At 43.5% G+C, this 254,474-nt stretch overlaps 3 protein-coding genes, 1 non-coding gene and 1 pseudogene across 7 annotated transcripts; 1 reads left to right on the top strand and 4 right to left on the bottom strand.

Annotated features, from left to right (window-relative positions):
* Positions 1 to 23,099: 23,099 nt before the first annotated feature.
* Positions 23,100 to 24,613, bottom strand: LOC123838513 (small ribosomal subunit protein uS2B-like; annotated as a pseudogene).
* A 1,453-nt stretch (positions 24,614 to 26,066) lies between these two features.
* On the top strand, positions 26,067 to 85,403 carry SUMO1 (small ubiquitin like modifier 1). 2 transcript variants are annotated; one of them, XM_064586928.1, is made up of 6 exons: positions 26,067 to 26,224; positions 39,292 to 39,366; positions 43,932 to 44,009; positions 45,576 to 45,647; positions 51,413 to 51,481; positions 51,929 to 52,254. In XM_064586928.1, the coding sequence occupies exons 1-5, from the start codon at positions 26,213 to 26,215 to the stop codon at positions 51,479 to 51,481; spliced, it is 306 nt and encodes a 101-aa protein (XP_064442998.1). In that variant the 5' UTR covers positions 26,067 to 26,212; the 3' UTR covers positions 51,929 to 52,254. The 2 variants fall into 2 exon arrangements, with proteins under 2 accessions (XP_064442998.1, XP_064442999.1); XM_064586929.1 differs by lacking the exons at positions 51,413 to 51,481; positions 51,929 to 52,254 and adding an exon at positions 85,263 to 85,403.
* On the bottom strand, positions 54,889 to 157,858 carry KIAA2012 (KIAA2012 ortholog). Of its 2 annotated transcripts, none has more exons than XM_045868196.3 (23): positions 157,775 to 157,858; positions 156,304 to 156,588; positions 139,945 to 140,104; positions 137,729 to 137,884; positions 133,939 to 134,081; positions 132,678 to 132,855; positions 131,912 to 132,054; positions 129,026 to 129,179; positions 128,331 to 128,480; positions 124,610 to 124,780; positions 121,855 to 121,965; positions 111,252 to 111,320; positions 102,898 to 102,974; positions 89,307 to 89,444; positions 80,507 to 80,579; positions 67,913 to 68,003; positions 65,867 to 66,029; positions 63,818 to 63,929; positions 62,213 to 62,547; positions 59,675 to 59,874; positions 58,646 to 58,818; positions 57,607 to 57,826; positions 54,889 to 55,751 (listed from the first exon to the last, which is right to left on the bottom strand). In XM_045868196.3, the coding sequence occupies exons 1-23, from the start codon at positions 157,856 to 157,858 to the stop codon at positions 55,613 to 55,615; spliced, it is 3,525 nt and encodes a 1,174-aa protein (XP_045724152.1). In that variant the 3' UTR covers positions 54,889 to 55,612. The 2 variants fall into 2 exon arrangements, with proteins under 2 accessions (XP_045724152.1, XP_045724153.1); XM_045868197.3 differs by having other exon boundaries at positions 121,855 to 121,962.
* Positions 82,116 to 82,222, bottom strand: LOC123839984 (U6 spliceosomal RNA). Its single transcript, XR_006789820.1, has one exon. It is a non-coding gene; the product is annotated as a U6 spliceosomal RNA (small nuclear RNA).
* A 30,925-nt stretch (positions 157,859 to 188,783) lies between the features above and the next one.
* FZD7 (frizzled class receptor 7) lies at positions 188,784 to 195,876 on the bottom strand. Of its 2 annotated transcripts, XM_054506062.2 has the most exons (3): positions 195,606 to 195,876; positions 192,201 to 194,943; positions 188,784 to 189,017 (listed from the first exon to the last, which is right to left on the bottom strand). In XM_054506062.2, the coding sequence occupies exons 2-3, from the start codon at positions 193,917 to 193,919 to the stop codon at positions 188,799 to 188,801; spliced, it is 1,938 nt and encodes a 645-aa protein (XP_054362037.1). In that variant the 5' UTR covers positions 193,920 to 194,943; positions 195,606 to 195,876; the 3' UTR covers positions 188,784 to 188,798. The 2 variants fall into 2 exon arrangements, with proteins under 2 accessions (XP_054362037.1, XP_045724154.1); XM_045868198.2 differs by lacking the exon at positions 188,784 to 189,017 and having other exon boundaries at positions 190,197 to 194,943; positions 195,606 to 195,868.
* Between the last annotated feature and the right edge of the window lie 58,598 nt (positions 195,877 to 254,474).

Raw genomic sequence — 254,474 nt, 5'->3', positions numbered from 1 at the left:
CCTTGTCTTAGCGGAATTTGCTTTTCTGGTACCTTTCAGTTTGAATGACTGATTTAAATACCTCAATTATTCCACAAGTCTGGCTTTCAATAGGAGTGAAGTTTCCTTCCTCACTTTCCAGGCCGTATATGCGGATCGCTTGTAAACATTAAGTTGCAACCTGCTGGAAGTTTTGAAACACTAAGTAACTTGATTTTTTTTTTTTCAAGCAGCTCTGCAACCTAGCATCAAGAGGAATGAAAATCCTGGACTGAATGACAAAAAAGATGAAAGTGGGGAAAAATCAAGGGATGGGGGAATCTAGGTTACAGACAAGAGTATGGTCGATTATACCCATAGGATTCAGTGTGGTCGGGGAGGCAAGAGAAACCAAAATGGCTTGATTGGGAAAGGAAGGGTAGGTAGATGAAATGGAAGCACAGCGTCTGTTTGTGGTATTATATCATTTCACAATATATATCATTTTCTCTCTAGTTTTCTTTCTTTTTTAAAAGATTTTATTTTTTTAAGTAATCTCTACACCCAACATGGGGCTCAAACTTACAACCCCAGAATCAAAAGACACATGCTCCACCAACTGAGCCACCCAGGTACCCCTCTTAAAAAAAAAATTCTTAACCATTTAATGAATGAACGTTTGCAGGAAGTAAAATTCTTTTTCTTGTATCTAAAGCTTGCATCCTTTATTCAAAGAGAAACGAAACCACTTATTCAATGAGAACCCTCTTTACTGTGGCTTATCGGAGAAGAAGAAGAAATTGCACATTGCCATTTATGTAATCCCCTCAGTGATGCATTCGTCCAGGGTTCAGAGCTGACTCTGGATTTGGATTTGGATCTTGGCCAAATATAGTAATCATCTGAAAATTCCCTGTTGCAAGAGAAAAATAAGAGATTCAATACTTGATTAAACAAAGTACTAGGACAAGGGGAGATAGCACAAAGAAGTATGAGGAGGAGGATATGGGAGAGTATAGATAACCCAGAAGAAGGACTTATAACTTTAGTATGGCTTAACATGGTGAAAGGACAAAGATAAGAAACATGGTTCTTTTGTTCTCTCCTCACCCTCCAGCCCCATCCCTGACCTAGCTAGAATATAAGCTCCATGAAAGTTCATTGTTGGATGCCCAGTACTAAGCTAGTATCTGGCACATGGTAAGGACTCCATAAATACGAGTAGTGATGAGTAAATGAAAGACTGGAATGAATAATGGGATTAAATTTCAAGGTGCTAATACAGGCTCCGTGTACTTTTTGGGACCAACTGATATTGGCAAAAGATATCCTTTTGTTCAGAGACCTCTCATGTGCCTTGTAATAAATACAAGGAGATGTTTGGATCTTTCATGTCGTTCAAGTAGTAAACATCTTTTATGTAGTCAACAAATGTGAGTGTTTACTCTCTGTCAGACATTCTTACAGGCACTAAGGACATACCAGTGAACAAAACATGGAAAAACCTCCATACTTCATGGAACTTCTAGTAAGTGGAAACAAAATAGATAAATATCTGGTATATTAGAGAGTACTAGATGCTACAGAGAAAAAGAAAGCAGGATAGGGGAATAAGATATTCCTGGATGGCCAGGAAAGGCCTCATTGAGGTGACATTTGAATAAATGACTTTAGGGAGCCAGCTCTCATGATATCTGGAGGAAAAGTATTTCAAGCAAAGAGAACAGTTTATTCAAAGATACCAAAGCTGGAGTGTGCCTGGTATGTTCTCAGAACAGTATGACCAATATGACCAATATGGCAGTATTGGGGTGACTAATAAATGACCCCATTTAAAATCAATGAATTAACATTTTCACCGACATAACAGTATTTGTCTGTTTTCAGTGCTCGTCGTATGATGTAATTCTCACAACAAACTTAGGCAATATGTACTCTACTCTTATTATTACCCTAATTTGCCTTTTCAAAGAAGTTAAGAACCCAAGATCACACAACCTCCTTCACGGTTTCCTTTAGGAATCCACAGAGGTTGGGCCATAGAGATTGTTTCTGTCACAGAATTGTTGAGCTGCTGCCTGTCGCTCTGTGTTCCCTTGCCCTGGTGTCTTCTAGTATCGCTGTCTTTCTGTTGTTGACGGCTGCCTCATCACTGAACCCAGGTGCTGCCCACACCATGGCGCATTTTCTGTACGCCGCCACCCTCAAGGGTTCTTGTTCCTCTCCAGGTAACAGGGAAGCAGCTTTTGTGCTTAACCTGTTCTTTTGTGAGACATATTTTTCTTTGTGCCAAAGTCCTCTCCTTCCAGAGACCATGGGTACTTGGAGGAAGGAGAGGCAGTTAGGACATGGGTTGGAAACAGGCTCAAATCTCAGACCATCTGTTCTAACAGCCACGCTTTCCTGCTCAGTTTGGCTCATGCAACTAGATGCAGGATGACTTCCTTTCACGATCCTATTGTGGCTCTCTCCGGTCTGGCATTTTCTGAGGACTTCCTGCCATCAGATCAGCACCTCAGAAGGAAAATCTTTTCTGTTTTTAAAAAGAATTTATTTTTAAGTAATCTCTGCACTGAAAGTGGGGCTCAAACTCACAACCCTGAGATCAGAGATCAGGAGTCACATGCTCTACGGACTGAGCCAGTCAGGTGCCCCCTGAATAAAAATCTGAATGTCTTTCCCTTATTTGCCCTATGTACCGTAGATCCTATGTAAGAGCATATGTTTCAATTGAATTCTTGACTATTTTACTTAAAAAGTTTCCTGAACATCAAAAAAAAAAAAAAGAAAGAAAGAAAAAAGTTTCCTGAACATTGAGACATTAACAGTTTGGATAACCTCCAGGGAGGGTAGCCTACCTAGAGAACACAAAGGTGATCTGTGTTCTGGGAAGCTGTGTCACCTAACTCTGTGAACAGCCCCCAAAAGTTTCATCTCTGACCAGTTAATTACAGTTACGCTCTTTCATCATTTTCTTGTGAGCTTGGGCAAAATGAGCAATTCCCTCTAAACTAATCAACTCTAGATTCATGATCAAAATTGAGTTGCTTACTTGTAAAGCTAAGGTTCAGACCCTGAACGACATCAAGGTATGGGCCTGAACAGACTATTAGCTGGCCTTTATCTTTGACATTAGCACCTCAGCTCTAACATCAACATTCCTTGACTGCAATGAGCTTAATGTAGCTTTTTCAAATATAAGACCTTTGCATGTTTAAAAATTATAAAATATTGGGGCGCCTGGGTGGCTCAGTTGTTAAATGTCTGCCTTCGACTCAGGTCATGATCCCAGATCCTGGGATCGAGCCCCACATCGGGCTCCCTGCTCGGCAGGAAGCCTGCTTCTCCCTCTCCCACTACCCCCTGCTTGTGTTCCCTCTCTCGCTGTGTCTCTCTCTGTCAAATAAATAAATAAAATCTTTAAAAAAAATTATAAAATATTAAAAGATAGCTCATTCATGGGGTGCCTGGCTGGCTCAGTTGGTTAAGCATCTGCCTTCGAGCCCCAAGTTGGGCTCCCTGCTCAGGGGCAGAGTCTGCTTCTCCCTCTCCCTCTCCCTCTGCCTCTCCCCCTGCTCATGCTCAGTCTCTCTCTCTCTCTCTCAAATAAATAAAATTTTTTAAAAAGATAGCTCATTCATTTATATGCCTACTACATACTAGGCCCTATACTTTGTTCTGGTCAAAGACATGAAATACATAATCCCTGCCCTCAAGCTGCTACTGATTTTTGGGGAAAGCAGACTAGTACACACAATTGCAATACAGCAAAAGTAAGCAGGAGTCCAAATCTCAGCTTCACCTGGTACTACTTAATAGATCTTTAGGTCCCTTGGTGAATGATTTAACTTCTTGGCACTTTTCTTGTGTGTAAAACAGGAGTAACATCTACCTCACAGAGTTATTGTGACTATTAAGTAAGATACTGTCTTTGTTGACATTACTTAAGTACTTAGTAAGTGGAAATGATTACCATGTAATTAAATTAAATTAAGACTGTAATTCAAATAGACCAGAGGAGGGAGATATCAAGTAGGAAACTAAAGAAATGTGGAATAAAATTGATACGGCTTGTTTCCATTAAGGGTAGACATGCATATCCCATCCTGCAGATAGGAAACGAATATACATACATGCCACTTTGCCCTCCAAGGAAACAAAAACAAAACACAACAAAACGAGGTTTTAGTTCTAGATCCCTAACTAAATGAAATCTTGCAATTTCATGTAAATTATGCTCTCAAACAAAAACAACTCTATCCCTGCCTTTTTGCTATGCTAATACCTGCAGACAGGGGAAAAGCTTGAGAGATAAGATATTCATGTGAGAAAACTGCTGTTTTTCCTTTATTAAAAAACCTTGGTAACCAAATTAAATGAGTATTTTCCTTTTAATACATGTTTTGTTCATTTGTTTTGTTTCGGTTTGTGATGAGCAAGTGTTTTAAATACTGCCCCCTTTAATAGCTTTCTTGGCAAGTGAATTTTTAAAAAATTTTATTTATTTATTTGTCAGAGAGAGAGAGCAAGCAAGCACAAGCAGAGGTAGCAGCAGGCAGAAGGAGAAGCATGCTCCCCGCTGAGCAAGGATCCCGATGCGGGGCTTGATCCCAGGACACTGGGATCATGACCTGAGCCGAAGGCAGATGCTTAACCGACTGAGCCACCCAGGCGTCCCTAAGTAAATTTTTTTCTAAATGACTTTCTCTTTTAGACTTCCTCTGGCCGTTCTAGTAGTGATTCCACTGAGAAGTCGAAGTAGATTTTACCTATTAGATCTCAGTTGACTGCTTTGCCAGAAAAGGGTACCATATGGGCTATTTTTACCTTGATGTAATCTTCTCAGCTCCTGAGTTTATTTCCTGTGGCAATAGCACATTACTCCAAGTCTTTTTCTGTTTCTGATTCTGTTTCTAGTTAATGACCAGGTCTGGATGTAGTTCTCGTTTTGATTTGTATACAATTGCTGGTGGCAGAAACATGGAATCTGGCACTTATTTATTTGTTTGTTTGTTTGTTTATGATATAACCATTTGTTCTAGGCCAGATGGCAGACAGACACAGGGAGTCTGGTCATGGTTGGATAGCAGAAGTCAGAGTGTCTGTCTTTTTTTTTTTTTTTAATTTTTATTATTGAAGTATAGTTAACATTCATGAGTAGCTGTCTTTTTATGTATGTTTTTTTTGGTTATTTGTTGGTTTGTCTTTCTGTTTGTCTGTTATGTCTGTGAATCATTATGAGCTTAAAAATATTTTGTGTCTGTGAATAGAAAACAACTCTTTGAGATCTGGAACAGCCATAATCAGCTGGTGAGTTTTATGCTCTGTGTTTCCTTTCAGTCCTTGAATTGGAAAACTGTGGCTACTACTTTTCTGTTTTTTTTTTTAAAAGATTTTTTATTTATTTATTTGACAGAGAGAGACATAGTGAGAGTAGGAACGCAAGCAGGGGGAGTGGGAGAGGGAGAAGCAGGCTTCCCGCAGAGCGGGGAGCCCAATGTGGGACTCGATCCCAGGACCCTGGGATCATGACCTGAGCCAAAGGCAGACGCTTAACGACTGAGCCACCCAGGAGCCCATTACTACTTTTCTGTTTGTGTATAAATGAATAAAACCTTTTCCTTCACTGCAAGAGAAAGGTAGGGAGCCTTTGTAATGGTTCATTTATATTTCTGTATCTGTGACTACCCACCTCTCTCTGAAAACTATTGAAGATTAACTGATCATAAAAATCTATCATTTGTATGCAATCAGAAGGATTACCATCAAAGGGAAGAAAATGAATACAGTGAAAGAAAAAACTGAAATTCTTTTCAAAGATCTATGGGAAGTAATTTGACTTTGCTCAAAGAGAGGTCTGGCCTTTGCTCTTGGCTTCTGGGAGATAATATCTGTCATACCTCATAGGAGTGTCTTTGTTTAGGGTGGGGGTTGGCCATGTGACCAACCATGTGACTAACCTGGAGACTGAGTTCAACCCAATGAGCAATCAATCAATCGATCATGCCTATGTAATGAAGCCTTAATAAAAACTCTGGACCTGGAGGCTCAAGTGAACTTCTCTAGTTGGTGGTACTCCATGAATATTGTCAAATATAAATGCTGGGACAGTAACAACATCCTAACTCCATGGGAGAGGACGTTGGAAATTTTGTGTTTAGAGCTCTCCTAGATTTTGCCTTATGTGCTTCTTTCATTGGCTGATTTTGATATTTATCATTTCCTCGTAATAAATAGTAACCACGAAGAGCCCCTGGCTCACTCAGTCAGTGGAATGTGCAACTCTTGATCTCAGGGTTGTGAGTTTGGGTGACTTTGGGTGTGGAGATTAATTAAAAGTAAAAAACTCTTAAAAATTGTAACCATGAGGCACCTGGGTGGCTCAGTCATTTAAGCGTCTGCCTTCAGCTCAGGTCATGATCCCGGGGTTCTGGAATCAAGCTCCACGTCAGGCTCCCGGCTCGGCGGGGAGTCTGCTTCTCCCTCTGCCCTTCCCCCCTGCTCATGATCTCTCTCACTGTCTCTCTCACTCACTCAAATAAATCTGCAAAGTCCCTTTTGCCATGTATGGTAACATATTCACAGGTTCTAGAGACTAGAAATTGACATTTTTGGGGGGGGTTGTTCTGCCTACCACAGAGAAGCACCATAACTCTCAAAAAATTAATTATTCTTTTAAAAGAGAAGAGTGATTTTATTTCTAGGTATGTGGAAATAATATGGTAATTTAAGAAAACATCGGAATGCATTCTGAAGTATGTATGGATGAAATGACATGTCTGGGGTTTGCCCTAAGAGAATTCCAGAGAGAGAGAGAAGATGAGAGAGAGAGGAAGGAAGTGTGCAAAATCTTGATGCTTTTTGAATATGGATGATGTATAATTGGGGATGAGAAAAGGTGGCTGAAGGAGATATCATTTGAGTCCTGCTAAATAGATGGGAGTGATCCAAGTAAAGGGAACTAGGTAGGGGATAGGATTATCTTCTAGTTAGAGACATCAGTATTCCTCACATTTAAATTTTTTTTAAAGATTTTATTTGGGGCGCCTGGGTGGCTCAGTCATTGAGCGTCTGCCTTCAGCTCGGGTCATGATCCCAGGGTCCTGGGATGGAGCCCCGCATCAGGCTCCCTGCTCTGCGGGAAGCCCGCTTCTCCCTCTCCCGCTCCCCCTGCTTGTGTTCCTTCTCGCTGTGTCTCTATCAAATAAATAAAAAAAAAATCTTAAAAAAAAATTTTTTTTTTAAGTGCTCAATATCACTTGGCATCAGGGAAATCCAAATCAAAACCTCAATGAGATACCACCTCACACCAGTCAGAATGGCTAAAATTAACAAGTCAGGAAAAGACAGATGTTAGTGGGGATGCGGAGAAAGGGGAACCCTCCTACACTGTTGGTGGGAATGCAAGCTGGTGCAGCCACTCTGGAAAACAGTATGGAGTTTCCTCAAAAAGTTGAAAATAGAGCTACCATATGATCCAGCAATTGCACTACTGGGTATTTACCCCAAAGATACAAAAGTAGGGATCCGAAAGGGTACATGCACCCCGATGTTTATAGCAGCAATGTCCACAATAGCCAAAATGTGGAAAGAGCCAAGATGTCCATTGACAGATGAATGGATAAAGAAGATGTGGTATTTATATACAATGGAATATTATGCAGCCATCAAAAGGAATGAGATCTTGCCATTTGCAATGACGTGGATGGAACTGGAGGGTATTATGTTGAGTGAAATAAGTCAAACAGAGAAAGACATGTATCATATGACCTCACTGATATGAGGAATTCTTAATCGCAGGAAACAAACTGAGGGTTGCTGGAGTGGGGGGTGGGGTGGGAGGGAGAGGGTGACTGGGTAATAGACACTGGGGAGGGTATGTGCTCTGGTAAGCGCTGTGAATTGTGCAAGACTGTTGAATCTCAGATCTGTACCTCTGAAACAAATAATGCAATATATGTTAAAAAAAAAAAGAAGAAGAAGGTAGCAGGAGGGGAAGAATGAAGGGGGGAAATCGGAGGGGTAGACGAACCATGAGAGACGATGGACTCTGAAAAACAAACTGAGGGTTCTGGGGGGTGGGGTGGGAGGATGGGTTAGCCTGGTGATGGGTATTGAGGAGGGCACATTCTGCATGGAGCACTGGGTGTTATGCACAAACAATGAATCATGGACCACTACATCTAAAACTAATGATGTAATGTATGGGGATTAATATAAGAATAAAAGAATAAATAAATAAATAAATAAATAAATATAAAAGCCCAATAAACAAATAAAGATGAAAAAAAAATTTTTTTAAGTAATCTCTACACCCAATGTGGAGCTCAAGCTCATGGCCCCAAGATCATGGGTTGTATGCTCTACCAACTGAGCCAGCTGGGCGCTCCAGTGTTCCTCACCTTTTAAAATGTTTTATATTTTATGATGCTTTGACATCTTGGGATCTTAAGGACCCAGCAAGGAACTGCCCCTTCCAGAGTTAGCAAATTCCTAGAGATCAGAAAGGACTTACCTGGGAACAGGCCTTTGATATGCAAACCAACGAATCCTGAGTCCACACCTCCTTTTGTCAGGTTCCTGCAGTTGAGGACACTAACCTTCTGCCCTAAATCACTACAGGGCCAGGTACTGGGCACCTGGGGACCACACCTATTGCCGAGAGCCCACAGAAATCAAACTATCCAATCCTAAACCTGCTCAGCTTGCTTACCCTGCCTCACCCATTCCTTCCTGAGAAAACCAAAATGAAAGCTTTGCCTACTCTCCTCCCAACCCCCTCCTTCGGCCTCATGGTGGTTGCCCTGTGGTCTTATGTGATGTGATGTGCCTCCTCCTTCTAGGGATCCATGAGTATAAAAACTTCTTCTTTATGACAGTTTCTGTGTCTCCATGTCTTACTGTGCCTGATGAAAACAAATCCCAAGTACAATTTAAAACACTCATGCCCTTCCTAAAATAAAACCATATGATGAGTTAGAAGAATACTACAGAATGTAAGCTCAGTAAGAGTAGAGGCTTTATGTGTTTTGTTCACTGCTTAAAGTGGGATGCAACTGTAAAAACAAACAAACCAACAAACCTACATGGCATTTACATAGCAAGTGGGTGGTGGGCTGCAATGAATCTAAAATCTGTCCATGGAAAGAAGGTTAGTCATGAGATACAGTGGCAAAACATTTGGCAAAATTGTTGCCTGAGATTACTTGAGCAGCAGACTATGTGTCTACTGAGTCCTGGGAGGATAGAAAATAGAAACTTAATAGAGGTTATTTTTAACAGTGTGTGCAAGATATTAAAACAAAGAGATGAGATCAGGAAAGAATTCCCTCACGGGTTTGTAAAAAGAAATAGAAGGGAATGGAATTTAAAACTTGGAACCTTGCAGGTAAAAATTCTGACTGCTTCTACACCTCAATAATAAGAAATCAGTTAAGAAAGGCTTTGAGCTGGGGTATCTGGGTGGCTCAGTCAGTTAAGCGTTTGACTCTTGATTTCAGCTCAGGTCATAATCTCAGGGTCATGAGATTGAGCCCTATGTCCGGCTCTACGCTGGGCATGGGGCCTGCTTAAGATTCTCTCCCTCTCCCTCTGCCCTCCCCTCCATGAATGCTCTCCCTCTTAAAAATAAAAAATCTATATTAAAAAAAAAAAAAAGAAAGGCTTTGAGCCGTTCCTCTTCCTCTTTCCCTTTTATTTTCTCTTCTTTTTTCTCCCTTTCCCTTCCAAAACTATTCCATCCAAAGTCATTAGATGAAGCTGAGAAGTAAGTGTCAATACGGTATCACCTGGACAGAGGGTCAGAGTCGGCCTGGGGTAAGAAGGGTGTCCTGTGGAGGGGAGGCCTAGCAACGGGTATCAGAACTTGGGGAGGGGGAGGAAGACATTCATGCCGATGGTTGCCCAGTACAGGATATTGGCGTTTGAGTAGAGTGAGGGCATCCCTGTGGGGTAGCAGGCTGTTGGGAGGTATTAGAACCTTCAGAGGTGTTGACCCACCCCCAGAGAAAGAGACCTTTACTATATTTACCCAATGGGATTTCAGAATTGCTGTGACCTAGTGAGTACTGGGTGTTCAATTCTTCCTTCTTCTGAATGAGAATGTTTTTCAGTTTTCCTGTCTTTACTGCATTACCAATGAGTATGGGTGTGTCTGGGCAGATTATTTGTCTTTTTAGTTCATAGGTCACCAGACTATAAAGAGCCATATCCGAGCCTGTTGGAGAAAACTGGACATTACCTGGAGAGCTTGGACTTTGAGCTGAATGTATTTACTGGGTGGAACTTTGGGCTGTCCTCTTTGGGGATGGGGAGAGTATTATCTATACAAAGGAAAAATAGTAAGCAGGATATTTGGTGACAAAAAGAGCTGACTCTGCCACAGGTTCCCTAAATGGTCACCAATCTCTTTTCCTTTCATTGAGTCACAAGAAAATGACATATCCCAGGCTTATTTGCTTGGGGCTATGTGTCTGGATTCTGGCCAATGGGATATGGGTGAAGTCAAGTTCCACTTCTAGCCTGCCTTATTATATCCCTTGACCTCTTGAATGCAGAGAGGATCCAATCCAGAACTCTAAGAAGACCCTGGAACAAGGACTGGTAAACTATCATCCATGGGTGAAATCCAGCCCACCACATTTTTTTGTAAATAAAGGTTTGTTGGAACATAGCCATGCCCATTTATTTGTTTATTATCTATGGCTGCTTTCGTGCCACAATGACAGAATGGTGACAGTTTGTCCCACAAAACCCAAAATATTTACTACTTATCTTTTTATAGAAAATGTTTGCATATACCTGCCTGAGAAGATGGTGCCATCATAAGTTGATAGGAGACAGAATCCTTGAATCAAAATATGAAAGGCTGCCTGCTAAACACCCAATTTGGGCTGTGATGTGAATTAAAAATAAAGCCTAATTTTGTTAAGACATTGAAATCTTTGAGTTATTTGTTAGTAGCTAGTTACCTTATTACTAAAATACATTTTTCCCCATACCTAGATCAGTGTCTGACTCATGGCAGGAACCAAATAATTATTTGTCTACAAAAGTAGTATATTCATGGTATAACAAACAATCTAAATGTTAGCCCCCCCACCCATAACTTAGAATTTGGAAGTCCCTGTAATCCCTTCTCAAGAAATAACCATTGTTGAGGCACCTGGGTGGCTCAATCAGTTGGGTAAGTGTCCAACTCTTGATTTCAGCTCAGGTCATGATTTCAGGGTTTTGAGATCGAGACCCATGTCGGGCTCCGCTTAAGAGCATGGAGACTGCTTAAGATTCTCTCCCTCTGTTCCTCTCCACCTTCCTCTCTCCCTCTTCCCCCTCCTTCTCTCTAAAAAAAAAAAAAAAAAAGAAAGAATCATTGTTAAGAGTTTGATGTATAAGATTGTAAACTCTGTGTGTGTGTGTGTATATATATAGCATATATGGGGCACCTGGGTTGCTCAATTGGTTGAGTGCCTGCGTTTGGCTCAGGTCATGATCTCAGGGTCCTGGGATCGAGCCCCACACCGGGCTCCTTGCTCAGCGGGAAGTCTGCTTCTCCCTCTCCCACCACTTGTGCTCTCTCTCTCTAATAAATAAATAAATAAAATCTTTTTAAAAAACCAAAAAACCAAAACCCCCATATATTTATATATTACATTTATATTTATATATTTATATTATATTATGTATTATATAAACATAAATTATATGTTTATGGGGAGGTGATGGGAGGGTTGGGGTAATTGGGGAGGGTATGTGTTGTAATGAGCACTGGGTGTTATATAAGACTGATGAATCACAGACCTGTGCCCCTGAAACAAGTAATGCATTATATGTTAATTAATTGAATTTAAATTAAAAAAATTTTTTTATAAAGAAAGGAGCAGGAACTGGGGACTTTCCATGAAACCATCAGATAAAAGTGGTCACATAGCTTATAATTCCATTCATATAACATTCTTGAAATGACAAAAATATAGGGATGGAAAACAAATTAGTGGTTCTCAGGGGTTAGAGATGGGGTGGGGGGATGACAACTACTATAAAGAAATAGCACAAAGGAGATCTTTGTGGTGATGGAATAGTCTGTGTCTTCATCAGGATGGTTTTTACATGAATTTATATATGTGATAAAATGGCATTGCACCGTTTACATGTACTGTAACAATGTTAAACTCCTGATTTGATATTTTACTGTAGTGACATAAGATGCAGCCATTGGGGAAAGGGGATAAAGAGTACATGGAACCTCTATACTATCTTTTCAACTTCCTGTGAATTTATAATTATTTCAAATTAAAAGCTAAAAAAACAAAACAAAAAATGAGTTTGATGTATAAGATTGTAAATTCTGTATGTATATGCTTTTATATATATAAAATAAACATTTATATATTATATTTATATATTTATATTATATATGATATAAGCATAAATTATTTATATTATATAAATATGATTATTTGTATAATATAAACATAATTTATATGAATATATGTATGTTATATAAATATAATTATTTGTATTATATATCAGATGACTTGGCATAGTGGATTAAGATAATGGGCTCTAGAGCCAAACTGCCTAGGTTCAGATTCCAGCTTTTTGTCTATGAGATCTTGGATAAGTTACTTAAACCACACCCCATTTTGCTTATCTGCAAAGTGTTATTATAGACTTATTTCATAGGGTCATTGTGAATATTAAATAATTTATGTATTCTACTTAAGGAAGTGTCTTACAAATGGTGTTTGCTGTTATTAGTAATAGTAATAGTACTACTTTAGTAGCAGTTTTCTTCTCCCACAGAAATATAAATCATATAATTCCTCCTGCCCCCACTAAATATAGCTCATTTTTAATTGGATTATTAAAAAATGGGCAGATTTATCTGATATCGGATATGTCATTTGCAAATAACTTCTCCCATTCAATAGGTTGCCTTTTAGTTTTGTTGGTTGTTTCCTTTGCTGTGCAGAGATTTTTTTTTTTTTTAATTTCTATACCCAATGTGGGGCTCAAATTTAAAACCCCAAGATTAAGACTCACATATTCTACTGATTGAGCCAATCAGGTGCCCCAAGAAGCTTTTAAAAAAGATTTATTTATTTATTTTAGAGGGGGGTGCAGAGGGAGAGGAAGAGAGAGAATCTCAAGCAGACTCCCTGCTGAGCGCAGAGCCTGACATGGGGCTTGATCTCATGACCCTGAGATCATGACCCTGAACCGCAATCAAGAGTCAGATGCTTAACTGACTGAGCCACCCAGTGGCTCCCCAAGAAGCTTTTTATTTTGATGTAGTCCCAAGTTTCTTTTTGCTTTTATTTCCCTTGCCTCGGGAGACATATCTAGAAAAATGTTGTGATGGCCAATGCCAGAGAAATTACTGCCTGTGTTGTCTTCCAGTTTTGTTTTTTTTTTAAGATTTATTTATTTATTTGAGAAAGAGAGAGAGTCGGGGGGAGGGGCAGAGGGAGAGGGAGAGAATCTCAAGCCGACTCCTCGCTAAACGCAGAGTCTGGCATGCGGCTCAATCTCAAGACCCTGAGGTCATGACCTGAACCGAAATCAAGAGTTGGACACTTAACTGACTGAGCTACCCAGGTGCCCCTCTCTTCTAGGATTTTTATGGTTTCAGGTCACCATTTAGGTCTTTAATCCATTTTGAGTTTATTTTTGTGTTACAGTGTAAGAAAGTGGTCCAGTTTCATTCTTTTGCATGTAGCTGTCTAATTTTCCCAACACCATTTCTCGAAGAGACTGTTTTTTTCCCATTGTATATTCTTTCTCCTCCTTTGTCAAAGATCAATAGACCATATAATTGTGGGTTTATTTACAGGTTTTCTGTTCTTTTCCATTGATTTATGTATCTATTTTTTGCACAGTACCATACTGTTTTGATTACTACAGTTTTGTAATATAACTTGAAGTATGGAACTGGGATACCTCCAGTTTTGTTTTTCAAGATTGCTTTGGCTATTCAGGGTCCTTTGTCCATACAAATTTTAGGATGGTTTGCTCTATTTCTGTGAAAAACGCTGTTGGTAGATTCATCTCATTTTAAAAATTGAAGGCATAGGGCGCCTGGGTGGCTCAGATGGTTAAGTGTCTGCCTTCGGCTCAGGTCATGATCCCAGGGTCCTGGGATCGAGTCCCGCATCGGGCCTCCCGCTCCTTGGGAGCCTGCTTCTCCCTCTGTTTCTCTCTGTCTCTCATGAATAAATAAATAAAAATCTTTAAAAAAAAAAATTGAAGGCATAGGATTCTATTCTAGGTATATAGCATAATTTATGTAACTGATTCCCTATTGATAGAAATAGAATTATATACAATTTTTCAGCTAGTATTACAATGCTGTAGAGAACATCCTTGAATTGTTACTCTGTAAACAGTTGTGTCAGTATTACTCAAGGGTAAATTCCTAGAATAGGAATGTCATGTTAAGCGGCACCTGGATGGCTCAGCTGGCTAAGGTTAAATGTCTACCTTTGGCTCAGGTCATGATCCCAGGGTCCTGGGATTGAGTCCTGCATCAGGCTCCTTGCTCAGGGGGAGGCCTGCTTCTCCATCTCCCTCTGCCTGACATTCCCCCTGCTTGTGCTCTCTCTATTTCTGACAAATAAATAAAAATCTTTAAAAAAAGGAATATCATGTCAAATTTATGTATGTATAAAATTTTGATATTTTCAATTTGTCCTCCAATAAAACTGTATCATTTACACTCTCTCCATCCATGAATGAGAGTATTCATCTTCCAACCCATGACAATAGTAAGCATTATCTATCTTTTACTCTTTGCAAAACAGGTAGGTAAAAGATTGTATCTCATTTTTTTTAAGATTTTTATTTTTAAGTAATCTCCACCTAACATGGGACTTGAACTCACAACCCCAAGATCAAGAGTCGCATGCTCCACTGACTGAAGCATCCAGGTGCCCCGTATCTCATTTTAATGTGCATTTCTTTTATTATGGGAGATGCTGTCCTTCTTTTCATAGGGATGGGATTAGGATAAAAAGAATAAGCTATCTTTTCATCATACTTGGTTAGACTGAGAACAAAGAAAGCCCAACAACTTCTTCATTTTTTTGAGCAAGTGAACCAATAAAGACACAACTGTTACTTAGGAAACCCTGTATCATAGCAAAAGCTAACATTCATTTTACTACTGTGTTTTTTAAATGATAGTTTTGCTTTATCCCAAGATGTCTCCTTTTTGAATTAAATAATAATGAAAATATTAATACAATATGTCAAATTTTGTGGGATAACGCTGAAGCTGTGTTTAAGAGTGAAATATTTACCTTTATTTTTTTGCTCCTCCCCAAAATATTTACTTCTAAAATTATATATATTTAGGGGTGCCTGGGTGGCTCAGTCGGTTAAGCATCTGATTCTTGATTTCAGGGTCATTAGTTGGGCCCCGTGTTGGGCTCTGGGTGTGGAGCCTACTTAAAAAAAAATACAAAATAAAAATACATATATTTATTAAAAAAGAAAAAAGGTTAAAAATCAGTGATCTCAGTATTAACCTCAAAAAGCTAAAAAAAAAACAAAAAAATTAAAAGCAAAAAAGCAGAAGAAGGGGCGCCTGGGTGACTCAGTCGTTGAGCATCTGCCTTCAGCTCAGGTCATAATCCCAGGGTCCTGGATCGGCCCGCATTGGGCTCCCTGCTCAGCGGGAGGCCTGCTTCTCCCTCTCCCACTCCCCCTGCTTGTGTTCCCTCTTTCACTGTGTCCCTCTTTGTCAAATAAATAAAATCTTAAAAAAAAAAAGCAGAAGAAAATGGCATAAAAGCAGAAAAAATAGCAGTAAACCTACAATATAGAGAATTAAGAAAGTAAAAGTGGTTTTTTTAAACGACTAGTAAAATTAATATACATCTGATAAGACTGTTCAAGAAAAAATAGAGAAGGTACAAACAAGGTGTAACAAAAATAAAAAGGGAGCATCTTATTGATTCTACAGATTTAAAATATTTATATGCTTTGTTCTATACTTGATATATAATAGCTTCATAATAACAATACTAATATTATTATTAATATTAAACTCATTTAAAATTTACACTTTTTGTCCCTAGATTATATCCTGTTAAAGATGTATAATCAGGTTACTGTCTTTGAAATAATTCACTAGGACACCTGGGTGTCTCAGTCAGTTAAGTGTCTGCCTTCAGCTCAGGTCATGATCTCACTCAGGGTCCTGGGATCGAGCTCCCATCGGCAGGGAGTCTGCCTCTCCCTCTGTCCGTCCCCCCCAATTTGTGCTCTCTCTCTCTCTCTCAAATAAATAAATAAAATCTTTAAAAGAAATGAAATAATTCACTAATGGCTAGACCATTGATTTCATATACAATTTGGGATGAGCTGGGTTTTTTTTGAAGAGGGAATAATAAGATATGTTACTCTTTTTAATTAAAAACATTTTTTAAAGATTTATTTATTTATTTGAGAGAGAGAGAGAGAGCGCACAAGCAGAGGGAGTGGCAGACAGAGGGAGAAGCAGGCTCCCCACTGAGCAAGGAGCCTGATGTGGGACCCGATCCCAGGAGTCTGGGATCATGACCTGAGCTGAAGGCAGATGCTTAACTGACTCAGCCACCCAGTCGTCCCTTTTAACATTTTTTTTTTTTTAGATTTTATTTATTTATTTGACAGAGAGAGAGACAGCAAGAGAGGGAACACAAGCCGACGGAGAAGCAGGCTTCCTGCAGAGCAGGGAGCACGATGCGGGGCTCGATCCCAGGACCCTGGGATCATGACCTGAGCCGAAGGCAGACACTTAACGACTGAGCCACTCAGGAGCCCCTAAAAATTAAAAAAAAAAAAAAAAAAAAAAAGACTTTATTTAATTATTTGAGAGAGAGAGCGAGAGAGAGTGAGCACTACTGGGGGGAGGGATAGAAGGAGAACCAATTGATATGTTCATCTATTCTTTTCATCTGAATAGTCTATTTTCCTTTTGATTTCCAGAAAAATTTACTCTGACTTTAGTCAATATTTTAACAAAGTATTTTTACATATTTGTTGAACTATATACAATATACATTTGAAATCGGAACAGAAAATAGGTCAGGTCCAAAAACTACCATTCCAAAGAGCATGTAAGTTACATTTGACTCTCAAAATCAAGTGGAAAAGTATCACAGTAAGAAGTCAGCGTTTTCAGGGCGCCTGGGTGGCTGAGTTGGTTAAGCGGCTGCCTTCAGCTCAGGTCATGATCCTGGAGTCCCGGGATCGAGTCCCGCGTCGGGCCCCCGGCTCGGCGGGGAGCCTGCTTCTCCCTCTGACCCTATCCCCTCTCATGCTGTTTCTCTCTCTCTCTCAAATAAATAAATAAATAAAATCTTAAAAAAAAAAAAAGTCAGCGTTTTCATTCTGGGTGCCTGGGTGGCTCAGTCGTTAAGTGTCTGCCTTCGGCTCAGGTCATGATCCCAGGGTCCTGGGATCAAGTCCCACATCGGGCTCCCTGCTCCGTGGGAAGCCTGCTTCTCCCTCCCCCACTCCTCCTGCTTGTGTTCCCTCTCTCTCTGTGTCTCTCTCTGTCAAAAAATAAATAAAATCTTAAAAAAAAATAAAAGAAATCAGCGTTTTCATTCTATATTCTCCTTTGATCCAATTTTTCTTTAACTTTTTTCTTTCCTCCTCCCCCTCCTCCTCCCCTTCCTCTTCTTCTTCTTCTTCTTCTTCTTCTTCTTCTTCTTCTTCTTCTTCTTCTTCTTCTCCTTCTCCTTCTCCTTCTCCTTCTCCTTCTCCTTCTCCTTCTCCTTCTCCTTCTCCTTCTCCTTCTCCTTCTCCTTCTCCTTCTCCTTCTCCTTCTCCTTCTCCTTCTCCTCCTTCTTCTTCAACTTCTCTATCTTCTGACTTCTTTTCCCAATGAGAAAATATGAGTGTGGGGTTGCAGGCTGCACTAGTTTCTAATTATATGTACAGTTCTATTAATAGAAGACCATATGTTAATTGCGCATATAGTTTAATTGAAAGGGCCTCTTCTTGAGAGCTACTGATATTCTAATAGGGGAATTATTTTAAAAATCGGGATAGTTGAAGTTCTTCTAAGCCTGTTGGAGGATCTGCCAAGAGATGGAAAATGTTTCCACTTTTTGTTACTTTGCTTTTGAATGGCACCTGAAGCAAAAGTTGGTGGTACCGCCTCTTTTGAACAAAGACAACTCTCTTTACTATTTTCTACCCTTCCTTACTTTTACTTTTTCTGCTTTCTCCAGCTCTTAAAAATGTTCTGACTTCTAATGGCTCCTACAGACAGGGCTTAAATCCTTCAGACAGCAAAGAAGTTGTTTATCCCTGAACTCAGGAGTTTGTTCTTGGCTAGTTTGTCCATTAATTAACACAACTGAGGAATTCTACCTCACCCATACTGCCATGTTAATGCAGGAAAAACCTGTTGTGATTCTTTATGCGGGAAGAGAATGAGAGGAGAGATAAAGAGCCGGTGATACCAAGGCGTAGCTGCATAACAGATGTGCAGGTCATGTTTTAATTTTAATTTTTCCAAGAATCTTGTTTGAGAAATGGTAGAAAATTGGTCCAAGTTCTTTGTGTTCCTCAGTCTCTCCAATATGACTGTGAGAACACCATTCCTCCATTGAGTTTATTTATTTATTTATTTTTTAAAAGATTTTATTTATTTGACAGAGAGAGACACAGCGAGAGAGGGAACACAAGCAGGGGGAGTGGGAGAGGGAGAAGCAGACTCCCTGCCGAGCAGGGAGCCCGATGCGGAACTCGATCCCAGGACCCCACGATCACGACCTGAGCCAAAGGCAGACGCTTCATGACTGAGCCACCCAGGTGCCCCTCCTCCATTGAGTTTAAAAACTTGTTCTTCCTCTTTACTGCCATCTGCCAAACTCATTCACTGGTTCAGTTGGCTTCCCTACACTCCAGGCCCTGCAGTCATCTTGAGTGAAGTCAGTTTCTTTCTTCCTTTCTTCCTTTCTTTCTTTTGATTTTATTAATTTATTTGAGAGAGAGAGAGAGAGTGAGTGAGAGAGCACAAGCAGTGGGGAGAGGCAGAGGGAGAGGGAGAAGCAGACTCCCCGCTGAGCAGGGAGCCCGATGTGGGGCTCAACCCCAGGACCCTGGAATCATGACCTGAGCCAAAGGCAGATGCTTAATTGACTGAGCCACCCAGGCACCCCGTGAAATCAGTTTCTATGTGATAGAAACTATTATTCTATATTTATATAGAATAATACAGGTATATTCTATATCTAATATTCTATTCCTTTATCTGCTCATTTCTGAGACTTTAACCTCACACTTCCATGGCCATACCCTAGTCCATGTTATCACCAAGAATTTCTCCACCTCTGAGATCTTAAATCCAAGCCACTCTCTTATTGCCATACCACACCTGAGAAACGTAAGACACTTCTGGCAATAATTGTGGTTGACTCTGGCTGTGATTCTAGAGGTTAAGAGTGAGGAAAAAAACAAGAGGAATAAACTCCCAAGGGCATTCATCTAACTCTCAGAGGTTCAGTTGATTTTGATGGGTATCCTACAGGGAGCATTTCTTCTGTCCTTCCTACCCGTTGTAAATCACTGAAGGAACTGGAGTTCAAATACTGACTCCATCACTTGGGTGAATTCAATCTCTCTTGTCTCTGTATTCTCATCTATGAGATGAGGATAGTTTTATTACTTTATAAGACTAAGTGAAATAATAAATGTATAGTACTTGGAAGAGCATCTGCCACTCAATAAGTGTTAACAATTATCATCAACATTTATTATACATATATATATACACATATATATACACACACACACACATATATATATACTTTTAGAGAGAGAGTGTGTGCACACAAGAAGGGGGAGGGGCAGAGAGAGAGGGAGAGAGAGAACCCTAAGTAGACTACCTGCTGAGCATGGAGCCCGATGTGGGGCTTGATCCCATGACCTCTAGGTGATGACCTGAGCCAAAACCAAGAGTTGGCACCCAACTGACTGAGCCACCAGGTGCCCCAACAACATTTATATGTCAGTGATTCCAAATCTCTTCACTTCAGTCCAGAATTCTCTCAGTGCTCCAAATCATATCAACTGCTTCCTGGACATCTTTCTTTGGGTGATGCTGGGCACTGCACACCTACATTTAAAACTTACCATTTTGGGGGCACCTGGGTGGCTCAGTTGGTTAAGGTCATGATCCCAGGTCCTGGGATCGAGCCCTGCGTGGGGCTCCCTGCTCAGCAGAGAACCTGCTTCTCCCTCTCGCTCTGCCTGCCACTTTGCCTACTTGTGCTCTCTCTCTCTCTCTCTGTCAAATAAATAAATAAAATCTTAAAAACAAACAAACAAAAACTTACCAATTTTTTTCTTTGCAAATCTGCTCCTCTTCTCCAAGGTTTTCTTTTTTCTTTTTCTTTTTTTTTAAGATTTATTTATCTGAAAGAGAGAGAGAGCACAAGTGGGAGGGGCAGAGAGAAAGAGAGAGAATCTCAAGCAGACTCCACACTGAGTGCAGAGCCTCACGCAGGGTTTGATCTCATGATCCTGAGACCACAACCCTAAGATCATGACCTGAGCCGAAACCAAGAGTTGTCACTTAACCAACTGAGCCATCCAGGTGCCCCTTCTCCAAGGTTTTGTATCAAATCTTTTTTTTTTTTTTTTAAGATTTTATTTATTTGACAGAGAGACACACAGCGAGAAAGGGAACACAAGTAGGGGGAGTGGGAGAGGGAGAAGCAGGCTTCCCACCGAGCAAGGAGCCTGATGCGGGGCTCGATCCCAGGATCCCGGGATCACGACCTGAGCCGAAGGCAGACGCTTAACGACTGAGCCATCCAGGTGCCCCTGTATCAAATCTTAAAATGATATCACCATGTCAGGTTACTCAAGTCAGAATCCAATCAATTACCCAAACTTGCTGATTGTATCATCTTCATTTCCAGCCCTACTACCATCAGTCTAATTCCCTGTCATTCTCTTTTTTTCTTTTGGATTACTGCTGCAGCTTCCTAACTTACTTCCCTCTCATTCTCTTCTTTCCCTCCCTCTTATTGTCTTGCTTTTCCACACTGCAATCTTGTATTCTCACTTCCCCTGATTAAAAACACTTTATGTCCCCCTTGCCCCTCCACGTCCAGCCCTATGCATATCAGGATGAAGTCCAAATTTCCTAATATAGTTTACTAGATTTTCTGTGAATGGTCCCTTACTTTCCTTTCTGGTGTTTTCTTTCTAGCTCCTCCCTCCCAAACCATGGTTCTACCATACAGAATTTGTCATGCTTGCCTCTTTTCCTCTTCTCACTCATCTAGGCCAGGAAAAGCTCTTACTTCCCTCCCTCTAGCTCAAAATATGGTCCGTGGGATACAGAGGACCTGAGGCCTTTCCAGGAGGCCTGCAAGGTCAAAATTATTTTCATAATAATATTTAGATATTATTTGCTTTATTCACTGTGTGAACATTAGCACTGATAATGCAAAGCCATAGTTTATAAAACTGCTGGCATTTTAGCATTGAATCAAGACAGTGATGCCAACTATGCTAGCATTCATTGTACTCCTCACTGTGACGCGCTTGAAAAAAAAAAAACTAGTTTCACCTAAGAATGTCCTTGATGAAACAGTAAAAAATTAATTGTGGTAGGCTGGACAATGGTCCCCTAAAGATGTCCACTTTTTTTTTTTTTTTAAGATTTTCTTTATTTATTTGACAGAGAGAGACAGCGAAAGAGGGAACACAAGCAGGGGGAGTGGGAGAGGGAGAAGCAGGCTTCCCACGGAGCAGGGAGCCCGATGTGGGGCTCTATCCTAGGACCCTGGAATCATGACCTGAGCCGGAGGCAGAAGTTTAACTGACTGAACCACCCAGGCGCCCCAAGATGTCTACTTCTTACTCCCGGAAATATGAATATGTTACCTTCCATGGCAGATAGGATTGTGCAGGTGTGAATAAGGATCTTGAGATGAGGTGGTTATCCTGGATTACTCAGATAGTTCAATGTAATCACAAGAGTTCTTAGACAAGGGAGACATAAGGGTCAGAGTCAGAGAAGCAGATGTGACCACAGACAGAAGCTAAGGAGAAGGAGAGGTAGAGGGAAGAGTGTAGGGGAGGGAAGGTAGTTGCTAAAGATCCAGCAGGCTTTGGAGATGAAGGAAGGGACCACAAACCAAAAAATGCAGGTGGCCTCCTGAAGCTGAAAAAGGTAAGAAAAGGAATTCTCCTCTCGAGCCTCCAGAAGGAACATAGCCCTGCAACACCTTGACTTCTGACTTCAGAACTGTAAGATGATAAATTGTGTTGTTGTAAGCCATGAAGTTTGTGGAAATTTGTTATAGCAGCCGTGGGACACAAAAACACTAATTTTATTAATGAAGAAATACAGCTATTTCTTCTCCATAAGATGGCTATCTCCAGGAAAAGCACACAAAAGATGGAGTTACAAGATGATTTAGCCACTTAAAAAAAAAAAGGAACACTGTTTTTAAGTGATAGAACAAATGGCAGGTCAATAATCATTATTCAGACTTAGAAATATAGCAGATATTTTCTCAAAAAAATGGACAAATAAGTCTAACAAAGAAAACAATTGCCAATATTTGTTGTCAATGACAAAATCTGAGCTTTTACACAAAAATTAGCATTTTGGAAAACTTGTATTCATCATTGTGAATTTGACAGTGATGAATACAAGTTTTTTTCTGATAAGTCCAAAAATAATATTATTGACCACGTTTTTTGATGAGTCTGTGAAAATAATATGATTTTTAAAATTTTATAATGAAATGTGTCAACATTTAGGAAATCTATATGATTCAGTGAGTCAATGTTTTTTTTTTTTTTTTTTTTAAAGATTTTATTTATTTACTTGAGAGAGAGAGAACACATGAGAGGGGATAGGGTCAGAGGACGAAGCAGACTCCCCGCCGAGCAGGGAGCCCGATGCGGGACTCGATCCCGGGACTCCAGGATCATGACCTGAGCCGAAGGCAGTCACTTAACCAACTGAGCCACCCAGGCGCCCACTGTGAGTCAATGTTTTTACTTATTTAAATTTATATTTATTTTTTATTTTTATTTTTTTAAAGATTTTATTTATTTATTTGACAGGGAGAGAGACAGCGCGAGAGGGAACACAAGCAGGGGGAGTGGGAGAGGGAGAAGCAGGCTTCCCACGGAGCAAGGAGCCCGATGCGGGGCTCGATTCCAGGACCCTGAGATCATGATCTGAGCCGAAGGCAGACACTTAACCGACTGAGACACCCAGGAGCCCCTAAATTTTTCTTTTTTAAATTTTATTTATTTATTTGTCAGACAGAAAGAGCACAAGCAGGGGTGGGCAGCAGAGGGAGAGGAAGAAGCAGGCTCCCCACTGAGCAGGGAGCCCGATGAGGGGTTCAATCCCAGGACTCTGGGATCATGACCTGAGCAGAAGGCAGATGCTTAACAGACTGAGCCACCCAGGCACCCCGCCGTGGCCGGCTGAGCGCTCCAGTCCTCGGGAGGGAACCGCTGAATAGGCACCGAGGGCCCCTGCTCACCTTCAGACCAGTCTGCCACCTCAGGTTGAATAGCAGTGAACCTAGGAGCTGGAGCCGTCCATTCATGCTGAAATTCCTCCTTGGTCACAGCCTTCTCTGCAGTGGCCTGCTCTTCCTTTTCAATCTCTTCAGGACCCTATAGAGGTACAGATCAGGCATGACCTCCCATGGGTGTTCATGGGAAATGGTGCCACGCATGCACAGAACTTCCCTGGCCAGCATCTACCACAGCAGACCCACTGAGTGAGCTCCCTTGTTGCAAGGCCCATACAGTGCAGGGGAGAGTCTGTGTTACACGGAGCGGTGGTAGGCAGGTTAACGTAAGATGAATCTGTGAGAGGCTGGTGATCAGCCCTGGGATCAGTAGCCACCGTAAGTCTCAGCTCCCAGAAGGCTGTCTGGATCTGGTTAGTGAAGCTTCCAGCAATAGGAGTGGTTCAGGTAGCAGCAGCGAACTTCAGCACAGCTCGCTGGCCAGTATTCCTGGAGGATATGACACCGACATCAGCTGACTTTTCAATGGCAACAATGACACGAGCTGCCAGCAGAAGCTTCTCCCAGGTTCTCTTCAGATTTATGATGTAGATACCATCGCTTTTCCTTTTGTAGATGTACTGTTCCATTTGGAAGTCAAGACGGGTACCACCTAAGTGGGTTCCTGCTGCAAGGAATTTGAGGACATCCTCCTCCTTCATTTGCAGGACATCAATGTCTCTGGACATTGTGAAAGTTTCCCTTTAAGTTACAATGGGAATGCAAAACAACACTGTAGGGACCTCTCCCTCCCTGGGTAGCACGGAAAGGTCCAAAGCATTTTATATTTCCACTTAGCAGTATACAAGTTCCAATTTTTCCATATCTTTGTCAATTATTGTCATCTGTCTTTTTGATTACAGATATTCTAGTAGGCATGAAGTGGTATCTCATTGTGTGTGTGTGTGTTTTAATTTATTCACTTCAGAGAGAGAGAGAGAGAGAGGCAGCATCCATGTGCACAGTCCAGCAGGCGGAGGGGAGGAGAGAGAGAAGCAGACTGCCTGCTGAGCGGGGAGCTGGACATGGGGCTTCATCCCACGACCTGGTGAACACGATCTGAGCCGAAATCAAGAGTCGGAAGCTCAATCGGCTGAGCCACCCAGGTGCCCCTCATTGTAGTTTTAATATGCATTTCTCTGATGGCTAATAATGGTGAACGTTTTTCATGTCCATTTGTCCATTTGCATATTTTCTTAGGAGCAATGTCTATTCAGATCTTTTACCCATTTAAAAATTGCATTATTTATATTTTTATGATTGAATTGTAATAGTTCTTTCTGTATTCTGAATATTAGATCCTTATCAGATATATTATTTGCAAATATTTTCTTCATTCTTTAGATTTTTTCAACACAAAAGACAAAAGTTTTTAATTTTCACGAAGTTTAATTTATTTATTTTTCTTTGGTTGCTTGTGTTTTTGGTGTCATACCTAAGAATCCATTGCCTAATCAAAGGCCAAGGAGATTTATGCCTATGTTTTATCCTGAGTTTTTTTTTTTTAATTAACTTATTTATTTAGAGAGAGTGCGCAGGTGGGAAGGGCAGAGGGAGAGAGAGAGAGAGAGAATCTCAAGCGGACTGTGCTGAGCGCAGAGGCAAGATGGGGTTTGATGTCACAACCCTGAGAACATGACCTGAGCAAAATTGAGAGTCCCTCGCTTAACTGAGTCACCTAGGCGCTCCATCTCCTCAGAGTTTTATAGTTTTGGTGCTTACATTTAGGCCTTTGGTCCATTAAAGTTAATTTTTCATATGTTGTGAGGTAGTGATCCAAATTCAGTGTTTTGCACGTGGATATCCAGTTGTCTCAGTAACATTTGTTGAAAAATCCTTTCACCATTAAATTGTCTTGATATTCTTGTAAAAAATTAGTCAGTGTGTCAGGGTTTATTATTTCTAGAATCTCAATTCTATTTCATTTGTCTAAATCCTTATCTTCTACCCTTATGCTAGCAGGGCCACTGTATTTTAAAGAAGTCATAAAAACAATCATTCTTTAACTTAAAGCAACTAATTCAAGGGTCAGAATTACCTCCCCCTCCCCACTGGTTTAAAACTTTCCCAAGAATCTCTTTCATCAGTAGCCATCAAGATCGTATCCAATGGGATCGTTTTGTTTTGTTTTGCTTTTTTTTTAAAAAAAATCAAGGTCATGTGCTAGGCAGAGTGGCCGATTAATCAAAAGTTAGCTGTACGGTAAAAAGCACTAGTATTCAATCCACTGTACTTGGGGAAGTTGACGAGCAAGGCCAGGAAGAGACAATAGAAATATCTTAGCTCAGCTTTCCAAAAACGTGCTAGGTGTCAGAGGGGCAGGAGTGCGGCTGTATGTTTCCAAACACTAAGACGCGAACTTTTCCCCTGGAGGACAGGCTCCGGACGGAGGCGAAAGGTCTAGTCCTCAGTGGAGCTGAGGAGACCGTTGTTAATTCACTCGAGCGCCCACCAATAAAGCAGCTCCTGGGCCCTCTCGCCTCGGGGCGGCTCCCCCACCCGTTTTCCCGCCTCGCCTTTCCTCTTTTCCCTATCCCTCCTCCCAACCCGTAGCGGAAGTGACGCAACGCGTAGCGGAAGTCCCTCCAGCCGCGGTGTTGTGCTGTGGGGAAGATAGACGGATTTGTAAACCCCGGAGCGAGGTTCTGCCTACCCGAGGCCGCTGCTGTGCGGAGACCCTGGGTGAAGCCACCGTCACCATGTCTGACCAGGTACTGGGTTGGGAGCGGTGCTTTGGCCGTGGCCGAGGCCTTACTCGGCTGGTCCGCCTGCCTCTCGGCTGGGGCCGGGGATGGAGACGCGGGGGAGGGGAGCGCGGAATGGGGGAGGGGGCGGCCGGTGGGACTCGGCCGGAGAGGGAGGGGAGTGGACTAGTGTCGGAGACGCCGGGGCCTGCCGCGGGCCTCCGGGAGCCGCCCTGCTCCTCTCCGGGCCTGCTCATCACCCCCTGTGCCCCAGCGTCTCTGATTGCGGCCTCCCTCGAGTGGTTCCCCCTTCTTTTTCCGGGGTCGACCAGGTGCAGAGCCCAGCTTCCACCTCCCTGAGAGGGTCCCTGGGGAACACGTCCGTCTCCCTGTCCTGGAGACTGACTGCAGAAGCAGGGCGCTAGGCCCCAGTTATGTAACGGGAGAGAATCCCAGCCCGGGAGACTCTCTGGCCCTGAAAAGCGGGTGGACTCCACTTTTTGGGTCTCGGTGTTTAGATAGTCCAGGAGTGGGGACGTGGGGGCGGGAGACGTCTGGTGTTGCTGGGAACCTAAAAAGCTCTGCTTTCTGTTCGGATTGCAGCTAGGGCAGGGCCGCCGCTGCTCGGCTGAGTCTTTTTCCGTGTGGTGGTGCAGAGCTGTCGCCTCTTTTCTTGTACTTTCCCATTTCTTACTCGGGATTGGTTCAGCAACTCTCCAGTTGTAAGAGAGCGCTCAGAATAACCAAGAAACAAAGTAGAGCAAAACTGCCAGAGCAACAGAAAACATTCATCTGGGCATTAACCTCAAGCTGACTGATACTTTTGAGGGAAAGGATAGGAAAACTGCGTGTGTGTAGAGCAGTTGCATAATAGTCACAGAAAGCTGTGAAAGCTATAACGGCAGAGTGTACCATCTCAGTGTTAATATCAAGAATTTACTTGGGATTTGCACTCGATCAGGAGTGTTCAGTTTTGCTTCGTAAGTTTTTCTTCCTCATCCTTCTTCAGTTAACCACGTTTATAGCTAGTTTTTAATTCATAAGGTTTTTGTCTGGACTTCGTTTTGTTTGCTCAGAAGACTTTGACTTTTAAAAGTCTTTTTGGATCTTTTGCTTGTTTAGTGATAGTTATCTAGAAAATTTGTTTTTCATTCAACTCCATAATGTACTTGAACTTTTAAATTTAACACAGTTATTCCCCTGGCTTTTAACCCGGTTCAGTTTTGTACCACTGGGTGAGAGCAAGTGAGGCTTTTGTGGATTTGTACTATTGGGCAAATGTACACTGATATTTTTATAGCTTAATCATAATCTAGATTAGTTTTGGATGGATCTTCTTAACTAACAGTCTAGATTAATTCCTAAATTGGTATGGGAATTATAAGTGGCATTATAAGTATCTCCCTGGATAGTTGTTTACTTGGTTACGAGGGAGGAAAGAACAGGTAAATGCTTAGTTTCATCAGCCTTTTATTTTGATGTTAGGAAGCATGTTGAAATTTACTATAGTCTGATGAAAGAGCAATGTACAGAAAGAGTTATAAACTAAATTGTAGAATTTATTGCTCCAGTTTGAATTCCAGTCATTAAGAGACATGAAGGAAGAAATAACGGACTTTGTACACTAACAGGTGGCCAGATGTTCTTCAGATTCTTTTTTAGAAGGTCCTTGAGGTCAGAACTATTTTAATGATAATACTAGGAATTATTGGTCTTTTTCATTGTCATCCTTTCATGAATGTTCACTGGTGTTTTCTAAACACTAACATGATGTGTGATATCACAACAGATTGAAATGTAGAAACAGATGTGAAAATCCAGCTGTTTTCTCTTATAAGCCAGACATTAAAGAGATTTGCAAAAATGCAAAATAGTGTTGTTCTCGCTAGGTTTTTTTTTTTTTTTTTTAAGATTTTACTTATTTATTTGTCAGAGAGAGAGAAAGAAAGAGCAAGCAAGCACAAGCAGAGGAAGCGGCAAGCAGAAGGAGAAGCAGGCTCCTCACTGAGCAAGGAGCCCAATGTGGGACTTGATCCCAGGATCCTGGGATCATGACCTGAGCTGAAGGCAGATGCCCAACCACTGAGCCACCCAGGCGTCACTCGCTAGTTTTGTTTTCAAAAACATTTTCAATAAAAAATATGTTATCTGCTGATAAATAGTGGGTTTATTGTTATTTTTGAATGAATTAATGAATACTTAAAACATTTCTCAGTTTCAGTGTTTGATACTGTAGACCTCAATAAATATAACAAACCTAACAAAAGCTTTATGGGGTTCTAAATAATTTCTAAGAGTGTAAAAGAGTAATGAGACCAAAAAGTTTGAGAACTGTTGCTCTAGTCTGTTTCACCAGCATCGTTATTAATAATCAAGACCCAGTACAATATCAGTGTTGGGTGCTAAGGATTTAAAGTGGTACGAAGCTGAACTCTTACCCTTAAGAGGCTTATGAGCAAGAGTAAGAATCTCAAGTTATTACTGTGCAATACCAGCAGCATGAGACTGAACCACAGCCCAAGAGGCAATATTAGCTTAAATCAAGATCTTTTTAGAAGGATGCCTTTTCTGAGGCACCTCTCAGAAGTTTGTTGTCTGGTGCTAAGATACTGCAGTTGAGTAACAATTTTAGGTTAAAAAACAGGTGGACATTAATATCAAACGACTTAAATTGCTGGATTCTCCATTGATGAGTGAAAAATTATTATTTTGTGAATTTGAGTGAAATACTTTCTTATAATTCTAACAATGCCAGCATTATCTAGTGGATTTGTGAACCATTACTGAATAATCCTCTAGAACAGGTTCTAAACCCAAAATTCATGGACCCTAAGGGCCGAAAATCCATTGAAATTGTATGGTGTTTTGTATTTGTACACGTGTATTTTTTTCTTTTAGAGAGAAAGGGCCCATAGCTTTCATCAGAGGTACATGACCCCTCAGAAAGGATAAAGACTAGCGTTTAACCAATAATAGATCTCATTGGGTGCTCTCCTTTAGCCTGGTCTCACCTTGCAGCAAATCTAAGCACTTATATAGAACCAGAAGCTTACTATCAAAATGGGTATGGGTAATTTGAACAAATATTTTCCCTTCCTTCTTCCCTGTATTCAGGTTTATAGTGTTCAACCCCCTTCTCCCCTATGCCCAAGTCATCAAAGGGAGCATGAACTTCAGCTCTTTAATTCAGGTCTGTTAATTTGTAATAATTGGATGACTGATTTACTTGAAATGCTAACTGAATCTGTTGTGAGCAGGTTCACTCTCCCCACTCCCACCTCAGAGAGAGTCTAAATGATTTTCTTTTATTTTCCTTTTAGTCAAGGATTTGGAAGCATTGTGTAATTCTGGTTATCTGTTGGTACCTTACAAACTACCTCAAAACTTAGTGGCTTAAATCAGCAGTTTTATATTTTGCTCATATATCTGCAATTTGGGCAGGGCTCTGTGGGCTGGACTTACCACTGCTTTTTGGTGTGTGGGGCCTCAGCTGGGATTATATGGTTGGGGGTTGGGATGGATGGGCTCTTCATAAAGTCACAAGGTCTCTCTGAGGCCATGTGTTTTGTGCAATATAGGGACTCCAGAGTATTGATCTGTGCTGGCTCAGGGCGAGCAAGAGTGTGAATGTTCCCAGAGAACCCTAAGTGGAAACCTCAAGCTTCCTTAGGACCTCGCCTTGGAAGTCACCTCTGCATTCTGTTGGTCAGGCAGATCACTAAGACCAGCCCAAATTCAAGGGAAAGGCATTTATTTATTTATTTTGGGGAGGTAATTGACATATAACATGTTAGCTTCAGATGTACAGCATAATGATTTGATATTTGTGTGTGTATTGTGAATTGATCACCCCAATATGTCTATTTAACAACCATCACCACACAGTTACAACTTTTTTTCTTGTAATGAGAACTTAAGATCTAATCTCTTCGCAATTTTCAAATATGCAGTACAGTATTACTAACTATAGTCAACAAGGGAAAGGCATTTAGATTTCATTTCTCAATGGGAACAGTAACAAAGAATTTACGGTTATCTTTAATCTACCACATTAATGGTATTTCTTCTGTCAGGATAGCATTATTCCCTGCAATATTCTTTATATCTTCCTTGTTGTTGATGTTTACTGATATTACTGTTAGCTTGAGATAGCAGGAGAATATGATGAATTGGATATATATTAAAATTCATAATTATGCTACTATTTATATCACATAATAAGATTGGTAAACTGTAGCTATGACTTGAGCATGTAGTTAGTGATACATACAGTAAGCATTCTGTGCCCTAGGAGAGGATTGATACGGTCTCTCTTCTCTCTGATAGGTATATGAGGTGCTGCTAGTGCATGTTGCAGACATACAGGTCATAATAAAACATTGCGAATGTCACCAAAACAATATTTAATAGTATTTTGAAAACCGAGTATGATTGTTATGGTTGGAGTACTCATGAAGGTTAGTTGAATAGTTCAAATTCAGAACTGCAAAGCAGTTGTCAAATATGTCTTCATACTTGTTAACCCCCTTAGCAGTTAGAAGGTCTCTATTATATTAGCCATAATCTCGCCTGGAATAAACCTCATTGGTTATGATACTGCCAGCAAAGCTGAAAATGTCTCTATTACAGCTTGTATATATAGTGTTACAATTATGTACTTAAGTGTCTTTCTCCATTAGACTGCTTTTGAGGGTCAGGAATCAGGCTTTATTCATTCTTTTTTCCTAAAGTGCCCAGCACAGTGACTAGATAGTAAGTTTTTGAAGGAATGAGTGGTCAGATTCATTCACTTAACATGTATTTATTGAATGGCAGTATGTACTAAGCACCATTCTAGGCCCTAGAATTGGAAAAACTTGAAGCAGCTGGTATCTTCCTCCTCCTCTTTCAGCCTCCATGATGTTTCTTCGCTATTGAGGAAGGGTTGGTTGTCATGGAGTAGTTTTCATGATGTTTTTACATTCCTTTTAATTTTTTTTTAAGATTTTATTTATTTTTTGAGAGAGCGAGCGAGAGCGAGAGCACAGACAGCCGGGAGAGGGAGAAGCAGGCTCCCCACTGAGCTGGGAGCCTGACGTGGGGCCCTATCCCAGGACCCTGGGATCCTGACCTGAGCCCAAGGCAGATGGTTAACCAACTGAGCCACCCAGGCACCCCTTTACAGTCCTTCTTTTTTTTTTTTTTAAAGATTTTATTTATTCATTTGACAGAGAGAGACACAGCGAGAGAAGGAACACAAGCAGGGGGAGTGGGAGAGGGAGAAGCAGGCTTCCCACGGAGCAGGGAGCCCGATGCGGGGCTCGATCCCAGGACCCTGGGATCATGACCTGAGCCAAAGGCACATGCTTAATGACTGAGCCACCCAGGCGCCCCTACATTCCTTCTTGATCTTTATTTCTGTTAGCAGTAGATCTGGTAACTTTATCTCTAAGATCAGGTCATTTGCTTCTTCTAGGACATTGGGATTGTTATGGATAATTTTCTCTAAGATAGGTTTAGAATCCCACTTTAGAATTTTCTGTAAAGTGATTTTTGGGAGGTCGTTTTCTGATACTCTGCTTCTTTAAAAAAAGTCATGTGGGTACGGTCACACATCCTGTTACTGAGCATCTTACTTTTACAGTTAAATTTTTTTTTTTTTTTAAAGAATTTATTTATTTATTTGACAGAGACAGCGAGAGAGGGAACACAGCAGGGGGAGTGAGAGAGGGAGAAACAGGCTTCCCGACAAGCAGGGAGCCCAATGCGGGGCTCCATCCCAGGACCCCGGGACCATGACCTGAGCCGAAGGCAGACACTTAACGACTGAGCCACCCAGACGCCCCTACAGTTAAATTTTTTAAGAAAATTAATTTATTTTAAAAGATTTTATTTATTTATTTGACAGCCAGAGACAGCCAGAGAAGGAACACAAGCAGGGGGAGTGAGGGAAGGAGAAGCAGGCTTCCTGCTGAGCAGGGAGCCTGATGCGGGGCTCGATCCCAGGAATCTAGGATCAGGACCTGAGCTGAAGGCAGATGCTTAATGACTGAGCCTCCCAGCCCCCCCCCAATTAATTTATTTTAAGTAATCTCTACACCCAGTGTGGTACTTGAACTCATGACCTCGAGATCAAGAGTTGCATGCTCTTCTTATTCAGCCAGCCAGGCACTCCCTTACTAGTTTAAATTGTGGATATTCCTGCAACATAACTTCAGTTTATTTAAGGATACATTGTATTTGTTACACTTTTTTATTTTGACCATTATTTTTGCATTCGATTGCCTTTACTGAGCTAATGAGAATCTGAAGGAAAAGTGGAGTTCTGTTTGCTGGACTCTGTTCTCAATATCTAGGCCCAGTTATTTTTCACAGTTTTACCAAAGATTAATATATATATATCAAAAAGGCACATAAATGTACAGTTTGCTGAATTTTCACAAACTGAACACATCCATGCAGCCAGTACTCAGATTGTGAACCATTGCCCTGACTACTAGATTAATTTGCCTGTTTTTATATGTTACAGCGTTACATAAATGGGAGTCATATGGTGTGTACTTCTGTATATGACTTCTTTTGCTCAGCATTGTTTGGAGATTTGTCCATATTGTGTGTAGTTGTATGTTGTTAAATTGCATTGCTAAATTGCATTCCACTGTATGACTGTACCACAATTTACTTACCCATTCTGCTTTTGATGCATATTGAGGTAGTTTTCTAGGTTCTGTTTTTAATATAAAGTAAATGATACCTATTTACAGCACCTTCTATGTCTGCTTGGATTTCTTTTGGGCTGAATAACAGAAAACCAGTTTATTTTTCTCATGGAACAAGAAGTCTAGATAATAGTAGTTCAGGTCTATTAAGGCAGCCCCACAATGCCTTCATACTCCTTTTTCCCCCATCCATAACAGATGTCTTCACTCTCATGCCTGTCTCCTGTGGGCACAAAGAGGTTACTTTGTGCCTTTGTTCCAAGTGGGAGAAAGGGATGGAGCAAAGGGGAAAAGTATGTGCCAACAAAAAGTCTGTCACCTTTTATCTCATTGGCCGGCACTATGTCACATGGCCATAAGAGAAGCTGAGAAATGCTTGTATTTTTTAGCTGGGCAAACCTAGGCTTCTCTTTGTAAGGAAAAAGGGGGAAAAGGATGTTGAATAGTTAATTAACAATGTCTGCCATACCTCTAAACCTGTTTGCTGGGACTTTTGTATACGGTCAAGCCAGTTTGTTCCAGGCTTTGCTTAGGTCCATAGTCTAGGCTCAAAGAGTAGTTTTACACAACCAGTGCGATTTTTCAATTATAATTTTTAGTTCCTGAGAAGTTGTATATCTAGTGTTTAACCCCAATTCTAGGGTTGAATGTAAATTTGCAGAAGATCCGGTGTCTGGACAGCTTGACTTAAACCTTGAAGTTAGGGGGCTAAGTCTGGTTGGTTCCATTCCAAATCTCCAGTTCTGTGTCTTAAGTTTGAACATACGCAGCATGAAACTGAAAGTGTGTGTGTATTTTTGTGTTTTAAAATTGTAAATACTTTGAAATAGGAGGGAGATGATGTTACTGTAATTTGGGTTTTGTATATATTTTTAAAGATTTTATTTATTTGAGAGAGAGAGGCAGAGGGGGAGGGAGAAGCAGGCTCCTTGCTGAGCAGGGAGCCTGATGTGGGCCTTGATCCCAGTACCCTGGCTGAGCGGGGAGCCCAGTTCCGGGCTTGATCCCAGGATCCCGGGATCATGACTTGAGCCTGAGCCGAAGGCAGAGGCTTAACCAGCTGAGCCCACCCAGGCGCCCCGGGTTTTGTATATTTTAATAATGGATGTAAGTATTAGAATTATCCTACTTACCCATGTTGAACTTTTTTCATTAGGAAATAAAATGAAATAAGCTGAAGTATTTTAGTCAGACCTATGGTTAAGAGATTTTTTTGATAGTTTGAGTGAATGCATTTTCTATGAAAGGTTTTATGGAAAACTTTATGTGTGTTTGTAATTGTACCCATATACTGATCGTCTGGCCTATTTTATTTCATCTACACTGCTCCAATCCACTCATATTTTGAAGGCAATGGCAGACATTATATCATTTCATCTGTAAATGTTTCAGTATGTATCCCTAAAAGAGAAGAACTTTTTGTTTTAACAATGCTGTTACACATTTTAAAATACTGTAAAAAAAACAGTAAAAATACTGTTTAACAATACTGTTATCACACCTTAAAAAATGAAGATTTGTTAATGTCATCAAATAAGAGTAAATATGTATTTCCCCAGGATTCCTGCCTCTTCCCCCTACCCCCCAAGAATGAACAATTCTTCTACAGCTTGGAAGGGTCATTGACAAATTGGAGGTAGTTAAGTGTGATGCTCCCTTCATGTGATTAAATTGTCAGCATACTGATTGCCAATGCTGCTTTTTTCTTTTCTTTTCTCTTTCTTTTTCTTTCCTTTCCTTTCCCTTCCTTCCTTCCTTCTTTTCTCTTTCTTTTCTTCCTTCTTTTGATTGCCAATACTTCTAAGCAGAGTTCTTGTTCTTTTGACTCTGAAATGGCACAGTAAACTTTTTCTCATGAATTTTGTACATTTGTTGGGTTTTTTGTTCTTTCCAGTTTAGTTCTCTTTCCAAATCCAGCCATCTTCTATTTTCAGGCTGTTCCTTCTATGTCTTGGATGGAAGAGTTGATAGTGCCTCGTGCCTGGTAAATTCCTTTACCATTCCATTTACCATGATTCAGGCTCTGGATGACACAGACCTGAAAATTTAGAGGTTTCTGGTTCCTCTCTTTGATCTCATACATATATTTACTTTTCTTTCCATTACCAGTTTCTTCTGTTCTAGGGCTATGTATCCTTTGCAGCCAAATCAACCAGCCCTCTCTGGGATTCTGTTTTTTCTGGTGACCTAGTGTCCCCAGACCCAGTGCTTAATGAATGCTTTCACTGTTTTGTAACTAGTGTTCCATACTGTTCTGTATTAGCTGCTTTTTTACGGGGGAGAGAAGGAAAGAAGACATAAAAAAGACACTGAGATCACTGGAGACAGTCTTTGGCCTTTTTTGTCCAAGATCTTCTCATTTTTCGGACTAGTTTGTCAAAAAAAAAAAGGTACATGAAAGGTTGGATGACTGCGTTAGGCAAGCAGGAGGTGTTAAACAAGTGATACAGATGACATTGCCATAGTGCTTCAGAGTTGGGAAGAGATCACCAAAATGTAGTGACTAGGGAAACTGGCAGCTTAGTTTTGGAAATTTCATATCCTAGTTGTTCACATGTTCTTACGCAGTTGAAGTGAATTATCTTTTATTTCCAACTGTGAATATAAAAAACTGAAAGGATCTTTATCTGGACTAACTATTGTGTATAGTAGAAGTATGAAGCATTATTAAGATTTTGTGGTATGATACATAAAATAATGTTAATTTTATTCAACAAGCTTTAAATAATTGCCTAGTATTTGCCTGGCATTACAGAGAGGATAAAGATGAAAAAACTTGGGTCCTCTCCTTGTGAACTTGTAGGGAAGTCAAGACAAAGCTGTCATAGAAAACGTTAATTTATTTAACAAGCATATTGAATATCTTCAAAGTACTGGTCATTGTGCTTGATTAGAAATACAATGAAGTATGCCAGTGAGGAACTCAATCTGGTAGAAGATACAGAAATGCAAATATGTGGTTATTATAGATAAAAGTAAGCATTAGTAGATAAAAGTAAGATTAATAGATGAAAGTAAGCATTATGGGAATGTTTAAGAGGGTGATTAGAGAAATCATTTTGTAGGAAGTGATGCTTGAGTGGTATTGAAAGGGAAAGAAGGTAAGAAAGGGCATTCTAAGCAGAGGTGATTAACATGTACAGAGATGGTGGAGATAGGGTAGAGGGTGCCATGTGTAAGGAATTGTAGATCAATATGGCTGGAGCAAAGGATATTATTAGGAAGAGAGGTAGGAAAATAAGGCTGGATTGCTAGGTAGGGACTAGTACATGAAGGATCCGTGTATGTCAGCTAAGGAATTTGAACTTAAGATTCTGTCTGAAGATTCTGGGCAAATCAGATTGCATTTTGAAGAGATGGCTCTGGTGGTAGTTTGGAGAATTGAAGGGAGGAAGACTGGGGGCATCTGTTGCAGTAATATTCATGCACAACAATGAGTCCTCAAAGAAGGCCGTGGAATGGAGAGAAGAATAAACTTGAGAGCCACCAAGAGATAACATTGTCAGAATGATGAATGATTAAGTGTGAGATTTAAGAGAGGAAGACTAGCCAAAGATGACACCTGAGTTTCTGTTTTGGGCAGTTGAGTGTATGGTGACCATTTATTGTAATTGGGAATCCAGGAGGAATTGTTTTTCTTTTTTTATTGTGGTTTTCAGGAAGGAGAAGTTAAATCTAACAGAGGAGTTAGAGATAATGCATTCAGTTTTCGATACTTATATTCAGGTACCCATGGGACATCCAAAGTGGAGATGGTCAAGCACTTGGATAAATGAATGTAAAACTCAGAAAAGTTGTCTGGTTGGAGAGGATGACTGTGAGTCATTAGTATCTGAAAAGTGGTTGGAATCATGGGTCACTGAAGGAGACAAAGCAGAGGATTGAAAACGTGGAATCCAGAGGAGCCCCAGCATTTAAAGAATTAGTCAAGGCGAGAGGAGAGTGGAAACTTGGAGGCCAAAGGTAGAGAGTATCCAACGAAGAGGGCATCACTGTCTATTGTGTTAGAGTTAAAAATAAGGTTTGAAACTGTCTGATGGATTTAGCAATAAGGAGTCTGGTTACCTTGGAACTGGTAACCTTGGTGAGAGCAGTATCAAGTGAAATGCGAACGTATAAACCAGATTATAGTGAAAGTGGAGACAGTTAATGCTGAGTACTCTTACAAGAAGTTTGAAGAAAAATTTGATGAGGACTACTAGAGAAGATGGTTGAGGAGGGGGTATTTTAAAATTGGAAAATAAATGCCGTGGAAGATATGAATAAATTGCAAATACAAACATGAAAGGAAAATATTAGTCCCAGTTGGAAGATTAGGGGGTGCTGTGGTTCCTGGAAGAGTTTTTTTTTTAATACTAGACTTCAAATGATGTGTGGGATGGATTTCTGTGAGGTGATTTCAGGAGTGGTTGAGGGAGGATATATATTCTAGATAAAGGAAACAGGAACCACAAAGGGCTGAAGGTGGAAGAATGCTGATAGACTTATTTGGGGAACAGCAAATACTCCAACTTAACTGAGTCCTCAGGTTTGTAAAGAAAGTGGTGAGGGAAAAATGAGAATTGAGTTTGATAAGGGAGGAACTGAATTAGGTGCTGTGGAGTTTGGTTCTAGGCCTTGAGTACTGGGAGCTACTAATGCTTTTTGATAGAGTAGTTATCCAATCAGAGAAGCTGTGCTTTAGAAAAGCAGTGTGAACGAAGGATTGGAGGAGAGGAAAGAACTCTTTTGTCCTTGAGTAGCTTTTATAGCTATCTTAGCTAAGAAACTGGAGCAAAATCACTCCCATTGTGCTGATGAATTGCTGCTGGGGGTGGGGTGGAGGGTTCTCCTCCTTTGTGTTAATTCAAACAACCGCTTCCTAACACCCCTTTTCCTCGCAGTAAAAGAGAACTCAGGGTTTCATTGCTCTATATTGCTCTTCACTGCATGGAATAAACTGTCCTTATCCTTCCTAGATACTTAAAGGAAGAAGCAACTGTTTACTATGAATATAAATTCATAGAAATGTGGTGGTGAGACTATATTTAAAGACAGTCTTCTAGTTTTCAGGTGAAATACTGTCTCACTAAAGAAGGTGCATTTTGTCTGCTGCCGTAATATGCAGTAATCAGCAAATGTTGAAAGTCCTGCAGAATGAAGAACAGGCAAGGATTTACACTAACGAAGTCAATTCTGTTGTCTAAGCATTACAGTGGACTCTATCCTATATCTTAAAGTTAAAAGCTACTTGTAGTTTAATAATGTTCTGTTAAATTTTGAATGTTGAATTTTAATTTTAAGTTACTGGCAGGAGATATGCAGGTAGTAATGGCCCTGTTATTTTACTTGTAAAATACAACATAGTTGGTTATATTCTTAAAAAGTGTGGATTAACAGAAATTGTTACATGTTTTACAAAAGAGTATATATTTAAACATGGCTAATTTGGTGGCCAGATTAAGGTAAGGTACACAGGAAAGCTATTTTTAACACATTATTGAGTGAAATTTTCCAGGCTACTTCCTTTAGTAAAATGGCTTGCTTTTCTTAGATATTTCATGATGAAATTGTTTTAACTAATTTATTCTTTTAACTTCATTTTCATTTCAGTATCCTTTCATTTGAAATTATTTTATAACCCTCTTTTCTCTCTTCGAATTTTGTCTCCTCTTTCCTTTCCCTGCCTGCGCTGTACTTTACTTACTGCACTTATTCCCCTAAGTTTTTTCAGCCAAACTTACTCTTTTAAAATTGGATAGACTGCTTCAGATAGTCTAAAATAAGTAGATGATATAAAGCTGATTTGACTCTAGAGTACGTTAGGCTAATATACTCTTTAATTTTCCTTCCCAAATAGACTTTGCTTATGGTTATATGGTTAATTTATGTTTCTGGGTACAGTTTTGCAATTGGAGTAGATAACTTCTCCTGATAGGCTGTGAGAAGAGAATCTTGAATTCAGAATGTTTAAGGATTTATGGAGAACAAGCTACTTCTAATAGGAGATGACTGTAGGGTAGTGGTTTCTAGGTTGTTCCTCTACCCAGCTGCATTAGCACCAATTGGTAACTTATTAGAAATGCAAATTACAGCCCTAGCCCAGACCTATTGAATAAAAAGCTGGGCGTGGGGCCCAGCAGGCATTTAAAAAGTCCTTCAGGTGATTCCTATGCATGGCGCAGTTTTAGAACCATTACTGTAGGATATTATAATGAAAGAGATCTCTTTTTTGATTTCTAGTGCATTGGTGTTTGAAACAGCAATTGACTTAGGGCTTTTTTTGCTTAATTGGCGTGGCAGAGAAAATAAATGCTTTTAACATTCTCAAGTGCAGATTTTGTACTCAGAATGATGGGTACTCATTAAGTAAGTAAAATAGCATATAGGAACTTTTTAAATGTACGTTTCTTTCAGGAGGCAAAACCTTCAACTGAGGACTTGGGGGATAAGAAGGAAGGAGAATACATTAAACTCAAAGTCATTGGACAGGTGAGTTTCATTATTTTTCTCCTTTAACTCTCTAAAGTGTGAGTAATTTCTGACACTGGAAAAATGATTTAAATAAGGCAAATTATTTAAAAATGGCATTTTGGGGGCACCTGGGTGGCTCAGCCAGTTAAGCGTCTGACTTCAGCTCTGGTCACGATCTTGGGGTCCTGGGATCGGGCCAGTGTTGGGCTCTCCCTCAGTAGGAAGTCTCCTTGTCCCTCTTCCTCTGCACCCTCCCCCTCCTGCAAACACGCACACTCACGTGCTTTCTCTCTCTCAAATAAATTAAATAAAATCTTTAAAATAAAATAAAAATGGCATTTTCATTTACTATATGTGCATCTGTTGTTGTAGGTAGAAGAGGCTGATACTGCTTTATTGATCTAGGCAGATTTAGATTATCTTAATTTCTCTAAAAACATTTTTTTTTTGGTTAGCATCTTCAGTGGCAGATACAGTAAATACTAAAATCAAAGGGCCTTTTAGCCCTTTTCCTGACCCCTTTCTCTTTCCTGGCGCCTCTTTTTCTCAGACTGTATCTTTATTGGCCTTTTTTGAGATACTGATAATAAGGTTAGTTGAAAATTGTTAGAGGAATGAATCTTCATATAGTAGTCTCTTCTTATCTGCGGGGATATGTTCCAAGACCCCCATTGGATACTTGAAACTGTGGATAGTACTGAACCCCTATAAATACTGTGTTTTTTCCTATACATATATACCTCTGGTAAAGTTTAATTTGTAAATTAGGCTCAGTAAGACATTAGCAATAATAGTTAATAATAAAATAGAATTATAACTACTGTAATAGAAGTCACGTGAATGTGCTCTCTCAAAATACCTTACTATACTGTACTCATCCTTGTGATGTGAGATGATAAAATGCATACGTGATGAGATGAAGTGAGTAAGTAGGCATTGTGATGTAGCATTAGGCTACTACTGACCTACTACGTTTAGATTCTTTGTTCATATGCTTTTCCCATTTTCTATGATTATCTTATTTTGAAAATTTTATTTTTTAAGATTTTTTTTTTTTTTAGAGATTTTATTTATCTATTTGACAGAGAGAGAGCAGCGGGAGCCAGCAAGGGGAGAGGGAGAAGCAGGCTCCTCGCTGAGCAGGGAGCCCCATGTGGGACTCAGTCCTAGGACTCCAAGATCATGACCTGAGCCAAAGGCAGATGCTTAACCAACTGGGCAACCCAGGCACCCTTATTTTGAAAATTTTAAATTAATATCTAATTCACATATAAAAATCATTTTATTAAAGAGTGCATTTTTTTTTAAGGTTTCATTATTTATTTGAGAAAGAAAGAGAGAGATCGAGGGGGGAGGGAGGTAGAGTGGGTTGGGGGAGTGGAGCAGAGGGAGAGGGACAAACAGACTCTGCACTGAGCCTGATGCAGGGCTAGATCCCAGGACCCTGAGATCATGACCTGAGCTGAAATCAAGAGTCAGACACTTAACCAACCGAGCCACCCAGGTGCCCCGAGTTTATTTTTATTTATCTATTTTTATTATTATGTAATGTTAATCACCATACATTACATCATTAGTTTTTGATGCAGTGTTCCATGATTCATTGTTGCGTATAACACCCAGTGCTCCATGCAGAACGTGCTCTCTTTAACCCATCACCAGGCTAACCCATCTTCCCACCCCTCACCCCCGAGTTTATTTTTATGTTTTTGAAAAGATTTATTTGAGAGAGAGGGAGTGCGCATGTGTGAACGGGGGCGGGCAGACAAGCAGACTCCCTGCTGAGCAGGAAGCCCAATACAGGGCTCAATCCGAGGACCCTGAGATCATGACCTGAGCTGAAATCAAGAGTGGGACACCCAACCTACTGAGCCACTCAGGTGCCCCCTAAGTTCGTTTATTATTTTAAGTAATCTTTACACCCAACATGGGGCTTGAACTTACAACCTTGAGATCAAGAGTTGCACACTCCCCTAACTGAGCCAGCCAGGCACCCCAAAAATCACCGTTTTAAAGTGTATGATTCAGTGACTTTTGTATGTTCATAAGAATATGCTATACAACCATTACCACTATTTAGTTCCAGAACATTTTCATCATCCCAAAAAGACATGCAGTATTCATTAGCTGTACTCCCTATCCTCCTTTCTCCCACCAGCCTCTAGCAACCATTAATCTATTTTCTGTGTTTGTGGATTTGCCTATTCTGGACATTTCATATAAATGGAATCATGATATGTGGTCTTTTGTGTCTGGTTTCTTTCATTTAGCATATTTTCAAAGTTCATCCAAGTTGTAGCATGCATCAGTATTTTATTCTTTTTTATGGCTGAATAATATTTCATTGTATGGATATACCACAGTTTGTTATCCATTTATCAGTTAACGGACATTTGGGTTGTTTCCTCAGTTTGGTTATTATGAATAATGTTGCTCTGAACATTCACATATCAGTTTTGTGTGGATGTATGTGTTTGATTCTCTTGGATATATATCTAGGTGTGGAATTACTGGATCTAATATAGTAGACTTTAACTTTTTGAGGAACTGCCAAATGGTCTCCAGTAGTGGCTTTACAATTTTATGTTCCCAGCAGCAGTGTGTGAAGATTTAGTTTTTCTATGTTCTGGTCAATAGTTGTTGTCTGTCTTTTTTTATTATAGTCATCCTGGTGTGTGTGAAGTGGTATCTCATTGTGCTTATGTATGTATGTGTATAATCTCTACACTGAACATGGGGCTTGAACTCATTACCCTGAGATCAAGAGTCACATGCTATTCCAAAAAGATGTTGAACATCTTTTTATGTTCTTACTGGCCATTTGTACATCTTCTTTGAAGAAATGTCTTTTCAAATCTTTTGTCAATTTTTGAATTGGATTATTATTTTTATTTTTGAGTTATAATAATTCTTTATATATTCTGGATATTAGACCCTTATAGATGGTTTGCAGATATTTTCTCCCATCTTTGGGTTGTCTTTTCACTTTCTTGGGTATCTTACAGTACACAGTTTTTAATTTTGATCAATTTATTGTTTCTTTTCTTGCTGTTATTTTTGGAGTCATATGTAAGAAACTATTGCCTAATCCCAGGTCACAAAGATTTACACCTATAGATTTTTCTAAAATTTTTTATGGTTTTAGTTTTTACATTAAGTTTTTGATGATTTTGAGTACTTTTTGTGTGGGTTTGAGGTAGATTCTAACTTTTCTTTTGCATGTGGCTATCCATTTGTCCCAGACTATTGGTTGAAAGTCTGTCCTTTTCCCATTGAGTTGGTTGGATCCTTGTAAAAATCAATTGACTGTAGATATATGTGGCTTTATTTCTGGGCTGTCAGTTCTCTTTCATTGATCTATATGTCCTATGCCATGAATTACCTTTTTAAGAATTATTGATTTGTAGGAATTCTTTATATTTTGATTTTTCTTTTCTTTTTAAAGATTTTATTTATTTTACGAGAGAGACAAAGAGAGGGAGAGAGCACAAGCAGAGGGAGAGGGAGAAGCAGGCTCCCCACTGAGCAGGGAGCCTGACTGGGGGGGCGGGGCAGGATATCATAACCCGAGCCAAGGCAGATGCTTAACCAACTGGCCACTCAGGTGCCCCTTGATTTTTCTTGTCTATCTGTTGTGAATATTTTCTCTAGTGTCTCTTAACTGTGGGGTGACATTTTCAGTTATCGGTGTACTTTTTTGCTGTGTCTTTTGGCTAAAATCTTGCTTTAGAATACAGATTTCCCAATGTCAAGGTTAGGGAAAAAATTCTTAAAAGAGAGAAAATAGTAAAAAAAAATTTTAATGCTAGCTCCTTAGTTCATCTGGAAATGATTTTAGTGTATGGCATGAGGTATGCTATAGAAATTTTGTCCGTGAAATTATCCATAGGAAGAGAATTTGTTATTCTTTATAGTCACAAGAATTGTAAACATGCAGCCTCCACTAATATGCATTTGTGAATGTGATATGTAATCATAAGGATTGGCTTTGAAATTTTACCAGTATTATTTTCTGACGGTTGCCTGATTGTTTGATGTCTGGGTAGAAGAAAAGAATCTGTGGTCCCATAAATCAGTTTGATTCACTCAGGTTTTTATTCATTTTACTCATAGGAGAGAAACTGGACTCTGTGGGGTGACTTTTTGGCAGACATGAGTTTCTTGTCTGTTATTTTATGGTATATGCCTTTCTTGTAGGTTTGATCACCTTCAACAATACTTAGTTGTGGGGGGTACTTTTTGTTTTGAGTTGTTTTGGGGTGTGTTTATTTTGAAAATAGAATAGATATGCAATTATGAAGGAATGCATTCTTTGACATGCATGCTTTTATTTATACTGTTAATTTTAACGTCCAAGACAGATGGTTTGTTTTATTAAATTTCTTTTGAAATGGACATAAAGTAACTTTGAGGATGTTTAGAATGTTTTAATAAGCCTTGTTAGGAATGTTCAAAAATATTGTGGTGGGGAGGTGTAAGTCCAGGGTTTATGTTTCTATGTGTAGTATATGTGTAATTAATTTGTTTCAAGCAAAGCAAATAATTTACACAAAGGGATAATTATTTTTCTTTTATCTCCTTAGGATAGCAGTGAGATTCACTTCAAAGTGAAAATGACAACACATCTCAAGAAACTCAAAGAATCATACTGTCAAAGACAGGTTTGTATGTTATGGTAAAATACAGTGCTTTATATGTCATTAATTTTTCTTGTAAGGAAGGTTATCAAAAAAAATGATCTTTTATTATTTTCACCATGAGTAGATCAAGGAGAATACTCCTTATACCTTGTTGAATTGCCTTTTTCCCCATTGTGGCCCATTTCAAAATTTGAATTCATAAGGTATGCAGAAGTGTTTTTGAAAAGTAACTCAGAGTTGTAAAGATAGCTATATGAATGTTTCTATCTTAATGGCTTACCAGTATATATAACAATAAAGGCAAGTAATTTTTGGTGATCACTGTGAAGTTCCCTTGTTTTTAATCATGACTGCTTAGCCATACGTTAAATTTAAGTACTAATATTATTAGTTTATTATCTTTATATATATAGTACTACAGATTACTGCTAATTGCATTCTGTATTTTCTTTTTTTTTTTTTTTAAAGATTATTTATTTATTTATTTATTTGAGAGAGAGAATGAGATAGAGAGAGCATGAGAGGGGGAAGGGTCAGAGGGAGAAGCAGACTCCCTGCTGAGCAGGGAGCCCGATGCGGGACTCGATCCCGGGACTCCAGGATCATGACCTGAGCTGAAGGCAGTCGCTTAACCAACTGAGCCACCCAGGTGCCCCATTTTTTGAATCATTCTTACATTTTCATGTTTCAGACTGGTTTTTATAGAAACTTTTTTGACCTCAACAAAAGATAATGTTTTTTAAAAGATCCTATGATTAAAATCAAAAAATATTTTGCTTTTCTCAGTCATGCTTATTGTATTATTTTATAGAAGCCTAGAATTTAAAATCAAATGAAGGGAAAATTTGCCTGGTCTCATATATTTATGTGTTAATACTTATTGGAAGATAGTTTTAATTTTTCTAGTACTTATGGACTAAAGAAATGATTCTTGATTCATTCTTATTAGTGAAGCAGTTTCTCTTTAAATGAGTCATTTCTTCCCTTTTAGCTATTTTTGTTGAGTAACTCGTTAGAAAAATATATTTTAATACCTTTTTTGATACTTAACAGTGTTATCTATGTCATCACAGGCTACTGTAGCTCACCTGGCTAGCTACTGTGCTTTACCAAATTTCTGTGATTTAATCTGTTTAAAACTAATTTTGCTTGTATGGTTGGAAACTAGTGAGGGTGCTCATCCAATTTCAGATTTTATCTTTTATGTTGGCTTACAGATTTTAGAGGAAACTAGATAGAGTAGTGGTTGAGAGTATAAGCTTAGGAACAGATTGGGCCTTAAATTGCTATCTAGCTTTGTATGCCCTCTCCATGCCTTAGATTGCTTAGCTGTGAACTGAAGATAAGATGATAATACCTACCTTCCAGGGTTGTTGCAGTGAACATGATTATGTGAAATACTTGATAGAAGGGAGGGCCTAGCAAATAGGTGGTACTCAATAAATGGTAATTATGATAGGATAGATATATCTAGCTTTATGTTCAGTGTATTCTGTTGAAGCTTTCATGTTTGCTTTTTGTGCTCAAAGTTCCTACTATCTGTTTTAAGATTTGTGTGTATATATATATATTTTTTTACCTTTTTAGGGAGTTCCAATGAATTCACTCAGGTTTCTCTTTGAAGGTCAGAGAATTGCTGATAATCACACTCCAAAAGAAGTGAGTATAATTTCTTCTCTGAGTGAAGAAAAATGTGAAAATCCTGCATTGAATGATTTGGTTCACTGGAATTAAACTGCCCTTTTCTTGAATATTCTCTGACTTAAGTTGTATATTGTTTGTCAGAAAGAAAAATAGTCTTTTGGGTTGAACGTCCATATATTGCCTTAAAAAGTGCCAATCAAAAGAGAGCTGGCGGGGCTCCTGGCTGGCTTAGTTGGTAGAGCATGCAACTCTTGATCTCAGGGTTGTGCATTTGAGCCCCCATGTTGGGTGTAGAGATTACTTAAAAATAAAAAAAAATTTTTAATTAGATGGTTAGATTGATTGATTTTTAAAGACTTTATTTATTTGACAGAGAGAGACAAAGCGAGAGAAGGAACACAAGCAGGGGGAGTGGGAGAGGGAGAAGCAGGCTTCCTGCTGAGCAGGGAGCCTGATGCAGGGCTTGATCCCAGGACCCTGGGATCATGACCTGAGCCCAAGGCAGATGCCTAATGACTGAGCCATCCAGGTGCCCCTCTTTTTTTTTTTTTTTTAAGATTGTATTTATTCATTTGTCAGGGAGAGAGCGCAAAGCTGGGGGAGTGGTAGGCAGAGGTAGAGGGAGAAGCAGGCTCCCACTGAGCAAGGAGCCTGATGCGAGACTTGATCCGAGGACCCTGGGATCATGACCTGAGCCGAAGGCAGATGCTTAACCAACTGAGCCACCTAGGCATCCCTAAAAAGAAAATCTTAAAAAAAAAAAAACAAAAGGTGGAAAGTGGGAATTGAGTACTGCAGTTGTCATAAGGCATATATATATATATATATATATATATATATAATTTTAAAGAGGAACAAGTATTCCTCAAATTTGGCAGACTTCTGGTGCACTTTCATGGTGATGATGACCTTTTATGGTTCAATTTTGACTTTTGACCCACTTTGAGAACTTAATATAGAAGTTTAGTGTATATTAATATATTTGGCTCTGTCATCTTGATTTATGTTTTTCTGTATCTTTAATTTTTTCATTCTATGGACTCTTTGTTTATATATCCCCACTCCCCTTAGAGGTATCCGAAAGTAATAAAGTATGGGAGAGAGTGTGTATATGTGAGTGCTTTTATATTTATACAGATTTCTCCCTCCAAATACAAAACAACATTTCTGATATTTCTGATAGTGGGAATGATGTATTGTTAATTTTTTATTTTGAAAACATTTCAAACTTAGAGTTGTTGTAAGACTAGTATAATATTCTCCCATATAATCTTTTCATTAGATTCACCAATTATTAACATTATGATGCATTTGCTTTATCACTTTCTCTATATACACATATTATCATTATTGGTGGATCATTTGAGATTAATTTGCAGATATTATGACCTTTTATCCCTAAATATTTTGGTTGTCTCCTAAGAGCCACAGTTAAATTATCAAATATAGGAGATTTGACATTGCTATGGTACTCTTACCAAATATGCAGTCGAAATAGTCCGATTTTGCCATTTATCCCAGTAAGGTCCTTTATAGCTTTTAAAAAAAAACTTGACCTAGGATCCCATCTAGGATAGTGTCTTCTAACTAGTTATTATTCCTCTTTAGCTTCCTTTTATCTGGAATACTCAGTCTTCATTTTAAATCACACTGACATTTTTAAATAGTTCAGGCGCCATGTTTTAGAATGTCCTTCAGTTTGGGTTTGTCTGATGTTTCTTCATGATTAGATTCAGTTTTGCATTTTTGGTAGGAGTAGCACAGAGTGAAGCTATGTACTCCCAAGTGCATCACATCAGGAGGTACATGATGTCCATTTGTCCTGTTATGGGTAACATTAACTTTGGTCAACTTTAGTTAAGGTGGTAATTGCCAGATTTATTTGCTGTCAAATTATTTTCCTTTTTATTTTTTTTAAAGATTTTATTTATTTATTTGACAGAGAGAGACACAGCGAGAGAGGGAACACAAGCAGGGGGAGTGGGAGAGGGAGAAGCAGGCTTCCCGCGGAGCAGGGAGCCCGATGCGGGGCTCGATCCCAGGACACTGGGATCATGACCTGAGCCGAAGGCAGACGCCCAACGACTGAGCCACCCAGGCGCCCCTATTTTCCTTTTTAATTAATAAGTAATTTGTGGGGAGATACTTCGAAACTGTATGAATATTCTTTAGAGATTGGCCAGTGGGGGCCCCTTCAAGTTGGTGTCTGTGTTCTCTTTGACAGGTTTTTATTGTGAAATAATTTTCATCTTACAGAAAACTTACAAGAATAGTACTAAAAATTGTACTGTCTTTCACCTGGTTTGGCCTGTTTTTAACGTTTTGCTACCTTCACTTAGTTATTTCCTTCTGCCCATTTATGTGTGTATTTATTACTGGAACCACTTGGGAGTAGATTGCCCACACCACTGTCATTTACTACTTAATATTTTACTGTGTATTTCTTAAGAACAAGTATATTGTTTTACATAACCACAGTACTCTTAAATTCAGGACACTTAACACTGTTAGAATACTTTACAACCTAATTTTATCATTTGTCCCAGTTATGTCTCCTATAACAAATTTTCTCCTCCATCACATGATCTGTTTCAGTATCAAGATATTTTATTTAGGTGTCTTTTTTTTTTTTTTTAAAGATTTTATTTATTTATTTGAGAGAGAGAATGAGAGAGAGCATGAGAGGGAAGAGGGTCAGAGGGAGAAGCAGACTCCCCGCTGAGCAGGGAGCCCGATGCGGGACTCGATCCCGGGACTCCAGGATCATGACCTGAGCCGAAGGCAGTCGCCCAACCAACTGAGCCACCTAGGCGCCCTTTAGGTGTCTTTTTAATCATTTAAAAAAATTTTTTTTAATCATCTTTAATTTGGAACAGTTCCTCAGTCTTTCTTTGTCTTTCATGACATTTACATTGTTAAAGGATACAAACCAGTTATTTTCTACAAAGTCCCTCAATTTGGGCTGGTCTGTTTCCTCATGATTAGATTCAGATTCTGCATTTTGGACTAGAATACCACATATGGTGATGTGTCTTTCTTAGGGTGTAATATCTGGAATACATGAAGTCAGTCCCTTCTTTATTATCAATAAACAGTGATAATGTTTATTTTTATCACTCAATTTAACTGTTTTCTTTTTTTACAGTGTAGTTATTTTTCCTGTTGTAGTTTGTGGGGACATAGTTTGCGACTATGTGAATATCCTCTTTGTCATTAAAACTTTTCCCTGGTTTAGTATCCACCTACTTTCTTGAGTACTTTTTTTTTTCTTTTTAAGATTTTTTTTTTTAAGTAATCCACCTAATGGTAGGGCTTGAACTCAACAACCCTGAGATTGAGTCTTATGCTCCACTGACTGAGCCAGCCAGGGGCCCCTTGAGTATCTTCTTAATGTCTGGCACAGTAAGATGTTCCAAACTCATCTTGTATTTTCCCTGTCCTAATTTGATATCATCTCTACAACACAGTAGATATTGACTACATTTTTAGTGACACTTTCCTCCCTGTCATTAAAATTATCTTTTCAGAAGTTTTTAATGGGGCAGAGGGAGACAGTAGGTATTTAGGGAGTAACTCCTGGTACTGTTGTTCATTCATCTCTACAAAGGTATTTCTTGAAGCTGATTGCTTCACATTTTCCATAGTTGGAGGATATGCACTGCCTTCCTGACTTGAAGGTTTCTTGTAATGTTTGGCATTTTATTCCTTGCAATATTTACTAGGCTATCATATGTGCAATTAAAGTTAAGTTTTGGAGTACCTGGCTGTCTCAGTGGAACATGTGACTCTTGATCTTGGAGTTGTGAGTTCGAGCCTCACGTTGGGTGTAGATACTACTGAAAAATAAAATCTTTAAATGAAGTTTTAATAGCATCTTTATTATTTTAATATTCATATATATACCACAAACAAAATATCCATAACACTAGAGCCAGCCTAATCACTTAAAAAGTCCTAAATCCATGTCTTTTTTTTTTTTTTTTAAGATTTATTAGAGAGCATGAGCATGGGGACCGAGGTATAGAGGGAGTGAGAGATAAAGAATCTCAAGCAGATTCCACCTGAGTGTGGAGCCCGATGTGGGGGCTCTATCTCGCAACCCTGAGATCATGACCTGAGTGCAAACCAAGCATCAGACGCTCAACCCACTGTGCCACCCAGGCACCCCTCTGTCTGTTTTATTTTTAAATTTCTTAGAGTATTTTTTTCACATTTTGTAATTCACCAAAAATGTCACCTGCAACTTTTCTCATTAGAGATTACTGATCCTAGACTTTCCTTTTATTTTTCATTTGCTTTTGTGGTCTACTGTAATTTAGTGGAATATGCTAGTTTTTGTTTTCAGTCTGCCTGTTACAGTGCTTCTGAACCCTGACTGCACACCAGAATCAACAGATTGATGTTCCTTTACCTTCACTGAGGGTAATACCTGGGTTTCTGTGTGACACCATGCCCGCTTATGTACTCTTTTCTTTTTTAAATAAAGGATACTCATAGTTAAAAATAAAAGTAATAAAAAGCAAACTACTGAAGTTTATAAAATGAAAAGTAAATATACTCTGAATATCTCTGCATTCCGACTTCTCAGAGGCAGCCATTGTTAATAATGTCTTTAAGAAAAAATTCCAGAATATTTCAGTGCATATAGAACACATTAAAAAAAAAAAAACCCAAAAACCCCACCACACAATAATTGTGTCTGCTTTGCTTAGTGTTCTGTAAAAGGCATTTTGAAGGACCCCTTTTTTTCTTTAAGGATTGAGGACTAGGCTGACCATGACAAATCTAGCTTATAAAACTTAAGTTATTGAATAAGAGTAGATGATAGATGATGCTTCTACATTCATAGTGGTCACTATCAAAATAATAGTTATATGCCAGAAGGAATTGCAGATGACAAAGCAAACCACTTCAGAATGAATCCTTAGGCAGTATTTTTCTAACTAAAACCACATATATTTCAAAGTGAGATCAGGTTTTTTGAAATAAAGAGATTCTATCAAGTAATTACATCTAGATATAAAGTGGTTTTTTAGAAAAGACGTCATCAAACTATTGCTTAAATACATGTTTCATTAGATTTAAAAGTCTTTTGAGGTGTTTTTTAAAAAGCACACTTTAGGGGCGCCTGGGTGGCTCAGTGGGTTAAGCATCTGACTCTTAATTTCAGCTCAGGTCATGATCCCAGGGTTGTGAGATTGGGCCCAACGTCGGGCTCCACACTGAGCCTGCTTAAAATTCTCTCTTTTTTCCCTCTGTCCCCCTTTCCCCCGACTCACGCACACTCTCTCTCTAAGAAATAAATTAAAAACACACTTTATATGTTGAATAAACTGGGAGGTGAAATTGCTCAGCAGGGTCAAATGAATGACTTCACAGACAGAATTAGGAGGAAAGACATACTTCTATGTTCTTTAGATTAAAGGAAACCGGATTCTTTTTTTTTTTTTAAGATTTTATTTATTCATTCGAGACACACAGATACAGAGAGAGAGAGAGAGAGCACGAGCAAGGGGAGAGGCAGAGGGAGAAGCAGGCTCCCTGTTGAGCCAGGAGCCGGACGTGGGGCTCAATCCCAGGACTCTGGAATCATGACCTGAGCTGAAGGCAGACGCTTAACGACTGAGCCACCCAGGTGCCCCCCAGATTCTTTATCTTAGAACAGGGAACTATGGATCACTTTTGTATCTTTTTGTACTTTAAAACAATGGCCACATAATTGCAGCCAATTTAAAAAATAGTACTTTTATAAATTCTAACATTTTTTTATCCTCTTACAGCTGGGAATGGAGGAAGAAGATGTGATTGAAGTTTATCAGGAACAAACAGGGGGTCATTCAACGATTTAGATATTCTTTTTATTTTTTTCTTTACCCTCAATCCTTTTTTATTTTTAAAAATAGTTCTTTTGTAATGTGGTGTTCAAAACGGAATTGAAAACTGGCACCCCATCTCTTTAAAACATCTGGTAATTTGAATTCTAGTGCCCATTATTCATTATCACTTGTTTTCATTGTGCTGATTTTTGGTGATCAAACCTCAGCCCCCTTCATATTGCCCTCTCCTTTTTAAAAATTACGTGTGTGCACAGAGAGGCCACCTTTTCCAGGACTGTACATTTTCAGGCTTGTGATAAGTAAGATCGACCAATGTGAGTGTTCATGATGACTTTCCAATTGGCCCTGAAGTTCTAGCATGTGATTGCTTCACTCCTGGACTATGACTTTCAGTGGGAGATGGAAGTTTTTCAGAGAACTGAACTGTGGAAAAATGACCTTTCCTTAACTTGAAGCTACCTTTAAAATTTGAGGGTCTGGACCAAAAGAAGAGAAATATCAGGCTGGAGTCGAGATGACAGAGATGGTGAGAGTAATGACTAACTCCAAAGATGGCTTCACTGAAGAGAAAGCATTTTAAGATTAAAGAAAAGTCTTGTCAGAAGATCCCAGAAAAGTTCTAATTTTCATTAGCAGTTTAATAAAGTTATTCATGCAGAAGTGTATTCAACAGAACACTGCTCTTTTTGATTTTATTTGTACTTTTTGGCCTGGGATATGGGTTTTAAATGGACATTGTCTGTACCAGCTTCATTAAAATAAACAAAATATTTGTAAAAACCGTACTAATGTTTATTTTATTTTTAATTGTATAGAAAGAAAAAAGAAAATGCCTATAACAAAGTTTTCTTGCATAATACTGGAAATTATTGTTTGTACATGGTACAAATAAATTTTTCAGTACTGTACAGTGATGATGATCATGACTTTGAAGCACTGAAAGCTACTGAAGTGCCTTTGAATTAAGGGTTTGTTTAAGGCCACGCTACCTTCTTAAATACTCAGTGTTCTGTTTTTTTTTTGAAACTGGATATTCCTGTATGGTGCATATCTATGATACAGTTACCCAATCATGTTGAATAAATGGGTATGCCAAAAATTCTTAATTGATTCATATTGATAATCTTAAGTCTTTAACAATTTACAACATGTTCTCTGCTTAGTTAAGGTTTGGTATACTTTGTTTATATTTTCCTTTTATGTTTTAAATATTTAAACTTTGTGTAAAATTAAAGTACCAAATTAGTGCCTGTTAGAGGGCTTAACCTTTTAACTCTTTAACAAATCACAGAATTTAGTATATGTATGCATACACATAATCCAATTTCATGTTATCCCAGGTAGAATGTCATCTGAGTACTTTTTTTATTTTTTTTTAAAGATTTATTTATTTGACAGAGAGAGACACAGCGAGAGAGGGAACACAAGCAGGGGGAGTGGGAGAGGGAGAAGCAGGCTTCCTGTGGAGCCGGGAGCCTGATGTGGGGCTCGATCCCAGGACCCTGGGATCATGACCTGAGCCGAAGGCAGTTGCTTAACCGACTGAGCCACCCAGGCGCCCTCATCTGAGTACTTTAGAAGAGCAAATAAAACCTATCTCTAATTTTATAAACCGTTTCAGCTTAAATACCCTACTCAAGTCACCTGTTAAAAAATAATTGGCTTGCCTTATAAATTCTTACGTCTGATCCTAACTGAAAAATTATTTGTATTGTACATGTATAGTTAAGGTAAATTAGAGCGTTTAGACTGTCCCTGGCATTTATTATATTAAATAGTGACTAGGAATGGGGTCCATTTCTGGAAAATCCTAATTGCATATTTCTGTCAGGCCTGAGTAACAAACTTGACAGGCTATTTGAGCTATTCAAAATGCGTATGTAGTTTGGTATCTTAATTTTGTTTGCATCTCTGTCTGAAAGCTCTTAGCATTTAGGTGGTGGAGCTTAGCTACTGGGGAAATCATCTTATTTTTTTAGTTTATAGAATTCTAAATACACTGCATTCTGCTATGGTTAACTTAGTAAAATGTGCTTATCTGGTGTAGTAGTGCTGGTAAAATAGGACTTTCACAGCAACAATTTTATAGGACATCAGATTTGGAAAGGGACCTTGAATAACATTTAGTGTAGCCACTCCACCTGGTGCTTGACTGCAACATCCTAAATTAGTCAAAGAAGGGAGAAAATAAAGTCGGTAATGGTAATTTCCCCCACAAGGGTGTTTTCCTTGCATGCTCTTCCGTATTATTTGACATGCTCCTTTCTCATCTGCTTAAGCATTACTGAATGACTTGAATGAATGAATGAATGTGCAAGTAGGATGGACAGTTTCGAGAAAAAGTTTGTGACATATTTAAAATCACTATGACTGATAGCCAGTATTTTGGCCATTTTATTTCTGTTTTACATAAAGCAAGAAGTTAAAAATAAGCATCAAATCTAAGCAAGTCCAATAATAGCAATACTTAATCAAAATTAAGCTTGACTTCTGGATTGTAGAAGTACAGTTCCTGTAGAGAGCAAATACTTTACAAGTTTTGGTGAGAAATTTTGAGGGAATCATCTGCAAATACTAAGTTTTTCAGTTGCAGGCTGTGGAGTATAGAGGAATTTCCCACAAAGGAAATTTGTGGGAAAATTCAGGTTCAGATACTGCTTGCTTTAACATCCTCTTAAGTGTCTTGCTTGTAAAGATCTTTCATCCCTTTTAATGATCATTCTAGGATAGGTACTTTAATTAGATACTTGATATTTAAAGAGATGTTAAAGAAGAATTATCTAATCAAGACTATACCTTAATAGTGTCAGTATGATTTTAAAAAACGGGGAAGTTACGGGGGCGCCTGGGTGGCGCAGTGTGTTGAGCGTCAGTCAGACTCTTGGTTTCAGCTCAGGTCGCGATCTCAGGGTTGTGAGATTAAGCCCCACTTCGGGCTCTCTGTTCAGTGCGGAGTCTACTTGAGACTTCCTCTGCCCCACCCCACCACATGCTCTCTCTTTCTAAATAAATGAATGAATAAATCTTAAAAAAAAGTGGGGACATTATGTGAGTGATTGGATCTTAAAGGCACAGGAACAAACCCTCCAGATTTGATCATTACCAGGGGTCTAGAACAGTGCTGTCCAGTAGAACTTGCTGTGAGAATGGAAATGTTCTGCATCTGCACTAATAAGGTAGCCAGTAGCTACATGTGGCTGTTGAGCACTTGAAACATGGCTAGTGTGACTGGAGAATTGAATGTTTTAATGTACATTAAAATAGTTACATGTGGCTACTTTGAATGTTTTAACATACATTTAAATAGTTAACATGTGGCTACTTATTGGCCAGTGCAGCTCTAGAATCTATATTTTGAGGAAGTGAGAATACTCTCAACAAAACGGCTCATTTTGCTCAAATGAACATTTATCAAGTGATTACCTTGTTTTATTTTTTTTATTTTTTAAAGATTTTATTTATTTGACAGAGACACAGCAAGAGAGGGAACACAAGCAGGGGGAGTGGGAGAGGGAGAAGCAGGCTTCCCGCGGAGCAGGGAGCCCGATGCGGGGCTCGATCCCAGCACCCTGGGATCATGACCCGAGCCGAAGGCAGACGCTTAACGACCGAGCCACCCAGGCGCCCCGTGATTACCTTGTTTTAAACGGACATTACATTTTAGATTCTTAGGCTGAAATGGATGTGGTTTTGCCTTTTAAAGAGACAATAAAGTTCTCAATATATGAACTAACTGCTTAGCTTATTCAGAATTGTTTGCATTATCGAATTTCCATACATCTGCAATTCTTTCAGACACATTGTGAAGTGAAATACTTTGACCATCTTTTAAGATGATGTAAGTCTTACTAATTGAAATTCAACTGAATTTACTGAAATTCAAACAACAAATGAAATTATTGGCCAGTTTTAGGCACCAAAGCTTCTGGATTTATGTGGTTCTAGAGAACATAAAGGATTTAGGTGAGTGAAGAGTTTAAATGAGTTAAGTCACATGTGTGGTCGGGAGGGGTGGTGGGAATGGAGGTCCTAGAGTGAAGTGAGGTGTGGGTTGAGGTGAACCAGATGAAATGGGACATCATTATAGAAGTTTCTCTTTTTCTGTCACTACCTCTCAACTTACTTTTTAGTTTTCTTCTAGCCTTAAGGTCTGGGTATGTGTAGGAACTGGAAGTACGAGTAGACCCACGATCTGGAAATGTTGTGTGTCCACCGCAGGGCACTGGCTTCCTTACAGAGATCTTGATGGAAATGAAGATGTTTCTCCAAAGCAGCTTTTTGCCTAAGGAGACAACCCATCCACAATCCCAATATGATTAAGCATCCCAGAAATTGCCCTTCTAAGCTAGTAGAATAACTTTGGATTTGAGCAAACATCAGTTAGACTTGGGGCTACTGATCTTGCATTTTAGTGGAAGATGATACTCTATTTGTTTAGTAACTTTACACATGAGTTTTGGAGTTTCATGAGCCTTCTACTGGCAAAGCAAAAGCTAGCAGTTCTTACACTCGTATTGCTGGAAGGGACTCCCTTGTTTTAGAGCTGAGGAAACAGGCCAGAGAAGTTAAAGTACCTGCGCCAATGTCACACAAGTGAAGATGAAATACAGCCAGCTGGCGTCAAGTTCTAAGCCCTGGTGGAGTGAGGCTCTACCTCTCACACCGCTGTAGTCACTTGGTTTTCTGCTTTCAGCCCCTGGGACTAGCTTTACACAATTGTTTAGCTTGCTTTTGGTCTCAATACTTACGAACCCAGTCCTGCCACTGTGATATATGGAATACATAATCTTGAATTTGAATCAAGACTTCTCTAATGATCTGTTTTTTAATTCACATAACAGCTGGGGGGCGGGGGGGGGGGTGGTAGTGGAACCCAACAGTTGACTAAAGTCCAGGAGTGGAACAACTCAGAGTTCGGTGGAAAACCCTGAAATAGAATTGTTCTGGCTGCCTTCTCTTTCTGGTCCCCTAAAGAGTACTTACTAGCTTAGATTCAGCTTAAGTTGTAGAAAATATATTTCAGGGGGGTAAACTGTTTACAGTCAAGATTGGACTCACACGGTTTTCTGTGTCATGCTTCTATACCCTTCAGTTTTGATGGTTCTAAAGAGGGATGTCTATTTGTTGCTTTCCCTAAGGAGTGGAAATTCATGAGAAAGCAACTATAGAGGATCTAGCTTTTAAAGAGTCAGTGGAAACCACATTGCTCAAGAAATTCTATTATCAGAAAGATGAAATGATCATTACTACTGTAAAAGAACAGAGCGGGGGAAAATGCCACTGGCCCCTGATAATTAGTTCTGCACTATTTCTCCAAACAAGGCTTTCATGAGGTCTGGTCTTCGCTTACTTCTCTGACCTCATCTTGGAAGTATTCTTTGTGCCTTGTTCACTTAGTTCCAGCCATACTGACTTCCTTTTATTCTCCCAATGTGCCAGTTTCATTCCTTCCTTTGAACCTTTGCACTCCCTGTTTACCTGCTGGAATATTTTTCTCCCAGATGTTTATGCAGCTAACTCTTTGTCATTCAGGTTTCTCCTTAGAGAACACTTTCTCTAAGAAGTTTGCCTTGGCCGACCAATCTAAACCAAACCTCCTGCAATCCTATCACATGTTTAAAACCTTTTCTGTCTAGCACCTATTGCCAGCTAAAAAAAATATTTGTCTCCCCACCCCCAGCCCTAGAATGGAAATGCCAAGGGAGAAGAGACATCTCTTTTGTTTACTTCTGAATTCCCAGTGGCCAGAAGAAGAGTGTTTGGCGTATAAGAGGTAACCAAAAAATACTGAGAAGGGTAGTGGTTCCGAATCAGGGGGTCTTAGATGTGGTCCTGGCACAGCCCCCAACTCACTCTTCGGCCTTGATCAAGTTCCTTCCCCCTTCTTTGGGACTCCATTTTCTCATATGGAAACCAGAGTGCTGGGAGAGATGAAATCTAAACTCCCTTCCAGCTTCAATACAAGTTCTATAAGCCATGAAGAAATTCTGTGACACTGCAAAAGAGTCTGTTCTTTAGTTCTTCCAAACCATGCTTATGGAAAGTGGGAGAACTGCTCGTGTCCAAAGGCGGTGCAAGTTTGGTGCTAGCACCAGGGAAACAATCCCCTGTGGCAACTGTTCCCGAATATCCCCTACCTGGCTTCTTCCTGAGCTCGTGTCATGGCTCCCTCCAGATCCAGCCTTGCGGCCTCCTCTCCCCTTCGCCTTCTCGCCTCTGCTTCCAGCTGAGCCTTCTCTCCAGCTTCCTGTTTCCTCTGCTGGTGCTCCAGCCGTTCTTCTTCAGCCATTTCCAGCAGGCGTTTTTCCTCCTCTGCCAACTGCATTTCCAATTCCTTCTGCCTCTGCTTCTCATCCTCTGCAGAATAGAAAAGGAGGGTGGGCTCAGCAGAGGTCTCAGTACTGAAGAAAGTTCTCGGATCCGACTCCCAAGTCTGATTCCCAGGGACTCCCCCCGAGATACTGGTGTAGCTTACCTGCCAGCACGCTGCCAGCTCCTCTGTGGGGATCATGTTGGGGTCAATTTACAAATTTAAGAGTCCTTTATCAAGCACCTACTGTGTGCAGTGCACTGCGCAATGAGTACAAAACCTTGGCGGAGAATTTTCCAGAGCCTGGGGTGCTCATGGGTGGTATGCAGGTAGTTGAGGAGAGGCGTCAGATCGGGGCCTGGAGAAATCGTGTGCTCACTCAGCGGAACTGACCAGCCTAGAGAGTGTCATCTGCTGACATCTGCTGAGCCTCTCAAGTGAGGCTATAGAGATTCTATAGGCCAGCCCCTGAAAGGCTGCCCCGAAGCTATCCAGATGTTTGTTTCCGTCTGCTAGGGAGAGGAGCAAGGAGCGGGGCTCTGTCTCCAATGCAGGCGGCTCCTGAGCAAGGCTAAAAGGGCAACGGGAGGGGCAGGATCCCAGTTCAGGAGGTGACTGAATTGGGAGTAGGGCCCGAGTCATTTCCACAAGTGAGTCTGTCTTATTTTGATCTATCTCAACTCACTGTGGTCACACATATTAATCACTTCGGGAAAAAAAAAAAGAGCTTATACACTTAGAGTGCTTCACACACTAAGGCTTAGGATAGGAATAACTCTGGGGAGATTCAAAAGAACACCCACAGTGGGATAAAAATACTTCTGCCCCAGATAGGAGATGCAGATTGCTCCAGAAGCCCTCCTCACCAGCCCTCTCGGCTTCCTCCTGCTGCTTTGTTCTCTGCAGTTCTAGCAGTTTCCTCTGGAACGCCTCCCGTTGCCGCCGGACTCTCTCCTGGGCCACTTGCAACTGAAGCTGCTGCATCCTCGCCGCCTCCTCCTGCCGCCGCCGTTCTTCTTCGAGTCTCTCTTTCTTCAGGCTGGGAAAAAAGCCACAGGATGGCCAGGGAAATGGCAGCAAACACTGGGACATCCTTGTGAGACTGGCCACCGGGCAGTTCCCACCACCCCCCCCCCCGCCGTGGGGGCTCTGCAGCTACAGGCCACGGGGGGCATCCCATTCAGAGGGCACTGGGTGTCCAAGGGAAGCCTGAGCACAGAGCAGAAGCACGAACACAGCTGCTCTGGAGCTAGAAGCCTCATGTCTCACCACACGGCTCTGTGCTCTGGGGCAGGGGTACTGGGTTCCCAGAGCTTCATTTTCCATTCTTACAAGATGAATTTTAAAACTCTGGAGGTCTCGGGCGCCTGGGTGGCTCAGTTGGTTGGGCGACTGCCTTCGGCTCAGGTCATGATCCTGGAGTCCCAGGATCAAGTCCCGCATTGGGCTCCCTGCTCGGCAGGAAGCCTACTTCTCCCTCTCCCTCTCCCCCTGCTTGTGTTCCCTCTCACTCTGTCTCTCTCTCTGTCAAATAAATAAATAAAATCTTTAAAAAAAAAAAAAGAAAAACAACTCTGGAGGTCTCACAGGGTTGTCGTAAAGATGAGATGAAATGAGTCAAGGCCTCTGCAAGAATCTAGAACAATGCAGACAGGCACAGTGGCTCAACAAGCGCTCGCGGGGCCGCGTCACAAAGCCCTTCCAAGAAGATCCCAGGAACATCTAACTGGAGTAACCGTCACGGTCAGGACACTTCCCCTTATCTTTGGACCGAGGACAGAGAAAAACGAGATGTGGGCCTGAGCCTCAGAACCAGCTCTGTGGCTAGTGGAGGTCGACCCCGGCCTTTTCCTGCTGCCTCCCAGCGTAGTCACAGGCTCGGGCGCCCTACCCACCGCTTCTCCTGGGCGCGGGTGCGCAGCTCCAGCTCCAGGTCCTCCTTCATCTCCTCCGCCCTCTGCAGTTGCTCCTGCAGGAGCCGCCGCCGTGCTTCCTGCCCTCTTCTCCTCTCCACCTCCGAGCGTCGCCGCTCGGCCCTCTCGGCTCGCAGCCTGTCCCGGGTTGCTCCCTGTCGCTCCCTCTCGGTGAGGAGGGCCTACGGAACCAGGGCGTTCTTAGTGCAAGGCGGAGCCCGTCTCAGGGGCCTCAGGGGCGAGGCCTCCTCCACAGCCCTCGGTGTCCGAGGGTGTCGCCCCTCACAGAGACGGCGTCATGGAGTGGCTTCCACACTGACTGCAGCCTCGGCCTCCAGCTCTAGGGTCTGACTGGCCTGGGTCCAAGTCTCTTACTTGCTTCAGGATTTGGAGGTCACAACTGAATGTCCCTGATGTTGTCTTCCCCCTTGGGGCTGTTACTGGATTAATTGAAATAGCGAAAGTGCCAAAATAATGTCTGGCCCATCCTAGGTCTGGACTTTTCAGCCCTAGCTGCACTTCACAACCTCGCAAGGAGCTTTTAAAAAATTACTTGAGGCCAAGGCCCCACCCAGGCCAATTAAATGAGAACACCTAGGTGGGAGGCCTGGGTGGTTTTAAAAAGCTCCTCAGGTGACCCTTGTGAAGCCAGGGCCGGGAACCACAGGTTCTAGATAAAGGCTACTTACCAGGGGTGGTCTTAGATGTAAATGTGTTAGACTCACATTTAATCCCATGCAAACCCACTTTTTCAACGAAAGGTTCTCTCAGCTTCTGTGAAGGATGTCTTAGCTTTCTTTTTCTCCCTAACACCCCCGCCACTGCCAGAAATATGCCCACGAGGGAAGCTCTGAATGCAACTCTTCCACGGGGGCTCTGTGTGTCCAGCTTGGGGTGAAACTTCCTGGCTTTTTAGCCTGGGCAGAGCAGTGCAGTACCATGGGTTGACAATACATCTAAGAAATTCTGATTCTCTACCAGGCTCAGGAAAGTTCTGCCCACAGGTAAAAATTTTCATCTGCGGTATAGAGCAGCATTCCATAGTCTAGGCAGTTGGGAGGATTGGGAACTATAAAAGAAAAATCTTTCTGAAATCCTTTTTGGTAGACCATGGGCAATAAAATAAAGAAAAACAAAATAATTTAAAACTGACAAGAGCCTTAATTTTAGAGTCAAAGGACCTGAATCTAAGTCTTGGCTCTACCGCTTGATGGTTTTGTAACTTCTGGCAACTGGGACACTTAGCTCCACGCCTCAGTTTCTAGGTCTGTGAAATGGGGATAATCACATCTGATTCACAAGTGTGGCTATAAAGATGAAATGAGATTCAGCAGAGTTGTACCATATGCACATGTAATTTATGTGGGTTTAACCATAGCAGTTTAGCTGTGGGTATAATTGTAGTGTTTAAAGATACTCTTTTTTTCTCCCCTACAACAAAACCTCCAAATGCAGTTCAGCACCTTCATTCATCCCAGTGGAAAAAAATTGTGATTTATTCCAACAGCAGAGGAAAAATTGGTTGTGTTGGTCGTATTGAGAGATGTATCTGTATGGTATTTTTAAAAATTCACTGCAGGGATATTCGAGGGTAATTTTCCTTATGCTCACTCAGTTTTTCTCTTAGATACTTGACATTAGAATCAAGGCTCTTGGAACAAAATTACTTTTATATGCCACAGCACCTTGTAAAGATAGATAGATATGTGCGTATAAGCTGCCTATGGCCTAGCTATGTGCCACAGAAAAGCAGATTAGGAAAGGAGGAATTTGCATAGCCTTTGGGAGGCAAACAAAACATGAACTCCTGGCCAAGTCAAAGATATGTGCTTGGGGGGGCACCTGGGTGGCTCAGTCCATTAAGCGGCTGTCTTCGGCTCAGGTCATGATCCCAGGGTCCTGGGATCGAGCCCCGTGTCGGGCTCTGCTCAGCAGGAAGTCTGCTTCTCCCTCTCTCTGCTCATGCTCTCTCTCAAAAAAAAAAAAAAAAAAGGGGCGCCTGGGTGGCTCAGTTGTTAAGCGTGCCTTCGGCTCAGGTCATGATCCCAGGACCCTGGGATCGAGCCCCTCATCGGGCTCCCTGCTCGGCAGGAAGCCTGCTTCTCCCTCTCCCACTCCCCCTGCTTGTGTTCCCTCTCTCGCTGTGCCTCTCTCTGTCAAATAAATAAATAAAATCTTAAAAAAAAAAAAAAAAAGGTATGTGCTTGGCTCTGATGGCCAGAATCCATCTTTCCCTGTAACTGTGAGGCCTGTGCCAACTTCCTGCTCCTTATGGGATGAGTATATGTTGTGGCATTTTGGGACCCTCACAGAATGCATCATTTCAGAGGGGCTTTGCCACTCTGTCTTTGATCAGCTCTGGCTTCTTACAGGGTCAAATAGAATAGAACAAATAAAAACATGTTCTAGTAACACTGTTTCAGTTACTGCAATATGATTCAGGGCAGTTTTTCCCCCCTCTGCAGTTGCACCAATGAGAACAGAAATCTCTCTGGCCAAGGTGAGAACATTGGACCTTACTTTGAAAGGGTCCTCATAACTTCTTTCTTCTTTAGATTCCACGTTTCCAGCGACCGGTACAGTCTGGGTGGGTGATGATCTTCCATCTATGGACACTTGGCTCTCTGGAGCATCATATTTGTGGGAAAGCCAAGGGTCCTCTACAACAGAATCTGCAGGAGAGAAACCTCTATCTGAAGTGTCTTCTGTTTCCTTAGAGTTAATGACATCAGGGCCACTCAGCTCTGCTAGTTCCAGATTCCTTTCCTTCTGTGTCCTTTTCCTTTTGGCTCTTGGTTTTCTTTCTTTGGGAATTAACTCTGATTTCTTTTCAGCCTTTGATTCCTTTGACTTTCCTGGAGAAGAAAATTGGGGACAGAGTTGTAGCTAAATAAATGTGATCTCTGCATCCTTTTCAGTAGCTTTTAAACTTCAGTGTGCAATGGAATCACCTGGGGTGTAGATTCCTCAGCTCTACTCCTAGAGTCCGATTCTTTAGGAATCTGCATTTTAACAACTACTCCAAGTGTTTTGAGAAGGGTAGTCCACAGACCACCCTTTGAGAAACTACCTTGTCCTATTTGGATCAACTGTAATTCAATAGTCTTGCTACTAAAAAAAGTTCTGTTTTGGTAGAAGCAAGACTCTCCAGAGGGGAAAACTATAGACACAAATGGAAAGTCAAGCCTCAAGAGTCTGGCTTGAGGTTACAGCTTTGTAACCTGGCAAAGTTTAAGCCTTCCATACTCGAGGAACTCTTCCTCAATTCACCTCTGGGGACCACAAGTATTTCCTTTCCCCAGTCCTACCAATGCAACCCAAGTCATGGGCTACAACAATGTAAGGTCAGCAAGACTTTAAAAAGCAAATCTCAAAAATAGATTGGGCCCAGGAGACGATCCAATGTCATCCTTTCTGACAGTCTTTGATTTGTCTGGAGGGTCTTCTAAATCATGTGGCCAGGAAAGAATGGGTATTAAGTTTTAAGCTAAAGAAGGTCTTCAGAAGCATGGGATTCTAAATTCCTTGGAAGGTGCAATATAGGAAACCAAGATGAAAAATGGCAGCTGGGGTAATCATTCACAGCTTGTTTCATCCTTCCCCTTCCCAAATGCTTTCACTGCCCAGTTCTCAAATTATGATAGTTATTCGTTCATAGAGGCCATGGTAAGAACATGTACTTGGAATCAAATGGTAGGGTCAGACTCTGGGTCCACCATTTCCTGTTCAGTCTGTTTGATCTTATGCAAGCCACCCTATCTCTCTCAGGCCTCAACCACTACACAATATAATAATAATGCTTACTTTAATGGAGATGTTTTGGGGATTTCATGATGTCATTTATGTGGGGCTCTTAATACAGTGGGTATTCAGTAAATAGGTGCTATTATCATGATTATTTCCTCTCTTGATCACAGGTCTCTAGGCAACGCTGGTTTCGTCTCTCCTCTCTCTCCTAAGGTACTGACATGAAGTAAGGCTGCAATGGCATCTTAGCCAGAGATAGTTAAAAAGACTCAAAACAGGTAGTTTGTCCCATTGGATTCATGCTGATTCTCTGTGACACCTCCCAGCCCCCATTAGGTGTCTTTTCCTGGGTTGTTTGTCAAGGGCACATTCCCTTACCTACAGCGGCCTCTGCTTCCCTCTGGACCTTTCCTTCTCTCCTCCCCTTGGGCGCCTTGGACTTGTCTGTCTTGGTTCTTTTCTTTCTCTTGACTTTGCCAATCAACTCCATCTCCTAAAGGTGAAAAATTAAGGAAAAGGACCATGATGTGTAGCAAACAAGAAAAAAAAAAACATCAAAGGAAGATTATGTTGAACAAAACAGAATGGCTTAGATTGGAATTTGTGTGGGTTCCACATGAAGCAGAAGAGGGAGTCTTAGAATGGAGCTGGTGTGGAGATCCTCAGGTTCAGCCTTTCCTTTAAAACTGCTAGGTCTAATGCCATAGGAGGAAAGAGGAACAAAATACACTTTGTGATTGTCCTCTTTTTTGATGCTAAATCCTGATCTACAGAGTTGGATCAAAGTGAAGCAATTTTCAACTTTGATAGAATGCTATTGCTTCAGTTAATGTTTAGTTTAAATCAAAGCCAGCTTTATTCACTGTTGCATCATTTGCTAACTTTCCAGAAGTTTCTCAAGCAGATGACCAAAACCATGTCAGTCTTCACCTTTCCCCATGGGCTGGGACAACAATGGAGATTCCTCCAAAGAGAGGATGGCAGAGTGGGGCCACGGCTACCCTCTCAGTGCCTGTGATATTTTGACATAATAAGAAATATATATTTGGTCTTCATCCCCGGTCTCTGGCACAGAACTCCTAAAACCATTGTAATTTCTGGAGCACAAATGTGAAAAGAGTGGCTTTCGCTTTTCATTAACACAACCTCTTTCAACCACACCTGAGAGTGTGTTAATGAGGTGATTTTGGAAAGCACCTAAGGAGGGGGTATTGGTTACCAGGGGAGCCAACCACGTTATTAGAGGGTTGGAACTTTCAGCCCAACATCTGCAATCTCAGAGGAGGGAGAAAAGTCTGGAAGTTGAGTTAACAATCATTTGCCAGTGCTTTAATCAATGCTTTTATCAATCAATGCCTGCATAATGAAGCCTCCATAAAAACCTGAACCAAAAGAGTTTGGATTGCTTCTGGGTTGGTGAACACATCTACATGCCTGGAGGGTACACACCTTCAACTCCATGGAGAAAGAAGCGCCAGCATTTGGGACCCTTCTGGACCTTGCCCTAGGTATCTCTTCATCTGGCTGTTCATTTGTATCCTTTAAAATATCCTTTGTAAGGGGTGCCTGGCTGGCTCAGTCAGTGGAGTGTGCAACTCTTAATCTTGGGGTTGTAAGTTCGAAGCCCACATTGGGTGTAGAGATTACTTAACAATAAAATCTTTGGGGCACCTGGGTGGCTCAGTTGGTTAAGCATCTGCCTTCAACTCGGGTCATGGTCTCAGGTTCCTGGGATTGAGTCCTGCACCGCATCGGGCTCCCTGCTCAGCGGGGAGTCTGCTTCTCCCTCTCTCTCTGCCCCTCCCCCTGCTTGTGCTCTCTCTCTCTCTCAAATAAATAAAATCTTAAAAAAACACAAAACCCAAAAAACAATAAGATCTTTGAAAACACCCTTTGTAATAAATCAGTTATAGTGAGTAAATAACTTTCTAGAGGTTTGTGAGCCATTCTAGCAAATTATCAAAGCTGAAGAAGAGGTTGTGGGAACCCTCCTTAGGTGACAACCTGGGACTTGTGACTGGTGTCTGAAGTAGGGGCAGTCTTGTGGGACCAAGCCCTTAACCTGTGGGGTCTGTGCTAATTCCAGGCAGGGTCAGAATTGAACTACATGACACCCAGTTGGTGTCCTTTGAGCTGGAGATCGATTGATGTCAGAAAAGACTCCACACACCTGGCGTCAGAAGTGGTGTGTAGGACAACTGAAGTTTCCTTTTAGTACCTTTGCAGGAATTAGAAATGGGCACCCCATCCTTCAGAAGGATGCAGTTCATTGCGGGGGTACAGGGCATGGTGAGTGAACCACAGACTGGATTTCAGCTCTCACTTGCCCCTTTGCAGTTCCCCTTGTATATAGAGTAAGCAATCTGCACAACTGTACATGGTAGCCTGATGGGAGCAAGCTTTTGGACCAAGCTCCTAGATGTTTACACTTACACTGATGTTGGCTAGAGCCTGATGGTTGAACAGTCTTGGTTCAGCCCTCCCTTCTGTTCCTCTTGGAAAAAAAGATGCATCTATAGGACTCAACCTCTCTGGGGACTCGTGTCCTGGGCGTCTCCTGTGCAGATGGTGCACATCATAATCTTTGCCCCTTTAAGAAAGAGCAAGACAGTGGGACCAAACATTATCAAAACCTCTTACGGGCAAGGAAGAGGAAAAGTGAACATTGAGTTCTCGTTTCTGCGGTGCTATGATGGGCATTTTACACACTCGGTCAACCCTCTTTTTCCCAACACATTCCTGAAGAAGGGAGAATAGAAAGTTGAGTCTTCCCTTTTGGGGTTCTCTCCGGCTAAGTCCTCAATTTAGAGAGCAGAAAGAAATAGTCTGCCTCTCTGGGGTTGCATATTTATGCCTTTAGTTGAATGACATAAGGTTATCTAACTGAAATTCTTCTTTCAAAGACTCAGCTGAAAAATAAATGACCTTTAAGAAAGATTGTTTTAGGAACATGCAACTATCCATCCATTCTTTTATGCCCTTTGAATTCTCTTCTTGATCAAATCTAGCCACCAAAAGGTCAAGAGCTGTGTTTGTGTGATCCTTTGTAGAATTGCTGTCACTGATTATCTGTCCTAAGGATAACGGACTTATGTTCTCTGGGTAAAAGGGTCCCTAAGAAACAGCCATGTGGGTTTCAGTAACAGCTGCAGCAACAGCTTCTGTGGGCCAGGCCTGGTTCTGGCATCTTATTTTCTAGCTAAATCAGTATTATATTCACTGTGCTGTGCTAGGACAGGGCCTTACTATAGAAACGTGAGAAATATTTGTTGGATGAGGTAAATGTAATTTCCTGTAAATATATGAGTCTTTAAATCATTCAATGTCACTCTATAAAAACCCACAGAAGATTTATCCTTTAGAATTTAACGCTAAGAAAACATTTATTTCCCCCGAGGAACAGGTATGCTGCATATGAGAACCACAAACCTGATTGTGTTGCTTCTTTTGTTTGTTTGTTTGTTTGCTTTCACATTCAGCAATCTCTATCAAATCTGAAAGTCTGATTTTTGGTCACAAGGACTATAATGACTTTTGTGTAGTGTTGGTGTTTTGTTTTTTTTTTCCTGCTGGCTTAAAAATTTTTTTCTTTTTGGTTATCTCCCCTTTTTCTTGGTGATGGGGTTGTTGTAAGTCATTTAAATCCATTGTGGGAAAAGCTGAGGTATAAAAGTCAAAAAATGGAATTTTTCAGAGAGCTGCCTCTGCACCAGAGAGCGCCTCTCTCCCTTTGTTCCTAGGGAACATAAAACCTTTTTGACCCAGGAGGGAATCCTTAGACCAGGAGGCAGGTGAGGGCAGGTTCTCAAGTCACTGATGCTCACGGGGGGTCACAAGAGGCTATAGTTCTAGCTGCCACTGCCAAATGGGGCTGAGGTCAGGTGACTGGGGCTACTGGCCGAGCCTTGGTCAATGAGCTTGGGGTAAGCACAGAGTGAGCACATAGGAAGCACTTACTACATGTTAGCAATTTGTGTTAGTATTATTAAGTATTGTTTATTTTACCAGAGCTGAGTGAATGTTGAGAGGAGAAACCAAGGTTGAGATGACAGACTTCACCTTTCTAGGCATGTCTGTAGATCTCAGCTATATAGACAAATGGAGAAAGTGGTTTCCACACTGTTAAGCTTTGTTCTTCACCCACCCAGCCAAAGAATATGGTTGAAGGAGGAAACATATCACAATATAATCCTCCCCAAGAATCTGTTTCTTAGACAACAATTTCAGCTGTTAGAGTATGCGGTTGGCCTGAGAATCTTCATGCTTAGAAAAAACAGAAATTCAATTAATTAAAAACAAAGAAAAATGAGGGGCGCTTGGCTGGCTCAGCCAGTAGAGAATGTAATTCTTGATCCTGGGGTCATGAGTTCAAGCCCCAGGTTGGGTGTAGAGATGACTTTAAAACAAACAAAAACCAAACAAACATGAAATAAAAGTGGAGCCGTCCATGTCATTACAACTTCAAACACTTACGTCTTTTGGACAGTATCTGACACAGGGGGCTGCATGTGGTCTGCCAGGGAAGCACCAAGAGGGTCAGGGGTCATACTCTTCAGCTCCTGGTCTGTGAAGACAAAGAGCATCCTTAACAGCAAAGGACAACAGATGATAGACAATAATCCCAGACATGGAGAAACATCTACTTGGTTAGTAGTCAACAACATGCAAATTAGCACAATGAAGTATGTTATACCTAGAAAATTCTCAAATGCTGCACAAATCAGCGCTGGCACATAGCAAGTGACATTAAAATTAGTAGGCTCTTTGGGAAAGTGCCAGGACAGTATGTATCAAGAACCAGAAAAATGTTCCAGTCTTTGATCAGGAACCTCACTTCTGGGTATTTATCATGAGGAAATAATTCAAAAGAACAAACTTTTTGTCCAAAGTAAAAATTAGAAACAGCTCAACAATAGGAGATTGGGGAAACAATTCATGATGCATTAATTTGACATTTAAAATTATGGTTAAAAAGATAATAAGCAGGGGCGCCTGGGTGGCTCAGTCGTTAAGCGTCTGCCTTTGGCTCAGGTCATGATCCCGGGGTCCTGGGATCGAGCCCTGCATTGGGCTCTCTGCTCCGTGGGAAGCCTGCTTCTCCCTCTCCCACTCCCCCTGCCTGTGTTCCCTCTCTCGCTGTGTGTCTCTCTGTCAAATGCATAAATAAAATCTTAAAAAAAAAAAAAAAGATAATAAGCAATATGGAAAATATGATATAAAGAAGTAAAAATGTAAACTATAGGATAGTGTGTTAGAACTCTACAAAATACATATGTAAATGAATAAGGGCTGGAAGAGAAAACAGAAAAAGAAAATAATATGTTAAATTAGGAGGTCTATGGTGTATTTAGATTTCTTCTTAAAACCCCAGTGTGGCTATAGCACTGAAAATGAAATTGATTAGAAAAAAAACAAACAGTGGCGCCTGGGTGGCTCAGTTGGTTAACTGTCTGCCTTTGGCTCAGGTCATGAGACCAGAGTCCTGGGCTCTATTCCCGCATCAGGCACCCTGCTCAGTGGGGAGCCTCCTGCTTCTGTTTCTCTGCCCCTCCCACTGCTTATGCACGCGCGCTCTCTCTCTCTCTGTCTCAAATAAATATTAAAAAAAGACCTAAGAAAAAGTAGAAAAAGTGAAGTTGACTGCATTAAAATCTTTATAGGAAAAATAAATAGTATTATTTAACACTTTAAAAAACTTACCTAATTGTAAAATTTAAATAAGTATAATTTATCATATGCCAATTATCCCTCAATAAAGAAAAAAAATATTTTTAAAGATTTTACTTATTTATTTGACAGAGAGAGACACAGTGAAAGAGGGAACACAAGCAGGGGGAGTGGGAGAGGGAGAAGCAGACTCCCCGCTGAGTAGAGAGCCCAACGCGGGACTCGATCCCAGGACCCTGGGACATGACCCGAGCCGAAGGCAGACGCCCAACGACTGAGCCACCCAGGTGGCCCAAGAAAAAATATTAATACAAATAAAGTACCTCAAACAGTGTTGGCACTTGGTAAAAATAAACAACAAGAACCAAAAAAACCTCACCCATGATCACTCTATTCACATACAATTAATGCAAATATTTTGGTGTATGTACTTCCATGCATATATAACATATACTCATTTTAATTGAATTAACAACATAATAATTTTAATTTACTTTTGTTATTAGAATTTCCCTTATAATTGTTCCTAAAAATGATTTTAATAACAGCATAGCATTTCATTGTACAGATGTACCATAACTGACTTAACCAAACATGTTAACTTTTAAAATTCAGATTGTTTCAAATTTTTTTATAATTAATAAGAACTTTGCATAACATATCCTTGAAAGGAATGTTTAAGACCTACTCTTTGTTCACATCTATGATTATTAAGGGATATACAGTATTTAAGGCATAGTGTTTACTGCTAAATTGTTCCCCAGAAAATTTGTACTGATTTATACTGAGAAAATGTCATTTACTTCCTTCGTTTATCACATGCTTATTAGTATGGGAATTGTGCTAGGTGCTGGGAATACAGTGGGGAGTAGGATGGAAACATTAGTTTCCTAGTTTCAGGGAGCTTAAATTTTATTGGGGAAAATGGATATTAACACAAAATAAAACAAAACCAAAAAATAAAAAAACTTTTTAAAAGGAAGGCTCTAATAATCAGTATCTATTTCTCTTTCTCTTTGAACAGTAGATTCTTCTGTGAATTTATTTTTCCTCAATTTTGTTTATTTATAGGTATTATGACTTTTTTTTTTATTTGACAGAGAGGCACAGTGAGAGAGGGAACACAAGCAGGGGGAGTGGGAGAGAGAGAAGCAGCTTCCCGCAGAGCAGGGAGCCCGATGCGGGGCTGGATCCCAGGACCCTGGGATCATGACCCGAGCCGAAGGCAGACGCTTAAAGACTGAGCCACCCAGGCACCCCTGTATTATGACTTTAAAGAAAGATTGGAAAAGAAAAAATTCACCTGTCATCCTACCAACATCATTCCCTTAATACTACAGTTAATCCATTTTTCAGCAATCAAGTTGTCTGTGACACCCCCACTCCTTCCCAGCCCAGAGCGTCTTTGTTACTTGAGTTTTCTTTCTGTCATTCCCAAACTTTAAGGGTGGCATCTACTGTCTCATATATCAACCTCCCGATATAGCAGTGGGGTCAAAATTGTTAATGTACAGGGTGGCTGGGGAAACTGGGAAGGTTGATTGGGGTGGTACCTTGGAATTTATTTTGTTTTGGATCATATGTAATATTAACAGGGAGCTGGAGCTGATTTAAATAGCTTCATGATAAGGGGAACTCTGAGTTGGGGGGGGCGGTTCATTCCCTAACATGGCTGGCTCAGTAAAAGGGGTCTCACTGAAGACATTCACGACTCCTCATAGCGCTTTTGAACTTTGGGACAGGGCACTACAGGACCAGCAGAGGGCGCATTTGTATTGACCAAAACCTGAGGTCCTACGTTGGTGTAATTTCACCATATTGATTAGAATTGAAGCTCTGCCAGTTCTGGGAGGTGGATGGTAGAAAAGAGCTCCCCACCCCACTCTAGTATAATAACCTGATATTTGGGAAGTATTGGAATAAACTAAGGCAGTACTTTAATAGTGTATAACTTTTTTTTTTTTTAAAGATTTTATTTATTTATTTGAGAGAGAGAGAATGAGAGAGAGAGAACACCTGAGAGGGGATAGGGTCAGAGGACGAAGCAGACTCCCTGCCGAGCAGGAAGCCCAATGCGGGACTCGATCCCGGGACTCCAGGATCATGACGTGAGCCGAAGGCAGTCGCTTAACCAACTGAGCCACCCAGGTGCCCAATAGTGTATAACTTTTAACTGCTTTTAAAAAATCTGTAAAGTATTTTAAGAATGCAGAGTACAGAAAAGAAATACTGTATAGTGAGCACCCATGTACTTACCACCCAGACTTTGTGAATCTTAACATTTTGCCATATCTGATTCACATTTTTTTCTAAAGAAATAAAACATTTCAGATACAGTCTAAGACTTCTTGGTATCACATACAATCCCATTTCTCTTATTCTCTCTTCAGTGGTAACCACTCTCTTAAATTTGGTGTTTGTCAATTGAACACACTACCCCAAAACACAGCACCTTCGCATATTAAATATTTCAAGCTGAAGGAATTTGAGGAACAGCACGTGAAGGAAGGATTCTCTGACCACTGCACCCTTCTCCCCTGAAGCAGGTAATAAGACCCTCATTAGGGCGCCTGGGTGGCTCAGCTGGTTAAGCGTCTGCCTTACGCTCAGGTCATGATCTCAGGGTCCTAGGATCGAGCCCCATATTGGGCTCTCTGCTCAGCAGCAAGTCTGCTTCTCTCTCTCCCTTTGCCCCTCCCCCCTTGTGCCCTCTCTCTCAAATAAATAAAATCTTTAAAAAAACCCCCTCATTTGAGAGGTGCCCCACACCCCCCCGGGAAAGACGCATCCTTGTCTCTGAAGACGGAGAAACTTCAAGAGGAATCCAAACAAACAGGACTTATTAAGTTTCTCCCAATTTATTACCCTTAACTCATTCCCTTTAAGTCCTATTATACTTGCCCACAACTTTCCACTCTTCATCAAACCTAGTATAAAAATACTCAGGTTTGGGTGTGCCTGGGTGGCTCAGTCAGTGGAGTGTGCAACTCTTGATCTCGGGGCTGTGTGTTTGAGCCCCATGTTGGGTGTAGAGATTATTTTAAAAAAAAATATTTAAAACAAACACTCAGACTTAACCATTTCTTTGGGTCCTCACTTTTTTTTTTTTTTAAAGATTTTATTTATTTATTTGAGAGACAGAGTTAGTGAGAGAGAGAGCACATGAGCAGGGGCAGAGGAAGAGGGAGAAGCAGGCTCCCTTGCTGAGCAGAAAGCCCAACATGCGGCTCGATCCCAGGACCCTGGGATCATGATCTGAGCCAAAGGCAGATGCTTAACCAACTGAGCCACCCAGGCGCCCCGGATCCTCACTTTCTTATGAAGGCTCCTGTGTCACATAAAAATTTATGTTAAATATATTTGTGTGCTTTTTTTCTCTTAAATTTCTCCGTGTCAGTTTAATTTTTAGGTCCAGCCAGGGACCCTAGGAGGGCCAAGGAAAAGATTTTACAGTGTCCTCAGGCATATGTTTATATCTTCGCCATATATAAATGCACTTATAAACAATGTATACTATTTTACACGTTAAATCCTTATATCAGTAGCATCATTTATATAACTTTTGCAACTTATTTATTTTGCTTACCATTTTGTTTTTGTGATTAATTCATGATAATACACATAGTTTCCTTTCATTTATTTTAAGCTACTGACACTATTCCATTGTATAAACATACCATAATTTATTTACCCGTTTTGCTGCTGATGGCTGTTTTGATTATTTCCAATTTTTTTGTGATTACAAACAATGCTGCAATGAACCTTCTTGAGTAAGTCACTTTTCATACATGAAAGAGTTTCTCTAAGGTATACATGGGAATAAAATTGTTGAGTTGCAAGTATATGCATCTTCAATTTATTGGATATTTCCAAATTGCTCTGAATTTCTAAAACTCCATATCCTCATCAACAATGGGTGTTTGCGTGGGGTGCCTGGGTGGCTCAGTCATTGGGCATCTGCCTTCGGCTCAGGTCATGATCCCAGGGTCCTGGGATCGAGCCCCGCATCCTGCTCCCTGCTCCGTGGGAAGCCTGCTTCTCCCTCTCCCGCTCCCCCTGCTTGTGTTCCTGCTCTCGCTATTGCGCTCTCTGTCAAATAAATAAAATCTTTAAAAAAAAAACAAAAAACAATGGGTGTTTGCGGACTTTTAAATTTTAGCTAATCTGATATATATCTGATATATATATGAAATGATATCTTTTTTTTAGTTTGAATTTTCCTGATTAGCAGCAAAGTTGACTTTTTTTACATGGCCATTTACTTAGGCTTCCGTCTTCTGTTAATTGCCTGTTCATATCTTTTAGCCATTTTTTACTTGGGTTGATTGTCTTTTCCTTCTCTATTTGTAGTAGTTCTTGCTGCATTTTGATATTAATACTTTGTTGGTTTTATGCACTACAGATATTGTCTTCTAGTCGAAGATTTGTCTTTTTTTTTTAAAGATTTTATTTATTTATTTATTTATTTTGGTAATCTCTACACCCAACATGGGGCTCAAACTCACAACCCCGAGATCAAGAGTTACATGCTTTACTGACTGAGCCAGCCAGGCACCCCTGTGATTTGCCTTTTAACTTTGTTTTTGCTGTCTTGTCAAAAACCTTAAATTTTAATATGCCCAGAGTTGTCAATAATTTTCTTTATGGTTTATATTTTGAATCATGGGTAGGAAATTTTTTCCTTTCTCAAATTCATAAAGATATTCTTCTATATTTTCTTCCAAAAAATTTAAAACTTTTGCTTTTTCAGGGGGGTTGGCTCAGTCAGAAGAGCATGAGACTCTTGATCTTGGGGTTGTGAGTTCGAGCAGAGATTACTTAAAAATAAAATCTTAAAAAACATTTTTTTTTTGCTTTTTCAAAAAATACGTCTGATATTTTGTGAGGTAAAGATTTAAAAATTGGATAACCAGTTATCTCAAAATTATATACTGAAAAATAGATCATTCTTTATACTTTTGCCATATATTGTTTCCATACATGGGTGCATTTATTTCTGGATTCTCTATTCTCTTCTGTCTGTCCCTATGGCCTTAAAGTGATTTTTGATATTTAATATTTTTGATATTTTAGTATTTGGCCTCTTTTTCTTCAAAATTTTATTATTTTAGGCCCCTTTATGAATTTTGGGATCAACTTACCATGTTGTACCAAAAACCCAACTGGGAATTTAAAAAAACCGTAGTTGCACTGAATTTGTAGGGAAAATTGTCACTTTCCTATTTGTGAACATTATATACAGCATTATATAGAACATTATATTTATTTTGGTCTATTTTCATTTAATTTAACAAAATTTTATAATTTCTTCAAGAAAGTCTCACATATCTTTTTTACATTTATTTGTAAGATATATATACATCTATACATATATATGTTATATTTAAAAATTACATTTATCCTGCCTTCCTATATAAACTGTACCAGTGGATAACCAGTAGAAGAGGAAAGTTCTTTTGTTTCCTTTGGTAGGAGTTTTCCAAGTAATGAATGGAGAAAGAACAACAGAATTTCAGTAACACTATTTTGTAGCCTCTGTGAATGAACAGATCTGTAGCTGCTGGCCTCGCAAAGAGAACAAGCGAACATTATGTGTCCTGATGGAAGAATACAATGCCTTCCAGGAAACAGTCTTGCTAAAAGGAAAAACCAAACCTGAATCTGACCAGGTCTCTAGATCCTAGTACTAATTTTTATTATGGGGAATATAGAAGACAGAGAAACACATAAAACTACACCATGAGGAAGCAAGAGCAAAATCTAGATTGTGGGAAACTCTATAGGACAAGTGACTCAATTTCCTAAAAATAAACTAACAGAGGGTAAAAAAAAAAAAAAAAGAAATGGGGGGGGGGAGCCTATAAATTAAAGGAGACGTGAAGGCCACAACAACCAATTGCAAACAAACAAACTCTAAAACAATTAAAATAAATTATGAGACAATTACAGCATTGAAAAATGGAATATTCAATTATATTAAAGAATAGTTCTAATTTTTAGGTGCAATGATGGTATTACAGTTATGTCAAAAGTGTCTTTTCTTGGGGCGCCTGGGTGGCTCAGTCAGTTAAGCGTCTGCCTTCGGCTCAGGTCATTTCAGGGTCCTGGGATCGAGTCCCACATTGGGCTTCCTGCTTCTCCCTCTCCCTCTGTCTACCGCTCTGCCTACTTGTGCTCTTTCTGTGTCAAATAAATAAATAAATAAAATCTTAAAAAAAAAAGTGTGTTTTCTTGTTTTTTAGAGATATATATACTCATGTGTATAGGTAAAATGATATGAGCCTGGGAAATTTGTTTCAAAATAATACAGAAGGGAGGAGTTGGGGATGTGGGATTCTTGTGCTGTTCTGTTTATCTTTGTGTATGTTTGGGGTTTTCCATAATAACAATGATCTTAAAATTGCATTATAAATTGTGCTTTATGTTTTGACACACTATTGTTTCTCCACAAATGATTTTTATGTGTTGATCTATATTTAGTAATCTTGCTGAATTTTTGTTTGTCTTTTAATAACTTGTCTGTAGAGGCCCTCAGATTTTCCATATAAGTAATACTATTGTCTGGGAATAATGACAGTGTCATTTCCTCCTTTCTGTCCTTTGGTTTCCCTACCGTGCTACCACAATGTTGAAATAGAAGCAATGACAGAGGGCGTCCTTATCCTGGTTCTTTCTCTCAAGAGAATGCTTTTAAAGTTCTACCATTAAAGTGTGATGTTTACTGTAAGTTTTTGGTAGCACTCTTTATTAAAATCAGTAAGTCTTCCTCTGTTCCCACTTTAGTAGTTTTAAATCATGAATGGCTGAATGTCATAAATTTATTTTTCCTTTTGTATCTATTGAGATGACCCTAAGGTTTTTCTCCTTGAACCTCTTGATGTGAATTACATAAACAGACATTCCCATATTAGACTATCTTTGAATTCCTGGGATAAACCGAATTCAGTCATGAATTCAGTACACACACACATACATATACATATATATATACACACACACACACCATATATCATAAAATATTATATATTTAAATATAAGCTTAAGGACTTGATTGGCTAATATTTTACTCAGGAATTTTGCATCTTTGACATAAGTGAGATTAGATTGGTCTGAAAATTTCCTTTCTTATGTTGTCCTTGTCTCTAGTTTCAGCTGCTTTTTGGTTTTGATGAATTTGGGTCTCAAGTCAGATAGAAGCTTTACTTCCTGGAAGGTGAAGAGAATTTTCAGGATCAAGGGGCAACAGCTGTATTCTGGGATTCTGGGGACTTCCCTGGGGTTTCCATTCTGGGTTAAGTGGAATGAGCCAGAAACATTCTTAAGGACGGACCACTTCCCACCATGAAGGAGGACTTTGAAATACTTTCCAGAAGCAAAAAATAAAGCAGTAACAGAGAGTGTAGATCAACCAGGCTGCTAAGAACTTGCAGGTTATTCTGAGCCCAGTACTGGGGCTCTAGACCGCAGAGCCTGGCAGGGTACGGAGACTGCGTAGGCCTCACAGGGAGCAAATCAGGGAGAAAGGAGCCCCGACTGACATCAAGTGGCAGCCCTTTGCAGGGAGTACCACTTTCCAGGCTGTAGAATCTGGGCAGTGGCACTGTCTCAACTCCTGGGCACACATTTCTGATCTATTTTTTCTACAGCTTTAAGAGAAATTTTTGCAACACTGGCTACTCCTCACTTCTTTGCCCAGGCTGGGGAGTCATTATATTTGCTCCCTCTGGAGCTGTTTATTGCTGGAGTCAGGAACTGCCCCTGAGGAAAGGCCTTCAAACCTCGCCTATAGCTACTGGGCCAGTGGGAACTGGGCGTCTACAAGGCAGCAGTGGGCCCAGCACTGATGTTTTCTCTCCTGTCCTCAGGGTGAGGAAATGTAGAGCCAGCTCCGACCCTGTAGAGAAGGGTAATGGCAAAAGGGGATGGCAGAGAGAAGGAACGGGGACAGAGCTGTCCTACCCCTTGCCTGCCAGCTTGGATGTTTCCATGAGAGAGAAATAAACCTTCCATCTTATTTGAAGTCACTTTATCTTGGTCTCTGTTAGAATGCTTGTATAATATCCTAACTACTACACATCCATCTCTTGAATAAAGCTCTGAGCCTTTTATCCTGGTAGAATAGAAATGGCTCACTGGTTTCTAAGGGTTTCTATAAGACCTGCCTTTTGTCTCCCTCCCCCCACCATTGTTTTAGGCTACTCATTAGGGACCCCTGCACCTCATGCAGGGCTCTCCAAACCTCCAACTCCTCCTAAGAATATCTAAAGTTCTGCCACATTCTAAGGGGTTACATCACTATTACTCCATAACCCTTCACAGAATGCAGAGGCCGGTAACACTGCTTCATTCAGACTGGCTCTGCTGCCCACGCTTGGCCTTAAGTAAAAAAAGGACTTACACAGAGGACTCACTTAATCAATCCCCAAGATCAAGCCCCCCTGTCACTGAGGCTGATCTAGAAAGTAATCATCATGTTACCAACTTAGAACCAGTCTCTGCCGACAAGGTACAACTTATGGCTACTAAATTAAGGTTTTTAAGAAATAGACAAACAGCTAGCTTTTAGTGAGCAGGTATTCGTATACATTACACGGATTAGCTCCTTTATCTCTCAGTCACCTCATGAGATAAGGAGTATTAGTACCTCCATTTTACAGATGAAGAAAAAGATGCCCAGAGTTTAGTAGCATACTCAAGGGCATGCAGTTAGTAAGTGGGGAAACCAGGACCCGAACCCAGAGAATCAGACTTGCTCTCAGTGCTCTTGATCACTGTGATTCTGCCTAGACAGTACCCTCCACTCCTTCCACCCCCATTATTTTCAAAAGAACAGATGAAATTGAGTCGCTGCTAAATTTAGATAAATAAATTCTAGAAGCAAGGCCCAGGGCAGTGATTCTCAAAGTGTGGTCCCTGTGCCCCCACCCTTAGCATCACCCGCAACCTTACTAAAATTGTAAATTCTATGACCTCAACCCAGATCTAATCAGAAACCCTGGGGACAGGCTCTCAGGTGGTTCTAATGCACACTGGAAGCTTGAAACTGCTGGCCTAGGAAAGAAACACAAATTGAATTTTTATTCTTTCTTTGGGCCGTGGGGGTAGGGAAAAGAGGTGGAAAGGAAAGTTTTGTACTTAACACAAGCAATTTTCCAAACCCTCTTTGTCTGGTGAAAACTTGCATGCAGTAATCTCACTGAGTCTGAGACTCAAGGTATTCTCAGGGGAGATGGCACTGGCTCACTGCTCATAATCTAAACATGAAGATCACTACTTAATTTAGTGTAGGAAAAAAAATCCTGGCAATTGGATGTAAGACCTATGAAGGGAAGAGCGATTCTTAAATAGTTAAAAAAAAAAAATTCCTTGGCATGCCGTCTTGTTTTCCTTCAAAGATTTGAAATCCTTTTTAAACATTAGCATTTATCATTCAAGACAGGCAAATGCCTTCTTTAATTTTCTGCAGTGATATTTCACTGCATTAAAGACTGTCTGGATAACCTTTATGGAACTCAGCCGGAGCCCGTCCCTCTGTCATGAGACAGGAAATCTGTTTCAACTGACTTGGTCATTGCTTAGATCTGGCCATGTTCTGCACTGCCTAAAACCTCCACTGCACTCGGCCAGGATCCTGGAGCCTCATCAGTGTTCACATTCTGCATATGTGACTTATGATATGAAAGGTCTGAAGACCGGAGCATGTTTCCTTGGCTACTGTCACTCAGCTTTGAAAATGGAGGGGGTGGGAGACTTATTTTAGCAAAAGCTCTGCTCAAAAGCTTGACCAAACCCAGAAATTGGACTATCATAATATTTTATTGTCTGATATGCAGAAGCAATGAAATCTTTTTAAAATTTTTTTTAAAGAGGGAGAGAACATGCAAGCTGGGGTGGGGGGGCAGAAGGAGAAGGAGAGAGAGAGAATCTCAGGCAGGCTCCACACCTAGCACAGAACCCTGTGTGGGGCTTGATCCCATGACCCTGAGATCGTGACCCAAGCCAAAATCAAGAGTCCTACGCTCAACCGACAGAGCCACCCAGGTGCCCCAGCAATGAAATCTTTCAAAATGAGTATAAAAATTATTTTTGTCTAGAATGTCAACTGAAAGAAATAGTAAAATATGTAAACCGAAAAATACCAAGTTTAGGGTGAAATCCCAAATCCATGACTTTGCACATTTATCTCTAGTGAGCTCTCACAGTCTCCCTCACCTCATGGGTTCTAGAGGAGATAGGAAGAGTCCTGGTGTCATTTCACAGGTTGATAAACTGTGACCGTGAGAGGGTAGACATTTAATCATTACGATATCCAAGTCAAGACTAATATTTGTGAAAGGGCTACTATCTATGAATTACTTCGTTTATTTCTCATGCAACCTTATGAGGGGAGTCCTGTTTTCAGCCTCAGTTAAGGACACTGAGGCACAGAGGGGTTAAGGCAGAGCTAGGCCAACTGCAGAGCCCATGTTCTCCACTCAGCTGCCCAGAGCTGCTGTTGCTAGCCTACATAGAGTACCTTATGTGAACCAAGCAAGGCACCCCTGGAGAAGGGCCGAGTAGGAAAAGGAGCCCCCACTGCGTGGAGACCCCCAGTCCTGAGGTGCTTGGTTTTGAGAGTGGAGCACAGGCCCCTATTTGCTCCCTCTGCTGGATGCCTTTGTATAGCAAACAACAAACAATTCTTTCTGGCCGGCACTGTGTCCACCCCTTGGGAACACAAGAGTCTCTCACATATCAGTTTCCACACCTGCAAGATGCAATGAGGATAAAGAACAGTCCTGCTGCCTGGGTCTACCCAACTGCAGCATCAGGCAGATGCACAGGTGCCCTCAGGGAAGAGATTAGAGTCTAGCTCAGAGTCTGGGAATATGAACTGTGCCAAAAAGCCCAGTTCTGGGCCCAATATTTCCAGAATCATCATTATTAAATGCAGCATCATTTTTGGAGGAAGCCACACTCGAACAGCTCTGGCCACTCAGGGTGGTGGGGCAACAAACTCTGGGTCTCTAAAGACACTGGTCGCCCCCTCTGCTGGAATATTAACCCTCTAGGCAGGGAACCTCAGCTCCTGCACCTGCATATCAGAGCCCGTGTGCAGGCAGGAGGAACAGAGAAGTGGAGGTGCTTATATAGACTTTTCATGATGTTCTTCCATTAATCTGCAGCCTCTGGCAGGAAAGAAATCTTTCAGTAAGTCCAAGGATATAAAAGTACGTTATCATCAATTGGTTGGTGATGCGCTAAGAACCATCAGCATCTGAACTCAGCACTTTGGCATGTTTTCTGACTTCTGGCCCTGAGAGGAAATGGAAGGGTCATTCTGCATTAACATCTTTGAACCAGTGCAAACCTCAGACAAGTATTGTGATAAGATTTAAAAACCAACCCAGCTGTCTCTACCTTGGGTGTCTTGATGATTTTCTCCAAGGGGTCCTTCTGGTTCTTCATGATCATCCAGTTCATCTCCATTTTCCTATGAGGTTAATACATAATAAAAAAAAATACGTAAGATAAAATAAAGGTGAAAGGAAACCCAGTTTTCTTAGTTGTTTCTTCTCCTTGTCAGCTTATTTTAACTTTCAGTGTCCAAAAAGTCTAGTACTGGTGTGAAGAGCCCTAAAGAGCCGGGTGGGCTTAGCTGTGGTGTTGAGCACTGGTGGGGTCTCAGTTGTACTTCTCCTGGGGGGGGCTGACCCATTCATGTGTACAGTGCTCCATGCCTGGCATTAACTGGGATGGGAAGAAGAACGCCACAGGCCAGCCAACTCACAAAGGAAGCAAGGTACCTCCAGGGACTTGATGGATGACTGGGGTGATGAGAGCAGACACTGAAAGAATGGGAAGGATGGGACAAATCAGAATCCAAAGGCCTTGAAGGTAGATTAAGGTCTTGGTCTTTATCTTGAGAACACATGGAAGGTACTGAGGGTCAGATTGACCTTTTGTCGAGTTTCCAGGATTACCACGGATTGGGTTTCTTATCACATCTAATCCCCTCTTCCTTCTTCCTCCCAGTCATACAAACTGCGTGCCATCCACCATCTAGAAATCTCCGTAACAGCGGTTCTCAATCCTGGCTGCAAAGTTAGAATTATTTGAGGAGCTTTAAAAAATATGATTTCCAGTCCTGACCTCCAAAGCATAAAATCAGACTTTCTGGAACTAGGGCAATTTTAAGGCTTCTTGGTTGATTCCAATATGTACTGGGATTGACAGTCACTGTTCTTCTCTAGACCGACCATTAATAGAAGAGCAGTTTTTGGTAGCCAAGGTGATGTGGCAGATAGAGTCAATGACTTAAGTAAAGCCTCATGTGTCTGATGAAGCCAGTTCTTGGCCTTTGTCACCTGGATCTCTGCTGAATCCACATCTTCATTTCAGCTACAGAGAAGGAACTGGATATGGAGAGCCCTGGAAGTCTCTCCTAGGACCAAAGTTCCTCAATCTTTAGTGACAATCAGTTTTTCCACTTTGTTATCAAATGCCCAAGCTACTTTGGGAAGAGACAATTAATTACCTGCTAATTTGTTTGACATTCTCTTCTTACTCTATAGCTTTTTACCCTGCGTGTTTCTCATTTGTCGGCTTCGTGTTTGTAGCCAATGAGATAGTCTGACATAAAAGAGCTGGAGCTAGGGCTGGCTCAGTTGGAAGAGCATGTGACTCTTGATCTCAGGTATGTGAGTTCGAGCCACACACTGGGCATAGAGATTATGTAAATAAACAAACAAACAAACAAATGAATCTGTAAAAAAAAATAGAGCTAGGGCAGGTAAATAATTTTCTTTTTTTTTTTTTTTTTGGCTTTTTAAGTTTTTATTTATTTATTTTTTAAGGTTTTTTTTTTTTTTTTTAGTAATCTGTGTACCTAATGTGGACCTCAAACTTACGACTCTGGGATCAAGAGTCACATCATGCTCTTCCAAATGAGTCAGCCAGGTGTCCCCTAAGTTTTTATTTTAATTCCAGTTCATTAACATACAGTGTTATATTAGTTTTAGGTGTACAAAAAAATAGGGAATGCTTCATGAGTTTGTGTGTCATCCTTATTCAGGGACTGTGCTAATCTTCTCTGTATCATTCCAATTTTAGTAAATGTGCTGCCGAAGTGAGCACAGTAATTTTCTTTCTTTTGCATTTCTCATTTTGGAGACAAAGTGGATTTAGCCTTGGTACAGTAAAAAAATTCATCCCTAAATAAATGGAAAGGTTTTTTGAAAAATTACAACAGGAAAACCCACCTCAGTCTCTGTAAACTGCTAAGTTATGAGAGTAGAAAAGAGATAAACTAAAAGACAAATTCCTGTTTATAAGTCCTTTTAATCTAACAGGAAACTGGATTAAAAGGAAGAAACAAGCTTGCTCCTTTGGAAGAATTTCAAAGACAAGAAGGATAAACCTTCAGTCTTAACAATATGTAGCTATGAGCCTTCAGTGGCAAGAAGTATTTTCATTTCGCAGATGGGGAGATGGAGGCAGAGAGAGTCAGGACTTTTAAAGAACCTTCTGGTGGGTCCCTGTTAGAAAAAGAAGTAGTCTGAATTTGCAATTCTGTCTGTTGCTTAGAAAACTACAAAAAAACCCTATCATGTTTAAATATATGAACACACATGAGAAGTGACTTATACCTAAGGCCATTCACTGCAACAGACTTGAAACTACCTAAAAGTGCTACCATTTGAGGACTAGTCAAATAAATTATGGTAATTCGCACAATGGAATATTACACAACCATGAAAAGCATCTCTTTATGAATTAACATAGGAAGAACTCCAAGCTCTATTAAGTAAAAAGATGTAAGACTCTGAACAATGTGTATGATATTACAGTGTGTATAAAATATGTGTCTGGGGGCGCCTGGGTGGCTCAGTTGGTTAAGCGACTGCCTTCGGCTCAGGTCATGATCCTGGAGTCCCTGGATCGAGTCCCGCATCGGGCTCCCTGCTCGGCAGGGAGCCTGCTTCTCCCTCTGCCCCTCCCCCCTCTCATGTGCTCTCTTTCTCTCATTCTCTCTGTCTCAAATAAATTAAAAAAAAAAATCTTAAAAAAAAATAAATTTAAAATATGTGTCTGTGTGTTCCTCTACGTGTGCTGGCTTATATATGTGTACCACAGGTCAGGAAGGACACACAGGAAGCTAGCAACAGTGGAACCCGGGGGGAGGGGAGCTGAGAGACATACCCTTTTGTACTTAAATTTTCAAAGACTGTCTGAGTATGTTTCACATTCAAAATTTGAATTAAAAAACTAAAACTACTAACATAACATTGTATGCCAACTATACAGCAATAAAAAAAAAAAACTAAACCAGGAGCACCTGGGTGGCTCAGTCAGTTAAGCATCTGCCTTTGGCTCAGGTCATGATCTCAGGGTCCTGGGATGGAGCCCTGCGTCAGGCTCTTTGCTCAGTGGGGAGTCTGCTTCTCCCTCTGCCTCTGTGCTCTCTCTCCCTCTCAAATAAATAAATAAAATCTTAAAAAAAAAAACCTAAACCAAACAAAATGCAATTTGTCATTTTTAGTATGAATTACAAATGCAATGACTAAACCGTGACTGAAGCACATAACAACACTTGGTGAGTGAGCGAAACAAACTAAGGACTGAAAATTCGATCCCGGCTTGGTTATTCTGGCCAAGTCATTTGCTCTTCATCTGTTCCTTCAGCCCATGAACACTGATGGAGTGTTGTGTGCCAGGTTGTGTGTTAGGCATTGGGAGCACAAAGCTGAAGGATCTGTTTGTAAGCAGTTCACTGACTTGTGGAGAAACGACATAAAACTTCAGCACTGCAATGCTCTGATACATGTTGTGACAGATTATGACAGGTTTCTGCAGGACCTCACAGGAGGTGAAGCTAAATTAGTCTGGGGAAGGCTTGTTTACCAGGGGACGTGGTGCTAAGTCTTGCAGAGAAGGGGGAGATAGGGTAGTTCCTGGCAGAGGAAGCAGCCCGTGCTGGTCAGGAGGTGGGGTGGTGTGGCTGCTTTCGATATGGGCCAGATCTTGCGGGTTGCAGGATGGAGTTAAAAAAAAAAATGGATTTATTCTATCTCTCTATTTATAAAAGAAATACATCTTTGATGCCAGACTTTACCAGAAGGCCAATGGGGACATGGTAAGAAATTTCAAGCAAACCAGTGAGAGGACTGAGCTGTATTTAGAAAGAGCACTGGCAGCAGTGTGGTATTATAGGGCTGGGGTGGGTGGGGATAGTAACAAACACTTTGTAAACACAAACTGCAGCGCTGAAACCAGACACGAGACAGTTGCCTGAGTGGCTGAGGTGCAGGTCCTGCAGTCAGACTGCCTGGAGGCCCTGACTCCTACACTTGATGCCTTACAGAGCATGCGACTTACTCAAACCCTGAGCCTCAGTTTCTTCAATGGACAGGGGCTGGGTCCGGTGACCTGCACTTCTCGTCTCTTGTTGGAGAATCTTCCACTAGTCTTGCCCACTACCCTCACGCATAGTGCCCCATCTGAGCTTGGTACTTTCAGGCCCACTGCAGGCTTTCATGAGGAGCTCCTGGAGAACGGAGGAGCGTGGGATGCAGGAGTCAGAGGTGGGGCTCCAGTGGGCCAGCAGCCAGCTACACGACCTGTCTCTGCACCTCACTCTGTCCATCTGTGAAATGGGAGTAAATACTGTACAGGCTTCTTCTTGAAAGACTTATTTAGGAAAATACATTTGGAAATTCTGTGTAACATGCCAAAATACATGCATCTAAAGGACTAATTTCAACAGCTTCTTAAAAACGGAAGAAAATCAGTATCTAGAGGCACCTGGGTGGCTCATTCGGTTAAGCGTCTGCCTTCAGCTTGGGTCGTGATCCCGGGGTTCTGGGATGGAGCCCCGCATTGGGCTCCTGGTCAGCAGGGGAGTCTGCTTCTCCCTCTCCTGCCTCTGCTTCTGCCCAACCCCCCCAACTAGTGCTTTCTCTCTCTCTCTCAAAATAAATAAATAAATAAAATCTTAAAAAAAAAAAAGAAAATCAGTATCTTATTTAAGAGTTTCAACTTCAAGGTAGTACTTTTCTAGTGTATTATAGAGATCCTGCACGTTTTCTTTAATAAAGAAAATTGATTTATGAAAATCATCAGGTACCTTGTGTTATTAAGATTAAAATGTATTATTAATTCTCTGCTCCTCTCCTAGGTTCTGAAGCCAAAGCAAAGATGTACAATTAAATTCTTCACAGGAACAGAGTAGACTGACCGCGTCAAGATCGGGTATTGTGGGTTTTGTGGCTTTGAATCCTAGCGCTCTCTGCTGGCAGTCGTGTCACCAATCATCAGCTCATTTTACCAGCCCCGTTTCCTCATCTGTACAGCAGAGATCTCAGGAAGCGGGAGGGAAAATGAAATAAAGTTCTAATATGGGCCTGGTCCTAAGCAGGAATCAACGAATGTCTGTTCCTTTCTCCTTTATGAATTGAATCTTTTGTAGGTGTGAACATTCTTTCAAGATTATTATTTCATGTAACTCTTACCTCACTGTTGAGAGGCAGCTATGGAGGTCCCAGTGTTACTATTTTCATTTTACTAAAGAGGAAGCACAGACCCAGAAGCGTTACAAGGTCACTCATTTGGGGTCTGCAGTGAGGCTTTATGGCAGATGGTTGAAAACATGGGCTCTGGAGCTGGGCTGTCTTTATCTTGTTTCTGTCATTTACTAACTGTAGGACATTTAGGGAGTTACTTAGCCTCTCAATGCCTTAGTTTTCTCATCTGTAAAATGGGAAAATGTTACCTATTTCTTAGATTCATTTTGTGAATTAAATGAGTTCTTGCATGTAAAATTTAGAACAGAGCCTGGCACAGAGTAAGTGCTCAGTCATGTCAGCAATTATGATTATTTGCCTCTCTTTCCATTCTCCTTTTCTGCCTCAATATATTTTTTAAAGTTTTCTTTTTTTTTTTGTTTTAAGATTTTATTTACTTGACAGAAAGAGACACAGCGAGAGAGGGAACACAAGCAGGGGGAGTGGGAGAGGGAGAAGCAGGTTTCCCACCAAGCAGGGAGCCCGATGCGGGGCTCGATCCCAGGACCCTGGGATCATGACCTGAGCCAAAGGCAGACGCTTAATGACTGAGCCACCCAGGCGCCTCCTGCCTCAGTACTTTTATCTCCTACTCTCAAACCCTGAAATTTGCAATGCTTCCTACATGCACCAGGAAAAATGAATGAAATGCCCTGTGGATATGCAGGAAATGCATAAATGACATGTGCAGAATGAGCTGGTTTCTATAAAGCTCTAGATGCTGAGGACAGGACTTTTCTCTGTTGATTCACCATTCTTTTCTACACAAGCCCTGAGATTAGCCCTTTTCTTCAATACTTAAGGATTTCCTAAGAATCAAGGAGCTACCATGTCAAGAGGGGAAGGTTTACTTAAGGAGAGCTTTTAACACTGAACATTCTCAAGAAAAGGTGTGATCTTTTGGGTAAGGATAGTCTGGGAGTGTGCGGTCTATGGGTCCCCTGCAGAAGCAGGCTGTTACAGTTTCTGTGAGTCTTGGAAAGTGTTGACTGGAAATTGGGCCTTGGGAATGACAATGCCTTCCCCTCTGTAACACAGCGCCAATATTGCTGAACAGAAAGTGTAACTTAAAAGCACTATGGACACTAAATACACAAAAATAAATGTAAAATTCTACACTCTGAATTCTGCAGTTTCTAGATGCTCCATAAATATATTTATCTCATTTCCATAGTAATTATCACCTTTGGACATACTATATATGTTGCCTAGGGCAAGACAAGGATCCTGGTCTCTTTTGTTTGCTGATGTATTCCAAATGCCCAGAAAGGTCCAGACACATAGTAGGTAGCAGATGCTCACCATGGATTGAATGAGTGAGTAGTGATGATGTTGATGATAGCCCATCCCGGGAAGTACTAACCATAATTCTTTAGGCCCGAAGGGGAGAACTAAACTGATGCTACGAAAAAAAGGATAGTTTCATTAGTATAAGTATTTTGGACTAAATGGTGTTCCTCCAAAATTAATATATGGAAGTCTACCACCAGTACCTCAGAATGTGATTGGACTTGGAGACACGGTCTTTAAAAACTTAAAATGAGGTGGGCTCATCATTGGCATGGGCTCTAATCCAATGACTGGTGCCTCATAAGAAGAAGTAGGACTAGGACACAGACACACACAGAGGGAAGACCAGGTGAAGACACAGAGAGAAGACAGCCATCTACAAGCCAAGGAGAAAGGCCTCAGAAGAAACCAACCCTGCCAACACCTAGATCTCAGACTTCTGGCTTCCAGAATTGTGAGAAAATAAATTTGTTAAGCCACCCAGTCTGTGGTACCTTGTTTGGTGGTCCTAGCAAACTAATATAATAAGTAACGAATTAAAGCAATTATTTTGAATACTTGTAGCATCCCCCGCCGTCCAGAGTCATTCTCTCTCATTGTGGTTATAAGGACCCTCTTTTTTCTTTTTGAGATATTCCTCCCCTCTGCCCTTTTAGTCCCTGTGACTTCAGGCTGGGCCAATTAGTGTATTCTAATTTCCTTGCCACAGTGATTCATTTGGGCATGGGCATGTGACCCAAGTTTGGCCAATGAGATTCAGTTCCAGAATGATCTAGAAAAGAGAAGTGAGTGACCACCTTGTTACATGGGGAAAGAGCCTATCTAAGAGGAAACAGAGGAATGCAGAGCCCAGTCATGGAGTGAGATAGCTTGGGGACAAATACATGATTCTTCACTGAAGCCCCACACTGCAGAGCTGGGATTGGAGTAGCCCAGAGAAGATGTAACCTGAGAACTCTGGATTAGCTGAGGTTGGAAGGGTGACCCTCATGACCTCCCAAGTCTCTGACAGCTTACAGCATTAGACAGTGCCACCATCACGAACCCTGCATGTATTTGGTTGCTTCTCCTCTGTTTGTCTTTCCTAGTCACTTTTTTAAAAAATAGATCTTATTTTTTAATATTTTTAATATATTTTATTTATTTATTTATTTGCCAGAGAGAGAGAGAGAGAGAGAGAAAGCACAAGCTGGGGGAGTGGCAGGCAGAGGGAGAAGCAGGCTCCCAACCAAGCAGGGAGCCCGATGCGGAACTCGATCCCAGAACCCTGGGATCAGGACTTGAGCCAAAGGCAGGCGCTTAACCTGACTGAGTCACCCAGGTGTCCCTCCTAGTCATTTCTTTTTCTTTTTTTTAAAAGATTTTATTTATTTATTTATTTGAGAGAGAGAGAGAGAAACAGCATGAGAGGGGAGAGGGTCAGAGGGAGAAGCAGGCTCCCCGCTGAGCTGGGAGCCTGATGTGGGACTTGATCTCAGCACTCCGGGATTATGACCCGAGCCGAAGGCAGTCGCTTAACCAACTGAGCCACCCAGGCGCCCCCTCCTAGTCATTTCTTATCAAGGGCCTGGGATGTTGCTCTCTAGGGTTGTACAAAGGATCAGAGATCCTTCCATGCCAAGCCTTGCTTGGTTCCTGATTAGTTTCTTTTACTCCCTGATCATTTATTCCCAGTTCATTCAGCTCTTGGGGTGGCAAAGAATGGGTAAGAAGAGGACCCTAAGCCAGAGGGCTGTTGGATTAGAAGGGGGCCAATTTATGGGGCCTTCAGTGAGCACCTTCCAGTGCCAGGCACTGTGTTAGATGTTGGGGCAGAAGAGACTACTGCAAAGGTGGACAAATGACATCCCCACCATAGGAACGCTGAGTACCCTTAACTAGATATGAAGCTGAGCTTAGGAGAATAATGAACTCTTAGAGAACAGAAAATAAGGTCAGACATCCAAAGAGAATATGCAGTTGACTTGTAAATAGTTACCAAGAATCAGTCTTCTCCACTAATCAAAATACCAGCTCTACTCAGTTATGGTGATAAAAGAGTAACAATTATTTTAGCTACTGTCAAGATAAAATGAATTATATTTGCTTGTTTTATGAGGTAGTTCAAGGTTATCCTTTCTACCCTCTTTTCTCTGTCCCCCACCACCCAAACCAGACACCCAACTGATTTGTCCCCGATGGCTGGCTGTGATTACTGTCCTAATTTGTTCTTCCTTCATCTGCTACAAACTGCCTATTTTCTGTCCCTTCTGATAAAGCAGGAACTCTGAGGGACTTCTGAAGCTGTTTTTGCACCATGCAGAAATGTATTAACTGGAATGCCTGTGTATGTGTCTATAAAACCCCTCGCCTTCTCAGTGTGAGATCACCTTCAGGAACGGCGTCATGTCGATGTGCAGCTTGCGCGTGTAAAATTCTTTTCTGTTTGAACATATCAGCCCTTTATTTATACAACTTTGAGGCTCTCCTATCTTCTGAGCTGCTGCCTCGAAGGACTGCTGGGCTCCCTGTGAAGAGAAGCAGAAAGCCCAACTTTCATAGGAATGATATACAGTGCGACAAGAGCTAGTCTAAATCCCCAAATATTTATAGAAAGTAATTTTTCATCGTTGGAACACTAGTCATAACACCTATTTTTACCATTGAAGACACAGGGGACCCAGATGTATAGAGGATAATCCAAGTCTGGTTATTAATTCATACCTGGGATCAGTATAATGGCAAAGGGGAAAAAAGGACCTTCCTGTGTCCCACGATTGTAATCATTTTATTCAATCCTCACAACAACCCTGTTCTTGTTATTCCCATTTCACAGATGAGGAACCAGAGGTTCTGGGAGTTACTTAACGTAACTTGCCTAAAGCCATAACAGCTGGTAAATGGCAGAGCTGAAATCACCATCTGCCCCAGACTCGTTTTTTTAATGAGATCTTTTCAATACTTGTATGGCTTCCACAAACGGTTATCAAATCTACCTTGTAGATAAAGTTATAGCAAGATTCCAGTTTATTTGCAAGCTTAAAATGTATTTGATGTGTTAGGAGGAGTGATTTGAGCGAATCTAGCAAGAGGGAAGGAAGAATGGGAGGCCCTGGGGCCTCTTCAATCTCTTGGGCCACACTCTCTCCTGTTACTACAACAAGCCAATGATGTCATGATTCAGAGCACAACAAAGTTTGATCTGAAGTTGTTTCCAGCCCATGCTCCATACTGCAAGCTGGGTGATCTTTCCAAGATGCAAAGTGGACCACACCAGTCTTCTCCTCTGCTGAAAACATTAAAAGGCCCTGGCCCTCAGCATGAAGGCCAACCCACTTAAAAGACCCTTCTTGCCTGGCCCTGGACCATCTCTCCTGCCTCATTCTGTCCTTCAGCAAATACTTATTGAGTGACTTTTCTATGCCCAGTAGAGCAGATATGACAGTGCAAGAGGCAGACAGAAGTCTCCACCCTTGTGAAAATGGCAGACACATTCCATTGGGAGGGAAGAGATAACAAACAAGTAAACATAAGTTATGTCTGCTAGTGATTTGTGATATGAAGAAAAATAAAGCAGAGAGGGGAGTAAGGAGTAGCTGGGGATGGCAGTCGAGGCTGCAATTTTAAGCAGGGTACTTGGGGGAAGGCCCCATAAGAAAGTGATGTTTGAGGGGTGACTGGGTGGCTCAGTCAGTTAAACATCTGCCTTTGGCTCGGGTCGTGATTCTGGGGTCCTGGGACTGAGCCCCGCATCCAGCTCTCTGTTCGGCTGGGAGCCTGCTTCTCCCTCTGCCTCTGTCTGCCCCTTTGCCTACGTCCGTTCTTTCTCTCTCTCAAATAAATAAAATAAAATCTTAAAAAAAAAAAAAAAAAGTGATGTTTGAGCAAAGCTCTGAAAAAGGCCAGGGCAGGTGCTGTGGGACTCTCTGCAGGAACTGTTTACCTCACTGTGGGAATAGCAAGTGCAAAGAGCTACCACCAACACTGACCTGTCAGTTCCCAATGCAATGTCCTTCCCGCTCCTGAGAACACATGCCTCCCTTCTAATTCCTCCTTGTTCTTCAGGTCTGGCTCATCTGGGCCTTTCATGACATCCCACAGTACTGAGCACTTCCCCCATTGCCCACAAGGATGCTCATGCTGTGCAGCCAACTTGCCTCCCCACTAGACTATAAGCCCCATGAGGGCAGGAACCATGACTTGCTGTTCCCAGGTAACAGCAGTGCCTGGCACAGGGTCTGGAAACAAATATACACTTGGTAGGTATTTGCTGAACAAAAGAGTAACAATCACATTGGGGCAAGCTATGTGTTATGGCCCAATTCAGTTACAATGGGGAAGGCCAGTGAAGACGTCTCTACAGGAATTATGTGCAGACCTCCAGAGACCTGTCCTCTGCCTAGCACTGGCTCCTCATTTCCAAGGAGGAAATTTGTTATTTTTCAGGGCTGATTTGCTGGGGTCACTAGTATGCCATGAGATCACTGTGGGTGTGGATTTGATCATTTCCATATTTTCTAGGAGACTAAATCTCAGATGTCTGTCTCTCTGGGCCATTATAAACTCCCACTCCTATAACATTTATATTAAAGTATTAATGATGAATTAACAGGTGGGTCCCCACAAACAGCCATCATTTTGATGAACACCTCCACCCATTTCCTTTGTTTTGAAATGTGGCTAAAGACTTTTCTGGACAAATACATATCCAATTTTTTGTCATCTCAGTCGTATATCTGATTAGCTCCTTGGAGTGAGACAGCCCCTTCCTGTTTCTAGATCAAATGAAAACATTTGGTCTAAGCTAGAATCAGACAAAAATTTTGAAGCTTTCTAGCTTCCAAAATCATGCATGAATCACTGGGTGCAATAATAGAAATCAGACAATCCTGGTTTGAGGGAAATTTCTCCATTATCTTCAAGAGCAGATTTTGTGTTAGCCCAGGAGACAAAAGCATAGTCATAGCCAGGTCCAATGGCTAGAATTACTTTAACTCCTCATGTGGGGCTCAGACCGAAGAGTAGGGAGTTGAGAGGCTTTGAGAAAAGTCTCTCCAAATCACTGACCTATACATCTTTTTTTTGGTTTTTCTTAAGTAGGCTCCATGCCCAGCGTGGAACCCAACATGGGGCTTGAACTCACGACCCTGAGATCAGACCCGGCCTGAGATCAAGAGTCAGACACTTAACCAACTGAGCCATCCAGGTGTCCCCGGCCTGTAAATCTTTTGATAAAACAATTCTTTTGACTGTATGGCTCATCTCCTTAACTTCTGGGGCCATGAATTCTAGCTTGATGGAATGTCTTCATGAAGGCTCTATTGTCACTGGAATGCGAAGAACTGTTTTTGCTTATTACATTCAAGTGTTCTAACAAATAAATGATAATGGAAGGGGGTGTGAGAGATGGGAGGAAAGAAAAGATTAAATATATGAAGAGGATTCTGGGAGGTGGTAAGAAGAGGAGGAAAGAGTCAAGAAAGTTAAAGCCAGGCAAGAAAGCCATGTGTTGGGATGGGTTTGCATTTATTCATTAAGCTGATATTTACTCGGTGATATGTGTCAGACAAACAAACATGTACAAAAGCAGAATGATTTTAGATAGTGATAAGTCTATGAAGACAATGAAATGGCATAGGATGGAGGTTGAGGGGAAGGGGTGGGACTTGTCTTTGGGTGGCGAGGAAAGACCTTTCTGAGATGACTGGAGCAGAGAGCTGGGTGACAAGAAGGAGTCAACCATGGAAGGCTCTATCTTTAGCTGTCAGAGTAGCCTGTATCTGATTATTCAGAGGTAAAACCAGGCAGGGGTCCTCTGAAAAGGAAAGTGGAATTCCTGATTGCTAAGCCTGTTCTGACCTGCCCTCTGGGCTCCCTAGAGGCACCCTTCTGTTTTCTGGGTGGAAGAGCCATCATAATTGACCCTTGCAACTCTTGGGCTATTTTGAGAGTGAAGACAGCAGAATAAATAGTAAACAGGAGTCAAGGTATCTGAAGATGCAGAAGGGGGAAGAAAGCGCAAAGATAGACAGAAGGGAAGGAAAATGGGGGAAGTGGTAGAAAGCAGAGATACCTGAAGCTTTTTTGTGTCTTTTTTTGTGCAGGCTTCAGTGGGAATGATTACAAAACTGGTGGAAGGGTGAAATGTTTAGCAGAAAATCAAAACCCACCTATACCGTATTGTAACTAATATTTTCATGTTCTGCTAAAAACACCTGGAAGCCTTTCTCTTCAGTAAATGAAACAATAAAGATTAATGAATGAGTTAATTTGGTAAAGCTGATTTGAATTGCACAGAAGGTGTTGCGTAAGTACTTGGCATTTAAAAAGTTATCTGACATTTAAAAGGAGATGGCTGTTAATGAATTCAAGAGCTAATCTTATACTCTGACAGAGAGTGCCATGGAAAATCCAGGATTATTATCTTTCTGTAAACATAATGTGATTCAGTTGAAAGCCAGAACAAGAGAGAGCTATGGGCTGTAATACAAATACCCAGATGCACACATACATAACGCAGGAAAACTTACGGAGGATGTCCATTAAATAAATACCATTCCTTTCTGATTCCCGTAATATCTGAGCCCCAAACTTAAAGAAAAGCCCTTCCCTCTGGTAATTTGCCCTCCTCCTTGCAGCTTGTCTATTTTGAAGGGTCGCCACAATGGGTTGGCTCTAAAGTCACTGGAACGTCTTACCTGAAGAAGGAAAGCAGGTTCTAAACTCAGTCAGCTAGATCTCCACCCATGCGTCCCACAGAGCCACCAAAGATACAGATCTGTCCTGCAGGCATCTCTCAGACCCTCCTCCTTACTTCTCCCACTCCTTTCTAGTTGGGGTTCCCCATCTCCATAGCTGCGGCTTAACAGCTCCAAGAAGAGCCATTGTCCCTCATTAAGGAGGCTGCAACACTCTCACTGTCTAACTGCCTCCCACGCAGCTCACAACTTCATTCTGCCCGAGAGAAAGCTGCCAAGAGTCTCTGGGAACCTGTGGGCAAGCTGAGCTGGAGGAGGAAAACAGAAGGAAGGAGGGCCTTTGTAGCCAAGATCTGAAATGTGCTGGGGCACACACCCCATCATTATCTTAATGCATGGAGAGCAGGGTCGGGAGGCCTTTGCTGAAACCCTTATGTGGTCTATCAAGTTGTCACATCAAACCTCTGTGCACACAGGGCATTTGTCCCCTCCTGTGAGCAAACAAAAGGAAAAGAGCCAGTCTCTCCTTTGGACCACCAGGCCCCCCTCCTTGGCTGAGGGTCTGTCCCTCCACTTTCTTGGGGGCTGGGGGGACTCTGAATCCCAGCGGGGATGGACAGATCTGAGAGATTTAGTCACTGGGGGTGGGGAGGGGTGAGGAGGGCTAGGATTCTGAGCTTCCCCCTCACCATGCTCCCTACTGGGTGGGTGGGGACCAAATCCTGGAAAGGGCCACTCCTGCCAGGGAGCCATGGGCTGAAGGGTCTGGCCAGTTCCCCAGCACTTGGCCTTCTCAGGCCCTGTTACTTCTTGCCTGTGGAACTAAAAATGGGCGGTACGAATGGGGACACAGTGGGAGCTGAGGGAGAATGGAGCCCTTCAGGGCTCCCTATGACTGGGCTGCTTGGGGAAGGATCTGAGTGGGCCAGGGGCTCTGTATACACTACCAACTCAGGGTAACTGGGAGGGGACCCAGCCTGTGCAAAGTCAGGGACCCCAACCAGCCCAGGTCCCCCTCTGAGACCTTATCTCTGTCTAGGTTTCCTTGGCCTGGAGGAGCAGAAGACCTCTCGTCTTTAGGAGGCCAGACAGAATACCAGGATCTCAATTCAATAAACTGGTCTGCCTGCTCGGCCTCTTTCGGAGGAGAAGGACCATAAACCATGGTGTGGTTCCACTCATCCCAAGGGTGCCCAGCAGTCCATGTGCCCATCACCTGGGTTCATCCTGTTCATCTTGGCCACCTGACATCCTGGCCCACTTTTTGTGTTCTAAAGGCAATTAGGTGCTGGTGAGATGGGCAGAGTGGATGGTTTTGGGAGGGGCTCTGCAAGGAGGCATGGTGGACAGACAGCTTGGTTGGAAGCCAGAAGAGCCTTATTTCCCCTCCTGGCACAAATTTTGGTCTCCATCCACTTTTTTATGCTGCAACTCTATGAAAGGAGATTTTATATCCTCCTGAGTGTTTAGCGAATTAGTCCCAATAGCTAGCAAACGTAGATTAGGAAGAGAAACACTGCAATCTCCAGTCTTAATTTGTGAGAGACTCATTTAGGGACTTTTGCCATGTCATTAAGCTTTTTGTGCCTCAGTTTCCCTGCCTATACAATGGGGCCAACCAACTGCACTGTTCCCCTCAGGGAACATTTGAATAATGAAACCCAGGACACCTTAATTCCATGGACTTCTACTATCAGGAAGTAAATCTTATCCATGAGTTCTAATTGATAGTCTTCAGTTTAATTAAGTGCTTTGTTGACACAACAGAATCATTGTTTATCTGGCTTAGCAGGAGCTGGAGGAGAAAAATTTTAAGCCAAAATAGTGATCTCTTTTGCCCCAGGGGAGGTAGAAACTAGCTTTTTCTGTGAGGGGGTGTCTGGCTGTCTTCAGGCTGGAACTTTGCCTGTGTTTGAGAGATGACGCATCCTATTTTAGCCTGGGAGATGAGAGGTGTTGGGGTGCAGGGTGAGAAATCTGAACAAGCCCCTACTTTTTTCTAACCCAACACTTTAACCCAAAACTGTGTGACTTTTCTTGTTATCGCTGGGTCTGGTGTGACTTTTCCATTCTGACAGCCAACCGAGAGACAAGGTATCTCAACTTGCAAACTGATTCCACTCTAAAAGGTCATTTAAAATCAGTCGATTTTCACTAGAAAAAGAAATGACACCCATGTTGCTTTGATTCCCACATTGGCCCATAAAAGTTTATCTAACCCGTAATTTAGCTGGACTAAAAAGCTGAACTAGTCCTGGTAGTGCTGGGACAGCAGAGGGCCGGAAGGAGAGAAACAAAGATCTCCTTTCCCTTTCTTTCCCACCCCCTTCCTTTCCTTTGGGTCCTCCTGTCCTCTGACCTCTAAGTTTTCTTGGGCAGCCCTGTGCTGGGTGGGTGGGTGGGTGGGTGGGGGGAAACGGGGGTTGGGCCCTGCCGGATACAGTACTCCTGACTCCAAAATTCTCTGCCTGCCCCCTGTCCCAGGCCTTCAACTGTGCTTCCTTAGGTGCAGGACAGAAAACAATTAAAAAAAAAAAAAATTTCACAATGAGATATGAGAAACCCAAAGGAATCTCTAATAGAAATATAAGCAGTGAAACAAAATCCAGACAGCATGGAGGGTATTTGGTTGGGGGGACAGTTGGGCTTAGGGGTTGGGAATGGGTAGAGTGAGGGATGGGGACAATGGTAGGTAGACTGGCTCACAGTCCTTTAAATTATTCTTACTTTTCAAGCTTCTCCTTTTCCACATCTGCCCTTTTCGATTGTATACAAGCTCCAAGTTCTGTTTTATAATGGCTTTCAAGCAGAGAGCAGGGGGATAGAATACTTTACAATTGTAATTTATTGCGATGGCTTAGTGACAAACATTGTGCTAATCCCTTTCCATATGTTGTTTCATCTAATTCTTGTCATGACCCCCATGAGGGACATATTATTATCCTTCACAGATAAGGAAATTGGGCCTCAGAGAGGGTAAATAACCTGCCTGAAACCACACAGCCAGTTGGGAAGAAGCTGGGATCTAAATGCAGCTTTGTGGGATTCCCAAACCAGCAGACCTCTTTGCAAGTGCAGGTCACAGGCTGAATGGGACTCTGTCAGTCATGACATGTTTCCTCATCTGTAAAATGGGGATAATAACTGTAACTACTTTATAGGGATATTGTAAGGATTAAGGAAGATAATCAACGCTGCACATAGTAAACCTCAAAAACATTGGCTGTTATTATTATTTAAAAAAACACTCTCAAGATAATGGGGAGAAAACTGTTGATACTTATAATAAAATGGAGGTTCATTATACTAGTCTCTACTTTTGCATGTGTTTGAAATTTTCCATAATAAAAAGAAAAAAAGAAAAAGAAATCAACTAGGCACCTATCATGTGTCTCGTTGGAACTAGCAGCCAATAGATCAATAAATACAGACTTCCTGGAATAATGATAGCGTGAAAATTAAAAAAATAAAAGCCTTGGTTTTGTAATTAAAAACAAACCCCTCTCAGTAAGTTATCCTTAAATTGTCAATGGAATTTGGGGCTGACAAAATAATCCTGTGGGTGAGGTTGAACCAGAAGTTGAAGTTTGCTTAGATCTTCAAAAACCTTTGAATCAAGCTCCACAACCAAAACTATTTACAAAGCCAGGAGGAAGCAAGGGGAAGGGGGAGGAGAGGGGACGAGGAGAGAGAGGGGACCAGCATGGAACCTGGGGAAATTCTGTGCCATGCCTTTGGAAATGAGAAACAAAAGGTGGGGAGTAAAGCCTAATTCTCTGGATAGGGAGATGCAGACAGTTAATTCTCTTAGGAATCAGTAATAGGCCCAATCTTACTTATCAGCCTCAAAAAGATCTCCAAGAAGAGTGCCTAGTGATATCTCCTATCTGCACATGACCCAGAGAGTGAAATACCAAATTGTGCCAACCAACAGCAGGAAGTATCTGGAGAGTGTGTGAGTTCTTAGAGAAATGTCATCTGAACTTCCATATCATTATCACTGGAAATAAAACAAGTGCCACCTCCAAATCCTATTTGAAGGATTATAGCTTTTCTACCGAGAACATGGTCCTTAATGTCAACTAAAGATTAATTTGTCAATTTTTTTCCAGTAGCTACCATGTGTCAAGAACTGTGCTAAATACAAGGGATACAAAGGTGAATAAGGCAAAATGGGGGTGGGAAGGGTGGGGGGAGTCTGTCTTTAAAGATTAGTAGCTTGTTCTTTCAGATAACTGCCAAAAAATTCAACAGAAGGCAGGGTATGCCTCAGAAGGACACTGAAATGAAAGGTTACCTTTGTACCCTTTTGTACAAAAACTTAGTGTGTCTACAGGTGGGTTTTTATTTGTATGTTGTTGGTTTGTTTGTTTGTTTGTTTTTGTCCTGCAAGAGGAAGGCTGAAAGGGTTATGAACACCATCTGTGAAACCACCAAGGAAACAGATGGGGTAAACACAGGTTTATTCAACTTAAATCCTAGTGTGCTAGAATTACAGGCTACTCTTTGAAATCCCAAAGAGGTAAATTTAGGACACCTAAGATCAAATATGAATTCATACTCTCAAAACTCATAAAACCTGAACTTAAGAGATAATATAGGTTGAAATAGAAGTGGCTTTGTGAAATGGGAAAAAGGGACATAATTCCAGTTTAACAGGATTTATAGGACACTACCAAAGTTCTAATCCCCACAAAGCAACAAAACAAAACTCAAGATAAAGCATGTGAGAAAGGATGTTTGCTTTCCTTAACAGAGGGAGAAAACAGACAATGTGAAAACTGGTGAGATTGTTTCTTTCTTATTTTAAACAAAGAGATGCAGTGATTCTTGGGAAATCTAATTAAGGTTTGAGCATGTACTTTAATACTCTTTACTGACAACCTCTCTGCCCTGACAGTTCTATAAACCAGTGGGCTAAGGACTATTCTTGCTCCAAGCTTTCATGGATGGATCTGGGTGCACAAGAGTTTCATAGTTTGAGATCCAAACTTTTCAGAAAAAGAGGCAAATTCATTGTCCCTCCAAGTCTAGGGTCAGAGGGATAAAATGCTGAAAAGGGGTTAAGATCTTTCAAAGGAGAATTCTGGTGACCCTATCCCAACAATAAAAACTTAATAATTTTAATTAACAGTAGTTAAAAAACAATGGCACTGTGGTGTTGACCCTTGTTTAGCTTGCTGCATACTTGTTTACTGTGACTTCTAGATCATTTTAAGCCAGACTTGAAAAAACCCAGTTTTCTGCTTGATTCATTTTTCCTTCTTACGGGGAGAATTTTGGAAAAAGGAAAAAAAAAAAAAAAAAAAAAAAAGAAGAAAAGAAAAGAAAGAAAAGCAGTGAAAAACAAGAAGGCAAACTAAAATCAAAACCTCAACTCAACACAGCCCTAATTTCAAATTAGCATGACCGCACTTTTTTGCATGCGTTATTGACAAGTCTTTTCCTCATAGATACATTTATTATTTTTTTACATAGCTGCAGTTCTAGTTAACATCACTTTGATTTCCACTTTTAAAAGGTAATCAGTAGTTCTCAAGTGGGGGTGATTTTCCCCTCAGGGGACATTTGGCAAGGTCTGGAGACATTTTTTTATTGTCACAACTGGAGGGCTGTGCTCCTGGCATCTACTTACTGGGTAAAGGCTAGAGATGCTCCTACAACACATAGGAAAGCTCCCCACGACAAGGTATATCTGGCACAAAATGTTGATGGTGTGGAGGCTGAGAAACTATGAGCATTAAATCACAGTTTCTAGTATGAACAAGCATCATTTTTTAATGCATGAATTAAACCTCTCACCGAGAGGGATATAGCATCATTAAGGTAATCATTTCTCTGATGTTGGACTATTAGGCTGTTTCCAATTTTTCCTTATTATAGATAATGCTGCAGTGGACATCTTCACTAACTTTTTTCAGCTGAATTATTTCCTTAAGATAAACTCCCAGGAGTCAGAAATACTGAACAAATGAGTAGGAGTATTTTTTCATGCTTCACAAGTTATTTTGCCATTTTGCTTTACAACTGGATTAAACCAAATTACAACCCACCAGAAGTGTGTAAGTAAGTGTACCTGTTTCACCAACATATAGGCAGTACTGGGTGTTACCATTTAAATAAAAGTGAGAGGAGGCATACATCTCAAATATAAAATGATGCCTCCAGTTTGCCTCAATCCGCATTCAAATTGCCACTCAGGAGAAATCTTTTTCCATCCTTGTTTTCTATTGCTATTATTTTTGATATAAATTGTTTATGTCTTTTGCTTATTTTTCTAACTAGTTCTTACTGTTTTTCTTTTAAAATGGAATGTAGTCTTTATCGAACATAAATAGCAATGCTGTCATAGTTAACACAATTTTTTTTAACTTTTTTTTTTTTAAGTTTTGCTTTTTTCTGCACCTACAGCATAGATATGTTAACGTAACGTTTCCCGCTGGAATTTCCATTTACAGTTTTAATACTTTTTTAGGTGCTGGTCACCTCACCCAGCCTGCAGCCTCAACACGGAGAGGCCCTGGGGACGAGAAACTTCTCTAGCAATTGATGTCAGCCGCCGAGGTAAGAGCCGTACTCGGTCCCCACGGTATGCGGGAACTAATTTCTCTTAATCAAATGAAAGGCCCGAGGAGGAGCCACAAGGCAGAAGGGAAAATATATGTGAAGGAGAATACCAAATTCTGTGAGGAGTTTGAAGGACCTGCATTAAAAAAAGGGCATCATACCTTTAGGACTTCAGAACTGGCAATGCTCCAGATGCAGCTATTAATATGGAAAAAATGCCTTCATAAATACTTGATTCTGCTCACAGTGGGGAGGCAGTTCATTTGAAAGAGGAAATGGGAGCTTGGAGTCGAAACAGGTCTGCTTGTCTCCTTCTTTTTCACCGCTCTTTTCATCTGCACATTTTGCCCTTGTAGTTTCTTCCCCTCTTTGGGCGACTACTCCCCTCCTCCAAGTCCCAGGAAGTTGTCGAAGTTGTCGAGGTCGTGGCTACTCCCACTTCTATCTGCGGATTTGCCTCGAGGCCCTGACGCCCGGCCAGGCGTGGAGGGGGCGCCTCGGGAGCCGGTCGCCGGTCGCCGGTCGCCGCGTTGGCCGCCCGCGTGCGGGAGGCTGGAGCCCGAGTCCTTCCCGCTCTCTCTTTTGCGCCGCCGGCCGGCCGGCCGCGAGGCCACGCGCCGCCGAGCTTTCAAATCCAGCCGCTAGGGGGCGTCCGGAGACAGCCTCCCGCACCCGGGGGCCAAAGCCACGAACCCGGTCACGTCGGGCTTGCTCTGTCGCCACCCCCCGTCAGAAATTGTTTCCCCAGTCCAGGTCTGTGACTTCTCGTGAAAGCATGGTGACGCCCAAATAGTCCACCTTTGGTGTGTTTCCCCCCCCCCTTTCCTCGCGGCCAGCGCCATGATAAGAAAGTGAAAGTGTTTTATGCGACCGAACTCCTAATAGGGTCAGACCCCAGGGAGGGGGAGGCAGGGGGTGGGTGGTGAGGAATTAATGGAAAGGAAAGAAAAGTAGAAACTGCTGATGCTGATAAAGATCAATTCTGCGTGCTCTCCTAGCCTGCTGCAGAGTGGGAAGGCAACCGTGCAAGGAATCCACTGGATTTGCCCGCAGCCCATCAAGGGACGGAACTGAAATCTGCTGGGCAGAAATTTGTTTCTAAATCCTTTCCAGATGCTTTATAGTAAACATGAAATTAATCATTTACATGGACTAGGTGGAGGAAGTGGTGAAAATTGAAGCCAGTGATTACTCCAAGGAAGGGCCATTGGCCTCAAGAAGCGAGGGGTGGGGGAGGCATGGGAGCCGCCTCCCCTTCCTCAGCCCCACCCCCATGCTCTCTGGTTTGAGGGGCTGGTGGCACTCCCTAGACATTTCCTCCAACGGCTTTCCTTTTGGGGACCACTTCCAAAGGGAGTAAGACTCCTGCGACTTAACAAATCCACCGGTTCTGTGGGGAGCGACGGCCCCCCTCTCACAAAGGAGGCCCACGAAGTTCTCAGAGTTAGCTGGTTGGCCAGGGCTTCACAGGGGAAACCCAGGATTAGAGTTTAAGACCCTCGGTCTGGGGTTCCTCTTCCTGGCTGCAAGGTTAATAATTCAGTCTAGGGCTTAATTTGACGTGACTGAGCCACCGTTTTATTGCAGGTGATATTAGGTCTCCTGAAATGCAGCCGCGAGAGCTGTGTGAATTTGGAGCGTGTTTAGGGTATGTGAGGCATCCACAAGGCCTTTGGAATTAGCAAAATGTAGCATAGTTGTATTTTCCTTAGTCACAGACTCCCTTAAAAAAAGAAAACCTTCTAGGTCCTTACAAAGGCTGTCTCCAAAGCAGGCATGTAAAAAAAAAGACAAGAAAAGAAAAGAAAAGAAAAAAAATGCAAACATTGGTTCAGTGGTTCCTCAGTAGCAGGAAGGGTCAGCTCAGCTGTGTTTTACCTCAGCGGAGGCCTGCCCCAGGCCTGGGGCTCTAACAGTGAGAGTTCAGATCCTTCCTTAGAACCCAGCTAGGCACACACATGAAAACAAAACTAGTTTTATTATTATTGTTTTTTAATGAATGTGAGGGAAGAGGAGAGAGCCAGGCTGTGGCAGGAAGTGGGAGATAAGGGAGAAGTAGAGATCATGCCCCCTTCTCCCTGCCCAGGCGGTCGCACCGCAGGGAGAGACCTGAGAGTGCCCTGGAGTTGTGCTGCTTCTGCTTGGGGTTCTCTGAGACCCTGGGCACAGCTCTAGCAATCCCCTGAGTTGTCTCTCTAGAGTGAATTTGAAGAAGTCCCAGTCTCAAAGCTTCAAATGAAGGAACAAACCTATACATATTTGTGAATGTGCATCCTTGAAACACTAATACATATTTCTGGCCCACCCAAATGAAGCATTTTTCTCCTTTCTTCACAGTACCCTTACATTTTTTTCTTGATGCTACTTTTTTTTCTCCCCATTAGGAATGAGAAATGGATGGGAAAAAATGGGCCCTTTAGCATAAGTCTTAGTGCCTACTGCCTTGATGGATGATACCTTCCTGTGTTTCCCTGTTGCCTTTTTGACTTTGCAGAAGTCAGGGAAAGGCTGATTCAACTCATTTGGGCACATAAGAGCCACACAAAATAGTCCAAGTTGAGTTAAGACATTCCAAGGAACCTGTGTGATTTTACTGATGAGGCAAATGAGGCCCAGAGAGGTGAAGAATCTCACCCAGGGTCACACAGCAAAGGCGGCCCAAGAACCCAAAAGTCCTACCTCCCAGTCTCATGCTCATTCAGAGTCAATACTGTACCTGCTTCTCTGGCTTTTGGGTCAAAGGTGAGATTTCATTAAGATTCGTGAGAAGACAGGTTCTGGATTCAGTGTTTGCTATGGTGGAAATCAGAGAAAAGGATCAAAGTTGTCAGATCTAGGTCTCATTAATTTTTATATATACTATATACATACACACCTAGTTCATGTGTATAAGATTATAAACACACACACACCTATGGCATTTGTATTTACTCACCAAACAACACCTGCACCCTCTAGAAGCACCGTTTACACAGCATGTTAAATATATTTAGTGTTGCGAACTTATACTCAGATTTCTATTTTTCTTGTTTTGGTTGCTCTTTCAAAGAACAAAAGTAAATTCTTTGTGCTACTAAAATTCAGATAAAGCTGAAATTAAAAAGGAAATATTGATGGAAAAAAATCTGCTGATACTGTTGACTATAAATTTTGTATGATCGTACTTCACTGAAGTAGGAAAATGCTTCTGCAACCTTCCAGATAGATCAGAGATTTCCCCTTTTCCTTATAATGTGGAAGGGCAACAAGAGGAGTGGAAACATAAGGCAAACAAAGGCAAAGGCCAAAGTAGGGCTGGTGAGAGGGGACTAAGGGACCTCATGGAGCTTGCCACAAAGCAGCTGCCCCCCCCCACACACTGATGTCGTGTTAATCGCCATGATTTTCCTCCACGGTTGCAGGATCACTGCTCTCCACAGGGGTGGAAGCTGAGGCTTGAAAGCTAAACAAACCTACCTGAGGTTGTACAACTAGTGAGGTTTTCAGGAATGGTTTTGTGCCCAAGACCCAAACCCCGTGCTGCAGAAGGATAGGATTTATTTTGTTTTTCTTTTTATCCCCAAGAAAGTGAATTTAATGTTTATAAAGGAATGTTTATTTGAGGAACAAATTTAGCTAAGCACATGGCTCTATGACAAGGGTTTTAGCCAGTCTCTAGTGTGGGTTGAGGGTCCACCAAAAAGTTATTTCTATGCTTGCTGCTTTTAAGAACCCATGGCATCTTTGTGTCTTTGACCTGAAGCTTCTACTCGTTCCCTGTGGGCTGACCTTTCCTTTTCTGTTGTTTCTCAGCTGTCCTGTTCTTCTTGTTTGAAAATGGCTCTAGGACAGATTTAAAACATTTCTTTTTTAAAACAGCTGGGGAAACTGAGGCCCAGAGAGTGGTTTCACAAGATTGGTTTAAGGCTATTCCTTGAAACTGTGTGAGACCAGAACCTGAACCCAAATCTCCTTAGTATCTAACACTTTTCCCTCCACATCGCACTCCCTCCGTTAGCCCCATTTGAGCTTGCCACATCACAGCTGCTTGGCCATGATCCATCCTCTGGACAAATCTAGCCCAGCAGAATTGTGTTGAGATGAGGTTCACTTCACTGTGGCTTGGAAGGAACCTTGGGTCTCTTAGAAATGAAACCTACAAATTCTAATGCATAAAGAAAGTTCTTGCAACACCAGGAGAATGAATCAGTCAGCCAGAGTTCAAGAAATGTAAACACAGTTTTAGATAGGAGACTAAAAACATCGCTTAGGACTTCTCCATCTCTTGGGTCAAGACCCTGGTAATTTACTGAGGTCCACGCTGTCAAGGAGGAGACACAACTCAAACTGCATTCCTGGGAGATAAGGCAATGGCGGTGGTAAGACTTCCTCTCCGAACAATGTGGCAGGATCTACCCTTGTTATCAAGCTGAAGAAACTGACTGACCCATCACCCAGTGCAGGCAACTGGCTGTGAACACAGGCTCTTTCTCATCATTCTGAGCTGGTGTGTGCATTCACAGGCTACAGACTGCACAGCTTCCAGGCCTGCTTGAAACGGGGAGCTCAGTGTCTTTCTGTGATGAACATTTCTGCCACTAAAGAGATAAACAGAAAACACATTCCTTCTCTGGCTGCCCACCATCAGGCCAGAGCAGATTTTCAAATGCTAGCATTAATCTAACCGCAGGCTTTTAGCAAGGAGATAGCATTCCCACCAGATAATCAGGCTGTTTCAGAGATGACCCTTACAAGATGGGGTCTCATCCCAAACTCTTCTGCCTTCTTCAAATCATGGGATCCTTCACCAAACACTCAAAAGCATGAAAGAGCTCTGATTCTAGCATGGAATAGGGTGCCTTGAAATTTCCTTCTATTTAAACCTATGTTGACAATGTTCATTGTTTTGATAAAAATGAAATATAGTCATATTTATTCCCATTGTTTCAGAATACTTACTGTCCTTGGTATGGGATGCTCTGGTGGGACTCATCTGGTATCAGACTAGAGATCAAACCAAAAAATCATTTTATCAGGCAGACTGGGCCACCTGGCTCTTTCATGGTTGTATGTCAGGGCTTGGGAAAGAACATCAGACCCACAGGCTCCAAAGTGACCAAACATTCTGTGGTTACCAGGGCAGTAGCTTTTGGAGGTGCTAGCAGGAGCCTCTTTAAATATGTGTAGGGCCTTTTCCAGCATATGCCATTTCTGAGACATGATTACGCTTTGACCCCTAGTATGCTCTCATGACACTTCCCCCATAATTTCCAGTGGTTCCTCATTGGAGAGGGGATATATCCACTGCCAAACAGATATCAGAAAGCACTTTGGCCTTCTTACAGTGTTTCATATGGATTTGCTGACCCTAGCAGAAGCCAATGGGAGGAGTCCTAAAAGTCAGCCTTTGTACCTTCGTGGTTTTGTATTTGTGGTAAAAAATGGAAAATGCAAAGGCAAATTCCAGATTAATTTAAAAAATCTTCTCAGTATAAATGAAACCATAAAAGGAAGATAATTCTGGTCCCTTTACATAGCCCTGCTGACCTTTTCTTAAGAATGATATCTAAAAATATCTTATTTTATATGATATGACTCAAGATGCCTATGACCTATGGAGTGTTTGACGTGTTACAATAAATCTTGATCTGCTTGTTTAATGAAGGAAACCAAGACCCAAGATGGCCTTCTGGTATTGTCATTATCAAATTCTTGGGATAAGATTTAAGACCTTGTTTATGTGACACATTTTTACTTTAAATCTTGGATGAAGAGGAGGGTGAGATGGGCATGTCAAACAATTACTCAAGACCTGAGAAAATCTCCAAGCTAAAGATATACCCCAGGGAGCTCTATTAAAGGAGCCAAGTAGACTCCTCTAGAAGATAGAAGTTGGTCTGAATTTAAATATGGGAATGCCTAGTAAATACAAGAGCAATATTTTTCTTCCAAGTTGGAATAATAGTTCTTTTACATACTTATGTCTTCTTAGATCAAGTCTAGTTCAGTCTCAAGGGTTTGGCTTTAGCGTTGGGAACACCAACTTCTCTTAAAAGTTCATAAATTATTTTTTATGGAGAGGTCCAAAGGTACATGGCAGTTTACCAAACCCAAAATGGAAGGCAAACTAGATGATGGAATCTAAATTCAAGTTGTGTGGCAACAAAATATCACCTACATGAGAAACCCTCCAGTCAAGATATATCATAGGATTAATAAGAATACCTGTGGTGGAAGACTGTGAGGAAGAAGGGAATTAACAAGAAAGGCTGAAGGTGGAGCTACAAAGTGGCCAACCAATTCAATTCATGTGGTGATCTTAATTCTACAGAAGATACTGTTCTTGGTCACTCACAAATAAGTATAGACATCTGGTCTCTTAGCCTCTAGGCTTACCCCTTCAATCCATTTTTCACATAGTTGGAAGAGTCATTTCTCTAAAACCAAAAATCTGGTTATATCAATTCCTGCGTCAATAGGATCTCACAGTCTTTGGGATAAATTTCTTAGTTGCTACAATGGCTTTTCACGATCTGGCTCCTGACCACCCCACTAGCTAATTGCACTTCTCCCCACTCCCTTTCCTACCTGTGCCCTGGGGGCCAGTCATTAGAAGCCACTTACACTTCTCCTATGTCTCCATGTTCTCTAACCTTAATGTGGTCCCTTTCCCTGGAGCATCCTTTCCTCTTCTCCATTTGGCTAGTTCCTACATATATCCTTAGAAAGTCAGCTTAAGTGTTCTCTCATTCCAAAAGCCTTCCCAAACTCCGGGCTGAGTTAGTCTGTACTCATTCATAGCTGTCACCGTACTTCACTACTGTGGATGACACTAAGGCATGGATTTTGTCTCTCAGCCATATTCATGTGCCTACCACAGTATATGGCATTAGTAGATGGTCAATTAGTGTTTGTTGAGTGAATAAATGAATGAGCAATCCTATGTGCTTTGTAAAACAGACTCATTAATCCTTTCTATTGGACATGTTCCAATGCTTGTGTCTTCATTATTTTTCAAATAAGGAATTGTGGAGAATTAAGACAATAGTAAATGAAAATCCATAGGCCACAGGAAGATGTGTGAAAGAAGCAAGGGAGAACCTAGGAGGAAAAAAAAAATCCTAAAGAAAAGCCTCATGCTTCTCTTTTTGGCACAAATGTCTGAGGAGTGATGAAACAGAAAAGAGTATTTATGGATTACTAGTTAATGAAAGTTATAATTTTTTGACTATCCTGACAGAAGAAAAATAAACTTTATTAAAGGTTGAGAAATATAACTGATAATGCACTCACACACTCATACACACACACACACACACATCTTAACATCTATACCAGCCTTAAAATGCATTGTGCTAAGTACTACTTCACTGCTTGAACAAGGCCCTGATCCCTCGTGCATATTATACACTAAGTGAACAGCAGATTCTGGCTACTTGGAAGGAACACAGTCTGAGAATTTCAAGAATCCTTAGAATTGTGAATACCCCTTGTGTGTATCATAGCCCCAGTAAAAAGAGGGGGAGTTCTTCAAGCTCTTAATGAGTTTATAAATACAGGGTTAGGGTGGTTTATAAAACTATTTTTTTTTTTTTTGGCAGAGAATCATCAAAATGTTAGACCACATCACTTTCTCTTACTTTCATCACCAGTCCCAGCAGTTGGCCTTCTATTTAGGTCCATTAGACAATATTTATATAAAAAGAATCAATGTTCTTCTTTTTGAAAAATAACTTCACAAGAGTAATTGCACGTGTTATAATGAATATAGATCACAACAGTGAGATGTGGGTGCTCAGAGGAGGGCTAGGTGCACTCACTAGCTTAGTGATGGTCTTCTGTTTTCCAGCCTCATAATGTCTTTGATTTGACTTCATGCCTCTGTAAGATGACATATTGTATGTATCCCTGATTTGTGAAGTCATTTGCAAATAGGTGAAACTGACTTTCGAGTACACAAATACCCAAAGTCCACCATCTATATAATTCTTTAGAATCCTATCATTTTTTTCCCTGAAAATATTCATTAAAACCAAATGACCAAAGAGAAAACAAAAAGTTGTGAAAGATCTATGGTGATTCCAGTGCATAGATGTTTTAAATTGCTCTTTGAACTCAATGCCAGGGAGTATCAAGCATTTTCAGAGTAGTGTTATATCCATTTTCTTAAAAACAAATGGGAATGTTAAGCACAAAGAGATGTAAGAATTTTTTGTTAAGGTCATTGAACAAATCAAAGGAACAAATACATTTCCTACATTAAGACCTGAAAGAGGTGCCGTATGCTTATATGGGCAGTCCCATTGGAATGGGAGTTGCTATTTAATAGGTACAGCATTTCAGTTTTGCAAGAAAAGAGTTCTGGAGATTGGTTGCCCAACAATGTGAATCTACTTAACACTACTGAATGGTACACTTAAAAATGGTTAAGATGACAAATTTTATGTTATATATATTTTACCACAGTTTTAAAAAATGACAGGGGATAGGAGGACATGAGGAATTGTATCCTGGGCAGAGGCAATGGTATATTCAAAAGCTTGGACATAAGAAAGAGATTTGCATTAGCCTAAGGTCTTTAGTTACTAGGAGTTGAGAAAAGAAGAAATAAAAGTTTTCCTTCCTTTTTCTGAATATAGAGCTTGCCATGGGGGCAATTCTGAACTGGTCCAAGTTTGTCTTTGGTACTCTGCGATTTCCCTTTCTGTACTTTTCTTCTTCTTCTTCTTTTTTTTTTTTTTTAAAGATTTTATTTATTTATTTGTCAGAGAGAGAGAGAGAGAGCACAATCAGGGGAGTGGCAGGCAGAGGGAGAAGCAGGCTCCCCACTGAGCAAGGAGCCCGATACGGGACTTGATCCCAGGACCCTGGGATCCTGACCTGACTGAAGGCAGACGTTTAACCAACTGAGCCACCCAAGTATTCCAGTGTTTTTCTTCTTGTTCCTTCTTCTCCAAATAGCTAATGTCCTTCTGTTTATCCAAGCCCTCCAGGGCAATCCACCACCAGTCAAGCATATTTCAATTCTTAAAACATTCTTTACCCTCAAATTACCCACCTCTCCTTCTACCCCTGTCAGAATTTTTAGTCCCTCAGAGCAGCTGTTCTCAGCTAGGTTGCCATCTGACAGCCATCTGGTCATATAATTTTTTTTTTTACTAAAGTGTGAATGACTATTAGCTTCTCAGAAGTATCAACCTTTTAAGAGAATACTTCTGAATTCAAAGTGAATCTATTAATAAGGTTTTAATAGTAGAATGAAGTGAAATTACAACATTTTTGGCCATATTAGGAAGAATGTTTTTGGTCTGGAGAGCTACTCTATAAATGGCCTATCTTCCTAGAAAATCTGTCTCAAGAGTTTGGCTTCTCCCAAACTGTTCCTACTTTTTTTCAGCTCCTTCCCTTCTCCCCATGTCTCTTTCTCTCTCTTTTTAAAAGATTTTATTTATTTATTTGATAGAGAGACACAGCGAGAGAGGGAACACAAGCAGGGGGAGTGGGAGAGGGAGAAGCAGGCTTCCTGCCGAGCAGGGAGCCCGAAGTGGGGCTTGATCCCAGGACCCTGTGATCATGACCTGAGTGAAGGCAGATGCTTAAAAACTGAGCCACCCAGGTGCCCCTCTCCCCATGTCTCTAAAAGTTACAAATCATTTTCAGTGTTACCCACAAAAGGGTGTCTGATGCCAAGTAAGGGGAATTGGAGGGAGAAAAAGATGTGCAACAGAAGTCATTTATTTGTGTGGGTCATAAAGTCAGGAACGTCCTAAAGTCTCTGTTTTGTTAGATGGCAACATGCCTGTTAAGATTGACCTAACCGCTAATCACGCATTGTGGTAAAAATGCAGGGCTCTGGGGTTCAAATCACAGCTTCTCCATTTAGCTGTGTGACCTTGGGCGAGTCACTTAACCTCTCTGAGCCACACTGTCCTAGATGAAAAATGAGGATAATGATAGAATTTACCTCATATCATTGCTATGAGGATGACTTCAAACAATGAATGTAAAGCACTCAGCACAACATTTGGCATATCAAAGATCGATAATAATGGTAGCTATGATCTCCATGATCTCCGTCATCATCCTTCACTAGAGGGCTCCTATTAAGAGCTGCTCTGGCCCAGTTCCAACCAGCAAGTGAGAATGAACAGAACTGACGCTGAAACTTCCCACCACGGTCAGGATGTCCATCCAGGGAGAATGGCAGGAGGGGTGATGCAGAATGCCAGGCTCTCAAGTACTTCTCTGCTTACAGATTTTGAGATTGGCAAGCGTATGATTGTGCCTTTTCTCCTTCTGGTTTTGTAGTCTCTGGCAAAAACAATTCCCTCCCCCTAGCTCTGGCCCCAGCGCTCCATCTGGGGCATTGCTTCCTGTCATGATAGCGGGTCCCTCATTCAGGATTCATTGCTGCCTGCCCCATAACAAGCCGTGAGGAAGACCACACACATTTCTCTGTTAATCAAAGACTATTTTTTAGGAGAGAGAGAAGGTCTCTACATAATCATCCTTTTCCCCGGGTCTGAAGCAGAAGCAGCAGTGGCGGTAGGTAGGGGATGAGCTGCGAAGCCACCCTACGCTCCTAGTTCTTGCTTCTTTTTACATGGGGGATTGAAGTATGAAAGGAAGCGTGGAAGACGTAGAACTGGCCTCAGTCCTCCATTTAGGATACACGTCTGCGAGGATTTTCCAGATAGTTTCCTCATTCGTGGTTGTGTAGGCAGAGCCGTGTACCACTCTAGGGGCGTGCCCACCTCATTATACTGTGAGCTGTGCAGTGTATGACCTGCAGAAGCCACAGTACATCCCACAGATTTTCCTTCCTGGGCTAGCGAAACACAAGCCCTTGGTCCAGCTTCTCTTCTCCCCTAATATTTACACTCAGGCCACAGCACGCTGGGCTGCCCATGAGTACCTCGCGAGGACACCACATTTCCCAGGCTGTCCAAGAAGTGAATCCTCTTTCCTCCTTGTTGCTATATTTGGGGAGAAATTGAGTGTTTCTGGAGGTCCCTGTATGAAATAATGTGCATGCAAATCAGATGATATAGAGGAGAAGTAGAGGTGACTTTTTTTAGAGGAAAAGCTTACTTTTTAGGGGACGTTGAATACTAGACCTCTCCTTTTCGTGGTTGGTATTTGAACTGACAGATTCATAGGCTGAAAAACAATAGGGGTTTTACCTGTGAGTGTGAAAAAGTCTTGAAAAAAAGCGATTTTTCTTACCTCAAGACAAGGGAAAAACCAAGTGGAGGCTTTGATGCTGAAGCCTCATAATAAATTGAATGGTTTCACGGAGAGAAGATTGATCTGGGATTTTAAAAGCACCGAGGAAAATAATACTTTTATTTAAGATGTTTAAGGGTGAAATCCTGTAGGGACTGTGATGCTGAAATCCTGAGAGGAGAACTTTTGACAGAACAAGAACATGAAACAGTTAATGCCTGACACACGCCGTGAGGAGATGCCCAGATTTGAACAGCAGATGTGCTGTGGGGCCCCAGTGCGTGCAGCAGTGGGGGGATAACAGACGAGTGTGAGGAGCCCCAGTTTGCAGCTGTAGCACAAATACAAGGGTTGGACCAGGGGAGACAGGAGGGATTCTAGCCCATCTGATTCGGGCCAAGGAGACAAACAGGCTTATGGACAGCCCTGGTTTTTGTTTTTTTTTTTCAATCTCTTAAAGTTACGTTGGGAGAGAATTATTCTTCTGGCTGTCCTTGTCAGTCAAAATGAAAACTAGTTAAAACAATGCTATTTTGGTGAATGAGGAGAATTTGCATGATGGGCCAGAGAAAGACAATTAAGGGGGTTGATAATAGATAGCAAAGAGGTCAACTGAGTGGATCTGAGATGGAAGAACAGTTTGTTTTTTTTAAAAAATATTTATTTATTTGACAGAGAGAGACACAGCGAGAGAGGGAACACAAGCAGGGGGAGTGGGAGAGGGAGAAGCAGGCTTCCCGCGGAGCAGGGAGCCCGATGCAGGGCTCGATCCCAGGACCCTGGGACCATGACCCGAGCCGAAGGCAGGCGCTTAACGACTGAGCCACCCAGGCGCCCCGGAAGAACAGTTTTTAATGGGAAATTTGGGGTGTGTGTGTTGGGGTGGGGTAGGGTGTGTGTGAGAGATATTGAGGAGATAGCAATAGGGAGGAAAAAGTCAGAGGGAATCATAGAAAATTCAACCTGGAAAAGATTTTGAGATCCTCTAACTGCCCCCTCCTCCAAACTCATTTCCAAATACATGTATGTGTGCATTTATGCTTCCTCGTCTCATTACTGATAATAAACATACTAGAGAGGTTGCCAAAAAAAGGTGTTTGTTTTTATTGATTTGCTAAACTGCGGTGGGCTCGGAAAAGCCTGTTCCTTGGTGTTTTTCCACCTCGGAGTGCACACATATAAGCCGCACGCACGCATACAACTTAGGCTGAGCAGGGCAACTGGGGATTCTAAGAACCAACACTGGAGAGAGGAAAAGCCATAATTAGTGTTAATTGTTGACCCTACAGTTCAAGAATAGATGCTCTGGAGAATGGGAAATGAGAACAAACATTAATTATTGAGTAGGGACCTTGGAGACAGACACTCTGGATTAAAAGGAGAGAGATAAATTGCATAATGAATGTTAATTTTCCCTCAAAGAATTGAGTGGTTGGTGGTTGGAAAGGAAAAAGAGGCTAAAACAATCATGAAAGAGAAACCTCAATGTGTGTCAGGGTATGAGGGTACAGGAGGATTATACACCCACTTTCCATCCCTGCTTACTGCCTCACCCTTTGCCTTACAGCTCCCAAGAAATGTGCTCTCAGGGTTTTCCTTAGGACTCTTACTATTTACCACAGTTGTCTGCTAGGAAGCTCAACCACTTCCCCAAGAATGCAGACGCCGCAAAACAAGCACACTGCATGCTGACACGCTGAGAGGTGCGTGACACTGGAATTTATTTTTTATGTGTGTTGGTGGGAGTTTGACTTCAAAGGAGGGAGGTGGCTGGAACTGAATGCCTCTCAGGAGAAGCCGTGGCCCTGAGTCTGCCGCTGTGGGGGTGATGGGATCCGGGGCCTTAACTGTTGCTTCATCCTAAGTATAAGACATCACACACACACACACACACACACACACACACACACACACACACAACCTCCAAACAAACTCTCTTCACTGAAGGTGAAAACAGGAAAAAGTAATTTGAGTCAAAAATTGGAGATGAGGATGGTAGCCAGTTTTGAAAAGAGCCTCTATTATCAGGCTTGTCACTGGCTGCCGGGATTCAGAGTCACATCTCCACAGCCGGGCAGCGTCTCCTACGTCCGTGCACGGCCTTCTGTTCAGGCCCCATCAGCTGTTGACTGGGCGGCTCTGCATAGCCTGAATGCTCAGCCTTTTCTCTTGCCTGTTCCTTCATGCTGTCACACACGCTGGGTTATATGACATCCCTCCTCAAACATCTGTGATTCCTTGTTGCCTAAAAAGCAGCATCTCCGCTTTATCCTGGAACACAAGGCCTTCTCTGGTCTGGCCCTGGCCTGACTTTCAGCCGCATCTCCTCCCGGGAAGCCCTTCACAGTCCATTCACAGGGACTGCTCATCATTTCCCACACGTATTCTATTTTCCTGTTTCTCTTTGTTTTGGTTCATGCTGGTCCCTCAGTCGGTCGTGTCTTTCTCTCTTCTCTGTTTATCCGCTTCCATTAGTTTCTCAAAGGTCAGTGCAAACGGGATTTCTCTGCAAAAATCCTTCCCAGCCCCCTAGGTTAGAATTAATGGCTCCTTCCTTGAACACCCCTGAATCGTGTCACTGAGGCCTCTAATGCAGCCCTCCTTCCATTCCGCCTTGTGGTGGAGTGAATTGCTTGTGAGTTTGTCCTCACCGGGTCTGTGAGGCCCTGCGGGGCAGTAGCCACAGGTGCTGAGCCTTGGAAGTGGGATGAGAAGAGCACAGACTCTGGGATAGGTGGGCCTGGAAATGAATAAGCTAGCTGCTTGCTGGGTAAAATCAACATGCACAAGGGAGTTAAGCTCCTGAGTTTCAGTGTCCTCACCTATGATATGTGAATGAAAATACTCACTTCATGGGATTACTGGGCTCATGGAATGAGATGACACAGGTGGCACTGTGCCTGAGAGTGATTACTCTCAATATCAACATCCTTCTCTGTCCCTTGCATATTGTAGACATTCGGCACATTTTACTAAAGGAGTCAAGCACATATGTAATGGGTCTTCTCTCTTTTAGGTGCAATAATATTTTATATCAGAATTTCATTTAATACTTAACAAGATGTACTGCAAGTATAATCTGTTTTTATTTATGTATTTATTTATTTGAGAGAGAGAGAACAGGCATGCGTGCAGGGGGGAAGGGTAGAGGGAGAGAATCTTCAAGCAGACTCCCCACTGAGCGCAGAGCCCCATGGGGCTCCATCTTGTGACCCTGAGATCATGACCTGAGCCGAAACCAAGTGTCGGAAGCTCAACCGACTGAGCCACCCAAGCACCCTAAGTATAATCTGGTTTGATTGTTTTTCTTTTTAAAGATTTTATTTATTTATTTGTCAGAGAGAGCACAAGCAGGGGGAGCGGCAGGCAGAGGGAGAAGCAGGCTCCCCGCTGAGCAAGGAGCCTGATGTGGGACTCGATCCCAGGACTCTGGGATCATGATCTGAGCCGAAGGCAGACACTTAACCGGCTGAGCCACCCAGGTGCCCTGAATCTGGTTTGATTATTACAAAGTGTAAACTAGGATGGCAGGTATTATTATAGTTGCATTATTTCAGTTAAGAAACATGACAAGTTGCTGTACAAAGAGTATCTAAAAGATAAACATTTATTTCTCTTTCGGATAAGAGTTGAGAGGTAGGTGGGAGGACTACGGTGGTTTTGCTCCATGAAGTTATCCGAGCACTGACGTTTCCGATATCTTACGGCTCCATTATCCCATAGAATATTGTCCTCTTCCACTCAGTTGAAGCTATTTTATCACCTCAGCCAAGTCCAAGGGGAAAGAGGACCTCCTTTGGTAAAAGGGAGGGTGAGCAGAAAATGACCGGAAAGTTGCCCACGTCACGTCTATTCATGTTTCATTAGCCACAACTTAGTCACATGGCCGTGCTTGGTGGCAAGGGAGGCTGGGAAACATAATTTCTAGCCAGCAGCCATATGGTCAGCTAAACTTAGGTGCTACTAGTATAAGGAATAATGAAAGAATAGATATTGGGGAACAATTAGATTCTCTGCTATTCACAGTTTCAATCCCTATTTATGGGCCATGTTCCAGGGATGCACATGCTGTTTTCTGGGATATTCAGAAGTAGATAAAGGGGATCTACGCACAGGAATTTCAAATCTTGGAGAGGAAAGAAGAAAAAAAAGTAAAGAAGATAAAGGAAGTGATGGGGTGCCTGGTGAGAGGCCCAGGCAGTAAGAATTAGTGGAACCTAAGAAAGTAGCCATCAGTGTGGGCTGAGGCATCACAATGAAGGTGGGAATTCAGCTAGGTCTTGAAGCCTGGAAACCTAGACAAGTAACTAGAGGCAAGTATGAGTTAGTGGGAAAAGCTTTGACCTAAGTGGGGGCAGAAAAATCTGGATTTGAGCCTTAGATTTGCCACATAGAAGCTGTGTGACTTTGAGCAAATCACCGTACTTCTCTGGGCCTCAGTGTCCTTAACTACAAAATGAGAGACTTTTCAAACTGTGGACTCATAGTTCCAGTGGCTCTGTATAGACCTCCTGCCTGGGAGTCATCTTAGGAGGGGAAGAATTAGCTGGACTGTGGAGAAGTTGCGGGGAGACAGACCAAGCCCACTTCAACCAGACAGCTCTGCTTATCCATTTTATCTACTAGGGTCCTCAGCAAGTCTATTTGGTAAGCACTTCCTCTGCTTAAACGACGATGACGGCCATGCCTACATTCCCGCTCGACTCTAAGGCTCTCTGAATTGGATCAAACGTAAGGGAGGTAGAACTCATAGTTTCACAGGCTTTGTAAAAAATGTAAGTACCATCATATGCAAAAAATAAAGAGGAACTAAATATTCTTCAACACTCCATACTGATTTTTTTTTCTCAAAAATAAAAGAATTCCCAGCAGATTCAGAGAGAACTATTATTTTTGACATTTTTCTTCTTTAGGAGGCATAAAGTGGTGATGACACATTTTCAGCCAAATGTGAGGTAGGGGAGTCTTTGTGCTTATAGGAACCATGAGAGGTTTCTGTCAAAGGAAAGGAGGCTCCCTAATGTTTTTTAGTGGCTCTCTGCTGGTGGCTATCAGAATGCCTTCCAGTATGGGCTGCTGGGGCTTCGCTGGCCTCACTGTGGTGAGGGAAAGAACCCTACTTCTCTATGAAGTCCGGGAACAAGCCCGGCTATCACAGCCTGCCCTGTGGTATATGTGACAGACCCAAATTAGCCCCATGCCGAGCTTCATGGGAATCTCCCATAATTTCTGTAAGGAGAGCATGTCGGTCAGGGCTTAGTGGAGAACGGAAACCACCAGATGCTTTAAAAAGGAACGGAGTTACTCTACAGAACTTTGGTGCTTATAAAGTTGCTGTCGCATCCACCTCTTGACACACTCAGTCTTCATGAGCTTGCTTGCCAGTGTAAGCAGCCCAGAGCTTCTGCCTCGCTTCTGCCCTCCATTGTCTCTTGCAAGTGCAGCTCTTTGGCAGAACCCAAATTTGTATGCAACCTCCCGATGGCAAAGGTTATCTGGGAAGTGTTTTTAGCCTTCTAGACTCTGCAATTCAAGAAGGCCCACTGGAAGGAAATGCTGGGTGCCAAGTGACCATATCCAGTCACGTTTTCCTTTATTTCAATTGACCTGAGATCCCTAAAACTGCCAACATGATTTCTTATGGGTTATTAACAAACATGGATTGGGGCAAAAAGGCCTATTGACACACTGGCTTCTTCTTACCTTCCTCTACTTCTCACTCAGAGATGGATGGATTGTGGACCCTATGATTCAAAACTGATGTTTGGAAAATGAAAATAAGAACAGTCATGAGTTATTGAATGGCTGAGATCCTGCTTCAGGATTCAGACAGCAGAGCTGCCCCACCAAGGGAGTCTCCTTGGGAAAAGGGCATATTTAGTAACATACAACATTACAGCTGGAAGGAACCATAGAAACATCAGTTTAGCATTTTCCCAGGTGTGTTCCAGAAATGATTTAGATCCACATGATGCTTTGCAGAAAACAATAAAGAACTAAGTGGTCAAATAAGTTTGGGCAATGATGCATCGCCTCATCTGAAAGAGCAGGAATTCACATTAGCATATTAGAGTCCTTGTGAAATCCTGCAGTAAGGAATCTGCTTAGCTTTAGCCCACTGGCTTCCACACCTATTTGACCTCAGAAACTTTCAGGTTCTTTTTACAATGCCTGTTAACCTTGTGAGGAACTGGAGTTCTACGGGACATACGCTGGGAGGATTGGATCTCATTCCAACTCCTCTTTCCCCATATGAGGAAGCTGAAGTCCACAGCAGTGAAATCACTTGCCCATAATCACAGAAGTCGCAGGTGGCAGAGCTGAGAATAACCTCAAGACTTTGGACATTTAGTCTGGAGTTCTTTCTTTTTACCCCTCACACTACTCTGTCTAAAGGCCTTTTCCTCCTTTAAATCTCCAGGCATCTTCTTTAAGGCAACAGTTGCTAAGAGAAAGACTACTCAAGGAAAATCATATTCTTTTACCCATGGGTTGCCCAAACCAGCATTATCACAGATGCCAAATGGGGAAAACAAAGAGAAAGTCAACCATTTAGTATATGTTTGCCTCCAAATAAGCAGTGTTTTGAGACCAGCTGGGATATCCTTAGACCTTTCATCTTTCTGTTTACCAAATTGCAGAGCACCAGGAAGTGACATGAAGTATATGATCTATTACCGAAACTAATTACCCCCAAATCTAGTGACCCTAGAACAATAAACCTTTATTATATCTCACTCAGTTTCTGTGGGAATCTGGAAGCGGCTTTGGTGTGGGATTCTGCTGCAGAGCTTCTCGTGAGGCTTCAGTCACAATGACAGGTGGGACACAGTCATCTGAGGGTTTCACTGGGGCTGCAGCATCTCCTCTCGAGTTGGCTCACGCATAAACCTGGAAAGTTTATTCTAGCTGCTGGCAGGAGGCGTTACGCCTCACCATATAGACCCCTCCACAAGGCTGCTTGAGTGGCCTCATGACAGACATGCTGGCTGGCTTTCCCCCGAGTGAGTAATCCAAGAGAGAGAGCGCAAGGAGGAAGCTGCAGTGTCTTTCCCGACCCAGGCTCGGAAGCCACACACAATCACTTCTGTCATACTCTACATTTATTAGAAGTGAGCCACTATGTCCAGTCTACACTCAAGGGAAGGAGTATTAGATTCTCCCTTTTGGAGGAACAAGGGTCAAAGAATTTGTGGACAAAACCACCATACCAAGAAAAAGTGCTGAGAAGAAGGATGCTAATTAAATGGCCAAAGCATAAGGAACATATTTGCAGTAAACATCCATTTAGGACAAGAACAAGTGCTAACTGGAAACTGTGAAAGAGATCAAGAATTTAAATTTATGTGAGACCTGAAGTCCCAACCTGAATCACCGGAACAGATATCTGTGAACTTCTTGCAATAAAACACTTTTTTAGATTTATTTATTTATTCGAGAGAGCAAGAGTGAGAGAGAACATGCGCATGCTGGGGGAGGGGCAGAGGGAGAGAGAGAGAATCCTGAAGGAGACTCCCCGCTGGGCGCAGAGCCCCATGGGGCTTGATCCCAAGACCCTGAGATCATGACCTGAGTCAAAATCAAGAGTCCGACGCTCAACTGACTGAGCCGCCCAGGCGCCCCGCAATAAGACACTTCTGAATAAAAAAACTTCTGAAAGAAAACTTCTCTTGTGGCCACTGTGACTGGGAAGATAGGTGAAGGGTATGACTCAAGGATAAGCAATGCAGAGCGCATATCCACTGCTTTGACTTGTATCCTTCCAAGTGAAGTTTTCCTTTCTTAAGCCTTTGAATTTTCTAAGTGTTGCAATATCCCAACATGACCAAGAGGGTCAAATTCCAGCTCTAGCCTTTGCATCTTTTTTTTTTTCTTCTGAAGGTTTATATTCATTTCTCTAGGCTCTCTGAAAGTAAGATATCATGATCTAATTGCCTGAGAATTTATTTCCAAATAAATGTTGACAGAGTCTGAAAGTCTCAGAAAGATCAGACAGATCATATTGTCTCCTTTACTCAAGACTTTTTAAATTAAAAAAATACCCATCTGTGATCCCCAAAGAACTTTCCTTTGTGGCACCTGCGGTATTCAGTCAATTGACAAACATTTCTTGGACATATGATACCGATAAGAGGCTCTCTAGGACTCATGTAATATTTGGGAACTAAACAGAAAACAGATGCAGATAAAAACAATGATCACAAAAGTGGGATAGAGAGAGAGGAATGGGCTGAGGCAGTTGTATCAGAGGAGGTGGATTTACTAAGGAAACTGTCCCAGAAAAGATGAGTCCTTGCCTGGAGCTTAAAACCATCCTCAATATCTGTGGGCAATTGGAAAAAGGCTGGAAGGTAAGAGAAGGAAGCCTGAATGCTTGAGCCATTGGAAAGAAGAGAAAAGAGTGGACCCCAATGTGATGGGAGACAAGACTGAAAGGTAGGGTGGGGAGGATGATCGGGATGGATCTGAACAAACTGAGCTACAAAGAGTTTGGTGTAATTGGAGCAAATCCTTTGGAAGAGTTGAACATTTTTTTCAGTATACTGCTTCTCAATATGAAACAAAACAGCAACAAAGCTTTCCCACTCATAGACAGTCTTTGAAGGCTATATATGGCCTATAGGCCCCTGTAGGGAATATGGGTTTCAGGTTCTGCCTCGACTTCCAGGGCAAATGCCAATCACCATCAAGACCGAAGATCCACTAATTGTATGTGGAGGAAAGACTGGGGAGAGGCCAGTGACTGACTGACTGACTGACTGACTGACTCACTGGTTGACTGATGGATGATTCACACCTTCAATAAGCTTTCAGTGAATGCCTTTAGGTTTGAGAGGCAAATAGCATTAAATACACTGTTCATGGGACTAGCACAAGATGGCAGGCAAGTCTCCATTTATTCATCAGAAGTTTCATTTTTCTCTTTCTTCCTTTAGTGTGAAAATCGTTGAAAGATTTTTTCTTTCTTTTTTTTTTTTTTTTAAGATTTTGTTTATTTATTTGACAGAGAGAGACACAGAGAGAGAGGGAACACAAGCAGGGGGAGTGGGAGAGGGAGAAGCAGGCTTCCCGCTGAGCAGGGAGCCCGATGTGGGGCTCGATCCCAGGACCCCAGGATCATGACCTGAGCCGAAGGTAGACACTTAACCGACTGAGCCACCCAGGCGCCCCCGTTGAAAGATTTTTTCATTGAAAATCGATTGTGATCCTGCTATGTATGTTTCAGGGACTATGTTAGGTGCTGGGAACACCAAAGTCACTGAAACATCCTATTGACAATGTGACAACCAACTTAGAGCCTGAATATTTCCTATTTCTGTATCTGACTATTGCTTTGCCAGAAGGGGGGTTATTCCTCCTGGAACAGAGTAGACAAATGCGCAGCAGGTGAACAGAATCATATTTTCTCCAGTTGTTAGCCCAGCGGTGTCACACTGACAGTGGCCTCCACCTGTCCAAATCCCACTTCCACCAAGTCAGAACCAAGTTATTGTTATATTTATATCGTGAGATAACCCAAGTGGTGGTGACACTGAATTTGGAACCTAATGCATTCTAGTTTCTGGAAACCCACGTACTAGGCAGCTACTTCCATAGGAATAGACATAACACATAAACTGTAGCAATGGTCAAGAGCCTTCCCAGCTGCTGGCGGTGGAGGAGTTGATCCTCTCATTTTGGATGGGATGAGGAATCTTGGACATTGGGAGGGACTGACCCAGAGTCATCTGACACATAGATGGATGCAGAGGACAAGCCAGGGCTACTCAAATTTCCTGGCTTTGAATCCATGCTCTTTTTATTAAGCCAGTGGTGACATAACCCACCAAATGAGTGCAGATTTTAATCTCCCTCATCAAGAGGCCTGCTGGGCATACGTCTCGTGCATATACAGCATGATGGTTCCTGGGTGGTTGATACTCATCACCCTCTGACTTCACTTTTTTTTTCCCCCCTTTGCAAAATGGCTATTGCCCAGAGCCAGCATCTCTTCTCCAAAAATGTATCATGCCAGAAGGGTTTTTGGAAACTGTCTTGATATCTGTCAGAAGCCAGATGATTCGCAGCAATGAACTGATGCATATAACAAGGATACCTGATTGGATTACCAATTAGCCATCTCCATCTCTGGAGGGTGGTTGGAAACAAGAGAAAAGGCAGTGTTTAGTTTGGGCAATTACCAAAAGGGCTTATCATTCTCATCAAGGCCTCAACAGAGCACATTAGACCTCCTCCAAGCCATTCCACAGGAACTTCCCTGTCCAGATGCTCCAGCAAGAGCAAACTTGTCATGCAAACATTGGGTTATTGTGTCTGAGCTACAGAAGCACCTCTGTGTCAGTGAGAGGGAGAAACTGGCTGACTTGCATCTGTTTTTAATGATGTCTCTGCTGCTGGGAAGTTTTGGAAGCTACAGGTAAAATATTCCCATATAAAAGTGAGGCAGGCCTGGGAGGTATCATCTTACCTGTACCTGAAAGAGGCTCCTTGGTTTCAGTAGGCCTGGGGAGGAACAGGCAGATGTTTTCTCCATCTGGACCTGGCAAGAAGTGTCCCAGTGTGGGGTCTCTGGAATCTTCTTGAAAATAAGCACAAGCATGACTAGTGTTAATACCAGTGCAGGGGAGGCTCCCCGAATCCCCAGCAGGTAGATGCCAGTGTGCTCAGGTGCTTGCCAGAGTGCAGGCCCAGCCCTACTCCTGGGGTCCAGCAGAGCAAGGCCATCATGTAGGCCCTGCCCTCGACATCAGTGTGAGATGAACAGCTTGGGGCCCCACTAGCCTATGTCATGTCTTTGTGAGAGTCTGGTGAAGAGGCCCCTCTGGACTCAAGCAGCCCTACCTAGGCACGGCGAGGCTGGTGAGGAGCCCCTTGTGCTGGGGGCGTGTAGCCCAGCCCCTGGGCACAAGCCTTGGTGACTCCAGCCTCTGCTTCCTCTTTCCACCATGTGTCTCTATGCAGCATTCTGCAGGACAACCACACCCTATGGACCAATGCTGGGACTGCTTTGTGACTCCAGGGTCCCGAGGCCAGTGAGGAGAAGGAAGCTGTATTTCCCTCTGTTGTTTAGAAGTATTGAAGGTGTTTCTGTAACTTTACCTTCCAAGTCACTGAAGCAAAGGGCTCAGGAGTAGAGCTGGCCACCATCCACAGTGGATGCTTGTAAGGACACAGACACGGACACACATACACGGAGGCATGACATACACACACACACAGAGAAACTCACACACATTTATAGAGAGGTGTGCACACACATATATATGCAGGGCAAGCACACACACACGCATGCGTGCACAACCGCGTATGCAGGTGTGCATGCATGTACACATGTGCCATGCATGAACAAGAACACACACACACCAGCAAATGCACAGTGTTCTCAGGTATGCATGTATGCACAATCACACACACACACACACATCTTGTGTATATATATATATACAAGAACTCCCATAGCTGTGAAAGCTTACACATACCCTCATACACACATTCATTTACATACACTTACCCAACACACTTGAGGCTTTAGGCTGCACTCTTTTTTTTTTTTTAAAGATTTTATTTATTTATTTGAGAGAGAGAGAATGAGATAGAGAGAGCATGAGAGGGGGGAGGGTCAGAGGGAGAAGCAGACTCCCCGCCGAGCAGGAAGCCCGATGCAGGACTCGATCCAGGGACTCGATCCAGGGACTCGATCCAGGGACTCCAGGATCATGACCTGAGCCGAAGGCAGTCGCTTAACCAACTGAGCCACCCAGGCGCCCTTTAGGCTGCACTCTTATCGTAGTCATGGCCCTGGCATTCATTCTAATCAGATTCTCCCTTTATAAAAATGTCCGAGTATGGGCGTGTGTATGTGTTTGCTGTGGTTGGTCCTGGGCTATGCAACCTCCTAGGAACCCCCTTGTTACTGACATGACCATGGCTAAAGTTTGGTTCATTTGTATCAAATTTAACAGAGGACCCCTGCCATGCAAGTGTAAAAGGGAGGGGGTTGTAAGAGAAAGGTTCCGGGCCAAAATAGTTTAGAAGTGAAAATAATGTCTTTGGAGAAAGAGAGAGAGAGGTTTGATTTGGACCATTTCAGGGGCAGAGAAGCTGCAAATACATAATGGAGTTACTGACCTATGTATTTAATTTATGCTTACAAGGCTTCAGCTATAAATGCTTGGGGGAGGGGGGAGGGAGAGAGAGATGGGGAGGGAGAGAGGGAGAGACTTCAAGAGTGAGGCATGCTGTCCCTGAGTGAGCATGAGATGAAAATGAAAGATACCATACCCGCTGTCTTTGTGGCTCTCGGTTCCCACGTGCCCCTCAGAGTGTGAGTTTCTCGCAGCCCCGAGTGTGATTCGGCTGTTAACAGAGATCCTTTCTTCACATGTCTGGCACCCAAACACACACCAGTCTCCTTCATCTGGTGTTCAACCAGAGACAACAGCCCCACACTCTCACGAAGGAGGGACAGCTGGGTGGCTGCTCTTTCTAGAAAATGGTTTTGTCAGTGTCCAGCACGGCACCTCCCTAAGGGACTTTCAGGGGGTAATTTGGACTCTGAGCAATTTATGCTTCATGAGCTGCCTTTAGATCACAGCCCCCATGGAAGCGATTCCTGCTCTGTCTCTGCATTATTGCTCGTGGATAAGCATCTTAGTCTCCTCCTAGACTGTTGGCTCTTAAGGATAAGAACTTTCAGTGGGCCTAAGTCATAGAGGAAGTGGATTTGCTTTGCCTCGCCCTTCAAGAGAAATCCAGAGTCCTTCCCTCTCTGTGGACAGGCCTCGGGCTCTGCACGGGGCTGGAGGGGGGCTTCTCTCCGGGGACTCTTGCTCTTGGCGGGGTCATGTCAGCAGGCTCCTTTGCCCCGGGGAGGGTGTTGAGTACGCTTGGTAAATCCAGGAGCGTGTCTCCCTGATGAGCACGGGGAGCTGTGTCATCACACGTTGCTGCCAGGAGTGAGGAGAGCACAGAACAGCTTGGCAGTGCGTGTTGGTGCAGCAAACCCTTAAAACATGTACTGACTCTTTGGGGAATATTCGTGGCGAACATTAATCCCAGACATTGTTGGAAACACTGCTGATTTCCCCCTTTTCAATGGGGTGGCTTTCAGACAGCTTACATCACAGCTGCTGTGTGGCCCTGGCAGATGATTAAAATGATCCCAGAGCCACAGACAAGTTGAGGAGGGGGGAGGGAGGAACAATCACCCCAGGAGTGATTACCTTGTCCTTCTGCTGGGAGTGCCCCCCTGGCCCTTCTCACATCCAAGGGGCCTATGGAGCTGCTGCAGCTTGATGTCCTGGGACTATCCAGGCCCCTCGGGCTCTCTGGACTTTTTCTTCCTTTAATCAGGGACCATGGTGGGGTCACATTCTGGGGTGGGGCATCATCATCTTCCAAAGCAAAAGGAGAAAAAACACAAGTGAGAAAACTTCTGAATCAGCAAGAAGGAGAGAGAACCTCTTTTTCTGACTTGGTTGATGGCTCCTTGTGCTGAGGCTGGTTTATTCCACTCCATTCTTCAAATTTGTCCCTCTTTCTAGCCTTGCTAAGGAGTGGAGGCCAAGTGACTCCCTCCCACCACCCATGGAGGCCAAAGTGGCTAGAACAGTGGTCGTCAGTTGGGGAGCTTCCAAGAACTGGGAGGACTTGAACAGTGGTTGTTGTTGTCATCTTGTTGATGGGCTCCTGAGAGAGAAAAAGGACTAGAGAGGCTATGAGATCCTTCTAGCCCCCAAAACAAAGGCTCAAACTAGAGAGACTCCATCCAGCTTTAGAGCTCATGGGATTGTTGGCTACAGATCCAACCACAAAGCAATTTTTCTAAGCAGAACCAATGGTCACATGGCTCCTCAAGGTCGTAAAGTACAAAGTAGCACCTTCCAGATGCTAGTTAGAGGGTAATGGGATTGATGATAATGCTCCACAAAGCATATCCTGCCCTCCACCTCTGTTCCCTTTCTCCAGTTCTTTTTCAAAATCAGTAGGGACTACTCTAGGAAGAGTGAAACCCAGTCATCTAAGTGATGGAGACCTTGTCTTAATCTCAGAGGGTGGTCTTTATTTTATATTCAACACACTGTTGCTGTTGTGTTTAAAAGCTGGCTTCACACATAATTGCAAAGTATGCCAGGCTACTTATTTATTTCAAAGGGAAAAGGTATCTTTACAATGGAGAAATCTAGTAGACACCACCTTTAAATAAATAATGAATTTTAGGGGCGCCTGGGTGGCTCAGTTGGTTAAGCGACTGCCTTCGGCTCAGGTCATGATCCTGGAGTCCCGGGATCGAGTCCCGCATCGGGCTCCTTCCTCGGCAGGGAGTCTGCTTCTCCCTCTGACCCTACCCCCTCTCATGTGATCTCTCTCTCTCTCTCTCATTCTCTCTCAAATAAATAAAATCTTTAAAAAAAAATAATGAATTTTAACATCCCCTGTAATGAAACAATTGAAAACAAATGGAATAAATATGAAGGGATATTTCCTATCTCTTGATGTGATATGCTGAGAAAGACGTATCATGACCTACATACTGTTCTTGCCAAAAATGTTGGATCTGAATCTAATCACAAGGAAACAGACAAATCAAAATCGAGCATAGTTCTGAAAAGCAACTGGCCTCTCTTCTTCAAAAATGTTGATGTCATGAAAAACAAGATTCTAAAGACATGGGACAATTAAATACAATACATGATCCTGAGTAGAATTCTGGATTGACTGGGAGGGAAAACTACAAGGAACATTATTGGTATAATTATGAAAATTTGAATATGGACTATATATTAAAAATAAGTTTTCTTGAGTATGGTGGTTATGGGAGAAAATCAGTGCTCTTAGGAGATATGTGCTGATAAGGGAAGAAATATACAAAGTCTGCAATTTAATCTCAATGGTTCGGCAATAAAATATGTATGGCATATGTGCATATATAAAATCTGGCTTTATTTCTATGATATTAGAGGTGAGATAATCTAGGGCTAAGCAAGTAAATGGGTACATGCAACCTCTGGCAATGGGACAATCCTGCTTAGTAGCTTTAAACACCCTTGCCCCAGGAATCTTCTTTTTTTGTTTAAGTTTTATTTATTGGGGCTCCTGGGTGGCTCAGTCAGTTAAGTGTCTGCCTTCAGCTCAGGTCATGATCGTGGGGTCCTGGGATCCAGTCCTGCATCGGGCTCTCTGCTCGTGATCTCTCTCTCTCATGTCCTCTCTCTTAGGTAAATAAAATCTTAAAAAAAATAAAGATTTATTTATTCATTTTAGGTGGAGGGGAAGGAGAGGGGAAGAGGGAGAGGGAGAGGGAGAGAAAGTGTCAAGCAGACTCCATGCTTGGGAGGAACCTGACATGGGGCTGTTAGGACCCTGAGATCAGGACCTGAGCTGAAACCAAGAGTCATACGCTTAACTGACTGTCACCCAGGCACCTGTCCCAGGAATCTTTGTAAGAAAGATTGCCATGCAAATCTTGCCTCTTTAGACTCTTCTTTATGCATCTACCACTAGGTTGGGTCACATACTGAACTAGCTAACACCAAGGTATTAGGGACTTCTTAGACCAGCTTCCCCTTGGGGAAGAGGATGGACAAGCTCTAGATCCTTGGTGGACATGGCAGCTCAAAACAGGTGGAGAGCCGTGTGAAGTGAGGATACCAAAGATAAAATTCATTTGTTGCCATTGATCCCAGTGGCTCAGGCTGAGCACTGGACGTTGTGGTGCACAGATAGAAAGCTGCTTTCCTACAACTGTTTGCACACAGAGGACCCTTGCCCATAATTGTTTGGTTTTTTTTTTAAGGAAACTTCAGAGTCTTTAGGATGTTAACTCTCACTTAAGAGAAAGAGTAAACAAGCCCCTGCTCCAATAATCAAAGGAAGCTCTCAAAACTGAAACATTTCAAGAACATCCTGACCTGGGCTCATTGTTTTGTTCATTCTGAAAGACAGTATAGTGTAATGGGTGGGAGGACGGATTCTGGCCCCAGAAGGCCTGAGCTCCAGTCCCAGCTAGGCCACTTGTATTTGTGTGACCTCAAACATATTACTTATCTGTCAGGGCTTCAGTTTCTTTTTCTTTTTTTTTGAAGATTTTATCTATTTATTTGAGAGAGAGAAAGAGCACAAGCAGGGGGAGTTGCAAGCAGAGGGAGAAGCAGACTCCCCGCTGAGCAGGGAGCCTGACGTGGGACTCCATCCCAGGACCCTGAGCTGAAGGCAGATGCTTAACGGACTGAGCCACCCAGGCGCCCCAGAGCTTCAGTTTTGTGATCTGTGAAATGAGGTTAGGGTTGTTGTGAGGAGTAAGTGAGATAAACTGAGGATGGTGCCTGGCACAGAAGGAGAACTCCGTAAATATGAATGCTCATCTTTCTACTTCTGATTACCACTAGTCAGAGATCACTTAGCATTTGTTGTATAGTCATTCTGCCCTTTGGAAAGGAGGTTCAGTTTTCTGAAAATGCGGGGCTTTCAAAATATGATGCATTATTTCCAGCCTATCAACACATAACAAATACATTTAGATACACTCATGTGTATAGTTTCAAATGTCCATGTGATGTTTTGAAAAATTGGAGTGAAGTCTTTCGTTGATATTATGACTTTTAATGAATAAATACGTATTCCTAAATTGATTAGAAATGAAATTTCATTGGTTAAACACATAGGATAGACGATAAAGTATGCAGAAATGTTCAGTAGGTTGGGTGCTGTTTTATATCTACAACCAGAAACTATGAGTAGGGGGATGATTCAGTGAGTAAGCTGCATGAGCTAGACACTTTGGCTAAGGCAAGTGCTACCTGAACTAAGTCATCTTCGAGGGGCAGGGGATGAGCTAGCCTCCCTTCCAGCCTCCTTTTTCATGGCTGAGGACTCTTGTGCATCTTGCCTTGCTTCCCTTCGGGGTGAGAGTCCTGTGGGGTGCTGGAGGGAATGAATAGCTACCTTGATGTGAGAGCGTGTCCCTGCCTGTGTCCATTGGGAGATGCACGGTTAACTCCCTTGGCTTTTCTAAGGATGCATGCTTCAGGGGAGGTTTCCATAAAGGCCTGGCCTTTTCTTCTGTTTCTGGTCCTGGCTCAGGGTGTGGAGCTGCTAGGAGACAAAGAGAAAGACAAGTTTTGTAGATGTCTGTGGTTTTTGCCAGTTGTCTCTTCTTTTGGAGGCCCATCTCTCCCCTGCTCACGTATGTGGTTTGGGTGGAGCTGTGTCTGTTCCCTGACTCTGGGGGTAGGCATGCGACTGAAGCCTAGCTAATGAACACTCCTCACTGTCTGAGCTGTGGTGACTGGGTCCAGGATGGGCATACAACCCACGCCTGGCCAATGAGAGGCAATTCTGGTACTTTTACAAGAGCTTTTAAGGGGCTTATCCTTTCTAGTCCGATTAACAGGTAAGAGGTTAGCATGAAATTGCAGGAGGCCATCTTTGCTACCATATGGGGACATATGAATATGACCAGAAGACACCTTCTTCTAGATTTGACCCTTTTTCTTCCTTTAAAAATCATTCTCTGAAGGGGATAGCCCCGGGGAGGATCAACCATGATTTAGGAGAGGGTTACATTAGGGAGACCCCCATCCCAGTCCTTACCGGCCTGCCTGTGTTCCATGAGGAACACCCAAACATAAGGGACCTACCTCTTCCAAGTAGTTTTTCTTTTGGGGGCTGTTGGGTGTGGAAATGAATCTCCACTGGGAAGGTGAAGAGCTCTGCTGGAGGTTCACTCCTCAGGGGGTCCAGGACTCTGGGCTGTTCTTCTGAGAGAGGGGGTAATTTCAAAGCCTTTGGCACCTGGAGAAAATTTTTAAAACAAAACAAAACCCGACATGGCAGGTATTTAAAAACTGCTGCTTGCAGAGGACAAACGACACTGTGTCTTCTTGTGAATCTGATGCCAGGTGCTGCGGGGTGCGACGTGGCTTCAGAACCCATGGCTGAGACGTAGAGCCAACCAAGCCCGCAGCTAGCTTTCTGATCAAAGCGGCGCCGCTTCGCTTTTTGCGAACCTGGCAATGCCCCTCCCTTAATCCAGCTTCTCACTCCCCTGAGAAGTATAAACGTGATAAATTCACCAGCCTTCGAGACAAACTATAGTCTTTCTTTGTCTTGCAGCCGGGGAAATTAAGCCAGATTGGAATAATATAGCTGAGATTTCCGTGTACAGAGAGGAGGAACCTCTACATATGTTGCCAAGGGAAAAAAACAGGGTACAGAACATTGTGCAACCTTTTAGGTTAAAAAGGGTAGAAAGCAGGAATATGCATTTGTGCTTGCTTACTTTATGTAAAACTCTCTAAGCCTCAAATTCTTTTTCTGTAAAATGGAAGTAATCATACTTCCTACCTCATAAGGTTGCCGTGAGTAGTAAATGAACTAATTACACGTAGTTACAATCGTGTTTGGAATTAGAATTTTTTCTATATTTCTTTGAGAGTAGACTCTTCTCTCATTAGGTTTAATGTCCAATCTTGCCACTTGCAGGATATCTAGGTTTCTCTACATTTCTGCGATATGAACAGAGCTAAAAATGAATCACCATGTGACAGAATCAGCAACAACTTTAGCCCAGTTTTTTTGTGTCCAAAAAACCCCAATACATGTGTGTGCATGCATGTGTGTGTGTGTGTGTCCAGAGAGAGAGAATGAGACATTGGGGTAGTACTTAGAGCCTCCTCTTTCCAGTTATTCAAAAGTTGCTGAGGGGCATGTGGGTGGTACGGTTGTTTGAGTGCCCAACTCTTGGTTTCGGCTCAGGTCGTTATCTCAGGCTCTTGGGATCAAGCCCCATGTTGGGCCCCGTGCTCAGCGCGGAGTCTGCTTGGGTTTCTCGCTCCTTCTGCCTCTGCCCCTCCCCATCTCTCTCTCTCTCAAATAAATAAATAAATAAATAAATAAATAAATAAATCCTTAAAAAACAAAAGTTGCTGAAAATTTGTCCTTTTAGTTTGTAGCTTTTAACATATGAACTTGGCTCTGTGAAATGTACATGTGTGCTGGGTTTCAAGGAGTTCAATTTCACAGAAGGAAAAATAAAAACGTTTCTCATTTTTTTTTAGTGTTCAGAGAGAAAAAAAAATGGCCAGAAACACACGTAAGCATCCTCCATGTTTAGAGTTGAATGAGGAAGGAAATTCAACCAAATATATGCAGGGAGATTTTTATGATTTCAAGACATTAAGAAAATGATTAATCAAATGCGCGCACATAGGATCTTTATGTTCCTGGAGACCTTCGCTGCCCAGGTACCAGCTGCCCACCAACTGCCCTTTTCTGAATACTGACCTTGTGTGTGTTGTTTGACAAGGTTTGCATTGAGAAATCTATGTGGAAACCCAAATGATCTGTGTGAGGTATGCTGACAAACCAATCCTTAATTTCTTTATTCTAATTAAAACCTTACAGAGTTTCAGTATAGTGGAAAATATTGCCTTCCTCTGCTAACCCATATACATGGGCTGGAGGAAAGGACTCCCATCCTCTGAGCCTGGCTTGGTTCTGGGCTGACCTGGGGTATGGGATCGAGGGCTTTCCTCAGGCCTGCAGTGACTCTGGCAGATCAGGCCTCCTGTTTACTCGTGGTCCAAAGGAACCTGGGAAGACAGAGGCCCTTCTGGTGTGGATGGGAAGGTTTTGATCAGGTTAGACACAGGAAATCTGAGAAAATCTTGAACAGGTTGAAAATAACCTCCTTCACTGGCATCAGGAGCACCTGGAGCTCCTCCAGTGCCACTTCGGAGACTGTGAATCCCCACAACGAACTAACATTGCTATGGTTCCCAGTCCAAGACCAGATACTTCCACGGGAATGCATCATCTCATGTTATCCTTCCATCTGCCTGTGGGGTGGGCATGATGGTCTGTATGCACAGAGGAGGTCAGTGCAGCTCAGAGGGGTGGGTGACCTGCTTGAGTTCATGCAGCTGCTACAGGGCAGAACATTCCAGAGCCCCTGCTTGCTCCTGTTTGGCATAGGTACCTTCAAACCCCCGAAGACCCACATAGAATTTCAAAGCAGGACGAGGCCAGAGACAGCTAGGAACATTCCTGAGGGGAAAAGGTGTACTTGACTTTTGAAAATGTTGGTAAAACTGCCAAATTTACTGTACATTTTCAAAAGTGATAGGTCCTCAATTAAGCAAAACCACTGCTGGATTGCGATCGCCAGCATTTTGAATTTGAAGTGGGTCAATTGCTTGCAAGCTCAAATTCTGTCCTTATATGTTTACAGATAAGCCCCAGCCCCTTAATAGCACAAGGGACTCTGTTGCCCCCAGAGTGCGGTAATATCATGTGCTCTAAGGTAGAACCCGGGGGCAGTTGAAACTCCTTGTACTTCACTATTTTCAACATTTAGTAAATTGTAACAGTTTTATTTCAGCCCCACATGGTGAGCTCAAGAGCGAGTAAGGCCAGTTCTCTGTTTGAGGCATCATCCCTTTGAGTTGCCTTGTTCCGAGACTGAGATTAATCTTTTAAGGGCAAGCACACATGCGCACGTGCACACACACACACACACACACAACCTTTTTCTTCTTCACTTCCCCAGCTGTGTTTTTCTCCGAGAGGGTAGCAGGTGCTATAGGAGGGAAAAGGCATCTTTCAGCAGGAGGCTCCTGTAACAAGTGGCAGCTTCTGCCCTTGTGGAGTCTTATATTCCCTTGTCTGTCTGTGGAAACAGGGTGGGAATGAGAACTTATTAGTTGCAGGTATGAGGATGGACAGTTGACTTTCAACTTTTATCCCTTTTGGCTTAACAGGAATAGAGGCAAGAACAGGCACTGAGCCAGGGCTTTAGTGCAGGCAGGTTCAGGGAGTCCTAATCTCATTACCTGGGTTGGGTTCTTGCTGGCAAGTCAGGTGATGGAGGGAATGATAATGATAATATTAACAGTTAACACATATTAAGTGCTAACTATAGGAAAAGAATGATACAAAGTTTTACATCCAGTAACTCACCTAATCACTGTAATAGTCTTATGAAGGTATTATTGTTATCCCCGTTCTACAGGCAAGAAAATGGAGCCAGCAAGACCAAATACCTTGCTCAAGATCACAACTAGAAAGTGAGAGTAACTTACACCCAGGCAGTCTGATTGCAGAATGCTTGTGCTTGAGTACTAGGCAAAAAGGAGGCTGGCAGTCTTGTTGCCACCTTCCAATGGACTTTGGCTGTTACTTTCTAAGATGAGAGGCCCGAGGAAGTGACGCTCAGCATGCCTCAGTGTTCTCAAATGAACTCCGCATGATTAGGGTTACCCAGATTAACAAGCAAGACATGTGGCTTCTTACCGCTGAGATCTGCCTTTCTATTGGGGAAGGCCCCTCCATAGAATGTAATGTGGGATTTGTCACTCAGGAGCCAAGAATGATCCATGTGGGCATGCCCAAAGGCCCTTCGGGAGGTTATGTTTTCACTGTGGCTCTGCTTTGAAGTGTGTATACGATGGTGATTCTCTATTGATGCGTCCTGGGGAACGACAGATACACATTCCTGTAAACAGGCTTTCTAAAGAAACAGAGCAGGTCAGTCAGACCTTGTGGCTAGACTCTTGTTGCAAGGAAGAAGTCTCTTTTGCAGCTTAGGAAGAAAAACAAGGTTGTAACAGAATGATCTCTAATGCTATTTGTTATAAGGAAACATTGTATTATTGTGAGAGCAAGAATGAACTTTAACCATGCCTGACACACAGTTCTTTCTTTTTTTATTTCATATAGTGCTTTCCTGCAAAAAAAAAAAATTTTTAAAAAAATCAAAATGAAGCTCTAGATCCTGGCCTTTATGCATTGTAAAATGTTTCTCCCTCTTGCCCTTCTCCCCCGTGGCACCTCTCTTCTCCCCCTTTGCAGCTCACAGTGGCACGTGACTTTCTTGTCGGTCAGAAGAGCTTAAAGACGGGAGCATGTGTTGTCTACGTTGCTCTGAACCGCTGTTATCTTGTACACACATTCACACACACACACAGGCCTTAGAGTTTAGAAAGCATGTTTATATTCTAATGCATTTAATCCTCAGAGCAGCCTAGTGAGTATGTATGGTAACAGCTCCATTTTACAAAGGAGGTAATTCAGGCTCCAAGTCGGTTAAGGGTCTTTATCAGGCTCACCACGATTTGTCAGATGCAGGACCCCAATCAAGCCTTTTCCAATTCGAAGGCCAAGAGCTCTTTTCTCTAGAGAAGACGACAGATGGGGTGAAGAGTGTAGGGGGACTCTGTGGTTAAGTAAGTTTGGAAAACCATGGGCTAAAGTTAAACCAGCTACTTCACCTATAGAACTTCCCCAAATGGTCCATATTCACATGTGTCCTGTGACCCTCCAGGAGGAGAACATGGTGTGCCGCATTTCCCCAATGTATTTGACCACAAAAATCTTTTTTTTTCATCGAGCCACTGGCAATGTTCCACACGTGACACTTTGGGGAAACAGTGGTCAATAGGCTCGAAGTCCTCTTCCCTTCTCTGGAGGAACCCCAAGAAGAGGTGAAGGGAGGGCATATCCCCTCTGAAGTCAAGAGGAACAATGACAGAGGGCAGCCCATCAGAAATGGTACCTCAGCCTGGGTTTCGGCTTCCTGCCATGGCTGCTTCCTGAGCTGTGGCAAGTGAATCCCTTGACTGCTGTAGTTCTTGGCTACGGAGCCCTGGTCCATGCGTCCGCTAGCCCCAGCTTCCCCTCCGGCCAGGCCCTGCTGACCTGCAAAGGTGAACAGTGGGTCAGCCCTATAAACCCAGAAATGGGCATGGTGTTATTAGCTGCTTCCAAGCTGCCTCCCTTCTTGCTCTTCTGACCAAAAGTGTTGATGGAGGCCCTTGTACCTCTTCCCTCCTTTTTTCTGTATTTCTGCTAATGCCTTCACGGAAGTGGCGGCCAGGTCTATAGAACAGAACTGCACTCGGAATCAGGAGGCTCAGGATTGAGTCGTCATTTATTGGACTCTGTTTCCTCATCTGTAAAATGGGGATACTAATTCCTTGCCCTTGCTTCCTCACACAGTTATCTGGAGCTCATACAAACTAATGAATGTGATGGCCCTTTGCAAACTGAGGGACTGGAGGGTCACAGTGGTGCGATGATGGTGGGCTCTCTGGCAGCCCTGCTCATTGAGATGCTCGGTCGGAAGCACTTGATTTCCTGGGCTGCCTGCTGGTGTCTACTTGTGGGGAAAAGCTCTGCTGAATGCACTGTGATGGACGGCTGCTTAGCTCTCTGAACTTACCCTGTCTGTGCAACCCTCAGGAAGGATCTGAGTCAACAGATAACTCCAGCATAGTTAACAAATCTTTCATCGATGGGGTAAAGGGTCCTGCAGCTATTTTCATCACTTACTCAAGGTAGATTTATTGCTGAAACGATCTGGCAAAACTTCCTTGTTTGGAGCTGCTTTAGCAACACCTCCACTCTCGGCATGCTGCTCTGTGGAACAATATGGGGCTGTCTTTTAACCAGGGGCTCTGGAAGCCTCTCAGGGGCCCTGTATATGTTGGAACTCCAGACTTCTGGAGACTCCCAGCCAGCCTCACCTTCCCTCTATACTCCCCAACCCTCGTCATTCCCTGCATCATTCCCTTCCTTGGTGTCATCGGGTCAAAAGCCAAATGCCCAATTGTGAGGCTACTCCTTCCCTCCAGCTCTCCTTCCTTTGCCCATTGGCTCCTGACAGTTTGGGGGTCTGAGCCAATGCCAAGAATGTAGGTGGAACAGAGGCAGACTCAGGCTCAGGTTTAGAGGGGTCTGCTCAGGTTTTAGTGGCCCAGGGAAACCTGATGAGCCCTGGGGACCCCTCAGCCTGGGGAGGCTCAGGGCCACACTAGACCTGCCTCAGGGGACCTCAGCGCCATATAGGATGTGGCACTAAAGACCTTTTTGTGTATTCTAGAATGATCCTTTGGGGCCAAGCCTGACTTCAGGTTCATCCTTCTTGGTCACGTTCACCTGGAACCAAATGCATTTATGAGGGTAGAGGAAGTGAAACTCTGGCCAAGTGGCCACTCAGTCAGTGGAGAGTGTTATAAGGTAGACTGTCTGAGTTGGGGCAGGGGGCTCTGTGGGTAGGGGATATAGAGAAGCATTCTTCCCTTTGGCTGTATCCCAGGTGATATTGAGTATATGACTCAATCTATGCAAGGGAAACCAAGATTTTTCTTAGTAAACATCATCTCTGGCTCATTTGCTTATGCTTAATAGAGACAGGTATGCAAGCAAGGTATTGAAAGGTTCAGTTGTTGAAAGGAGACCATAAAACTTGGTCTCTCTGTCTCAAAATATGGATTCAAATTACCCAAATAATGTGAATTGGAGTAGCAATTTAGAGGTCTTAGAGAGCTTTTTTTTTTTACCTCTGTCCTCTTCTGTGATTTTTTTTTTTTTTACATCAACCCAGAGAAGGTGGAATGCAGATACCATTACTTCCATTTTACAGATTAGCAAACTAAGGATGCACGGATCATAAGTGACATGACCAACATCACATTGTTGGAGAAATGTTATATTTGCAGATGGGACTTTCCCTACTTTTCTGAATAAAGTATCTGGAAAAAAGAGGGAGGCCAAGGGGAGATGAAATTAAAACCAATAAAACCATCAGTCAGGGTTCAAGTTACAGCCTCTGAGCTGTTTTTATTTCTTTGCAAATTGGTTTTTGATCCTTGTGATCATGAGCAATGGGGCATTGCAATTAGTTAGTGATTATGCTTAAATACACAAGGTAGGGCTGTCTATGCTAGCATTTACTGCACACTTACTATGTGCCAGATACTGCATTATCCCATTTAACTCCAACATCCAACCCTGTGAAGCAAAGGTGGGCGTGGTCATCTCCATTTTATAAATGAGGAAGCTGAAGCCCAGAGAGGTCACATGGCTTGGGATCTGGTGCTAATGGCCACATGTTTAATTACAATTCTATATGGCCTCTCTGTTTACTTCCTGATTGTTACAGCTCCTTGGCATATGGCATTAATTAAGGAAATCACTTGATCCCTTTGGTGTGCAGTCTTGATCTACTCCCAAAACGAGGAAAGTACTGCAATCCCCTGTCTAGTATTTACAGACCCTAGGGCATCGAAATCTAAGGATATTAACTGGAGGCAGTAAGATTTTTGAAGAGAGAGGGCATAAGGCAATGTCAAAATGGAGTGCCACCTGGGGAAGGACAGAAGGTCCCAACACTGGAGCGTTCCCTGGGCAAATTCACCCATTCCCAGGACATGGATGGCCAAGAAACTTGATCTCTTTAGTGTCCCAGAATCAACTGGTTTCAGGGATGTTGATCCACATTAGCAAAGTGTATAGAGACCCTATAAGCCAGGGTATTAATTTACAAAGAGAAATACCTGATCAGCATATTTCCTGTATATGAACTATATGTGGATCAGGTTAAGATCAAAATTCCCTGGTTCCAGAGTCAAGACTTAAGGGAGGTATATGGTAGGAATGTTTAATGAGAACCTGCCACATTCTTCTCCATTCATTGGATAGATCAGATATTCTACTTATCCTGACAGATCCTTTCCCAAGGACAAGAATTGGTTAGGCACTATCATTATTTCTGGAAAATTCCTTTTTCATTTCAGAAAAATTAACTTTATATTATGTTAAGCTCTTGTTCTTTCCTTCCCTTTTCTCAAGAACCCTGGCACTAGCCAATGTCTTATTCTTTGTCCATTAGTGCTACTCAGTCATCTTAGTAAAGGCAATTTCTGGCTCTTTTATTGCTTCAAGTTCCCAAGAATAACTCTGATAAGTAAACCCCCATAGTACTGAACAGCTTACAGACAATTCACAATAATCTTCTGTACAGTAATAAGGCAGGTCTTATTATGTTCATTACAGAGATGAGCAAACAGAAGCTCAAAGAGGTTAAGTGACTTGCTCAAGATCTTACATCTAGTAAGAGAGAGAACAGGCATTCCTCCAACACCTGTATTTTTTCTTATGGTATTGCCACAAAACCATAGAATTAAAGAATGTTAGAGTAGAACAGGCCTAAGAAATCATCTAAAATCTAGAGTCTAGACCTGTACTGTTTAATACAGTAGCCAATAGCCGCATGTGGCTGTTTACCTGTAAATTACTTATAAGTAAGTAAAAATCAAAAACTCAGTTTCACAGTCGCACTTCCGACATTTCAAGTGCTCAACAGCCGCATGTGGCTAATGGCTACTACTTGGACAGCATATATTATAGAATAATCCATCATTGCAGAAAGTATGGTTGGATAGTTCTGGTCTAGACTCTAAAGACAAAGAAACCCAGAATCCCTAGACTTTATTTTGGGCAACTCCATTTTAAAGGGTTAAAAATCCAAATATTTGAGATCTGGTCATAAAATCAACATGTACCTTGTTCAAAAGATTTTCCTTGTTGAATCCAAAATGGAGGGAAGACAGGCAGGAGATGGTATTTTGGGGGTACACCTGAAAGATCCTGTTGTGACCTGAGATTCTTTGGTACATTAAGTTGACCGTCCTGGAACAGCACAGAATCCTTGATGTACCCTGAAGAGTAGGTCAGGAGTTATTGGTAGAAATCATGATCACCAGTCCAGAGGTCTCGGAGATGACTACAAGGTCCCTCCCTTACACTAGTCTTGGCTTTGGACATCGCCCATTAAAGAAGACAATTAAAAGATGGGAGGGATTAAAAATCAGATAGAACCCATAGAGGGTTCTCTGTTCAATGTCTTGGGTGCTTCTGGTCCTGTGCCACACGTGTGCTTCTTTCACTTCACCATTTCCAAGAACTGGGTCTCCCTGGTGGAAGAAGCATGGTTGCTTCTTTGGGCTTGGGTGAAAGGCTCCTCCTGCTCCAAGAGGAGAATCCAAAGGTTTCTCCTGGATGTCTCCCACTTGGTTCTGTAGGCCCCAGGATTCTCAATCAGTCATTCTATAAGTATTTATTGGGGGCTTACCATGGCTAACATGGGCTGTTTTTAGAGGCACTAATAGGCAGTTGGAAAGACAAAGCTCTCCTGTGCTCAACTGTGTGACCCCAAATGTCAATGTGATATAAGGTCAGAAAATAGGGAGCTCAATATTGGCTGGAGTTGTCAGGGAAGCATTTGTAGAAAATGTGGGCCTGAAGGGTCTGAAGGAGTTATCATAGGGGTGGCAAGATGGGACCAGAGAATATACACTAACCTCACAAAGGTAGTGAGCTCTGAGATGTGAGCTCTCTGGCAGAGGCCATTGGGCCAATGATCTCATACCACAGTATTGCTATTGTTCCTCCAGCTTGAGGGTCTCACCATCAAGAGGTGCTTTGGTGATAAATTATGGCAAGGGGCCCAAGAATGCACATACACGTGAATCTTTCCTTAAACTACACATTGTAGGCATATGACTTCCATAGAGGGGTCTGAGACATTTTTGGTGTTAAGTGGGGCTCTTGTCCTTGAAGGTGTTGGGCCTAGGCTATGGGACAGTGGCCTGCTGTGCCCTCTGCCCCACCCAGTGATACACGTATCTTTGGTTAAGAGGCTCTTTCTCACAAGTGTTAAATAAATGGAACTGCCTGTAATCCTGGGCCTGCCATGAAGGTAAAACCAATAAATGGATAAACCCACATCTCATTTTCCTTCAAGTCATCACTTACTGGGGAGAGAGCTGTTTTCTCTCCTTTCCCAAGGTAAACCTATAAAGCAAGAAGCAAGTCAGTCTCCCTTTGGTCCTGTCTGTTTGTGCTGAAGAAATGGCAAACACCCAATGGGCACTGGCAAATCCTACTTCTCACTCCTCTCATCCCCAACAGGTTTGCCAAATAAAATATGGGACGTCCAGTTAAAATTGAATTTCAGATAAACAATGAATATTTTTTTAGCAAAAGTATGTACCAAATATTGCAAGTTTAACTCTTTGTGTCTGTGTGTCTGTGTATGTCTGTGTGGGTCTCTGTGTGTATGCGCTAAATCTGGTAACTTGAATCTCCAACAGTTTCCTGTTTTCATTTTTAAGCCTTTACAGAGTCCGTTTGGGGTTTCTGTTCAGCAGAAGGGCATCCATCTCCTCAGCGGATGGTGCTGGCGAGCTGCCATCCTTAAGAGGAGGAGGCCTAACATTCCCACTTCCTGGAGGAGCTGAGATCACCTCAGAAGGGCAACTAGGGAGTGTTGGGGTGAATGTGGAGCTGGAGGTGTGGGGAGGATTTGCCTTCTGGTCCCAGCTCTGTTTTTGGCTGAATGACTTTGGACAAATTACTTTGCCACTCCCTCCCCCCTTCCTTATCTTGTAAAAGAGAGGGATTGATCTGGAGGATCTGAAGTCCTTTGGTGGGGAAGGTTGGGAAGAAAGTTCTGCTTGGGATGTGGAGTGTGAAGGTCCTGAGAGCAGCTAGAGAGAAGGCAAGACTTCAGGCTGTATGTTCCTCTGCAAATGTCGGGGGAGGACAAAGGGCAAAATGTATGTTAGAGGCTCTCAGCTCCCAAGCTTGAGCACCTTTGCCTGACCACAAAATTGTATCTGAAATCCTAGGGTTTCAGGACTTGATGGAAAACACACTCTCACATCGGAATTCAAGGCAGGGCATCTCAGTGTGTATGTCCTCCCATTGCCCCACTGACCTGCACATTGGAGCCTGGGCATGGTGTCAGGGGGCCATGTCCGCAAGAGGCCTCGGAGGTATCTCTTGGCTGAATACCCAGGCTGCATCTGCCGTTGGTCCTGGCTTTCTGGTTGGCTTCGGAAGTGGAGGTACGGTTGCCATGCTCTGTCCTGCTCCCTCTGTGGGGACACCAGTCAGGAAGCAGCAGAGTCCTGAGCTGCTGGGTCCTGAGCCTCCCAGTGATACACGCTAGTTAGCATAATCCTCACCAGTAATCTGGGAGACTCCTGGAAGTTGCCTAAAGGCACCTGAAACAGATGCCTGAGCCAACAGACGTAAACCAAGAGCCCACAGAGCAAAGTTCTGAAAGGCCCCTGCAGATTTGCTGTTGGAAGCAGAAGGAGAAATGAGAAATTCCAGACCCCATCTTGAGACAAAGCATCAGAAAAGAATAAGAGCTTCAAAGAAAACACATTACTTAGTTTAGCCTGTGGAAATCCTTTTAGTACCTGAAAAAGGGGTCCTGTAGGGTAATGGGAAAGTCAGCTCAACAAGTCAGTATCAGCGGTCAATGTTTGCAATATGAATAATGGGACAGACAAACTATGTTCATGTTAATGGGAAGCTTGGCATTTTGAAAATATCTGGTTCTGCTGCATTTCATTTCAGCCCAGGAGAATTTTCTGGGAACTTACCTGCCAAAGTCAGTTCCACTGTGCAAGACATCATGGGGAATAAATGTGAATAAGAACATCTTACACTTAGGTGGGGATATATATTCTACAAAGAACTTTCACCTCATTATAATCCTTTAATGTGGGCAAGTTAATACTATAATTATTCAAGTGATGCAGAACTCTCTAAGGATGATCAGTTAAGAACAAGAATAGCAAACATGAGGACTTGTGTTGGGCGCCTGGGTGGCTCAGTTGGTTAAGCGACTGCCTTCGGCTCAGGTCATGATCCAGGAGTCCCTGGATCAAGTCCCGTGTCGGGCTCCCTGCTCGGCAGGGAGTCTGCTTCTCCCTCTGACCCTCCCCCCTCTCATGTGCTCTCTGTCATTCTCTCTCTCTCAAATATATATAAATAAATAAAATCTTAAAAAAAAAAAAAAACATGAGGACTTGTGTTGACATCTATCCGCCTCCCCCTTGTCAATGGTGGACATCACCAATCAATTATGGCATTCTTGGGGCTCTTGGGTGGCTCAGTTGTTAAGCATCTGCCTTCAGCTCAGGTTATGATCCCAGGGTCCTGGGATCAAGTCCCACATTGGGCTCCCTGCTCAGCGGGAGGCCTGCTTCTCCCTCTCCCACTCCCCCTGCTTGTGTTCCCTCTCTCAATGTGTCTCTCTCTGTCAAATAAATAAATAAAATCTTAATAAAAAAAATCATGACATTCTTGACTGAAGAACAGATTGTGATTTCAGAGTCCTCCTATGAATTTTTTTAAAAAAGATTTATTTATTTATTTGAGAGAGAGAGAGAGAGCATGAGTGGGGGGAAGGTCAGAAGGAGAGAGAGAATCCCAAGCAGACTTGGCCTTGAGTGTGGATCCCGACACAGGACTTGATTTTCACAACCCTGAGATCATAACTGGAGCTGAAACCAAGAATTGGACGCTGAACCAACTGAGCCACCCAGGCACCCCATTCTCTTATAAATTTTTTAAATTGAGGCAGAATTTATATATAATAACATGCACAGGGCTAAAATGTTCAATTTAATAAAATCTGACAATTGTACACACCTTTGTAACCACCACACAAAACGAAATATAGCTCAGAAAGTTCCCTCTTGCTAGTTCCTGGTCAATTTCTCCCCACCCATCAGGGAATCACCACTGTCAGATGAGGTCAGTAAGGCACAGGCCTGAGTTATGTTGCCATATCCTGCCAAAATTTACCAAAGAAGAATGGCTAAATTTTAAAAAGTAAAGAAAAAAGAAAAAAATATGATGGAAATATAGAACCTGCTTGATGTGGAAAGAAACGCCTTAGGTTTTGGGTTCTTGCTGTAATGGGCAAATCTGTGGTTTGCTCCCATTCAGATGTATTCAGATCAAAATGCCACAGGACAGCCTACAACTGTAGCTGAGGATTCAAGAACACCAGAGACCCTTCTTCAGCTAAAAAGAGGGCTGGGAAGCCAAAGTCCATAGGACAAAAGAATACCTCTGCTGGGGAGAGAGAAACAGGAGCCAGGATAGACATTCATTCATTCATCTACTCATACAATGCATCAAACAATATAGCAGGCACTGGAGGAAAAAGGCCAAGTAAGACAGATTGATAACTAACAAATAATTTGAGTAACAGAGAAAAGAAAGCATGGCTAATTATTCAATTGGCTGTACTCTTTAGGAATTTGTATATTAAATGAATGTTTAGAATCCAAACAGAGCATCAACTGGTCTTTGATGTCTGGACATTTTATATGGCAGATACTTCAAGTGCAAAAAGATCCTGAATAATTCAGTCCCACATAAATCTTGAGGATTTTTCCAGATGATAAGAAAGAATTATAGGGAGGGCAGAGGAAGCAAAGTGATTCAAGTTCTCTCTCACTCCATTTTTTCATTTGGGGGTCATGCAATAATCTTTCCTGAGCTTCTTCTATGTGCCAGGCACTGTGGTAAGCCATGGAATATTAAGCATTGGATTCAAGGCCTTTTCTGGGTGAACTGGAGCCTCATTTCCTCCCTGTAAATCTTTGCTTCAAATGACTTCTCTCTGAATGCAATAAGACCACGCCTCCTCTGAGACGTTGTAGTCCCGACACAGATGGCATGATGCACTGTTTGATCTGAACAAGAGCCCCTTATTGTTTCCCATTCGTGGGTATTTCTGAAGTATCAGCTTGGTTCTGGAGCTTTACTGGGCAACTTGCTAAATGGGGCAGGGAGTTGCCGAGAAGAGTTAGGAAATCCTTTGTCCTGGAATTTGGGGTATCTAGTACACTTTTGCCTATAGTTTGAAAGCTGATCTTGGCCTCTGTATTAGTTTCTTATTGCTGCTTTAAAAAAAAAAGATTTTAGGGGCACCTGGGTGGCTCAGTCGTTAAGCGTCTGCCTTCGGCTCAAGTCCTGGGATCAAGCCCCGCATCGGGCTCCCTGCTCAGCTGGAGTCTGTTTCTCCCTCTTTCCCTGCTTGTGTTCCTTCTCTCGCTGTGTCTCTGTCAAATAAGTAAAATCTTTAAAAAAAATAAAAAATTTATTTATTTACTTGAGAGCGAGAGTGAGAGCAAAAGAGAGAGAGAGAGCACACAGAGGGAGGGAGAGAAGCAGGCTTCCCGCGAGGCAGGGAGCCTGACATGGGGCTGGATCCCAGGACCCTGGAATCATGACCTGACCCGAAGGCAGACACGCTTAACCAACTGAGCCACCCAGGCACCCCAGTTTCCTACTGCTACTTTGACAAATTACCATATACTTAGTGGCTTTAAACAATAAACATTTATGATATTACAGTTCTGGAAGTCAGAAGTTTAAAATGGATCTCACTGGGCTAACATCAAGGTGTTGACAGGGCTGTGTTCTTTCTGGACACGCTAGGGGATAATCTGTTTTATTTGGTGTTTTCCAGTTCCGACAGGCTGCCTGCATTCCTTGCATGTGACCCCTTCTTCTGTCTTTAAAACCAGCAAAATTGGGCTAAGTCCTCATGCTGCTATCTCTCTGGTTCTCCCTTTCAATTCCTTCTAGCACTTTTAAGGATCCTTGTAATTACATTAACCTGCCCAGATAATTCAGGATAATCTCTTTTTTAAAAAATTAAGATTTATTTATTTATTTGAGAGAGAGAGAGAGAGAGAGAGCGCGAGCTTTCGCTTGTGAGCAGGGCGAGGGCCAGAGGGAGAGGGAAGGAGAAGCAGACTTCCTGCTGAGCACAGAGCCTGAGGTGGTCCTCAATCCCACGACCCCGAGATCATGACCTGAATTGAAACCAAGAGTCGGAAGCTCAACCAACTGAGTGACCCAGGTTCCCCGATAATCTCTTTATTTTAAGGCCATCTGATTAGTAACCTTAATTCTATCTGCAACCTTTATTTTCCTTGCCATTTAATCTAATATATTCATATGTTCCAGGGATTAGGACATAGACATCTTCGGGAGTCATGATTCTGCCTGCCATAGTTTCTCTGAAGTTTTTTCTAGTTTTCTGGGTTTTTTTTAGTAGTTTCTCAAATCATGCTTGTGAAGTTGGTTGATAAATTTCCCATCTCATTGGATAAACTGATGCACTGAGAGAGGCCCAAGGCCTGCTAAGGGCTACCAAGAAGACCAGGCAGGGTTAAATCTATTCACTAATTTCCAAGGTGTAGAATAATATGTTAAGTAGAAAAAAGCAAGATACAAGGGAGAATGTAAAGTACAATCACAATCTCATAAAACTGTATTTTATAACTATATAATCATGGTGGAAAGACTGGAAGAAAATATATTAAAATTCTAATAACAGTGGTAATAGGGTGTTGGGCATAAGGTTACAGTTAGTTTTTTTTTCTTCTCCCTTTTTTGAAATAAAATTAAAAATCCAATAATATGTTTAGATTATATTAATACATGGAAAACATGTTAAAAATTAATTTATTTGGGGCGCCTGGGTGGCTCAGTTGGTTAAGCGACTGCCTTCGGCTCAGGTCATGATCCTGCAGTCCCGGGATCGAGTCCTGCATCGGGCTCCCTGCTCAGCGAGGAGCCTGCTTCTGCCTCTCTCTCTGCCTGCCTCTCTGCCCACTTGTGCTTTCTCTCTGTGTGTCAAATAAATAAATAAAATCTAAAAAAAAAAAAAAAATTAATTTATTTTATTGTACCCACCCTCCTCTCAATTCCTTCTCCAACATTATCCTGGACCTCTAACCACCCAGAAGTTACTATAAAACCTCCAAGGAGACAGAAGGGAGCCGGGAAGGGAGTTTCTGGAATAGGGAAATAAGCGACAGCAGGAGGCTGGCTGTGATGGTTTCAAACTTCTCATGCCTGCCTTGGCTTTGCCAATCGACTCCAGCTTTTGGTTTCTTCTGAAATGAGTAATTAGTGTGCACAGAGCAGCCTGTTGTCCACACTCCACCACAGTGCTTCCTTTAATAAGGGACTTTCTCTGGCCAGCCATGTTCCCAGTGCCCGCCGGGCCTCCCTATGCAGAGGAGCCGAGGGGACGCCCTGGACCAGTGGCTGTCACGTCCACCCAGCCCCAGTGCTAGCCAGTGAGGGTTTCCAGAGAATGAAGGAGCCGCTGCAGGCTGTGATCCTGCTCAGCCGATATGGGGTAGCAGGGTGCCAGAGTCCCCAGGAGGGCAAGAAAAGCCCGGACAGACAGCTGCCATCTCACACAGACGGTGGCCAGCCTTTGTGTGCAGGAGTCGACAGAGGGGTAAAGAGAGAAGTCCAGAAATCCCAGGACTGGCAGACAAAGCCCTGCACAATTTGACCCCACCCACTTCTCCAGGTACATTTCCGGCTAAGAGTCCCAGCTGTCCAATTGCCCTGACTTCCTTCCGCCGGCTCTCCCCTCTAGGCCTTCACTTACCTATGACTGGAAGCTTTCTCTGCACTTTTTTGTACCACGAGACTCAGCTCAAATTCTACCTCCTCCGAGACGTAGTTACTCTAATCTGGTCCTTGCACACCCCTACTGGGTAGAGGTTATGGCCTCCCTCTGTCACACCCTGGCAACTAATGTGTTCATCCCATGTGTTGAGCACCGGACACAGGTCAGACACTATTCTAGTTAATAACCACTCAAGATGTTAGCTCAGTTGAATCAAAATCCCCAAAATGTCTGTCCTTCCCCGCTGAACACCTGTCCCTTGAACTGTCCACTTCAGTCAGAAGTCTTCTCTGAGGGGGAACACAGCCGGTGCTTCCTGTTTCTCAGTCAGGCTTGCGGGAGCCAAACCTTCACACGGAGGCTGACCACCCGCTGTTGTTGCCCTTGTGCAGGTCTGACCAGAGCCAGCCTGGGAGGTACCAGGGCAGTGCCGCTGGGTAGAAGTGGGGGTATAATGGGAATGGGCAGATGGGCACTACTTGCAGCCGTGCCTAGAAAGCCTCCTCCACCCCTAGCCTGACGTTCATCAGCTTTGGGTGAACACTACCACTCTCAGCCAGCCGTTTTCTCTGCAGGTTTAATTTCTGTGATTCTGTGCAAATGATACTATCTCTCTCCCTTATATCTTTGGTGATTATATGTTCCTGGATATCAAGCCATTATAAAGAGACTCGGGGTGCCTGGGTGGTGCGGTCAGTTAAGCATCGACTCCTGGTTTCTGCTCAGTTCATGGTCTCAGGGTTGTGGGATTGGCCCCACATTGGGGTCCATGCTCAGGGCAGAGTCTGCTTGAGACTCTCTCTCCCTCTCCTCTGCCCCTCCCACTCATGCTCTCTTCTCTCTCTCAAATAATAAATGAATCTTTTTTTTTTTAAGATTTTTTATTTATTTATTTGACAGAGCGAAAGAGCACAAACAGGGGGAACAGTATAATAAGTGAATCTTAAAAAAGAAGAGAGAGAATCAGAAAATGGTCTGAATTTTCCCATAGTTACAATGTTGTAACAGGGCTTGATTCCTGACCAAACCATTTAGCATCAAAGATTTGACCAGCCATATGTCATAAAAGCAAAGGTACAACAATTAGAATTGAAAACAGCAAAAATTAAGCTTCAGTTCTTGTAAGAGCTCAGTCTTCCTGGGTCTGAATTCTGGCTCCATCATTTACTAGCTGTGTGACTTTGGGGAAATTACTTGACCCATCTGAGCCTCAGTTAAGAAGCTGTCAAATGAGGATGAAAAAAATACATATCCTACATGTAAAAAAATGAAGTTGGACCATTACCTTACACCACACACAAAAACTAACTCAAAATGGATCAAAGACCTAAGTATAAGAGCTAAAATTATAAAACTTTTAAGAAGAAAATATAGGAGAAAAGCTTCATGACATTGGATTTGGAAATAATTTATTGGATATATAATATCAAAAAAACAGGCAACAAACGAAAAAATGGGTAAGTTGGACTTCATAAAAATTTAAAAGTTGTGCATCAAAGAACAATGTCAACAGACTGAAAAGGCAACCCACAGAATGGGAGAAATTATTTGCAAATCATATATCTGATAAGGGATTAATATCTAGAATATATAAAGAACTCCCGCAACTCAAAAACAAACAAAGCAAAACAACCTGATTTTAAGAATGGACAAAGGACTTGGGTAGAGGACTTGTAGACCTCTAAAAAAGGTATACAAATGGCCAATAAGGACATGAAAAGTAAGCTCAATGCTTACTTATCATTAAGGAAATGAAAATCAAAACCATGATGAAATATCACTTCACACCCATTAAGATGGCTATTACTAAAAAAAACAACAACAACAGAAGATAACAAGTGTTGGTGAGGATGTGGAGAAATTGGGACCCTTGTGCATTGCTGGTGGGAATGTAAAATGATGCAGCTGTTGCTAGGGAAAACAATATGGCAGTTCCTCAAAAAAATGAAAAAAAAATTACCATATGATCCAGCAATTCCACTTCTGGGTATGTACTCTAAAGAACTGAAAGCAGGGATATGAACAGATAGATTTTTTTTCAAGATTTTTTTTTCAGATTTTGTTTTTTAAGTAATCTCTACACCCAACTGAGCCTGCCAGGTGGCCCGAACAGATAGATATTTGTACACCCATGTGTATAGCAACCTTATTCACAATAGCCAAAATATGGACACAATCTAAATGTCTATTGACTGATGGATGGATAAACAAAACTTGGTCTATACATAGAGGACTATTATTCAGCTTTAAAAAAAAAAAAAGAAATTCTAATACATGCTACAACATGAATGAACCTTGAAGATGTTATGCTAAGTGAAATAAGCCAGTCACAAAATACTAAAAGGATAACTACTATATGATTCCACTCAGATGAGGTACTTAGAGTAGTCAAATTCATAGAGACAAGAAGTAGAATGATGGCTGCCAGTAGCTGGTGGGGAGGAGGAAATAGGAAGTTATTGTTTAAAGGGTACAGAGTTTTACTTTTGTAAAACAGGCAGTTGGTGGAACATGTGACTCTTCTCTCAGGGTTATAAGTTCAAGCCCCATGTTGAGTGTAGAGATTACTTAAAAATAAAATCTTAAGGGGGTGCCTGGGGGGGCTCAGTCGGTTAAATGTATGACTCTAGATTTTTGGCTCAGGTCATGATCTCAGGGTCATGAGATTGAGCTCCGCATCTGTGTCTGTCTGGCTCTGCGCTCAGCGGGGGTCTGCTGGAGATGCTCTCTCTCTCCCTCTCCCTCTGCCCCTCCCCCAGCTCATGCATGTGCTCTCTCTCTCAAATAAATAAATAAATCTTTTAAAAAGAATAAATAAAATAAAAACTTAAGAAAAGAGTTCTGGAGATGGATGGTGGTAATCATTGTACAACAATGTGCATGTACTTACTGCCATTGAACTGTATATTTAAAATTAATTTAAGTGGTAAATTTTATGTCACACTTATAAAGTTGTTATATGTTATATATGCATGTATTTTTAATATATTTTTAAAGTTGTTATAAATTTTACAACACACCTTATAAAGTTGTTGTGAGGATTAAATGAAATAAGTGTAAATGCTTATAATAGTGATGGATGTAATAGTGTTACATAAATGTGAGCCATTATTATAAATATTCTATCTGTTGGTTATACAAGGGAACCAATGGATGAAATACATAAAGCCTAGAAAAACAGAAGTCTAATGGATCTTATATATGGCTAACTATGAACATATTACCTATAACTCAGATAGATTTTGATGAAAATCTGATTTGCTTTCCTAGAATTATAAATGGTTTTAAGGGATGTTTTGGAAGACCCAGGTCCCTTTTCAAAAAATGCCGTTAAAGCAAGAGGGATGCTTCTTTTCTCTGGAGTGTGTGGAATCTTCAAAATCAGGCCCTGTAGGCATTAGGAGTGGGGCTTTGGAATCAGTTGTCTGGCTTCTAATCCCAGCTCCACCCCTTAGATGTGTAACTTTGGGCAAGTTAATTAACTTCAAGCCCCAGTGTTTCCTCCTACAAAATGGGGGGTAAAGCTAACACCCAGCTCATAAACCTGTGCAAATTGAGTGAGGTTATATAGATAAAATGCCAGGCATACACTAAGCACTCAATAAGTGCTAGCTATTATTGACAATACTTTGACCTCATTGTCACGGTTGAACCATGATTCACTCTTGATCTTTCCTACTTCTAGCTTTATTAAAGGCTCTAAGTACAACTGCTCAGGAGCTGCTCAAATGGAGGACAGTTGGCACAAAGAGTACAGTCAAGTCACTCTGTTAACCTTTCACTGCTTTGGTGCCTACTTGATGCTTTGTTGATAGCCATCAGCACTGAGCACTTCTTAGGAACACCATCACAAAAGTAGCAGGTTGTTGCAAAGGGAACTTCTTCCTCCTGATCTTTAGCTCAAAAAATAATTTATTATTCTGCCTACTTTTCTGTATTTTTCTTTTTTTTCCTTTTTTTTTTTAAAGATTTTATTTATTTATTTGAGAGAGAGAGAATGAGAGAGAGCGCGAGTGCATGAGAGGGGGGAGGGTCAGAGGGAGAAGCAGACTCCCCGCCGAGCAGGGAGCCCGATGTGGGACTCGATCCCGGGACTCCAGGATCATGACCTGAGCCGAAGGCAGTCGCTTAACCAACTGAGCCACCCAGGCGCCCCTCTGTATTTTTCTATTTTGTATGATGAATCATTATGTTCAGGACAGGAAAATAAACTTCATTCAAAAAGCATATTTCTCACAATATTACTTGATAAAATAGTAGCCTGAAGGTAAATTCATGGTTTGGACTTTGGCTGAAAACATTAAATAAAGAGTTAAGAACCTTGAGTCTTGAGTATTAGGCAGTGTAGAATGTGTAGGGATATATTCAGTGGAACAAGGTTGATATTACCCTTAAATGCAGCCACATTTATAAGGGAGATGTCAGGAGCAATACAACCTTGGTTGAAATCAACTATGGTAATCTAAATCCTATTTATCCCTCAATGGGACCGGGAAATGGGATGCTCTGTGAATTGAATTTTTGAAACAAATTATTTTTATTTATTTATTTATTTTTAAAAAGATTTTATTTATTTATTTTTGCGCACACGAGAGAGAGAGAGAGAGAGCGAGCGAGCACGAGTGTGGGGAGGAGCAGAGGGAGAAGCAGACTTCCCGCTGAGCAAGGAGCCTGGTGCGGGACTCGATCCCAGGACCTGGGATCATGATCTGAGCCAAAGGTAGATGCTTAACCAAATGAGCCACCCAGGTGCCCCCAAATTATTTTTAATATACTATTTAAGCAATGTTCTATTGTTGGACACTTAAAAATATCACCAGATTTACAAAATTCTAAAAATATAAGAAAAAGAGGGGCACCTGGGTGGCTTATTTGGTTAAGTGGCCGACTCTTGGTTTTGACTCAGGTCATGATCTCAAGGTTGTGGGATTGAGCCCTGCATCGGACTCCATGTTTAGCAAGGAGTCTTCTTCTCCTCTCCCTTTCCCTCTGCTCCTCCCTCCCCTCCAGTGAACACATAAATAAATAAATAACTTAAAAAAAATAAAAAAAATACTAGGGCACCTGGCTGACTCAATCCGTAGAGCATGCAACTCTTGATCTCCTGGTTATGAGTTCAAGCCCCATGCTGGGCGTAGAGATCACTTAAAAAAAAAAGCAAAACAAAACTCAGAAACCCCCACACTCTTTGTAACCAAATAAAACTAAAAAAATATATATATATATTTTTAAACATTTTATTTATTTATTTGACAGAGAGAGAGAGACAGCGAGAGAGAGAACACAAGCAGGGGGAGTGGGAGAGGGAGAAGCAGGCTTCCCATGGAACAGGGAGCCCGATGTGGGGCTGGATCCTAGGACCCAAGGATCATGACCTGAGCTGAAGGCAGATGCTTAACGACTGAGCCACCCAGGAGCCCCCTAAAATATATTTTTAAAAAAGAATAGGAAATACTAAAACAATGTGAAAATTATTGCATATTTCTGATGATTTGAGAAGTACTTGAAGATTCTGCCATGTTTCAAGAGAATCATTATGACTATCATTTAGATACTATCCCAAATTATGGTTATTTAGGTTTTATAGCTATTTGATGTCTAAATAATGGGAAGCCGAATGAATTAAAGCCCTCAGGAAAAATGGTTACTGCTTTGGGAATGTTTTAACAATATTTTCTCCTTTAAAAAAAAAAAGCAACATATTGTATGTATCTACAATTGTGAGAACTCTGCCATCTAATCTCTTGACTTAACACTTATCTTTGCTCGTTGGGAGTTGGGCCATCAAGAAAGTTAAAGGGTAAGTATATGTTGAGCTATAAAACCCAGACATACTGCCACATGCATGTCATTATACCCACGTATGGAAGTGGAAATAACGTGAGATGGTTGAAAAATTTAATTGCACCTCCCTGTGATGGCCTCTAGCATCACAGGTCTGAATGAGCTGGAATTTTGCTGGTTTCCTGATTCACAGTTTAGCCAGTAGAGATCCTTCTGTAAGTAGCACTACTCTGTCTGTTAACTATCTCCCATTCCCTCCTGCCCAATTTGGTTCTTTTACTTTGAGTGTGGTGTTTTTAACACATGAACTATATACTATTTGGACAACGAAATACTGACCCTGAGACATAGATGATGTGGTTATTGGTAGGCCTAATTTACAGCACTGTTTCTATTTCATTTCCCTACCTGACCTCACCTGGCTCCTTAGGTTCAACCACACTCTCTCTGCCACTGTTTACTTCCTTCAAAGGAATAGATTTTTATTTTTCAATAGATTTTTACTTTTAAAAATGTTTATTTTATTTTATTTTATTTTATTTTTTATTTTATTTTTTTTTTAAAGATTTTATTTATTTATTTGAGACAGAGAGAATGAGATACAGAGAGCATGAGAGGGAAGAGGGTCAGAGGGAGAAGCAGACTCCCTGCCGAGCAGGGAGCCCGATGTGGGACTCGATCCAGGGACTCCAGGATCATGACCTGAGCCGAAGGCAGTCGCTCAACCAACTGAGCCACCCAGGCGCCCTATTTTATTTTATTTTTTAAAGATTTTATTTATTTATTTATTTGAGAGAGAGAGAGCGAGCGAGAGAAACAGCATGAGAGGGGATAGGGTCAGAGGGAGAAGCAGGCTCCCCACCGAGCCGGGGGCCCGATGTGGGACTCGATCCCAGGACTCAGGGATCATGACCTGAGCCGAAGGCAGTTGCTTAACCAACTGAGCCACCCAGGCGCCCTAAAAATGTTTATTTTTAACAGGAGGAAATCTAATTGAATTACATATATACAGGGAATCCATATAAAGATGAGAGATTCCCCATAGATTTTTATTTTATTTTTAAAATTCCATGACTTAAAAAAAATAATGTTTGGTAAAAAGGTATGTATAAATAAAAATATGACTTTTAATTCCACCACCCATGGTTAAATGTTGATGTGCATCCTTCTGCTTGTATAACTAATTTTTGAAAATTGGGATCGCATTAGAGGGGCGATGTTTTCTGTACTGCCTAGTCTCGAATTCTGGGGTGATCATCTACATGGCTGTATAATCTTTTTTTTTTTTTTTAAAGATCTTTTATTTATTTATTTGAGAGAGAGAGAATGAGAGAGACAGAGAGCACATGAGAGGGGGAAGGGTCAGAGGGAGAAGCAGACTCCCCGCCAAGCAGGGAGCCCGATGCGGGACTCGATCCCGGGACTCCGGGATCACGACCTGAGCCGAAGGCAGTCGCTTAACCAACTGAGCCACCCAGGCGCCCCTAGATGGCTGTATAGTCTTGAGTGAATGACTCAAGCGCTCTGTGCTTCAATTTCCTCACCTCTAAAATGGGTTAATAACAGTACACCCTCAGAGCTGATAGGAAGCATACATGAGTTATACACAGAGAGTACTTAAAAAGGTAGCAGGAACATAGTAAATACTAAAAAAATGTTAATGAACTTCAGTATTTTTATTAGATGAATATTACATTGTAATCTGTCCTAAGAATATACTGTGGATATTTTCTCACGTTATTCATGACTAATACATGACTTTATTGCCTGACTCCAAACCCATTATATGACTGTACTATAATTTATTTAATCAATGTTTCATTGTTGGACATTTATTATTTTCAATGTTTTGTATAGTAATAAATAACCTGTAGTAAACATTCTTGGGTGTAAATTATTGGGCACATCTCTGATTATTTCCTAAGGCAAATTCCTAAAAGTAGAATGCTGAATCAGAGTATTAGCTCTTTATAGGCTTTTGCCAAAATGCCCTCCCGAAAAGTCATGTGAATGTGTGCTCCTAACGTATGAGACAGCTCATTTCCCCACAGCCTTCTCAGCACCGGATATTATGATGTAAAAAGCTTCTTGCCAGTCTGTGGTTTTCATAATCAGATGGTGGTCTGTAGTTTATAAAGCTCTCCTCTTCTGAGCTGTTCCTTTTCTTTAATCCCAAATCCCTTCAAATTGCTCCTCCTATTTCAACCTACAATGTCCTCCAATCGTAAATTTCTGCCTGTAACTATTCTTTTCTTTCATTTCTGATTTCTTCACACAATTTCCCTTCTACCCACTCGGGGGTAGATGACATATTCTGTTTTGTTACAGGTGTGCGTTATAAATCTGGTAGGTGGGTACCAGGGGAGGACAGGAACTTACCCTCTTTTCAGTGAGCTCAAGTCTAACCCAAGAGGTAGCCATCCCCAAATAGACTCTTCTACTTTATAAAGTAAAAATATCCCTGCTGCCTGAAATAGTCAAGAGTCTGAAAGCTGTGGAAGGGATTCTTACTCTTGACAGGAAGTTAGCCTACATAGCAGTGTTTAATTAGGAAAACAGAAACCACTCTAAGTACTTAAACACAGCAAAAATTTAAATCAGGGCATTGGTTGCACAGGTGATTAGAGAGCTCAGAAGCCAGGAAGACGGCGAGGCAACGCTGAGATTAGTAATCAAAAAGCCAGCACCATCCCTGGGCTCAAGGACAGAGGGAGGAGCAGGTGGGCTCAGCTGGAGGAACCTGGTGAGGAGCCACACTGGGCCTGTCTGTCGGGAGCTGGACCACAGAGGTGATGCAGGTGTTTCTCAACACCTACAGATGGAATGGAAGGGAAGAAATACCTTGGCCTTTTTCTCTCCTCTTTTTCCTGTCTCCTTCCAGTGTCTTCCACTAGCAAATTCAATTAGAAGCTAGTAGACACAGATGTTTGTGGAATTATATATAGCCTGTGGTCAACCCCACTTTTGTGCAGAGCAGAGTAAAGTAAAGGTGAGGAATGGATTTGAGGACAAATAGGCCAAGGCCTGGCACAATGACATCTGGGGGCCCTTCCAAGTTCACAGACAATAGGGCAAAGTACAAAGCATGCTGCCCTAGAGAGGCAGGCAATTCCGGGCTGGAATTCTGGCTCTGTCACTTACTAGCTCTGAGACATTGGCCAGGTCACTTAACTCTTCTGAGCCTCAGTTTTCTCATTTATGAAAGGGGGGAAGAAAAACCATATGTCACTGGGTCACTGTGAAGATTAAATAAAATAAGGGCTATAAAATAATAGTAAGATTTCCACAATAATTGGTTTCCTTTCACCCCCAAATTTATGATTTTAAGACAAAGGACAATGGGCATTTGGTCACATCATTAAGCTTCTCTGTATTTTGGGGATGCCTGGGGGGCTCAGGCAGTTAAGTGTCTGCCTTTGGCTCAGGTCATGATCCCAGGGTCCTGGGATCGAGCCCCGCATCAGGCTCCCTGCTCCGCGGGGAGCCTGCTTCTCCCTCTCCCTCTGCTGCTTTCTCTCTCTCAAATAAATAAAATCTTAAAAAAAAAAAAAAAAAGCTTCTCTGTATTTTGAAAGAAGGAAAAGGGGACAGGAATCTTTCCTTTTGGAAACTCTGTCTAGGGTGGGGTAGGTGATAAGTTGCCCAACAATGATATTGGAAGATGATGTAAGAAACACTGAAAATGCCCTACAGGATCGATTTATTCATTCCACCAACATTTGTGGGTAGTCACTGTTTTCTGGAAATGATTTAGACATGGTCCCTGCCCTCAAGGAGATGGTAACAGATGGATAAAGAGATACATTGCAATGCATGATGCTATGGGAATGTTCACAGAGGAGAGAGCAATGGGATATCTTTGCCTAGAGAAATGGGAGAAAGCTTCACTGAGGAAATGACATCTGAGTCGTATTTTGAAGGGTCAGCAGGAGCTTTGAAGTGTAAGCAGGAGCATAGAAGCAGATGCAAATCATAGTCAGAAAAGGGCACAGAATGTGTGGGGAACACTGAGCTATTCACATGGGTGGGGTCTTGAGGGGTTCATAGTTAAGGTGGTGGTAAGAACGACTGGCAGATGCTGCTAGCTTTAGAAAAGAAAGTCTGCCTGAAGGGCCTGGCATAAGAAGCTAATGACTTTAGCCTGTGGGAAATGAGAAGCCAGCAGTAAACTCGGGAGCAGTCGGGGTGCCTGGGTGGCTCAGTTGGTTAAACGTCTGCCTTCGGCTCAGGTCATGATCTCGGGGTCCTGGGATCGAGCCCCACATCAGGCTCCCTGCTAAGCAGGGAGTCGGCCTCTCCCTCTGCCCCTCTACCCCTCCCTCCCCACTCTCTGCTCTCTCTCAAATAAATAAATAAAATCTTAAAAAAAAATAAACTAGGGAGTAACCCAGCATCTATAACCTAGAGTTGTATAAAGTGACACATCTTTCCAGACTCTCTCATGGCCTCAGCCAAAGGGCTGATGCATGCAGTTACATCAATCAGGGGCCATGTGGACATCTCATAAGACATTAGAAAGTATGAATCAGAAAAATGAGCACAGGGGTTTTCCCTTAAGATTAAATTCAGAATGGAAAAACTCATTGACTTCTCCTGCAGATGCTGAAGGGCTCAAGGTAAATATTTAAAATGTTCTCCCTCTCCCTTCCACAAAGCCAAAAACATCAGAGGTGTGAGGATGATGCTTGTGGCTATGAGACAGGATTTCAAGGATTCTGATGAAATGTCTGCTGGCCTGGATCTGTCTGAAGCTGAAAAGGACTTTGTGTTACTCTAACGGAAAGGAAAATACAAGATGAGGGTAATTCTGCCCCTGATGTTTTCAGAGCCCTTTCACATACAGTATCTCACTTAAGCCCCGCGACCACTGTGTGAGGCCCCCAGGGCCCAGAGCACAAGCCCATCTGAGAGATGAGGCAACGGAGGTCCTAGGGTTCCATACCTTCCCTGGGGTCTGAGAAGGTGTAGCCAAACCAAAGCTGCAACTGGATTTCCAGACACGCAGGCCAGCGCCTTCCCCAAACCCAGGACTGCTCTGCCTACCTCTCTCCTTCCGTACGCCAGGATGGCTTTTTTGAGGTCCTGCAGTGTGCGCAGTTCAAGACCCGGCCTCTTCCTGTGGCCTTTGGGGCAGTGGGGGCCTTGTCTCCTCTCCTCCGGTGTCCATGCTGATAAGGCTAAACCTTCTGAGTAGAGGATCAGGGCCCCCTTCCTAGTACTGAATGTTTTGGGGAGAAAGAGGCTCCAGGTGTGCGGGCTGGCACTGCCCTCCTCCTTCGGTTTGCTGACCAGGACATAATCTTCTGGAGACTTCCAGTTCAAGTAATCCTGCAACGGAAAGAAACCCCCTCAATCCATGGCCCCTTGATAGCAACAGACCTGGTGCAAGGTGTTTGACAGTTTTTTAGTGACCGATTTTCTGTGAATTGTTTTCATGCTGTCCCGGGACACACGCACTCTTTGGAGCAACTGGTTTTGTTCTCCACATCTCGGAATCAGTAGAACCTCAGGCAGGGTTCGGTTTTACCCCACACAACTTTCAGCAGAGCCATTCAAGCCTGGAGGCTTCAATAGGCTAGTTAAAATGTCCTGGTATGCAAGTAAGTAGTCGTAAGTATCAAGGGCAGCAAATAACTTTGAAATTATGGACTAGATGGCAGTTTAAATAGGGGCAAACCATTCATTCCAACCCTCACTTCAGCTGTACACAGGAAGGCTTTCTGTGCATATCCCAGATGCTATGTAACATTACCTAATTTGGCTATTTCGGACCCTATAAAGTAGTTGCATATCTTCTAAGTAAGTAAATGCCATTGGCCACAGAGGTCCTTTGAAACTTTATAGGTCTTTTAATATAGCAAAGGTCAAATATCACGACAAGCTACCATGACAATGGCAATCTCTGTGTGATCCAAACATTTTCAAAGAACCCCACTGGGTTTCTTATTCCTGGGGGGATTCAGTGAAATAAAATTCCAGTACAGGGGAATTTTGCCACCTCTTTAAAATCTTCTAAAATGAGATTTAAAAAAAAAATTATTTTTATTTTTTGCCTATGTTAAGTATGAGTCCTCTGGGTTGAATTCCAGAAAGTTCAAGGAAGCCATTGAAATGGTATGAACATACACAGTGTTTCAACCACAGAGCAAAACTTCTAAAAACCAAACAGCCATCAACTTGCCTAGATCCCAGGTGGAAATTCTGGTCTTGAACCAAACCATCTGAATTCTAAACAGTCTGGAATCTCCTTCAGTCTAAAGCAAATGAGGCTGTAAGTCATCGTGCGAGGGGAAGGAGGAGGGTTCCAGGGGCAGTATCAACGTGCAAGCAAACTTCCTTATTTTCTTGAGTTTTACCAAGGAGGAGGGAACGTCTACCAGCGACCCCCACCCCCCAACCTCACTAACAAACCAAACCAAGGCAAGCACGGCTCAGCCCCAAAATATTCTCCCAAAATATTCAGCTCTGAGAGCATTCTCCTCCCACCCCCAAAATATTCAGCTCTAAGACTCACCTCTGGTTCAAAATAGACTTCTAGCTTCTGTTTGTTCTGGACCAACTTCCCATGTCCCCGGCTCAGGAGAGAGAGCGTGAACATGTTTCCCTTCTGACCACCCTTCTCAAGGGCAGTTCATCGTGGTTTTGAAGGCTGAAAACTGGTCACACCTCAAGATTTCCTGAGTTCAGCAGTGAGCCCAAGAAGACCACAAACACTGGGCCTTTTATTAAATACATTTTTCCTTCGTACAGCAGCTTCTTAATAACAACCAGCCACATAGTTTAGACAGTGTGTGTCTTTGTCGGGAGAAAAAATAAACCGCAAGCCCAGACTCCTCAAGCTCTGGATTGTCTAGTCTCTGGGCAACCTCTCTCTCTTCTTCGCCTGCGCCCTTGTTGTCCCTTGGTCCTGTTGCTCTGTTACGGGGCTGTGTGCATCTACAGATCTGGGCCACTGCACCATCCTTCTCATTGTGAGTGGAAGGTTGTTTCCTGGTTGCTATGGCAGCACAGGGAAGTGAAGTCTCTTAAACCAGCCTAGGCAAGGCAGAGACTGCTGAGGGCAGTGTTCACAAAAGGGGGGGTGGGGTGGGGAGGGAAGGTCAAATGGACGTTTAAGGGACCAGGCTCAGATTTCAAGTCCTGATCTCAGGAGCAGGGGGTGATATTGGGGTATTTTTTCTGTCATAGTACTCATCTTGCTTTTAGAAAGTGTCTTCCCCTTTCTCTTGATATGCTAGCCTTTCACTGTCAGCTAACCATTAGCAGACTCGGAGGAGTTGTCTAGGTCACCTAAAGCAACCTGTGACGTTTTCCTTGGCCAAGCTCCAGCATCTCCTCAACTGGACATGAGGCCTTTTATGGTAGCTGCTGCTTTGCATGGGTGAGCGCAGATACTGGGAATCTCCAGGTCCTTTGCATATCTCACTTGGGCAACTCCCAATTTCCAGAGGGGGGGTACTTGGAAGATGTTGGGGGAGGGTGACATTTTGGTTGTCACAATGACTGGGGACCTCCACTGGCATTTAGCAAGCAGGGTCCTGGGATGCTAAATGGTCGTCTGCAGTGTGCAGGACTGTCCTGCATGATGCAGAATTTTCCCACTCCACATACCATTAGCACCCACTTTGAGAAACATGGCTATAGCCTGGACTGCTTGGTTCTCCTTGATGTTGACACTATGAGGGCAGGACGGGGGGAAAGAGAGTCAGGAAACCAAAGGACCCTTTTGCTGGTGATCTAGAACCCTGCTTTGACCTAGAAAACCAACCTGCCCTGTCATCGTCAGCTGAACCTCCATGGCAGCCTTGTGAGAGTGCCCCCTGCAGACTTTCCGGAAGAAGTACAACAGGCTACAGGCCCAGTTACCTTTCAGATCTCCCTCCGTGGTGGTGACTTTCCCAGAAGGCAGGTTCAAGTCTCAGGAGGAAGAAATACAGGTCATGCTATATAATTAGATTTGGTTTATCATGGAAAATTAAGGCATTGAACGCAGAGGTTCAAAACTGAATTTAGTCAAAACCACAGTGGGTGCCATTTCAGTACTCATTAGAATGGCTATTGCTAAAAAACAAAACAAAACAAAATACCAAGTGTTAGTGAGGACACGAAGAAATTAGGACCCTTGTGCACCATTGCTGGGAATGTGAAACAGTGCAGCCACTTGGAAAACGGTGTGGCAGTTCCTCAAAAAATGAATACTGTATGATCCAGCAATTCCACTTCTGGGTATATAATCCAAAAGAAATGAAAGCAAGGATTCAAATAGATCTTTTTTTTTTTTTAAAGATTTTATTTATTTATTTGAGACAGAGAGAATGAGAGAGACAGAGAGCACATGAGAGGGGGGAGGGTCAAGGGAGAAGCAGACCCCCCGCCGAGCAGGGAGCCGGATGCGGGACTCGATCCCGGGACTCCAGGATCATGACCTGAGCCGAAGGCAGTCGCTTAACCAACTGAGCCACCCAGGCGCCCTCAAATAGATCTTTAAATACCCCATGTTAATAGCAGTATCACTCACAATAGCCAAAATATGGAAACAAGTCAAGCATCCACTGACAGATGAATGAACAAAATGTCACAAATACATACAATGGACTATTATTCAGCCTTGAAAAGGAAAGAAATTCGGTCTCAGGCTACAATATGGAAGAAACTTGAAGACATTATGCTAAGTGAAATAAACCAGTCACAAAAGGGAAAAGATTACACGATTCCAATTATATGAGGTACTCAAAGTAGTCAAATTCATAGAGACAAAAGGTAGGATGGTGTTTGCCAGGGTGAGTGGGAGGAGGGAATGGAAAGTTAGTGTTTAATGTTTAATCTTCAGTTTGGGAAGATGAAAAAATCTGGAGATGGGTGGTGGTGATAATTGTACAACAACATGAATATATTTAATGTTAATGAATGGTACATTTAAAAATGACTGAAATGATAAATTTCATGTTATACATATTTTACCACAGTTAAGTCTTAAAAAAAAGAGAAGAAAACAAAAAACTGAATTTATCACTTTATAATCTGAAGGCCAATTGGTCAGCATTATTGTGGGGTGAGCTCCTCACAGCAGGTGAGACAAAATCCTACAAGATGTGGGTTTCAAATAGTTCACGGGGCTCTTAAGCTACAGTTGCTCCCTGTCTTTCCCACTCTGCTCCTTTGATGTGCAAAAAGGACACTCAACAAAACTTTACTGAGAGAGATACATATTAATTATATATTACTAATTAATTATATAATATAACATATATTAATATATATGACTATACATGGCCCCTGTCTTCAAGAAGCTCCCAGCAGACCCTATGACCCAGCAATTGCACTGCTGTGTATTTACCACAAAGATACAAATGTATGTGATCCGAAGGGGCACCTGCACCCCAATGTTTATAGCAGTGATGTCCACAATAGCCAAACTATGGAAGGAGCCGAGATGTCCATCGACAGATGAATGGATAAAGAAGATGTGGTCCATATATACAAAGGAATATTATGCAGCCATCAAAAATCGAAATCTTGCCATTTGCAACGACGTGGATGGAACTAGAGGGTATTATGCTAAGTGAAATAAGTCAATCAGAGAAAGACAATAATCATTTGATCTCACCAATATGTGGAATTTAAGAAACAAAACAGAGGACGATAGGGGAAGAGAGGGAAAAATGAAACAAGACAAAACTGGAGAGGGAGACAAACTGGAGGAAACAAACTGAGGGTTGCTGGTGGTGGGGGAATGGGGTAACTGGGTAACTGGGTGATGGACATTGGGGAGTGTATGTGTTGTGGTGAGCGCTGTGTGTTCTGTAAGACTGATGAATCACAGACCTGCACCCCTGAAACAAATAACACATTATATGTTAATAATAAAACTAAAGGAAGAAAAGAAGATCCCAGCAGGGTTGAGAAGACAGGCCTATATGAATCAGTACCTGAGAGGCGATGTGACAGATATGATAATGGAGGTGGAGTTAAGTAGGTGCTCCAGGAAAAGAGGTGGGGGGGTGTTGTGTGGTGGTGGGCCTTGTAGAAGGCTACGAAGAGGAGGGATATTAAAGGTGGGCTTTGATAGACAGCAGTGTATGGCAGGAAGGGATCATGACCTGAGCCGAAGGCAGTCGCTTAACCAACTGAGCCACCCAGGCGCCCTCAAATAGAGGATATTGCAGGAGGCACGCACAGGAAAGTTTGAGATCTCTGGAGATGGGGCAATGTCTTTGGTGTAGCCAAAGCCACAGGTCATGTGGGTAGAGATGCAGCTGGAGAAATAGGCCAGTTGGTCAAGGCCGTGAAGGCCACATATGCCCTGCGAAGGAACTTTGGACTTTATTCTTCAGGTTTCTTTGTTTGTTCTTTTATTTTATGAGATGCAGGAGTGGGAGAGGGGTGAAAAGAATAGATGTGAAGGGTTTTGAGGTAAAACCAGTAAAACGTGGAAATTATTAGATTCAGAATTAGATTGCTTAGACATTTTTAGTAGTATCATTTCAAACATTTTGGTCATTAAAGCACAGGTCATTTCCTAACCTTCGTGTTTTCATAGAACTTCAGACCTGAAAAGGACATTAATGGTCACTTTGTTTTTGTATTTGTTTTCCTCAGAATGGTTCACAAGTTTGTAATGAGATTTATTTTGAATTTCAAAGGAAGAAACAGCCCTGATCCATTACTGAAAATTAAATTACATGGAATATATCATAAAATAGAGTAGTTCCGAGTAATTTGTATGACACTAGTTCTACTTGTTCTGTAATAAAAGACTGTGTAAAGTACTACAGTGTTTGTAGTCTCAAACATTCCTTTATTGAGCCACTTCTATGCTGTGTTGTTTGCAGTGGGTAGAGAAGCATGGTTCTTTTTACAGTAGGCTTAAGTGGGTGATTTCTAGTAGAATTGATTTCTTTTTTTTCCTTTTCTCTTTTTATTTATTTTTCCAGTTTCACTGACAAGTAATTGACATACTTCACTCAGGTAGGTTTTGTAAAGCAGGGGGTTGATGGGATTCCATCTGGGTTTTAGAAAGATAACTCTGAGAACAGTATAAAGGATGGACAGAATGAGGGACTTTCAGGACCTTGCAGCCCAGGCCAACCTTCTCTTGGATTTGAATGAATTAATCAAATCATCAGGAATAATCACCCGCTTAACTGATCTTTGAGTGAGACATAGAGGGGGAGACTCCATACTGACTGCAATAAAATATAGATGTTGCCGTTTTGCAAATGCCATTGCTCAGGGAAGAGTAAGGAGCACAAGAAGGAAGTGACTGAGCAACTGAGACCCGAATAAGAACCACTGTTAGCCAAGGAATGACTCCAAGTTTCTCCAATGGAAATTCTTCCTCCGAGCTCACCTGACTTGGAAATGTTAAGTCACCCATACACGGTAAACCCCAGGAAGTGACCTCGCTGAGTCTAGGTTGAGTGAGCAAAATACCCAGGTGCCCATCAAGCTCTCCCAACACCGTGGCAAGGCTCCCAGGCCTCTTTGGGGTTGTAATCGGTGAGCAGCCAGACCACAGCCCAAACCAGGCCTCTCCTAAACTGTCGTATTTACATCCATGCTGTTTAATATGGACAATGAACAGATGTACAGATCAATTAATAGACATTTAAAAGCATTTACTCAGTCCCCACAGCAGTTTATGGAAAGTGCATTTAGAAAGCAATTGAGGTTATTGCTATTCTAAAGTGCTTGGGGATCCCAGATGAAAGGCCCTTGTAACTGGAAAGTATTTATAACTCAAGAAGAAACCCTCCACACCCATGTTATATAACACCAACACCATCTCCCAGCATGCCTGACCTGTCAGCCCATGCAGCATGTCTGTTTAAATTACACTGTAAATTCTATAGGGTGGAGACCTTGTTTTTATGGTTTGTAAAGCATCATGAATAACCATGGCACTCTGTAAATAAATAGAAACCACATGAAACAAAGAAAAGAGATGTTGTTCAATGGCCATGTCCCCACTGCAACCAGGAATTTGTCCCTTGCTCCAAAGTACTTGGGGTAAATGGATGCCATTCTGGGGATGTGGCCTGTGGGATAGTGTCAGGATCCTCATCCCCCTTTAAAGGGCAGTATGGAGACACCTGGGTGGTGCAGTTGGTTAAGCAGCTGACTCTTGGTTTTGACTCAGGTCATGATCTCAGTGTCGTGGGATCGAGCCCCGCATTGGGCTCCCTGCACATCATGGAGTCTGCTTGAGATTCACTCTCTCCCTCTCCCTCTGCCCATCTCACCCCTGCTCATGCTCTCACTCTCTCTCTCTCTCTCTCTAATTAAAAAAAAAGTTGAAAAAATACATAAAGGGCAGTATGATAGTGTTTTCCAGGGATTGTATTCACCTGCAGGGGCAGCCTACAAGAAGAGTCATTGGTGTTGCCCTTGTTACCCACAGAGGAAAGATCCGTGCACAGAGAAATGAAATGATTTGCACAAAGCCACAGAGCAAACGAGAGGTGAAAAGGGATCTTGTCCAAATTCGGTCCTCATGCCAGCCCGTTGTTCATCCCATTTCTGCAACAGAGTAGTAGCAAATATTCCTGAGAAGCTACACCATGGTTAATATCCAGCAGTCAGGAAACGGCTGGGACCAAGGTCATCACAACACCCTCTTCAGCCTCAGAGCTGGTGACTGCACACCAGATCTGTGTCGGGCCCTGTGGAGGCCCCAGAATACTCCTATCTCCTCAACCTTGCTTCTCCTCACTTTATCATGCAAATCTGGTTGCAAGAGAGTCTAGGAAATCCCATTTTCAGCTTTTCAATCTCTTGCTCTGGCGGGAAGGTTGATAGAGCCATCCACAGTTACTTACCATAAGTACCAAAGACAAGTTGTATGAGAAAGTCAAAACAAAGGATTTTTTAAAATATACGCTGTGTAGATGAAATCAGCATGGCCTTGCATCATTAAGTCTCTTTCCATTTGCTTGTGTTTTATACTTCCAATTAGACTGTAAGTCTTTGGAAGGTAAGGACTTCGTCTTATGATTCTTAGTACTTCCCACAGCATCCTTGCATAAAGTAAGAGCTGAGTAAAAATTTGTTGCTTGCGTTTTCACATGCCCAGGGAGATGTGCAGTGATCTTTGGGTGAGTAGGAAAGATATACAAAAGAAGATAATTAGTTCAAAGCCTGTTTTGATATGCTATCGTTTGCCCACATTGCAAAGCTTAAAGATATAGGTTAAAGACTGACCAACGAAAACTTGGTATTCAAAGGCTGAAAAGGCACCAAATCAGTGTGGAAGATGTGGCCCTCTAAACTTGTTGGAAGAAGCACAGACCTGCTGAGGGTAAGTTACTTGACTTGCTCAGAGGCTAGGTTCTCATGTGGTGCAGGTCAGGTTTGAAAGAAGAAAATACGAAAGGCAATAAGGAATATTCTAGAATCATAGCAAGGGAGAAAGTCAGTGATGACTCCCTGCTTCCTTTCTCTCTTTATGTATAAATTATGACCCTGTGGCCTGCCTGGTTCAGGAGGGAGGGGACTGAAGATCTATGTTTTTTAGATCTTTCTGAAGGGTTTGCTTTGGGAGTCTAAAATACTTAGCTAGGCTTTTGCTCAGGGCTTCATTTTATTAGTAGGAGTGCTCACGGTAATTGCAAGCTTTCTGAATTTATGGTGGGGGAGATAGTAAGGTTGGAGAAGAAATAAAAATCACACATTTTTGGATCTTTCCTAACATGGAGAAAATCAATCACTGTTCTGGCTAGCGGCTCAGTCACTGGGGGCAAAAGTAACAAACCTTCACAGGAACCAACCTGTGGAGAGTGATGAGAGCAGTAGTGATTTCAATTCTAAAGGGAGGATGTTGGAGCAGATGCCATTCATCAAAACCACATGGATCCTGATAATTTAGAACCATTGAACATTGGAGTAAGAAGATAAAATATTTTATGAATGTCATTAGTACGGTTGTAGGAACAGTTTTTCTTTTGACTTTCGTTAAATATTTTTATGATGACGTTTAATTAACAAATAGATGATTTATGTAGGGCACTGAGTACAGCGTCTGGCACATAGTATGTGCTCGATAAATAGAAAGTATCGTTTAATGAAAAATTCCATTCTCTACTTAAGAACACACATGAATTCTCTCCCTACCAGGAGCACACAGCAATGAGGTTCTGCTGTACCAAGGGATGTTCTGAAAGCCCTTTCCTCATGATTGGGATTCCCGTGTGGAGTCTAAGCCTCTGGGCTGCCTACCAGACACTGCTCTGTCACTGGGCTTCCAGGTCACTCTTTAAACTCCGTGATGAGAATAATTCTTATACTTTCTAATCATCACAGAGTAAAAATTGTACAAAAAAATCATAAGCTGTCTGCTAATAATTTTAGAGAAGCATTAATTTGATGTATAAAACACGTACTTTTTCAGGGACATATGCATTGTGTAACCCAAGGTAGACACAAATTCTCTTCCCACCGTTTGCCCGCACTGGTAAAGTTTCGATGTACAAATGGATAGGCCTCCACCCTTAGCCCCAGGGAGCTGGAACGGACAGTCTGAGGAAGAGGAAGGGGCATCAGGGAGCCTGGGTTCCGGGAGAACCTTCCTCTCAAGGCCTATGCATTGCTACACTTCACCTTGTGAACCCAGGAGCCCCTAACCCACAGGTGATCTCCCTGCCTGTTATTCAACTTTTAAAATTTCCTTTGGGAAAGTCAGGTCTTCCTGAGAACTGAGTTAAAATGCAAGTCCCTCTGTAGAGATGGAATTAATCACACTGTGAAGTAATGGGACCCAGCGTGGACGCCTGAAATGGGGATTGATGAGGGGGAGAATGAGGGAAAGAGGGATAGGAAGTGGGGCAAGAGAGAGGACAGTGTACCTGGGGAGGTAGGTTGGGAGGCCCATCCACAGCAGCTCTACCTGCCCCCCCCCCTTTCCTGAGATCCAGTCTGTGCCGACGCTCCTTCAAGCAACAATTATAAAATGGGCCAGAGGCTGCCAACTTCTGGGTGGCCCCAGGAAGCTCTGTAAGTATACACTTAAGGTAGAGCAGAAGCATTTCCTTCTCATCTCACAGAGCGGACCCACCTGAGGCAGCAGATTCCCTTCCCCAGGGGCCAAAAGACCAGCTAAGACTCTATCACAAGTTGGATCAAGTGTCATATAGAACAAGTGTGGTCAGATATGAGCAGGGCCTTCCGCAGAATCTCATGCTTCTCACCAGCCCTCGGTCATGCCCACCTCTGATGCCAACCCACTCTAAAGCAGGTGTCCACGGGGTGTGGTTAGTCAAGCAGGGAGAACATCTTTGAAACAGTGCCTTCCAATGGGAGCTACTGAGAGCAGGAGTGGCTTTTAAGATTTTTATGATAATCCCTCTCCTGATTCACTGTCTAGACATGGTTAGGTGCACAAAGGGTTAACAGGCCTTGTAGGACTCGGCTGCCAAGTACACTTAATGCTCAGTCCAGCACTCCCGGTTTGTATTCTTGCGCTGCTGGAGTGGCCTGTTCGTGGCATCTGGTTCCCTGGCAACAGCTTTCATTGGCTCAATCAAAGCCCTTTCTTCTTAAGAAAGCTCCTACTGAGACGCCCACCACCACCACTAATCACCATCTTAACTCAGGGCTTAGGATGCAGCTGGTATGAAAAATAGCATTTGTGGATGTGAGAAGATAAAGCCATGACTGGGTTGAATACACCTGCCTCGTGTGATCCTTGCACTAGCTTTCTATAGGATGGTTGGAAATTACCTGCTTTTCCACTGGGACACAGAGAAAGTCGGGGCCAGAAAGTTTCCCAGAGCTGAAGTTCTTTGTTCAGCAGAAATCCATGAGCCTCTGTGATTCATGACTAGCTGTTTCCTGGGCTGATCTGTGATATAACTATGGGCTCTATGCTCTGACAAGGGGCGTTGCTGAGCTGAGGGAGTTCAGACAACGAAACCCATATTGTGGAAAGCTTGTCCCCAGTCAGCCACAAGCTGGGGAAAGAAGTCTGCATCCACTAGAACCCGGGGAGCCTGGAGGCTGTTCCAACTGCCGCAAGATGTCTCAGCAGCTTCAGAATGGCAGGAAAAAGTAGCTGTTCATGCCGCATTTGGGGAAAAAAAAAGATATCAGATTCTCTAATCAAGATGGGCATTCTCGGGGAATTCTTTAGTCTTACTGGGAATTGCTTTGAGTTTTCTTGTTTTGTCTAGGGAATACATAAAGTGAAAGCAACAAAGTAGAGACGAGGAAGGAGGCAAGCTGTTCTCACTTTTGGTTTGCCCATGTCAATCCACTTAATTCATTGTATCTTTTTATTTTTTTTAAAGATTTTATTTATTTATTTGACAGAGACACAGCGAGAGAGGGAACACAGCAGGGGGGAGTGGGGGAGGGAGAAGCAGGCTTCCCGCGGAGCAGGGAGCCCGATGCGGGGCTCGCCTATGCGGGGCTCGATCCCAGGACCCCTGGGACCATGACCTGAGCTGAAGGCAGACGCTTAACGACTGAGCCACCCAGGCGCCCCTCACTGTATCTTTTTAAAAAAATCAAACTTTATCCCGTGCACTTAGACTAACTGAAATCTAAACACATAGCATCATTCAGGAACTAGAAGTGTTCAAAATTCAAGAATATTTACAAAAGATGTTGACTTTTGGCCCGCCGGCCACCTCTAGTATTTGTGCTGCCCTAACTTTCTGGTTCCTCAAGAGAAAACAGTCATCTGGTCATGGAGCCGAGATGTAACAGGCCAGCTCACAATTCAGAGACAGTTAAGGTTTGCGCTGCCCTGCCTGGGCAAGCGAAGGTCCTCTCCGGCTGCTGTGTGCAGATGAATGGCTCTCTGTGTCCAATGCCAGCCTGCCACAGCTTAGCTGGGTGAGGGCTTTTGGTGGCGCGACCTCACATGTTGTCAAAGAATGTCAGGGAGGGCACTTGTCAAAAACAACACACCTTTGGGAGCTAGGTGGGGACCAGGCTTATTCTGGCTCCAGGTGTGTAATGGGAAAATTCCTGACCGCTCAGGGCCTCAGTTTTCTCATCTGGAAAATGGGGATAATAGCACTTATCCTGGGGGACTGTTGTAAGAACTAGGAGAAATGATGTGCCAGTGCCCCACCCCCTACAGATTCTGGTGAAATTATTTTGAAATAGGGCCCCGGGCCCTGGTCGTTTTTAGGAGCTCCCCAAGTGAGTCTAATGTTCAGCCAGTGTTGAGAACCGCAGATAAAACACATGAAAGACACTCTATGGTTATTTCTTAGGCTGAGGAATTCCTTGAATATCAGGGATTCTTGGGGATGGAGATGAGGAGGAGGTTAATATTTATAGAAATAAAATTCTTGTAATCCTTCCTCAGATCCAAGAGTCACAACAGATTGAACTGGAGATGTATCCCAGTAGCATAGAAGAATTCTCTCCCCTTTGAGCCCCTTCCAGAAAAAAATTATGGAGTACCTTCTATATGAATGTTTTGATATAGAAGTATGTAATTGGGATAAATAAAGAGTATAGTTCCTGGGCTCAGGAGGCTCACAGCCTAGCAAGGGAAAATAAGATGTGTTACAAGAAGCCTATATGTTCCTGGGCTTGGCATGATTAAATAGTAATACCCTGATCTGCTTTTCTCCAGGAGACGCTTGATGGTATGACACAGGAAGTTTCAGGATACCCTGAACTGAGGGACACATTTTCAGCTTGCATTCTAAGCAAGAAGTGATTCTTATCCTTCCTCACAAAGGATGGCACACTCTGATTAAAGACCCAGAGAATAAAGACACAGAACAGTCGGTGAGAGTGTTAAACTTTATGAAATACCACACTGCCATTTTCATTACTTAGTAGAATAGGCAGCAAGGGATGTAGGGCATAGTTTAAGGAAGAAAATGTTTTGAATATCTCAATTGAAAGATGTTTAGTATTTAAAAACTGTATATACCATAAATATGTAAACAAAGACAATTTTCTGTGATTAGTATCAAGGCATGGTGGCTCAAAACAATGTGGGACACTAGGTCTAGAGATTCTAGGACCTTCAAGAAGATTCCAAGCTGACCCCCAAATGGTTCTTTTGGCCATGCTATTGTGAGCTTTCGCTAATTTCTTAGGGTGGAGAGAGAGAAGACTGGTGTTAGAACCCCTTGTATATTCTCTGGAGATAATTCCATGTAAGAACATAGCATTGGGATAGCAAACAGGTTTCCTGTTATGTACTGAGTCCAATCAGTTGGTAGTGGCTCCCTAGAACACTTGATTGAGAATAATTCTGCAGAGTCGTGGCCTAGCATAAAAGAGTTTCATGGAAGGGGCGCCTGGGTGGCTCAGTCGGTTAAGCGTCTGCCTTCAGCTCAGGTCATGATCTCAGGGTCTTGGGGTGGAGCCCCATGTAGGGCTTCTCTGCTCAGCGGGGAGTCTGCTTCTCCCTCTCCCTCTGCCCCTCTCCCTGCTTGGGCACACGCTCTTTCTCTCAAATAAATAAATAAATAGAACCTTAAAAAAAAAGAGAGAGAGTTTCATGGCTGATAAGCTATGTCTCCCATAGGCAAGGGAAGGAGAGTGAATTGTGATACATATCAGATCTTCCTCAACTTATGATGGGGTTAAGTCCCAATAAACTCATTGTAAATTGAGAATGCATTTAATATACCTAACCCACTGAACATCATAGGTTGGCCCAGCCTACCTTAAACATGCTCAGAATACTTACATAAACCTACAGCTGGGCAAAATCATCTAACCCAAATCCTGTTTTATAAAGGGCTGAGTATCTCATGCAATTTATTGACTACTGTAATGAAAGTGAAAGAACGGTTGTATGGGCACAGAATAACTGTAGGTGTATCAGTGGTTACCCTTGTGATCCTGGTCTGCCTGGGAGCTGTGTGGCTCACTGTTGTTCCCCAGCATCACGAAAGAATAGCATATTGCATGTCACTAGCCTGGGAAAAGATCAAAATGAAAAATTTTAAGCATGCTTTCTACCGAACGTGCATTGCTTTGACATCATCCTAAAGTTGAAAAACCGTTAAGTTGAACTATCGTAAATTGAACCAGCAAGTTGAGGACCACTGGTACTGAGCTTTGCCAACTCAATATTTAAACTGTACAGAATTGTCATTACAGGGTGTGGATTTAATCATTCTTAACAAATCATTTTGGTGACAACCTAAAGTCAAAAGTTGAAGAACTATTCCACTTATTATTACAGTAAACCTAGTTCCTCAAGTCTGGGATGCCATACATTTTTAGATACACTGATAATATAATAACAGGTTTTAAGGGGAAAAAACACTACTATAAATATAACACTTATCTGGGTATTCTTTTTCAGTACCTCATTCAATGTTTAAGAATAGACCTCTTCTTTTCTTTTTTTTTAAGATTTTATTTTTAAGTAATCTCCCCATCTACGTGGGGCTTGAAGTCACAACCCTGAGACCAAGAGGCACGTGCTTTACCAACTGAGCCAGCCAGGCACAGCAAGAATAAATGTCTTTCAGATTCAGGCTATGGATTCTTCGGAATCGTTTGTGACTGTTGACAGTTTTGCATAGCATTATGGGGATCCTCTGCTTTTTATCACCTGGCATAGCGATCTTTTTTTTTAAAGATTATTTATTTATTTGAGAGAGAGAGAGTGAGAGAGAGCATGAGAGGGGAGAGAGTCAGAGGGAGAAGCAGACTCCCCACTGAGCGGGGAGCCCGATGCTGAATTTGATCCCAGGACTCCAGGATCATGACCCGAGCCGAAGGCAGTTGCTTAACCAACTGAGCCACCCAGGCGCCCCTGACCTAGCGATCTTGACCTTCTTAGCGAATGTAGGCCTAAGCAGTGTAATTGTTAGCCATACTGTAGAATGCCAGGGTTTCTTTCATATTTCCTATTTGGTTAAATTAATAATTTGTTCTACTTTTAATTAAATTAATCCTTTCTAGAAGGTAAACAGCTTCTCTTGAAAGTTATAAAGAAGGTTCTTTTTTTTTTAAAGACTTTATTTATTTATTTATTTGAGAGAGTGAGAATGAGAGAGAGCACATGAGAGGGGGGAGGGTCAGAGGGAGAAGCAGACTCCCCACTGAGCAGAGAGCCCGATGCGGGACTCGATCCCGGGATTCCAGGATCATGACCTGAGCCGAAGGCAGTCGCTTAACCAACTGAGCCACCCAGGCGCCCCTGACCTAGCGATCTTGACCTTCTTAGCAAATGTAGGCTTAAGAGTGTAATGGTTAGTCATACTGTAGAACACCAGGGTTTCTTTCGTATTTCCTGTTTGGTTAAATTAATAATTTGTTCTACTCTTAATTAATCCTTTCTAGAAGGTTAACAGCTTCTCTTGAAAGTTATAAGGAAGGTTCTTTTTTTTTAAAAAGACTTTATTTATTTATTTATTTGAGAGAGTGAGAATGAGAGAGAGCACATGAGAGGGGGGAGGGTCAGAGGCAGAAGCAGACTCCCTGCTGAGCAGGGAGCCCGATGCGGGACTCGATGCCGGGACTCCAGGATCATGACTTGAGCCGAAGGCAGTCGCTTAACCAACTGAACTACCCAGGCGCCCCATAAAGAAGATTCTAAAAGATACTTGGTGCCTGAGAATTATTTTGTGATAAAGGACTTAATCGCACCAACCTCCCTTAACTTTAAAAGTTCTGCTATTTCTCCTGAGATATCTGTCAACTTTTATTGTATGTAATTACTATGCCCATTGTGTAGACTGGCAATCTTCTTCTAGTGTCCTCTGGAGTGCTTGGCCGTTGTTTTGCTAGAAAACATGAAAGTGTAGTCATGCCTTCAGCAATAAACAATTGCTTCACTTACTGTAAATACGCCGTGCGAAGTTCTCCCCTGGGCAGGCAGTAACAGCTCTGTCTGCCTTTACCCTCCTGCCTGCAGGTGGCAAATTTCTTTTAACATAAATTCTAAGTTTCATCCTGATTTCAGAAATGTTAAGCTGAGAACACATAAGAGTCTGACACTAGAGGGAATAAAGCAACTGCCTGAATGAGGTAAACTGAGGATTCAGGTCAAAGTTCCAGTGCCCAGAGTAGGCGAATAAGGTAAGCAGCCCACATCAGTCCCCTTACAGAAGCATGGCTTACAGGGCTGAGTTGTAGCTGGGTGGGCTGCATCGATCCCTCACACTATGAAATAGCACCGCAAGAAAGTAACAGAAGATAGAAAGTGTTAGGTCGTGGGAGAGAAGGATGGCACTAGAAGGACGGGCTAGAATGCTTCCGCTTGGATAAATCCAGGCAGAGGGCAGGTGGCATTCAAGCGGGCGTGGAAGAAATAGGTGCAGAATGGGACCCTGTGGAGAGAAGAGGCCGACTGTGGTGACCGTGAAAAAGTACCTCTTGGGTCTCCCAACTGTGCGGCGCGTAATTGACGGAGGGCCCCGGTTGCCCACTCCGAAATCCATCCCGACGGTGGCCCTGCCGCCGTCCTTCCTGCAGGCTGCTCCTAGCCGGTGACTGAGTATGACGGCAGGACTGTGGCGGGCAGGTTTATACTTGGGAGACCCTGCAGCTGGGGGGCTCCTCTGGTGGGTGACTTGGTCTCAGGGACTCCCAGGCTGCCTTGCTGGACTTCTTTTTTTCTTTAAGTTGGCTTTATGCCCCATGTGGGGTTTGAACTCATGATCCCTAGATCAGGAGTCCCATGCTTTATCAACTGAGGCAGGCAGGCGCCCCCGCCTTGCCAAACTTTTAAAGAATTTTTGAGAACTGCACAGCAGTCTAAGATCCTTCCATCCTCCCTTTCCTCCTTTTCCCCTCTCTTTCACAAGGTCAGACAGGTCCCCAGTGGGACAGTGCTCCTGGCTCCCTCCCCATTTTCCCTCACAGGTGTTTTTCTAATAAATCTCTAGCACATTTAATCTTGTCTTGGTGTCTGCTTCTTGGAGGACTCGGACAGACACCCAGTCCTTGTGGAGGTGCCAGGAAGGGGTCCTCAGTTGTTCCAAATCAACTGTTTCATTTACTTTATTTCCTACCCCTTTCCCAATTACCACTATGTGTTAGAAGTTGGCACTATCAGGTATGCTCCAGGGTAAGAGACATTTTAGGCAGTAAGAAGTAGGAAAGTTCCATGGAGAAAAAGGATGAAGACCTAGAAGATGATTAGAAAGATATCCTGAGGGCGAGGGGCCTGGGTGGCTCAGTCAGTTAAGCATGGACTCCTGATTTCAGCTTAGGTCATGATCTCAGGGTTGTGAGATTGAGGCCTGCATTGGGCTCACGATCAGCAGGGAGTTTGCTTGAGATTCTCTCTTTGCCCCTCCTGCACCCCCACCCCGGCTTGCACGCTCTCTCTCTCTCAAATAAATCTTTTTTTTTTTTTAAGATTTTTTATTTATTCATTTGACACAGAGAGAGAGAGCACGAGTGGGGGCAATGGCAGAGGGAGAAGGAGAAGCAGGCTCCCTGAGCAGGAGGCCCAAAGAGAGACTGACTTCTTTTTCAACTCCATTTCTAATTCCTTGGGAAAAGCTCCACTTGACCCAGCTTGGGTCAGATGCCTACCCTCACAATGATCAACTGTGTTTGTTCAGGGGGTCAGCAAAAGGACCATGATTAGTGCTATACCCACATGGTGGGGTTCACGCTTACTATGTTGCATGCTGGATGTTCTCAGAAGGAAGGAGGGCTACTGCTATGATCATGTAGAGAGAGTTGGTCATCTGTTAGGCCTTCAGAGTGAAACCAGGGTTTGAAATCCTTGCTTCCTGTTTCAGGACCTCTCTCTTCTCTACCTTCCTTCTTACCGAAACTCCCTATAAAGAACACATCCATTTACTGGAGCTTAGAGTAGTGAGGGACTTGAAAATGTGCTCTGCTTTCAAGTGGGTTATGGATTATTTTTATTTTGCACCTTATTAAATTCTTGTGGAATGTACTCGTTTTTAGCAGGCAACTGGCAGCACTGCTTTTGGGAATTTGGGAGCCCCGGGAGGAGAAAGATCTAGTACTCCCGTCTCCCCCTCCATCGCAGCTCTTTTTGGGCTAACGATGTCAGAATGTTCATGCTGTCTCCAATTCCTGGCTGTTGGCCCCTGAAGTCACAGCCTTTGGCGCCCTTGGTGCTTTTAGTGCTTTGGACACGGGGAAGGTGAGATTTTGGAAATGCCCTCCACTATCCTGATGGCCCAGCTGAAAACTGAGCTCCTTAGCCGGCCCCGTGGCACCGCCATGAGGACTGCCGCCCGGTGAGGCTGCCTCTGAAAGCTGGCGTTTTGTTGGGACGAAATCAAGCCCCAATGGCAGACTTGGGTTGCAATGGAAAGTAGATTCCAAAGCTGCCCCTGGAATGCGAACTTTTCCTGGAGACTTTCCAGGCTGCCTCTTAGAGAACAGCGGGCATCCACGTATTCACACCGGGAGTCAGTGAAAGAAACCCAAGTTATTGCCATTCCAATAAACAATGATCTCTCTTCCTTTTCAAATAAACTTGTTAGGATGGCCTAAAAGCCAGGCCTAATTACACAATCAGATAGCATAAATCTGATTAGAAGCTTTTTGTCGGCTTTAATTTTCTCCTGCAATCAGAGCTATTTTTAGTAAATGTCAAATATGTATTTAAACACCTTTCATGTACACTTTTTCTAAAACCTACTGGGGTTCTCTTTCATTCATCCTTCTTCCTTTTTGATGAGGCACGAATGTTCCTAGGACACAGTATTCTGAGAGGAAAAGTTAGGGGACTACGGCGTCTTCACAGCCTGTAATATGGATACATGTCTCCCAGATACAAACACAGAGATCATGTATCATAGGTTGCGGTGGGGGGGTCACTTAAGGTGGTTCTGAGTAACTGTTAAATGTTTGATCCACTAGAGAGAAAGGGGGAAGAAGTAAAATTTTTACTTTTAAATTTACTTTTAAAGTAAATTTTACTTCTTCCCCCTTTCTCTCTATAATACAGGTAGAAAATATCCTACCTGTATTATATTATACTAGCAGTAGAATATAACTACACTTTTCAAACTTGTCTGAAATAGGACCTTCTAAGGGCAATCATTCTTACAAATTATCCTTCTCCTACCCTCTACTCCCCCCACGCCACACACCAAATAGTTTCCTCTTCACAAGGTGCATCTCTGTCCATCCAAAAATTGCGAGATCTGCAACCTAAATGATTTAAATACTGATCTTATAGGTAGTAGAATGTATGTCATTCACCTTTACTTAGCACAGCACCTGGTACATAACAGCAAGGAGGGAGGGAGATGGAGAGGGAAGAAAGATGGAAGAAGAGAAGATTCTCATACTCTGTATGGTTAGGATTCAACAGTCTCTTTGCAAGTTCATCCTTATGGTTGATAAGTATGACTGGTGAAATTTGGTGAAATGCTATTTGACCGAAGACAGAGCAATGGTTAATGTCATCTGTCAGGTACCCTTAGTATGTGTGCAAGAGTGGGTAATTGTGGGTGAACTCTTTTTCCTTTGTAGTAGGATTTCTTAAGAGTCTGAGTTAAGATTCTATGTCATCTTCATGTTGATGAAAATTACTGCTGTCATTTTAGGTTTTTCTCAGTTCACTATGTCCTTGTCAATTCTGATGATGAAAAAAGCTCCCTTGAGATTTTTTTTTTAAAACAAATTTCCATAGAACTCAAGCAATTGCTCTTTTTTTTTTTTTTTTGCCTTTTTTGGGAGGCTAGAAAATGTTAGTCTGAAACATTTAAGTCTGACTGCAATTTACTAATTGTAGAAGTTACTCTTTTCTTTTTGTTACTTTTAATAAGTTCTAAAACCAATGTCCTTGAAACCAATGATCATCATGTTTTTCTCCTTTTTTCAAATTGGCCAAGAATAGCAGAAATAAAGGGAGAAGTTCTATGTAATCATTCCTAAGAGGTAATTAAAAAATCACAACCACCAAATATGAGATAAGACTTATTTTCTTGTTGATATATTTTAATAATTCGCATGTGAATTTGAAGTTAACCCACACAGGAAAGGAAGAATCCCTAAAGATTATTTCTTTAATATGTATGCACAAAGAGATTTGGGGCTGTTAGTAAAGGATGGAGCCTTTAATCAAATGTAGTCAAATGATCTGTTTGCACTGTTCAAGGGGAGGTGATAGGGTCCACTTATCAGAGTCCCTACACCAGACAGCAGGAGACCTCCCACACTCTGCCTTAGAGAAAGGACCCAATTTGGCCAAACAGTAGATAAAAAAGAGGACTCACCACTGTCTGGGCTGCTGCTGGCTGGGCCGAAGTTTGATAATGTCTAATAATATCTTATGTTTACGTAGGAATATCTTCCTGGGGGCAAAGTGCTTTACCAGCATTATCTCATTAACTTGTCCTCTGACCCTAAAAGCAACCATATTTTAGTGGGGCTGGGTGTGACTAGAAGAGAGAAAGAACAAAAGAATTAAATGGCAAAGCTGGATTTGGAATTCAGGTCTCTACATGTTGTTCTCCTGTGGTCCGTTATCACTCTTAGATGATCCATCGAAGCCCATTCCAAGTGATGGGAGCGTCATGATTTGGCATGGCCTAATTTAAAAAGGAGAAACAGGGGCGCTTGGGTGGCATAGTTGGTTGAGCATCAGACTCTTGGTTTTGGCTCAGGTCTGACTTCAGGGTTGTGAGACCAAGCCCAGTGTCAGGCTCCATGCTCAGCAAGGAGTCTGCTTGAGGATTTCTCTCTGTCTCTACCCCCTACACTCTCACGCTCTCTCTCTCTAAAATAAATAAAATAAAATATTTTTTAAAAATATATCTTTAAAAAAAGATATTTTAAAAAGGAGAAACAATTCTTTTGCTTTTCTCTGTTTTCCATGTGTTCAAAGAATTGGTAAAAAAATCCTAAATATTCTACCTGTATCTTCTAATTTAGGAGGTCTCAATCTTGGTTCAATGAGTCTGGGGAGGTAGGAGGAAATTGTCTGCAATGTTGGGCACATATGACTGTACTTGTGTTTTTCTGGGGACTGAGCCCATCATTTCCATCAGATTTTCAAAAGGATCTATGATTCCTTGAGAAGAACCTCTGGGTTCTTAGTTTTGTTCTCTAGCTATAGTGAGATATTGTAGCCGATTTACAGAAAGACCAGTATTTGGAGTTCCAACTATACATTCAGCTCTAATCTAGTTACAGGGTCATGGGGCAATGGAAATAGGTTTTGGCTGATAACTTACAAATCATACCTCTAAGGGTGTGATCCATTCATTTATTCTTGTATTTATTTATCTAATAGACATTCACTGAGTGTACTATTTTCCTAGGGTTGCTGTAACAAACTATCACATACGAGGTGGCTTAGAACAACAGAAATGTATTCTCACTCAGTTCTAGAGGCTCATAGTCTGAAATAAGATACCAATAAGACCATGCTCTTTCTGAATTTTCTAGAAGAGGACACTCCCTTGCCTTCTCTAGCTTCTGGTGGTTGCCAACAATCCTCAGAGTTGTCTGGCTTGTACACACACCACTCCAATTTCTGCCTCTGTCCTCACATGACATTCTCCTGCTGTGTCTTTCTACCTCTTTTTATAAGGACAACAATCATATTGGGTTAAGAGCCCACCCTATTCTCATATGACCTGATTTTAACTTAATTAACTATATCTGCACTGACCCTATTTCCAAATAAGTTCACATTCTGAGGTTCTGGGAAGGACATGAACTTTGTGGGGGGCCACTACCAACCTGTATACTGAGCATCTCTATGTACTAGATATTGTGCTGGACACTAGAAGTTAAATGTAAGACAAATCACTGCCTAGGCTCTCATAATACTTAATGCTTGATTTTTTTTAGTCTAGTAGTGCTCCTTCTTTTTGGGGTGTCCTTAGTTGTGCCAGGGTGACGTAGGAATGTCCCAGGGTGATGATGGAGGTATCTAGGCCTTCACCCTCATTTTCTTCTGAATCCACATTCCTGTCTATTTTTGCAGGAAGTAAGAGAGCTGGAGTGCATCCAATACAGAGCTTGATTAACTTTCTGTGGTCAAAATAGCTATAGATTCTCCTTTTCATCAAAAAATGCATTTGTGTGATACATGAGTACGTAGGGTAACTGTGAACAGATCATTACCAGAGTACTCTCCAAAGAGCAGGAATGGTGGGAGATGAGACTGGAGAGCTAGGCAGAAATCATGGAAGGACTTGCATGCTTCACCTATGGTTTTTTTTTTTTTTTAAGATATTTATTTATCTGAGAAAGAATGAGAGAGCAAGAGAACGCACAAGTGGGGGGAGGGCCAGAGGGAGAGGGAGAAGCAGATTCCCCTCCAAGCAGGGAGCTTGATGTGGGGCTCGATCCCAGGATCCTGGGATCATGACCTGAGCCAAAGGCAGACGCTTAACCAACTGAGCCACCCAGGCGCCCCTTCATTTATGGTTTTAAACAAAGAAGAGACATAGTCACAATTACATTTACTGCGATTCTCTCTGGCACAGGGTGGAGATGAATTGAAGGAGGGATGAAAATGCAGGCAAGGAGACCAGTTAGGGGGCCATTATCATGATCTAAGCAAGAGATGGTAGTCATGGGGAGGAACTAGAATCCAAGTTAGTTGGCCAACTGTAGGGGTTAAGGGAGAGGACAGAGCCAAGGATAAATTGCAGTTGCTGGCAGAGTAAAATACATAGGACCAGCTGTTGGATCTCAAACCACTGACCTTGTCTAAGGGGTCTGCTATACCTCTTGCACACTCAGAGCCTGCCGGACTGCAGGGAAAGGCTGACAACTGCAGGGAGAGCAGGATTTCCCTTGTAACAAACCCCTCTTCCCCGAGGCAAGGCTCATAGAGGGAGCTACAACTAACTGGCTCTCAGAGAGATGCCTGCTTTGCCTTATTCTTCCAACAGTGTTGATAGGTGGGCTTTCAACATCCCAGGATGCCATGGTTGGGAAAAGGGACATCTCAGGCTGGGAGGTAACAGAGCCTAGGTTGGCTGTGAGACATTCTTGTGTCCCTTGACCACTTTAGCACCTTGCACTCAACAAATGAGCCAAAGTTATTTCCCCACATCGGGATAACAGTGGTGGCTTTTTTTCATGCCTGGAGAGAGCCATTAACTCATCTTTTCCAAACAACTCCAAACTTAGAGAATCTGTCATCATTTCTCAAATCTCTCATCTTCAGGGGGAGACTGGATACAGGGTGAATACTTGAGGAGCACATGCAGTGAGTCATCTGGACTTGGATGTTGACCTTGAGTCGCTTTGCCCCAGGGGGATTCTTATTGAGCTTCTCTGCAACCCCTTTTATGTAAGAACACAATGAGATCGGTTAAATTCAAACCCATTTTGGCTCCACAAGTCTATAAGCTTCCCCACTGGTGATCGAGATCCTCCTGTGATACCCTGTCATGTGAGGTGAACTCATTAAACATAGGTCATGGAAAAGCAGGGTCTAATTCCCCGCTCACAAAGAACACATGACTTGGAATATATGTATTTCACAATCCCAAGAGAAGTTAATCACAGTTTCAGTGATATTTCAAAGAAACAGTTGATTTGGGGCTCCTAGGTGGCTCAGTTGTTAAGTGTCTGCCTTCGGCTCAGGTCATGATCCCAAGGTCCTGGGATTGAGCCCCGCATCCGGCTCCCTGCTCAGCGGGGAGCCTGCTTCTCCCTCTCCCACTCCTCCTGCTTGTGTTCCCTCTCTCACTGTCTCTCTCTGTCAGATAAATAAGTAAAATCTTAAAAAAAAAGAAAAAGAAACAGTTGATTCTATGGTACCCACAATTCTTTAGTCAGCGTTGGGGGAAAAAAAGGCAGGAAGAGGTATGCAGTGCAGTATAGAAATGAAGGGGTCTTAGGCAAGTTACTTAACTTCCTGGTATCTCAGCTTTAGGGAAATGGGGGATAATAGTATCAATCTCAGAGAATTTGGAGAGAATCGGGTAAGTGTACAGTGCTTAGCACATTCTACATATGTGTCTGGTGCATCAAAATCCTCAATTACTGTTACCGCTTATTAGAACTCTGGGATACAGGGAATGAGAGTAACAATGGAAAGTCAACTAATACTTGTCAAAGGAATGACTGAATCAAGGTGTCAGGGGCTCAGAAGCAAGGCTGCGTTCAGAATTTTCTCTTGCTATCTTGCTCTCTCTCTTTCCTTGCTGGGTTTTCCCTTTGATCTTTTTCTTCTTTCTTTCTTCTTCTTCTTTTTTTTAAAATGCATTCCATCTTTGTGATTCATTTTTCTTGGTTCAGAGTGACAGGTAAGAAAGATCTCTGGGTTAAAAGAAGTGTCCCCGAGGAGAATGAGGCTAGCTCCATTCTAATTTTTCTTGAAGGCTGATCCTATGCAAAAGGCTAACCCTTTCATTTTTTAAAATCAAGTGGCCAGGAGTAAGAGGCATAATAATGTTTACCTCTATATACACTGTAACTGCTCTGGAGGTGGACACTGTTGAGTATTTCTATTCATAAGTCAGAGTCCAAACCCGGTGTTCTCAGTGGCAGAAAATTGTGTTTTATAACTTAAAAATAAGAAAAGGCAACTGAGGTAGCATTAGACAGCAAAGAGTGCATTTAGATGTTTTTCAGTAGCCACTTGAACTGCTTGGACAGATTGGAGCAATCCTGAGAGACAAACACAGAGCAGTTATAATAAATTCATAATAGTGGTGGTGTGCACTGAAAGGAGACTTAGTTATCTGAAGTAAACATTTTGTATCTCAGCTTTAGGGAAATGGGGGATAATAGTATCAATCTCAGAGTTTGGAGAGAATCGGGTAAGTGTACAGTGAATAGAGGAATTGTATGTCGCCTTCCTCTCATCAGAGATGAACTAACTGAATTTCCTTGCTGTTCCACTTAACTCTTATGGTGAAATAGATTCCCACCTTACATGAAAGATGAATCCACTTTTGTAGAGGGAGCTCCCCTAAGTGGAGCCCGAATGGAGAATGGGAAAGTTTACTTTCTAGCCTTCTTTTTTGTCAGCCACTTGTCCTAACAGTAAAATGAAACTTCTTTGTGATTTGAGAGGATTGTTTGGTTTGGAACATTTGTTCTCATTTTCTGGGGTTCTTTTGACTTTATCAAGCCATTTGGCTTTGAAGAATGCTGTAAGAAGCACCGGCAGATGCAGCCTATGCTGGAGGCTGGAAGTACCGGGCGCCAATTAATATGGCCTTGACTTTCCCCTTAACACATGTGCTATTACGAATTCGCTAATTCGCTAAATTGCTAAGTGCAAATGGTGATGAAAATGGCAACAAATTGTCCTTAGAATGAATTCATTTTTGCTAAAAATTAAATCGTCTCCTTTTAGGCTGGTATGTGTCTTTTTGCAAGGGTGTCGAAGGACATCCATTTGATATCCATGTCAACACTCATGGTATGAACCTCAGAAGTTACCAATGAGAAATGCAGCCGTAACTGTGGAATTTCAGGGTTCGTCATGAAGGAGAGAGAAGGAGAGAGACAAAGGGAGAGACAAAGAGGGGACACACACATGTAAGATATAGTCTTTTAATAACAGATTAAATGAAAAAGATTTTACCTTAACATTTAGATTTTCTCCCCCTATAGATCATCAAAGTTCAGTCTGAACTGTCTCTCATACACAAGACCCCTTTTATTTATAATAGTCTGCACACACACACACACACACACACATCATTGCCGCCGCCACCACCACCAACCTTTCGTTTCTTTTTTCTTTCTTTTTTTTTTTTAGAAAGAGAGAGAGCACATGAGAGGGGGGAGGGTCAGAGGGAGAAGCAGACCCCCTGCTGAGCAAGGAGCCCGACGCGGGACTCGATCCCAGGACTCCAGGATCATGACCTGAGCCGAAGGCAGTTGCTTAACCAACTGAGCCACCCAGGCGCCCAACCTTTCGTTTCTTTTATGCATGACTTGACTTTCTGTGAAAATCCAGAATCTCTAAGCAATGTAAGCTCACCAAGGCCCATACACTAAAGAATGGACTCTCGATCCCCATCATAGCTAACTAACAGACCTTAATTAGCAGATTAGCAAATAGTTGTGCTGGGCGAAACCTTTTGAGCTGCTTATTTACCAGTTTCTGCCATAAAGTCTCCTTTGATTGGACCCTTCCCTCTGTTGGAAATCCAGTGATCTTGCTGGCAAATGTTGCAAGCCTGCAGAAGTGAGGAAGGGGAAGGTGCCCTGGGCTCTGGCACCCAGACATTCAGCATCAAGAGAAAAGCAATGTCACACTTCTTTATCTGCAAATGCACTGGATTTGCTGTTGTTAGAACTTGTGAAATTCTTTGAGTGTGTTTTTTTAAATTTTAAATTTTTTTAATTTTTATTAAAGAACAACAACAAAAAGAGTGTTGGCTTCAGAATTCACACTTCCTGGAGCCAGGGGTGGAAAGAAGAGAAATGTAACTGTGTTCTCTGGAATTGTTTTCACTTTTCCCCCAAAGTCATTTCCTAGTTGTTAAAGAGCACTGCAATGGGAGGTAGACCTAAAATATTCCCCATTCTACACCATTAAGGCCCATATAAACTCTCTGTGCCTCAATTGTTCCTTCTGTAAAGTGGGGACATGGGGGTAATAAAAGGGTATTTAGAGTAGGGTGCTTGCACATGCTCTCTCTTGAGCTCATGTTCAATGCTAATGCTCAGAATGAGTCCAGAATTCCATATTGAGAGCCTGTAAAATGAGAAGGAGAATAATTTCCACCTTCTAAAGTTGTATGGATTAAGTGAGTTGATGTAAGGGCTTAACACAGAACTTGCATATAGTAAGCACTTACTAAAGGACACCTATTATATTACCATCTCATTATGAGAATACCACTATGATATATATGATAAGAATACTGTGAAGGTTCTTGTGATTCTTTCAATAGGCCTTTAGGAAGAGGGTTTCCATGGTGCTAGGGTTTGTTGTCCTCATGCTCACGTTCACCGGCTCCTGGTTTGCAAGCAGCACGAGCTTTCCCACTAAGTCCATGTCCCGATCCTCAGGCTGGAATGGGTAGGGACAAAAGCCATAGCAATGGAGGAAATCTCTGGAGGGACTCTTAAACCAACCTTCCAAGCAGCTCCTGGTGGTTTCTGGGAAGCACTTCTCCAGGCTCATTCTTGCTGCCAGGCCCTTGAACCCCAATGTAGAAATGCATGCAAGAACAGGGAGCACCCAGCCCTCTAGAATTTAAACAGCATTTTTAGGGTCGCCTGGGTGGCTCAGTCGTTAAGCGTCTGCCTTCAGCTCAGGTGATGATCCCAGGGTCCTGGGATCGAGCCCCGCGTCGGGCTCCCTATTCAGCAGGAAACCTGCTTCTCCTTCTCCCCCTCCCTCTGCTTGTGATCCCTCTCTCACTGTCTCTCTCTCTGTCAAATAAATAAAATCTTTAAAAAAAATAAACAGCATTTATGAGTCTTCTGCTTCTCACTTAAAAAACAAAAACAAAAACCTCACATTTCCTGGGGACTAGCACTGAAAATGCCCTTGTCAATTCCATTCAGTCCTGATGTGAAATATTTTCCTCACTTACTCCTGCTTCAATTCTGGATTAAATTAAAAAGAATAATAGAGAACAGAAGACATTAGGGCCTCAGTAAATACTTACAGCATGCTGGTTAGGGACACAGGCTACAGCCAATTTTGCTGCTGTGTGGCTCACCTGTCAGAGCCTGAGTTTCCTGGTATGTAAAATGGGGAACAATAATACCCACCTCATAGGGTGTTGTGAAGAATAAATGAGATAATTATATATTAATAATAATAATGCTGACATGTATTGACATTTGTTAGATGCCAAGTACTATGGTTAAGGCTTTGTGTAGATTGTCTTAACTACTATAACCATATCATACCCAGAACTCAGCATGTCAATGCTTAATAAATGTTAGCAATTATAAAGATAATGATCATTATTAACAAAGTAGGAAGAGCGGGTGCCTTGGTGGCTCAGTTGGTTAAGCGTCTGCTTTCAGCTCAGGTCATGATCCCAGGGTCCTGGGATCGAGCCCCGCATTGGGGTCCCTGCTCTGTGGGGAGCCTGCTTCTCCCTCTCACTCTGCCTGTCGTTCCCCCTGCTTGTGCTTGCGCTCTCTCTGTCAAATAAATAAATAAAATATTTTTTTAAAAAAGTAGGAAGAGCCAGTGTTTACCACTGTTGGCAACCTATTTGTACAATCGTGCTCCCTTTAAAACAAAACAAAACAAAACAAAACAAAACAAAAAAACAATTGTGCTCCCTTTCACAAAGCTGGTCTAAATCACTGGTCACTCCCCTTTCCCTCTTGGGTCCCTTGCCTTCTGACCATACCACATCTTCTAAGCACACTGCTTTATGGGAAAGATGACCAGATTCAGAGTCTTTGGGACATCTGGGTGGAACCTTCAGCATCGGCCTCCTGTGATTACTCATGACACGGAACAAGCTGCATTTAGCCTCACTGATTTCCCATCTTCAGAATGTGATCAAGATACTGCTACTCAAAAAAAAAAAAAAAAAAAAAAAGACAGAAAGATACTGCTACTCATTTGTTGTTAGTACTTTAGGACTGTAGCAAGAAAGATAATTTGTAAACACCAAGGATGGTGTTTTTGGTTCAGTCCCCACTTGAGAGGCTGGTGTGGGAAATAAGTGAGGTGAGGAGTGTGTGCTTAGCTCTGGCTAAGTCAGGACAGCACCTTCCAGAAGTCTGTGCACTAAACCCAGGGCCTGCATTGCACCTGGCATATCCTAGTCCTCAAGAAACAATTTGCTAGCGCTAAAGACACTCACGATTTTAGCTCAAGGACTTGTTCTCTATGTCTGCCGTACCTCAGGGGCCAGCTGCCACCTACGTCTCCTTCCAGCTAGCCCACATCTGGAAACTGGAACTAAAGCTTACATGTCACTTGTTTTCCTTTAGAAATTAAAAAAAATAGGTATATTACTGATGCAGAGCTATGCCACACAAGCTTTCATTGTTGGTACTGTTTTTCCTATTCCCTGACCTGCCATACCCTCCCCAAGATACTTTTTTTTAAAAGATTTTATTTATTTATTTGACAGAGAGAGACACAGCGAGCGAGGGAACACAAGCAGGGGGAGTGGGAGAGGGAGAAGCAGTCTTCCAGTGGGGCAGGGAGCCCGATGTGGGGCTCGATCCCAGGACCCTGGGATCACGACCCGAGCTGAAGGCAGACGCTTAACGACTGAGCCACCCAGGCGCTCACCCCCTCCCCCCAAGATACTTTTCCCAATGATTGAATTGTCCTCTAGAATCTTTAAGGCCAAGTTGAAGTTTGGGGAACAAGTTTTCTAAAGGTGAGCAGTATTAGGTTGTTGTCTTCCCTAGATCATCTGAGAAGCTTCTTTTCATTCGTGGACTATATGGAACTTTATCTCCCCCTGCCTTTGTTTCTGCCTCCTAAATGCCCTTTCTTGATCTTGAAATGCCCATCTCTAAGAGACAACTTCTGACTGTCCAAGCTGAATCTGATGCTGGGGTCAAGCCACAGAGAGAGATTTGCAGGTGTGAAGCATTAAAGGAAGCTAAATGCAAAAGAGGTGGAGCTGAGCTCCTAAAAGGACTTTGGCAAGTGCAGTAGACCCCCAGCCAAAGTATATTTGAGTTCCTCGTGATAGATTCCATTTAATTTTGTTAGTTTGAAGTCTTCCGAAGAAGACTTTAGGGACAATGACCTAGAGAAGCATTGAAGTTTTTGGCTGGGTGTAACTGATTCAAATCAAAAGCCTCTGTCCTATTATTTCAGCCATATAAAATGTTGATTTGGCACTGAAATACCCAGCAACAGGAATTCCAAGATAACACGACTGCAGCCAACCTGGTTGTGATAAAGACATGGTTTTTGAGAGAAACGAAGACCCATGTGCTAACACCCCTCTGGTATTGAGGAAGATGAATTAACAGATGGCAGAACCCAATTGCTAATGAGGAGGAGCAAGGAATGACACGGTAGCCAGTTCAAGAAACTAGACAACTCCAAAACTTATATTCTGGCTTCAGTATATCGTAACACAGTAACGATTTTACTTTTTTAATTGGGCTTATGAAGGTCAATGTAAAGCTCATTTTCCTTCACTGAGTGCACCCTGGCTTGGTTGGCTAAAAAGTTGGACATGCTGGCCTGCAGGAAAAAGAAAAAAACAAAACAAAACAAAACAACCAGTCAGGGATTTCAAACTAGCTATGGATGATCCACAAATCGGTGGGTGGGCCAGTTTATATTTCCTGCTGACTGCTTGGAATCACAGGATGCTGGAGGAAGACCTTTGCCGCAGACATCACCCTCGCCAGATGAGGAAAGCAAGGCCCATGGAGGTGAAGAAACCAATCTAAGAGCACACAAACTATGTAGGATAATCTGGGTTCTTGGGAAAATTGTTCTTGCTGGATGCCATCCTGCCCCTGCAATTACATGGTCATTCCTACCACAGCACTTTTCAAGACAGGTTGGCATATTATAGGAAGTACACTGAGTTCAGGATCTGAGGACATGGGACTGATTCCTTCTTCCCCCCTCTGTCACTTCACCTCACTGAACCTCTCAGTTTCTTCATCGTTAGGAACTGGGGGGCACTTGGGTGGCTTATAGTTAAGCCTAGGACTCTTGGTTTCAGCTCAGGGTTGTGAGATCCAGCCCCACGTTGGGCTCCACGCTTAGCACATGGAATCTGCTTTAGATTTTCTTCTCCCTTGGGGCGTCTGGGTGGTGCAGTCGGTTAAGACTCTGACTCTTGGTTTTGCTCAGGTTGTGATCTCAGGGTTGTGAGATCAAGCCCCACTTGGAGCCCCAGGTGGAGCCCCACGTAGGGCTCCTCGCTGAGTGCAGAGTCTGCTTGGCATTCTCTGACCTTCCCCCTGCTCTCTCGCTCTCTCTCAAATGAATAAATCTTTAAAAAAAGGATTTTCTTTTCTGTCCCACCCCACATTCTCTCTCTTTCTAAAATAAATAAATCTTTTTTAAAAATAGGAATTATTATACATCGTGGGGTTGGTATGGTAATTATGAGGATAGTCAAATAATGAATGTGAAAGCAGGTTTTAAAAACAGTAAATGCCATCACATGTTAAGTAATATTATTCCAAACAGCACTTGGGCCTCTATAATGACACATGCCAATTTCTGTCTAGAAATATAATTAGTTGCTTATTCCTCCTTGGGGGACGCCCTGAACTGCATCACAACCTACTGCAGGGGGACTGCCTTTCTTACTTTTATCTGTTTCCCTCCAGTCCCTGTCAGAGTTCCTTTGATATAGTGACTGCTTGAGCAGTCCTTCTTGAACTGGGTCACTTAAACTACAAATATTGTCTTGGACAAACTTCCTTTTTTCTACCACTGTTTTTTACTGATTGAGAAAATTTCAAGTGACTGAAATTTTTTTTTTTTTCCCAACCAGAGAGACTAAGATGCACAATGTGTGGTTACCAAAGACTTGACATTTTAATGGTGCCACATTTTTGTATAAATGTGAGGAATCCAGATTCAGATGTAAGAAATGTCACAAACTGAAAACAGCTGAAGAAGCAAGTTTTATGAAATCTGTTTAATGTCACTAAGGGTGAAATAAGAGAAAAAGGGAACAGATCTATGGATTGTTGAAGTCCACATTGGTGCGCTTGTGGTCCCTTCTAGGATTTCCTGGAGCCCTACAGACTCTTATTCACCACCCACATACACATATATAAAAATATACCATCTATAAATAGCCACCTGCCTTTTCAGTGAAATTAAAGAGGAGTTAGAAGAGAGTTTCCCAGTATAATTACAGGGCTCAAACCCACAGCTTCTGTACTAGTGTTCTACCCAGAGAATTTCCAATATCACTACTTTTTTTTATCAAGCACGCTTAAAAATTTCTTTAATGGCAAAATGTTGTCAACAGGATGTTTATTTATTGCCATGATCTCTCATATACCTACTCAAAAAGCTTAGGTGTTGCGTGGGGTTATTGTGTAAATAATTTTGTTTTATCAAGTACAGAAAATGTTCACAAGTGTTTCTGCTCTTTATCTAGGGCTTAACACCAAACTGCTGCCAATGTTTTCCTTAAACTCTACACATGCCCTTTCACAAACAGTCTCCCTCATATTTTCTGCGAAGATGTGCCTCTTTAAAAATCTGTGAGCTTCTCAAATTCTTAGGTAAGAATCAACCGTGTAAGGACGCACCCCAACGTGGAAGGAATTAAACCGAACACTTATTATCTTTGCTTACAAAAAAGCAGGTAGTAATTTATTCATACCCAGGCTTTGTTCCCTCACTAAAGACCAACGCTCTTCAATCTTTGAGCGCCCTGAAGGATGAGGCAGCTCTGACGACGAGAGGAAGGGGACACATTTATAGGAGCCGTCACGCAGCTCTCCCCACACAAGGGTCTAAGTGCCTTTAGCAGTTAATTTGTGAGCAAAAAACCCCATTGGGAGCCTTCCACCTACTCTAAAAGCAAACATTCTTAACAGGCGGTATTAGTGTGGTGTTAAAAAGAGGCATGCTTTCACCTAAAAGGTGTCATTTTATGAGCAAAAACTGGATAAACCTAAAGAGACTTTAAGTTGCTATTTTTTTCCTTCCCTGATGCCCAAATCTTCACAGGTCAAGATGACCCCAACCCACTGTTCCAAACCCAGGAGGATCTTTTTTTTTTTTAAAAAAAGATTTTATTTATTTATTCATGAGAGACAGAGAGAGAGAGAGAGAGAAGCAGGCTCCCAAGGAGCAGGGAGCCCGATGCGGGACTCGATCCCAGGACCCTGGGATCATGAACCCAGGAGGATCTTAAAAGATGCTCTGCAGAGTGCAGTGGCGAGGCCTCCTCCTCCCGGTGAGGACTCTCACCGGCGTTCCTTCTGCGTGTTTGCAACACACACCAGCCCTGTGAGCACGCCTGTTAATTAAAACAAAAACACAACTGTTTCTGTGGAGCTTTAGAAGTACAGAAGCTGCGAGCCGAAGCCGGGAAGGAGAAACAGCAGTGTCCAGTCGGCTGCTGGGTCTTGATGGCTGCCCAAGAATGAAGCAATGGTTAGGAAAAGCCAGGAAACAGGCACCTGAATTAAAGAAGAGAAACGGGGGGGGGGGGGGGGGAAGCGAGTGAGGCTTGGAGTTGGAAGTATTTAGAATGCCTTTATCATTTCCCTGAGGGACTGTTTAATATCAAAGTGCCTGGGTAGGAAGGCTTCTCAGTCTAATCTGATTCCAAAGTTAGCCTCTCCGAAAAGAGAGAAAGAATAGCTTCAGTGGCTTCAGGCCATCCTGGGGTCAGGCTGGAGTCTATTCCTGCCGGAGCTGCCGAGTCACTGCCACCTCAGGAAATCACTTGACCTCTGGTTCAGTTGACCTAGAAGGTAGAGTGAAGCCTACAGCCGAGAAGGCTCCATTCGAAAGGCCCTTGCTATTAACTGGAACCCTCTACTGACTTCCCAGCCATGTGAACCCAAAGGATTTAAGAATGAACAAATTAGGTAAGGTGCATTAGAATACAAGAACATCAATTAAGAAAAGAAACGCAGACAAACAGAACAAACTCACTGAATTCTTCCCAAGGAAAACACCACCAGCAAAGCAGACCAAAAATATCTTCTGGTCCTCTTTCAAATATGGTCTGCATCTTGGAAGGGTGGTAAAAACATGGATCAGAGAGCGCCTCTCTTAAAGAGATGCCTGTTCTATCCCCTTCCATAAGTTATCCAAAGCAGGATGTGAAAAGGCTTAGGCGTGTGTGGGAAAGGTAGTGGGGTGGTAGGCAGGAAGCACCAATAACAGAAAAAAAAAACAACTAAAGGACGGATAAGGCATTCATTACACTGTATTTTAAAAGGCAAGGAGAAGACTTCAGTAATATAGAACACCTACATGAGGGACAGAGCCAGTGGTGTCCCTCCACACCTTCTTTTCATAACACAAAGTTCTGTTCTTTGGCTTAAAGATCTATAGGAATTGTCAACTAAATAAACGTTCGCTTTGTATTAAAAAAATTTATTTTGTGATCTGTACATGTGATAAAGTGGGGCTTCCTTGTAGACTTTTAAAGGCAAAACAAAACAAAAACCCAAAAGTAAAAATGTATAAATACAATATATATTTTCTTACAAAAATGGGAGATTTACAAAATATACATACTGCACTTGTCTCTATTTTACAAATTTCACATGCAAGAGATACAACACAAAAGATGCCAGAAACTGTGTGGTGGGAGTTTTAAATCTGACAAATGAGACCATTTTGGAGGTTTAAGAAACACAAGGTCGATGTTAACTTTAATATAAAAAGCAGCTCCACTCAACTGAACATTACATATAGAAAGTAACTTGTACTCCTGACAGTACCCTCCCTCTATGATTTAAAAACTATTTAAAACAGCATTTAAAAATTGTTTTGAGAAACAGGATAGTGTTGCAAGATTGGAGGGTGGTGTGAAAGGTGGAGTAAAGGTTAGCTCCCATGATTCTCTGCTCAGCTTTAGAGCATTATGCAAAAGAATCAGTTCTATTATAGAAAAAAAAGTACATGATTTAAGATTAATAAATTTAAGTCATGCAGCACATTTCAAAGAACTCCAGAACTACTTTGAAGCTTACCTTCTTTTAATGACTTTCTAAAAAAAGGGACCCATGGTTTAAACTGTCCGCTTCATTCACTGTCATTTCTGCAGGTCACCTCCCCACCCAGCCACACAAAGACAGGGTCAGCATACACATGCTGTCTTATAAACGGATTTATGGAACTAAGAAAACAGGACAAAATGGTTCTTTACTTTTTAAAAAATTTAACTTCTTTATTATGGAGGCTGAGGGCATTACGCTTTACCTTTAACCTTGAAGGATTCAAATGGGAAGAAAATAGAAAACCTAAATGCAGGTTTATAGGAAGAAAAAAATAATAAAGGGAGAGATTTCCCTGAACATTTGAACAGAGCCTGTAGATAGGATCGTGTGTTCTGAATTAAATTTATTTAAAACAAATACAACAAAACCCCTTGCATTTCCTTTAGCCAAGTCAGAACCTCTGACTGACTGGGGGTATGGAAGCACGCTGCCGTTCACTTTTCCTTAAAAAGGAATGTTTATCTCAGCCAAATTAACATCCAAAGGGAAACCTCTGATTTGTGCTACTTTGCCTATAAAAGTTGCTGTCTTCACAGTTATGCCTTTCCACAGGGGAGACACTTTTGTTTCCTCTTTTGTCTCTTACAACAAAGACAAGGGGAAAAATGCACTCCTGTTTTGAAAAGCAACAAGTCATCACTTCTTTTCAGAGTATTAAACCAAATAAAACACCTTCTTCCTTCTGCCTTCCCCAGAAAATAAAAAAGTAGCAGAAATACCTACTACTCATCTCCTTTGCCTCATCTCGAAATGTTATCTTCATTTCTTTCGCATCCTCACATTCTAGGAGGCGGGCCTCCCAAGACTTCCAAATGCTTATTTTACAAGACTTGAAAGGACCAGGAGAGGAAAAACAGGCGGGAGGGGCCAGGCGAGGAGAGACTGTAATGTCTGACCCTGGAAATTAACCCATCTGGGCTCCAGTTTGGCCCCAGTGAAAAGAGATTATGGTTTGACCACCGCTTGACAAGGACACCGCAGGGAGTCCTCCCTTTTCCCAACAAAGCCGCCGCCGCAGACAGAGCTGTACCTTTCACCCGGGCCTCACAGGAGTGAGGACAGGCCACTTGTCTTGCAGCAGGGGAATCGCTCACAGTCCCAGTTCGGCCCTGGAGCCGGGAAGAACTCAGAGCCATCTCTGCTGGGCTCAATCTCGATTAGGCCCAGGTCGGCCGGTACCGTACACGATTAACATCATCGTTATCATCATCATCATCATCATCTTCCCGCAGGTCTTTGCCAAAGTCTTTTCATCCAAATCGTCTTTTCACCCAGGCCTCCTTTTCCAAACCCACCCCTCGCCCCAAATCTACAAATATCATCTCTCTTCCAGGTCACTTCGCATTGGAGGGGGTGGAGGTTACAGGAACCCCCCCCCCCCCCAGCAGTTCTCTCCTTCCCACGCCTCTCCCCCTGCTAGGGGATGGGGGAAGGGAGGGTGGGGGAGGGGCCGGGGCTCATACCGCAGTTTCCCCCTTGCTGCTGTGGCTGAGTCTGTGGTAGAAGCGGCGCCACGACTGCAGAGTCTTGCCAGACCAGATCCAGAAGCCGGTGGTGATGCCCACGATCATGGTCATCAGGTACTTGATCATGAAGACAGTGAAGTCGGGGCTCATGGGCGGGAAATGGCCAGGCGGGCAGGGCACCGCGTAGCTCTTGCACGTCTGCAGGAGCCAGGTGCGCTCCCAGTGTTCGCGGAAGGCCTGCTCATAGAAGTAGCAGGCCAGGACGATGGTCGCCGGCACCGTGTAGAGCACGCTGAAGACGCCGATGCGCACCATGAGCTTCTCCAGTTTTTCCGTCTTGGTTCCGTCGTGCTTCATGATGGTGCGGATGCGGAAGAGCGACACGAAGCCGGCCAGCAGGAAGGACGTGCCAATGAAGAGGTAGACGAACAGAGGCGCCAGCACGAAGCCCCGCAGCGCATCCACGCTGGACAGGCCCACGTAGCACACCCCACTGAGCAAGTCCCCATCCACCTGGCCCATGGCCAAGATGGTGATGGTCTTGACAGCGGGCACGGCCCACGCGGCCAGGTGGAAGTACTGCGAGTTGGCTTCGATGGCCTCATGGCCCCACTTCATGCCGGCTGCCAGGAACCAAGTGAGCGACAGGATGACCCACCAGATGGAACTGGCCATGCCGAAGAAGTACAGCACCATGAAGAGGATAGTGCAACCCTCCTTCTTGGTGCCCTGCGCCACCGTGCGGTAGCCATCGTCTGAGAAGCGCTCCACGCACACGGCGCGGTCCTCCAGCAGGAAGCCGGCCACGTGCGCCACGGCCACCATGAAGTAGCAGCCGGACAGAAAGATGATGGGCCGCTCGGGATAGCTGAAGCGCCGCATGTCCACTAAATAGGTGAGCACGGTGAAGAGCGTCGAGGCGCAGCACAGCACCGACCACACGCCCACCCAGAGACGGGCAAATCGCCTCTCCTCCTCCTTAAAGTACATTAGGCCGTTGGCACGGCCTGGCTCGCACGGGGCTCCGCAATCGCGCTCGCCCAGGAAGCGGTAGCCCAGGTAGGGGGGCACCTTGAGCTGGCGGGGGCACGAGAAGGGGAAGGCAGAGCGGCCCCTGCCGTCAGCGGCCCCGGGGGGCAGCGCGGTGTACGGCAGGTCCGGCATATAGGGCGCTGTGGGGTAGGCTGTGGGGCCGCCGCCCGGGCCCCCGGAGCCGTCGGACGTGTTCTGGCCCACGCAGATCTCGCCCGCGCCGTGCACCGGGAAGTTCTCACAGCGCAACCGCTCGGGCCACTGGAAGCCGAACTTGTTCATGAGCGCTTCACAGCCCTGGCGGGCACGCTCGCACAGAGAGCGGCACGGCGGGATGGCCTGATCCAGCACGGTGCACACGGGTGCGTACATAGAGCACAGGAAGAAGCGCAGTTCGGGAGAACACTGCACCTTCACCAGGGGGTAGAACTGGTGTACCTCGAGGCCCGCGTCCTCTTGATTCGTGTGGCCTAGCAGGTTGGGCAGGATGGTCTGGTTGTAGGCAATGTCCGTGCACAGCGGGATGGAGATGGGCTGGCAGAAGCCGTGGTCCGGCACCGAGATCCCCTTCTCGCCGTGGTAAGGCTGCGCCCCGGCGCCGGCAGGCAGCGCGCCCAGCAGCACAAGCACCAGGGTGCACAGGCCCAGGGGCGAGTGCGACGCGGCCGCGCCGGGGCCCCGCATCGCCAGCCACCGGTGCAGCGGCGCTCTCAGCCCGAGGAGCGCGACGAGGCAGCCGGGAGAGGCTTGGATCCGAGGAGGCGCGGCCGCGCCCGGCGCATGAGAGTCCTCCCGGCGCCGGGGCCGGGCCGTGGGCGGCGCGGAGCTGAGGGCGCTGCCGCTGGGGTACCCGCGCCGCTGCCGTCTCCGCCCAGCCCTCTAGCAGCCGCGGGGAGCCCTAACTCGTCTGCTTGGGTCGGGGGCGCTGCGAGGGGCCGCCTTCTTCTCCCGCTGCGACGTAACGGTGCGGCTTTTTCTGCGGCGAGGAGCAACAAGCGTCTCGGGTTACCCTTCAAAGTTTGCCCGAAGTCTGTCGACCCACAGCGCACAGTAACGCACGCGCCCCCCACACCAAGTCCGGCCCCCGGCAGGCGAGAGCCCGGCGCCGCCGCCTGCTAGCCGAGGCCGCCGCCTCGGCCGTGCTGCTCCGCCTCCTCGCCTCGAGGCTCTCTCGCCGCCGCCTCCTCCTCCTCCTTCGCCTCCTTTTCTACTCCCCCGCTCCTTCTTCAGCCCCAAAAGTTCGGCCCCCAAGTTTCTGCCAAACGGGTGATTCTCGCTGAGTCCGATCGGGGCCTTGGAGCCAAGAGCTCAGCGAGTTCTTTTTGGAAATCCAGTTACACTGCGTGCGAAGCTGCGAGGGCCCGGTGGCCGCGGCCTGGGCCTGGCCTCTCCAGCCTTGCGAAGCCCAGGCCCGTGAGTCCCGGCGCCCGCCGCCGCCGCCGCCGCCCGCCGGGAGGGAGCGAGCGCAGAGTAACGCCTCGGAGTAGTGCAACTCGCCAGAAGAAGCGTCGGGCTCGCAAGGTTCCGGGCCGCCCCGCCCCCTCCCCTCCCCCCATTCACAAACCACTCCGGGGGCGGGCCCTCGAGCTCCAGGGCGGCCCAATGGTAGCCTTTGTTTTCTGTGTGGCGGCCTCCGGATTGGGTGGAAGTCGGAAAGGCCGGGCGAGGGAACTGGAGAGGCGGAGTCTGCAGCGCTCTGGGCGGATTCCTGAGGGGAGGGGCAGGGGGCCGGGACGGAAAAGTTAAGAAAAACTTTTACGGTGAATTCGCTCGAGGGTTGGGGGGGTGGGTGGTAAACGCACCAGAAAGGGAATTTGCTTTAAAGGTTTGTTCCTCTTCTGGGTACGCTAAAATACACATCTCGAATAGGAGGGCGCAAGGAGAGAGGCTTTTGCTGGGAGAATAGCGCAGCGCCTCAGCGGAGAGACGTGACCCGGAGTCACGTTAGCCCTGTCTGGGCTGAAAATGCTGGGTTTGGCAGGGGGCTTTTGGATACCTGGATCCTAAATGTGGGTTTCGGTACCGAGCGAGAAGGGGTGCGCCTCTCAGATCGCTTTTTTCTCCCCAGACCCAAACAGACCACGTGAGGCCACAATCCCTCTCACCCTCTCTCCCGGTTGTAGAAAGGAGGAGGGGCCCGCGCCCGAGGAGAAATTGGAGTCGGGAGGAGGGGGCCGACTTAAGGCGGGAGGAAGTACAGACCCCTCCGAGGGGAGAGGGCCGGGGAGCGGCGGGCTCGGGGGACCCGGGCCCCCAGGCCACCCCGCCCGCGCGCACGGCCCAGAGTCTAGAAATCTGGTGTGGCTTTAGAGCGGTTATAAGAAAACTAAGACAGTGTTCGGGGCGGGGGGGGGGGCGGTATAAAAGTACCTGAGACCGCATGCCCAGGAACACTCTGTACGGTTTAAAGTGCGTCTTCGATTGCGGCGCTTTCCTTAGTTCTTCGGCGTGTGGCCATTCGGGATCCCCTCTTCGCTGCAGAAGCAGTGACTTGATCCTGTAGGTGAAATGTTGCGTAGAGAAGTTTTAATGCGTATTAGAAATCAGGGCATTTGCTAATTAAGGAGTTTTCAAAACACAAAGAGAGGTGATACGTGTTCTCCAACGGCGTTTTCTGATTGGCAAGCGGTCTTTTTTGTTCCCGGTCAAATCTTGGCCCTGCTCGCGGCACTGGGCGCTCCAGTGAGCTCTCCGGTTACTCCGGGCGAGGTCAGAATTTACCCGGGGGCCTCTCCCCTCTCTCTGGGCAGCAAAGAATACCATGAATTCCCATGCAGGGTAGTGACAATTTGAGAAAGGCTAAATCTGTCTCTCATTCTGTCTCTGTCACACACACACACACACACACACGCACAAATACTATGCTTAAGAAAACGTTACTCCTGGCTGAGCCCTTCCTTCTGCTAGGCTCAATTCCGGGCGCTGGACCCTGAGGGATTTCTGATCAGGTTGCATGTTTGCAGAAGTTGCTGCCTCTGCTGCCCCCGGTGAGCTTCTTCTCCAGCAAGAAAAAACTGGTTCTGAAATCTAAGACAATTAATTGGGTTCCCTTCCATGGGAGACTTTGGCTTCCTCTGTTTTTCTTTTATTTATTTTCTGTTACTGAAGTTTACTGAGCATCCTACCTTCCACTTCACAGTTCTTTGTCCTTTTCCACTCTTGTTAATGGATCTAGAGAGCTGAATCATTTGGGCCAAGGTAGGGTGTCAGACTGCTCACATTCTCCATCCGCCCCTCAACAGGAGTCCTCATTCTCTTTTTCTTCCAAAGCATCAGCTTCCCCCTCACACCCAGGACCTTATTTGTTTTCTTTTGGGTTATCTGCTGCAAGGTACCATACAAAGGATTAATGACATTTGCTTTAAAAATATTTTATTCCTTCCTTATATATTTTTAAAGGCTCCTCTTTTTCTTTCTAAATTATTATTCTTACTACCTAACATTGGGGAGCATTGATATTGCCTTGAAAGATGTTGTTTAAAGACAGTGCTACTGCTTTGCTTTGTCATTTAAAGTGTGTGTGGTAGGGGGTTGGAAATCCTTTTTTCCCTCCGTGAGCTTCTGGATATCCTCCTTTTCTAAATCAAATTTTCATGCTTATTCATCAGGCCACAGATCTAAGTCATCTTTGCTTATTGAGGGAGAAATTGCAAGCACTGTCATCAAATAAAATGAAAACCGACAGGATAAAATACTGTGTCTCAAATAAAGCTAAAACCAGTTTAGTTGATGAGCTTTTACTCCCCATATTATAGCCCCAGACAGCTCGCTGATGATAGGTAGTAGGGATAATTATTTAGAAAGAAAAAAGGAGAACCCTTTATGAAAATACAAGGGGTGAATGAAATATTTTTAAAACAGTCTATGCATAAGATGCAGGAAACCCATCCCAGATGGAAAGTATCACAGATGTGAGTCCTGAGTCCTATTGCACTGTCCCAGGCAGACAAATACAAAAAGCATAAAAGCAAAGACTAATTTTTTGGGAGTGTTTTGGTTTTTAAAATGATTTTTCAAAACCCACTCGAGAATTATTTTGAAAAATAAGAATTTGCTGTTCGTGGGAGGAGTGTGGCAGCCTTCTATGTCTTGCCTGATACAGAATGCTATGATTTCAAGGAGCTAAGTAATAAATGGGAGTAGATCAGAAAAGCGAGTTCACAATGTAGGGGGCTAAATAGTCTGTTTTAGGCTCTATGATAAATGTAGTAACACTGGTTCACATTCTGTCCAGGATCAATTTAATTTTCTTTTCCAGGCAATTCTTTCCACTTCCAACTCCCAAAGCCACTAACTGGTATCTTCTTTGGAGAGCTAAGGGTGGAAAATTTTGTAACTGTCTGCTGCAAAACTTCCAATTGTCCCTGCCCTTTAAAACAACAAAGGCTTTTATTTCTTCACATCACAGTCATATGGTCTCACAGAAAAGTGATGGTATTCATTGGCTCCAGTTATTTAAATGCTACTTATTTTGGCCAAGTCCCAGGTTTATCTAGTTGAATTACATTCTGATGTCAGGCCAGATTTGAAAATGGCCACCTTCGTGGTGCCACAATCCTGTGGTTGTAGTGAAAACTCCAGCTGCAAGAATTACTCATGCAGGATGAGAAAGGGCAGCTTTTAGTATATACTTCCCTTTTTTGGCCTCTCTTTTACCAGTTGTGTTTTTTTTTTAAAGATTTTATTTATTTATTTGACAGAGAGAGACACAGCGAGAGAGGGAACACAAGCATGGGGAGTGGGAGAGGGAGAAGCAGGCTCCCTGCTGAGCAGGGAGCCCGATGTAGGGCTCGATCCCAGGACCCTGGGATCATGACCTGAGCCGAAGGCAGACGCTTAACGACTGAACCACCCAGGCGCCCCCAGTTTTTTGACTTTATAACATTAAGGACTTGGAATTTCAAGTTGCCAGGTTGCCATTGAATTCCTTTCATTTTCATTTGGGGTGTTGGATCATTCCCAGAATGGGAACATTCGTATCCCTAAGCAGACTTTCCAGTGTCATGAAAGTTAGAGATGTCTAGATTAAAAAAGAGGGCCATGCTGAAGTCCTGACAGGCGTGCTAGGCCCCACGCAGTAGAGGTGATTTATATCATTCAAACCCTTTGACCATTTCTCTTGTTGCTTGAGGGTTGCATTAGTTATCTATTGTTGTATAACAAATTACCCCCCAAGCTTAGCAGCTTAAAACAATAGACATTTAATATTTCATAGTTTTTGTATATTGGGAATCTGGATGAGCTTAGCTGGGTCCCCTGGCTTGGGGTTGCTCATGAAACTGCAACCAGGGTGTTGGTTGGGGCTGCAGTTACCTCAAGGTTCGAGTGGAGAAGGATCCACTTCCAAACTCACTCATGTGGCTATTGGCAGGTGTCAGACTATCCATTTCCAAGGTCATCACAGGCTGCTGGCAGGCCTCAGGTTCTCACTAGCTGTTGGCTGAAGACCTCAGTTCCTTGCCTGTGGGCCTCTCCTAAAGCCACTTATAACATGGTACCTTGCTCTCCCAGAGCAAGTGCTGAGAGAGGGAGAGAGAGACACAGAGAGAGAGAAAGAGAGAAAAAACACAGAAGATGACAATCAAGTCACAGTCATTCTATAATCTTGGACATCCTGTCACTTTTGCCATATTCTACTCATTAGAAGCAATTCACTAGGTTTACCCACACCCCACACTCAAGGGGTAGCAGGGATTACTCTAGGGCATGAAAACACATTGGAGGGTGAGGATCACAAGGAGCCATTTTAGAGACAGTTTCTCATAAGGATTATTCATTCATTCCTAAAGTATTATGGAGAGGAGGCCACAGAGAGAAACAACCCTTGGGTCCCTGCCTGTGGTGTCCAGGGAAAGGATCACAAATAAAAACACATACTGACTGTTAGAACAGAAACCTAATTGTGGCCAGCCATTTTTTCAAATCCGTGCCATTGGACTTGAAGGAGAAAGAATGTGGAGGAAGTTGATTTAATGACAGGGCATCAGCAATCCTGGGGGAAAACCTCCAGGTGGAGGTTTCAGAACCACTGACCCAGACTCATATTCCAAAGCAGGGTCTTGTGCCATCGATGCCTTATAGAAGATATCTGGTGTTGTGCAAAGTCCTCACTTGATTATGTTTTGAACAGAGGGATGGAATAATGAGAAGCATAAGGGAGGATGGGGTGTGTGAGGGGTGTGTGTGTTTGTGTGTAAGAGAAAATAAGAGAGGGAAAGAGAGAGGGGTGGTTGGATGATGTGATGTTGGGTCTGGGACTGTATTTATGAGTCTCAAGAAGTTCACGGTGGCCATTGTAAAATGAAACACCTGCTACTCCCACAGTTCATTTCTCTCACAGGCATTTCCTCAGACCCACATTGCCATCCTCGGACCTTCTACCACAGATGACTGAGCCAGGAATAGGCGAGCATCTGACCCAGCCATGGTGTTGTCTGCATGAGACCTCATCCAGCTGGTGTGGCCACTGGATATAGAGTGGTACCCAATCAGATCCTTTCATCTGAGGAGTCTAAGTGTAACATAGAGTGGCAGAGGCTGAGAGACACTCACTGAAAACGGAACAAGCAGAAAACAGGAAGCAGTGGAACCTTGGAGGAAACCAGAGCCATGAGCAAAGTTCGTCAAGAGAGCAGTTAGATGGTAGCAACAGGAGGGAAGGGGAGAAAGAACACCTGTTTCAAAAGGAGAAGACGAGGTTACAAGAGCCATTTCCTAGCTCCTTGCCTTGGAATCCTACCATCTGCATTAATGAAGCCACCTGACTGCTTGTTTATCCCTAATAACTAGAGAGAATCTCACTAACTATAGTGCCAGGGGCCTGGGAAAGGCTGAAAACTCTCCTGACTTTGTCCTGCGGGATGGGCCCACAGAAGCAGAAGGCTGACCTCCAAGGACCATCACCAGCCCAGGGGAGGGATCCATTCAGGGTTGGCTGACAGCACTGTGTTGCTTCATCTTGCTCAATGGCCTGGATAAAGAATTTGAAAAGATACCTCCTAGGACTGCAGTTGACACCGAGAGCTGTAACTGAGTGATTGAGTGATTGTAAAGTGTTGCAATGTAGGAATTATCTATGAAGTCATTTAACTGTCTTCCCAGGTGTATGAAAGTTTGTTTTGAGATGGATGTGGTGCGTTTCTCTCTTCAAGGATCAAACAGAGGAAAGGGCTCCATTACAGCCAGGGAAAAGAGAAGAATTCTGAGGGTCTTGGTCCTGCCACAGCCCCTTGGCCTCGGGCAAGCTGGTCTGTTTCTCCATCTGTGAAGTGAGGAAGCTGGGCTTTGTGATCTGCCACCTCCCCCACCCCCGCCCGGCCCCCGAGAACGTATGGCTCTCTTTGGGGGTTCCTCACCTGGTTCAAGATTTCCCACACTAGGGACTTTTTCCTGTGTTATGTGGAAGTTACCCAACAAAGCTGAGCCAGTCTCATCCCAGTTCCGGGTGACTGGCACAGTTGGGGCTCACGACCTGATATCTGTTAACTGTGTCCCGCGGGTGCCGAGGAGGCCAGGCAGACAATACACTGAGTGTGCCCTTAAGGGCCACTTGCCCATTGCTTTTCTTCCCTTTCACATTTCCACTTAGTCCCCTCTCCCTCTCCTGCCTCATTATTGTAAAATAGTACTTTCAACTCTAGAGCCAGGCTCTTCAATTAAGGTGTAGACAAAGTGGTTTGACTCCACTTGATTAAAAACTCTGTGAATGGGACAGAACACAAACCTCAAAACATTTGCCTTTCAAAGCCCGGGGGGAGGGGGGGTATGGGGGGTGGGGGGAGAGAAACTGTTATGTGATCCCAAATTTGCCAGAGAATTTGCCAGATGTCAGTTTAAAAGTAGCCTAAAGAATTCCTAAGCCTTTGTTGACCAAATCCTCCTCCCCTCAGTCAGAACTTCAGTGAGGCAGGGGCCTGGGGCTACCTGGCTGGAGAGGCCAAGGAGAGGCCAAAACTGGGTGGGAAGGGGCGGGGTTGGGGGGGTATTTGAATTTTTGTTTTTTCCTCCTAATTATCTGGGGCTGCCCTTCGAGAAATCTGTTCTCTTTGCGTTGGGAAATTAACTCTTAATCTCCACAAATGAGGGCAATCAACCCATTTACTAAATAAACACAGATCATTGCAGACTGGCTGCTCCTCTTTGTGATTTAATTTGAGAATGGCTTCACCTGAGGGAGGAGCCGAGGCGCGGCTGGGCCCGAGCCACCTGGCGGGGTCCCCAAGGGAGGTGGTGGGTTGATGAGGTGGTTAAGAGAGGGCAGGGGAGCTGGGTTGAGACTAGAGAGGGCTTTGAGGTTTCCTCTTCTTTAGTAAATAGGAGACCCTCCCTGGCTCAGGTCTTACCTTCTGAATTTATTTGGGGCCTTTCGTTGTGTGTGTTAATTTTGGCTTTGAAAGTGTGAAGCTGGTTCAAGCAACTTTTATTAGAATGCTGGCTATCAGAAGTCTCTGGGGTGGGAACAGAGACGTCCTTTCTTTCTTAGCTAACTCATTACTATATTGAGGAATTTCTCCTTGCTTTTAATTCCCCTCCTTAGTCACCAGTTTTGTTTATAAGTAGTCACAGAAGTTTATTCAAATCCCAGGTAGTTACACCGCAGTGGGATGCAGTGGTAGGCACATAGTGGGTGCTCAGTAAATGAATGAATGAATGCAGGAATGAATAAGGTACATTTTAAGTTGAAACGGATGAAGAAAAAGCACATGGCCTGCATTTATTATTTTAAAAAAGGTCTTTAGACATTACCATGGGCCAGGCACTGGGCAGGGTCCTGGGAATATACTGTGTTCCTTCCTCTATGGAACTTACAGTCTTGTTGAACAAACGAACCTGGTTTTCTGTGATGACCTTGAGTCTGTCTCAAAATTGTAATGGGAGTTTGGCCCAGAGCTGGGAGCCAGCCCATCCTGTGATTAAAAAACCATTCTCCAATGGTTTGGGGATTTTTCAGAAAGGACATCCGAGTTCAGTAATTCTTTCCCCTCATTTTTCAGGTGAGAACACCAAAGCCCAAGACGGTGGGCGGAATTGTCCAAGAGTTCCAGAAAGAACTGGAACGAGAATTCGCATTTTCGGTTCCTGGAGCTGTGCTTTATCCAAGAGCTTTGCACATCATGGCCCAACTTTATTTATCTATCTATCTATCTATCTATTTATTTATTTATCTCTGCTTCCTGCTCACCTCACTCGAAATGGCTTGTGTGAGCTCCGGAGTGAAAAATGAGAGTGAGGGGCTGAGCGAGGGGCCTCGGGTGGGCCGGTGCCCGGGAGATCTCCTCCGGGAAGCAGGTGAGCGCGGCGCCTCCGCGCGCTCGCCTCCGCGCGCTCGCCTCCGCGCGCTCGCCTCCGCGCGCTCGCCTCCGCGCGCTCGCCTCCGCGCGCTCGCCTCCGCGCGCTCGCCTCCGCGCGCTCGCCTCCGCGCGCTCGCCTCCGCGCGCTCGCCTCCGCGCGCGGCCACAGCCCGCGCTGACACTCTCTCCCCAGCTGTGGTTTGTCAGGAAACAGCTGAAAGGGGGGTTGCAGAAACCTCAGCGGGGCCTCGGACCCAGGCAGGCGGAGGGGCCTGCGGCTGTTCCTGCGGGCCCTTTGAGCTGGGAGAGGCCTGTTGGCCTGTTCTGTTGCCTCCAGCAGACTTGTGAAGAGCTGCTACCAAACCGGAGGAGTTTTGAAGACAGGCCAGGAGGCGGGGGAGGAAACATTTAGAGAAGAGATCAACAAAATAGGCGACAGACTTCTCACTCGAGCAAAAGGGGCTTTGGTTTACCTGTGAAACTTCACTCCTCCTCTTCCCCTCGCCTAAAACTTATAAAGCTAGTCCTTGGCGCTCAGAGATTGGCCATCATTTTAGGGCCTTCGTTCTGAGGGCCATATTGGTCTTGCTGTGTCTTAGCACCCACGGCCGGTGATAGCCTGACATAGGTTCCAGGGGAGCAGTGAAGAGAAAGCCAGCTGACTGACTCCAACATCTGGTATTAGTTGTATCACTGCTGTTTTTGCTAACAATTCACATTTATTGAGTGCTTCCCTTGGCCAGGCATTGTGCTAAGACCTTGACCTGCACTCTCTCCTTGAATCTTTATCCTCACAATGGCCCTTTGAGTGGCTACTACTTCTTGGACCTGTTTTTGCAGATGGGAAAACCAAGGTATAGACACGTCCAAAATTACGCAGATCGTGAATAAAAGAACAGGACTTTGGAACCCAGGTCTCGCTTAGGAGAAAAAAAAAAGCTTGTGGGAAGGAAGGAAGAAAAGGGAAGTTGAGCCTGCTACTAGGAGTGTGAGCGTCCTAAGCCCCTAAGTATGTCTGGCCTGGAGAAAGCCCCCGGGAGAGCAAACAGACGGGGTGGGCTTGTGTTTTCTATGGAAACCTCTATGAGGATGAGTTTCTATCCACCTCCTCTGTAGCCAGTTGTCAAAGAGAACACCCCAAAGCTGGAACAGACCTCCATGGGATGCTGGGCATCCCTGGGTAGCCATCTCCTGTTTCTTGGTCTGCTGGGAGTGATAAAGTCATTTTTCCATTAACTGTTTGGAAAGCTCTGATTTTGTAGTGGGGATTCCTCTCACCTTTCTTTGGAGATGCAGTTTGGTAGTAATGGTTGAGAGCATGGGTATTGTGGATTTGAATCCTTGTTCGGTTGCTTGTTATGTGGCTTTAGACCAGTTCCTTCTCTGGGCCTCAGTTTTCCCATCTGTAAAATGGTGAGCATATCAGCACCTGCCTCATAGGACTGTGAAGTACAAATGAGATAATGCAATGAACTTAGTACCTAGAATGTTGTAAATGCTCAATAAAGGATAATTATTACTGTTCTTTAGTGGTTTAAAGAGACAGTTTGGTCTAGGCAGATGAGTGCTGAAACTTCTGGTTTCTCAGAAAGCCACCAGCATCCTCTACATTCAGTTGAGAATGAAAATATTGTAGAAATGGCAGGGCCAGGGAAAGTCATGTTTTTGTCTGCATATTTCCAATGAATTAATAAGCTCGAGGGGCGCCTGGCTGGCTCAGTTGGTTAAGCGTCCGACTCTCGGTTTCAGCTAGGGTCATGGGATTGAGCCCTGCTCAGGGGTCCTTGCTCAGCGCAGAGATGCTCTCCCTCTGCCCACCCCCCCGTGCTAGCACCCCTTCTCTTTCTCAAATAAATAAATAAATAAATAAATAAAATCTTTTAAAAAATAATAAGCTGGAGAAATGGATATTTGACAGTTGCTACAGACCACAGGAGCTACTGAAGCGAAAGCTTTCTTTTCCAAATCTGGATGCCTACAACCCATAGGAAAGAGGTATTTTGGGCATCTCATATTTATTCCTACCAATGTCCTTTTTAGGCATTGGGCTTTCAGAACCAAGAACTGTGCTAAGTGCAAATGAAAGAAAGTTATTTTTCATTCCTAGGCAATATGCACATACAGTTTATCAACGTGATCACAATCTTTAGAAAAACTGAACGTCTAATGGAAAACAGGGAGAAAATTTAAGCGGTCCATTTCCCACCACGCTTTATACTATTATTTTACATTATTGCCCTGCCCATTTCATTTGGAATACAAACCAATTAAAAAAGCCCTACAGAGCACTTAAAATTTTCAGAGCCTATGGAACGCTGCCCATATTTGTAAGTGGAAGGTTGTGGGGGGGGGGCGTTCAGAAGCAATTATTTGCTACCTGGCCAGCCCCCAGCAGGGCAGCAGCTGTATTTAAGCCGCCCTGGCATTTCCCAAGAGGCTTTGCACTAGGTGGGTACATAATAAATACCTGCTGAATAAATGAGCTATTGTTTCCTACCTTTCTTCACCTTATGCAGTTCAATTTGTTGCTTTAAGAGAATTTTCCTCATCACAATTTCAGAAAGCTTCAACACTAACATTTGTGTTTATGTACGTATGTAAAATAGCAATTACCAAATGCTGTTTTATGTTGTAGTTGCTGATAAATGGTGGCCTCTCTTTATGACTTCTATAAATCAATAAGAGCTTTGAACACACAAAGGCTTAGAACACTATCTTACTGTTCAAAAACCACAGATTCTTTTGATAAACACAACACAACACAAAACAAACAAAAAACCCCCTCACAACTGCCCAGAAAGACTCATGTGTTTTTATCTGCATTTTGTAGAGAGGCTAAAATAACTTGCCCAACACCATAGAGCTAGTAGGTTTTAGGCTGCGATTTGAACCCAGGTAGTCTAGCTCAGGAAATAGAGGCACTGCTTGGTCACACTGGCAAATGTCGGGTGTGTGTGTCGCTGGCCAGTGCGCTGTTCAGGCTGGAGAGATCTCCCCTCTGCCTGAACTCCAGGGATAGAAGGATCTCTTTCAAGGGTTCCCATTTTTTGGATAGCTTTAATTGTTAGAAAGTCCTTCATGATATTGAACTGAAATCTGCCTCTCCAAGGCTTCCATTGATCTTCACGGTACAAATTTAATCCCTCTTCCACACAGCTGCCCCTCAGGTAAGTGTGAGCCACCCTTCCCCCACACCTCCTGCTCCTCCAGACTATTTGTGGGAACACTGGAAATGGACCCTCTCAAGATTCCAGGCCCCCAAAGCAGCCGGCTGAGGCTTCGGGGAGGTGAGATGGGGCTTATGCAGGAGGTGGAATGTTAGTTAAATCAGGTACATATTGTCAATAGCTCCTAGGCAATGTTTAGAATTGGGGGGGGGAGGGCAAGGAATTCCCTAGGGTCCAGCTAAGGATGGCTCCCTGTGCCTGGATTACGCACTTCCTGGTAACACAGACGTTGCCATGAGACCTAATTTGTCCTGAAAGTGGTAGTCGCAGTGGAATAGCAATGATTGAGCAATAGCTGAGCCTTTATTTCCAATCTAGGCAAGGTTCACCGGGAAAGAGCATCAGATGCACAAAATTAGCGAGGATGAGACTGAAAAAGACATCGTAATGGGGAGGAGCCTGCCTGGGGATACAAAGTAGGTTCTGCGGCAGGAGTGATTATGTGGTCCCTGATGGGTTTGAAATAGCAGCAAACCCTTGCTAAGTGCAAGGAGATAAATGAATACCCTGGCAAGAGAGCCAGAAAGGCCGATTAAAAAAATTTGTGTCTTCTCCATCAATTACACTGTAGAAATAAAAATGCTTGGGTATGTTGTGGGATGGGTATAGCAGTAAAGCAACTGGGGCCAGCTCCTCTGGAAAGCTCAGTCGAGAAGAATGAAGGAGAGGCACCTTTTGACAGCCATTTTTAGCTATCTCTGCCCCCACTCCCACCCCCACTTTTGGCTAGACCACAGCACCTGATGAGTGGGTGGCTTATCCTTGTGTAACCACATGGCTGAATATCTCTAAATGGTCAGAGAGGATGTGATAGCCCCAGAGCTCAGGGGAACCCAAATCCTGATCAGAACTGAGGTCTTTGAGAGAGGCAGCTGGAAGGAGGAATACTCACAGAGCCCCCCACCCCTGCCCCCATCAGCTTCTAAGTCTGTCTTACTCTTGGAGACAAATTCCCCTTTGTCTAAATTTGGATATTGTTCCCTCTAATGGAGTGGAGCATAAGTCTGGCAATGCCAGCTTCCCTTGGAATCTCAAGCCAAGCCTTTGAGCAGACAGGCATTCCCCATCCTCAGTCTCTCAGCATCTCCCAGCGATTAACATAACATGACACCAGGCCCATCAAGATAAGGATCCTAATGGCCACAATGGCTTCCCTTTCTTCCCTCAGCCCTTCTTTATTGCTCTGCACGTTATGCTCCCTTCCAGCAGGGAAGAGTTTATAAGCGTGGGGTAGGCGAGCCCGTTCTGCAGGCAGCTCCCCGCAAGGCTTGTGCGAGGGCTCCAGGGACAGAGATGCATTTCCCTTTAATAAGCTTCTCACACTACATTAAAGATAAAAGGGGAAGGGAAATATTTATATTCTGACAAAGCAGCTCTTCCCTTCAGGCTCTTGTTTTATTTATTAACTTGCTCTGGTCCCTCTCTCAGTCTTTCTCTCTGTTTCAGGGGCTAGGCATTTCCTCTCCTTCTCCCCTTTAGTCATTAATTTTGTGGGTGAGTGACAGTGACAGGGGGACTTTAGAATCGTCAAAGAGATGAGATTCGTATGTGGGTGCCATTCCCAGGTGACAGAAACAGCTGTTCCTCCGCCCTCCTGGGAGCTGCTCCCCATTACCACCCTTATTATATAGCTCTTGGACAGCAGAATAGAGCATGCTGGTTACAGTATGTCATTTAAAATGAAACCGTGTCAGTCCAGCAAATTGTTCAGAGATCCAGTAACCTGGACGCGTGACTGTGTACACCGGGGGCTTTTTAGACCTTTTGTTTATTACACATTTTCTTCTCTCTCAGAGGTGATCCCTTAAGGATGCTCATTTCCTCCAGCTAATCTGCCCAAAGCCAGTAAAATACAGGTATGCTGTTTTGAATTTTGATTCACCCTGTTGCAGTGATTATCATTAAAGTTTCAGACCCCCTATTGTTCCAAAGTCTGTGCTAGTTTGTTGAGGAGTTTATCCTCTAGATGCTCCCTTCTCCCTCCAAGGTAAGGCTAGATAGATCAGTGGTCAGGAGAGAGGGATGTGGGGTGTGGTGGCGGGGAGAGGTAGGAGGGGAGGTGTTTTAGGCTCTGCCCGTTGGCCTGTATTAAACCTGGGCGTATTCATCCTGTTTTTCATGTACAAGCTCTTTTAAAATTTGGGAATTACATTTTTTTAATGATCCATAATCATCAGTTAAAAATTCAAGTTCAGAAAAACAAATGACTTACCTATCCATTTGTTGGGAAGCATTGTAGGGTGATGGTGATGAGCACAGACTGGAGCCTGAAGCTATGGGCTTGACTCAGCTCTCCCAGTCACTATCTGTGTCGCCAGAGGAAGCAACCCCATGCCTCACCTGTGAAGTAGGGGTGATGAAAGGATCTATCTTTTAGGAATCTCATGAGGATTAAACATGTAGATGCGGGTAAAGCACTTAAGATAGTGCTTGACACATTGTATAGTCCATAGTAAGAATTAGCTATTGTTGGGCACCTGGGTGGCTCAGATGGTTAAGCGTCTTCCTTCGGCTCAGGTCATGATCCCAGGGTCCTGGGATCGAGTCCCACATCGGGCTCCCTGCTCCTTGGGAGCCTGCTTCTCCCTCTGCCTCTCTCTCTCTGCCTCTCATGAATAAATAAATAAAATCTTTAAAAAAAAAAAAAAAGAATTAGCTATTGTTACTATTACCATTCAAAAATAACAAATAAATAACACTTAGGAGATCTATTCCAGACTTCATTGTATGCATATATAGGACAGAAATCATTTTAGGGGTGCTTGGGTGGCTCAGTCGTTAGGTGTCTGCCTTCGGCTCAGGTCATGATCCCAGGGTCCTGGGATCGAGCCCCACCGGGCTCCCTGCTCCGTGGGAAGCCTGCTTCTCCCTCTCCCACCCCACCTGCTGTGTTCCCTCTCTCTGTCTCTCTCTCTGTCAAATAAATAAATAAAATCTTTTAAAAAAATGAAATAATTTTATAGTAATAGGATCCCATTATGCATGCTTTTAAAAATAATTTAAAACTTTAGGTTTGGTTTTACCTGAACTTAACAGATAGAAGAAACTCAGGTGAAATTGGTAAACTTTGAATGTTAGTTCCTGAATGACAAGTTACATTAGTTCCTAAAAAATGACTCCAAGATTAAGAAAAAAAGAATAGATGATGAAAATCAATTGAAAAGTTGGGTGGGTATCTTTGGTTGATGATCAGATGATTAGATGTATTAGCGCTCTCGTGCTTCTTCCTGTCTCCCAAATTTTGATGCTTCTATTATTTTTAATTTGTTTGGGTTTATAGCACCTACATTCTGATTTGTGTCCATTTATTTTTCCAGAGGTTGAGTTCTCTGGATTCAGTGTTTACTGCTAGTCTTTTAATCAAAAATTTGCATGACTAATTCTCTAATTTGATCAGTTTCTTGAATGGCTGTATTTCATTGTCAAGGAGTATTTCCCCCCACTTCCCCTTGCAGAAAGAGTCATTGGTAGTCCCTGAATTCTTTCATTTTTGACAATGTCTGACTGCTCCCCTTCTATATATGAATGACCGCTTGCTGAGTGTGATCTTCCTGAGTCACCTTTTCTTTCCCTCAGAACACTGTAGGCAGTGTTCCATTACCTTCTGGCATTCAATGTTGCTATTTAGAAGGGTGAGGCCAGGCTTATCATCTTCCCCTTGTAGATCCCTTAGACTTTCTGCTTGGATATGCTTGAAGAACTCTTTCCCTATTCTTGATGCCTTGTTGTTATTTTTTTTAAGATTTTATTTATTTATTTATTTTTAAAGATTGTATTTATTTATTTGTCAGAGAGAGAGAGCACAAGCAGGGAGAACGGCAGGCAGAGGGAGAAGCAGGCTCCCTGCTGAGCAGGGAATGGGAATCCTGGAATCTTGACCTGAGCTGAAGGTAGATGCTTAACTGACTGAGCCACCCAGGTGCCCCTTCCTTTTCTTTCCTTTTAAGATTTTATTTTTAAGTAGTCTCTACACCCAATGTGGGGCTCGAACTCACAACCTTGAGATCAAGAGTTGCATGCTTTACACACTGAACCAGCTGGGCACCCCTTTATTCCTTTCTCTGTAGTTGTTTTTATCCTTGTCTTGTCCCTCTGCTTTATCTTTTATTCCTCAAATATTTCCCAAATGTGTTTGGTTTTCTTCCTTCTTTTTTTGGGGGGGGGGGGTACTAGTCTTTTTTATGCCTTTTTTTCTTATTTATAGAAGATGATGATGTTTTGGTTTTTAATGGTTTCTTTAGCAGCCCAATTTATCCTTTTATCTCATTCTTATGCTGTCCCCCCCCCCCAACTTTGAGCTCACTGTGCACTTGTCCCTGAGGTTACCCAAAGAGGCAGAGGGAAGATCCCACCCCCTGACACTGATAGTATAGCTAGGAGAGAGAGAACAAACACAGAAAAAGTTAAATGACAATCAAAACCCTCTATAGGTGTAAAGTGAGTGATCTAGACATCACCTGGTATGGGTGTTCAGAAGGTGTGGTTACTAAGAATTGGTGGTTGGGATGGTCAAAAGACTGGGATAGAGAGCTGAGCAGTATTACAGGGAAAGCTGCAGGGCAGGTGTGGGTCATGGTGAGTCCTGCAGTCTGAGAGAAGGCAGAGGTGGACAATGGGAATCACAGTGTGGGTTGGAGGCACCCTATGGAGTGTTCATTTAGCACAGTGGTTAGGTCCCCAGACTTCAAAGTCCTACAACCTGGGTTCAGGTCGTGCCCTACTACCCACAAGCTAGGTGACCTTGGACACGGTACCTCTGAGCCTCCCTTTCCTCATCTATAAAGTAGGAATAATACTATAAGCCATCTTGTGGCATTGTTTTTTTTTTTTTTTTTTTTTAAGATTTTATTTCTTTATTTGACAGAGAGAGACACAGCGAGAGAGGGAACACAAGCAGGGGGAGTGGGAGAGGGAGAAGCAGGCTTCCCGCGGAGCAGGGAGCCCAATGCGGGGCTCGATCCCAGCACCCTGGGATCATAACCTGAGCCGAAGGCAGACACCTAACGACTGAGCCACCCAGACGCCCCATCTTGTGGCATTGTTAATGAAGATTAAATGAGATAATTCATGTAAGGGGCAAGGCAATTAGCACATTATAATAAGTTCTCAATAAATGGTGGCTATCGTTATGGAAGGCCTTGAATCCTTGGGGGAAGGGATTATATCTTATTCTTTATTGTATGCCTAGTGCATAGTAGACAATCACTAAATGTATGATGACTTTATTGTACCAATTAGGTTGTACTTAACTGCAAGTAGCAGAAACCCTAATTCAAACTGGCTTAACCGGGTAAACTGTAGTCTGTGGGTCAAATCTGGCCTACTGCTTGTTTTTGTACAGTCCATTAACTAAGATGGTTTTTACATTTTTAAATGTTTGAAAAAAAAATCAAAAGAAAAATATTTTGGGGTGCCTGGGTGGCTCAGTCGGTTGAACGTCTATCTTTGGATCAGGTCATGATCCCAGGGTCCTGGGATCGAGCCCCGCAGCGGGCTCCCCACTCAGCCCAGAGTCTGCTTCTCCCTCTCCCTCTGCTTCCTGCTCCCCCTGTTTGTGCTCTCTCTCTTGGTCAAATAAACAAATAAAAAATCTTAAAAAAAAAAAAAAGAATGTTTTGAGACACATGAAAATGATATGAAACTCAAATTTCAGTGTCTATAAATAAAGTTTTATTGGAACACATCCACATTCACTCATTTATATATTGTGTATGTCAGGTATAGGCAAACTTTTTTCTGTAAAGGAATACATAGTGAATATTTTAGGCTTTGTGAATTACTTGTCCTGTGTTGTAACTAGTCCATGAAAACAGCCATAGACAATACCCTTAGAAGAGACCTGAGGACAGGAAACGGTGAAAAAGTAGAAAGACTCCTAGACAGGGAGCCAGGTCTTCTGGGTTCTGGACTTGAGTCTTACTAACCAATGCTAGGATTTTGATCAAGTCACTTAACTTCTCTGGGTTAAACTGTCTGCAAAATAAAAGAGTTGGACTAGATTTTGAAGACTTCTCTTAGCTCTGTAAGTTCTCTTTTTCTGTTTTGGTATCCCAGTTTAATTACGTGGACCTTTTCTGTAGGTTTGTACAGCAGTTAGAATACTTCAGTTACAAGCAACAGAAAGCAACTCTAGTTAATTTAAGCATGAAAGGTATTTATTAAGAATATAAAGGTAGGTCACAGAACTAAATGGAAAGCAGAAATTATAGGTGCACAGCCAGGGCAGGTCCTGGGGTCCAGACAACAGGAACTAAGGAATAATCTCTTCAGGATACTTCAGTCTCCATTGAACTCCAACCATCCTCAGGAACATTCAAGATTGTTATGTTTCTCACCTATCTTAGGTTAGTATAAAGGAATCACCATGATTGTATCTAATAAGGAGGGATAGTTCCCAAAGCCAAATTACTAGAAAAAAGGGGAAATGGATACTGGGCAGATGTCCACAACAATGTGAAGGACAAAGTTGTCTAAGTGCTAGACGTTGTAGCATGAGGCTCCAGCAAATGATTCAAAGAAATCCAAATGATCCTTGTGTCGTTTGCTCATTCTCTCACAAATACTTACTGAATTTGTGAATGACATTTCGGAGGACACCAAAAAAATATAATCATGACCTGTAATCCTGGTGGGAAAAGGTGCTTGGATTTTACTCAAGATGACCTGGGAACAGAATTATATTCCCTTTTAATTTGAATCATTAAAACATATCTGGGCATATGCAACTATGGCTTATTATAGGAGAGATGTTAAGTAATTCCTAATTATATGTATGACACTGTAGGCAGAGGATCCTGCGACCAGTGACTTATGTCACGTGTCAAAGGGCAGAGCTAAAAGCAGGACTTGACTTCCCAACTTGAATAGCTATTCTGGACCAGCTGCCTAGCAACCATAGCGCCCCTTTGGGAGCAACTCCCGTGTGTGGAGCCTCGGGCCTGGCTCCCTGACTGAACCATGGACTTCTCAAGGGCAGGAACTGGGTACCGCTCCTCTGTGTTTGCCCCAGGGCCTCACATACCACCGGACGCACAGACGGCAGATACTCAGTAAGGAGTCTGCTGTCCGGTTTTCCTAGATGAAGCCGAACCTCTCTATCTCCCCTTTAGGTGTAGCCTGGAGCTGGAGAGCATTGCAACAGCCCCTGCTGCTCCCTGAAGAGCCTGCTCTGGGGGCATAGGAAGGAGTGATTTCAGGGCGGAAGAATTTCAGAGACTTCTTTCCTAACAGGAGATTGAGCTGTAAGCTCAGTGGTGTTCCTGTTAGACGGCTTATCTGTCTCAGTGTGTACGTTATTACTTCTGGCAAATAATGAAAAATCATGACCTCACAAAGAAAACCAGTGAGTGTCCCTGTCTCCATCATCTCTCTCCTCTACTGGGAAAGGCTAGCCTGTGCCATGAACTTTGCTCAGAAGGCAACGTTTATAGAATTTGGTCCTCAGTCAAGTGCTTGTGCCTGTGTGTGCTCTTTGTTTAGGGAAACTTACCAGTTTGCTGGATTTACCTTTGAAGGGTCTTAGCCAGCCCTTTATCTGGCTGTCTCTGATCCCACAGCAGCCCTAGCCTCCCGCGGGCGGGGCTAGCACCCCAGTGGGATGCTGGAAGGGTAGATCTCAGAGGCCATGAAATTGTTATTAAATAAGATTGCTTCTTTTAGGGGCTCCCGGGTGGCTCAGTCGGTTAAGCGTCTGCCTTCAGCTCAGGTCATGATCCCAGGGTCCTGGGATCAGTCCTGGGATGGAGCCTCCATGTTGTGGGCCTCCCTGCTCAGCGGGGAGTATGCCTCTCACTCTCCTTCTGCCGCTTCCTCCGCTCATGTTCTCTCTCTCTCTGTCTCTCTGTCAAATGAATAAATAAAATCTTAAAAAAAAAAAGGGGATTGCTTCTTTTTATTTTATTTACTTGTACCTGGGAAAGGGGGTTTCTGTTAACTACTCTTTTGTTTGTCCTGAGGTGATCAGTCTGTACCTCTGGGCCTCAATTTGTGGGATGGCAGGGACTTGCCGCTCTAGTTTCACAACAACCTAGAGTGTCTCCAATGACCTGAAGCCTGTTGAGAAATCCTCAAAATTAAATTAACCTCAGTTCATGTAGGCTTAATAAATCAACGTCATTCTGCACTGTAAGGAACAGAAGGGAGAGTATTGGGAAATCAAACAGTTGGGTGCCCTTGGAGACTATTTTGGGCTGGTTCATCACCACTTTTCCTACCTTCACGGCAGGAATATGTTGTCGATTTGTTTAAAGAAAGGTTGGGTTTTTTTGTTTTGTTTTGTTTTTTTTGTTTTTTCCTGAATCTCAACAATAACCACCCCTCTGCATTTACTCTGCAGTCCTTCGTCGGATCTTTATGTCCATGTAACTCTGGTTACTTCACTTTCCCCCTTTGCCTTCACCCCATTTTCTGTATCCATTGCCACGTCACATTGATCCCCCAGCATTGTGTGGTAGTAAAGCTGAGGTATTTATTAATAAGGCCCTTTTGGGCTGACTTCCTCTGTGCCAGTTTCTGTGACAACTTCAGAGGGCACTGAAGATCTTGCCCTTTACTCTGGAGAACTTCCTGTTGGGCCACCCTTAACTACACCTGTCTGATAGTCCAAGAGATTCTCTAGAGAGCCCAGCTCACCTTCTCAACTTCCTTGTTTTTCAGTACTCACTTAAAGGCAAAACTACAAGAAGGTAATTTTAATTCTGCTTCAGGGGCGCCTGGGTGGTTCAGTTGGTTAAGCGTCTGCCTTCGGCTCAGGTCTTGATCCCAGGGTCCTGGGATTGAGTCTTGCAACAGGGTCCCCCCTCAGTGGAGAGTCTGCTTCTCCCTCTGCTCCTGCCATGCTCTCACACGTGCTCTCAAAAATAAATAAAATTCTTAAAAAATGTTTTTACTTCTACTTCAGCTGGACTTCATCTTTCTCTGTGTAGTCACAGAGAATTAGAGTCACACAAATCTGGAGCAGTGCTGAATGTTATAAGAAATGTAGAGACAGGGGCGCCTGGGTGGCTCAGTTGTTAAGCGTCTGCCTTCGGCTCAGGTCATGATCCCGGGGTCCTGGGATGGAACCCCGCATCGGGCTCCCTGCTCGGGGAGCCTGCTTCTCCCTCTCCCACTCCCCCTGCTTGTGTTCCCTCTCTCACTGTGTCTCTCTGTCAAATAAATATTTAAAAAAAAAAAAAAAAGAAATGTAGAGACAGAAGGGTGGCGACAGTATTAACAGTCATCACGGTCTCGGATGGGGCCATCCACCTGTGACTCACACCACACTTTCTTCCCCAAAGACGCTGTCTGGCTGTCTGTGTGGTTCTGCTCTGGGATAATGGTTGTTCACCTACTTTGGGACAGATAGTTCTCCTCTTTGACCTTACCTTCTTCCCTTTCTCTCTTAAAAATGTTTCCAAACTTTTTAATGTCAAACCCATTTTGACAGGGATTCGAATATCAGGAGCATCCAAAGAATGTTTGAAGTTTCCATTCATCAAGTGGCTTTAAAGAAAGAGGAGAAGTTCAGGCAGGACACATCCAAGGCTGTGGATTGAATCTACAACTGGGCTCTGGGGGTTATCAGCTCTCTAGCTGGGTTCTTGGGAGGGTATTTGAGATACATTCCTGAGGGTTCTCCAGGGCGAAAGAGGTATGATGGTACATAAGGAGAAATGAATAGCAATAGAAAGGACATACATATATCTGATTCCAGCATAGGCTGATTTCCTTTTTGCTCTGGCTAAATATTTCTTTCTCTGAAGCTAACTCACTGACGTTCTGTTGCCTGATGCTTAGAGCAATGGGAACTTTTGCTTAGGGCTTTTTCCTCTAGGAATGTTTGGGGGAAGGTTTGAGGAAAGGGAACATTTTCGAGAGGGATGAACTTACAGAAGAGAGAGCTGTAGAAAGCAGGGAAATGCAGGATGATGTTTTGTGCAGTGTTTTGTTGATCACATAAAACATTTGCCCCAGCTTGATTCCAATTTATCTGTTGTATCAGAGGACAATCAGCTCATATGTTATAAGATTAGGGAAAAAAATACCCCAAATCTTGTTCCAAAGCTTGTCAATGAATATAGTCATTTAGTTTCACCTGACTTGGTGACCACCTAGTATCTCTGTGCAAACTTAACTGTAGTGTCCAGAGTCCTGCTTGTAGCCAGACTAGTGAGATTATTAAAACTCACCCAAGGGCTGCAGACAATTAAAATAATGATGTGCAGCTTCACAAATTGGCATGAGTAACTTGGGTGATACCAAAGGGGAAAGGAGGATTTTGAGCCTCTCCAGTAAATCAGCTTTAATGAGGACGTTCTTTGCTTTTCCTGCCATCCTTTCTAGTTCTAAAATAAAGCTACGAAGATCTGTTGATGTAATCCTCACAATGATTCTGTCCCCAGACAAGATGGCCATCTGTCTAAAAGTCACATTCCCTATCTTACACCCTCGTTTCTCTTGAGCTGAAAAGGTCAGCTGGAATGAGGTATTGCATGTAACCTTTGCAATTTCCATTTGATCTTATGAGGAGAGAGGAAAGGATTAGGTTCAAGTTGTGAGAAAATTCAGTGCTTGCTTCGCGGCTCTCCCCTCTCGATCATGGGGTGGTATGTTTTCCAACCTCTTGGGGAGTCCAATTGATTAAACAAGGCTCATTCTGAGCTTGAATCAAACATGAGTTGAGGGCTGGGGAGGCCTCCAGCCGTTTGAAGGACCACCTGTTTGCAAAGAAACCTTAAAAAAGAGAGTAAAAAGATTTTTTTTGAATAGAGCTAGCTCAGGCAAGGTAACATCTTAAGGGAATAAGCTGTAACGGAATTAGAAACAGGTGGATTAACTTTTCTTGAAAAGATCCTTCGTTAAAACAATTAGGGGGAAATTCTTGGCATGATGCATTTCAGATTTGGTACAACTGAGACTGTTTGGGGGCGAGGAGGCAATTTACCGAACCTAGCATGTGTATATCAGCTACTGTTTGATGTTACGGCACATGACTATACCGTATACACACATGATATATGTTACTGATAAAAGCCTTCCCAGTGGCTAATGTGTCTCAGTGACCAGCAAATAGATAAAACTCTGGGTTTAAACTTCTTTTTTAAAGATCTAATTCAAAAAAATTTTAAAGTTCCTTTATTTAAGCAATCTCTACACCCAGCATGGGGCTTGAACTCACGACCCTGAGATCAAGAGTCACATGCTCCAACGACTGAGCCAGCCAGGTGCCCCATGCTTCTGTTTTTAAGTCACTAGCTTGTTCTAAAAAGTCACCACCGCCACCAACCACAAAATCCCCAACTCTATCAATAATTAGTTCTAAAAACAGAAATTTAAAAATAAATATGTCTTATTATCTCACCTCTTAAATTTATATCATTTGACATGTTCACAGTTCCTAATAAGGAAAGTAAAGATTAGTGAAACAAACTGTTAGGTTAGAAAGAACATGTCAAGATTGGCCCACTCTAAAAAATGTGACTCATTCTCAAGTTATATGTGTGTATGTATATGCATGTGTGTATGAATAAACTTGTTCTTATGCCTTTAAAATGCCCATTAATCGAACCAAGAACTTTCCCCTATAATTTGAGCACAAAACTTTGTATACAGCAGGTGCACCTTACTTAACTGCATTGTATTGAGTATCTACCACAAGAAGTAGGGCAAGTAAACCTTGGAGGAAAGGTTATCCTTGAAAAATCTCTTTAATGGCTTATGAAATAGAATATAAGGACAGCCCTCACTGGGTCCAACAGAGCCAGGTTTTTCTCCAACAATGGATCAGACTACTGTTTTGTTTGGTTTTGGCTGGGAACAAGATGAATCAGCTAGCTCTTATTTAGAGGCCCTGATGTACCCTGAACACTTCAAGGCCTAGCCTTACATCCAGCCTTACTTCTGAGAGGTACAAGGGAAGTAAAACCAAGCACGCTGACAGCTGGCGCTCGCTGGGCCGTTACCTAGTGAGTGGGTGGGTGGCTGGATTATCCACGCTACTGAAAGTGTTATCTTTCTTTCTCTTTCCTTTGGGGGGGAGGGGGGGAGGGGTGGGCCAAATGTGCATAGTTGAATTTGTATCGGATGATATGTTATGATTCTACAGTAAATATTTATTGAATTAATAAATATTTGAGATGGTAGTAGATATTATTTGGTTCAGTGGCTCCACTGACTCGTATGAATATCAGCTGAAAAAAATGGTTTAAATGTCTTTCAAATAGCAAAGCATGCAAAAGAGACTAAGGAGAAATTACTCATCATTTTAAAAAGGAAAAAAAAAAGTAAAAAGGAGAAAAAAACCCCAATAGGCTACTTAGGTGAAGGCCTTGCCATAAATATTCTAAATTCTTAGAGGTACAATATATAGCAATACTGGCAATTTTAATACCATCACTAATCATTTGGAATATCTGACATATTTTCACTGTAATATTTGTTTATTTAGTGGAAACTTTTTGAAAAGTCATTCCACCAGCCAACAAAAGCCATTTCATAGTTATGATGTAATGGTAAGGTAGTATTTCAGGGCTGTCAAGATCAAAGACTTGAAATATGACTTATAAAGAAAAAAAAGCAGCTCAGGAGAGACCCCTCCAAACAACCCTTTAAAGGAACTAACCAATAGCTCCTCATCTTCTGTTTTCCTTTGGCTTTTTGGAAATAAAATTATATAAAAGATACATTCTCCAGAGGCACATGAATTAAAATTAATGAGTGAAAATAATCCTAGATGAAACCTCTCCCTCTGATTTAAACGGTGAGAGATATACATATGAATGTATTGGCAATAAAAATAGGAAAACTCTACTCAAATTGTGGATTGGTCTCAATACCAAATCTGAAAATGAATGTCATGGAAACCACTTTATGGTTATTTTGTTGATTGAAGGAAATTGTTTTATGCATGTGGGGTATCTGTCTAGTTTATCTTCTTGGGCCTAATAAGCCCAAACTAAAGTTTTTATTTATTTTTTTAGAGAAGGAGGGAGTGTGGAGGGGCAGAGGGAGAGAGAGAATCTCAAGCAGACTCCACACTGAGTGTGGAGCCGGACGTGGGGCTTGATCTCACAATCCTGAGATCAGGACCTGAGCTGAAATCAAGAGTCAGAGGCTCAGCTGACTGAGCCACCCAGGCACCCCTAAAGATTATCTTTAAAACTGAAAATCCTTTCTGTATAATAAAACTCAGGTCAACATATAAGTTTTTCTATATTTTTGTGTGCTGACCACTATAAGCTCAGCTATAAACTGTTGATCTGGTTTGAATGCACTGATTCCTGGGTGAACTCAGAAGGTTATTTTTTTGCTTGTCTAAGGTGATGAAGAAAGGAGAAAAGTTGTAATTCTCCCTTGTTGCACTAACTTCCCCAAGCTAAAAAAAAAAAAAAGGAAAAATGAAAAACGAAACAATACTTGTTCACAGATAAAGCATTTTTAGATGATGATGATTTTTTAATCATGATTTGCCAACCTTTTATTTTTTATTTATTTATTTATTCATTAAATATTTTATTTATTTGACAGAGAGAGAGACAGTGAGAGAGGGAACACAAGCAGGGGGAGTGGGAGAGGGAGAAGCAGGCCCCCCACCGAGCAGGGAGCCCAATGCTGGGCTCAATCCGAGGACCCCAGGATCATGACCTGAGCTGAAGGCAGATGCCTAACGACTGAGCCACCCAGGCACCCCTACTTATTTATTTATTTTTAAGTAAGTTCCGTGCCCAATGTGGGGCTTGAACTCACAAGACAGAGATCAAGAGTTCCATGCTTGGAACGCCTGGGTGGCCCAGTTGGTTAAGTGTCTGCCTTCAGCTCAGGTCACGATCTCAGGGTCCTGGGATCGAGCCCCGCACTGGGCTCCCTGCTTAGCAGGGAGTCTGCTTCTCCCTCTCCCTCTGCCCCTCCCCAACTCCTCGAATGCATGTGCAGGTGCGTGCATGCTCTCCTCTCAAATAAATAAATAAAATCTTAAAAAAATAAGTAATCTCTATGCCTAAGTGGGACTCAAACTCATGACCCTGAGATCAAGAGTCGCATGCTCTACCGACTGAGCCAGCCAGGCACCCTAACCCATGTCTGACTTTATTTTTTTTAAAGATTTTATTTATTTATTTGACAGGGAGAGACACAGAGAGAAAGGAAACACAGGCAGGGGGAGCGGGAGAGAGAGAAGCAGGCTTCCTGCGGAGCAGGGAGCCTGATGCGGGGCTCGATCCCAGGACGCTGGGATCATGACCTGAGCCGAAGGCAGACGCTTAAGGACTGAGCCACCCAGGTGCCCCCCATGTCTGACTTTATAAACACTCTAAGAGAATTTTTTTATTGAGGTATAATTGACATAGTGTTAGTTTCAGGTGTACAACATAATGATTTGATATTTGTATATTTTGCAAGATGATCACCACAGTTAGTCTAGATAACATCTGTCACTATGCATAGTTACAATTTTTTTCTTGAGATGAGAACTTTTAAGTTTACTCTTAGCAACTTTCAAATAAACAATACAGTATTATTAACTATAAGCACTCGTTTGTACTCTTGTTTTTTAGTACTCTAGCCAACTGTTAGGGCTATTTACCTTTGTATGGGGAGCCAGATAAATGTGGAGAGAACATCTGGGAATTTCTCAGGAAGATTGAAGAATAAATGACTAGCACTGCTCTGGCCATTCCTTTGCTTAACTCTGAAGGCCAGCCTTATTCACTGAGGTATTCCCGTTGTCAGCCATGTAGGTGATCAATAAAGGTGAAATGAATTGAGATCATAGATGCTCATTCAATTGTTCTGCACTGAATTGAATTTTAAAACCCCTGCCACACCAACAGTCGAGGCTCTGCAATTTCAACACAGGGGGAGTTTAAGGAATGACCATCTGGTTGAAAAGGGGCCCAGGTGGCCTGTCTCAGAGCACATCAAGGGATGGGTGGTTTCAGTCACCGTGGTAATAAATGGTAGAGATGGTAACTTGGGGCGCACTGAAGTCCTCACAAGCCTGCTCAGCGTGGCATCTGAGTACTGATCCAGCCCAGTGATGGGTCGGTGGTCCCGTGGCCAGTGAAGAACCCGCCACCTCCCACTGGCATCTCAGGGAGGCTGTGAAGGACAGCAGGGCTCAGCCGGGTGCCTTTCCCTCCCATGGTCAGCTCTCTGTTCGGGGTGTTTCCTCCAGTGCGATGACAATGTGATGGAAGAGCCATCGCCTTGAAACGTGCAGCCCTGCCAAGCCTTGGGAACAAGCACTCATGTTCACATTCGCCTCAGCTGCTCTCCCGAGAACCCAACCAGCTTTGTGGGGCCCACAAACGGAGGGGAGGGAGGGGCGCCTTCCCTAATGTAACAGCTTAGCACATTAATCAAAAACAAAATAAAAGCAAATTTCCCCCAAACATACACCCACGCCGATGACCTGTCTCTCTTCAGAACAGAACTGTGGCGGGGCCCAGCTGGACCCGCCGGCTTCACGTCCATGGATGTAACCAAGAAGAGTGCAGAGGATGTAGGAGATAAAGTTTCTCTGTCAGGGAAGAGATTTGAAACTGACTTCAAAGGAAAGAGAGGGGCGTTATTGGTGAGGTTTGGGTCTCAAAGGAAGACATCTTTCCAGCTGAAACACTTAACACACCAAACCCAGAGAATTGGAAATTCTAGACCCTTTGGATGAGAGCACCTGGGGGCCCGGGTCTCACTGATCTCTCTTCTTGGGGCTGCAGCACTTTTGATAAGTCTCTCCTGGGTCAGACCTGGATTAAGCGAGGCCTTTACCATTCTCTGGAGGTTTCTTTTCTGCAATCCGACCTCCCTTCCCAAACTAAGCATTTTAAATCCAGAGGACATTTCCCCCCTCTCTTGGCATCCGGCTGAGTGAGTGAGTGCGAATGAAAGCTTGTTGTACACGGGAATGTGCTTGACAAACAGTAGTTCCCTTGAAGACTGCTAGATCCCTCTCAGAGCCCGGAATTGTGGCATCCTGAAGCAGAAACAAAGACCCATCAAATAAGTAAACGATTGACTGGAACAGCTCTCCTCTTGGCCAGTTTGAAAAACTGAAATCCTCATAGGCTCTTTCCAGTTTTGCTATGTTTCTGGAAGCAAGGAGAGGTGAGGAGAAAGACTGATGAGAAATGTCCACAAAGGCAGTGTTGAATGTAAGCTTTCTCTGAGAAGGACAGGACACAGCACAGGAAAAGTTTCTACCTTTTCCTTCTCTCCTGGGCAAGCTAGTTGTTGTGCTTCTGGGGAGAAAAAGAGGTATTTCCCAGAGCAGCCAAGAGAAGAGACTTCAGTAAACCCCGAGCCTCTAGGTGCTTTCAGCGAGAGTCTATTGGACTTTTGACCCTTCATATATTACCCAAAGAAGCTCTTGTACCTTCTCATTTATGAAGTCTATCAAAACGGGACAAATATAAAATAAAATTAGCCCGTGAAGTTAACAATCACACTTGCTTGCTGTTAGAAGCCTCTTTATGCCCGAGTTTCTATTTTATCTGTAACTATAACTTTGTTTTCACTGGAAGGAGAAGTTCCTCCTGCAGAGGGTAATTTAATTTTGTCAGTAACCAGACACACTCTGTTTGGATTTGGAAACCTTTTAAAATGGGAGCTTTCTATCAATCACCTGCCCCAAGCATGTTTGGATTATGGGCTCTTCGAGAAAGAGGCCTTCTGCTTATTGATGACGTGGTGGCCCAAGGGGATCGACAGTCATTATCAGTGGCAGCTTCCTAGAGAGAAATATTATCCATATCCATGTGCTAATTAGCAGGAAATGGCCCGCCCCCCACTCCCGGCCACATGGCCCCCCTTGCCCCCACCCAGCCCAACACTGCCCTCTCAATGAGTGGCAGTCAGACACTGCTGAAGGGAGAGAATTCTAGCAACAGCGAAAACATAACTTTCTACTTCATCACAAGAAGCCAAACACAGAAACCGTATTCAAAGGGTTCTTTGTCCACAAGATAACATTTGAATCGGAAACTTGTTTAGCCAGATTCTCTTGTTACAATTTACTGCTTCATCAGGTGGGGGCAGGGACAGGCACAATCCATCCTTTAAATAATAGGATGATTCCCACAGGAAGGTTGGCAACTCCAAATGTGTATTTTTAAAAATCCCTCATTCTACCCGCACTGCATCCTCCAGTGTGGAAAAATGTGCCTCTGATTGCTGGAGGGTGTTCCCTTGGGAGGGACTGGTACACAAATAACCGCACAGGAGAGCATGTGACTGACTCCCCAGTTGAAGAGGAAAAAGTAGCCCAGAGTCACACTGGGTGACCTTCCCTCCCAGGGATTCAAGGTGGGGGCAGAGTCGGGAGGGATGGGGAGAAAGGGAAGGGGTGGACAGACCTCTCCCCGCAGTCCTTTCCTGGGAGAACAATCACCTTTGTTCAAAGCAGGCTGAGGGAGCTGTTTGGGAAGTGCCGGATCTGGGCGCAGGGGCAGGTTAGGGCCTGTGTGTGCACGTGAGGTCTCCTGGTGACCAGGGCCCGGGTGGGTGGGCCTGGAATGCTGATACTAGAGCAGAGCTGAGGGGGTGTTTTGGCGCATTATCTGCCCACCTCCCACCGGAGTTCTGACTGCTTCCCTCCTGAAGCCCCCTCTAGCATTCCTGAGGGGGATGGAGGAAAGCACAGATTTCCTGCCTCCCCGGGGAGAGCAAGGTTGGCTGTGGGGGAGCGACGGGAATTCTGACTGCTGGTGCTGGGGAGGTGGGGGGGGGGGAGCGGGTTGGGGGGTGTAGCTCTGGTCCTGGCTGGGCCAGTCACCTGGGGAGTTAAAACAAAAAATAACAAATTCCTGGGCCCCCTAAGATCTTTTGAATTCAAATCTCCGTGGGGATTAAGTTTGAGAATTTGTTTTCCAAAGCTCCCCAGATACTTCTCATGCTACCGGTGAGGAAACTGATGACTTATAAGGTACCTTCTAGGATGAATACAGTCTTTGTTTTGTTTTAAACCTGCTAATGCATGTGAACCAGTTGGGAATTCCAAATCCAAAAATTGGCCCCACTTCTAAGGGGCCTGAACAGACCCCAGGACAGACTCCTGCAGCTCACACCTTTTCTAAAATAGGGTTGGGGAGAGCCATTCACCTGGAATCCTTCAGAATTCTAGTCTCCCAGGACAGGACTCTGTATCATCATTAAGCTTATGTTTTCAAGACTGATGTCTTGGGAAAGTTAGGCATGGTTGATCTCAAGTCCAGGCCAGCCACCGGGAGGTGGGAGAGAATGTAACTAAGAAAACACTGATATGCTTCTTAGTCCAGAATGTTCTCCACAGCATGGCCCCTCTAGTCTCTGTCTCATCCCTCATGCCCCTCCTGCCTGAGCTCTTATTTAAGCACTGTTCTCATGTGCTTAAAGTGGATCTTTTGGTTTATATGGTGTTCTTGCAAAATGTATATTGTTGTCTTTTTCATTGATTCATTCAAGCATTTACTGATTACCTACTGTGTGCCCAGCATTTGGGGATATATTAGTGAACAAAACCATAAGGGATTCCTGCCTTCAAGGAATGTACATGCTAACTGGAGATAAGAGACAATAATCTATATGCATAAAAATAAATAAATTATCAGCATGTTAGAAGGCGTTAAGTGCTATGGGAAAAATAATCCAGAAAAGGGGGATCAGAGGGATCAGGGGTTGTGAAAGTTGCAGTGTTAAATTTTCTCAGCATCTATTTCTTATTTCTATAAATGGTATTACTACATATCTCATGTTGCCTTTCGCTTTTTGCTTTTTTTTGCTTAGCACCAAGATTTTATGTGCTGCAGAATATTCCATGGTGTGTGTTTACCACCCTTACTCTCCCAGTATGGACATTCCAATTGCTTCCCATTTCCCACTGCCATGAATAATGCTGCAATCTGTGTGAAAAGTTAGAAAATGTATTTGGGATTTAGACCCAGAAGTGGAATTTCTGTGTTATAAGGTTTACCTCTACTTAATTTCACCAAATGTGCCCGATTGCTCTCCAGAACTACGGTACAGCCCACACTTCCATCAGCATGGACAAGGGTCCCTAAATCCCCAGGCCCTGCCAACATTATCCAGCCTCCTGGATATTTTGGCAGAGCATTCTCTCTTCTGCTTTCCCTTTTCCTCAAAATTTGGTATTGATATTTGATGTTTAATTTTAAATAAGGGACAGCATATTATGATGAAAAAAAGCACTGGTTTTTGGACAAGCTCGTCTGTTAGCCTGGTATGTGATCATGGTCAGGTCATTACACGTCCGCAGATGTCAAGCTCCTCCAGGGTTCAAGGCTGATGTTGAACCAGTATGCACCAGTCCAGGGGGCCAGCTCTCTTCTGGTCCAACATTCCAGTTGTCAAATGTCTTAAATCTGGACCAGATAATCTCAACATTCTTGTATATCTGTGATTCTATAATTCTAGGCAGGAGAAGTCCTCACCTTTTTATAATCTCTGCTATTCTGATATAATCTCTGATATACAAGTACACCTTGTATAAAGTACAAGATGAAGCATGTTGTATTAAAACCAATCAATAGCATATTTATGCTCCCCATACATTATTTTTATCCTCAGGTCTCCTTTAGATCCTTCCATCTTGCCTCAGTTGTGTCTATTTTAGGAAAAAGGGAACTAGGAGGTGTAGGCCTCAGCCTGGAGTGTGACCTCAGGCATGTGATTTGTCTGTCATTATGCTACGGGTAGGAATGCCAAAGAGGATAATTCACAGTGACATCAGTAATCAAATTATGAGGCTTTTTGATTTTGTTTTATTTTTGCTTGTTTTGCCTACATTCTGAAACAGAATGGATTTTTCCCTTCACGACTATAGACTTTTAAAATGTTTTCTTTTAAAAAACAAGTGTTTTCCCATAGTTTTTATTACTAGAAAAATCACACAGCCTTTGCACCACAATTCCCATTAATACTTTTCATTGATATCTCCAAGTTTAGCAGGATGTTTTTCTAGAGAAGTTAAATATTTCTAGGCCTACTTATCTCAAGGTAGCCTACAGAATAAGCAAATTAGTAATGGAATTTCTAATGAATGAATTTGTGTGGTCCTAACCTCTTGGGCCTGGCATATAAGAAACATGGTCAAGGGGAGCCTGATTTGGGTATATAACTAAACTCCACTTATTGCTGTAGTAAATCTAATAGCCCATGACTGAAGAACTGAGTAAAATTAAGGAAAGTGAATATATAAATAAAGAGCCTCCTCAGACATTTCTCTTAGCTCAAAGGGGCCTAGTTGACTTGTTGAGAGATTTTTTTTTAAGTAGTTTTGATTCATTCATTCCAATCTATTGGCAAATTCTATTGGCTCTACCTTTAGAGTATGTCCCATATATAACCACTTCTTACCCTCCAAGCTTCCAGCTTGGCCCAAGGCACCATTATTTCTCATCTGGACTCTGCCATAGTCTCCCATCTTCTATTCTTACTCTCCTTCAGTTTATTTATTTTTTATTTTTATTTTTTAAAGTTTTTTTTTTTTAAGATTTTATTTATTTATTTACTTGAGAGAGAAAGCACGAGCCTGGGGTGGGAGGAACAGAGGGAGAGGGAGAAGCAGACTCACCTCTGAGCAGGGAGACCCAGCAGGGCTCGATCCCAGGACCCTGAGATCAGGATCTGAGCTGAAGGCAAACGCTTAACAGACTGAGCCACCCAGGCGCCCCTCTCCTGCAGTATATTGTCCGTAATGTAACCACATATCACATCCCTGCTCAAAACCCTCCCATGATTTCCCACCATACCCAGTGTAAAACCCCACAGCCTTACTATGGCCTTCAAGACCCACCCTGTTCTGGCTGGTGACAGCCTTTTCAGTGTCATCCCCTCTTATTCCTCTTTCTTCCAGCCACTGGCCACCTCTCTGTTGCTCAGATATGCCAAGCACTTTCTTTCCTCAGGGCCTTTGCTCTTGCTGTTTCATCTTCCTGGAATGCTCTTTCTCAGATACATTTGTAGCTTCCTTCCTCATATCATTCAGTTCCTCACTCAAATGTTTTCAGTTTCCCTTATGATTCTATCACCACTTCACTCAAGTTTACCTTGTCTAATTTATCTTCATAGCACATATTCCTATATGACTTTATATATTTATTTGTTTATTGCTCTCTGATGTCATGAACTGTTGTCTGTGTTATTTACTATAGTGTCCCCTAAAGCTTAGATTAATGCCTGGTACATAGTAGGTGCTCAGTAAATATCTGTTGAATCAATGAATGAATTTATTTTCATTTTTAATTTTTAAAAAAGATTTATTTATTTATTTGAGAGAGAGAGAGAGGAGAGAGAAAGACTGGGACCACATACGGGGGTGGGGGGCAGAGGGAGAGGGAGAGAGGCAGACTCCCCATGGAGCGCGGAGCCCATCATGGGGCTTGATCCACCACCCTGAGATCATGACCTGAGCCAAAACCAGGAGTCAGATGCCCAACCAACTGAGCCACCCAGGTGCCCTTGAATGAATTTATTTTTAAATAAGTATTTATTACATACCTACTCATGTGTTGGCATTGGTCATGGGCTTCTAATGTATACAAGCAAAAAAAAAAAAAAAGTTTTTTAGATTGTAAAAGAAAAAACTCTGAAAACACATTTATAGAGAGATGCCAAAATCTGTAAAATAAATAAAGAGCTGTAGTTTCAGGTCTGGGTGGTCAAGTGGCCTTATCTAATGGCCTAAGCGGTGGTTAAGTCCGCCTTGGGACTTGTTAGTCTTTACCCTGGGGAATGGCTGACTCAGCCTAGTTGATTACCGGCAGCTGTGACTGAGGTCACAGGTTCCTGCCTCACGTGAACCTGTCAGCTTTGTTCTTTTTTTTTAAGATTTTATTTATTTATTTGACAGAGAGACACACAGCTAGAGAGGGAACACAAGCAGGGGGAGTGGGAGAGGGAGAAGCAGGCTTCCCGAGGAACGGGGAGCCCGACGCGGGGCTCGATCCCAGGACCGTGGGATCATGACCTGAGCTGAAGGCAGATGCTTGACTGAGCCACCCAGGCGCCCCTGTCAGCTTTGTTTTTGCCACAACTCCAGCTCTGGGGCTCTCGTCCCGACCAGCCTCGCTTGGCCAAACCTGACTGTGGCCTCCAAGGAGACCACTTGAGATGAATGGGTTTGCACAGAACCATCAATGGGCCTAGAACACCTGCTTGAAGTTGTTTCAAAGCCAGCTGTTTTATCTGAAGATCACATAGTCATGGCGGAGGGGGGGAGTGTGATTGCATAGGGATGCGGTGCAGGGTGATGGTTTTGTGGTAGCAGAATTTGATCTGTGAAGCCCCCTGGAAAGGAAAACTACCCAACTGACTTTTACCAAATCCATATAACAATGGATGTCCAGGCAAATTTGGGCACAAACAAAATAATCATTTTCTCTCCTGAATTTATCAAAGGAAAACAGCTTTAAAATATCCCTTAATAAAATAAATAAAATAAAATAAAACAAAATATCCCTAAAATCCTCAAGTAGGATTTAATCTGTCTTGCCCAAATGCTTACCCTGGTATTTCATGCACTTCTCTATCGTCCCAAAGAGCTAAGGAAGCACATCTCCCCTTTTTACAGATGGAGAAAAATGAAGCAGAGACAGCCACATGAATCACTTGCTTATCTATGGTTATCAGCCCTGGCTCTCCTCATGCCCACAGAGATGCTTTTTTATCTAAATGGTGCCTTTAAATCCTTGGACCCCACCTGGTAATACTAGGTGGCCAAGGGAGAAAATAGGGATTGCTTAGAAGCTATTGGCCAAGGGAGAAAATAGGGATTGCTTAGAAGCAAGAAGGTGTGATTGGGAGGAACCTGAAAAACATTCTAGGGCCTGTTTTTTTCTTTGTCTTTGGAGAGAATATTCTGCATCATGTAGAAGGAAGAAGGGGATTGAGGAGAAACCCCGGCTCAGCCTGTGGCTAACTGGTCTCTGGGGTAGTCCATGAAGACTTGGAGTTTCCCCTGTACTTTATAACTGGGTGGCGGGGAGTCCACAATGATCAACACCTCTCACATGCAGTTCATTTACCAGCTGCTGCAGGGAACAGGTTGTTCTGTTGAGGTTAAAGAAAAAAAAAATTCCTCTAAGTTGGATCAGGCCTAGTAAAATGTTAACTAAGGCCTTCTCTATCCTGACTCTCAGGGACTTGGTCAGGATATTCATAGGCCATGAGATCAGCATCACACAAGAACTGATAAATAGAAAAAAAGTTTTATTATCCTATAATTAGATCTAGAAGGAAATCCTGCCATTTGTGGCCAGTTGGATAGACTCCAAAGGCTTTATGGTAATAGAAGTAAGTCAGGGAGAGAAAGATAAATACAGGATGATACCACTTATATGTGGAATCTAAAAAAGACAAACTCAGGGGCACCTGGGTGGCTCAGTCATTAAGCGTCTGCCTTCAGCTCAGGTCATGATCCCAGGGTCCTGGGATCGAGTCCCACGTTGGGCTCCCTGCTCAGCGGGAAACCTGCTTCTCCCTCTCCCGCTCCCCCAGCTTGTGTTCCCTCTCTCTCTGTGTCTTTCTCTGTCAAATAAATAAAATCTTTAAACAAAAATAAGAAAAAATAAAAAAGACAGAGAAACAGAGAGTAGAGTGGTGGTTACCAGGGTTTGGAGTAGTGGCAAATGGGGGAAGATATTGGTCAAAGGATACAAACTTCGAGCTGTAAGATAATAAGTTCTGGGGGTCTAATATACAGCATCGTGATTATAGTTAATAATACTGTATTATATACTTGAAAGTTGCTACAAGAGATCTTAAATGTTCTCACCACAAAAAAGAAATAACTATGTGATAGGATGGAGGTGGTAGCTACTACTATGATAGTAATTATTTTGTAATTTATGAATGTATCAAATCAACATATTATATACTTTAAACTTACACAATGTTACATGTCAATCATCCCAGTAAAGTTGAAAAAAGAAAAACTCAGGTCTTCATGTCGAGGGTCAGGTTGCATCTGGTTATACAAACTGAAGTCTCAGAGCTACCCCCATAGTCAGGCCGGCCACAGAGTGGACTGGCACTCATTTTTACACTGGGGGAAACTGAGACCAAGGGTTGTTGAGGTCTCCACGGAAGGTTGGGCCAAGGGAGTCAGTTGACGGCTAAGTTCCTTTCCTCTAAGTGCAATATGACTCTCCCTTCTGGTATGTTCATGGCACCTCAGAAGGTAATCTCATGTCAGCATGAGCTTTCCGGAATACATGCATCTCATATTCTGGGCAGAGCAGGCAGCGGGGGTGAAGGTGAGACAGGAAATCTTTCTGGAGGCTCCGGAGCCATTCCGGTTTTGGAACCTCCCCAGCAACTCCCACAGAGTCAAGCCTTTGAAATTGCCCTGTGGAGAGACTGGCCTGGGAGCAGGATTGCCTCAATCTGCTCCAGCCCCGCTTCCTTTCTTGGGACCCTGTGAGAGGAGCAGAGCAGCGCCCCAGGGAAGACGTGAGGAAAATGGGCCGATGGAGGGATGTGGGCACCAGCTGTCTGGCTGCCATCACAATGCCTGTCAGCAGGCTACAGGGTGGCTTTTCTTCAGGGTTTGCTCACAGAGCCAGGGAGGCTGGGTGCCAGGAGAGTATTTCCTCTGCTGGGGAAAAGCCGCATCCATCTGGCCTGCTCTGCCACCCGTGGTCTCTTGACTGAGGAGCTTTCCTGTCACCAGCATAGACCCCCCCACCACCACCAAGGCCGAATCTCTGCTGTCACCAACAGGAGCTGCCCGGCCTGGAAGAGGCAGCCGGGAGGGGCCTACACGGGAGTGTGGATGTGCAGTTGGACTGACCCTGCCACCGATTTGTCCACCCCACAGACATCCGTTAAGTCCACTGGAATGTGGACTTGGCCTTTTGATACAGTCTCAGAATCGTCAAGAATGGCAGTCCAGTATGCTTAGGCCTGAAGTGGTCTTGTAGATCATCCTGCGCAGCTCCTTTATTTTTGGCAGATGAGGAACACCGAGGTTTGGAGAAGTTGCTTGCTCGGGGTCACGCAGGAAACCCAGGTTCGAGACCTGACGCCCCTGCTGCCTGGTGTGGCCTTCAGCCAGTTACCCAACCTTGCTGGCCTATTTCCGCACCATGTGAAGGGGGAGTAAGAAAAGTTCCCAATCCACAGGCTAATGTGGGGGTTAAATGAGATAATCCAAGAGACGCGCTTGTCATGGGGCCTCTGCTCATGTCCGTCCCCGAATCGGAGTTATCATTTGATCGTTGCCATACCATTAACAACACGACAGCATGAAGACTTTGGAAGCCAGGGCTTTGCAGCCCAGGCACGACACGACTGTTTACAGAATGCCTCCAGAACCACCGCCACCTTCTATCCTCCCTGTTTCTTATGAAGTAGAGAAGGCAATTCTCCTTTCTTCCATTTTTCTAATGAGAAAACTTCACAGATGGGCCTCAACACCGAGTCCTCTACTTCCTAGCTCTCCCTGCTTGTTCTGCCTTCACCTGCTGCCAATGAGGATATCCCTGCCTCTAGAATACTCCACTGACTTTGGGGAAGAGGGAATACCCTGCCCCCAGGAATGGGAATCACCTCAGCCTTCTTACCCTTCTCTGGTCGCTTCTGAGTTCATCCTGGGGGCCTGGGGCTTCCCGGCCGGAGGGTTGTGCCTGAAGGACGGATACCATGTTCTTCCCAGCTGCACGTTTGTGGCCAGTGGCAACTTGCACAGCAAACAAAGAATTACTATCAATTGTGTTAAAGCAGCTAAAGGGATTTATGGATGTTTTCTGAGACTCTATGGACATAAACCCACACTGAACGGAGCCCAGAGGAAATACAGTGACCCCTATTACACAGGAAGATGAGTTTAATATATACAGGGTGGGGGGAGAAAACAGAAGGAAAGGGGGCTCACCCTGTTAAGTATGTACAATTTGAGCCCTGAATTTCCAAAAGTGGTTGCAGGAGGATCATTTCTGTAACACATTGCAGGAGAAACCGCAGCGGTAGGTACCCTTTGTGAATGTTAATCTGTGAACTCCTCCAGCCGCTGGGAAACCGCGACTGGTGCTCGACCGCTCCCTCCCCAGCCCTCAAAGGCAAACAGCCCCCAAGGAAAACCCACAGGCTGAGAGAGCAGAGGTCTTCCCGGCAGAGGGGTCAGAGGGCATGGCCAGGGGAGGGGTCAGCTTTGTTTCCACTCTGTGTTGGTGAAAGCCAAACCTTTATGGAACTTTTCTAGCTGCATTTTGGGCTATTTAGCTTCAAAAACAAAAGATTTATTTTTCCTCCTTCTCCTTTTGGGTTTTGTCCTCTGCTGACAGCAGTGACATATGCAGGTCTGGAGGCTGTTAAGGCTGGGCCAGGCTCTCCCCCATCCTGAGGAAAAGAAAAGATAGGATCTTAATTAAAAGAGAACCCAACGTGTGTAAAGCCAGCACAAACATTCCCATCATCCACCGTTGCTCCTCTGATCTTTTCAATAGAGAAAGGAACAAGAGTGGTGTGGTGGGGCATGCCTTTCATAATTCACTGTTTGCACAACCTGTTACATGTTAGAAAGCCCTTCCACAGGCTACAGTATCCCCTGTGATCCCTGCATCTGTTCTGTGAGATGGGACTTATGGCCCCCTTTTACAGACAGGAAAACTGAGACTTATACATAACTGCCCCAAGGTCGGAGAGGCAGACCTACGACTCTACCCCAAGTTTCTGTCTCCAAACACAGGGACCTTCCCAATAAATATTCTAAGTGATATGATTTAACTCCTCTGGGTCTCAGTTTCCAAATCTGCAGAAGAAGGCTATTCTCAAGGTTCCATTCGGATCTTCTCAATTGTTCTCTCATTTTGGTCCTTCACAAGACAAAGTCAATCAAAGGGGTGTCAGGAGCATGGGAAGAAATCAAGTTGTATATCTCAGTAGCTTCCAGGGCTTTATGTCAAGTCCCCAATATGGTGACAAAGATGGGTTTTCCATGTTATTCTCAAATGCCAATCAGAATGGTTATAAAATCAAAAAATCAATCTGGGCTATCTCCATAGGAGCCCTCTGGCTTTTTTTTTTTTTTTTTTTTTAAGTAAGCTCTATGCCTAATATGGGGCTTGAACACATGACCCCAAGATCAAGAGTCCCATGCTCTATGGACTGAGCCAGCCAGGCACCCCCTCTGGCATTTTTGGATGTAGAAGCTGCTGCTAGCATTATCAGGTGTCTAAAAGTATGTGATTTTGGTAAAAAAAAAAATAGTCTTGTTTACAACACCATGATATTGTTGGTAGAGATGTGATGGTGAAGTATACTATTGGTCTTCTGTACCTAGACTGGACTTTAGGGAATGTACTCACAGCAGGAATTTGGGGCAGGAATTATAATTAGGTCCTTTGTGAGTGACAGGTGACTTAGGACATAATAATGCCTAGGCTTAGAGCATCTTCTTTTTTAGTTCTTGGGTGGAAAGCAATTTCCGTAACTCAGATGAAAGTGTTCTGGTGACTTTTCTGATGGCCACCAGGGTATGTGTTTAAGAGTCTTGATCCCTACCATTATACTGGAGACTGTGGAGGTGGCGTAGAGATTGGCCTGCAGCCATAATAAGGTCCTTTCCTAAGGAGTGGGTCTGGGTGGAGAAACGCGGGGCTGAGGTCCTCTGGTCCACATCTGAAAAGCCTGGATGCCCCAGTTTGGTAGAGACGTGAGCCCTTTGAGATTGAGCTCAACACCTGTCCCTCTCTTGTGTCTTTTGTTTCTGAGTGGGAGAGACCAGAGGGCATCAGGGAAACTACCCTGCTCCACAGTTCCTTCGCTTGTTTAGGTTCAAATCCGCTGGGAGCGGGACGTCATGGCGAGGACCAGAGGTGAGTGCTGTGGGAAAGTTTATTTTTTTCCCTGTTTTCCCTTCACCGCTTTTATAATAACAGTGATGAGGCAAAGGATAGCAGAGGTGGTAGAGTGTAGTAGAGGTTAGCAGTTTGGGCTTAAGAGTTAGACTCCCTGGGGCCAAATCCTAGCTCTTGCATGCTGGGATTTTGGCAAGTTATTTTTACCTCAGTGTTCCTTTTTTCTTATCTATAAAATGAGGATAATCATGGTTTCGACCACATAGGTTGTTGAGGGAATTCAGCTAAATGATTACCATGACTTGCAGCAGAGAAGGAGCACCTGTTTAGTTGGTTCTGTGAGCTCCCACTTGGGCTACGGCGGAGGTGAGAGCGTCCCTTCTCCCCAGCACCTGGTCAGGGCCAAACACTTCTCTCTGGCTGTAGAAGGCTGGGGAATTGGCCTATCCTTTTTTTCTCTCCCAGTCTTTTTTTTCCCCTGGAAATGTGGGCTAGTTAAGCAAATCTGAAAATTGTGCAGACACCCAAGCTTCTGCAGCTCCCTCCCTGCTTCTGGAGGAAGAGAGGGGATGTGTGTGCCCTGCTTGGCCCTCTTGGGGTTCACTGACAGAATCCAGAGCTCCCTTGACCAAGCTGGCTCTAAACAGGCCGCCAGGTGGAAGAGCTCTCTGACCCCCAGGGAAGCCAAACTCCAGGCCGCTCTGCAGGGAACAGGAAGCAGGTGCTGATGCCCCACGTCTCCTGCAACCGGGGTCTTCTGTGGGGTGGCGGGGTGGGGGGAGCCAGGAGCCAGGAACCAGGCAGAACAAAATCGCAAGGAAGAGTTCGTCTGTTTCACCAGATTCTCAGAGAGGTCGGGGGCCCTAAAGGGGGCAGAGCCATTGTCAGAGGGGACAGTGGGAAAGCTGTAGCTGAGAACAAGAACCTGGGTGAATGTCCCAACATGGGCCGGCCATTAATGAGTAAATTGGGGTCCTGCCCAGGGCTCAGCTGTGCGGAATGTCTTGTGTGAGGACACGATGGGGGCCAGTGTTCTCTGACCACGTAAAACAACCACATTGTCTCCTGCTGACAGGCAGTTGGGACAACAAAGCAACGATTCTTCTGGTCACGTAACTGGTTTGGGTCAATAATATGACGCTAATTAGTACATTTACTAGTGGCTTGTCCCCTTTGAGGACTCAAGGTGGGGATCACAACAGATGTGGGTTTCTGGGGATGCTGTGGAAACTTACTGAGAGGACAAAGCGTACTGGTTTCTTCCCGGCGTGGGGAGATTTCCCTCACTCGATGGTTCACTTGAGCCCCTCAGCATCCCCTTTTCTTTCCCTGTGCCTGCCCTATTCTCAGCAATAGTGACAACCACAACCATTTCATTTACAGGGGAAGGACTGCAGACCAGGCACCTGGGTCGAACGTATTCCCGTTATTTTCTGAGCTAATCCCAACAATACTCTTCGAATGTAGGCATTATTATGATTTTGGAGACAAGGCATCATTATGAAGGGCAGGGAGATGAACTCCCTTTTCCACAGCTAGTACACAGATGAGCCCAGATTCACGTGGTCCCTCTAACTCCAGGGGCTGTGTACCCTCCTGCCGCCTTCCTTCACCTTCTGCTTTAGTCCTACATCACAGAGGAGAATTAAGAGCGCTTCCCCCGGGGCGCCTGGCTGCCTCAGTTGGTAGAGCCTGCTACTCTGAATCTCAGGATTGTGCGTTCAAGCGCCATGTTGGGTGTAGAAATTGCTTCAAAATAAAATCTTAAAAAAAAAAAGAGTGCCTCCCTGTTCAGGTCTGTCCTAGAGAAAATGGCAAAGAGAACAGGACAGCTTTGTCAGTGTCTCTGTATGTTGGGGTGTTGTGTAGTGTTGAGGTGATGTACGTGTGTTGAGGTATTACCTACTGTTGGGGGTGTTGTGTGTGTCGGGTATTGTATAGTATTGGGAGTGTGCTGGGATGTTATGTGTGCTGATATATTGTGTGGTATTGGGGGTATTGTGGTGTTCTGTGGGGGGGGGGATGGTGTGTGTCTGTTGAGGAGCTGTATAGTGTTGTGAGTGTGTGTGCTGGGGGTTGTATGTGACAGGAGGAGAGCAAGACTCTGTGTCATGCTTGGCTGGTCACTCCTTGGCTGGGGACTTCACTCCTCCTGCCAGAGTCTCAACAGTTGCTGCTCCCTGCTGCCATGCCCCGCCCCCCCCCCCCCCCCGAAGGAGATGAAGCAGCTGACCTTCCGTTGCTTTCCTCTCTGACCTTGATGTGGCACTAGGACTGGCTGCCAGCTCAGCGCCAGGAAGCAAGAGGACAGGCTCGCAGTGACAACTTGGGGTCCGAGCATCTCGGCGTGGGCTGATGGATCTATAAAGGCTTGGCACTTGGGGCCGTGCTCTGTGCATATAAATATCTGAAGACATGAAGGATTTGCCCAAACCTTGCTTTGTAGAGTCCACTGGAGAGACATATGCTTTTTATCTATTATCAGATATTACTGCAAAGATAATAATTAAAAATAGCTAATGCTTATATAATGCTTACGAGGCACCAGGCACTGTTTTAATTGCTCTACATATATTATCTAACTTAATCCTTGTAACAACCCTAAGGGGTAGCTCCTTTGATTATCCCCATTTTATAAACAAAGAGCCTGAGGCACAGAGACATTAAGTAACCTACCCAAGCTAACACAGAAAGAAGTTGAGGCAGGCTCTGTAAACCAGGCACATGCTTTATAAACCTGCATCCTTGCTCTTAACTTCTAGATTGTCTGGCCCCATCATACCAGGCGTAGCGACAGGCCACTGTGACTCTAGTCCCCAGGGCAGGCAGCTGTACCTCCCCTTCTTATAGGTCTTGAGATCCTTGGGGCTGGTAAGGCTTCATGGCTAAGGTAATAAAGGCTTCGGCTAGCTTCTATTTAGACCAGAGTTTCCCTTGCAGGGTTGAAAAATCCATCTCTCAGCCTGCTGGTCTCTGGTGTTTGCAACAAGAGCCTTTTCTATTCAAAGACTTAGGGAAGATGGTCTAGTAGAGCCCCAGATAGAAGACAAAGGAGGTAAAAGGCCACAGTCTTTCCCTGCTGGCTCGGGAATAGTCATCTTTCTCTCCAGGACTCAATTTCTTTGCATTCTGAATGTTGAAAGAAAAGACTTATGCCATTAAAAATAAAATTTTTCAAGAAGAAAAAGCTATCTTTGTCTCTTTGTGCATCTCCACACCCTCTTAGATGTGTCTTCAGAAAACCTCAGTTAAATGAGTGCATTCCTAGAATGTTAAGGGGTAAATGGAACAGTAAGTGGACCAGCTACTTGGTTATTTGACAATTCTCTGTGGGGGAATAACTTAGGACAATGCCCTGTAAGGATATCAGAGATGCAAAAAAGGAGGATGTCAAAAGGTAAAGGGATTCTTGGTTGGGGGTAGCAAGGGAGGAATGAAGGAAATGTAGCTAATGAAATTATACCAGTCTGTAAAGAGCAGGAAAAAACAAACCAACATTTTTAACCGCTGAGGAATTTACACTGAGCTCAGACAAGACAATGGATTTATTTACAGGTGCCCTGTAGTGCATGTTGGGGCGGGGTGGTGGAGCATGCTTTTGGCTCCAAGAATTTTCCTTGACTAGAAAGTGGATTTCTTGGCAGAAGCGGAACCGGTCTAGTTTCGATGTTCAGATTCCTTAAGGACAGAAGAAATTCCCTGGGACTCACATAAAAGTCCGTTTCTGTTGGATAGTCAAGAAGATCCGTCACTATATTTGTCTCAAGACCAGCTCCACGAGGGATACCTCCTCTTTCTGCTGTCGCATGCTCCTGGGCTGTCTGCTACTTCCCTCATGGCAACAGGAGACAGACGGAGCCCGAGGGAGGCCATTAGAAATCCCAGTGGTCTGAGTCCCAGCCCTAGACTCAGTTTGAGGCCGTTACTGATCTATTTAAGGCAAAGGAACTAAATTTAGAAACAGATGTAGAAGAAAATAAAAACAAATTCCCCAAATGAAACACCCAGAAGGCTTGGGCACAGAGTCAACTAGATTCATACTAGGAGTGGGGAAGGAGCATCATGCCTGTCCAGAGTGGTTTGGAAGCACCTCCCCACCGCATCTCTGGCCCCCTCCCCAAAACTTCTCAACCAAGAACTCAAGGGGGGAGGGTATCTTTAGGGTTTTTCTAGAGCAGCCCAGACACTAGCCTGCCTCTCTGTATTCTTATCATCCTGGGATTGGGCTAGAACCAGGTGAGTCTTATAGAAGGCCAAGAAAAGAAGCCTTTGAAACTTTCCTTCATAATTCCTGAACCCCACATGTCCTAGTAATGTATCCCACTTTCTAAGAGCCAGGGAGTTTTCAGAGCTAGGGAGCTTTGTGTAACCTAGGCCACCTCATGCTGCAGATGACCATCCCATTATTTAATATTCTCCAGTCTGGGATCTGATGAAGAGTCTCTCCCAGTCTTTTCCCAATGCCAATCTTTCTCCTTGGGTGACAGCTTATTGCTGGGGCAAACCTGGCTGATGGTCACAGTGGATGGTGGTGGGCACGGATGTTGCTCTCTCTGTCATAGAACCACAGAATCACAGTGCTTCAAGGACTCCTAATTGGAATCTACGTCTTGAGGCTCGAGACAGTGAACTTCAGAGTAAAACCAAAATGAGCTTTCTTGACCCCCTCCCCACCATCCCCATATCACCTCTCAGGCATCATCTTCCACCACTTTCCACATCTCTTATTTTCCTCCAGCCACACTGACTGCCTAGCTGTTCCTTGAACATCCCAACAGGCTTCCAACCTCAGGGCCTTTGCAATGGCTGAGTCCATTTGCCTGGAACTCTTTTCTGAAATACATAGCTAACTCCCTCATCTCTTTTGATTCCGTTCAAATGTCACTTCCTCAGTGAGGTTTGCCCTGACCACACTATCTAAAAATTCCAGCTCCCTCTCCCTACCTTCTGAGGGTGTAGAGATCTTTTTTGTTCATTGTTCCAAGCACTTAGAACAGTCCTGGCACATAGAAGTCCCTGAGTACATATTTTTTGAATGTACAAACTTCACTAGACATGCTTCTTGATGGAAAAAAAAGAGGGAACTCATAATCAGTGTATGGGGACTCTTGAGATGGTCACTAGTCAGTATTAATGTAGTTAATCAATGCCAGAGATAGGGTTTGAACCCAGAGCAGTTGAAATCCTGGCTGTCTGCCACCCATTAGCTCTGCGACCTTGGGTAACCTGCTTAGCCTTGCCGAGTCTCCATTTTCTCACTTGTAAAATGAGCATCAGTTGCTCCTTCCACACAGTTAATTGTAAGAATTAAGGGTTATATCACCCCATAAACCGGTCTTGTAGTTCAGGTCTCAGCTCAAATGCCAACTCCTAGAAAACCTTTCCTTGCTGTTCATTCTAAAGTAGCCCCCTAGTTAGTGCCTAGCGTTCAGTAGGCACTCAGCAAATACTTGTTTAATACACGACTCTTCCCCTGAAAATCTATGACTGAGCTATAGATAAAGTCCAAATTCTTTTCCAGGGCTCACAGGGTCCCATCGAGGCTCACCCACTGCCTTCTCTGCCATTCGTCAGCCTTCCCTCAGCTGGAAAACCCTGAACCCCACCCTTCACCTCTGCACCAATACCCTTCATCCACATCAGGGATGAGCAAGCGAATGCTCATGGCCCAAACCTGGCCCAGGACTTGAGGATGATTTTTACGTTTTTAAATGGTAGACAAAAAGTCAAAGCAAGAAGATTATTTTTGTGACCCTGAACATAATGTGAAATTTACATTCCAGCATCCATAAATAAAGTTTTATTGGAACACAGCCAGGCGTATTCGTTTCCATTTTGCCTGCGGCGTCTGCTTCTATGCTGCCGTACAGAACTGAAAGTTACGACAGACGCCATAAAGCCCACAAAGCCTAAACTATTTGCAATCGGGCTGTTGTCCTGTCATGGTGCCATAGGGAACTTTACAGGAAAGCTTTGCCAAACCCTGATCTAGGTATTTCCTACCTCCTCTTTAGGTCACACCTGAACCATTGCTTTCTGGGAAGCTCTTGTCAGTGCACCAAGACTGGGGTAGGGAGCCCTCCTGAATGTGCTCCCAATTTTCTGTATATTCTTCTGTCTTTCCCAGGGCGGGGACGGGTCCTTCACGTTCTTTGCGGCATGTCTAGAACAGTGCCTGAAGCATGGCAGGTGATCCATATATATTCGTTGTGTGCATGAATGGCATTTAAGTCTCCTTTTTCCCAATTGAAGAGATAAGATGTTCAAATGTGCAGCCCAGAGACAAGGCTCAAGGAGATTTGTGCAGGGAGACTTGCAGAAGTCTGGAGTCCTTGAGAGAAGCCTGGTGCTCCTCTCCTCCAGCTATGGGGTTTGGGAGCTGCAGGGACCCTTGGGGAAGTGAGCAGTCTACGTGGATGGGAATGGGGGGCTCAGAGTTGGAAATAAACGGGGTGAAAGAGCAGTTGTAATGCTTCAGCTGAACATTTGCTTGATGGTGTTAGGGGGTTTCGGCCGTAGCTTGTCCTTTATTCACGTTCTTAATTACTTTATCCTCAAGCACAAAGCAACAACCCCTCGGAGGCCACTGCTGCCTTCATGTCTTCAGTCTTACAGGGCATTTCACCATGAAAATTACTTCCAAAACAACCTTCCTGTTCCCTATGAAGAGACTGTGACTATTTTCATCAATCAGCGGGGCCATTTAATGTCCCTGTGAGGCGCACCCTGAGAGGTTCCCCGTGAAGTCGTAGCTACAGGCTGTGCGCTCAGGAAAGCCTGGAAAGGCCTTGTCGTTGTCCTCAATTCAAAGGCAGCAACTGAACGACAGCCAGCCAGACCACATTTTCTTTGTAAAATTTTCTCAGACACCTCTAGGTTGATCCAACTAGAGCAACCTGAAACCTAAAAAAAAAAAAAATCACTTCCATCTAATTCTCCAATCGTGCAGAAGGCATGGTTCAATGGGTAGGCTAGAGTGACAATGCAAAGATCTGACAGCCAACGATGGACAGTCTCTTCACACTGAGAATTCATTCTTTGGGTCCAAATAAGACCTCTTTCCCAGAAGGAGCTTGGAGGACAACATTTCTCCAAGGTAGTAAGATGTGTGTAGAAATATAGCAAGAAGACCGTCTACGCTGTAAAAAGAACGCCGCTCACCCTGCTACTTGGCCTCCAGGAGATTTTGGCCTTAGTTTTTCAGCCTGCCCTGGATGCTCTCGGAAGGTTGTGCTTCTGATCCACAGGCAGGGGTCCGCTGGTAAATGTTTAAGAGCTGGCTGGGGAGAAGCTGGAGCTGATTGTAGTAGTTGCTGATTCACATGGTTTCAATACTTCCACCAGGGCTGACTTCAAGGCACCAACGTGACTTCAGCCATCTCTCAAAATTCCTGAAAAGGTAACGATCGACTCCCTTGAGCCAGTCTAGGCTGGGTCCAGGGCCACTTCCAGGGTACTCTGGGTGGGGTCAGGACTCGGGACTCTCAAGGACAGCCACCCCAGCCTTAACTCCAAAGGCCAGTTTCTTAGGGGTGAACTTCCATCACAAATGTGGGTGAGCAGGCCAGCGAAGTCTCCGGCATTGAGCTCCAAGGGCAGGATGGATCCCCGGAATTTGCAGGGGCTCCTAGGTCCTCAATGCCTTGAGGGGGGTTATGCAGGGAGGGTCCCCTCCCAGGTCTGGTGGAAAGCTCCCAGAGTGGCCTGCTTTGTGCCTGATCTTTAGCTCCATGTGCATGAGAATGGGTCCATGGCAGGTGGCCTCGGGGTGGGTATGAATAGCTGTAATTGTCCCCGTGTCAAAAGGATGAGCCAGGAAACCGGAATGGGACTGGAGGAGGGATGGGGGTGGGATGCAGCTCTCAGTGAATTAGGCCTTTTCTATTGATTCCATAAGGCTACATAATGAGCTGCTTTTGCGGCCTCCTGCCTGCTCCGTTACAGCTCTGACCTCCTGGGGGCCAAGGGTGGGCGTCACCCCCTCCCCTGCTGAATGCGCTCTGCCTTTGTTTACCTATTATTGCTTCGGGGAAGGAAACCTGATTTGGAACCGGCTATTAGGTGTCTGCTGGAAGGCCAAAGAAAAGTATGTGGAGCCATACTGCCTTTGAGACCATTGGCAAGGAGTTGCAGCTCTCTGAGCTCAGTCTCTCCATCTGTAAAATGGAAACCATCATAATCCCAGCCTCACAAGGCTGTTGCCAGGGCTGAGGGAAACCATGCCCATGGCTGCCTGGTGTAGTCCCACCAAAACCCTTGATTGAGGGCAACCATGATTATTATTTTTCTGACTTCTGGCCAAGAAGTCAGAAACAGACAATACTTAACACCATGTGACGAAGTGTGTGACCCGGGGCCAGCAGCTTTTCCCTCCCTCCCTCCTTCCCTCCCTCTCCCTTCTCCCTCAGTGAAATTCGGGTAATCACGCCAGGCCCTCCCTGCCTCCCAGGGACGGGAGGATTAATGAGATAATGCGAGAAGCCGGCTGTTCTGGGGAAGAAAGGTGTTATGTGCATACGTGGAAGGTATAATTATTATCCTGTAACTACATGAATGTTTATATGGTGCCTACCCCGGCAATTGCGAGGGGCTTTGACAAGTGTCTCAAGCTGGAAACTGGTCCAAAGGGGTGGGTACAGCAGAAAGCTTCTCTCTGCTTCCGCCTCCTGGCACCCTGGAGCCTCGAGAGGAGCCCGCGTCCACGCCACAGGCATCAGGAGCTCCGAGATGGAGCTGGGATGGCACCCCAGCCAGGGTCTCGGGAAGGCCCCAGGATGGCTGCTCAGAGTGTCGGAGTGGGAATGGAAGTCCAGGCATGAGCATAGCAATTTTGTGGCTGGCAAAGATCTTGGTGCAGGGGTTAGCAAATTATAGTCTTCCTCAGTTTGTCCTGCCCTGTCCCTAACGTTTCAGCCTCCTGTTCCCCTCCAACTGTCATCGCCACCAACACCATCTTCATCATCACTTAGGAAGTCCCCAGGGGGGGCAGGGCCCTGTGAGGCGTGCTGGCTTCGGCTGCTTTACAGTTCAGAATTAAAAACTGCCGCTCCCATGCTCCTCCATAATTCTTCCCTCCCTCCAGAAATAGCATGCCAGGCTGGGGGTGTGGGGGGGGGCGGGGCGGGGGGATTGGGCAAAGAAATGGATGTGAGTCACCCCCTGGCAGCTTTGTGGGGAAGGGAAGGTGAGGGGTGAGAGAGAAAAAGGAGTAGGGGTGGGAAAATGGGGTCCCAGAATGTTCTGCATCCATTCAGAAATGCAGATGAGGATTAGGAGCGGGACAGGGACTCCCGTCCTGGATCTGCCCCTTATCAGCCTCTTGACCTTGGCCAATTACTTATCCTCTGTGCGCCTCAGACTCCTCATCTGCAAAAGAGGAGTGATTGTGAAAGATTGCTGTGCTGCCCAAATGAAATCATGCTTACAAGGCCCCGGTGTCTGGAATTCAGTAAGTGCCCTGTTGGTGTTGGTGATGAGTTAAAGCTGCCTGGCACCTCCCCCCTCCCGCAGTGTTTCCCACGTTGGTCTGTAGAGTCAGAATCCCGCTCGGAGAGACTTCTTGAGTACTTAGCCTCCCCTTCCCAGGGGAGCTGGAGGCCGGGGCATGCCCATGGCTGCCCAAGAGTAAGCTCTCAGCATCTCAGGGATGCTCCTGAGCTTCAGGCTGTCCCCCTTCTCAGTCTAACAGCCGGGGGAGTTTGTAGGGGCTCTGCACAAGTGGAGGTGAGAAAACCCAGTTTCCTAGAAAAGACCCTGAACAAAGTGACTCACCAGTGGGCAGTGGAATCCAGGCTCCCACATCATGGTGGTGGTGATGATGATGATGATGATAATGATGAAGATGACAATAATACCAATAGTTATACACAGACTTTAATTTTTCCAAACTGTTTTTACATTTTCCCCATTTGTAAAATGATGGGGTTGGATTAGATGAAATTTGAGGTTCCTGTTCCTTCTTCCAACTTTCTCATTCTGTAGTTCTATCTCACAGCATGCAAGAAAAATTTTCACCTCGGGACTAGGTGGACCCCCATCCCCATTCTCCCACCACCCCTCTGTTTACAGCAAGTGCTGGTGGCTCCCCCAGACACCTGTGGATGGATAAAGTTTCAGTATGTGCTTTGCATAAAAGTACACAGCCCTTGGGCACCTGTTCTGAGGTATATCAATAGGATAGGAAAGAAGAAATCACAAATTTGGGGGCATCTTGGAGTCATGAGGGTGGGAGAGGATATGTGTATGAAGCACTTATTTAAATGCTCAATGGGAACCTCTTAGGACACCTAACAAGAGTATTTGGATTCTGGGAAATTGTGTCATCAAGCTTTCATGATGTGATGGAAATATCCCTACCAGACAACTGAAGATCTTTTTCCTCTGGTTCTGTGCTTTTTCCTATGGTTCTAAGCCTCCTGGCGGCACACTGGGAAATAGGTGTTCTGATGTGTGGCCAGTCTGCCCTGTCTCTCACATTTTGGTGGGTTTTAATCTTTCAGGAATCAATTGTTTTTGGATGATTGGACCATTATGGTCACATGGTTGAGAAACGGGATCCTTAACCTAGTGTGACGTCCTCCCCCTGAGGTGTAAGGACCCAGAGGCCCAGGGGATACAGCCTGACCTCAGCAATCAGTGGTAGCTGTCTGTTCCCACAGCCAGTCCTGGGGCTTGACAACACATGCCACACGAACAGGCATCCTGAGGATGGTGCCCAGTGGGTCCAGAGAGATATCTCGGAGTCTGCAGATACTGTTTCCAAATGGGCTGAAGTATTGGGCTAATTGTGAATGGGAAGCGAGGTGGGAGACGGCAAAGAAGGATGGCGGAGGGGGGCAGAATAAATTTTAGAGAGTATCTTCTACTCCCTGGGAAGTGAGGAAATCCAGGGGTGTCATAGGTAGAATAATGGCCTCCCAGTGAGGTTCAGGTCCTGATTCCTAGGACCCAGGAACATGTCATGTGATATGGCAAGGGGAAATTAGGGTTCCTACTCAGCTGATGTTAAGATAAAGAGATAATCCCAAATTATCTGGGGCGAGCCCAATGTAATCACAAGGGTCCTTGTAAGTGAAAGAGGGAGGCAGGGGGGTCAGAGTCAGAGTGATGCAATGTGGGAAAGACTGGCCATTGGTGGCTTTGAAGATGGCGGAAGGGGCCGTGAACCAAGGAATGCAGGCAGCTGGAAAGGTCAAGAAACCAGATCTTCCCCTTTGGTGTCCAGAAAGGAATGCAGCCCTGCCCTCACTTTGGTTTTAAGGCATGGACTTGTCATACTTCTGACCTACAGAACAGGAAGATAATAAATATGTGTTGGTTTAAGCCACTAAACGTGTGGCAATTTGTGGCAGTAGCAAAAGGAAACTTATATAAGGGGACTGGGACTGCGTCTCAGGAGTGAAAGGAGAGTAAAGTTTTGAAATAATTGTCCGTGTTGCTGTAGAACCCAGGAGGGATGCAAGGCTGGTTCTTGACCTGGTTGGGTTGGGTTAAATGTCGCCAAGTTCCAGGGCCTCGGGCGAATGCCTGGAAGTGGGCAAGGGGAGGGAGAAAGCCAGGGTGGCTGATGAGGCAGGAAAGGGGGCCACCTGGGCAGCTCGGAAACCATCCTATTTGTCACCACCCACGTGGGCCCAGTGTCACTTCTCTTGTCTCTCTCCTTCCAGAGGCTTCCCCAGCACCTGCTGCAGCCCTGCCAGAACAGTCTCTCTCTCACATTCTACTCTAGGACCCACACCCTCTGCTCTGCACTGAGAGTTGTTTTGTCTCAGCACAGATCCCACACACCACTCGTTCCAAAGTGACCATATGCATCTGTGGTCCTGTTGACTAGAAGGAGACAGGGAGTCTTCTTCCATCAGGTGAAGTCAGGGGCCTCCGAGGAGACCCCACTCCTGAGCAGGGATGTGAGGAGGGGACAGTGTGCCCCAGGGACACCTGGTAGAAAATGGCACAGGACAAAAGGAGTGGGCCCAGGCCTGGATGACGATGTTGGCTCCCTTTCTCTGCTCCTCCTGTCTTTCCCCAGACTTTTCCGTCCCTTCTTTGGGTGCTGGTCAGTCTGTGGGGCCAGCTGGAACAGTGACCAAGGTTTGGGCCATTCTCAAGAGAAGGTGGGAGGCAGTCACATTAGTTTGCTAAGGCTGTCGTAACAAAATACCACAGACTCAGGGGCTTCAACAACATACATTTATTCTCTCACAGTTTTGGAGACTGGAAGTCCAAGATCAGTCTGCCAGTTTCTTCTGAGGCCTCTGTCTGGCTTGCAGATAGCTGTCTTCTCCTTCTGTTCTCACATGGTCTTTTTTCTGTGTGAGCACATCCCTAGTGTCTCCCCCAATTCCTTAAAGACACCCGTCAGATTGGATTAGGGCCCACCCTAATGGTCTTAATTTAACTTAATTCCCTCTTTTTCTTTTTTTTAAAAGATTTTATTTTGAAGTGGTCTCACCACCCAATGTGGGGCTCGAACTCATAACCCCAAGATCAGGAGTCGCATGCTCCATCCACTGAGCGAGCCAGGTGCACCAACTTAATTCCCTCTTTATTTATTTATTTATTTTTAGATTTTATTTATTTATTTGAGAGAGAGAGGGAGAGGGAGAGAGAGCATGACCGGGGGGGGGGGGTGCGGGGGGAAGGGGAGGTGAAGAGGGAGAAGCAGACTCCCTGCTGAGCAGGGCTTCATCCCAGGGCGCTGAGATCATGACCTGAACATGACCTGAACGGAAGGCAGCCGCTTAACCACCTGAGCCACCCAGGCGCCCCTTAATTCCCTCTTTAAAGCTCTATTTCCAAGTACAGTTAAATTCTGAGGTCCTAGGAGTCAGGGCTTCAATATAAAAGAATGGCAGGTGTGGGGCGGGGGGAGACACATAGTTTAGCCCAGAACAGTAATATAACTTGGTGACTGAAAGAAGTCATTCTAAAGCAAAATCGTGGCTCCTCTGTTTCCTACCTGTGTGATCTTGGGCAAGTTGCTTAGCCTCTCTGGGCCTCAGTTTCCTCCTAGATACAATGGAATTAATATTCCCTGCCTCAAAGAACTTTTGTGAGGATTGAATGAGATGAGGACGTGAGTGCCTGGTGCAGCGCCTGGCGCACAATAAATGCCTGGGACCTTGACTGCCCTGGATAGGAAGGAGTGTCCTGTAGGCCCAAACACCCAGCGAAGGAGGGAATCAAGCAGGCAGCAGGCAGAAGCTCCCTGGACCCACTGTAGAAAAAAGCAGCAACTGAGATTGGTAGATTCGCCCCTGCCTTCTTCCCCGCACCCCCCAAATCCTCACGGTCAGGGTTGTTTGAATCATTTACAACAAGCATGCCTTACTTTTCAGGAAGAAACAATTCTCTGGAGTAGGCCGGGAGGGTATGGATAACCCCATTTTGCAGATGTAGAAACTGAGGTTCAGTGTAGGGACAGAGCCCAAGGCCACATGGATCGTGAGCTCGCATGTGTGGGTCACCAGCAGCAGCTCCGCTTCTGAATGCATGGAAGGGATGAGGTCACGGGTAAAGTTTTGGCCCTATGGGCAAAACACGTGTGTAAGGTGGAGAATGGAAGGAGAGAGGCTTAGAGGCTGGGCTGAGGGTCAACTTGATGTGTGGCAATGACAAGGGGACCAGGCTGATAACTTGGTGTTGGGTGGGAGGGTGGCCATCCAGGTCCCTTAGGTTTGGGATGGAAAAAGTCAGGTGAAGTGGGTGGCTCAGGGTGGTCATGGGTGGCTCTGTCGCCTGGGTGATTGGCTCCTCTCCCATTTTCGGAAGCTCCCTTCTGTTTTCATTAGGATCAAGACTCCCTCAGAAAGCCCACATCCAGAGGGAGTGCTTTCCCCTTTCCAAAGTAGCTGTGCCAGACCCCTTGAAAAGGCTGGTCCTTTGGTCTACAAACCTTTACAGCACTGGGCATATGTAAACTACGTCCTGGCATTTGTCTTTGGAAACCAGAGGAGGGATGGTCAGGTATTCAGAGGCCACATCAGGCAGTGGGGAAATTCTAAAAGTAGCCAGAGGCCCTGCAAAACAAGTAGAAAAGAGGATAATGGTAGAGCGGTCTGTTTTAATTTCATTTTAGGCTGACCTGGGGATGTGGGAAAGGCCGGTGCTCACTGGCTTTGTGTGGGCCCTGCCTGCGCTTTGTAGCCACAGTCGCTTGCAGTCCTGTTAAAACAAATGACTGTGATTAGGAGGGAAAAGTGGAGAGGAGCCGAGTGAGCTCCCACCCACCACCCACGGGAAATAGGAGAGAAATAGAAACAGATGCTTCGGGCTGGCACTGGCATTAATGGGCAGACTGTTGTCATGCTCGACTGGTTTGGCTAGTCAGCCAGAGGGAAAGAAGAGAGGAGGTCTCTTCTCACACTGGTTTGTGGAGCAGCCTCTGGGGCTCTGGGTTCCCTCCTGTCCTCGGGGAGCTGGCTTTTGGGGAGGGGGTTGATGGCCTAAAAGCAGGTCAGCAGTGCTGGGGGCTGGGAGAGAGGCTGGCCTGGAACTTTCCCCTCCCTGCTCAGCAGGAGTGCCCACACCAAATGGTCCAAGAGAGCAGAGCTGGCCCCCCTCCTTCCTTCCTGAGGACTCTGCAGTCCGCCTTGCATTTCCTGTTCCCCAGGCCTGGATGCTGGCCTCCATCTCTGGGTTGCCCAGAAGAAGCTCGAAGCTCACGCAGCCCTCTCTCACTCACGCCAGAAGGGACTAAAGCAGAGTCAGGATTTTTCTACAAAGGACCACAACTCAACAGTGACAAAGACCAAACTAGCCCTCCATTCAACCACGTGAATCAGTATCACAGGCAAAATGTTAGGTAAAAAGAAGCCAGATGCAAGAGTATGTACCGATTCCACTTATGTGGAGTCTTAGGACGGGCAGAATTATCTATGGTGACAGAAGTCAGAAAAGATGTTCCGGAGCTTGCTGGTAACTTGGAAGGGGCATGAGGGAGCCTCCTGGAAATGTTCTATAGTTGATGTGGGAATGGGGGGAGGGGAGGGGTAACATACATGTAGCATCTGTAAAAATCCATCAAACTGTCTACCTAAGAATTACCAATCCTGTCTTCTAAATCATCATGCCCTCCTCTAGCCTGGGCAGAAAATTGTGGTGCAAGGAAAGGTGCCATGGGTAACTCTTGTGAGAGGTCAGTTGTGGGTTCTTGGTTCTAAGAACAGCTACTTGTGGGGGGGGCACCCTCAAATCCCCGGTCATTGGTAATTCACAGCCTCTCTCCTCACTCACTAGGGTTTGTTTTGTTTTGTTTTGTTTGAGAGCAGTTGAGCAGGTACAAGCCATACTGTTTTACGGGGTATACATCTGGCTTCCCCTCCTTGCCCAGCTTTTGGTGGGACCAACCAGAGACAGGCAGGCAGCTGCTGGAGTAGGGATGGTTCTAGAGCAAGTACAAGAGAGGCTCAAGGCATTGTTCCCAGGCATCCATTTCTCCTCAGTAATTGGGTGCTCCGTGATTAGTAGGGAGAGTGAGCTCTGTCATTAACTTTTGTTTCCCAGTAACTGACCCTCTCAAGGTTGCTGCAGAGGTAGTGGGAGGGCAGCTGAGTTTCGGGTAAATTCCTGCCAACTGTTTTCTTGGCTGATACTGTGGGGCAGAAGAAGAGTGTAACAGCCTTTTCTTCAAAGCTAGAATCCAACTAACTCTGCCTCAGAAAAGTGCTGACACACAGCCCGGATGCGATCAGACACATTTCTCCCATTTTCTGCTGCTCTCGGTGAAAGCTACTGGTGTTTGATGAGCGGAAACAAGCCGCCCTGCTGAGATTTCCTGCCGGTGCCAAGTGTTTCTGCCAAGAGTGCTGAGTCTCCGCCATGCTGAAGAGGTATCTTTGTGCAGACTGGCTCAGTGAGACAGCCTCCCCACAGATTAGTAGGGCTGGTGGCATTTCCTGACCTCTGCATAGACGCTGGGGCCAGAGCAGAGGGGTGCATGTGCGTGAGCGGGCACGTAATACACACACATCATGAGCCCCAAGGCTCGTGTGGAGGGTGGAGAGTCTGACTATTTCAACACTACCTGGAAGGTTTGCTTGGAAATACTTTCCTTACCTGTCACATACTTCGCTTGGGAAACCGAAGGCTTGGGAAAAGAATAATTCCCCTTCTACCTTTCCTTTATTTTCTGGGTTTATTTTCTTTTATTCCTGAAGAACCACCCTCAAAACTCTTACAACCATTTTTTTTTTTTTTTAAGATTTTATTTATTCATTCATGAGAGACAGAGAGGCAGAGGCAGAGGGAGAAGCAGGATCCCCTGCGGAGCAGGGAGCCTGATGCGGGACTTGATCCTAGGACCCTGGGATCATGACCTGAGCCGAAGGCAGACGCTTAACCGACTGAGCCACCCAGGCGCCCCTCTTACAACCATTTCTTTAGCGGCATTTCTTCTATCAATAATTCTGTGCAGCTTTCTGTTGGAGACAAGAGATGCTATTAGTTATCTTTACAATTCTGTGGATAATTGAGAGGCCTCCTGCAGTCTGTGGCAAAAGAAAATCCAGAGCAAAAGAGCCCATGGATGGGGCTGGACATGCCCTTCACTCCCACAGTTGGTGACACATTAATAACTGGGATAATTGCACCCATAATGGTCCCAGCAACAGAAATTTCAGTGATAAAATGCTGTACAGTTGGGGCCTTTTCTGGGACCTCCAGGCCAGTCTGTGTAAACCTCTTCTTGCCAGCCCTGTCCCTCCCACACACAGGCCTGCTTGGGTCCAAACTGCCCTGAACCACACTGACTTTTTCTTTTCTCCCTCTGATCCACTTTTCTTGAATAGCCATAAAGGGCTGTCTATCCACAGGGCAGTGAAAAGAAGACCTTAAATCTTTTCCCTTCATTCTATCACTATGGTATAATTTTATAATTCCTTTACAATGCCCCAGGATGGCAGAGAGAAACAGGGAAGAGCTCTGCCCTTTGTCTTGGCATCGCGGGAATTTTCCCCAGACTCCCCCGTGGAACTTGGCTTACGCCAAAGCCCAAATGAAGAGGACAAAGGCCAAGCCACACAGCAGAAGCACCACTCCCAAAACTTTCCAGAAGTTACCATGGATAGAAACTGGAATCCCCATTGGTTTTTCTTTCTAAAACACAACTTTTACTGAACTGTGTGTTGGTCACCGTTAAGACAATGGACCTGTCCAAGCATCTTGTTTAGGAATCAAGGGGAGAAAGACACTGTGGGGCCCAAGAGCAGATGAATTGCTCCTGAGAATGGAAAACAAATGAGCCGAGGTACAAATGGATGGAAAAACAAAAGGAAGAGATTCCCTGAACAATGCTGACTATTGAAGGGAAGGGGGCCGTGGACAGAGGCCCAGGTCGTGGGACCAGCTGAGGAGGGGGGGGTGGGGTAGCTGTCAGCACACAACGGAGGACCGGCGTCTTCTCCCCCTAGCCTTGTGATCCATGAAAACGCCGTGCTCATCTTTCCTGCCAAAACCAGTATCTGCACTGTTGCTGGAAGTTTCTGTGCCCCTAAAATAGACAGTGATGCCAGAGTTTACCTCCTGCCCCCCTTGCTCCCTCTCCCAGCTGGCTTGCATCCTGTGTTTACAATGGGTACAGGTATTTTCTTTCTTACACTGGGCAGCAGGGAGGCCTGTGTGAATTTCAGTGGAACATATGGACTCCACTGGAACTTGACCTCTTTGTCTCTGTGGATGGGTTTATAATGGCATCAGCAGGAGCACAATGGTCCCGGCCTCCCCCATCCCCCAGGAGGCGTGGTTGAGGGTGTTTCTTTCTCTCCAGAATACACGATCACCTTGCCCTTGGGGCACATTCACAAAAGTCATAATGTGGGGACACTTCTGTCTGGGATGTGCAGGGAGGAGTCTCTTCCACCTGGAAGCAGCTAAGACTCAGTCATCTTGCCGGGAAGTGCAGGATCCCAGATGGGGCAAGATTTGGGGGATCCCCTCCCTACCACCACAGGATTGGCCCTGCTGCCCACCAACAATTTCTGGAAAGTTCTCCCAGCCTGTGGTGTCTTCGTCGTGCGGTGGCTGGAGCCGTGGGATTCTTGTTCTGCAGACTCCCTGGGAAGACTCAGGTCTGGGATAGGAGTTCAGTAGAGATAAGGTCAAGGCTTATCATTTTTGGCCAGAATCACTGGAGGTCTGAGATGGAAGAAACTATAGACAGCTCCTGATTCCAACATCTTATTTCGTATGAAAAAACAAGGCCCTGAGAGGAAGGTAAGCCATCGGGCCATGGTCATACAAGTGGTGTCAGAATCTGGATTAGGGCCTGAGCGTCCCTTCCAGGGTATCATATAAATCCTCATGTCATGGGGCAGTTGTTGAGGAGGCTGTCATCAAGCTGCACCCTGTCTATAATGTGGACGGAGACAAATGGTTCACTCTTGCTTATGGGCATATACACTGACAAATGCCTTTTTTTAAAAAAAGATTTTATTTATTTATTTTATTTTGAGAGAGGGAGGGAGCACAAGCAGGGAGAGGGGCAGAGGAAGAGGAAGAAGCAGACTCCCCGCTGAGCAGGGAGCCTGATGTCGGACTCAATCCCAGGACCTTGGGATCAGGACTTGAGCCCAAGGCACACGCTTAACTGACTGAACCACCCAGGCGTCCTGAGCTTCTCTTACTCTACCACAAACCTTTTCTTCCCAGGTCTCCATACGCATTTTTTTTTTTTTTCTCATGATCATTCCCTCTCTGCAGAGGAGGCCACTGGGGCCCAGAGAGGTGACTTTCCCAAGGTCCTAGCAAAAAGCATCGTCAAAATTCAAATCCAGCTTTGTCAGACTTTACCACCTGGGTGTTCTCTGTGACATTTCTTTGTGGTCCCTCTGCCTTGGGCTATGGAGGCATCGTGAAGCCAGGCAGGGGATCAGGAAGCTGAGGGAAGGAGTCCTGGAGGTCCCACACACCAGTGCTAAATGGCAACCTGGAGACTCCCTGCTATGTGCCCCAGCTCCCATCTGACGCTGAGCCATCCCCAGTGTTCCTTCCGGGTCCCCTGTGACCCCTTCTCTCCTCTACTTGTTCCCGCAGATGTGGTTCCTCTGTGCAGGCCTCAAAGCTACTCTTGGGAGAAAACAACTTTTCATTATAACTAAATGGGTTAAGTTTGGTTCTGTCTGCTCATTATACAAGCTCATCCCCAAGTGACACAACTCCTGGGTCTTTAAAAGTACACACATGCACGTTCGCACGTTCACACGTACATACACACACACACACACACACACCCCAGAATGGCATCTCTGCTTGGAAAAAACCAAAAAACAAAAATGAAACAGCAACTTTGGAAGCAAACTTTGCTAATTCTTACCCCATCAGAGAAGAAGCGAGAAGTTTTCTACACACAGATAATGGGAAACTACATTTCAGAAAAACTGAGGTTTCAAAGCAAACCACAGGAGCCCAGGGCAGTGTGAGCAAGAGAGTTAGTGTCAAGAAAAGGAGAAAATTCTAGAGGTGTGAGGGGGAAGGATAGTGTTAGAAGGGTGGGAATAAATGGAGGAAAGCCAGCGAATGTTTATGTCTCAAGTTAAATCAGCATCTGCGATTGTAAGTGTGGACAAGATGACTGGGATCTGGAAAGCAAATCTTAAATGTTCCTCTTTGGAAAGATGATGGTTATGGATGAAATATCTTAGTAATGAGTCATGAGCAGGAATCTGAGAGAAATCCCTTCTAAGGCAAGAGCAGCTAGGTCCTACAGCCATGATCATTTTTTGGTTAGGAGTTAATCGAAGTGTTGGCTGGGGCCCCATGTGGAGAAAGACCAGCAGTAAGCCGGCACAGCTCGGGAACATGGCTGGCTGTTCCTCAGTCTGTGTGTAGGAAGACTGTGGGGTTGAGGAGGGGCAACATGACTGTGGGCCTGGAGGTGAACAGAGATACCAAGTGTAACGCGTACACACAGAGGCTGACTTTTCCAAAATCTATAGTCATTTAAATTGGTGGAATGCTTACTTTACCATGTAGGCAGGGCAAGTGTGGGAATGAGCATTTTGCAGTTGAGGAAATGAGGCTCAGGTAGATAGAATGACACCTAGCTCCCATAGTTTGGAAGAGGTGGGGACCAGGGTGGAACTGGAGATTTCAAGTCCACTTGACTTCAGGCTAATCCAGATTTCTCCCACTGGAGCTGGGGCTACAGGTCTCCTCTCCCAGCAAATGGATACCCAAAGGAAATTGAGTTTCTGTTAGAACGGCAGAAAGGGACAGATGGCGAGGAACTGGCAGCCAGCAGATCCCCACACACATTCTGTCAGTCCTATACTGAGAGATCGTCAGGTTGCTTCTCATGTTTTGCTTGTGCACACAACACTGCAAGAAATAGTCTTGCACATATATTATTACCCTCAGGTGCTCTCACTTCTGTGGCCTAGATGTCCTGGAGTGGGCCAGCTGGGACCAAGGGCATGTACATTTTAAGTTTCATTATGCACTGCCTGATTCTTGCCAAAAATGATGTGGCATTCACATTCCCCAGAGATGGGTGGGAAAGCCAGTCTCCCCATATCTTCTCCAGCTTCCAGCTTATTGTCCATTGTACTCTGCTGCCACCATTTTGGGAAGCATTTGCTGATTGCCAATCAGACATGTTTATAGTGGCCCACTGAGTTACTATTAGTTAATTACCTTCCGATACCTGACTTCTAAAAGACATCTGTTCTTTTTAAAAAAATTTTTATGGATTCTAACCTATTTTATTATTTAAAAATTCTTAAATTCCAGTATAGTTAACATACAGTGTTATATTAGTTTCAGGTGTACAATATAGTGACTCAATAATTCTATACATTACTCAATGATAAGTGTGCTCTTAATCCCCTTCACCAATTTCACTCCTCCCCACCTCCCCTCTGGTAACCATCAGTTTGTTCTCTATACTTAAGAGTCTTGTTTTTGGCTTGTCTCTCTTTTTTTTTTTCCCCTTTCTTTCTCTTTCTTCCTTTCTTCCTTTCT

This window comes from Mirounga angustirostris, unplaced genomic scaffold (assembly GCF_029215605.1).
Source record: "Mirounga angustirostris isolate CCGP_5_RB_7025 unplaced genomic scaffold, mMirAng1.0.hap1 SCAF_3, whole genome shotgun sequence".
In the NCBI taxonomy this organism is placed as follows: domain Eukaryota; kingdom Metazoa; phylum Chordata; class Mammalia; order Carnivora; family Phocidae; genus Mirounga; species Mirounga angustirostris.
This window is presented reverse-complemented; position numbering and strand designations above follow the sequence as displayed.

What these genes read in the sequence shown, in the direction of transcription:
- SUMO1 (XM_064586928.1), top strand. An exon ending in AACTCAAAGTCATTGGACAG is followed by an intron (nt 39,367 to 43,931) that starts GTGAGTTTCATT and finishes TTATCTCCTTAG; the next exon opens with GATAGCAGTGAGATTCACTT. An exon ending in ATAATCACACTCCAAAAGAA is followed by an intron (nt 45,648 to 51,412) that starts GTGAGTATAATT and finishes ATCCTCTTACAG; the next exon opens with CTGGGAATGGAGGAAGAAGA.
- KIAA2012 (XM_045868196.3), bottom strand. Translation starts at nt 157,858, where the DNA reads ATGTTCACGCTCTCTCTCCTGAGCCGGGGACATGGGAAGTTGGTCCAG. An exon ending in CCCAAAAGCCAGAGAAGCAG is followed by an intron (nt 89,445 to 102,897) that starts GTACAGTATTGA and finishes TTCTCTTCACAG; the next exon opens with GGAGCCCAGCAGTCCTTCGA. An exon ending in ACCCGCGCCCAGGAGAAGCG is followed by an intron (nt 58,819 to 59,674) that starts GTGGGTAGGGCG and finishes CTTTTTTCCCAG; the next exon opens with CCTGAAGAAAGAGAGACTCG.
- FZD7 (XM_054506062.2), bottom strand. Translation starts at nt 193,919, where the DNA reads ATGCGGGGCCCCGGCGCGGCCGCGTCGCACTCGCCCCTGGGCCTGTGC. An exon ending in GCAGCAAGGGGGAAACTGCG is followed by an intron (nt 189,018 to 192,200) that starts GTATGAGCCCCG and finishes TTTAATTAACAG; the next exon opens with GCGTGCTCACAGGGCTGGTG.